Source organism: Oncorhynchus mykiss, chromosome 14, assembly GCF_057628025.1.
Source record: "Oncorhynchus mykiss isolate SJ-2025 chromosome 14, ASM5762802v1, whole genome shotgun sequence".
NCBI classification, from domain to species: Eukaryota; Metazoa; Chordata; class Actinopteri; order Salmoniformes; family Salmonidae; genus Oncorhynchus; species Oncorhynchus mykiss.
Genome location: NC_143035.1, coordinates 19,566,707 through 19,839,489, shown reverse-complemented (window position 1 = coordinate 19,839,489; position 272,783 = coordinate 19,566,707). Strand labels below are relative to the sequence as shown.

The window sequence follows — 272,783 nt, the reverse complement described above, 5'->3', positions numbered from 1 at the left end:
CATCAGCGATTGGCAGAAGGGAAACATTCTGCCGATATTGAAGCATTGCATCAACAAAGTGGCTCTGAGAATTTTTAAACATTTTGTATCAACAAGATGCTCGAGAATATTAATATTGTAACATAGTAGCCAACGAGGCGGCAGCCCGCGCAAAATTGCCCTGGGCCAGTTTGTCTCTGTCAACACACTATTGTGTTGCCTATACAGCAGTTGCACTATCTGGGTGCTCATTATATATAAAAACAGCCAAACATCCACACTACAGCTAAATAACTTAGCAATATTTAACAATGTTTTGCCAGCAGGATTGATATGTTAGAATGTTTCATTTGAATTCAGGGAGCTGGACAACAAGAGTGATTGAAAGTTGGAAATACATTATACCAGAGGGAAGTAGGCTACAGGTAGAGATTAGGGATGCAGGCAGAGGATGATGATGATGATGATGATGATGATGATAATGATGATAATGATAATGTAGGCCTACAGTAAGAAGAAAAAAAAAATTGTCCAACTAACTAAGGAATCATTAATGATTTGCGTTATCTCAATTATCATTCTGTCAGTGCATGACAATGCACATTTGCAGTGTGTTTAGTGTGAAGTGAACATGATGCCATTGACTGCCATTGCAAAATTTCTCCAGTAAATGGAGCTATTGCTCTTTGATTCAGCTCTGTCATTCTGAGTCAGAAAGATTTCTCCTGAAATCCCTCTGATACACATTTTCTTGGACCTCAGTCACTGGCTTACCCCCCCATACAGTATATTGTTTGGTCATTGTGCTGCCACAGAATGAATTGTGAGAGCAAGGCCTCAAAAATGCTTTATATACCAGAGCTGTGAGAAAAGTTATATATATTATTGAACGATGTTGCGATTGTTTGTGAGAATGCCAACAAGTGTGGTTCCTGTGGGGGAAATATTCTATTGGGGAAAGGTTCCCATGGGGGTTTCCATGGAAGCCAAGAAGGGGAGTGAGGTGTGTGTGTGCTCAAACACATATGCATGTGGGAGTCTGGGAGAGGATGTGTGTCCATCTGATGAATGGGCATGTGCCTGAACTCAATTGTATACACTAATTGTAGTCTCACCCATTCATTTCTAATGACCGGTCATTTTTTGTACACAGGTGTACAAAAGTTAAGTAAAACACCCAAAATGTAATGAAAATCATCAAAATGTATTTTGTGTGTTCAGATGCCCTGTGTGGACAAAGTCATGGAACCTTATGACACTCAGATTAAATGAAGTACATCCTTCCTTTCGCTCATAGACTGTTGAGTAGCCAAGCATCTCAGCAAGTCTTCAGGTTGGATTTAATGTGTCAAGAGCAGGTCATGTGTAAACAGAACATGGACGCTCTTTAAAACTGCATGTCTGTCTACTGTATGTAGACGATAGCACAATGTCTCACACAAAAGAGATCCTCAAAGTACCTAATGTAAGAATCTAAAGGGCACTCAAATGCCACGTCGACCTTAGAAAAGGTTATTACAAGTGACCAGAATTGCATAATACATTGACGTTGCTATACAACACCTAGTGTATGTGTTATGCCCACGCAGAAATACTGTCACGACTTCCGCCGAAGTTGGCTCCCCTGCCTGTTCGGGTGGTGCTCGGCGGTCGTTGTCACCGGCCTACTAGCCGCCACCGATCCCTTTTTCGTTTTCTGTTTGTTTTGTCTTATTAGTTGCACCTGTGTCTATTTGTGTGTGCTTGATGGGCTTCCTTATTTAAAGTGTGTATACCCGCCCTTGTTTTGTGCGGGATTATTCTTGTGTTATGTGTGTGTGTTATTAGGTGTGTTCGTGTTCTGGACCTGGTACCCTGTGCTTTGGGTTGGTCCATATTTTTCCGCGCCCTATGTTGTGGGCATTGCTTTTTGTGCCGTATTAAAGTGCACTTCTTCCTGTGGAACTCTCTGCTCTCTGCACCTGATTCTTCCTCACACACCTAGCCCCTTGTGACAAATACAGTACAGTTGAATTGAGACCATGATTATCATGCAGCCTGGGAGAAAACCCCAAGCCAACACTGTTATACCTGGATACACCATCTGATGACTCTATACACTAGGAACAATGGGAATTGATTGGTTCCCAGAGGATTGGTGCTATTATCTACTGTTCCATAATAAGAGACATAATATTGAAGGGAACGCATCTATGGTTCACCTTTCTTACCTGATATTTTTCTAATACTCGGGGAAATTACAAAATGTACTCCAATGTAAGCAGTCAACAGTATGAAATAGTACAACAAGATTAATGGCCATTTAATGGGTTTTGTCTACTAGCCACATAGTATCCTTTAACTCCAATTTGATAGTACACACATCCTAGCACAATCCCTGAGAATATACAGCCCCAGTGTTATGGAGCAGCAGGTCGGTCAGACTCATCTAGTTGCCTTCCCATGACGTCCTTCTAATGACTCATTAATGGCCCCTCTGTGCCTTCCACCACTGTCCATGGTCCTTTTCTCCCTGGGGCTGCCATTTAACTGCCTACTCACTCACCCACCCTTTGCCAGATAATGCCTCGCAAACACAGAATTGACATTGAAGCTACTTAAAGGGATAATTTGAGATTTTGGCAATGACTGGAAGTTTGTGGGTATCTATTATCATATTAGCAGATACCCATAGACTTCCAGTCATTGTGCTGAAGCTAGTTAGTATTGGCTTGTGAAACTACCTCTAATTTCCTTCATACTGGACACAGATACATAAAAATGGTAATGTGACTCTGGGTATACAAAGGGCCTTGTTGCCAAAATCCCGAAGTATCCCTTTAATATCCACATTTGCGAAACATTGAGGAAATGGAAATATGATGAGCCACATTTATATTCAAATGGCCAATTTGGTGCAATTACATTTGAAATTAGATGTGATAAAGCATAGGGATGTGGCCTAACATGCTCATACTAAACTAAAGATAGGCTATGGAGGAGGACAATGGGTATGTGTTTTCCTTTTGGATCAGACAGGAGGCTTTCTGTATCCTGGCTTGGATGCCAATTATTGACCAACATATAAAAAAATATGAAATGGTGTTATTGCAACATACTAACAAAATGAAGGCACGGCGTGTGATTATTTGAAATCATATTTATTCTTTTACATTTAGCAGACAATTTCCCTGGGAAATGATTGCCTCCAAAAGGGGGGCTGAACAGCTTAAATATCTCAAGAACAAAGCTTGTTAAAAGTACTGAAAATCCTTAAAGTGCATTATGTATAGTAAGTATATTTAATGCACAGACACCAGTGTGGTGCTTTTAGGAAAATATTTGGATACAGAAGGAATACGTGTTTGGTGCTTCACTGCCAAGGAGTTTAGATAGCTTCAGTCTCTACAGTCTAACTGATCTGTTTCTCGGTTCTCGTGACATGGCCCTCTTATTCACACACAGCCACGAGCCAAGGCCTTCTGGAACTATATCAACCTGGAGGCATGTCATATCAGTTGTGTGTGTATGGGATATCACCACTGCCTCACTGTCTAGGTTGGCTCAAACCGTATTAGTAACTACTTTGATACTACACATTGGAAGTAGACAAGGTCAGGTTCCCTACAATCGAACGGCCCTTTGGCACCAGGAAAAGTGAATCCAATCCCTTGTTGTTATTATTATTCATTAGCAGTATGGGACATGGTCTTCTATAATCCAGTGAGACTGTCAACCAACATTTACAATGAATCATTCAACAGCAAATATGTGCCATATGCTTTGTGTTACATTGGATTTTAGAGTGGTATTATTATACATGTCCACAGTACAAATATTTTACTCAGTGTAATCAGCCACATCTGTGCATAGACATACTGTGTATATCACACACCCAAAATGCAATTAGGTAGAAATATTAAGATTAAGCCTTCCCGACAGTAGTCTTGTAATCCCAAATGCATAGTCCACATGGGCTGTTGGCTCAGGTGTGGTTCATTCTGGGCTAACTGACTCAGCAAGCAGCCAATGAGGCCACACATGAGTTCCCTGTAGCCATCTGCTGGCCAGTACAACTCCAATTAAGAGACACCACACTGCAGCCTTTATATGTTACACTGTACCATGTTTGGCCATGGTACAAGATCTCAAATGATGGGCAGTTGAAAATCATGGACAAGAGTGGAAAATTAGAGTTGTGGTCACCTCTGGGTGTATGGCTCTTGTTGTGTGCAGATTGAGTTTGATCTTGGGATTGCCTGACTCAATCAGACCTGTCGTATTCTCTGGGTGATGACGTACTGAGATGCTGGCTTCCACTTTCTCTGATTGTTCTTCTCTCCTGTCCAATACAAATGACTGTGGATGTTGATGGATTGTGTGTCTTCTGTATCGAAGATGCTCACAGTGTGTGGATCCTGTAGGCTGGTCTGTGATGATGCTTATATGGTGGCAAGACAATGGGTTACATTTGTGTGTCCCATAAGGCAATAAACCGCTCTACAGTGCCTTGCAAAAGTATTCATCCCCTTTGGCATTTTATAGTATAGTCCAAATCGGTGGAATGAAATATTTAAAAAAAAACTTGTTTCAAAAAATGATTTAAAAAAAGACAAGTACATTTGTGTGTGCGCATGTATTCACCCCCTTTGCTATGAAGCCCCCAAATAAGATCTGGTGCAACCAATTAGTCACATCAGTCACATCATTTGTTAAATTAGTTAAATAAAGTCCACCTGTGTGCAATCTACGTGTCACATGATCTGTCACATGATCTCATTATATATACACCTGTTTCTGAAAGGCCCCAGAGTCTGCAACACCACCAAGCAAGTGGCACGATGAAGACCAAGGATCTCTCCAAACAGGTGAGGGACAAAGTTGTGGAGAAGTACAGAAAAATATCCAAAACCTTCAACATCCCACGGAGCACCATTAAATCCATTACTAAAAAATGGAAGAATATGGCAATGCAACAAACCTGCCAAGAGAGGGCCACCCACCAAAATTCACAGACCAGGCAAAGAGGGCATTAATCAGAGAGGCAACAAAGAGACCAAAGATAACCCTGAAGGAGCTGCAAAGCTCCACAGTGGAGATTGGAGTATCTGTCCATAGGACCCGTACATTCCACAGAGCTGGGCTTTACGGAATAGTGGCCAGAAAAAAAGCCATTGCTTAAAGAAAAAAATAAGCAAACACATTTCGTGTTCGCCAAAAGGCATGTGGGAGACTCCCCAAAAATATGGAAGAAGGTACTCTGGTCAGATTAAACTAAATTGAGATTTTTGGCCATCAAGGAAATGCTGTGTCTGGAGCAAACCCAACACCTCTCATCACCCCGAGAACACCATCATGGTGGTGGCAGCATCATGCTGTGGGGATGTGTTTCATCAGCAGGGACTGGGAAACTGGTCAGAATTGAAGGAATGATGGATCCCGCTAAATACAGGGAAATTCTTGAGCGAAACCTGATTCAGTCTTCCAGAGATTTGAGACTGGGATGTAGGTTCACCTTCAAACAGGGCAATGACCCTAAGCATACTCCTAAAGAAACACTCAAGTAGTTTAAGGGGAAACATTTAAATGTCTTGGAATGGCCTAGTCAAAGCCCAGACCTCAATCCAATTTAGAATCTGGTATGACTTAAAGATTGCTGTACACCAGCGGAACCCATCCAACTTGATGTGCCAAGCTTATAGAGACATACCCCAAGAGACTTGCTGCTGTAATTGCTGCAAAAGGTGGCTCTACAAAGTATTGACTTTGGGGGGGTGAATAGTTATGCATGCTCAAGTTTTCCGTTTTTTTGTCTTATTTCTTGCTTGTTTCACAACAAAACATATTTTGCATCTTCAAAGCGGTAGGCATGTTGTGTAAATCAAATGATACAAACCCCCCAAAATCTATTTTAATTCTAGGTTGTAAGGCAACAAAATAGGAAAAATGCCAAGGGGGTTGAATACTTTTGCAAGCCACTGTACATTCTCAGTCTACCTCCGGTGTGATGTTTGATCTCCCCACGGTACTGGGGATGAAGGTGTACTTCCAATCCTGATGAGCTATATCCCCAGGGGAGTGTGAACACCCTGGGACAAACACTTCCTCACAACATGTTGTGTCAGTGATATGTGACTAGGCATAAAAGCACAGTAGAAAATATTATTTGTCGCAAAAACACCCTCACGCAACTGAATTTTACAAGGTATACCACAGAGGCACCTACCATGACTATCTGCCCCCTTGTGGTAATTAAACGTCCCCTATGTGAGTTGTTCCTAGGGCCAGTCCTAGTTGGGGAAAAAAGTAACTTAATTTTCCATTTTATTATCCCAAAATATACGGTTAAATGCTATGATCAAACATTTTCACATTTTCAGAAGTGGAAATATTTATTTTGATTCATGGGCATGTCGCCTATTTTCTCAAGCTTTATCTCAAAGGAAAGCAGTGACTTAAACCAGCCACATAGTTTGCCTAACGTCTGATAACAGTCCAGTGTTAATCACCGGCAGGCAGCTCGGTATGGAAATGCATCCACAGCCACTGCACGGAAATTAATAGAAAGATCTATTGGTCTCAGCTGTGCTACCCAGCATATAAGCTCCTCATCAGCATGTGCATAACAGAAAATCCTCTCGGGCAGTTTTTACACAGCTTTGACACAAAATGTCTGCCTTCCCTCATTCTAGCAGGTGTGGAGATGGTTTTTTAAATTTATTTTTTATTTTACCTTTATTTAACTAGGCAAGTCAGTTAAGAACAAATTCTCATTTTCAATGACGGCCTAGGAACAGTGGGTTAACTGCCTGTTCAGGGGCAGAACGACAGATTTGTACCTTGTCAGCTCGGGGGTTCCGGTTACTAGTCCAACGCTCTAACCACTAGGCTACCCTGCCGCCCCCAGGGTAAGCCCAAAGCAAGAAAAAAACAAATTTCTAAAGGGTCTCGAAATAATCTTAAATATTTTTTTGCATGTATGTATGCAGTATATGGCATGCTTAGCACATCCATGCTTTAACCAATAAGTAATGTATGAATGTAGCCATTGTTTTGTTGTATTAATTGCATGCCTCCTCCTAGAATACTATCTACTGTCTAGTTGGAGGGGGTCGCACACATTGACAGCCATACTGTCTAAAATTATTGTCAGACCCCATTTACAAGATAAGAATTGTCATAGTAGACATAGGCTGTCCCTCAAGGCCATGTTTTCCAAGCTATGATCGTCACATGCTCTGTCAGTGCAAATACAACCATGGCTAAGAGAATGTTCAAACTGTCACATTACATTTAGGGTAGGAGTGACATAACGCAAGTGGCTATTTTAGGAACAGCTTAAGGTATGATCCAAAAGCTAAAGTGATCATAAAAAAAAGAAAGGAACAGGAAAAAGAAAGGTACAGCCATGAAAAAAATCCCCTGATAAGGGCGGAAAAGAAAATAATATCAGTCCAATTGTATATTTCCCTAAACTACCCCAGTGAGCCAGACAATTGCGAAGCTAATTTTCCATATATTCCTACGTCCGCGTTTGCTTGTTTAATAGCATTTCTCATGGGTACTGGCATGATTGAATCTGTATCTGGCTCTGGCATAACTAAGATTGGTATATGCAGTCTTTCTAAAACGCCTGTGTGTGTTCTGAAGCCAAATGCCTTGCTTGCAGCCCCTTACTCAAATGGCTGTCTGGATGCAGAGCCAAATCTCTTCATTAGATGCTAATGAGCAATTACTCAGCCAAGAGTGGTCTTTGCATATATCAAACTGGAAGCACACAGAAATGTGACTCCAGGATTGAGTAGAGTCATTTTCATTTCACCACCATACATACCCCTAGTAAATAAACTGACTAAGGCAACTCATGCGTGTCCTCTGTTTAAAAGATTTCCATGCACCTTTAATTTGGATTGCTAGGCTTAAATGGTTTGTCAGAAGAAATTAAGCAAAAAGTTGTACATATAGTTAAAATCGTAAGTTTACATACACCTTCGCCAAATACATTTAAACTCAGTTTTTCACAATTCTTTATAATCCTAGTAAAAATTCCCTGTCTTAGGTCAGTAAGGATCACCACTTTATTTTAAGATTGTGAAATGTCAGAATAATAGTAGAGAAAGTGATTTATTTCATATTTTATTTCTTTCATCACATTCCCAGTGGGTCAGAAGTTTACATGCTACGAAATACTAATTGAGTGTATTTCTTTTAAATTTTTTGGGTCAACTTGGGTCAAATGTTTCAGGTAGCCTTCCACAAGCTTCCCACAATAAGATGGGTGAATTGTGGCCCATTCCTCCTGACAGAGCTGGTGTAACAGAGTCAGGTTTGTAGGCCTCCTTGCTCAAACATGCTTTTTGAGTTCTGCTCACAAATTTGCTATAGGATTGAGGTCGAGGCTTTGTGATGGCCACTCCAATACCTTGACTTTGTTGTCCTTAAGGCATTATGCCACAACTTTGGAAGTATGCTTGGGGTCATTGTCCATTTGGAAGACCCATTTGCAACCAAGCTTTATCTTCCTGACTGATGTCTTGAGATGTTGCTTCAATATATCCACATAATTTTCCTCCCTCGTGATGCCATCTATTTTGTGAAGTGCACCAGTCCCTCCTGCAGCAAAGCATCCCACAACATGATGCTGCCACCCACGTTTTTCACGGTTGGGATGTGTTCTTCGGCTTGCAAGCCTCCCCCTTTTCCTCCTAACATAACGATGGTCATTATGGCCAACCAGTTCTATTTTTGTTTCATCAGACCAGAGGACATTTCTCCAAAAAGTACAATCTTTGGCCACATGTGCAGTTGCAAACCGTAGTCCGGCTTTTTTATGGCAGTTTTGTAGCAGTGGCTTCTTCCCTGGGGCGGCAGGGTAGCCTAGTGGTTAGAGCGTTCGGCTAGTAACCGGAAGGTTGCAAGTTCAAATCCCCGAGCTGACAAGGTACAAATCTGTCGTTCTGCCCCTGAACAGGCAGTTAACCCACTGTTCCTAGGCCGTCATTGAAAATAAGAATTTGTTCTTAACTGACTTGCCTAAATAAAGGTAAAAAAATTAAAATAAATTCCTTGCTGAGCGGCCTTTCAGGTTATGTCGATATAGGACTTGTTTTACTGTGGATATAGATACTTTTGTACTGGTTTCCTCCAGCATCTTCACAAGGTCCTTTGCTGCTGTCTAGGAGACAGAACGTGTCTTCTTCCTGAGCGGTATGACGGCTCCGTGGTCCCATGGTGTTTATAATTGCGTTTGGAAATTCAGGCGTTTGGAAATTGCTCCCAAGGATGAACCAAACTTGTGGAGGTCTACAATTGTTTTTCTGAGGTTTTGGCTGATTTCTTTTGATTTTCCCATGATGTCAAGCAAAGAGGCACTGAGTTTGAAGATAGGCATTGAAATACATCCACAGGACACCTCCAATGCACTCACATGATGTCAATTAGCCTATCAGAAGCTTCTAAATCCATGTCATAATTTTCTGTAATTTTCCAAGCTGTTTAAAGGCACAGTAAACTTAGTGTATGTAAACTTCTGACCCTCTGGAATGGTGATACAGTCAATTATAAGTGAAATAACCTGTCTGCAAACATTTGTTGGAAAATTCACAAAGTAGATGTCCTAACCGACTTGCAAAAACTCTAGTTTGTTAACAAGAATTTTGTTGAGTGGTTGTTATACAAGTTTTAATGACTCCAACCTAAGTCTGTGTAAACTTCCGGCTTCAACTGTAAATCAGTATTCCCTCAGGGTATTTTGCGATGATGATGAAATAAATTAGCTGCTAAGACCCTGTGTGAAAACCATTGTACAATATGTAAATCTCCAACTTTTAGAACTTGCAATTTATTCCCTCTGTGTAAAATATTCCCCAAAGTTACGTTGTTATTTAAATGTGCTTTATCAATGTAATCACATGGCATCTGTTGGTTGAATTTTCTAAAAATTCATCAACATACAGTTTGGCACATTGTAACTTAGATTTTGACCACAACATTTTCAACATTAATGTTTCTTCACAAATGAATCAATATCAACCCAAATTGTATGTTGATCTGATATTGTGTGGCCTGGAGGGTTAATTACATTGCAATACAAGCACAACAGCTATTCCAGGCAAGATTTGAATCAAAACATTGAATTAAATTCAGCAACAGTACTTTGTTGTGTTTTTGGAAATAAGACAAAGGACAGTAAGCGCTGAAAGGCTGGAATAACATTGGCACCACATGATGGCTTATACAAATCTCATCCTGCTAAGACTGGTTCAACCGTGTATTTAATGATGATGAGTAACAATTTGGCCCCTCTGCCCAGAAACCAACACCAGTGGTATCAAGTTGATCTGTCAAAACTTACCTGATAGTTTCACTTCAGCAGTAATAAATTCATGAACTTCTTTGAGGAAAAGATCATGATCATTAGAAAGCAAATTACAGACTTCTCTTTAAATCTGCGTATTCTTCCAAAGCTCAGTTGTCCTGAGTGTGCACAACTCTGCCAGGACTTAGGATCAAGGGAGACCCTCAAGTGTTTTAGTACTACATCTCTTGACACAATGATGCAAATAATCATGGCCTCTAAACCTTCAAGCTGCATACTGGACCCTATTCCAACTAAACTACTGAAAGAGCTGCTTCCTGTGCTTGGCCCTCCTATGTTGAACATAATAAATGGCTGTCTATCCTCCGGATGTGTACCAAACTCACTAAAAGTGGCAGTAATAAAGCCTCTCTTGAAAAAGCCAAACCTTGACCCAGAAAATATAAAAAACTATTAGCCTATATCGAATCTTTCATTCCTCTCTAGAATGTTTGAAAAAGCTGTTGTGCAGCAACTCACTGCCTTCCTGAAGACAAACAATGTATATGAAATGCTTCAGTCTGGTTTTAGACCCCATCATAGCACTGAGACTGCACTTGTAAAGGTGGTAAATTACCTTTTAATGGCGTCAGACCGAGGCTCTGCATATGTCCTCGTGCTCTTAGACCTTAGTGCTGCTTTCGATGCCATCGATCACCACATTCTTTTGGAGAGATTGGAAACCCAAATTGGTCAACACGGACAAGTTTTGGCCTGGTTGAGATCTTTTCTGTCGGAAAGATATCAATTTGTCTCTGTGTGTTCCTCAAGGTTCCGTTTTAGGACCACTATTGTTTTCACTATATATTTTACCTCTTGGGGATGTAATTCGAAAACATAATGTTAACTTTCACTGCTATGCAGATGACACACAGCTGTATATTTCAATGAAACATGGTGAAGTCCCAAAATTGCCCTCGCTAGAAGCCTGTGTTTCATACATAAGGAAGTGGATGGCTGCAAACGTTCTACTTTTAAACTCGGACAAAACAGAGATGCTTGTTCTAGGTCCCAAGAAACAAAGATATCTTCTGTTGAATCTGACAATTAATCTTGATGGTTGTGCAGTCGTCTCAAATAAAACTGTGAAGGACCTCGGCGTTACTCTGGACCCTGATCTCTCTTTTGACGAACATATCAAGACTGTTTCAAGGACAGCTTTTTTCCATCTAAGTATCATTGCAAAAATCAGAAACGTTCTGTCCAAAAATTATGCAGAAAAATTCATTCATGCTTTTGTCACTTCTAGGTTAGACTACTGCAATGCTCTACTTTCCGGCTACCCAGATAAAGCACAAAATAAACTTCAGTTAGTGCTAAATACGGCTGCTAGAATCCTGACTAGAACCAAAAAATGTGATCATATTACTCCAGTGCTAGCCTCGCTACACTGGCTTCCTGTTAAGGCAAGGGCTGATTTCAAGGTTTTACTGCTAACCTACAAAGCATTACATGGGCTTGCTCCTACCTATCTTTCCAATTTGGTCCTGCCGTACATACAGTAAAATGCAAATTAATTACTTAAAAATCATACAATGTGATTTTCTGGATTTTTTTAGATTCCGTCTCTCACAGTTGAAGTGTACCTATGATTAAAAAAAATGACTGATGATAGCCTGCGGCTATGGAACCCTGACCTGTTCACCGGACGTGCTACCTGTCCCAGAACTGCTGTTTTCAACTCTCTAGAGACAGCAGGAGCAGTAGAGATACTCTGAATGATCGGCTATGAAAAGCCAATTGACATTTACTCCTGAGGTGCTAACTTGTTGCACCCTCGACAACTACTGTGATTATTATTATTTGACCATGCATTTATGAACATTTGAACATCTTGACCATGTTCCCGGCACAGCCAGAAGAGGACTGGTCACCCCTCATAGCCTGTTTCATCTCTAGGTTTCTTCCTAGGTTCTGGCCTTTCTAGGGAGTTTTTCCTAGCCACCGTGCCTCTACACCTGCATTGCTTGCTGTTTCGGGTTTTAGGCTGGGTTTCTGTACAGCACTTTGATATATCAGCTGATGTAAGAAGGGCTATATGAATACATTTTATTTGATTTTCCTCTCCTTACACTATTCAAACTAAATGCATGCATAAACACAACCCGGTCTGGGCAAAGAAGCATCAAACTGGTCTAGTTGATACCACTGTGATACCCCCAGAACTATTGTTTTGAGTTGGTGCAACAAGTACACTATTTTGTATTTTCACAAGAATTATACACTACATCACCAGAAGTATGTGGACACCTGCTCGTCGAACATCTCATTCCAAAATCATGGGATTTAATATGGAATTGGACCTCCCGTCACTGCTACAACAGCCCTCTTCTGGGAAGGCTTTCCACTAGATGTTGGAACACTGCTGCGGGGACTTGCTTCCATTCAGCCACAAGAGCATTAGTGAGGTTGGGAACTGATTTGGGGCGATTATGCCTGGCTCGCAGTCGGCGTACCAATTCATCCCAAAGTTGTTCAATGGGTTTTAGGTCAAGGCTCTGTGCAGGCCAGTCAAATTCTTCCACACCGATCTCAACAAACAATTTCTGCATGGCCCTCGCTTTGTGCACGGGGGCATTGTCATGCTGAAACAGGAAAGGGCCTTCCCCAAACTGTTGCCACAAAATTGGAAGCACAGAATCGTCTAGAATGTTATTGTATGCTGTAGCCTTAAGATTGCCCTTCACTGGAGCTAAGGGGCCTTGGACGAACCATGAAAACATCCCCATGCTGTGGGGAAGCTCTATCCTCACAATTCAGCTTTGTGAACTGAAGTTTATGTATGTTGTTAAAACTCAATTCTTCTCTTATTCATCACTCATAAATTCAGATTTCTATACTCAAATAGGCATCAACACTCCACATTCCCACATCCATATCTGCTAGCATTTCCTATAAATTCATTCATTCATGATTCGTAATCCATTAATTTATAATGCATTAATAACCAGAGCTGAGCAAATTGTCCTGTCAAAGCTTGTTGAATGGCATGCTTTTCTATTGAGTAGCTAGTCACAATAGTCCCTCACCACTGCCATGGGTCTTAGAAGCATGTGTCATGACGTTGGCCTGGGGGGAAGGTTTATGACAGTCATAAATACCTTTTCCCCCCCTTTTCCTCTCTCTACCCTACTGAGGTTACATTTGCAAAACCCTTGGTTAACATAGAGATTCTGGGAACATCAGAAGGTGGGGGGAAATTAACTATATTCTGGTAATGCAACCAATTGAACATATGCGGTGGTACTTAATGAATATGATGTCAGTTCGGTTGTCATCTTTTGTATTGCTGATTCAAATTGTTAGCCAGGGTTCGTGCAGATAACCAAGAATTTACAACTTTCAGATGAGACTGAATTAAGATGATGATTAATATTGACTGCTAATATTACTAGGTTTTTAAGAGGTTGTTCGGAAGATAACAGCTCTATAAATATTATTTTGTGGTGCCCGACTCTCTAGTTAATTACATTTACATGATTAGCTCAATCAGGTAATAATAAATAATTCAATTATTTTATAGAATAGCATGTCATATCACTTAATCCGGCATAGCCCAAAAAAATACGGGCAACAGGCTAACATCTGTGACAGGCACTTGTTTTGGATTTTCAAAGGGAGGTCTAATAAAATGATAACATTAACTAACCATGTCTGGGTGTTTCTTCACTGATTTATTCATTAGCTGTGTCCTTTGAAATATACCAGAGACCATTAGATTGTCCCTCCTTCGTGGAATGCTCCATGGTTTCCCCTAGGTACAGATCTCGGATCAGCTTCCCCTCCCTGAGCCTAACCTTAATCATTAGAGGGGAAAATGCTAAACTCACCCAAGATCATGTATGTACAGTATGTACAGGAAAATAGAACAAAGTGTTTGGAGATGTACAGTCTGGGGGATTGTAGTACTCTGGGAAGAGCCTGAATCTCAGCTGTCCTAACAACATGGTGACTTGGTGACTATGGTGAATGTTAGAACATTCAAACGTATTTCTCAGTGCTAGCCTGACACTCATTTGTCACATTGGACTAAAGCATATTGAAGTGCCATTACCAAATATTTTTTTACAAGGAATGTTGTGATATTTAAGCTTTTAATCTGAGCCTTTTGATAAGATCATTCTAAAAAGAACAAATAAAATAAAAAACTGTCACCCTGGTTCGGCCGTCAAAAGCATATCTCAATGGTTCCCAGCACCAGGGACTTTGAGTGAAGCAAAGGGATGTGCTTTCTGAAGGAATGAGTAGTGAAGCAACCTTACAACACCTAGCGATCTCGTCAAGATTTTTGGACCTCTTGGCATAATGGTTAAGGTGTGACTGACAGTTGCAAGGACCCCAGTTTGTGTTCCGGTCGGGCACTTCTCCAGGATACTATGTTCTTTCCTAAATCCTGGATTTTGCATGTCCAGACATTCAGTTTCACATCTACAGGTTGTGTATAGCCAACTAATGTTGCTTCATTTGTTTTTTGAAACCAGGTTTGCAGTTCAAATTAAATCTAAATCAAATGTTTCCCCCAGTCTGCGGATCACATCCCATTTTGGATACATCTGTTGGCATGGCGGTGGAAAGAACACAAAGGTTTTTGAAATGAGAGGACAGACGAGGAGATAGATGAGCAGGATTAGAGGGCTCTAGGAAGGCATTTACGCCAAATACAGGCCCATCTACTGAATTAATGGTCTGAAACAGATGGAAGTGGATGGATAGATGGGTCACAATGACGCTGTATCCCCATATCGCCAGCTGTTCGGCCCCATAATGAGTTATGATGAATAGAGATGCAGCAAAAGTTGAAGTTCACACATCGAGTCTGATGCCAGATCAGCATTTGGGGCCCGAGCGGGGAGGGTAAGTACTCTTTACATAATAATATCTAGAGCAAAATGACTGAGACTGACATCATTTAGATACTCTGCCAAACGACTCACTTACTTCAATGTGTTACTTAGAAACATTAAGCACCATCAGTGACATCAAAGCTTAATGTACACTATATCAATGGGTGTTGAATCAACTGACCGGCCCCTATCAGGATGGATATTTGGCCATATTAGGGAACTGCTGTTTTGGAGTCCCACACCAAAGCTGCTGACTGCTGGCTGGGGATATCAAGGACGTCATCGGAGAGTCAAGAAAACATGCAGTAAAACAGACAATGTATCTTCTAAGTGTTTCTTTGTGAGTGTGACACTTAAGTACACTCTCAGAAATGAAGGTGCTATCTAGAACCAAAAAGGGGTTTTCGACTTTCCCCATAAGAGAACTCTTTGAAGAACCCCTTTCGATTTTAGGTTCAACCCTTTTGCTTCCATGTAGAACAGAGGGTCACTTCATGGAACCCAAAAGGGTTTTCCTATGGGGACACCCGCAGAACCCTTTTGGAAGTGTAGGATCGGAGTCCTCGCCATCTGAACCCTCACCCCGTCATTGTTTCCCTTTTAGCAGGGGCTGCTATCTGAACTGTACAAAGTGGCATATATAGTGCATTCGGAAAGTATTCAGACCCCTTGACTTTTTCAGGATTTTATTATTCTAAAGTGTACAACAAAAAAAAGATCCTCATCAATCTACACATAATACCCCATAATGACGAAGCAAAAACAGGTTTTAAGAAATGTTTGCAAATGTTTGAAAAATAAAAAAACGGAAATATTGCATTTACATAAGTATTCAGACCCTTTACGCAGTGATTTCTTGAAGCATCTTTGGTATCGAATACAGCCTTCAGCCTTCTTGGGTATGATGCTACAAGCTTGGCACACCTGAATTTGAGGAGTTTCTCTCATTCTTCTCTGCAGATCCTCTCAAGCTCTGTCAGGTTGGATGGGGAGCGTCGCTGCACAGCTATTTCAGCCGGGCTCTGGCTGGGCCACTCAAGGACGTTCAGAGACTTGTTCCGAAGTCACTCCTGCGTTGTATTGTCTGTGTGCTAAGGGTCGATGTCCTGTTGAAAGATAAATCTTCGCCCCAGTCTGAGATTTTGAGCACTCTAGAGCAGGTTTTCATCAAGGATCTCTCTGTACTTTGCTCCGTTCATCTTTCCATTGATCCTACCTAGTCTCCCAGTCCCTGACACTGAAAACATCCCCACAGCATGATGCTGCCACCACCACGCCTCACCGTAGGGATGGTGCCAGGTGTTCTCACGCTTGGCATTCAGGCCAAAGAGTTCAATCTGGGTTTTTACCACAGGTGGACTCCAATAAAGTTGCAGAAACATCTCAAGGATGATCAATGGAAACAGGATGCGCCTGAGCTCAATTTCAAGTCTCATAGCAAAGGGTCTGAATACGTATGTAAATATGCAATTTCTGTTTAATACATTTGCCAAAAAAAATTAAAACCTGTTTTTCACTTTTTCATTATGGGGTATTGTGTGTAGATTGATGAGAAACCTTTTGAATATACTGTAACATTATCGGAGTGAAAGTTGACCCCTCCCCAAAAGGGACTATATTTTGGTGTTCTTCAATGTGAGTGTGACGCAATAAAGATGTTAACAAGTGCGCATGCTCACCTCCTGATGTTTCCCTGCAGCAAGGTAGCAGTGACGTGATCTGGGTGACACGGTGTCTTGAGTTCGCCGCCTCCATGGGGTTTCATCCATGAAAGCGACACCTATTGACGTTAGACCTTCACTCTGGTTCACTGCATTCGACACATGCAGAAATTGTATTTATTTTGATAGTGGTGTACTTTTATGGGAGTCAACTTGTGTCACATCTTTATATTGTAGGTGTACATTTGTTTTTGTCAAGTCGTGTGGACAGTGTCACCACTTGGCTTGCCACATCTCATATTGCTTGCCGGTTGTTTGAACACAGTAAATATAGCATATGCTTTTGGAGTTTTTCCTGCTTGATTTGTATATACTAAGATTGCCCTCATGGTTTTGATTTGATTTTAGGATCCCCATTAGCCAATGGCGACAGCTAGTTTAACTGGGGTCTTGACACATAACGAAAAAGACATTACAGAAAAAATACTTTACAACTTACATATATTTAAAAACATTAACTTGGTGTGTGTGCATCTATCAGTTACACACACATCAGTATATACACATAACAAGCAGGTCACATGGGGAGAGGCGTTGGCCATGAGGTGTTGCTTTATTTGTTTTTGAAACCGGGTTTGCTCTTCACTTGCGCTATATAAAGTGGAAGGGAGTTCCATACACTCATGGCTCTGTATAATCCTGTACGTTTTCTTGAATTTGTTCTGGACCTGGGGACTGTGAAAAGACCCCTGGTGGCATGTCTGATTGGGTAAGTGTGTGTGTCAGTGCTGTATGCTAACAATTTGGAATTTCCAACACATGAATGGTTCTTTTAAAAACAAGAAGCGACGCAGTCCGTCTCTCCTCAACTCTTAGCCAAGAGAGAATGGCATGCATAGTATTAACATTATCCCTCTGATTAAAATGAAGAGCAAGACGTGGCTTTGTTCTGAGACAGCTGCATATTATCTACGTCTTTCTTTGCAGCATTTAACCATATGACTGGACAATAATCAAGATAAGATAAAACTAGAGCCTGCAGGACTTTGTGTAGTGTGGTGTCAAAAAATCAGAGCATCTCTTTATTATGGACAGACCTCCCCCCATTTGTACAACCATTGAATCTATAAGTTTTGACCATGACAGATCGACAATCTAAGGTAACACCAAGTAATTTAGTCTCCTCAACTTGTTCAACAGCCACACCATTCATTACCAGATTCAGCTGAGGTCTAGAAAATTATTTGTACCAAATAAAATAATTTTAGTTTGAGAGATGTTCAGGACCAGTTTATTACAAATCAAATCAAATGTTATTGGTCACATACACGTGGGTGTAGCATTTTTTTTGTGTGTTTCTAGCAGTGCAGTAATATCTAACAAGTAATAACGAACAATTTCACAACAATACAAACAATACACACAAATCTAAAGTAAAGGAATGGAATTAAGAATATATAAATATTTGTACGAGCAATGTCAGAGCGGCATAGACTAAGATAGTAGAATAGAATAGAATACAGTATATACATATGAGATGAGTAATGCAAAATATGTAAACATTAAAGTGACTGTTCCATTATTCCATTATTAAAGTGGCCAGTGATTTCAAGTCTATGTACAATATATAGGGCAGCAGCCTCTAATGTGCTAGTGATGGCAATTTAACAGTCTGATGGCCTTGAGATAGAAGCTGTTTTTCAGTCTCTCGGCCCCAGCTTTGATGGGAGGTGGAGGTGCGAAGTTGAGGTGTTTCCTACCTTCACCACCTGGGGGCGGCCCATCAGGAAGTCCAGAGACCAGATGCACAGGGTGAGGTTCAGACCCAGGGCCTCGAGCTTAATGATGAGCTTGGAGGGTACTATGGTGTTGAATGCTGAGCTGTAGTCAATAAACAGTATTCTTACATAGGTATTCCTCTTGTCCAGATGGGATAGGGCAGTAGGCATTGCAATGGCAGTTGCATTGTCTGTGGATCTATTGGGGCGGTAAGCAAGTTGAAGTGGGTCTAGGGTGTCAGGTAAAGTAGAGGTGATATGATCCTTGACTAGCCTCTCAAAGCACTTCATGATGACAGAAGTGAGTGCTATGGGGTGATAGTCATTTTGTTCAGTTACCTTAGATTTCTTGAAGCATGTGGGGACAGCAGACTGGGATAAGGAGAGATTGAACATGTCCATAAACACTGGCCACTCATTCCAAAACAGACTGCATCCCTTGTTAAGGGTTTCAGTGACTTCATTAACTCTGGTTGCTGATGAGTATATGGTTGAATCATCAGCATACATAGACACATATGCTTTGTTTAATGCCAGTGGCAAGTCATTGGTAAAAACAGAAAAGAGTAGACGGCCTAGAGAGCTGCCCTGCGGTAAACCACACTTTACATGTTTGACATTAGAGAAGCTTCCATTAAAGAAAACCATCTGAGTTTTATTAGATAGATAGCTCTGAATCCACAATATGGCAGAGGTTGAAAAGCCATAACACATACGTTGTTTCATCAACAGGTTTCTTTCAACAAATCATCAGTCATTTGTGTCAGTGCAGTACATGTTGATTGTCTTTCTCTTTTTGTGTGCTGAAAGTCTTGTTAATTTGCTTCCAGAGAAATAGCATTGTATTTGGTCAAACACCATTTTTTCCACCAAAACAATGAGCAAGCTGAAAGGTCTGCTGTTAGAACCAGTAAAGGCCGCTTTACCACTCTTGGGTAGCGAAATGACTGACAACCCTCCAGGCCTGAGGACAAATACTTTCCTCTAAGCTGAGATTAATGATATGACAGATAGGAGTGGCTATAGAGTCAGCTACCATCCTCAGCAGCTTCCGTCTAAGTTGTCAATTCCAAAAGGTTTGTCATTATTGATGGATAACAGTAATTTTTCCATCTCTCCCAGACTGACTTACAATGCTTTTCTTTCATTTAGTTTTTTTTATACATGAGTACGATGGCTAACTGTTCATTGTTGGCATTTCCTGCCTAAGTTTGCCCACTTTGCCTGTGAAGTAATCATTAATTTAATTGGCAACATCATTGTTTTGTGATGAATAAGCCATCGTATTCGATGAAAGATGGAGTTGAATGTCTTTCCGCCCGTCATTTCATTTAAAGTACTCCAAAGTATTTAAAAAAAATATATCTTTATTTCATTGATCTTGGCCTCATGATATAGTTTCTTCATCTTTTTGTTGAGTTTAGTCAAACAATTTCTCAATTTTGCAGTAAGTCAGCCAGTCAGATGTGCAGCCAGACTTAGCCACTCCTTTCTGCCCATCTCTTTCAACCATACAGTTTTTCAATTCCTCATCAATCCATGGAGCCTTAACAGTTCGAACAATCAGTTTCTTAACAGGTGCATGTTTATCAATAATTGGTAGATCCAAAGTCATAAATTCATCAAGCACAGCGTCTGGATGCTCCTTATCAATCACATAAGACCAACAAATATTTTTTACATCTGCCACATAAGAGTTGCGGCAAAATCTTTTATGTGATATCTTACAAACTAGACCGGGCACGCATGTGCACCCTCGCATGCATGTGGATTTTGTCCATCCAAACCAGACGTGATCTGGACACACAGGTTGAAATATCAAAAGAACTCTGAACCAACTATATTAATTTGGGGACATGTCATAACGCATGAAACAGTCATGGCAATTTAGCTAGCTAGTTTGCTGTTACTAGCTCATTTCTACTAGGATATCAACATTGGGTTGTTATTTTACCTGAAATGCACAAGGTCCTCTACTCCGACAATTAATCCACAGATAAAAGGGTAAACCTAGTTAGTTTCCAGTCATCCCTCCTCCTTCAGTCTTCTTCTTCTTTGGACTGGCAACCAACTTTAAGGTGTATTACCACCCCCAACTGGACTGGAGTATGGACCTCAGTTTGTCTTTCGATCACCCACGTGGGTACATTTTCCTAAAAACAACGAGGAGATGGGAGAGGCGAGACTTGCAGTGTGTCAAGCATAAAAAATGCTTAGTTATATTTTAGCGCCTGGCTACGCAGACGCTTGTTGACGCGTGCAAGCAGTTTGGATGAAAGAACCAAGACTTCCTATTGTGTCACTCTTCACTTGCTCTGCATCACTTTCTTGCTCAGAGAAAATGAAGCTATATGCATTTGCTTTAATTTCACTGTGCTTCTGTGTTTATCCTGGGGTTCAGTGAAGCTTTATTGGATGTACAAAGAGATACTTGCAGTATACATAGTTGATAGCCTTCTACAGATGTATGATCTTCATTTAATCACTCTTGTTGCTGACTATTTTCCTGCACCACAGATGAGCTTCAGGATTTACATAAATTCACAGAAAACCCATGGTTATATTTTATTTAACTAGGCAAGTCAGTTAAGAACAAGTTCTTATTTACAATGACGGCCTCCCGGGGAACAGTGGGTTAACTGCCTTGTTCAGGGGCAGAACGACAGCTCGGGAATTTGATCAAGCAACCTTTCGCTTACTGGCCCAACACTCTAACCACGAAGCTACCTGTCACCCCATATTAACAGTATTGCATTTTTCATGCAGCCTACTTTTGGCCATCTAATATCCTAACCACCGATCAAGCAACATTATGGACTAAACATTCAAATCCTGTTGCTGCAGGATTATTTTGCTCTGACAATACTGGTCAAATTAAGATCCTACACCTGCATTTGCCATCTGTACTTCCTCCTATGACATCATCCAGTAATCACTAGTGAAATTACTTTTAGTTCGATCAATTCTGACTTCATCAATTCAACTAAAGTCTCAGTCAACCCCTCTTTATTTGGGAGGGTTATCATTTTCGTAAATTGCAAATAAACAATGGCTTACTGGCGTCCATTATCCAAACAAATGACACAACATCCCAGATGGCAAAAGCAATTATTCTGCAATGCCCTCCTTTGAAGCACAACAGAGATTTTACAACCTGTGGCTGGCTGCTAGGAAGAAATTGGCTAATCGAAAAGAGACAGAAGTCAGCACGCACCAAAAACCACCCATCCATTTTTTTGGAGGCACTGACAGGAGGAGAAAAGGGAAAAGTAAATGGATGACAGATGAAATGTTCAATAAAATTCCCAAACCAGCGAAAATACACTTTTTCAGCTGAAAGATGATATTCAGAGTTTACCTGTAATGTTGCACAACGATTTAAGTCAAGTCATCGTTTTAGTCAAAGTATGATATTTCGGCTTGAACAGGGAAATCCTAAATTAAATGTGGGATTTTTCCGCGTCAATATAGTGTTTCGTGATAAAATGACGTACATTTCAATCTGACTGTAGGTGACACGTTTCAGGAAACTAGGCATACTGTATGTCGCGTGTCACTACTAAACATGAGAGCCATTTGAACATAAACGTTTTTATCAAAATGTGCTTTGGGCCAGAAATGCCTTCTGGAACATGTGAACTTTCATGTGCCTTAATAACAAATGTGTATGCCATCTGTAAATACGAGCCTAGTTGGTTTAGCCACAGAAAAAGCCAGCAACCTTCCCGCTAGCCATGATTGGCTGAGATAATGAGTGGGCTGGACATACCGAGAGATGAGTTCGGATTGGTCTGCTATGTAGCATGCTTCTGTCTATTTGATCTGGTCAGTATGTGTAGGTAATCCTTTCTAACACAGCTTTTTTGAAAGATATCGCCTAGTAGAACTGCGTAAGTGTTGCTTTCCACTTTCTGAAGGACCGAGTTTTAAAATCAGTGGAATTAGAGTATGATAGCTAAAGAGATTATTGTGTTTGATTGCAAATATGCAGACGGGGTGTTGTGGGTGAAATTACAAGATTATGTGAAAGTACTGTTTTGCATCAAATGGTTGCTTTATGCAACAGAATAGGGTTCTTAGAACTGTATTGTGTCTATACTTTTGAAATAGGCGTGTTTCTGTGCTGTGAGGTACCAGGGATGAGATTAGAGCCTTGATTTAGGGGCCAAACTCTAGTTTTCTTACAATAAGAACAGTCTTCACAACAAACGCTATCTGTCTGGGGGATACTCCTTTCTCATTTATCAAGTCTCACCTTGTGACCCACTCCATACATCTGTTTTTTTCATGAACATTCAGGAGGATGTACTTTGCTATAAAATTATGCGGTTCAAATCCGTTCGTTGGGCTCTCAACGAACCATCTAAGGGTGGTTTGTTGACCAGCTTCATTATTGCAATAATTAATCAATGTTATTAATATGTTTTGAATAAAGTAATATCCTGATTGGTTATTGGATAGGAGTCACCGCAGTACATCTTCAAACTAAGGGCAACCATGGCATCCGTGACAGAGAGGGAGAAGCATCCATCCATGTATGTGGGCAAGATAGTCTAGCTAGCTACATTTTCAGATATTACACATTTTAATTTGGTCAGAAAGTCATTTTCATTTCAAATGAAAGTGTATTGTTAGCTAGCTAGCTAGCTGGCTCACTAGCTAACATTACGTGTATGATCTGTGTAATTATATTATTCATATCTCAGAGCCATTTGCATTGCTAGTTATTGCCTAATGTTAGCTAGCTAACATTGAACCTGGTTGGTTAGCTACCTGCAGATTCATGCAGGGTAGTAACGTTATGAGTTGGGATTATGGTTCATTGTTTAGCTATTTAGCTACATGTCTAAACAAAAGACTCCCCTATACAAGTAACCATTTCAATAGAATGTTCATTATGTCACTGTGACAACTGTCAATAGATGTAGCTGGCTCTGGCGATCTACTCCGATTTCAGAGCACTCTCGTCTGAGTGTGCCAGAGCGCAGAATAACTGATGAATTCACGGACGCTCAACACCCGTTGAATATGGCCAGTGTCAATAAACATTGCCAAAAAAGTGTAATTAAATTGTTGCCAGCACTCTGGATAACATAAAAACTGCCTAACCAGCTCTGCTAGGGCGAGTAAAATGGTCAGAGGGAGCTGTTCTCTCATTTGTGTCTGGAAGTAGCTAGCAAGCTAGCAAAACTTAGCCAGTTAGCTTGGGTGCTTGACTGCTGTTGTTAGGTCAGAACGCTCGGATCAACCCTACTCCTCGGCCAGAGTGTCCAGTGCACTCTGAATTTACAAACGGACAATCTGACAACGATCTGAGTTTACGAACGCACTCAAGATTACATTTACGAACACACCTGTAGTATAAATCAGCCTTAGTCTTGAAATCTTTGGTTGTTTAGTACATGGCCTCACATATACATCCTTAGAAAGATGGGTGGGGCTAGCACTTTAGAGGGTGTGAATGATGCTATGGGTGTAGACAAAGAAGAGCTCTCCTGTAGGTGTACCAAAATATTCAAGGGACATTTTCTCAAAAGTGAAGTTACAAGTTTATCCACTTTCAAAGCAGAATTTCTTTCCCATTGTTCCTCAACTGTAGTGTATGATATACCATTTTCAGCTCTGAGTCTCTACTTTTATCCAATGTAAAAAATACAATTTCAAATTTTACTACATAAGACCGAATCAAGCCGGTCGGTCACATAGGTGTCTTGCAAGAGCTGACTTTAGTTCATTTGGAACCACATACAAAAGATGTACATGTGCGGGCTCATTACTTCCTGTTTACAACCTGGTGCTATGGCTTACTGCTGTCTGTAATGCACTCGATCTGGAGCTGTTGGATTGGCTGCCGGGGAAACGGTGAATAAGAAAAAAGCTAGTATTGTGATGAGCTACTGACATTCACTTGGCTATAGTAAGCAGCCTCGCAAGGCACAGGTTACCCAAACAATTTATCAGAGGCTAGCTTCATGGATAACGTTGCCTAACTAACATTAGCTGGATAGCTAGCTAGTGACATCAAGTGGATGATGACGTTGATAGGTGAAATGTCAACCCATCTGGGATACAGTGCATTCGTAGTATTCAGACTTTTTCCACATTTTGTTACGTTACAGCCTTATTCTAAAATGTATTAAATATCCCCCCCCCCCAGATCTATCTACACACAACATCCCATAATGACAATGCGAAAACGTTTGCAAATGTATTAAAGATTTTTAAAAAACAGAAATACCTTATTTACGTAAGTACTCAGACACTTTTCTATGAGACTCGGAATTGATTTTTAGGTGCATCCTGTTTCCATTGATCATCCTTGAGATGTATCTACAACTTGATTGGAGTCCAACTGTGGTAGATTCAATTGATTGGGCATGATTTGAAAAGGCACACACAGTTGACAGTGCATGTCAGAGTAAAAACCAAACCATGAGGTCGAAGGAATTGTCCATAGAGCGCCGAGACTGACAGACCTCCAGAGTTCCTATATTGAGATGGGAGAACCTTCCAGAAGGACAACCATCTCTGCAGCACTCCACCACTCAGGCCTTTATGGTAGAGTGGTCAGTTAGAAGCCACTCCTCAGTAAAAGGCACATGACAGCCCACTTGGAGTTTGTCAAAAGGCACCTGAAACCAACGTTTGAACTCTTTGGCTTGAATGCTAAGTGTCATGTCTGGAGGAAACCTGACACCATCCCTACAGTGAAGAATGGTGGTGGCAGCATCATGCTTTGGGGATGTTTTTCAGTGGCAGTGACTGGTAGACTAGGCAGGATCGAGGGAAAGATGAACAGAGCAAAGTACAGAGAGACCCATGATGAAATCCTGCTCCAGAGCGCTCAGGACTTCAGACTGTGGCAAAGGTTCACCTTCCAACAGGACAACAATCCTAAGCACCCAGCCAACACAATGCAGGAGTGGCTTCGGGACAACTCTCTGAATGTCCTTGAGAGGCCCAGCCAGAGCCCGCACTTCAACCCAATCTATCGAGAGACCTGAAAATAGCTGTGCAGCAATGTTCCCCATTCAACCTGACAGAGCTTGAGAAAATCTGCAGAGAAGAATGGGAGAAACTCCCCAAATACAGGTGTGCCCAGCTTGTAGCTTCATAGCCATGAAGACTTGATGCTGTAATCACTGCCAACGGTGCTTCAACAAAGTACTGAGAAAAGGGTCTGAACACTTAGGTAAATGTAATATCTGTATTGAATTTTTTTAAACATTTGCAAAAATGTCTAAAAACCTGTTTTTGCTTTGTCATTATGTGGTATTGTGTGTAGATTGATGAGCGGGGAAAACAATTTAATCAATAAGTCTGTGACGTAACAAAATGTGGAAAAAGTCAAGACATCTGAATACTTTCTGATGACAATGTATATACAAATGTATGTGGATACGGCTATTTCAGCCACACCCGTTGCTGGCAAGTATATACAATCGAGCGCAGAGGTCTAAGGCGCTACATCTTAGTGTTAGAGATCACTACAGACCCTGGTTCGATTCTAGACCGTATCACAACCAGCCGTGATTGGGAGTCCCATAGGGCGACGCATATTTGTCCCAGCATTATCCAGGTTAGAGATTGGCCGTGGTAGGGCATCATTGTGAATAAGAACTTGTTCTTAACTGACTTGTCTAGTTAAATAAAGGTTAAATAAAACAACAAAATAAATAGACAAACGTTGGCAGTGGAATGGACTTACTGAACAAGTCAGTTTGTCAAATTTCTGCTCTGCTAGAGCTGCCCCAGTCTACTGTAAGTGATGTTATTGTGAAGTGGAAACGTCTAAAGTGGTAGGCCACACAAGCTCACAGAACTGAACTTCCGGTCTGTCCTATGTTGCAACACTCACTACTGAGTTCCAAACTATCTCTGGAATCAACGTCGGCACATTAACAGTTTTTTGGGAGCTTCATGAAATGGGTTTTCATGGCCGTGCAGTCGCACACAAGCTGAAGATTACCATACGCAATGTCAAGCGTTGGCTGCAGTGGTGTAAACCTCGCTGCCATTGGACTATGGAGGAGTGGAAACGTGTTCTCTGGAGTGATGAATTGTGCTTCACCATCTGGCAGTCCAACGGTTTCGCGGATGCCAGGAAAACCCTACCTGCCCCAATGCATAGTGCCAAATGTAAAGTTTGGTGGAGGAGGAATAATGGTCTGGGGCTGTTTTTCATGGTTCGGGCTAAGCCCCTTAGTTCCAGTGGAGGGAAACCTTAATGCTACAGCATACAATGACATTGTAGACGATTCTGTGCTTCCAACTTTGGGGAATGCCCATTCTTGCTTCAGCATGACAATGCCCCTGTGTACAAAGCGAGATCCATACAGAAATGGTTTGTCGAGATTGGTGTGAAAGAATTTGACTGGCCTGCACAGAGCCCTGACCTCAACCCCATCGAACACCTTTGCAATGAATTGGAACACTGACTGCAAGCCAGGCCTAAACCCCCAATATCAATCCCCGACCTCCCTAATGCTCTTGTGGCTGAATGGAAGCAAGTCCCCGAAGCAATGTTCCAACATATAGTTTAAGGATTAGGATTAGCCCCTTTTTAAAAAAAATTGCCTAAAATGAAATACCCAAATCTAACTGCCTGTAGCTCAGGCCCTGAAGCAAGGATATGCATATTCTTGGTACCATTTGAAGGGAAACACTTCGAAGTTTATGGAAATGTGAAAGAAATGTAGTAGAAGTTAACACAATAGATCTGGTAAAAGATTATACAAAGAAAAAAACAACCGTTCTTTTGTATTTTTTCATCTTTGTCATCTTTGAAATGCAAGAGAAAGGCCATAATGTATTATTCCAGCCCATGTGCAATTTAATAACTTTTCATGTTCAAAATTGTGCACTCTCCTCAAACAATAACATGGTATTATTTCACTGTAATAGCTACTGTAAATTGGACAGTGCAGTTAGATCAACAAGAATTTAAGCTTTCTGGGAAATGTTCTTGTAACGTGCTAATCGCATTAGCCTATGTTAGCTCAAGCGTTCCATGGAAGGGACACCAATCCCAAAGAAGTTTTTAAAGCCAACCCAGAAAAGTGGGGACCAACTCCAAATTAATGCCCATGAATTTGGAATGAGATGTTCGACGAGCACGTGTCCACATACTTTTGGTCATGTAGTGTATCTGCTTGGAAAGAGAACAGCGAAAAAGCCACTGACTAATGGATGTAATCCACAACTTAAACGCTCAACTGCCACTCATATTTGGCCTAAACTATATATCTACGTTTGGCCTTGTCATTCTTGGGACAACTAATGTTATGTCACCATGAACGACTCCTGGGTTTAGTCTGACTGACTCAAACCTGTTGCTATTAAAATACTAGACCCATTATACTTAGACAAGGAACTTGATACATCTACTCCATTCCCCCTTTTTACTTGATATTGCATTTCAGTCTCTTGGAACTGCTTGAATTCCATCAAACTATCCCCCATCCCGCTATACCCCATGTAATATTTTCAGCCACATTTGAGCCTGTGGAGACATTTAATCTATAGGCCATTTCCCCTAAATTAGCTAGTTTAATTTGTCCATAAAGTGATTTTCATACTGTAAAGGCTCTGCTGACAAGTAAATTATCCTATATTCCCTTCAATGTTTCAAGTTAAGTAATTCATTTCAACTCATGCACATTTAGATTAACACGGATCAGCACAATTCTTTTTCCAATGTGAATCAATTAGCTGTGGACTGTTTTTAGGAACTGACAAATGTCTGATGGACGGTGATAATGAGCGCTGCACATACCACCAAAGCACATCAAAGACCATTGGAGAATTGCAATAATAAGGTTTGGGCTCTGCTAAAGTAATTGCATGGTGGCACTGCAAGTCATTAAATAACAAATCTAATTGACAAGTTAGCTCGGGCCAAACGTGTTGCTGTGTGTTGCACTCAAAGAATTTGTTCCACATTATGTTTGGCAGCGTGCTGCAATTCTGAATTCATTAAAAAAACACAACTGAATGTGTATGGTTGGTGGAGAGAGGTGAACGAACCCGTACAGTGATTTCCAGTCCCTCTGACAAGCACAGGTGTATTTTGCTAATTACCAGAACTACCATAAAATAAAAACAAATAGCGCAGATCCTTCACACAATCAGGGATGCAATCAGCACAAAGGAGCAACAACATGGTCAAATTTAAGAGGGTGAGGGAATCAGGGAATCACCACCTCAACCTTCTCAGAAACTCCAGATTTTTTTCATTTTCTAAAAGCCTTGTATTTGCTGCAGGGTGGTATGCTCAATATTGTATACAATACCTTATCCTTTCCCCTAATTTATGCAATACACTGTTAGCTAAGGAATAGTTAGTAGAGCAGCAGTTTTCAGAAGCATTAAGCTCTTTACAGTAAATGCAATCCCTTTCTAAAAGCAGGCTGAAGAAGTGTCATTCTACAGAAGGTTAACAACATTCACTACTTACTGGAAGCAGAACTACAGTATTGCTTTAGCATGTAGTATCGCCTAATTGAGCTTGTTGGGCCGCGTGTTCACATATTTGATTATTTTGAATGATTAGCAACATGTAGTTTAGTTCACAGACAAATAAAACAGTCATACTCAGAGAGCTTTGAATGTTAAAAGCTCCGTCTTCCAGTCCTTCAGCATATTTACATATTGTATATAAATTTACTGTATATAAATATGAACTATCATTGTACAAATCACCCTCTGAGTGACTGTCTGAAATGTAAAGAAAAAATATATTTTAGTACACCATGGTTTTATCTGATAGTCCCCACATCTGAGTCCCCACATCTGAGTCCCCACATCTGAGTCCCCACATCTGAGTCCCCACAAGTCCTTTTTTCAGGATGCGGCCACCGTGAGTTAAAGAACAACCTCCCTCGACCATAAAATGGATGAAAAATATGACCTCAGCTTCCCATGCAGCCTGCTCAGGGATCTAAATGCCAAGTTCATTAGGGAGTGTTTTGAAGTGCCTTACAAACACAACTGTCTGGGCCTTTGTAGTCTCCAAGTGATATATTTCTCTGCTTCTTAATTCACCTTGTGTGCCACCTCAAATGCGGTTGCATTAATATTAAAGAACAATTGCAGCATTGGAGTATCTTTATTAAGATACTTGAAAGTGTTCAGACAGTTGAGTGGAACCACTGCCAGTGATGAATTACTTGCGGATGTGTTTCAATGGAAGAACACAAGAATGCACATTTAACCAATGGAAGAACACAAGAATGCACATTTAACCAATGTAAGCAATTTATTGACGATTGAGCAAAGGTAAAAAATATATCTACTTTATTTTCCAGTCTTGTTTCAGCTGGTATTTAGTATTTAGCAGGAAAGTATATGGTAACAACCCACTGGGCGAAAACTGGTTAAAATAACATATCGTGACATGGAATCGACGTTGAAAATACGTTGGATATGAAAAAAGTTTTGATGGTAAAACTTCTACCACAGAATCATGTCATCATGGAAACCAATTTTCAAAATAGACAAACCTTGTAACTTTGAGAAAAAAGCAATAGGCTGGGCAGTACCTCCTGCTGGGGAGTTCATCAATCTACAGCTATCCCTTCGGTCTCCCATCCAGGGATTCAAAGAAGCCCTGCTTAGCTTTGAAATGACTGACTATAACTAAAATCTCCACTTAATAGATTCACTGTTGCTATCGAAGTCAGGTTCAACAGAGCAAATCATGTTTTACATTTTCTTATCAATCATTTATCAATAAAGAATGATATTTAAGGCGATATAGCATTCTGGAAGTCATCAAAGCTATTGTTTAAATTCCACCCAGGATTAAACAGAAAATAGACAATACAATATTAAAGGCTAGAGTTGCCGCTTTCAAGGAGGGGGACACTAATCCGAACGTTTATTAGAGCTCCCGCAATGCCCTCAGACAAACAGTCAAACAGGCAAAGTGTCAATACAGGGTTAAGATTGAATCCTACGACACCAGCTCTAACACTCGTCGGATGTGGCAGGGCTTGAAAACTATTATGGACTACAAAGGGAAATCCAGCCGTGAGCTGCCCAGTGATGCCAGCCAACCAGACGAGCTAAATACCTTTTATCCTCGCTTCGAGGCAAGCAACACTAAAGCATGCATGAGAGTACCAACTGTTCCGAATGACTGTGTGATCACACTCTCCGTAGCCAATGTGAGTAAGACCTTTTAAACAGGTCAACATTCACAATGCCGTGGGGCCAGGTGGGATGACCAGGTCATGTACTCAGAGCATGTGTGGACCAACTGGCAAGTGTCTTCACTGGCATTTTCAACCTCTCATAGTCCCTGTGCCCAAAAACGCTAAGATAACCTGCTTAAATGACTACCACCCTGCAGCACTCACGTTTGTAGCCATAAAGTGCTTTGAAAGGCTAATCATGGCTCACATCCACACCATCATCCCGGAAACCCTAGACCCACTCCAATTCGCATACTGCCCCAACAGATCCACAGATGACTCAATCTCAATTGCAATCCCCACTGCCCTTTCCCACCTGGACAAAAGAAACACCCATGTGAGAACGCTGTTCATTGACTATTGCTCAGCATTCAACACCATACTGCCGACAACGCTCATCACTAAGCTAAAGACCCTGGGAATAAATACCTCCCTCTGCTACTGGATCCTGGACTTCCTGACGTGCCGCACCCAGGTGGTAAGGGTAGGCAACAATACATCCGCCACGCTGATGCTGAACGTGGACACCTCAGGGGTGTGTGCTTAGGCCCCTCCTGTACTCCTTGTTCGCCAATAACTGTGTGGCCAAGCACGACTCCAGCACCATTAAGTTTGCTGACGACACAACAGTGGTAGGCCTGATCGCCAACAATGATGAGACAGCCTATAGGAAGGAGTTCAGAGACCTGGCAGTGTGGTGCCAGGACAAAAACCTCTCCCTCAACGTGAGCAAGACAAATTAGCTGATTGTGGACTACATGAAAAGGAGAGCAAAACTAACCAAGACAGTCGTGAAGAGGGCACGACAATGCCTATTCCCCCTCAGGAAACTTGGCATGGGTCTCCAGATCCTCAAAGTTCTACAGCTGCACCATCGAGAGTATCCTGACCGGTTTCAGAAGGTAGTGCGTACGGTCCAGTACATCACTGTGGCCAAGCTTCCTGCCATCCAGGACCTCTATACTATCAGAGGAAGGCCCCAAAAATTGTCAAAAACTCCAGCCACCCATGTCATAGACTGTTCTCTCTGCTACCGCACGGCAAGCAGTACTTGAGCACCAAGTCCAGGTTCAAAAGGCTCCTTAACAGCTTCTACCCCCAAGCCAATAGACTGTTGAACAATTAATCAAATGGCTACCTGGACTACTTGTTTGGAATGTTCAAGTTAATAATAAATATGTTGGATTCACGTCTTCTTCTCAACCAAAAATCTAAGTTAAAGAATAGGATCAAATTGAACTGTATTTAAAGTTTTTGATTTAGTCCTATTCTTTAACTTTAACTTCAACGTGAATCCAACATATCAATTATTAATTTGTAGACAAACTGGAATTAAAGCCAGACTCAGTGGCACAGATCTCAGTGTCTATCTAAGAAACATCTCCTTCAAATGTTGATATTTGGTTGTCAAACAAACACAATTCAGTATCACTTTTGCAATATGGTAAATGGCCTAATATAAAGGCTATCTTACAAACTAATGTAAGAGTATTTATTAAACCTTCAAATGAGTAACACATCCATGGCCACATTGTGAGGTTACTGTACAAATAAATGTCTTCCTATGTAATCATAGAAAGCGTGCACATTCAGGGTCGCAGGTCTGTGGAAGTCTTCACAATTGCTATAATAATCTTCACAGAATCTCAAGCGGCATTTATCACATGCACTATGTACTTTAATGTAATCTCAACTGCAATCCAGATCATTTGCTTGTGCTATTAGATTCAGCACAGGGATAACACATGAGATGATGTTGTATAAATAAACAAAATATCTGACATTGTATTCCCATTCAAACTTTCTTGTGCTTTTAAATGGTTGAAAGCACAGTGACAACACATTTAGGTGACAGCTAAAGCAAATATCAAACATTGATTTTCCATTGGAATTTGTTTGTGCTTTTAGATGGTTGAAGGCATAGTGATAACACATTGGGAATTCAACAAACTTTTGTCTTTTTGAGTGGTTCAAAATAGGTTGTAATCTCATTGGTCAATGTATCTACCAAATATGAATCTTTAAGGAATGTCATAAAAAAAATGAAAGCACAGAATGATAGTTGTGGACTAGAAAATAAAGCCCTCGGAATGTCCTGCAAAATCCAAGTCCACGGTATGGGCACACAGGAAGTTCTGCCAATCACACTCGCACTTCTTAATCCGAGCCACAAAGACTGCAATGTTCAGCCCACAGAGCTGTGAAATCACCCCCAGGATATCTATGTATTTCCATTTTCAGAGGGTCAAGACTTCTGGAGAGGCAAAACATTGAGGAAATTGTTTGCAATATCAGTGCTCTTCAATGCAGGTGTCTGTAAAAAATGACAATTTTATAGTGTTTCGATGAATCCATATTATCTGTAGGCTGCAGGTGCTTTCTGACTAATTGTTACCCATTAACATGTTTTGATTCTGAAGGCAGTTTGGACTGTGGTAATGGCAACACATGTTAGAAAAACAGCCATATCGACCTCTAGAAGAGGTGTGACATTGTAGCTCAGTCGCAAATGTCTTGATCAAAGATATAAAGAGTGAAACTGATTCATATTCAGGAATTCAGTACATTTTCTGACTTTATAATTCAATTTTGGGGGGTATGAGAAATGTACCTACATATTTAGTCAGATGCACTTATTTATCCACTCAGAATTTTCTCAGTGTGAACTCATGTGGACGGCTACTCGGCTAGCTTAGATAGAGAATTTTTATTTGCTGGATGGGGAGACATGAGCTTCCTTGTCAGTCTGGGGCAGATTTTCTCAGTCTGCTGTCAGAAGATTAGAAATCTCCCTTAGCCGTGAAAAGCTCTTAATCCCATCCCAACATGTCACACAAAAGAAGCTTTTATTTATTCACTCAGATGTCTCGCACAGCACAGGAAACTTCTAGCATTCACTGTTAGTTTTCCCAAAATTCCAGGTACTAGACACTGGTTGCTTGTCTTTACTGTGACATACAGTATGTAATGCATGTACAGAGTTATACATATTTAACCTTTTTGAAAATGCAGAATATTCTTTCGTAATTCACGAAACAGAAGTCGTCCAGGGAATTTTGGAAAGAATGCTTTTATCTTCCTGGTTCTTTGCCATGAGGACATATGCAATGCATGTACTCTGTGTTTGATATATTTTCCTTCATGGAGTAGTGTGATTTATAGGCAGGCATCAATGGGCTCTTCTCCATGCTTTAACATCAGTCGTCCCTGTTATTATGGAACTAGGTTCTATCAACGTAACTGTGTTATTCTCTCTCTTCTTATGAATTCAACATGATCTGGTATTCACAGTTGATGCTAACAAGTGCAGTTCATTGAACCATGAGTTAACCGATAGCGATAGTGTTTTTTGACAACCTGAGTAGCATTATTAACAGTCTACTGGCTGCCAAGTGTTGCCTTTTTGAATTGGTAATCCATTACTCAGTGGCAACCCGACATTCAGAGCAGGGGAGCATGTTATTTTGGCATTAACGCGTATCACATATCACATACAGTTTGCAAACAATGTCATTTTTTAAATAATTGAGTTAATTAAGCCGCATACAAACACTCTCTTTTTTGCTTTCTTGAGCAAGGCAGCTCCAAAATGCAGGTGTTTCAGCCTAGCTCAGTGCTTTCTGTGGTAGTGAGGCAGCCACTTGAAAATATAGAGCGTAGGGGTTGGTAATGTTCTCTAGTTGCACCATGATTGGCTCATTGTTCTGTCGCACATGGGGCACTACATCACCGCAAAATCTACGGGAAGAGCTTGAAAATTCAAGCCCTTTGGGTGCTGCCATAGAATTACATTTGAAGTGCCCATCCAAGAAGGCTCAAGTTCATTGGCTACAGATAACATTACGTAAAACCACGTTACATCTACCGTAGCTTTGATTGGACTGATCATGTCAACATCATACTATCAAAATCTTAGCAAGCAAGCAAGCTAGCGGTCATCATCATGAATCAATTTGACAGTCTACTGGCAAATCCTTTTCAAACCTTGTCATATGAAGAGAAATGATAGATTAAACCAATCAGTGCTCATCAGCCATTGGACATAAACTTTATACAACAAGTTGGAAATCGCAAATTCAACAATGAGTGTTTTGGAAGGAATTAGTGGCTAACTGCAAGCGTTGCAAAACAATCACTAGCTTGCTATTCAGTGGAGTGGGTGTGGTTCAAGTCTGGGTTTAAGGGTCTCTTTTCCAAGCTTAAAAGGATAAATATTCAACACTATGGGCCATAAAAGGTTGAATACATTGGCCATGCTGTTAATCCAGCATGACTTCTGTCGTGTTCAACACATCTGGAACTGGGAAATCTCAGACTTAATAGAGTTCAAGATGACTGGGAAAATACAGTCATCCAACTCAGAATTCTAAGTAGGGAACTCCAACCTTTTTCTAGAGCTCCGAACTGAAGATCACTGACGTCATGATTTGACTTTGTTTTTCCCGAGTTCGCAGTTGTACCCCCGCACATTGACTCGGTACCGCTACCCCCTGTATATAGCCTCATTACTGTTATGTACATTTCTTGTGCCACCTTTTGATTGATTCCATTTTTTTTATTTAGTAAATGTTTTATTTACTCTTTCTTGAACTGCATTGTTGGTTAAGGGCTTGTAAGTAAGCATTTCACTTTGGGCATGTAAGTAAGCATGCCAGACTTTGATGACAAAATTTGCCAAAGAAGGATCGTCGCGCCACCTTCCTGTTCAAGTGAGCACAGCACAACAAGGTGAGTCCCAAATGTCTTGTTGTCACAGGTGCTTCCTCTCTGGCCTTGAGGTCACCAGGATGCTCATTATGGCGCACACCTGTCACATTCGTTACACGCACCTGCGCATCATCACTCACCTGGACTCTTCCTTGATTACCTGCCCTCTATATGTCACTCCCTTTGGTTCCTTCTCCAGGCGTTATTGTTTCTGTTTCTGTTTAGGTGGGAATTACGTTGGGTCCGGGAGCCGCTACTGGCTCTCATGCCTCAGCCGGGTTGACAGGCTCCCCTGCCTCAGCCCGGCGCTTCGGGCTGTCATGCCTTCGCCGAATCGCCAGGCTCCCCTGCTTCCACTGGCTCATCAGGCTCCTACGGCTGGAGCCGCGTGTCGAGGAGGGTGTACTGTCACGTGTGCTCCCTCTCCGGCCTCTAGGTCACCAGGCTGCTCGTTATGGCACACACCTGTCACCTTCGTTATCACTCACTTGGACTCCATCACCTCCTTGATTACCTGCCCTCTATATCTCACTCCCTTTGGTTCCTTCCCCAGGCGTTATTGTTTCTGTTTCTGTTTCCTGTCTGTGCGTTGTTCGTGTGTCTTGTTTTGTATTACGTTTCATTTATTTATTGAAACACTCACTACCTGAACTTGCTTCCCGACTCTCAGCACACATCGTTACACTTGTATGCTGCTGCATGAATGATGTAATATGCCAGTGAGATATGTATATTGTAGTTAAGAAAGTCATTCTAAGTGTATGTTGTGTAGCAGTTAGCAGCCCATGTGCCTCACCCTAATAATGTGGTCCCTTTCCCCGTCATAATTTAGTTTTCTGTTCTGACTTGGTGGTGCACATGTAGCCTATAGCCTGTTTTTGAGAAATGTAATCATTGAATATTGTAAGATCTTTCATTGTCTGCTTATATGTGTCATGACTTCTGCCGAAGTTGATGTCTCTCCTTGTTCAGGCGGTGCTCGGCGGTCGACGTCACCGGTCTTCTAGCCATCATTGATTCATTTTTCATTTTCCATTCCACCAAGTTTGATTCTCCTGCGCCTGACTTCCCTGCCACCTATACACACGACTCTGACAGAATCTCTGACACAACATGAAGTCAGCAGGAGAAGGTACCCTGGCCATGGAGGTGGAGGAGCGCGTCATGGAACATATGTAGATGATTTACAATCTGAGCACCGCCATGGATTGCGTTGTCCAGAATATGGATCGCTGGGAGACACAGGGAGTTTTTCCAGCGCCTCCACCAGCACAACTGAGTTCTACCCTGAGCGCCCCTTTCCCGCCTGAACCCAGCAGAATCCATCTATCCATGCCACAGGGGTACGATGGAGATGCTGCCGGCTGCCAGGGTTTCTTCCTCAAACTAAGCCTGTACCTGGCCATGGTCCACCCAGCTCCATCGGACTGTGAGAAGAGTTTCGTCCTTGTCTCGTGCCTCACCGGGAAAGCCCTGGAGTGGGACAGCACTGTGTGTGGAGAGGGGAAATGCGGCATTGGACCATTTTGAGGAGTTCACTTGCCGTTTCCGGGCAGTATTCGACCACCCACCCGAGGTGAGCACCTCTACCATCTGAGGCAGGAGACGAGGAGCGCCCAGGAGTTTGCGCTGGAGTGCTGGATGAAGCAACAGGGCCCTGATCTTCCCTCTCCACACACAGCGCTGGCCCACTCCAGGAGGCTGAAGTGCGGGATGTTCCTCCGCCCCCTCTAGACATTGAGAGGGTCCCGGCGTACTCTGTTCGATCCATCTTGGATTCGAGACGTCGGGCGAGGGGCCTTCAGTACCTTGTGGACTGGGAGGGGTACGGTCTGGAGGAGAGATGCTGGGTTCTGGAGGACGTGATACGGTGTCGACGCGCTGCTGGAGCCTAGCATCATCGGGGGGGGGGGGGGGGGGGGGTACTGTCATGACTTCTACCGAAGTCGATGCCTCTCCTTGTTTGGGCGGTGCTCGGCTGTCGATGTCACCGGTCTTCTAGCCATCATTGATCCATTTTTCATTTTCCATTGGTTTTGTCTTGTCTTCCTGCACTCCTGGTTTCATTCCCATTCATTACCTGTTGTGTATTTAACTCTCTGTTTCCCCTCATGTCTTTGTCAGAGATTGTTTGTTGTTCAGTATTCGTGTTGTATGTATTGGTGCGCGACGGGTCCTCGTACCCACTTTTTTTTTATTGTATTCATGGTTTTGGAGTTGTTGTTTTTTTAAAGTTATTAAACTACTCCATTCCACCAAGTTTGATTCTCCTGCGCTTGACTTCTCTGCCACCTATACACACGACTCTGACAATATGCCCCCTTTATTTATCCTACGGTTCTGACTTGGTGGAAATGAAGAATACTGTAAGAACAGCCCATGTTCTGAATTCTGTTGCTGTACATTTCAAAAGTGCTGAACAAATAGTTATATTGACTATGTCTGTCCTAGCTCGATCATTATTGTCTTAATCTAAATAACGTATTGCCTCTTATGCGCTCGTAATCCTCTTATGCCATAGTTTGTACATCTCAATTGTTTAAGCAAGTCAGCCTTATCAGCTATGTTATTTTAAAAGGCAGTAAACAAGGCTGAATGAACTGTTTCTCGGCCCGACAAGGCTCCGATCATAGCCAGGTGTAGCAGTGGTAAGGATTCACTCCATGGTGCTGAAAAGAAAGCTCTGTTGGGACAACTTTATGTAGGCCCTAACAGTTTGTGGGCACCGTTTATCACCGCTATAGTGCAATTAATGTATTGTTTAGTGTTTTGTTGTGTTGTGGCTTTGCTGGCATTCATACATTTTTGGGGTTTGACCCACCAAGATTTACATGCTAAAATCGCCACTGCCAATACTATAGCTAGGTAAGTAGTAGTGTGTATTCAGAAACAGGGGAGCAAAACAGTTGTGTACATCAAGCAAATTGTGTCCCTGCTGTTATGCTTTACATAGCATAATGCAATGTTTTACCTTGCAGCAAATTTCAGAGAAATGTTCAGAGGTCCCTCATTCTTCTTCTGCTGTTCTGAAGCAGACCAGTCCGAGACCGAGGAGAAGCGTGATAAGTGGCAGAATAATTGCAGTTCTCTTTTTTTCTTTGATGGAGGAAAAATAATACTGCACACCACACACACAATTTTCTACCAATTATTTCTCACAGATGAAAGTGTGTCCCTCTGAAGTCTGACATTGTGCTACAAAGGCAAGGTACTGGTGACTTCTTATTTCCTATAACTAACTACAGAAAAAGCCCTGCAGTACCGATTTCTCTGCAATGAGCACTGTGAAGGCTCTCACTTCTTTGATAGGAAGTAAGACAATAATAGGAAATATACAGTAAAAACTCAAAGTACATTAACACTACCATGTTAAGAAGTAGGAGCTTCAGTTAACACTACCGTGTTAAGAAGTAAGAGCTTTAGTTAACACTACCATGTTAATAAGAAGTAGGAGCTTCAGTTAACACTACCATGATAAGAAGTAGGAGCTTACATTTTAAAAGTTGCCTTAGTACCAAACAATGTAACCTTTAGATAATATATACTGTAAAAAAATATTTGATTGGATTTTCTTCATGATCCCCGTAAGTCGACGCCAATAGCTACAGCTAGTCTTACTGTGGTCCGACACATAATGAAAAAGACATTACAGACAAAAGACTTGACAATTTACATGTATTTAAAACATGAACATTTGTGTGTGTGCATCTATCAGTTACACATACATGTCAGTACATACACACAACATGTAGGGATATATCATCATCACATTGATATGCTTAGATGAACACAGCCTTCATAGTACTTTTCTGTTTGCCTCGAGATTCCTTCCTCAAGATTCCTTCCTCGAGATTCTTCCTTCCTCGAGATTCCTTCCTCTAGACTCCTTGCCCTAGACTCCATCCTCGATTCCTTCCTAGGAGGATTTTGGGGTTGAGGAGATTTGAAGAGAGATTCTCAGGGCCGGACTCTGTCAAACCTATCGTAGCTATCTAGGCCTATTGAACAGTAGTTATGTATTAAGCAGTAAATGTGTTTACAAACTAGGACAAAGATGTAGAGAACAGAAAGTAGGGCTAAAACTTTTTTTTGTTTTTTTTGTTACAGAGTAAAATCAGATCAATGAGAATACACTATGAAACTGACTGGTCCTCCACCAACATCATAATCTGGTAGGTATGGCTATCACATACAACTATCCATTGTTTGGGTTTTTGGTACAGTAGTTCATAGTATGCTAGCTTATAAAACTGTGTAAAACATCTGCTTAGGTTACAGTAGCAACAGTAACTTCATGCTACAGTACTGTGGGCAATGTGGGTTGAGTTCTACAGGGTATCCCATATGGTAGTGTGACCACTGCACTGTCACTGAAGTGCGAAGGTGAAATAAATAGCTAACACAATGAAAGCAAGGGGGGAAGTGAGTGTCCTGTAATCTGCAACACTGTGCCTTTACGTCCCAATGGATCGAATGGACCACTTCAGGCAGATTTGTTGACAGTGCACCTCGGGAACACCGACTTCATCTACTTCTCTCCACTGATCTCTGCTGTCTGTCTCACCAGATCAATACCTGTTTGTTAGCATTTTGGTCTGACTGGAGGACAGGAGTGAGTGACCGTATCAGTGAGTCAAAGAGCTCTAAAAAGATTAGATGTACTGTAGTTTGTCATTAAACACAATCTGTGACTAGGCAACACTAATACTACTCCGTTGTATTTATGGTATGCTTTTCTTTCCCCTCAGTCATTTACCAGCTATAAATAATCAAAAGACATTATTTGAATCTATCCACAAAACCAAGAAATTGATACTCAAAGCAAAGATCTACTGATGTAATCGTAATATTTCTTCTAGTCTCTTCTCCTAGAGAAGGCTGCTTTCAACATCACCGTTGTTAGTCCATTGTCTGGGTTTTTTCAGTCATGTTCCCTCTTCAATTCACCTAATGATTTTGTCCGTCTCTGGAGGAGGAAGATTACCATTGGCACAGATAGTGGAGGCAGGATGTGAATGCCAAACAGGGAATGGCGTTGGAATGTCAAAATGTTGGGTCTATACTGTAAATGCAAAAAAAAAACTTGCCATGATGTGCAGATGCCTTGCTGCTATGCCAAGTGGTTTGTGGCGAAGACAACAAACACAACTATTTTATGACGTTAACATCTATGACAATATCATACAATCTCTGCATGTTCTGAACGTTCCAATGTAATTTCCTTGTGTTCCAATTGGCTTGTACACTTTGCTAGTTCTTCAATGAAAGCAAAACATGTTTTGTTTTCCCAAAATGGAACCCATTGTAATGCTACTGTATTCACTTTGTCTTTTGTTTAGTAATCACATGTAAGAGCTGTCTGGAATGGAATTCTATGCAACTGGCTGAATCGGTATTATAATACAAGGCGCTCTGGATGTCATAAGTAGGCTTGGCAATCTGGGTGACAGCAGCCCTCACTCGACATTGCTTTAATTCCGCCGAGTCTACAGGGGGAAGCTGCCTCCTGGAATTATTTGCAGAAGAGAATTAGCATTGGCACAAGGGTCAGACCTTTTATGGAAGCTTTGGTGAAGAGAATTTAGGTCGAATATGGTCTCTTTTAGAGATCTTATTGTTGCCATTGGAGAGACCATTTGTTATAAATGTCTTAAGCAATCAAATGGTAATATGTGGTAGATGTGTACATAAAATGCATTTTAAACAAAAATAGATGGATCAATAAGCTCCCGATGAAGGTATGAAAATAAAAACAGATTGATTTGATGATATAAAATATGTCCAGCTGATTCCCTGCTCCTGACACATCTTGTCGTGCTAAGGGTCATCATTACAGAGTCACTGAATGTGATTCTGTCATTGTAATGCTAAAACAGATCAATTCCTATTACCGGTAACCTCGTTATATGATCTTAATGAGCATACAGTATAGCAAGAAAGCATCCATAAAGACACGACCCATCCCATCTGTCCAGAATGACGCGTGGAATAGATTACAATGCATGTCATGGCGTTAAGGCTCTGCTCATAAGAAGATGATACAACAGATCATCCTCATTGCTTGTAGTTGTATCAAATCCCCTGAAAGAAGAAACCCAGAACCCAGACAGGTGGAGGCTGGGGTGGTAGTGGGATGACATAAACAGTGAGCATGGTGAGTAAAAGCTAGTTACAGCGACAAGGCAGCAAGAATCACCAGCACATGTGAACATGTGACATCCTGCATTGAGGAAGCAAGTGTAGAACTGGACAACTAAATAGATTGCATGTACAGTAAGTAGAGTGTGAATCCAATTGCTGCAATATCTGCTGATGGAATGAGCTGATGCCACCACACTGGGGTTCTCCTTCTGAACTGGCTCCACTTTATTCACGTGAGAAGCATGTCTAAGACTGCGGAAAGAGGTTCTGTCAGGACCTGTTGAGGATGAGGAAGTCACCACACTGGGGTTCTCCTTCTGAACTGGCTCCACTTCATTCACGTGAGAAGCATGTCTAAGACTGCGGAAAGAGGTTCTGTCAGGACCTGTTGAGGATGAGGAAGTCACCACACTGGGGTTCTCCTTCTGAACTGGCTCCACTTTATTCACGTGAGAAGCATGTCTAAGACTGCGGAAAGAGGTTCTGTCAGGACCTGTTGAGGATGAGGAAGTCACCACACTGGGGTTCTCCTTCTGAACTGGCTCCACTTTATTCACGTGAGAAGCATGTCTAAGACTGCGGAAAGAGGTTCTGTCAGGACCTGTTGAGGATGAGGAAGTCACCACCGTCTGTGACCTTTTCTGACAGGAGTTTGGTCATTATGAGGCTACAGAGGCAACATGTTAGGATAGGAACCGTGTGATATATTCAGTTATGTAATTGAATACATGTTGAGAATGCAAAAGACAAGAGCAACACAGGACTGACTTGACTAAGAAGTCAGCACTGGAAAGATGGCTCCTCACAAGTCTTTTATTTTTCTTTACCTATATAGGACTCTTCTAAAGTTTGTTCTTGCCAGAACCTTCAGAAGTCCAACCAATGAGGAAAATTTATTTTGTTTTATTTATGTCACCTTTATTTAACCAGGTAGGCTAGTTGAGAACAAGTTCTCATTTGCAACTGCGACCTGGCCAAGATAAAGCAAAGCATTTTGACACATACAACAACACAGAGTTACACAATAGAGTTACACAGAGTTACACAATATACCAATTAAACACTGGAGTGATATATGTGCAGAAGATGAATGTGCAAGTAGAGATACTGGGGTGTAAAGGAGCAAGATACATAAATAAATAAATAAATACAGTATGGGGGTGGGGTAGTTGGATGGGCTATTTACAGATGGGCTATGTACAGGTGCAGTGATCTGTGAGCTGCTCTGACAGAGCAGAGTGTTGTAGCCAAATGTTACATGTCTTGATCAATATCTACAAATCAAACTTAATCCAAAGAATTTCTGTCTTCCAAGAGGCTGTATAGACATGAAGGTAGTTTAGATATGAAGGTAGTTTAGACATACTGGAGGGAAAGCGCTTCATCACTTTGTCTTCTACTGTGCTTTTCTGACCCTTTCTGAGTCCCTGATGAACCATTCAATGCACAACAGAAAATATTTCTGAACAATGTTTTGCTGTGGAAATGGACCAATTGAAACGGCCACACTAAAGTTCCATTGTCATTCCATTGTCACTCCATTGTCATTCCATTGTCACTCAAAATTCCTTTTCCTTTTGACATATGAGCATACTAAAGAAGACCCAGAGACTGCTTTGTTCGCCACCGAAATGTCAAAGCATTTTAGAGAGATGGAAAGGAAACTCACAGAAGCTTGTATGGACATCTGCCTACCAGTGAGGCATATCTCAACACATCCCAACTGAGAGAACCCACTGCCTGATGGTTGCTGCTCTTACATAATCAACTCCAAGCTTTCCTCCTCTACCATAACAATCCCATATGGCAGCGGTACGCAACTGAGTTCTGCAGAACTGCTGATTGCATTTCTCCCCTGCATGGCACTTCATAGACGTATTCCTGCTTAGTACTTAAATGGCATTTCATTGAAGTGCTTGGCACTTAATTGATCAATTGACATGACTAATTGGCTGGATAGTACACACACACCTTGGCCTTGTTCAGTAGGGCAGGGGTTTCAAACCGATTTTTAAAAAATTTTCTGAATATCGCTTGCTGCAACAGAATACCTTCGTGGATCAGATTTTTATGTCTCTGCGTCCAGTATGAAGGAAGTTAGAGGAAGTTTCACGAGCCAACGTAAATTAGCGTTAGCGCAATGACTGGAAGTCTGCAGAAATAGTTAGCTTGCTAGCTGTTTCTGTTCATCCAACTTTGGGGAAGAAGATACATGGCTTCATTGCCAACATCTCAAACTAGATAGAAAGCATGCCGAAAATATATTGAACTATATATATTTTTAAATAATACCATTAGCTAAAAGCAAGAGAGTCAAAATTCCCAAACTGGGCATTCAGGGCACATACCAGTTTGATTTTATCACAATGTTTGAGCAGAGGAACACAGCATTAGCCATGGCATAATGCATAGATTTGCAGGAAATTAGCATTAAACGCCTGCGGGCGTGACGTAGTTTTTGGCTGGAGATAAAGAGTCTGGGTAGCCAGGCAAAAGGACTGGAGCTGTACAGCCATGAATGCTAATGTGAATGGCATGACACTAATGAGATTGACAGACCTTTATAAAGCCTAAAGCTCTCAAATAACCTTACCCATATCATCTCCACAAAGCTACTGTACATACCTTTTTTCATTCAAAATCTGTTCATGCTGAGCTGTCAACGAACATAACACACTATTAAGGAATGTATCAGTAAAAGTGAAAACACTTTTAGAGATAATGGTAAACAGGTATTTGGAGAGAGGATGCATGTGAAATGTCATTTACTCCAGAGCCCAGATGGATTGTGACTAGAACAGCAAGGACACATCAGCTGTGTGGAACGGTGAAGCACATTAAAACACTGACTTCATTACAGATTGGCCAGGGAGAGGAGGTATGCATATACAGGGCATGTGCATTAGCGTAGCACCATAGAACGAAGGCTGGGATGCGGGGATGTGCCTAGGTGCACAACGACTTACTCTATTGGAATAAACATTAGAAAACTCACATGGAGCTCAGTCAATGGAAACACTAAAGGAAGAACCACACTGAGAAATAAGGGATACGTAGCGTCTGAGGCTTTTTCGCTCAGTTTGTTATCATCTAGTGCAATCTGGAGGGCTTCTCTAAAAATACCAAAACCCATTTCAAAGGGAAGTGAAAACAACCCCTAGAAGGGACGTCTTGAGGCGAACCAAATCATCGCTATCAGACAGTTGGTTAAAACTGAGTGATTGGTAGCATGTGTTTCTCGCCCCGTGTCTAGATAGTAGTGAGTCAAGCATGAAGCAAGGACAGCTCTATTACACTGGCCTCCTCTCTACTGCTGTGATAGTCAGGTAGAGAGTGTGCCTGGCTGCATGGCACTCATTTAGGCCCAGTGGCGCGCACAAGGGCAAGGTGCTGTGGCTACTCTAATGGTTACACCTCCTGCGGTGGTGGTTTCAAGGCATAGGCCGCATATTTTATACCCACGCCAAGCCCCAAGGCTCCAACTGGGTCTCATATCACGTTGCCACCACATAAAAGCAGTGCAATGCTAAACGGGCAGGTTTCCGGTTACTATTGTTATTTTGTGGAAACTGACTGTCCAGACTTTGTATGAGCCCTTATAAAACAGCGGCAAAACTGATCTGGAACAAGAGCTCAAGATAGATTAGTATTTCAAAATATATTTTTTTAACCTTTTGTCATGCAAAGCCCCTGTCATGTCAAGCCAATCTCAACAAAATGGCAGATTATAGGTCAATCTAAAATAAATCCACTCAGACATGCAAGAATCAACTAATACCTTTATTAACATTTGTTTTAGGGCTACTCACTTTATTCATTTTGGTTTGACTTGACTTGGACAACAGATCTCACATTGTAAACACATATGCCAACTATTTTCTCCATTGGTTTGCTGTCATATCATAGATTACGCTGCAAAAACAACTCAACGCAGAGAAGTACTGTTCACAATCTTGAATAATGATGTGCAGCCCATAAGAATAGGATGCGGTGCCACGTTTTGTCATGAGGGAACAGCATTTCAAGAAACTGCACTTTTGCTTTGCTTTATTGCTGACTATTTAGACAATTGTAAAGTGCTGAGAAAGATCAGGCTTTCATCATTATATTTAGAAAGATTTATGACACCACATAAATGAGTTATGTTGTCACAATGTTTAATACAGGGTTATTTGTCATCCTACCATTGTAGGTCAAACATATAAACTTCAACCTGATTTGAACCATCTCACTGCCATTAACATAGAAATGCCATCACAAACCAACCTCTGATGAGTATGTACATCTAGGCTTTCAATAGAAAGTATTTGCTTGGTTTTCAGAAGAGCTGAAAAGCACAGGAGTGCAGGATGTCACCAGCAAATGAGTAGTAATTCTTATATGTCAGATGCAACATCTGACACATTAATCAAGAATTTACAGCAAACTTGCAAGCGTCAATTCAACTCAACTCAACTCAACTCAGGTGATGCAATGCTGATAATCAATAGTCCAATGTACCTTACCTGGCTAAATCTTAAGGTTGATCCTATGTTAAAGTATCCTCAAAGGATTTATTTTCCCTGCTGCATTTTCCCCTTTGATCTCTCAATAAATGGAATGGCAAAAATGTTGATTTCTGCCTAAATAGACATACCCAAAAGGAACTGCTTTTAATTGCATCGTTGTATCATTATAGCACTGCAGTAGTAGTATGCATGCTTTCAGGATAGGATAAGGCCAGGTCTACCTTGGTTGATGAAGTCATGTATTTCAAGGGACGACTGAGGTTAAACCTTCTGGTCTCTGAAGATCAGCTAATTTTCCTGTGCTTTTTTAAATATGCAGATATATAATATCAAAATCCATCAACCATAATGTACTGCAGTCTCATTTGGCAGGTGCACGTACCCTCTTTGATGTCCACACTCAAGATGTGAAAATGTCCATTTCCTTGTAGTTCCAATTCTGCTTCCAATCTGTTACATGTTTTTTTCAGTAGAGTGGTTGGCTGAGCTATTGGTACAAAAGAACCACTCCAAACTAATTGAGAAAAGATCTATCGGTTTGTGTTATGGTTTAACATTATGAGTTGTTGTCACCATCATGTCCATACAGTTTTGGATGACATTTTGCCCCAAGGCAGCTTGTGATGGCGTTTCGTTAGAGTCATGACCATGTTATCTGTAGAACACCCGATATGGCATGTCTTCTTGAAGATGAACAATTCCATCATCAAAATATGGGAAGAATGTTTACATTTCCAGGACTATTTTGTTGTTGTGTGTTTGCTGCCCTCAGGATAAGATTTACTAAGGAAAACTGTGTTTACAATAAGCTGTGTATTCAATAAAACAGTGTTAACACAATTTAGAATGACGAGAAACTCAATTGCATCTTAATTGAAAGATTTACTCTCACTAAGTGGAAAAACACATTATTGTTCAGTAGACATTTATAACAAAGACATTTGTCATGTTTATTGCCATCTGATTGAAGTAAGATGGTGCATTGTCATACAGGCACATGGGACATGGACATTAGGTCAACGTCCCAACAGGTCAAATAGTTCAAATAGAGGCCCCGTCCCCCCGTCCCCCCGTCCCCCCGTCCCCTGGGTGCACTTCTTTTTTTCTCCTAGCACTACACAGCTGATTCAAATAATAACTCATCATCAAGCTTTGATTATTTGAATCAGCTGTGTAGAGCTAGGAGAAAAAAACTCTAAGTACACCCAGGGAGGCCCCAGGACTGAGTTTGGGAAACCTTGGTTTAGAGGGCCTCTCAGTCTCGTCTAATAGCCAATCCTCCATTGACAGATTCCTAAAGTATATGCCCTGTGACCACTAGATTTGCAAAAAGCAGATAATGGTTCTTATCACAGGCGCTGTGATGAATAATACATTTCACTAGGACTTGCTCATGCTTTGTCAGTCACAATGATAGATGGATTCAAGAGAGACTCATAATTACTGCTGTGGTTCAATAATGTCTTCCTGTGGTTCAATAATAACTATTGTGTCAGTTGACATGGACTTCTGAATGTAAGATAACTTACTTGCCTATGCATGCATCACACGCCTCTATCTACCCGAGTGGCTGTCATTGTGTTTGGAGGACCCATCCACATTCAGCATTACCATGGCAACAATATTAACACTGGCAACAGATTTTTTTTTTTTATCCCAAGGGATGGACCATGGCTATTTTGGAGGAAGTCCTCCAACATTGCCCATATTGGTTTCTGATAAATACAGCACATCCGACCGTTTCAGATTCAGTTTCTCTTCAACCATCAGTGAAATAATCAATTGTTTAAAAACGTTGTGCACATTTCCATTTTCAAACGTTTGGTCCCTGGCAGAAGACGGGAAAACATCACTTCTTCAATCCTGTTGTGATACACCTGCAATCTCATTTGAGACTAAGAGATGATCATTTCAGCACCTTGGATAGGGACAACTCAGACTAGTGGGGTTAAACTCAGTGGAGCATGTTCAGTCTCTGAAGCTCATTATCTTCTCATTCAAATAGCAAACGTAAAACAGTCAAAGTGTTTATGTAATCGCCACCATATTTCCATCTGTCAAAGAAATTTGTTGAGTAAAGTGTTTTCTTAAATTCACTAAGAATGGATTTGTTTTAGATTTTTGCCTTGTGGTGTAATTCGTTGAGTTCATAACATGTCATTTTATTGAATGTCTTTAAAACAAAACCTCTCACCTTGGCAATAAAAAACTGACAAAATAACTGGTGTATAAAAAGCCAGCGGCTTTTTCATCTTTACTCAACACTTTTATTAGATAAATGATTTTCAACAAAGAGGGAATGACAGAAAACAGACTTTTCCATTGCTCGGTAATCAGCTTTTTTTTAGTCAATTCCATAAGTTATTGGGTGAGCAAGAGAAAGCGGCTTGGAGTTAACACTGTATAAAAAAGGCTTGGCCCTCAGCACACAATATTATCTATCTAGAGTGATTGTAAGAAATCATCTTCACCGTTCTTAGCCCTGCACTGAAGGATTTTTACATGAAGAGATGGTTTCCTTGACACTGATCAAGCCTGTTCCTGGACTGAAAAGTGTCATAACATGATATTATATTTTATGGTATAATTATTCTAAAAAAAAAATCAATAAACCTTGTTACTCACACATTGACCATGGACAACAACAGTAAACACACCAAAGGACATCCATGGTAGATACTGAATGGACATATTCCACTCTTCCCACTATCTGGAAATACAAAACTTCTTAAACAATTCACATGTCGAACACATATAATTCTCTCTCTGTAGATAATTCAATAAATTGTAATTAAGTCTTTAGTGGTATACAGTATATCAATTTTTTCTTATTCGTTAACAACATTCATCTACATTCACAACTATTTGAATCCATTCCAAAGGGAGGGTAGTGGGAATGTCACTGAAGGTGTCAAAGAAAGAAATTAGCCAAAATACTTTTCACATAGTCACACAGTTTTTACTTTTGAGGCTTGTATGAGAAATCTACATTGCAATTTAGAATTTAAGAGACAACATACCAGAAAAGGGGATATCCGCTGTGCTTCTTTTAACATGCTCCTGAAATGCATGTGCTTACCAACCTAGCTTCCCTTCACAAAAACAACAGTTGGTTGATGATCCTTTTAACTTAATTTGTACTGTCAGACATTTTAGAGGAATCATAGCACTTAAAACCAGACAAAATGGAGGGAATCCAAACAAAGATGGCTACCACATGTGGAATGGGAATGGGAATAGAAAGTGGCCCCTATAGACCGTACTTTTGGAGTAGTTCGGACTGCCACTGCCTCTTGCGCTCAGGGAAAGCCTGTGGAATTTTGATGTTGTTAAAGTCCTGGATGCACTGCTTCATCTCTTCCTCTGCACTGGGTCTTTCCGTGTTCTTCTTCCTACTCAGGCCGCCCTCACGCCCCATCAGCGACTGGAAGAGCTCGCTGTTGCGTCGCTTATCCGGCAGCTGCATCCACTGCACTGACGAGCCCTTCTTGGAGGGTCGCCCCAGGGTGAGAGTGCTGGGCTGCCGGGAGACGGACTGGAGGGCTCCACAGGGGGCCACGGATCCCCCGCCGCCTCCCCCACCCAGGTTGGGACCATCCTGGGGTGAGGTGGCCTCGGAGTGGGTCTCGGAGCTGGAGGTGGAGAGCTCGTTGAGGGATGTGCCGCTCTCGCTGCCCTTGTCAGTGCCCAGTTTGTCCTGCTTGCGCTCCTCACAGTCTTGCTTGGGGGAGACGGTCTTCAATGCCGGCCCTGCCAAACAAACAGCAGAGAAACAAGGTCAGTCACATCTTGAGACACCGAGTGGGAGCACATGTGTATGACATGCTGCTGTTTTCCCCTAATTTCTCCATGAGTGCCCACAGCTTTTCCACTTATTTGAACTATTACAATACAGTAGAATACAATACCGTACATGCACACCTGATTCATCTTGTTAATTTGTTGACCTGTTGAATCAGGTGTGCTACAGTATTACTGGAATAGATCAAATAAGTGGAACAGCTGGGGCTAAACCATGATAGGTTAAGGAAACACTGTCAGAAATGCAGCTATCCAAGGTCTTGACTATTTGGCATACATTCTATCTATGCACAATCTTTCATATTTTCCATAAACTACTTAAATCAATGTATGCAAATACATTTCAGAAAAAAAAGATCTGAGTGAGAGACAAAAATAGTGAGACACAGACATGACTGTACGACGTAGATAAAATTGTCCCCCATAATACATCCTCTGCTATCTGAGAAAAATACATGATTGTACGATGTAGCTGCAAAGTGTCCCCCATAATACATCCTCTGCTATCTGAGAAAAATACATGATTGTACGATGTAGCTGCAGTGTCCCCCATAATACCTCCGCTGCTATCTGAGAAACAGACATGATTGTACGATGTAGCTGCAGTGTCCCCCATAATACATCCTCTGCTCTCTGAGAAACAGACATGATTGTACGTTGTAGCTGCAGTGTCTCCCATAATACATCCTCTGCCATCTGAGAAACAGACATGATTGTACGATGTAGCTGCAAAGTGTCCCCCACAATACATCCTCTGCTATCTGAGAAAGAGACATGATTGTACGATGTAGCTGCAAAGTGTCCCCCATAATACATCCTCTGCCATCTGAGAAACAGACATGATTGTATGATGTAGCTGCAAAGTGTCCCCCACAATACATCCTCTGCTATCTGAGAAAGAGACATGATTGTACGATGTAGCTGCAAAGTGTCCCCCATAATACATCCTCTGCTATCTGAGAAAGAGACATGATTGTACGATGTAGCTGCAAAGTGTCCCCCATAATACATCCTCTGCTATCTGAGAAAGAGACATGATTGTACGATGTAGCTGCAAAGTGTCCCCCATAATACATCCTCTGCTATCTGAGAAACAGACATGATTGTACGATGTAGCTGCAAAGTGTCCCCCATAATACATCCTCTGCTCTCTGAGAAACAGACATGATTGTACGATGTAGCTGCAAAGTGTCCCCCATAATACATCCTCTGCTATCTGAGAAAGAGACATGATTGTACGATGTAGCTGCAAAGTGTCCCCCATAATACATCCTCTGCTATCTGAGAAACAGACATGATTGTACGATGTAGCTGCAAAGTGTCCCCCATAATACATCCTCTGCTCTCTGAGAAACAGACATGATTGTACGATGTAGCTGCAAAGTGTCCCCCATAATACATCCTCTGCTATCTGAGAAACAGACATGATTGTACGATGTAGCTGCAAAGTGTCCCATGGGGAAAAACAAAACAAACAAAAACATCCTCGATAGATTTCTCCACACAGTAGTAGTCGTTATGGGGGACACTTTTCACAACTTTAGTGGGCTTTTGTGTTGGCTATCTTAAATCTTCCAGTCTTGCATTGTAAGAACATGAGATAATATGTGCCCATTCTTCCACTACTATTCTCATGTTACATAATTCACCCCCAAGGTAGAACAGTCAGAGTTGGAAACACGACCACAACAGTTAGTCAGGCAACAAGCTAATGTAATGAGAAATGCTCTTAGCTGAGCCAATCTCTCTCCCTCTCTCTCCGCACGCTGCAGACCCAAGGCATTAACAAGAACGGTTACAGTAAGAAGGCTAACGGCTCTCAGCACCCAGCATGAAATCCCTGTCAGTGGAGCACTAAAAAGTGCACCCAAGTGTTAAGTCAGTATGTTAAACTAAAAGGAGTTCAGCTGAGTTGCAAGCAGTGAGAGCAGTTGGCCTTTGCTCCCTGGCTGTGACAAACAGCTTCCTCAGCAACAACTGCTAAAGATTGAACCAGGAACTATGTTCTCCATCATTTGCAGTTACTCTATACTGCATGAATCAATTGATGCATTTTGAAGAAGTCAACCATTGAGGAAGGACCATTGCTTTAAAACCATTGAAGCATAGTACAGTGCATTACAAAATAATTGCCTACCCATAGTACGTTGAAATGTTTTTGACCAAAACATCACAGTTGCAGAAAATAATAAATAGATAATGTCACGCAACATTTTCATTGTCAGCTGATTATGCACTGTAATTTACTGTAAAAACATTGAAATACACATTTGTAGAAAATAAATAAATCACTTAAATAACATTGTTTGTTGTTTATTTTTCCTAAATAGTATCCGAGAGCTGCCCAGTTCTCCGGTTGGCCTGTCAATAAAACACTGCCTCTGATTGGTGATAAAATTGCAAGCTCCAGGTCTGAGGGTACCAGGAGTCCATTAGACCTCAGCAAGCACGCCCCTTACTGGGTTCTAAATCAGCTCAGCGTGACATAAGATTTGCCGGCTAGCTGACTACATAAGATGATCCTGGGAGCAAGAAATGAGCCACTCATTAATACTGTTGACTATTGATTGCCATACATAACCATACATACTTACTGCTTGTTAATGTGTTATAGGCCCCCAATGTAAACATCCATAAAGCCTTTATAACAGTTTTATAAGACATACCAGCATTTGACAACAGATGTGCCTGTCATCTATAGCACACATCATAACAAGCTTCATGACATCTTTTGCCATTGTTCATAATATTAATTCCAGCCTATGGCAGATAAATGTCTTATGTTGCTGCTATAAAGGCTTTATGAATGCATACATAGGGGGCCTATGAATCTCTGGTCCCACTTTGAAGGACGTTCAGCTTATAAAGGCTTCATAAAGCCTTCCTAAGCACTACATAAATGTGCTGCAAAGCATCTATAACTGTATGTCATGCTTTATAAAGGGTTCATAGTCACATGACACCTAATCTCGTTCCCAGACACTTCTGCCCAAATGCGCGGAAGGGCTGGTTGACCAACACATCAAACAAGGTCTTCATGAGTTAGGGTTAGGTTTAAAATAACATTTTAAGAAGATAAATTGTTGAAGTGGGCAGGGTTTAGCAATAATTATGACTTTTTGACTGTGTTAAGTAGTGACAATGACAAATACTTTACTCAGTAAGGTCACTCCTACAGAATTCAATGGTCACTCTCACTATGGTCAACTTTGAATGGTTGATATCCAAGGCTTATAGTATCTACTGTGTGTGCAATAGCCTGGAGACGACGTTACACCAAGAAACACTTACCTTGATGAAGGCCCCTAATCTAAAATCATTTGTAAGTGTCTTTCTTCTGGAACCAAGTTACATGTTCCTCAGCACACAACCACGCACAAAACAAAAACGAGCCATACTGTGCACTACTGGACCCAGTCAGGTCTTTGACAACATTATAACGAGCGCTACCATGGAGTGTTGGACCCAGTCATGTCTTTGACACAACAATATAACAAGCCATACCGTGGGGTCCTGGGCCCAGACAGGTCTTTGACACATTCACCCACTCCCCCGCTGAAAGATCAGCCACAAACTGTTGGCACCATTGTTAACGGGTTGTAATCAAGCCCTGGTCTCCAGCATGGGAACAGCAGAGGAATAGTCTCAGATTGGACTGTTCAAATCATCTTGGTTCCGAAACACACACATACACACACACACTTTGCAGGTCCATCAACCCATCTAAATACCTCTCACACACCACAGTAACCTGTTGATCATGAGAGAACCTTCAGAAATCAGCAGAACGTTAAAAGCCTATTTATCGACACTTTACGTGGTGTCCATTAATACTTTGTTTGAAATGAGACACATTCGGTCATTCATAACACATCCATAAAGATTCTATATCACGTGGCACTGTGCTTACTATAAAGTCTAAAGGAATTATCATTAACTGCTCAAATAAATAAATATTAAAGACCAGTTTAAACCATATTTCCTTTTATTTCTTCTTTTTTAAACAATACAAATACATTCAGTTTAAAAAAGTCCACTAATGCAATTACATTGAATATTACACTGTGAATAGTGTAGCTTGTCCCTGAGCTGGCTGACAATTGGTTCTTGCTTCTCTGCCTGCTGGAGGTACTGCATGTTGGTTCCAACCTAACAACAAAGAAAGTTGTCAGGCCTGTTAGCTAGCTAGCAATTGCTGTGAAGTCACCGAAATTATTTGATCTAACGATTGAGGTAGCTTTGTAATCTAACTCAACACATATAAATACTACAAACAAATTTAAATGACAACAAATAAAGGTTTATTTACTAGTTTGTCACTGTCCAGTGGCACCACAAGTGGGCATTTGATTTGCTAGCTCATTATATGTGAGTTTACTGCGCTATCGAAACACCGCTAACCAAATAGGGCATGCACACTGAAACAAAGGCAGCTACAAGCAAAAATCAACGTTTCTTAGATTTTTCCCAGACCTCAAAAGTGGTCACCTGTTTTGATTTAAGCATTGCTGTGAACACAGAAAATCCAAGAATATCCAAATATGTTGTTTTTCTATTAAAAAAAGTGTGAAAAAAATGGAAAAAACTGAAAATTCGAAACCTGGAAAAACAAAAGGAGAATATGGGAAAAAATGGAATTATGCAAAAGATAAATACAGATTTGAAAGGGCCCTACCAATGTTTTTTGCTGTGCATGACTGCACTTTAGAGTGCGTGTCAAACTGCCGCGCAGCATTTTGTTGTAAGTTGAGGTCAAGTCCAATATTGACTATGCACCCAAGAGGGAAAGAGGTTGGGCCAACCTAGAAAGGGTTTAGAGTAATACAATTACATTTATCCAAATCGACTTACAGTCAAGGGTGCATACATTTTTACACATGGGTGGTCCCGGGAATCTAACCCACTATCCTGGTATTGCAATGCTTTACCAAGATGCATGACAAGGTAATGAATGCTTTGTGAAGCATCAGTTTAATATGATTTATAAAGCCTTTATTAAGCAGTGGGTTATGTCACATTTGACATTGATGGTTATGTCACACATTTATTCCACATTTATAAACCTTTTATAGAGCATGACCTACTGTACGGTTATAGATGCTTTGTAACACATTCATGTAGCACTTATGAAGGCTTCATGAAGCGTTTAAAACCTGGACGTCATTTAAAGCTGAACCAAATCTCGTAATGGTTACCAAAGCTTCATACTGTCGCGGCAGTTAGCGACTCCCACCAATTTAACACAGTGAAAGATGATTGACAGTAAGATGTGAGAGAGATGGATGGTTATCTTGCAGCAGCTTTCATTTTATAGGATGTTGTCAATCATGACAGTCTCTGAGATTGCCTATCAGAACATAACATCAGGTGGGCAGGCCTAGCTATTTCATCAACTGGATTCTTCTGCTGAAGCTGTTGCTATGGTCAAAAGAGGAGTTTATTAGGCAAATGTCATCAGAAATGGGCTAAAAATCAATCCCATTTTCACAGCAGGAAAATAGAAATCTTACTGAGCCTCATATTTCGCTAATTAGCTTAATTGTGATAAATTAGAGCATGTTTATGAGGTGAAATAACGATAAAGATATCCCTCTAGTGGTGTGGGGGCTGTGCTTTGGCAAAGTGGGTGGGGTTATATCCTTCCTGTTTGGCCCTGTCCGGGGGTGTCCTCGGATGGGGCCACAGTGTCTCCTGACCCCTCCTGTCTCAGCCTCCAGTATTTATGCTGCAGTAGTTTATGTGTCGGGGGGCTAGGGTCAGTTTGTTATATCTGGAGTACTTCTCCTGTCCTATTCGGTGTCCTGTGTGAATCTAAGTGTGCGTTCTCTAATTCTCTCCTTCTCTCTTTCTCTCTCTCGGAGGACCTGAGCCCTAGGACCATGCCCCAGGACTACCTGACATGATGACTCCTTGCTGTCCCCAATCCACCTGGCCGTGCTGCTGCTCCAGTTTAAACTGTTCTGCCTTATTATTATTCGACCATGCTGGTCATTTATGAACATTTGAACATCTTGGCCATGTTCTGTTATAATCTCCACCCGGCACAGCCAGAAGAAGACTGGCCATCCCACATATGCTCTCTCTAATTCTCTCTTTCTTTCTTTCTCTCTCTCAGAGGACCTGAGCCCTAGGACCATGCCCCAGGAATACCTGACATGATGACTCCTTGCTGTCCCCAGTCCACCTGACTGTGCTGCTGCTCCAGTTTCAACTGTTCTGCCTTATTATTATTCGACCATGCTGGTCATTTATGAACATTTGAACATCTTGACCATGTTCTGTTATAATCTCCACCCGGCACAGCCAGAAGAGGACTGGCCACCCCACATAGCCTGGTTCCTCTCTAGGTTTCTTCCTAGGTTTTGGCCTTTCTAGGGAGTTTTTCCTAGCCACCGTGCTTCTACACCTGCATTGCTTGCTGTTTGGGGTTTTAGGCTGGGTTTTTGTACAGCACTTTGAGATATCAGCTGATGTACGAAGGGCTATATAAATACATTTGATTTGATTTGATTTGATTTGAAATAACTAATGCTGACAGTAAAAGGGTGTCTTTTTGTAGCATAGGTATTTTGTGATGTCCCACAGAGCAGGTTTGTTGTAGAATGGTTTTGATTAAATACAACTCCTGGTTTTATAGCATCAGAACATGAGGCAGCATTTCAGCAATCCCAATTATGTCTGTGTACAATATGTCTCAAATATTAAACATACAGAGACAACGCTACTACACCCCGCTACCCACTGCACATCTAAACAAAAACAACACAACAATTATCTACATAAACAACAGCAGCGGTGGCTTGTGTTCAAATGTCAGCCACCCTTGGGGTTTGTGTGGGTCACAGCATATTAGAAAACACATGCAGGCTGCGAATCAGTGATTTACCTCAAAGGCATCGTAATGCAAAGGCTTCCAATTTGGTTTACTATCTCACTAATAGGAACAGCAGCCCAGCTCCCAGGGACGCCACACATCATGGAATCCTGAGTGACTACAATTCACAAAGACTGCCTCTGCCACAGAAACACATGACATAGTATTTAGATCCTAGATCACTCATCCCACAATGTAGTTTCTTAGTGTGGAGAGAGATGTTTCTACCTCAAGAAAAACTGGGAATTACAGCTCTCTTTTTCTCTGATACACATGCTAATGCAGGGGCTTTCTCCCCCAAAAATGACTGTGGATTAAATTGTATCACAAGAACATAGAGGTAACTACCAAAATAAAGGGAACATCAAGTGTCTTAATAGGGTGTTCGGCCACCACGAGCTGCCAGAACAGCTTCAATGAGCCTTGGCAAAAATTCTACAAGTGGCCTTAAACCATGCCAGGAAATGCACCCCATTCCATAACATATACTTTGTATCCTTAATTTACTCAAGTCTTTCCTTTATCTTGGCAGTCAGCAGTATGCCTACAGTTGAGAAGGCTGCAATTTGGGAAGTAGGCAAGCCAAATATAGAACAGCTTGCTGTGTTGTGGCTATAGAGATATAATCCATAGAAGGATTTGTAACCTCTTACCCTGGCACTTTGACTGTTAAACTCATGGGTACACGAGCAACGCCTGCCAGTCTTGATTTGAATGGGAACTGCCATCTATGGATTATATGTGTATGGTCGGTTGTGGCTGCAGTTTTCCTTTTGTAAATTTCTAAATACAATTGTGCGAAAAACATAGTTTTAAAAGCAAATGCTGCTGAATAGAGAAGACTAATAATCGAACCAATGGAAACCATTTTGAATCAACAGCAGCACTGTTTTTCAAAGTAGCTTATTTTGAGTTAGGCTATTGCCATGATGAGGACGTCGGTGCCTATGGCTTCATCTTCATCATTAGGTGAGTCAGTGTGCCACCGAAAAATGTATTTAGTAGCCTACTCTATATACACTGCTCAAAAAAAAAGGGAACACTTAAACAAAACAATGTAACTCCAAGTCAATCACACTTCTGTGAAATCAAACTGTCCACTTAGGAAGCAACACTGAGTGACAATACATTTCACATGCTGTTGTGCAAATGGAATAGACAACAGGTGGAAATTATAGGCAATTAGCAAGACACCCCCAATAAAGGACTGGTTCTGCAGGTGGTGACCACAGACCACTTCTCAGTTCCCATGCTTCCTGGCTGATGTTTTGGTCTCTTTTGAATGCTGGCGGTGCTTTCACTCTAGTGGTAGCATGAGACGGAGTCTACAACCCACACAAGTGGCTCAGGTAGTGCAGCTCATCCAGGATGGCACATCAATGCGAGCTGTGGCAAGAAGGTTTGCTGTGTCTGTCAGCGTAGTGTCCAGAGCATGGAGGCGCTACCAGGAGACAGGCCAGTACATCAGGAGACGTGGAGGAGGCAGTAGGAGGGCAACAACCCAGCAGCAGGACCGCTACCTCTGCCTTTGTGCAAAGAGGAGCAGGAGGAGCACTGCCAGAGCCCTGCAAAATGACCTCCAGCAGGCCACAAATGTGTATGTGTCTGCTCAAACGGTCAGAAACAGACTCCATGAGGGTGGTATGAGGGCCCGACATCCACAGGAGGGGGTTGTGCTTACAGCCCAACACCGTGCAGGACGTTTGGCATTTGCCAGAGAACACCAAGATTGGCAAATTCGCCACTGGCGCTCTGTGCTCTTCACAGATGAAAGCAGGTTCACACTGAGCACATGTGACAGACGTGACAGAGTCTGGAGACACTGTGGAGAATGTTCTGCTGCCTGCAACATCCTCCAGCATGACCGGTTTGGCGGTGGGTCAGCCATGGTGTGGGGTGGCATTTCTTTGGGGGACCGCACAGCCCTCCATGTGCTCGCCAGAGGTAGCCTGACTGCCATTAGGTACCGAGATGAGATCCTCAGACCCCTTGTGAGACCATATGCTGGTGCAGTTGGCCCTGGGTTCCTCCTAATGCAAGACAATGCTAGACCTCATGTAGCTGGAGTGTGTCAGCAGTTCCTGCAAGAGGAAGGCATTGATCCTATGGACTGGCCCGCCCGTTCCCCAGACCTGAATCCAATTGAGCACATCTGGGACATCATGTCTTACTCCATCCACAGACCACCAGTCTGTGGTCTGTTGCACCACAGACTGTCCAGGAGTTGGCGGATGCTTTAGTCCAGGTCTGGGAGGAGATCCCTCAGGAGACCATCCACCACCTCATCAGGAGCATGCCCAGGTGTTGTAGGGAGGTCATACAGGCACGTGGAGGCCACACACACTACTGAGCCTCATTTTGACTTGTTTTAAGGACATTAAATCAAAGTTGGATCAGCCTGTAGTGTGGTTTTCCACTTTAATTTTGAGTGTGACTCCAAATCCAGACCTCCATGGGTTGATAAATTTGATTTCCATTGATAATTTTTGTGTGATTTTGTTGTCAGCACATTCAACTATGTAAAGAAAAAAGTATTTAATAAGAATATTTCATTCATTCAGATCTAGGATGTGTTATTTTAGTGTTCCCTTTATTTTTTTGAGCAGGGTATATACACTACCGTTCAAAAGTTTGGGGTCACTTAGAAATGTCCTTGTTTTTGAAAGAAAATCAATTGTTTTGTCCATTTAAAATAACACCAAATTGATCAGAAATACAGTGTAGACATTGTTAATGTTGTAAATGACTATTGTAGCTGGAAAAGGCATATATTTTTATGGAATATCTACATAGGCGTACAGAGGCCCATTATCAGCAACCATCACTCCTGTGTTCCAACGGCACGTTTATCATTTTAAAAAGGTCTAATTGAGCAATAGAAAACCCTTTTGCAATTATGGTAGCACAGCTGAAAACTGTTCTTCTGATTAAAGAAGCAATAAAACTGTATTTCTGACCAATTTTATGTTGATTTTTTACAGCTGATTTTTTATTTTAACAGAGGCCCATTATCAGCAACCATCACTCCTGTGTTCCAGTGGCACGTTAGCTAATCCAAGTTAATCATAATATACCCCCCAAAAATTGGACCCTGCTAAAATAGGTTCCCCATATGCAGGGTTGGGGAGTAACGGATTACATGTAATGGAATGCAAAAAAACGGTAACTGTAATCCGTTAAATTACCAGCAAAAATATTGTAATCAGATTACAGATACTTTTTTAAACTAGATGATTACTTTGAGGATTACTTGTAAATTCCGATTTTTTTTTTATTACCCTTCTCTGTTTTCTCAATGACATTCAAATCAGCATTCAAAAAAGGCGCAAGTTTAAGTTTGTTCCACCTGAGCGAGTCTGACCACAAGTCAGGGACCACTATGATGACACACCAAATGTGTTTGATGGATCACAGGACAAGAGCAGGTATAGGCTTTTGTAGGCTACAGTCCAAGCTATGTCTTCCAATGGTGCGAATGCTGTCGGCATCCAAAGATTATCCAATTTGAATAAACACTTAGAGGTAAGGATGACAGCCGTGGTTTAGTCTACGGCGACAGGGATATCACTTATTATTGATATCTACATAGTGCATTAATGTGAATCACACTGCTGATCTTTCATTTCGCTTTTTGCGCCTTACAGATTGTGGTTGTAATCTAAAAGTAACAGAATGTAATCAGATTACGTTACTGAGTTTGGGTAATCCAAAAGTTACGTTACCAATTACAATTTTGGACAGGTAAATTGTAACATTTATAAAGTAATCTACCCAACCCTGCCCATATGTGGAAATCCTACAAACACATCTGCTCAACTATAGCCTATGGCACATGGTTAATATCTCTCTCTCTCTCTCTCTCTGTCTCTCTCAGCAATTTTTTAATTGAATCGAATCGTTGCCAGATTTGGTTTTACCGTCTTTCTCTGCTCTCACTGGTACCAACGGGAAAATAATACAATAGACTGCAGAGAGGGTCAGTCGATGTAGAACGTTCCCTGGGCCTTTAAAAAAGCAGAGAATGTTCTGTCCCACTGTCTCCCATCTGATTTGAAAATAGAGCATAAATAACTTACTCTCAATGCTTAGACAACTAAAGTCAAGCTAATAGAGTGTCCAGTAGAGTTAGAGCCAGTACATCAGAGGAGAAAATGCAACTCCATTAGACGAATAGCATGTCATAAGAGGAGTAAGGCCCTCCCTTTGAGTTCTTCTTCACCTCTTCCATCTTGTTCGACAAAGGCTTTGTCAGAAATGGCATCCTATGCCCTATGTGTAGCCCATAGGGCCCCTGTCAAAAGTAGTCCACTATGTAGGGAATAGGAAGCCATTTGGGTGACAGACAAAATTATCCCTTCAGAAAATGTGCCGTCCTCGCTTTTCAATAGGGACAAGTGGAGTTCAGGTGAATAGAGAAATCAAGGTTTACTACCTCACTAAGAGAAAGCCTCTATTACTGTACAGCCAAGCAGTCATCAATGGGCTTTTGTGTGGGATGGTTCTTGAAGGATCTTGGCACACTCTCTGAAGCAGATGGTAGTCTATCTCGATAAGGCTTAGGGATGCTGTTCAATCAAAACCACATTACAGTATTAAATCAGGAACATAGAGTGTTAACATACCTTCATATAACTCAAATAAAAATGCAGAATGGTTTGTGGTACTGTAATTAATAGCAAGTAGAGCACTCTACGGTAGATGTTCCAGTTTTCTGAACAAGAGTAGTATGTGCATAGGCAGTAGTGTTATTGGATAGCAGCTATTTTGGTTAAAGTTTTTATTAAATGATTGTTTTACCTACTGGCTACTGTGGTTGAATGCACCTCTGGATAAGAGCATCTGCTAAATGACTGAAGTGTAAAATAAAATATAGTGCATGTAATCAAAGACGCATAGATATTTCTATAGCAGGTTTGATAAAACTCAGCCATGAGAATAATATTTTGGGCCAACTGACACATTTTAGCTACTTCTGTAACACTTGATATGTTTGCATATGGCTTTCCTAACGCTGTCAGTAAGGTAATACAACACCTTGGTAAAGCTTGCATAACACATAGTAAAACCTAATAACACTACCACAACCAATGAAAACAATTATTCAACTGTTTATTTAGTCTCATGCTTTAGGACATAGGGTTATCTTAATAGGAAAGGACAGCTGTCATGTCAATCAGAACAGTGTTACAGCAATACGTACAAAACCACACCTAAATCAAAGTGTCCGAGATTCACATCCAAGGACAAACTGGTGATCTACTATTGAACTGAGTCCAATCTCAACCCTCCCAATAAAGGGTCTTGTTTCCTATAGCTCTCCCATGTAACTCCCTGCTGAGTCTTCGTGTTTCAGATCGATTCTCTGGGACAGTCTTTGTCAGGGTTGCACAATAATCATTGAGCCCTGGGGACAGTGGAGACAGGCTAACCAGGTGGGTATCAGTCAGTATTGAAATAGGACAACTGATGCCACCGCCCTTCTCCGATGACATTGGGACATTGAGAATGTAAAGGACATAAAAATAAAATGGTAGGCCAATTTGTTTTGTAACTTTGAGGAACAGCACTGACTCAGCTAATTATGGGCCAAAGGTAGATAAAAGGTTGGTGAAAGGTTTGATAATCACATAAGTACAATAATACAAGTCAGTGATTCATAGTACAGATGTAGGATCTTAATTTGATCCCTTTTGTTTCTGCAAATTTTACTGCACAGCGGGAAATGCAAACTTGTAGTATATTCTAGGTTTAAAAAGTCTTCTAAAGTTTGTAATTTCCACTTTAAAATGTCATTCTTGATTTGAATATAATGCATATAATACTTGATTTGCATATAATGACAGCATGATTCCTTGGTTAAGAAGCACTTGACACTTTAAAAACCTTTCAGACCAGCTTCTACAAATGGACACCGCATCCAAAAATAGCCCCGGTGACAAGTGAGATATGCGAGAAAGCACACCAACGGCTAAGCAAGACATCTATTATCTAATCAAGTGTTGAACAAATCATTATATAAGTGCTCCCGATAACGCTTCATTGAGTGCACAGCTAAGAAATGGAGGCAAATTACAGTACTTGTAGATGTGCGCTAAGAATGAAAGGTGCAATTATGTTGAAAAGCCAGTGGTGAATCTTAATAAGAAGGTAGGAAAGCTTAGCTGAATGCTCTCAGTACAACAGTTGGCCATCCTGAGAGATGTAAAATAATGGAGGGCCAGTAGAAGGCACTCTTTCCTCGGATAAAAAAAAGATCACAATGTCCCAGGGCAATGATTGGGGACATTGCCCTGTGTAGGGTGTTGTCTTTCAGATGGGAAGTTAAAGGAGTGTCCTGACTCTCTTTGGTCACTAAAGATCCCATGGCACTTATCGTAAGAGTAGGAGCGTTAACCACTGGCTAAATTCCCAATCTGACCCTTATACCATCATGGCCACCTAATCATCCCCAGCTTCCAATTAGCTTATTCATCTCCCCTCGTCTCCCCAGTAACTATTCCCTAGGTCGTTGCTGTAAATGAGAATGGGTTCTCAGTCAACTAAGGGTAAAATATGGGTTCAAATAAATAAAAACATTGTGTTTGAGATTTGGGATGAAGTGAATGTTTTGAAAGAAATATTGTGGATAATATATCACAGTAATTACATTTGCGTAATGGTTGAAATAAAGAGATATGACATGAAAAAATTGTAGATAACAGACTTCTATAGCAGGAATAAAGAACACAAATATAGAGATATAATGATTTTAAAGATGGTCAGAATGTTTAGTCCACCTGACTAATTCATTGAATAGAGGCAAAGTATCAAAAGGGAAAGCAGAGGCCTCATCTAGAGACTGAAAAAATGGAGCAGGTTTTGGCCTTTGTCAAGTGAAAAGGGATTTGAGAAAAGAAGGAGTTGAGTGTGATACCAATCTATAATTGAAATGCAGGTCTTCCTATCTCTCAGCGGGTGAGTTGGGGAAAGAAAGGAAGTGTATGGAATAAAAAAAACGGATGAAGATTCTGTAGCGGTGATGGCCATGGGGAAATGGCTTTAGCCTAAACAGAGACAGAGCAGGAGCATGGCCAAGCCTTAGGGCACAACATACAGGTTGTTTCTGTACTTCAGCACGATAGACATTATGTTGAATACATGTCTGTCAGTGAAGACTGGTGTATTGAGGAAGAGGAGGATGGTTTTATCCTCCTATTTGAGAATTTGAATTTCACTTGCAGTACATTCTCAGCAAGGTGTTTCCAGACAGGTAGGTGGCAGTTAACTTTTGAAGTACTATGGTCCAACATTTATCTTACACAGATTAAAGACTAAAGCCGCCTGTAATCTGTAAATCAATGTGCACATGTACTCTCTGGTAGCAATGGCTATCGAAACAAGTTCAAATCCTGCTAGTAAACATCCAATTCCAATGAAAGCACTAAGCACTAATGTGTTCACGCATAGGCTCACAACCTGTGTTGTAGTGGAAGTCTGGGGGAGCAGATGGCCTCACAAGCTAGTATTCTCTCTGGGGGCAAAACAATGTCCTAGAAATAATGCACATGGAAATGGTGTAAACATATTGTGTTCACTCATGCTTCCCTCTCCTAATCTTGCACATGGAACATCCCCATCTGTGTCCATTTTCATGGTCCGGTAGAGTCCACAATGACTCTACTACTTGGTCATGACTACTTACATTCCTGGTGTCTATCTGGACTTAAACGACAGGCAAAGTGGCTGCCGCCACTGTCATTATCTTTCAGGCGTGTTATCGGACAGCTTTCTGCCTAATTAATGAGACTTAGGCGGATAAAGACCATCGTAGTCGACTGGCATTTGCTTGATAAAAATCTCCAGCGCTTAAAATTAGAATTTGGTATTTCGTTGTTCAGCAAAATGGCAGCTCCGACACTTGTTTTGGTATGCAGCTGAGAACTCTCCTGTTGTTCTCTCTCTCAATTCCATGGTATAAACGATCCTATTGTTCTCCTTCTCTCTTTCAAGGACAATTCCAAAGGACAACAATAGCTAATCAAATGAGCTGTTGGGAATTGGGATTATTTGTTTTGCATGGAGAATCAACTACCTGTCTCAGAGCCCACCCTGAATGCTTATCTAAATTAATGAAAGGGATTGCAAGCCTTATTTAGTTGAGAAACCGCATTGCCACACAAAGCAGGAAAAACCCTGTAGGTTTGTTATCTACAGAAGACGGCCATATAATCTCATTCAACGCTTGGGAGAATGCATCATTCACTTCGCAATGTTGATGAGCGGGGGAAATGGTGTGAAGTTTAGGGAGTGAGCGAACGGAAGAGAAAGCCAACTTCCCACCTGGTGGCCTGCCCGCCTGTCACCTGACCTCAGACGAAATCCATCATTTGGCTAGTCGTGCCGGGAGTCCCACCACATTTGTCATTGTCCCAGGGTTGCATCTGTGACATTTAAACGATTACCCTCTCAATCAATAACGGTTATGTTGAAGAATGTCACTGCATAAAACAACCTTCTCTGTCATGCCTCTAGGTCGGTGTTTGTTGGCGTTTTGCTTGGCATGGCAGAAAAAAAATGAGTATCAAAATAAAATCTGCATGCAAATCGTACTGTGTCACGACAGTTCTAGGATGCGCTCTGCAAAACTCAGACCATAAGGCAATAGATTAACATTTTGGTTTTCTGTTTGTCTTAAATCGACTTAACAGTCCAAAATCACAGTTTGTAAGATGCTTTTAGACCCCAAAAGTAGTCTGCTGTCATGATGAACCCAGGTCCCATGCCATCGTGATGAACCCAGGTCCCATGCCATCGTGAGGAACCCATGTCCCATGCCATCATGATGAACCCATGTCTCACACCATCATGATGAACCCACGTCCCTCACCATCATGATGAACCCAGGTCCCACACCATCATGATGAACCCACGGCCCACACCATCATGACGAACCCACGTCCCACACCATCATGACGAACCCACGTCACACACCATCATGATGAACCCATGTCCCACACCATCATGATGAACCCAGGTCCCACACCATCATGATGAACCCACGTCCCATACCATCATGATGAACCCACGTCCCACACCATCAATAGTGTAGATGCAGCTATGCACCAAATAAAATCTGGAGATATGTGGTGCTCATCTTTTCCATTGATTTGGAGATTGAGCATATAGCTGAATCAACACAACACATGGCCTGGAACGTGGGCTTATCTCAAAATGTTTAAGGTCTGAAAACATCTGGTGCGTCATTCCTCCTTTAACTGACATCTCTGATGTGAGGGAATTATTTTTTCTTCTTGTTGGAACTTTGCTAGCAGACTCTTCAGGACTATGAATCAAACAAGAACTCTAACCACCCAAACTGTATTGAAAATAAATGTGTTGAAGACATATCAATGATAAAATGAAGGACATTAATATAGCTGAAGAACATAGGCCTAATGTGCAGTACATATTTGAGAACAGATTTGAGAACTGTTCGCAGTGTGCAGTATATGTAGGGTTGTAGATAACAATGGGCTGTGATAGGGACCGACTAGGGGTTTTCACTCCCTGTATATCCCTGGCAAAGATGTTTACCTCCTCAGAAGTAATTGAACATGATGATTTGTTGAGCAAAAGTGTGTGTGTGTGTGTGTGTGTGTGTGTGTGTGTGTGTGTGTGTGTGTGTTCGTATGTGCAAAGTCTCTGTGAGATAGCAGAGTGTATGAGGAAAATCTACAACCAAATAAAGGGGAGCTAGACTAAACGGTTATGTCTGCAAAAAGATGATAATGAGATAATTGTCTTTAAAATTCCAAACCCTCATTGGTTTGAATGGTGTCAGCTATTTTTATCTATTATTATTTTGACCTTAATAACATCAATTGGGGTATTTAGAGTACTATATAGGTAGAGAACATAGAACAGAACGAGGCTATGTCAGTTACTAAATGTTGACAAAAATGCAGATAGAACCAAGCTCTTGAAAAGCCTATGCGTTTTATCTAAGAATACAATGTCAAGAATAAGTTTGCATTATGCTGGAGCATGGAGCATGATTCAAAATAAAACAATATGGCACAAATATTGCAATACTGCACACAAAATATTGCACAATTTCACATATGTATTCTAGTTTATTGCCAACGTTTCTGTCTATTGACCTTCTTCAGACCAGAGACATTGGCAATCAATATTTTGGGTCTGAGAAACAAATTGTGAAATTGCTAAACCATAACAGCATGTATAATGTATTAATGCATGGTAAGGTGCATGGTAAGGGACATGGTAAGAGTCATGGTAAGGGGCATGGAAAGGGACATGGTAAGAGTCATGGTAAGGGGCATGGTAAGGGACATGGTAAGAGTCATGGTAAGGGGCATGGAAAGGGACATGGTAAGAGTCATGGTAAGGGACATGGTAAGAGTCATGGTAAGGGGCATGGAAAGGGACATGGTAAGAGTCATGGTAAGGGGCATGGTAAGGGGCATGGTAAGGGGAATAGTAAGGTGTTGCAGTCTGGTTCAGGAATAAAGGCTACAAGTCTATAATGCCTGAGTTGGGATGGATGTTTCAGTGTTGGAAAAAGCTTTCTTATTGAATGCTTTCAAGTCTGGTAAATGCTAAACTTAATGGTTTGGAAAATGTAAAGCTTTTAAAGTGATACTGCGATATTCTGTCAATTAAGCTTTTCTACTTACCTAGACTCAGATGAACTCTTGGATACTATTTGTATGTCTCTGGGTGCAGTACGAAGGAAGGTAGAGGTAGTTACACAAGGCAATGCTGACTAGTGTTAATGAATGGACGTCTACAGGTACGGTGGGGTAAGCTAGAGGCTAGGTTGCCAGAATCTCGCAGTATCTCTTTAACATGGTTAAATGGAGCTGTTCGACATCATGGTCATTGCTTCCTAGTTTAATTTTACGTTTAGTGTACAAAACATGAAGAAGACCTGCTCTTTCCACATAGACTGACCAGGTGAAAGCTATGATCCCTTATTGATGTCACTTGTTAAATCCACTCCAATCAGAGTAGATGAAGGGGAGGAGACAGGTTAAAGAAGGATTTTTAAGCCTTGAGACAATTGAGACATGGGGTGTGTATGTGTGCCATTCAAAGGGTGAATGGGCAAGACAAAATATTTAAATGCCTTTTAACAGGGTATGGTGGTAGGTGAACGGCACACTGGTTTGTGTCAAGAACTGCAATGCTGCTGGGTTTTTCACACTCAACAATTTCCAGTGTGTATCATGAGTGGTCCACCACCCAAAGGACATCCAGCCAACTTGACACAACTGTGGAAACATTGGAGTCAAAATGGGCCTGTGGGATGCTTTCAACACCTTGTAGAGTCATTGCCCCAATGAATTGAGGCTGTTCTGATGGCAAAAGGGGGTGCAACTCAATATTAGGAAGGTGTTCTTAATGTTTTGTATGGTCAGTATATATCTTAGACAATATTGTCTCTCTTGTCTTTTTAGACTTTTCTTGCCATTAAATGTCAAGCTGGAAAGGGACCAATCACCACCTTTTCCATAAATGATCTATACAGAGCAAGTTTAGAGCTAATACAGTGCATTAGGAAAGTATTCAGGCTCCTTGACCTTTTCCACATTTTCTTATGTTACAGCCTTATTCTAAAATGGATTAAATTGTTTTTTCAATCTCATAATTCTACACACACCCCATAATGATGACTTAAAAACAGGTTTTTAGAAATGTTGGCAAAGTATTCAGACCCTTTACTCAGTACTTTGTTGAAGAAACTTTGCCAGCGTTTACAGCCTCAAGTCTTCTTGGGTATAATGCTACAAGCTTGGCACACCTGTATTTGGGGAGTTTTTCCCATTCTTCTCTTTTGGGGAGTTTTTTCCATTCACCCACACCTTGTGGGTGGGGGCAATGGTTAAAAAAATGGAAGAAGACTAGTATTTTGTAGTAGAATTCCTCATTGTACAGTTTATAGGAATATTTCACGATGTTGCCAAAAATGTTTAAGACTTATTGTTTCCCTTCAATAAAATGCATTCAAAACTACTTTCAGCACATTTCTGCTACTTTCTTAGGCTATACAAGTGCTATCTCTTGCTAAAAAAAATGTATGTTTACACCTATGCCGTACCTTTAGCAATAATAATAATAATAAACCTCTACTTTAGTAAAGAAAACAATTATGTCAGGTGTGTTCAATAATAATGAATGGTGTCCACTAATTAAATGCAGTTTTTCCGCATTGTGAAGAGGGAAAACCCAGATATTTTTGTGATTTTTGTGAAGTTTGTGATGAATGACAGGTTGTTTTCATGCAAAATAGATTTGGGGTTTAAAATTCAATTTAGCTGCTTCATTTTAGGGGTTTAGTGTAGGCTGATCATTTTTTGTACCCTTAAGACAAGGGGAGTATACAGAATGTTAAGACTACACAAGGGTTAATGTGCCTTTTGGCAAACTTCAAGTGGGCTGTCATGGTCTGTCATATGCCTTTTACTGAGGAGTGGCTTCCATCTGGCCACTACCATAAAGGCCTGATTGGTGGAGTGCTGCAGAGATGGTTGTCCTGCTGGAAGGTTCTCCCATCGCCACAGAGAAACTCTAGAGCTCTGTCAGAGTGACCATCAGGTTCTTGGTCACTTCCCTAATCAAGGCCCTTCTCCCCTGTTTGCTCTGTTTGGCCGGGCGGCCAGCTTTAGGAAGAGTCTTTGTGGTTCCAAACTTCTTCCATTTAAGAATGATAGAGGCCACTGTCACTGCACTGTCAACTGTTGGAGGCACACCTTTCCAAATAATGTCCAATCATTTGAATTTACTACAGGTGGACTCCAATCAAGTAATCGAAACATCTCAAGGATGAACAATGGAAACAGGATGCAAATAGGATGCAAACAGGATGTAAATTAGATATCTCCGTTTTTTCAATTTTAGAATAAGGCTGCAACGTAAGAACATTTTGAAAAAGTCAAGGGGTCTGAATACTTTCCGAATGTACTGTATATCTGTGTTGAATTGGATATTGTAGTATAGAATACATTTGAAGCATAAATACGGTATATTCATAATGTGCCAACAAACAATGTGCCTGCACAACTTTTTTTTTACATGGTTAATATAATATAAATATAATATAAATGATTCATTTTTATTACGCTATTGTTGTAATTTAATATTCTGTAACATGCCACTATGGTACCTATAGGCTTATCTAGCATTTTCATGTCGTGAAAAGTGTATCAAATTATCTTTAGAACAACAACAGAATGCAATTAACACACATGTTGAGGAGTTAGCTGATCTTTAAGCATAATAGCAGCTCAATGCTTATACTGTATTCAACAGGGGGAAAATCTGCTTGTTATGGCAGTGATGTTCCAACATCGCACAGGAATTAAAGCTTGATCCCTCATAAATATCAATACAATGCCATGTTGCAGAGAAGCTAATGAATTATGCAAGACCCAAGCAGGATCACACAGGCGGATCACCTTCAGCGGAGAGAAGTGAGAAGTGTGTACAACACTGCCAACACGTCCATCGAGAGGAGGAAAAGTTTAGATGAAAATAACCCAATCGAAACAGCCTCCTCAACCTCTGAGCCAGACAGGCATTTGTCAGCGGCTACCGTTGACCTCGAGTTCCTCGGATGCACTTTTGCTTCGTCACCCCATCCATTACCCCCCTGCATATTCACACCCTCTAGCACTTTCAAAAGTGTTAAACAGTACCATGTGCCTTCACAGGGAGTGGGGTAAGATGCATTGATATGTCAGATATGTCACCCCCCACCAATGGAGTGTTCTCGCATACTCTCCATGTGTTATGTTGGCATCTGTGCTTCCTTAAAAATAAAACACCTCCCATGGAAGATTTTTAGACGATGCCTCTGAGCCCTCTCTGCCATATCTTGGCATGATAGAGCTACTTTTCACAAACTATCTTTTTTCTTGAATGTTAGCAACGGTTTGGACTCATTCTCCATTGGTCTATTTCAAGAATTTTACTCCATAAAAAAATCTAACTGTGTATTCTGTTGTAAATGTCATTGATCTTGTACTGACTCCATTGCTTGAAAAGGAAACAAAATAATATCTTGGTGGTGTATTAACAAAACTGAAATATATTCTGTGCTTCTTCATCTCGTCTTAGAATGAACAGACAAAATCAAGCCTCCCCCTCTCCTGTCAAAGCCTTCACGTCCAAAGGGACTAAATTCTTCGTTACCAGCAGGGACATGTGACCGGGAGAGTGAAAAAGGGTGACAAGTCAGGGAGCAAAATGTCTTGAACTGTATACGGTCAATATATAGACTGGCCATTTTGTCTTCATTAACACCTGTGCAGGCATAGAAACACACATGCAGACTCAAAGACACACACACACACACACGCCCCTATTTCTCATGATTTATTTGTATTGATTAGACTGTTCCAATCTGTTTAGATTTGCCTGACCTTATGCACTTCCTTGGTTGTTTCCCCCCCATTTCATTCCCTATTCCCCAGACACACCTCACACCTCACCCCCAGACACACTATACCAAAACGTTGACTTTTCCACATTTTGTTAAGTTAATCTTATTCTAAAATGTATTAAATTGTTTTTTCCCCCCTCATCAATCTACACACAATACCCCATAATGACAAAGCAAAAAATGTTTTTTATACATTTTTGCAAATGTTTTACAAATTAGAAAACAAAAATACCTTATTTACATACAGTGGCTTGCAAAAGTATTCACCCCCTTGGCATTTTTCCTATTTTGTTGCCTTAGAACCAGGAATTAAAATAGATTTTTGGGGGGTTTGTATCATTTTATTTACACAACATGGCTACCACTTTGAAGATGCAAAATATTTTATATTGTGAAACGAACCAGAAATAAGACAAAAAAAGTACAATTAAAGCAATTACAGCTACAAATCTCTTGGGGTATGTCTCTATAAGCTTGGCACATCTAGCCACTGGGATTTTTACCCGTTCTTCAAGGCAAAACTGCTCCAGCTCCTTCAAGTTGGATGGTTTCTGCTGGTGTACAGCACTCTTTAAGTCATACCACATATTCTCAATTGGATTGAGGTCTGGGCTTTGACTAGGCCATTCCAAGACATTTAAATGTTTCCCATTAAACTACTCAAGTGTTGCTTTAGGAGTATGCTTAAAGTCATTGTCCTACTGGAAGGTGAACCTCTGTCCCAGTCTCAAATCTCTGGAAGACTGTAACAGGTTTCCCTCAAGAATTTCCCTGTAATTAGAGCCATCCATCATTCCTTCAAATCTGACCAGTTTCCCAGTCCTTGCCGATGAAACACAGCATGATGCTGCCACCACCATGCTTCACTGTGGGGATGGTATTCTCGGGGTCATGAGAGGTGTTGGGTTTACACCAGACATAGCGTTTTCCTTGATTGCCAAAAAGCTCAATTTTAGTCTCATCTGACCTTTGTACCTTTTTCCATATGGTTGGGTAGTCTCCCACATGGCTTTTGGCGAACACCAAACATGTTTGCTTATTTTTTTTCTTTAAGCAATGTCTTTTTTTCTGGCCACTCTTTCGTAAAGCCCAGCTCTGTGGAGTGTACAGCTTAAAGTGATCATATGGTCAGATACTCCAATGTCCGCTGTGGAGCTTTGTAGCTCCTTCATGGTTATCTTTGGTCTCTTTGTTGCCTCTCTGATAAATGCCCTCCTTGCCTGTCCTGTGAGTTTTGTTGGGCAGCCCTCTCTTGGCAAGTTTGTTGTGGTGCCATATTTTTTATCAATGGATTTAATGATGTTCCGTGGGATGTTCAAAGTTTCGTATATGTTTTATAACCCAACACTGATTTGTACTTCTCCACAACTTTGTCCCTGACCTATTTGGAGAGCTTCATGGTGTCACTTGCTTGGTGGTTCCTCTTGCTTAGTGGTGTTGCAGACTCTGGGAGCTTTCAGAACAGGTGTATATATACTGAGATCATGTGACAGATCATGTGACACTTAATTAAAGCCCACCTGTGTGCAATCTAACTAATTATGTGACTTCTGAAGGTAATAAGTTGCACCAGATCTTATTTCGGGGCTTCACAGCAAAGGGGGTGAATACATATACACGCACCACTTTTCCGTTTTTTTTCATTCCACTTCACCAACTTGGACATTTTTTAAAATGTCCAATACATGAAATCCAAATAAAAATCCATTTAAATTACATGTTGTAATTCAACAAAATAGGAAAAGCTCCAAGGGGGATGAATACTTTTGCAAGTCCCTGTAACTATTCAGACGCTTTCCTATGAGATTCAAAATTGAGCTCAGGTGCATCCTGTTTCCATTGATCATTCTTGAGATGTTTCTACGACTTGATTGGAGTCCACTTGTGGTAAATTCAATTGATTGGACATGATTTGGAAAGGCACACACCTGTCTATATAAGGTCCCATGGTTGACAGTGCATGTCAGACTAAAATAAACAAGCCATGAGGTTGAAGGAATTGTCCGTAGAGCTCTGAGACAGGATTGTGTCGAGGCACAGATCTTGGGACAGGGACCAAAACATTTCTGCAGCATTGAAGGTCCCCAAGAACACATTGACATCCATAATTCTTAAATGGAAAAGTTTGGAACCCCCAAGACTCTTCCAAGAGATGACCGCAGTCAGGGAGGTGACCATGAACCCGATGGTCACTCTGACAGAGCTCCAGAGTTCCTCTGACCATGAACCTTCCAGCAGGACAACCATCTCTGCAGCACTCCACCAATCAGGCCTTTATGGTTGACTGGCCAGACGGAAGCAACTCCTCAGTAAAAGGCACATGACAGCCTGCTTGAAGTTTGCCAAAAGGCACCTAAATGACTCTCAGATCATGAAACAAGATTCTCTGGTCTAATGAAACCAAGATTGAACTCTTTGGCCTGAATGCCAAGCGTCATGCCTGGAGGAAACCTGGCACCATCCCTACAGTGAAGCATGGTGGTGATGGCAGCATCATACTGTGGGGATGTTTTTCAGTGGCAGGGAGGGATAAACTAGTCAGGATCAAGGGAAAGATGAACAGAGCAAAGTGCAAAGAGATCCTTGATGAAAACCTCCTCCAGAGCTCTCAGGACCTCAGAATGGGGCTAAGATTCACATTCCAACAGGACAATGACCCTAAGCACACAGCCAAGACAGCGCAGGATTGGCTTCGGGACAAGTCTCTGAATGTCATTGAGTGGCCCAGCCAGAACCCGGACTTGAACCCGATCGAACATTCCTGGAGATACCTGAAAGTAGCTATGCAGCCACGCTCCCCATCCAACCTGACATAGCTTGAGGGGATCTGCAGAGAAGAATGGGAGAATCTCCCCAAATACAGGTGTGCCAAGCTTGTAACATCATACCCAAGAAAACTCGAGGCTGTCAAATTGCTGCCGAAGGCATATCAAAAAAGTACTGATTATAGGGTCTGAATACTTATGTAAACATGATATTTCAGTTTAAAATGTTTAATAGATTTACAGAAATTTCCAAAATGTGGAAAAAGTCAAGGGGTCTGAATACTTTCCAATTGCACTGTATCTACAGCCCTCAAGAAGTTTTTGGTCCTTCAATCATTCTTCTTACAATGAAACTGTATGTTACTCTCACACACCTTTCCCTTTAATCTATTCTCTCTTTTACCTACCTGCTGTGATTTGGAAAACATTTCCAACTGATGAGAGAACCAGGGAGGGTGGGGCAGTCCCACATTCTTTACGTAATTTATGAGCTTTATTGAAGAGATAGAACAGTGTTTGAAAGACGGGGAAGGGTGAGTCAAAGGGCAGTGGGCCCGTGTTCAAACCCATGCTGACTCTAGCATCCATGTTTGCCGGGGTCAGGGGCCGTCATTGCTGGACCACACAGGAAGGGTATTCTCAAGGAAAGTGCAGAAGCTGGTAATGGGATTACTTTGAACCACAGAGCGAGAAGGCTATTATTTACCTTCAATAGCATGTACAATCCAAGTCAGAAAAGGTAGGCAATTCGTTCAATCTTTCCAAATGTAAAGAAAAATGTTACACAATACTTCTAAAACCTGAGAAAACATGTTGGACCCACCTATCCAATATGTATGTTAATGAATGGGTGAGAAGTCACTTACTGAAGAAGATGTACTCCGTGTAGCTGCTCCAGATTTTGTCGTCCCTGTACTGGTTGACAAAAGCGGCTGTTCCCGTGGAGTTACACGCCACCATTGTAAAGCCCACCTCAGAAAGCCGGTCAAATGCCTGCTCCAGGTAGGTGAACTTGAGGTAAAAACGCGAAGTGTACTTCTCCGGCGGCCTGTCGGGGTCCCGGCTCTCGTTCAGTGTTTCCCCAAACACCTCTTTGGCCAGGGCGATGCGTCCGCACACCATGATCCGTGCCACGCGTCGGAACTTGGCGTCGGCTTGGTTGTCTCGCACTGTAGTGTAGGAGCCCCTGTAGCCGATGGTGATGAACCCTGACCTCTTGTCTGAGGAAGTCGAGGTTCGACCTGTGGGGTACTCGCTGCTTTGCGAGCTCTCCTCGATGTCGCTGTGGCAGCCCTCATCGTTCATGGAGCCCTGCTTGGAACCTACGCGGGGCCCCAGGAGGCGCAGCAGCTCGCCCAGCTGGAAGTGCTCAGCCTCCCGCTGCAGACGCTCGCGCTCGGGAAAGTGGTCGGGCAGCACCAGCTGGCGGTCTCGCAGGAAGTCCAGCACGTAGCGGAACAGGAAGCCATCGCGGTCGATGAAGAATCGACCTCGGCTGTCCCTCGGCAGCTCCAGCGGTGGGCACCGGGCGAACATGGCATGCAGGGTGGTGTCGGGCACACTGACCAGGGTAGAGCGCTTGGTGACGTACACCTGGCCACCCACATTTAGCTCCACCACCTCTGGGTTCGGGGGCGGGGCCGGGGCGGACACCTCGGTGATGGGCAGAATGGTTTCCTTCATGGCCATGGTCCCGTAGTTCCACCAGGATATAGAGCGAAATCAAACACCTCCCCTTCCAAACTCATTAAGGTATAGATCCTCTCAAACAAGCTCAGTGAAGAGCAAGAGAAGAAAAAGGTCCCAAAAGAATCAACAGCGGTCACCAAGGAGTTCACAGCATAGCCGGTGCTGAAGTTTGAAAGAGACAGAGGACTACATCCCTGCTGTTAGAATTAGCTGAGGAGAGAGAGAGAGAGAGAGAGAGAGAGAGAGAGAGAGAGAGAGAGAGAGAGAGAGAGAGAGAGAGAGAGAGAGAGAGAGAGAGAGAAAGAGAGAAAAGATGGAGACAGTGCATCCGTTCCCCCAGCCACTGTCACCTCACTAATGGAGAGAGCAAATGCCAGGAGAGAGCGATATAGGAGAAAAAAATCCCTCTGAGCGACTCCCAGCATCATTTGTCCAGAGTCTGGGGGAAACCATGATGACATAATCCTCTGTGTGAAAGGGGAGGTGCTGCAGTTCCAGCCTTTTAAAGGGGCAGTATTATAAATATTTATACAATACAATATTACCTAACTTCATCTAGTCTTAAAGTCTGAAGATGATCTGGAAACAAAAAGTAAAAAAAAAAAAATATTATATACAGGTACAAACATTCAGACATTAATGAATCCCAGCATTTTAGAATGTTGATTCAAGAATAGTGTCAATGACAAATTGACATATGTTTACATATTTCACTTAATTGAAAGTGTTTTTTATAACAAAGGTGCCAATGTATTTAACGACCCTATCTCCGACACAATATGTATTTTTGTTTGATTGGAAATGCACCAATACTGTGATAGATGGCAAATATCCAACAAACATTTCCATATTTCAACAGTGCCATCTGTTGGAATGCTGCAAAACATTTAACAGAAACCCATGATCTAAAATGTTCTATATCTAATTACTACAAACATGATTATGAGGTCTTGTTTTGAATATTTTTAAATGTAGAAATGTTTAACAAAATCGTCATCATTGATATTGTTGAGGAGACGATCTGAATATGAACAGTTGACAATAGGGGTTCGTATTCATTACGTTTTGCTAAATAATCAGTGTAATGAATAATGAATACACCCCGGTAGACGCACACCCAAAATAAATGGTGGTGTAGGAATATGTAAACACACTAATCACAACAACAAAAATCCTGTAGCTCTGTGAAGATATTTGTGTATTGATGTACATGTCTATTCAAAGATAATCCAATCGTCCCCCAAGCATTTACTGATCCAACTAACTAGCTCAATCAAACATATTCCCAAAACTTTCCTGACTATATCACTTTTTCTGACATCCCTGAAGCAAAAAAAAATACTACGGTTCTGCACAGATGCTGACAGGTCATTGAGCACAATGACACGTTACAAGGCTACGCCATTAATCAACGTCAGGCTACCAGCAGCCTCTTGTCTCAAAGGTACTTCACCACTGGGAACAGCCGACAACTAACAGCAAACACCTTGTCTTTCCAATCTCCACAGGCCTCTTGATTGAATGAGCTTCCAAGGTTATTAAACCTTTTCAATATCCGCATGCGATCAGTAAACTTTCCCCAATCTACTTGGACGTAGAGCATCCTTGAATGTGCTTACCACTGGAGAAGGTCCAATGCAGCTGTTTTTATCTCAATATTTAATCATTTCTGAGTAACAATTAAGTACTTTACTGTGATTGTTTTCAATTAAAATGGTCAAAAAGAAACCAAATTAGCTTCTTAACAAAGAGCAATTTCTCAAACAATAATTTAGCTTGGACTGCTGGTAGTGGTTTGTTTGGGGAAGGGAAAACTAAACATTTGCTGTTATTGGTAGAGAGCAGTGGTTGGAACCAAAATAATTTTCCTTTTGTTTAGTTCTGAACATAAACATTATTTTTGGGGTTCCGTTCCATTGTTCTGACCTGCAAAAGAAAGTTCTTAATGCTTTGAACCAAAAATAATATTAGTTTATATTGTTAATTTTCCTTCCTTGTTAAACTTCTGAAATCATAATTTTTTATTTATTTAACTCTACATTTAATTACTTCACCAAACAGTGTGGATAGAGCAGCTTGCTATGGAGCGTACTAGAGCTAGCTAGCTAACACGCTTGTGTGTGCAGAGCAGCATCAGAATTAAAAACACATCTTACTGTTTTGTAGTTAATAAATCCAATGTGAAATGTGATGAATGTGTATCCTTAACTAGTATTGAAAAAGTTTATGCATTACTCTCTAATTAAACATTTCTGAATCATGCTTGTAAAGTTGAGAGGCTACAGTAGCCTATGCTTCGGAGGATGGGGTGGTGGTGCAGGTAGCCTACATGCGCACACACTGCCAGGAAGACACTGGAATATGTTTCTGAGTGACAGAGAAAAGGCCCGGGAAGTAAAAGCGCGTTATTATTAACCACTTCCCAGGCTTTTAAAATAAGATTCTGTTCCAGAACAGAATAGATCCCTTCCGTTCTCGGTTCTGATTCTGAATATTTCGTTATTTTCTGGTTTCCTGTTGTGTTCCCTGAATCAGTTCCAATCCCTGGTAGAGGTTGGGAACTCGCTTTCTTATTGGTCTGTTAACTAATTTACCACATGGTGATGTCACCATGGCAGGACAAACTCCATCCCACCAAAACGGGCTGAAATTTCAGGCGGTCTTTTCAAACAGCTCTTACACTAAAATGGCATTATCATTATTTTCACAATTTCACTGAATACTCAGTGTGGAAAGATATATAAAACACAGGTAAATCACGTTTTTGACTGCACTGGGCCTTTCATGTATGTCTAATGACCCATGATGCTTTGCTGCACTGGGTCATAGCCAATGTGCTGCCTCTGCAGAAACTTTGGGCACGTTTGAGTGGTAAGCCAAAGCAACCGACTGTAGATGAAAGTCAATGAATGAAGTCAGGAGAGGTGCATCTGCAACAGCTGAAAGTCGGACACTAATGTGGTGTTTCAAAGACAAGGCTCAGATCCACATGGCAGTGTTGCCATTGTTAATCAAAGTGTTTCTTTATAATGTCGAAATAAACATGGCTCTAACCTTCATATCACACATTCACAAACTGAAATCATATGTGTGTTCAACGCACAATCAATTACTGAGAGAGAGCTCCAAATATCACATTCATTTGTATATAGCCTATCCACTGTATAGCTTACATAAAATTGGTTCCTGTTTCAGTCATGTCTTTGGTCACGTTCATGCACTATCAATGCATTTTTCAAGGACCTAAAACAGATATTTCCTGTAATCTAGAACCATAACCCTAATCACAATTGTTTGACTTATTAGGACATGTAACACCTTCATCGGCATTCCAGCAGTGTATTTGATTTGCGCATGTGCTAGCGCCAGCCGAGCGAGCCTCCATCTTTAGCACCGGTGAAGTGAGTTCGGGAACAACTGAATGTATGAGTCTTATAAGTAGTTTTCACACACAAACTTTGTATGTCCGAAATCAGAATCAAATATGCTTACCAAAAATAACATGGTCACTGTGGTATAACTTGGTGATTTTCTGCATTCATCAGACTGCCATCAGGTAGCTCTATTTCAGATGTGTCCATGTAAACAGGATTATTAGGGAAATCGTTTATTAGGGAAAGCATGTAAACATTTTAATCCAACTATTATATTAATCTGATTATCCACAATAATCACTTTATTGTGTACATGTAACTGTACTCAATGCAGCCCAATTCCTGCTTGTGATTTGTACCGCATACAAGGTAAAGTATTGGATTCTTTACACCACATTAAGACATTATCCCATTGCACTACCCTTTTCAAGCTTTTTTTCTTAAATGAAGCTAGCTTTGCTTTTGTACATACCATCAGGCTTTATTGAGTGAGCTGTTTGTACTGTAGCAATCGGTACCTGCCTGTATTTCCTTAACATTTTGAGAGAAAAAAAAACCCATCATAATTTGTTTGGGGTCAGTAGGTGCCCAACATAACAACAGGTGGTGGTGTGTGGGACACAGTATCTCAGATATATAGAGCCTGTCTGCATTCATGATTTCTGTAACTGTTATCTTACATGTAATATGGACATAAGCTTAGAAACACCTGTTTTGCAAACATGGTCCTGTTTTATCAATTCCTGTGCTGATCAATGGACAGTTCATTACCTCTGAAATGAATATAAAGTCTAACATTATGTTTGTATTTGTATTTATATTTGCAATTAAGATGGTGATGCTACAATAATACTCATTTACAATAGGCCTATAGAAATACATACAGCCTAATGATATATATAATAATCATGTTACTGAACATTACTGAAAATACACAAATAATCAACATGTTACTGAACAGTTTAGAAGGCCTAGTTGTAGTACTAAAAATATCTAAGCATAACTCTTGAGCTGTCTGTATCCTTGTGACTGGTGGTTCTTTTTCAAAAATAAACGAAATATGCTTCTTTGCATCCCTGCTAAAATCTGGGTAAAAGATAGACAGGAATGTGAGTCTTATTCAGTACATTTAGTTATTGCTTGCTTTTCAATGTTGCCAGCAGGCATGCCAGCTAAGATAATTAGTTAGACAAGCTAACTACTTTAACTTGATTAATAGCCTGAAATGGCTTATTGGTAGGGCTAGCTAAAGCTCATTTTACAAAAAGAGAAAAAAATGTTTGTTTTTTATTTATTTTTATTTTTATTAAGGGCATGTGCCCCCTATGGGCATGATGTCTCTGACGTTCGCGTGGGTCAAACAAAAAACACCCCAATGATTGGTTAACTATAAAGTCTCCCACAATGCTGGCGATGGCTGATGTTTTGAGTATCTGAGTACCTTCACTGATGGCTAACAACCTTAAGATTTTTTGGGGTCAATATTCTGATAAAATATATTGTCCCGTCTTTCAAATCCCCCTGAGCTCTAAAACAGCAACATTTTCTCTCAGCCTCATGGGGGCAAAATCTGTAAAATATCATGAGATTAGCTATAGAACTGCACATTTTTCTCTCTGCCCCATGGCAGAATAAATACATGTCCAGGGGTTGGTGCCCTTGCTCAGACCTAGCAAGGGGGCCCCGCGAAACTGCGCTACTCCACTGGGCACCAGGATCTTAACCTGGGACCTCTTAATCTGCAGTCAAATGTTCTAGTAGTTAGCTATACCACCAAGCTAAATATGCCTATTTAAAAGGGATTTTCAGGGCCAGCAAATGTTCAGATTATTTTTATTTGAGTGTTGTTGCAAGCTCAAAGCAGCCAAACACTTTTCATCTAGATTTGAGGGGGGGGGGGGGGGGGGGGGATTTCCCTTATGATTTTGGTAGCATATTTTAAATTGTCGGTGTTGAGCTAAGGTATGGCGACTGCCGTATCCTGCCATACCCAAATGACGCTCATCGAGTTGAGTATCCTTATCTCACCACACTCTCCACACTTCTCTTGAAAAGACAGGAGCGTTCCTCAAGTAAAATATTTTTTTATTATAATAGATAAAGCATTTTAAAAACAGGCAGATTATAAAAGTAGTAAAAGAGACTAGATGCTTCTTCAACTGTAGAGATCGATATTATTAGCTAAGTTTATTAATATGTGAAAATGAAACACAGAACTCCATGTAAACAATTTAAAACAATGATAAACATTTCTTATGATGAAAAGTCTCTTCACAATAAGTTTCCAAGTAACCACATGTCAAATTAAAAACATAAAAAGTGTACACACCATAGAAACGCTGATGAAAACTCTGTCCTTTTACATTTGGATTGAACTCAAAGCTTCCATTTCATCATCAGAACAAAAACGAATGTATACATGTGTCCTAAGTATACAACAAATTTAAACGAAAAACAATCAATCAGTAGATAGAACTTAGAAAGTCGACAAACACTCAATCTTCAACTAAGGACAACACAGGTTTTAACTAACCTTAGGTTTAAACTATTTGACAATGAGAATAATCTCAAAGCATTCTGGGAAGTACTCCTCCCCTCTCCTTCAATCCCCTACTCTCTTCCACTTTCTCCTACTATCTCATCGCCTACTCTCGTCTACTCCCTTCTCCTCTCCTCTCCTTTTTTCTGTTGACCCAACCTCAGGTCTCCCCTGCAGGGACACCATCTCTACACTCTCCCCTTCTTCTCTCTTCTGCCTCCTGGTGGTGTTGAAGTACAGATAGAGGACCCCGGTGGTCGTCACTGACGTCAGCAGCACTAGGACCAGTCTGATGGTGAAAGCAGTCAGAGGAGAGGCTGGAATAAAAACACATTTGACCATTTGATCTGATCATCAGATCGATCTGTGGAAAATCATTCCAAATCTGGCACAAAGTACACAAAGTCTGGTTCATTCTCAGTTACCTGAAACAGTGAGGGAGAGGAGTTTACGCTCAGAGTAGAGGTTTTGAGAGAAAACATAACTCCCGTAAACACAGCTGTAGTTCCCTTGGTGGTAGTCGTCTGCAGCAGGGAAGAGGAAGGCAGCAGAGTGATTGACAGCTGGCTGGGTCTGGAATCTGTTGGAGATGTTGAGCATGAGGAAGAAGGAGCCTCCTGGTGACCAGAAGCCTCTCCCATTGAGACAGTTCAGGATATATCAGGCTGCAGCAGGACTATCTCAGCTGATGGGGTAGAATTTCCAGAAAAATAGGCTTTACCCTCCCAGAGTGCAGGCTCAGAGTCAGTGCAGATAAATGAGTCTCCCTGCTTGATTACAAAGGTGGAGGGCGCTACATTTGAAACAGTGGAGCCACAGCCCAGTTGTCTATTTACTGATTATGACCTGTGTGTTTGTGTCTCCTCAGATTAGCCCCCAGCCTTTGGTTCAGTCAGACTGGTGAATGAGACCAGCTCCTGCATTGGGACAGTGGAGGTCTTTGACCAAGGAGAATGGACGGGCGTATGTAGACAAGGTTGGGGCATGACAAATGCCAAGTTGATGTGTGGACATCTGGGCTGGGGGCATCCTGTTGATGCACCTAAAGGTCCTTAATTTGGAAAAGGGCGCAAAGTAAGGTCAGTTGTTTTTCTTGGCATTGAGTCTACTCTTGGGCAGTGTCAAATGCACAGTGACATAGAGTATTTGGGATGAGAGCAGTGTCAATGTGGTCTGTTCGAAGTTTGTGAGGCTTGTGAATGGAGCTGGTCTATGCTCTGGGAGAGTGGAGGTCCAATCAGTCTGGATCTCAGTGGGCTTCAGTGTATGAAGCTGACTTTAACTCACAGGATGCAGAGGTAGTCTGTTGGGAGATTGGCTGTGGGGCTCCTTCAGATCTGCGGGGGGGGGGGGGGGGCTCTATGGTGAAGGTGTGGGTCCAACCTGGACTACAGAGTTCCAGTGTAAAGGTAATGAGTCTCTTCTCCTGCTCTGTAGCACTTCAGCCAGAGGAGAACACACCTGTTTACCTGACAATGCTGTTGGCCTGACCAGCTCACAGCCTGATGATGTGAGACTGGTGAGAGGAGGCAGTCGCTGTGCAGGTACACTGGAGATGTACAAGGAAGGATACGGGACATCGAGGATGCAGCTGTAGTCCTACCTGCACTAACTCAAGTGTATAACAGTCCTACCTGCACTAAGGTGTATATCAGTCATGGAGACATGGAGGATGCAGCTGTAGTCCTACATGCACTAACACAAGTGTTTATCAGTATAACAGTCCTACCTGCGCTTAGGTGTATATCAGTCCTACCTGCACTAACAGAGGTGTGTATACAGTGCCTTTGGAAAGTATTCAGACCCCTTTACTTTTTTCCACATTTTGATAGGTTACAGCCTTATTCTAAAATTGACTGTTGTTTTTTTTCTCCTCTTCAGATCCTTTACTCAGTGTTTTGTTGAAGCACCTTTGGCAGCGATTACAGTCTCAAGTCTTCTTGGGTATGACGCTACAAGCTTGGCACACCTCTATTTGGGGAGTTTCTCCCATTCTTCTCTGCAGATCCTCTCAAGCTCTGTCAGGTTGGATGGGGAGCGTCGCTGCAAAGCTATTTTCAGGTCTCTCCAGAGATGTTTGATCAGATTCAAGTCCTGGCTCTGGCTGGGCCACTCAAGGACATTCAGTGACTTGTCCCAAAGCTACTCATGCGTTGTCTTAGCTGTGTGCTTAGGGTCTTTGTCTTGTTGGAAGATGAACCTTCGCCCCAGTCTGAGGTCCTGAGTGCTCTGGACCATATTTTCATCAATGATCTCTCTTTACTTTGCTCCGTTCATCTTTGCCTTGATCCTGATTAGTCTCCCTGCCCCTGCCGCTGAAAAACATGCCCACAGCATGATGCTGCCACCACCATGCTTCACTGTAGGGATGGTTCCAGGTTTCTTCCAGACGTGACGCTTGGCATTTAGGCCAAAGAATTCAATCTTGCTTTCATCAGACCGTAGAATCTTGTTTTTTCATGGTCTGAGATTCTTTAGGTGCCTTTTGGCAAACTTCAAGTGGGTTGTCGTGCCTTTTACTGAGGAGTGGCTTCCATCTGGCCACTCTAACATAAAAGCCTGATTGGTGGAGTGCTGAAAGATGGTTGTCCTGGAAAGCTTTCCCATCTCCACAGAGGAACTCTAGAGCTCTGTCAGAGTGACCATCGGGTTCTTGGTCACCTCCCTGACCAAGGCCCATCTACCCCGATTGCTCAATTTGGCCGGGTGGCCAGATCTAGGAAGAGTCTTGGTGGTTCCAAACCTCTTCCATTTAAGAATGATGGAGGCCAATGTGTTCTTGGGGACATTCAATGCTGCACACATGTTTTGGTACCATTCCCCAGATCTGTGCCTCGACACTATTCTGTCTCTGAGCTCTATGGACAATTCCTTCGACCTCATCATTTGGTTTTTGCTCTGACATGCACTGTCAACTCTGGGACCTTATATAGACAAGTGTGTGCCTTCCCAAATCATATCCAATCAATTGAATGTACCACAGGTGGACTCCAATCAAGTTGTAGAAACATCTCAAGGATGATCAATGGAAACAGGATGCACCTGAGCTAAACGTGGAGTCTCATAGCAAAGGGTCTGAATACTTATGTGAATAAGGTATTTTTTGTTTTGAATCAATATGCTAACATTTCACTGCAGGTATCATATCTGCCTCAAACAGCGGCTCCACTGAGCACTGAGCCTGCTGTCTAAAGAGTTGACTGAAAAGTGGAGTGGACTTGTATCTTCTTGCATTCTCATTTTCTCATGCTAAACATTGTTCAAATTCACTGCTCTTCCAGCTAATTGATGATCATTGTTGTCATTATCTCACAGGAAATAGGTCAGAGATCAATCCAGTTCCCAACACCCGCCAGCTGCTCAGTTTCATTTGTTTAAAAACAAGTCAATTTAAATATTTTTGAGGCATTACAAAACATTAAGGAAATACGTATATTGAATAGGCTTATTGAAGATTGATATCAGATTAATGCTCTACCGTTGAGTTAAACCCCCTCATGTTGACAACATAGGCATCAAAATGCATATACAAGTTTAAACAACTTGATTTTAAGGGGGCACCAGGATTTGAATCTGGGACCTCTTGATCTGCAATCAAATGATCCTCCATTGAGCTATGACCCCTCATATGGAAGATATACCAGTTGGAGGTGACACAATACAGGCCTCAAAATGCAGTTCAAACTGTTCGATTTAAAAGGTGCACCAGGATTTGAGACATGACAGAGAGAAAGTGGGAAGTGACTTTTCAAGTATCCTCATTTCAGCAATGTTCCTGAAGATGCCAGTAGAGGACAAGAAAACATGCTGTTTTTTGCCATTTTGCCATTTGAATTTCTTCTATTGACAAACTATTGAGTATAAAATACATTGACTAGCCTAAGCAATATTGTTTTATTAATTTGGTGTGTAATATGATGTGTTTGTCAATGATGTGTCTTTCTTTTTCATCATCATTAACTGAATCTTAAGGCTACAGCAGTTGAATCTAATGAGAATTTGGATTCCATGAGATCAGTCATATCTTGTCTGGATTGGTTTAAACTGCTGAAATGTGCACTCTGCTCAGGCAAAAGTCAAACCAGGTTAGCTATGCTGCATGTTCAAAAATGTTGCTCATCTTAATTTCTCCTTTAGCAGTGAACTTGTTGCATTGTGTTTAGGCACTATTCACTCTTAAATTCACTCTGTAAATTCAGGATACCATTCATGAGTGGGCTTCCAGCAAGAAACAACGACAAATGAGCGATATTCATCCCATGGTATCTTCATATGCTAATATCACTTGTTGTGTCATCTGCAAACTTAATGATGGTGTTGAAGTCGTGCCTGGCCGTGCGGCCATGAGTGAACAGGAAGTGCAGGAGGGGACTGAGCACGCACCTCTGAGTGGCCACTGTGTTGAGGATCAGCTTGGCGGATGTGTTGTTTCCTACCCTTACCATCTGGGGGTGGCCCGTCAGGAAGTACAGGATCCAGTTTCAGAGGGAGGTGTTTAGTCCTAGGGTCCTTAGCTTAGTGATGAGCTTTGAGGGCACTATGGTGTTGAACGCTGAACTGTAGTTAATGAATAGCATTCTCACATAGGGGTTCCTTTTGTCCAGGTGTGAAAGGGCAGTGTGGAGTGCAATAGAGATTGCATCGTCTGTGGATCTGTTGGGATGGTATGAAAATTGGAGTGGGTCTAGGGTTTCTGGGATAATGGTTTGGATGTGAGCCATGACCATCCTTTCAAAGCACTTCATGGCTACAGACGTGAGTGCTACGGTTGGTAGTCATTTAGGCAGGTTACATTAGTGTTCTTGGGCACAGGAAGTGGTGGTCTGCTTGAAACATGTTGGTATTACAGACTCAGATAGGGAGAGGTTGAAAATATCAGTGAAGACACTTGCCAGTTGGTCAGCGCATGCTCGGAGTACACGACCTGGTAATCCGCCTGGCCCTGCGTCCTTGTGAATGTTGACCTTTTTAACCTCTCTGGTATATTGTGGGACGGTAGCGTCCCACCTCAACAACAGCCAGTAAAAGTGCAGGGCGCCAAATTCAAAACAACAGAAATCCCATAATTAAAATTCCTCGGACATATAAGTATTTCACAACATTTTAAAGATAAACTTGTTGTAAATCCGATCCGATTTCAAAAAGGCTTTACGACGAAAGCACACCAAACGATTATGTTAGGTCAGTACCTAGTCACAGAAATACACAGCCATTTTTTCCAGGCAAAGAGAGGAGTCACAAAAAGCAGAAATAGAGATAAAATTAATCACTAACCTTTGATGATCTTCATCAGATGACACTCATAGGACTTCATGTTACACAATACATGTATGTTTTGTTCGATAAAGTTCATATTTATATCCACAAATCTCAGTTTACATTGGCGCATTACGTTCAGTAGTTCCAAAACATCTGGTGATTTTGTAGAGAGCCACATCAATTTACAAAAATACTCATAATAAACATTGCTAAAAGATACAAGTGTAATGCATGTAATTTTAGATCCACTAATGCAACCGCTGTGTCAGATTTCAAAAAAGCTTTACCGAAAAAGCACCCCATGCAATAATCTGAGTACAGCGCTCAGACAACAAAACAAGCCATACAGATATCCGCCATGTTGTGGAGTCAACAGAAGTCAGAAATAGCATTATAAATATTCACTTACATTTGATGATCTTCATCAGAATGCACTCCCAGGAATCCCAGTTCCACAGTAATTGTCGATAAAGTCCATAATTTATGTCCAAATTCCTACTTTCTGTTCGTGCGTTTAGTACACAATCCAAACTCACGACGCACGGGAAAGTCCAGGCGAAAGTTCAGACGAAAAGTCATATTACAGTTCGTAGAAACATGTCAAACGAAGTATAGAATCAATCTTTAGGATGTTTTTAACACAAATCTTCAATAATGTTTCAACCGGAGAATTCCTTTGTCTGTAGAAATGTGATGGAATGCAGGTCGCTCTCACTTGAGCATGCGTGATCAGCTCATGCCACTCTGGCAGATCCCTGACTCATTCAGCTCCCATTCCCCCCTCCCTCACAGTAGAAGCATCAAACAAGGTTCTAAAGACTGTTGACATCTAGTGGAAGTCTTAGGAAGTCCAATATGACCCAATAGACGCTGTATATTTGATAGGCAATAACTTGAAAAACTACAAACCTCAGATTTCCCACTTCCTGGTTGGATTTTTTTCTCAGGTTTTTGCCTGCCATATGAGTTCTGTTATACTCACAGACATCATTCAAACAGTTTTAGAAACGTCAGAGTGTTTTCTATCCAAATCTTCTAATTATATTCATATTCTAGTAGCAGGCAGTAGTACTAGCAGGTAGCAGTAATAGCAGGCAGTTTACTCTGGGCACCTTATTCATCCAGCTACTCAATACTGCCCCCCAGTCCCAAAGAAGTTGAAGGTGTTACTCACATCGGCTGCGGAGAGCGTGATCACACAGTCATCTGGAACAGCTGATGCTGTCATGAATGTTTCAGTGTTACTTGCCCTGAAGTGAGCATAGAAGTAATTTAGCTTGTCTGGTAGGCTCATGTCACTGGGCAGCTCTCGGCTGTGCTTCCCTTTGTAGTCTGTAATGGTTTGCAAGCTCTGCCACATCCGACGAGCGTCCCAGCCGGTGTAGTACGATTCGATCTTAGTCCTATATTAATGCTTTGCCTGTTTGATGGTTCGTCGGAGGGCATAGCGGGATTTCTTATAAGCTTCCATTTTAGAATCCGGCTCCTTGAAAGCGGTAGCTCTACCCTTTAGCTCTGTGCAGATGTTGCCTGTAATCAATAGCTTCTGGTTGGGGTATGTACGTACAGCCACTGTACGGTGGGACGTCACCAATCCACTTATTGATGAAGCCAGTGACGGACGTGGTGTACTCCTCAATATCATCGGAAGAATCCCCGAACATATTCCAGTCTGTGCTAGCAAAACAGTCCTGTAGCTCAGCATCTGCTTCATCTGACCATTTTTTTTATTGACCTAGTCACTGGTGCTTCCTGCTTTAATTTTTGCTTGTAAGCAAGAATCAGGCGGATAGAATTATGGTCAGATATGCCAAATGAAGGGCAAGGGAGAGCTTAAAATGGATTTAAGTTTCCCTGCATTAAAGTCCCAGGCCACTAGGAGTGCCACCTCTGGATGAACGTTTTCCTGTTTGCTTATGGCCATATACAGCTCATTGAGTGTGGTCTTAGTGCTAGCATCGGTTTGTGGTGGTAAAAAGACAGCTACGAAGAATATAGATAAACTCTCTAGGTAGAGAGTATGGTCTACAACTTATCATGAGATACTCTACCATAGTCGAGCAAAACCTTGAGACTTCCTTAGATAGCATGCACCAGCTGTTGTTTACAAATATACATAGACCGACACCCCTTGTCTTACCAGAGGCTGCTGTTCTATCCTGCCGATAGTGTATAACCCGCCAGCTGTTCATTATTCGTGTTACTAGGTGACCTAAACTGGGACATGCTTAACACCCCGGCCATCCTACAATCTAAGCTTGATGTCCTCAATCTCACACAAATTATCAATGAACCTACCAGGTACAACCCCAAATCAGAGGCACCCTCATAGATGTCATCCTAACTAACTCGCCCTCCAAATACACCTCTGCTGTTTTCAATCAAGATCTCAGCGATCACTGCCTCATTGCCTGCATCCATAATGGGTCTGCGACCAAATGACCACCCCTCATCACTGTCAAACACCCCCTGAAACACTTCTGCGAGCAGGCCTTTCTAATCGACCTGGCCAGGGTATCCTGGAATGACATTTACCTCATCCCGTCAGTAGATGATGCCTGTCTATTCTTTAAAAGTGCCTTCCTCACCATCTTAAATAAGCATGCCGCTCTCAAAAAAATGTAGAACTAGGAATAGATATAGTCCTTGGTTCACTCCAGACCTGTCTGCCCTTGACCAGCACAAAAACATCCTGTGGCGTTCTGCATTAGCATCGAATAGCCCCCGTGATATGCAACTTTTCAGGGAAGTTAGGAACAAATATTCACAGGCAGTTTCGAAAAGCTAAGGCAAGCTTTTTCAAACAGAAATTTGCATCCTGTAGTACAAACTGAAAAACGTTCTGGGACACTGTAAAGTCCATGGAGAATAAGAGCACCTCCTCCCAGCTGCCCACTGCTCTGAGGCTAGGAAACACTGTCACCACCAATAAATCCACTATAATTGAGAATTTCAATAAGCATTTCTCTACGGCTGGCCATGCTTTCCACATGGCTACCCCTACCCCGGTCAACTGCCCGGCACCCTACACAGCACCCCGCCAAAGCCCCCACCATTTCTCCTTTACCCAAATCCAGATAGCTGATGTTCTGAAAGAGCTGCAAAATCTGGACTGGACCCCTACAAATCAGCCGGGCTAGACAATCTGAACCCCCTCTTTCTAAAATTATATGCTGAAATTGTTGCAACCCCTATTACTAGCCTGTTCAACCTCTCTTTCGTATCGTCTGAGATTCCCAAAGATTGGAAAGCTGCCACGGTCATCCCCCTCTTCAAAGGGGGTGACACTCTAGACCCAAACTGCTACAGACCTATATCTATCCTACCCTGTCTTTCTAAGGTCTTCGAAAGCCAAGTTAACAAACAGATTACTGACCATTTCAAATCCCACCATACCTTCTCTGCTATGCAATCTGGTTTCAGAGCTTGTCATGGGTGCACCTCAGCCACGCTCAAGGTTCTAAACGACATCATAACCGCCATCGTTAAGAGACATTACTGTGCAGCCGTATTCATCGACCGGGCCAAGGCTTTCGACTCTGTCAATCACAACATTCTTATTGGCAGACTCGACAGCCTTGGTTTCTCAAATGATTGCCTCGCCTGGTTTACCAACTACTTCTCTGATAGAGTTCAGTGTGTCAAATCGGAGGGCCTGTTGTCCGGACCTCTGACAGTCTCTATGGGTGTGCCACATGGTTCAATTCTCGGGCCAACTCTCTTTTCTGTATACATCGATGATGTTGCTCTTGCTGCGGGTGATTCTCTGATCCACCTCTACGCAGACGACACCATTCTGTATACTTTGGGCCCCTCCTTGGACACTGTGTTAACTAACCTCCAGACGAGCTTCAATGCCATACAACTCTCCTTCCGTGGCCTCCAACTGCTCTTAAACGCAAGTAAAACTAAATGCATGCTATTCAATCGATTACTGCCAGCACCTGCTCGCCCGTCCAGCATCACTATTCTGGACGGCTCTGACTTAGAATACGTGGACAACTACAAATACCTGGGTATCTGGTTAGACTGTAAACTCTCCTTCCAGACTCACATTAAGCATCTCCAGTCCAAAATTAAATCTAGAATTGGCTTCGCAACAAAGCATCCTTCACTTATGCTGCCAAACATACCCTTGTAAAACTGACCATCCTACCGATCCTCGACTTCGGTGATGTCATCTATAAAATAGCCTCCAACACTCTACTCAACAAACTGGATGCAGTCTATCACAGTGCCATCCGTTTTGTCACAAAAGCCCCATACACTACCCACCATTGCGACCTGTACGCTCTCGTTGGTTGGCCCTCGCTTCATACTCGTCGCCAAACACACTGGCTACAGGTTATCTACAAGTCTCTGCTAGGTAAAGCCCCGCCTCATCTCAGCTCACTGGTCACCATAGCAGCACCCACTCGTAGCACACGCTCCAGCAGGTATATCTCACTGGTCACCCCCAAAGCCAATTCCTCCTTTGGTCGTCTTTCCTTCCAGTTCTCTGCTGCCCATGACTGGAACGAATTGCAAAAATCTCTGAAGCTGGAGACTCACATCTCCCTCACTAGCTTTAAGCACCAGCTGTCAGAGCAGCTTACAGATCAATGCACCTGTACATAGCCCATATGTAAACAGCACATCTATCTACCTACCTCATCCCCCATCCTGGTATTTATTTATTTTGCTCCTTTGCACCCCAGTATCTCTACCTGCACATTCATCTTCTGCCGATCTACCATTCCAGTGTTTAATTGCTATATTGTAATTACTTCACCACCATGGCCTATTTATTTCCTTAACTTACCTCGTTTGCACTCACTGTATATAGACTTTTTATTTTATTTTGTTGTGTCTGGAGTAAATTCCTCTCGTCCAACTCATTAAAGAAAAATTCTTCGTCCAGTTCAAGGTGAGTAATCGCTGTTCTGATGTCCAAAAGCACTTTTCAGTCATAAGAGACATTATGTATAAAATGAGCAGCAACATTATGTACAAAATAAGTTACAAATAAGGTGAAAAAACAAACAAAATAGCACGGTTGGTTTAGAGACAATAAAACGGCCGCCATCCCCTCTGGTACCATCTTCTGTGTGTGTGTGTTTACGTGTGTGTGCATGCGTGTGTAAGCAAAAATAAATGTTGGAATCACCCTACTTGAAGATTAGCTGAATGCCAATGCCATCCTTCTTTCTTTCATGTTGGCAAAACAGTCTATGGCTCTGTCATACAGTACACTTTTAGTTTTTGTTGTCATAGGCTACCTAGCTAAATTGCTTGCTAGCCTAACTTCCTTGTAGCCTAAAAGGCCTAGGCTACATCTAGACTACATATTGAACTTCAAACCTCCCAGGTCAGTGGCACAACATATTAATCAGAATCGCCGTCATAATCATTGGCCTGTACTGAGAATTAAGTCAAAACCACAAGTCCAAATCCCCATCTTCATCCATGGCTTAGGAAAAAGCTGATTTAGCGAGCTAGCTACTGCATGACATCAACACAAGCGGACCAAATACTAAAATTATGTTTTGCTTAGGATGTGATTTGATTGGTGTGATGCCAAATCCAAACTGGTTTCCATTGGGGGGTGTTTTGCTACACCAGGACAACCCACCATTGAGCTCAGTTAATTCTTTAATATTTTTTTTAATTTAGGGAAGCCAAATGCTTGCTGGCATCAATCAGTCAAACGCTACAGCCCCAACATGTCATACTCTTTTGGTCCAGACAGCATAAGATACATGGGCTACACGTACTGAGAGGGGTGCTGTTTCCCTCGCTTGGATGATTTCTCCGGTGAGATTTAGCCACTTGCGAATTTACAGAAAATTCTTAAAACACACAGAGAGAAGAAATACATGTTTTTATTTATTTAGTCAAATATTTGGGGAAGCTTGGCTTCCCTTGGCATCCATGAATACACGCCACGGATGAAAAAAAATATTCTCAGCAGTTTAGATGGTACAATGATTCTATACTTGCTTGTTTTGTCACATAAACTGAAATTAGGCCAACCATTAGAATTTTAGCAACCAGGAAATGGAGGAGTGAATTCTGCATAGTGCATCCTTAAATCGCTCCTCACCAACTGCACCATGCAGCATCACCTGCATTGTGGGAGGGACTATTTGTCAACCAATCATTGGGAGGGTAAAAGAAGGGACTTAAACAGGAACCAGCTTTGCTGTTATTCTAAAAGCTACAGGGAACACAAAAAAAGTGATATTTGAGACCTTTTAATTGATACCAATTAATTGTACAAACGTTATGTTTTCAGTTTGTAAGTGTGTGATATGAGGGTATAGAAAAGTTTATTTTGACATCTATAAATATTTTTTTAAATAAAAATAGCAGCCATGTTGACACTGACATGTTCATCTGAGCCTTGCAGTGTCCGTCTTTCGGCTATTACAGATGAACCTCCCCCAACTTCACTCGCCTAATTTCTACAGTCGGCTTCGTTAGGCGTACTGCTCGAACACACCCAATGATAATTCTCTTCACTGCTCTGTGTTGCTGCTGTCGGGAAACTGGGTGTGTGATCCGGAGTGGCTGATGGAATTGCTTGCTGTCTTTGCATTGGCTGACCGCACAGCAGCACTGCTCCGTGTATTTTTAGCCATCGATGCAATTCATATTGCGGTGCGAGCGAGGCTACACGGGAGTTACAGGGGGTAGCTGCAAGTGCAGTGCTTCGGGTTTGCGACATAGACCGAAGGAGAGTGGGGGAGACTGGCTACACAGCAAGTCAAGTAAAAATAAATAAACGGCATTATCGGGTTTTCACGGTCAGGTGCTGAGGCTGTAGCCTGAGGATTTTCCAATAGCCTACATTTTGTAGATTTATTGTTGGTCTATTTTAATACTGAGCAGCTTTGCAAATGGCAAGTCCCGCTGCAGATAGAGGACAACCACACCAGCGACATCCCCTCTCCGAATCGGCCTCGGAGCCCGCGTTTCTAGAAGCGCAGAAATGGATTGAGGTGAGTCACTGTCCTTATCAAACTCATACGGGCACGCTATTAGACTGCAGAATGACCAAATATGCCTACAATTTACAGACTTGTAATTTGCCTAAAAGTCTAAAGCCCCGTCACGTTATCATATTATCATGTCACAAAGGCACAGTAAACCATGCTAAGCGGTTTTATTGCCTAGTCACCTGTTGAATAAGTGACGCAAATTCGTCTTCTCAATTGCCCTACGAACAGTAGCCTCCGCTGTGGAGCTGGGTGCGCGTTTGGTTGAAAACAAAGAATGCATCATCTGGAATGGATCTTTTTTTGTTTGCCTCATCGCGAGCTTGTCGGACAATAATCGCACAAACGGGTTTTTGTTCTGTGAGAATTGAAATCACGGCATTCACTGGCCGCGTTGCACTTGGCTTTGTTAGACTGTGATTAGCTGTTACATTGTTCTATTCAACACAATGTTTTAGGTTGTTGTGATGTGACCTAAGCTTGGTAAACTAGGCCTACGTGAAATAACTTTGAGGCATTAGTGTCTATTCTGGACACGTATTTTAAAAACTGTAGATGATAACGTTTAAAGCCTGTTATCCCTTTCAGCCTTTAACCCCCACAGACATGTACTTTATCACAAGTTTGTGTACTTTATCACCATATGTATTGTTTTGAGCTTACACAATTATCGTTGTAGCATGTTAATATAATAATATATATATCCACATTTTTATGTATGGGTAGTCAACCTAGTTTAAAGCAGCCATTACTGGCCCTGTCTCCTTTGCCTGATAATGAGCCACACAGTTGAATGAGAGAAACAACAGTTGGACAGGTCGTTCTGTCCTCTCAAGGGGACTGCTCACCTTACCCACATACACCTGGTGTCTGTCACTGGGTCCCCTTGGGGGCATTGAGAGTTGATACAGATCACCGGTTTTGAAGGATACAAACCTGAGCTAAGCCCATTATTATCAGGTAAATTAAGAAGGCTTCATTTCTAGGCTTAATTTCTCAGCCATGAGTATATTTCTTAGCCGTTTCTGAGTGTTAGGCCTTGGATTGCTCTGACAGTAACACTGTACATTACAGTATACTTGATGGAACACAATTCCAAACAATGTATTAACTGTTTAATGCAGATTTATAAACCTTTATCAACCTCGTTGCTTGATTTTTGCTCTGACATGCACTGTCAACTGTGGTGCTGTATATAGACAGGTGTGCTTTTCCAAATCATGTCCAATCAATTTAATTTACCACAGGCAGACTCCAAGTTGTAGAAACCTCTCAAGAATGATCAATAGAAACAGGATGCACCTGAGATCAATTTCGAGTCTCATAGCAAAGGTTCTGAATACTTATGTAACTAAGGTATTTCTGTTTTTTTAATTTGTCATACATTTGCAAAAATGTCTGAACCAGTTTTCACTTTGTCATTATGGAGTATTGTGTGTAGATTGCTGAGAAAAATGTTTTGTTTAATATATTTTAGAATAAGGCAGTAACATAACAAAATGTGAAAAAAGTTGAGGGGTCGGAATACTTCCGGAAGGCACTGTACATGCAATTTTCACGTGTTCCACCACAAGCTGTCATTAACAAATCTCACAATTATCAGACACCTCAAGCTACCAGCTACTATCTAATCAACACAACATTGACATTTTCTCACCCCTGGTTAGCCACTATTGGCTTAAAAAGCCAAACCTAACACAATATCTGCAAGTAAACTGTGTAGCTCACTCAGTGTGTAGCCGGTTGTGATAACCTTCTTGTGGATTGACAGAAATACTTTCCTCAAAACCTTCTCAATTAAATGTTAACTAATCAAATGAAATATTATTGGTGACATACATGTGTCTAGCAGATGTTATTGCGGGTGTAGCGAAATGCTTGTGCTTCTAGTTCCGACAGTGCAGCAATATCTAACAATTTCACAACATATACCAAAAAACACACAAATCTAAGTAAAGGAATGGAATTAAGATATATGGACGAGCAATGTCAGAGTGGAATAGACTAAGATATAGTAGTATGAGATGTAAACATTATTAAAGTGACATTATTAAAGTGACTAGTGTTCCATTTATTAAAGTGACCAATGATTTCAAGTCTGTGTATATAGGCAGCATCCTCTCTGTGCTAGTGATGGCTATTTAACAATCTGATGGCCTTCAGAAGCTGTTTCTCAGTCTCTCGGTCCCAGTTTTGATGCACCTGCACTGAACTCGCCTTCTGGATGATAGCTGGGTGAACAGGCAGTGGCTCAGGTGGTTGTTGTCCTTTATGGTCTTTTTGGCCTTCCTGTGACATTGGGTGCTGTAGGTGTCCTGGAGGGCAGGTAGTTGTCCTCCGGTGATGCTTTGTGTAGACCGCACCACCCTCTGGAGAGCACTGCGGTTGTGGGAGGTGCAGTTGCCATACCAGGTGGCGATACAGCCTGACAGGAGGCTCTCAATTGTGCATCTGTAAAAGTTTGTGAGGGTATTATGTGACAAGCGAAATTTAGAGGCGCTGTTGCACCTTCTTCACCACACTGTCTGTGTGGGTGGACCATTTCAGTGATGTGTACGCCAAAGAACTTAAAACTTTCCACCTTCTTCACTGCTGTCCCATCGACGTGGGTAGGGGATGCTCCCTCTGCTGTTTCCTGAAGTCCACTATCATTTCCTTTGTTTTGTTGACATTGAGTGAGAGGTTATTTTCCTGGCACCACACTCCCAGATCCCTCACCTCCTCCCTGTAGGCTGTCTCATCATTGGTAGTCAAGCCTACTACTGTTGTGTCGTCTGAAAACTTGATGATTGAGTTGGAGGTGTGCTTGGCCACGCAGTTATGGGTGAACAGGGAGTACAGGAGAGTACAATCTAAAAATAATTGATTTTAAAAAGCACAATTCCGTTTTTTTTCTCTCAAACATAATATAAAATGAGAAACAAAATATGCCAATATTCACATATGTACAAAGACACTGATTTCCATGCACCTTTGTGGAGCCCCAGTGTTGAGGATCAGCGAAGTGGAGGTGTTGTTTCCCACCACCTGGGGGCGGCCCATCAGGAAGTCCAGGACCCAATTGCACAGGGTGGGGTTCAGACCCGTGGCCTCAAGCTTAAAATGATGAGCTTATAGAGGGTACTATGGTTTTGAATGCTGAGCTATAGTCAATGAACAGTATTCTTACATAGGTATTCCTCTTGTCCAGATAGGATAGGGCAGTGTGATGGCGATTGCATCGTCTGTGGACCTATTGGGGCGGTAAGCAAATTGAAGTGGGTCTAGGGTGACCCGTAAGGTGGAGGTGATATGATCCTTGACTAGTCTCTCAAAGCACTTCATGATGACAGAAGTGAGTGCTATGGGGCGATAGTCATATAGTTCAGTTACTTTTTCATTCTTGGGTACATGAACAATGGTGGCCATCTTGAAGCATGTGGGGACAGCAGACTGGGATAGAGAGAGATTGAATATGTCCGTAAACACACCAGCCAGCTGGTCTGCGCATGTTCTGAGGACGTGGCTAGGAAGGCCGTCTGGGCCAGCAGCCTTGCGAGGGTTAACATGTTTAAATGTCTTTCTCACATCGGCTACGGAGAAGGAGAGCCCACAGTCCTTTTTTAGCAGGCCGCGTCAGTGGCACTGTGTTATCCGCAAAGCGGGCAAAGAACATGTTTTGCTTGTCCAGGTGCAAGACGTCGGTGTCCGCGACGTAGCTGGTTATCCTTTTGTAGTCCGTGATTGTGTGTAGACCCTGCCACATACGTCTCATGTCTGAGCCGTTGAATTGCGTCTCCACTTTGTCTCTATACTGACATTTTGCCTGTTTGATTGCCTTGCGGAGGGAATAACTATACTGTTTGTATTCTGCCATATTCCCAGTCACCTTGCCATGGTTAAATGCGGTGGTTTGCGCTTTCAGTTTTGCGCGAATGCTGCCATTTAGCCACGGTTTCTGGTTAGGGAAGGTTTTAAAAGTCACAGTGGGTACAACATCTCCTGTACGCTTTCGGATAAAGTCAGTAACCGTCTCAGGGTATTCGTCAATATTATTCTCGGAAGCTGCCCGGAAAATATCCCTGTCCTCGTGATCAAAACAATCTTAGTGTGGATTCTGATTGTTCAGACCAGCATTGAATAATCTTTAGCACAGGTACTTCCTGTTTGAGTTTCTGCCTATAGGAAGGGAGGATCAAAATGGAGTCGTGGTCAGATTTTCCGAAAGAAGGCCGTGGGAGGGCCTTGTATGCATCCCGGAAGTTGGAGTAACAGTGGTCGAGTGTTTTAGCAGCACGAGTACTACAGACGATATGCTGATAGAATTTAGGCAGCCTTTTCCTCAAATTTGCTTTGTTAAAATCCCCAGCTACAATGAATGCAGCCTGAGGATATATGGTTCTTTGAGGGTCGTCATGGTATCGGCTTGAGAGGGGATATACACAGCTGTGACTATAACCAAAGAAAATTACCTTAGGAGATAATACGGTCTGCATTTTGAGGTATTCTAGGTTGGGTGAACAAAAGGACTCTGGTTCCTGTATGTTATCACAATTATACCATGAGTCAATTAATCAGTTAATCATGAAACATACACCCCTGCCCTTCTTCTTCCCGGAGAGATGTTTATTCCTGTCGGCACGATGAACTGAGAATCCAGGTGGCAGGACAGACTCCGACAGTATATACCGAGAGAGCCATGTTTCTGTGAAACCGAGTATATTACAATCCTTGATGTCTCTCTGGGAAGAATAGTTCAGTTACCATGTACAGTGCCTTGCGAAAGTATTCGGCCCCCTTGAACTTTGCGACCTTTTGCCACATTTCAGGCTTCAAACATAAAGATATAAAACTGTATTTTTTTGTGAAGAATCAACAACAAGTGGGACACAATCATGAAGTGGAACGACATTTATTGGATATTTCTAACTTTTTTAACAAATCAAAAACTGAAAAATTGGGCGTGCAAAATTATTCAGCCCCTTTACTTTCAGTGCAGCAAACTCTCTCCAGAAGTTCAGTGAGGATCTCTGAATGATCCAATGTTGACCTAAATGACTAATGATGATAAATACAATCCACCTGTGTGTAATCAAGTCTCCGTAGAAATGCACCTGCACTGTGATAGTCTCAGAGGTCCGTCAAAAGCGCAGAGAGCATCATGAAGAACAAGGAACACACCAGGCAGGTCTGAGATACTGTTGTGAAGAAGTTTAAAGCCGGATTTGGATACAAAAAGATTTCCCAAGCTTTAAACATCCCAAGGAGCACTGTGCAAGCGATAATATTGAAATGGAAGGAGTATCAGACCACTGCAAATCTACCAAGACCTGGCCGTCCCTCTAAACTTTCAGCTCATACAAGGAGAAGACTGATCAGAGATGCAGCCAAGAGGCCCATGATCACTCTGGATGAACTGCAGAGTTCTACAGCTGAGGTGGGAGACTCTGTCCATAGGACAACAATCAGTCGTATATTGCACAAATCTGGCCTTTATGGAAGAGTGGCAAGAAGAAAGCCATTTCTTAAAAATATCCATAAAAAGTGTTGTTGAAAGTTTGCCAAAAGCCACCTGGGAGACACACCAAACATGTGGAAGAAGGTGCTCTGGTCAGATGAAACCAAAATTGAACTTTTTGGCAACAATGCAAAACGTTATGTTTGGCGTAAAAGCAACACAGCTGAACACACCATCCCCACTGTCAAACATGGTGGTGGCAGCATCATGGTTTGGGCCTGCTTTTCTTCAGCAGGGACAGGGAAGATGGTTAAAATTGATGGGAAGATGGATGGAGCCAAATACAGGACCATTCTGGAAGAAAACCTGATGGAGTCTGCAAAAGACCTGAGACTGGGACGGAGATTTGTCTTCCAACAAGACAATGATCCAAAACATAAAGCAAAATCTACAATGGAATGGTTCAAAAATAAACATATCCAGGTGTTAGAATGGCCAAGTCAAAGTCCAGACCTGAATCCAATCGAGAATCTGTGGAAAGAACTGAAAACTGCTGTTCACAAATGCTCTCCATCCAACCTCACTGAGCTCGAGCTGTTTTGCAAGGAGGAATGGGAAAAAATGTCAGTCTCTCGATGTGCAAAACTGATAGAGACATACCCCAAGCGACTTACAGCTGTAATCGCAGCAAAAGGTGGCGCTACAAAGTATTAACTTAAGGGGGCTGAATAATTTTGCACACCCAATTTTTCAGTTTTTGATTTGTTAAAAAAGTTTGAAATATCCAATAAATGTCGTTCCACTTCATGATTGTGTCCCACTTGTTGTTGATTCTTCACAAAAAAATACAGTTTTATATCTTTATGTTTGAAGCCTGAAATGTGGCAAAAGGTCGCAAAGTTCAAGGGGGCCGAATACTTTCGCAAGGCACTGTACCTCTCCTTGTTTTGGGTCGGCCTCTTGAATCGGTTCAATTGCCCTGGGTGGTGCGAACAAAGGATCCCCGCTTCGGGAAAGTCGTATTCCTGGTCATAATGCTGGTAGTGCTGGTGAGTTACCGCCGCTCTGATGTCCAATAGTTCTTTCCGGCTGTATATAATAACACAACATTTTCTGGGCTAACAATGTAAGAAATAATACATTAAAAAATCAAAATACTGCAAAGTTTCCTAAGAGCTAGAAGCGAGGCAGCCCTCTCTCTGCGCCAAAGTTGCCTTACCTGGCAGAAGTTTATCATGAGTAAGTACATCATTTGTATCTATTATGTTATTTGTGAACTTAGCTTTGAAATGAGCAGCAGCAGTACAGAATCATTGCTAGACCGGCACATTAGAAGCATATTCCTCAATTGTTAGATGCGCAATTAAAGGGCCAGATGCGCAATTCAAGTAATGTTTATGTATGTTGTTCAGTGTAAAATAAAAGTTAAATCATTTTTAAAAAGTAAAAAAAGGGGTAATTAAATTCTGCATTTTATTTTTTTTCATTTTCACCCAGACCTAAAATAACATTTCTTCTGATGTGATTTCAACTTTGCATGGACTCAGAACATCCAATGTTGTTTCTATATGAACAATCATAATTTTAAGCGTGAGAAACAAAAAATCTATAGCCAAAAAAAGTATAACTGAGAACATAATTTGGGAAAATATAAAACAGATTTTGGGGAGAAAAAATTACAGATTTTGTAGGCCCCCCGTAGTTGTTTATTAACCATTATTTTACCAGATATGTTAGCAGAACCTAGCGCCGTACTTTCTCTTTTACATTAATGACCTGGGAAAGAGTTGCAGGGGAGAAGAGAAGATTCTGCCTATTTGAAAGTTAGAAAAACATGAGTAGCCCGCCACGTTACATTTTTTCAAAGTAGCTCTCATGCTAGAAATGGTTGGATACCCCTGTTCTAAACTAAACCAAATAACATTTTATTTGTCACATGCTTCGTAAACAACAGTTATAGACTAACAGCGAAATGCTTACTTACGGGTAATTTTCCAACAATGCAGAGTTAAAGATAAAATAAAAATAGTGTCACGAGGAATACATTCACAGTGGATAACAAATAATAATAAAGAGTACAAATAACATGGCTATATACAGGGAGTAGAACATAACATGGCTATATACAGGGAGTAGAACATAACATGGCTGTATACAGGGAGTAGAACATAACATGGCTGTATACAGGGAGTAGAACATAACATGGCTGTATACAGGGAGTAGAACATAACATGGCTGTATACAGGGAGTAGAACATAACATGGCTGTATACAGGGAGTAGAACATAACATGGCTGTATACAGGGAGTAGAACATAACATGGCTGTATACAGGGAGTAGAACATAACATGGCTGTATACAGGGAGTAGAACATAACATGGCTGTATACAGGGAGTAGAACATAACATGGCTGTATACAGGGAGTAGAACATAACATGGCTGTATACAGGGAGTAGAACATAACATGGCTGTATACAGGGAGTAGAACATAACATGGCTGTATACAGGGAGTAGAACATAACATGGCTGTATACAGGGAGTAGAACATAACATGGCTGTATACAGGGAGTAGAACATAACATGGCTGTATACAGGGAGTAGAACATAACATGGCTGTATACAGGGAGTAGAACATAACATGGCTGTATACAGGGAGTAGAACATAACATGGCTGTATACAGGGAGTAGAACAACATGGCTGTATACAGGGAGTAGAACACAACATGGCTGTATACAGGGAGTAGAACATAACATGGCTGTATACAGGGAGTAGAACATAACATGGCTGTATACAGGGAGTAGAACATAACATGGCTGTATACAGGGAGTAGAACATAACATGGCTGTATACAGGGAGTAGAACATAACATGGCTGTATACAGGGAGTAGAACATAACATGGCTGTATACAGGGAGTAGAACATAACATGGCTGTATACAGGGAGTAGAACATAACATGGCTGTATACAGGGAGTAGAACATAACATGGCTATATACAGGGAGTAGAACATAACATGGCTATATACAGGGAGTAGAACATAACATGGCTATATACAGGGAGTAGAACATAACATGGCTATATACAGGGAGTAGAACATAACATGGCTATATACAAGGAGTAGAACATAACATGGCTATATACAGGGAGTAGAACATAACATGGCTGTATACAGGGAGTAGAACATAACATGGCTGTATACAGGGAGTAGAACATAACATGGTTCTATACAGGGAGTACCAGTACTGAGTCGATGTGTCCCAGGGGTATGATGTAATTGAGGTAGCTATGTACATATAGGTAGGGGTAAAGTGACAAGGCAACAGGATAGATAATAGACGGAGCAGTAGCAGCAGCGTATGGGGAGCAGTAGCAGCAGCAGCAGCAGCGTGTGTGGCTTGAGTATATGTGTGTGTGTTGGGGTGTAAGTATGTGTATGGGAGTGTGTCGGTAGAGACCAGTGTGTGTGCATAGAGTTAGTGCAAGAGTTAGTTTAAAAAGCGTCAATGCTGGTAGTCTGGGTAGCCATTTGATTAGCTTCCCCTGACACTGCCTGTTATAGAAGTCCTGGATGGCAGGGAGCTCGGCCCCAGTGATGTACTGGGCTGTACTCACCACCGTCTGAAGCACTTTGCGGTCGAGTGCTTTGCAGTTTCTGTACTAAGCAGTGATGCAGCCAGTCAAGATGCTCTCAATGGTGCAGCTGTAGAACTTTTTGAGGATCAGAAGGCCTATGCCAAATCTTTTCAGTTTCCTGAGGGGCCCTCTTTACAACTGTGTGGGTGTGTGTGGACCATGTTAATTATTTAGTGCTGTGGACACCAGAGGTCGACCGATTTATGATTTTAACGCCGATACCGATTATTGGAGGACCAAAAAAGCCGGTACCGATTTAATCGGCCGACATTTATTTATTTATTTGTAATAATGGCAATGACAACAATACTGAATGAACACTTATTTTAACTTAATATAAAACATTAATAAAATCAATTTATCCTCAAATAAATAATGAAACGTTCAATTTGGTTTCAATAATGCAAAAACAAAGTGTTGGAGAAGAAAGTAAAAGTACAATATGCAATATGTGCCATGTAAAAAAGCTAACGTTTAAGTTCCTTGCTCAGAACATATGAAAGTTGGTGGTTCCTTTTAACATGAGACTTCAATATTCCAAGGTAAGAGGTTTTAGGTTGTATTTATTATAGGAATTAAAGGACTATTTCCCTCTATACCATTTTGTATTTCATTAACCTTTGACTATTGGATGTTCTTATAGGCACTACAGTATTGCCAGTGTAACAGTATAGCTTCCGTCCCTCTCCTCGCCCCTACCTGGGCTCGAACCAGGAACACATCGACAACAGCCACACTCGAAGCAGCGTTACCCATCGCTTCACAAAAGCCGCGGCCCTTGCAGCGCAACTACTACAAATCTAAAAGCGAGTGACGTTTGAAACGGTATTAGCGCACACCCAGCTAACTAGCTAGCCATTTCACATTGGTTACACCAGCCATTAGGCTGATAGGCTTGAAGTCATAAACAGCGGTGTGCTTGCGAAGAGCTGCTGGCAAAACGCACGAAAGTGCTGTTTGAATGAATGATTACGGGCCTGCTGCTGCTCAGTCAGACTGCTCTATCAAATCAGACTTAATTATAACATAATAACACACAGAAATACGAGCCTTTGGTCATGAATATGGTCTAATCCGGAAACTATCATTTCGAAAACAAAACGTCTATTTCAGTGATAAACGGAACCGTTCGGTATTTTATCTAACGGGTGGCATCCCTAAGTCTAAATATTCTTGTTACATTGCACAACATTCAATGTTATGTCATAATTATGTAAAATTCTGGCAAATTAGTTCGCAATGAGCTAGGCAGCCAAAACTGTTGCATATACCCAGACTCTGCGTGCAATGAACGCAAGAGAAATTACACAATTTCACCTGGTTAATATTGCCTGCTAAACTGTAGTAGTTATAACCAGTGATTATGATTGATTGTTTTTTATAAGATAAGTTTAATGCTAGCTAGCAATTTTACCTTGGCTTCTACTGCATTCGCGTAACAGGCAGGCTCCTCGTGAAGTTCAATAGTTAGAGCTTTGGACTAGTTAACTGTACGGTTGCAAGATTGGGTCCCCTGAGCTGACAAAGTGAAAATCTGTCGTTCTGCCCCTGAACAAGGCAGTTAACCCACCGTTCCTAGGCCGTTATTGAAAACAAGAATGTGTTCTTAACCTACTTGCCTAGTTAAATAAAGGTAAAAAAAAAATAAAATTGGAAATCGGCGTCCAAAAATACCGATTTCCGATTATGAAAACTTGAAATCGGCCCTAATTAATCGGCCATTCCAATTAATCCGTCGACCTCTAGTGGACACCAAGGAACTCTCGACCCGCTCCACTACAGCCCCATTGATGGGAATGGGGTCGTGCTTGTCCCTCCATTTCCTGTAGTCCACGATCAGCTCCTTTCTCTTGATGATGTTGAGGGAGAGGTTGTTGTCCTGGCACCACACAGCCAGGTCTCTGAGCTCCATATAGGCTGTCTCATCGCCGTCGGTAATCAGTCCTACCACCGATGTGTGGTCAGCAAACTTGATGATGGTGTTGGAGTCATTTACAGACACTCAGTCATGGGTGAACAGGGAGTGCATGAGGGGGCAAAGCACACAACCCTGAGGGAACCCAGTGTTGATGATCAGCATGACGGATGTGTTGATGACTACCCTCACCGCCTACCCTCACCATGGCCCGTCAGGAAGTCCAGGATCCAGTTGCAGAGGGAGGTGTTCAGACCCAAGATCCTGAGCTTGGAGGGGACTATGGTGTTGAATGCTGAGCAGTAGTCAATGAACAGCGTTTATACATAAGTATTCCTTTTGTCCAGGTGGGTGAGGGCAGTGTGGAGTGCAATATAGATTGCATCATCTGTGTATCTGTTGGGGCGGTGTGCAAATTGGAGTGGGTCCAGGGTTTCTGGGATAATGGTGTTGATGTGAGCCATGACCAGTCTTTCAAAGCCTTTAATGGTTATCAATGTGATTGCTATGGGGCTATAGTCATTTAGGCAGTTAATTTAGTTCAATAGTCATTTAGGGGTTCTTTGGCATGGGGACTATGGTGGTCTGCTTGAAACAAGTTGGAATTACAAACTGGGTCAGGGATAGGTTGAAAATGTCAGTGAAGACACTTGCCAGCTGGTTACCGCATGCTCTGAATACGCGTCCTGGTATTCTGTCAGGCTCCGCGGCCTTGCGAATGTTAACCTGTTTAAAAGTCTTACTCACATTGGCTACAGAGCGCAAGATCACAAACTCAGCCAGAACAGCTGGTGCTCTCATGCATGATTCAGGGTTGCTTGCCTCAAAGCGGACTTAGAAGCCATTTAGCTCGTCTGGTAGGCCCATGTTGCTGGGCAGCTCACGGCTGGGTCTCCCTTTATAGGCCCTGCCACTCTCTTGAGCATCAAAGCCGGTGTAGTAGGATTCGTTCTTAGTCCTGTATTGACACCTTGTCTGTTTGATGGCTCGTCAGAGGTTATTTCTTGTAAGAGTCCAGATTAGTGTCCCGCTTCTTGAAAGCGGCAGCTCTTTATCTCAGTGCGGATGTTGCCTGTAATACATGGGTTCTGGTTGGGGTATGTACGTACAGTCTTTGTGGGGACAACGTTGTCGAGGCACTTATTAATGAAGCCAGTGACTGATGTGGTAAACTCCTCAATGTAATTGGATGAATCTCGGGAACATAACCTATAGCTTAGCATCCGCTTCATTGGACCACTTCAGTATTGAGCGCATCGTTGGTACTTTCGGTTCTAGTTTTTGTTTGCAAGCAGGAGGATAGAGTTATTATCTGATGTCCCTAAGGGAGGGTGAGGGAGGGCCTTGTATGTGTTTCTGTGTGTGGAATAAAGGTTATCTAGAGCGTTTTGTCACTGATGCACAGGTGACATGCTGGTAAAAATAAGAAAATTGATTTAAGTTTCCATGCATTAAAATCCCCGGCCATGAGAAATGCTGCCTCTGAATTTGTTTTCTTATGACCTTATGCAGATCATTGAGTGCGGTCTTAGTGTCAGCGTCGGTTTGTGGCGGTAAATAGACAGCTACGAAAAATAGTATAGTCTGCAGCTTATCATGACGTATTCTAACTCAGACATGTAAAAACCTGAGACTTCCTTAATATTAGAGATCGGACACCAGCTGTTGTTAACAAAGAGAACCACCCCTCCTCCCTTCGTCTTACCCGAGTCTGCTGTCCAGTCTTGGCGATGCATAGAAAAACCAGCGAGATGTTTATCCATGTCCTCGTTTTTTCCCCAGTGATTGCATGTTCGCGAACAGAACACAGGGCAATGGTGGTCTATTTGTTCTCCGACGTAGTCTCGTTAGGGTGCCGGTTCACTTGCCTCTTTTTCGCTGCCGCTTCCTCTTTCGAGTCTCGGGGACTAGGGCCTGGTCTGGAGAAAGCAGAACAAGGTTACTGATTGACGTTGTGATATCCAGAAGCTGTTTCTGGTCGTAGGAAATTATGGCAGAGACATTATGTAAAATAAAAAATTCAGATCAGTGTAAGAAAAAGCACACAAATTTAGCAGAATTGGTCAGGAGCCCGTAAGATGGCTGCTATCCACTGCAGTGCCATCCTCATCTTTCACTACTTAAGGAGTATACCTTAAATAAACGTGTTAGCACTCTGATTGTAAGCCTACCAATTGGCCATTTTTGCTCAATAAGATGAACTTAGCGGTTTTTGAACTGAAATTGACTGCAGTTTCCTTTCTGCCAGCACCTTGTCAGGGACACTGGTAATGATAATGTTAAGTCTACTCTGAGTTCCAGACAGACAGCTCTTTGAGGGCATAAACAATTGTTGTGCTGATTTAACTATAGTCACAGGGTTTTTCCCAGCCAATGACTATGTTGGTCAACCGTTTGACACCTCCCACTGAATGGTGGAATGAAATCACTCATCTCAAGGTTGCTCAAATGAAAACACCTAACTTTCCACAAAGTAGATAAGGGAATGAAATGCTGATATGATATATTTTTTGTCAACATATTTTAGTTGACTTTAGACAAACATCAATATTAAATTGAGTTTGATTGACATGAATTGAATCACACAATGTTACAAGTACACATCAAGCAAATTAGAGAAGGTTCAGGTATTCTGGTTGGAAATGTTTGGATATTTCTTCCCTCTTGAATAACCATACTTTTTTCTTGCTCAGTGCTTTTGTTTTGACATTTCTCTTTTATCCCTTCTCTCACTCAGCATGTGCATGTTGCGTTACCTTCTGCAACAATACTGTGAGTGTGTTCTATTGTCACATTCCATTTCAGCCTTTCACATTAAAAAAAATATTTATATTTAACCTTTATTTAACTAGGTAAGTCAGTTAAGAACAAATTCTTATTTACAATGACGGCCTACACCGGCCAAACTTGGACGATGCTGGGCCAATTGTGTGCTGGCCCAGTGGACTCCCAAACACAGCCGGATGTGCACTGAGAGGCAGTGCCTTAGACCGCTGTGCCAGTTGTGCCAGTTGGGAGCCCTGATATCATCCACTTGTCATTGGGTGATACCATTCAGAAGATATCACTGTTTGTAATAGGCAAATATTCTGAGAGCGGTGATACCGTGGGGTTGTTATTATAGGCTGTGTTGATAATGAAAATTTGATTTACTAACTTAATTAAACTCTGATTTCTGAAAATAAGTCACCACGAAGCTCCACTCATACACTATTTAATAATTTATCAGGAAATCTGAGGAATTACACTTTATTTGTTCTGTGTTTGGGTTCACTGTTGGTCGATGAACATGGAGATGATTCTTAAAACAATGGAGGGGAAAGGTTCCCCCAATTGTCTTCTTAATTTGATCCATGGTTTTAAATGAATGAAAAGTGCAGAGCAACAATCACCATGCCCCAAACAATCGGAAAGGGGATTCATCAGAGAAAATTACTTTATCCCAGTCGTCAGCAGTCCAATCCCTGTACCTTTTGCAGAATATCAGTCTATCCCTGATGTTTTTCCTGGAGAGAAGTGACTTCTTTGCTGCCCTTCTTGACACCAGGCCATCCTCCAAAAGTCTTTGCCTCACTGTGCGTGCAGATGCACTCACACCTGCCTGCTGCCATTCCTGAGCAAGCTCTGTACTCGTGGTGCCCCTATCCCACAGCTGAATCAACTTTAGGAGACGGTCCTGGTGCTTGCTGAACTTTCTTGGCCGCCCTGAAGCCTTATTCACAACAATTGAACCGCTCTCCTTGAGGTTCTTGATGATCCGATAAATGGTTGATTTAACTTCTTATGGCTGGGGGCAGTATTGAGTAGCTTGGATGAATAAGGTGCCCAGAGTAAACTGCCAGATACTCAGGCCCAGTTGCTAATATATGCATATTATGAGGGAATTTGGATAGACAACACTCTGAAGTTTCTAAAACTGTTTGAATGATGTCTGTGAGTATAACAGAACTCATATGGCAGGCAAAAACCTGAGAAAAAATCCAACCAGGAAGTGGGAAATCCCAGGTTTGTAGTTTTTCAACTCTTTGCCTATCGAATATACAGTGTCTATTGTGTCAAATTGCACTTTCTTAGGCTTTCACTAGATGTCATCAGTCTTTAGAACCTTGTTTGATGATTCTACTGTGGAGGGGGGGAATGAGAGGGGATTGAGTCAGAGGTCTGGCAGAGTGGCATGAGAGCGTTCACGTGAGAGTTAGCTTGAGTTCCATTGCATTTCTGAAGAAAAAGGAATTCTCCGGTTGGAACATTATTGAAGATTTATGATAAAAACATCCTAAAGATTGATTCTATACATCGTTTGACATGTTTCTACGGACTGTAATGGAACTTTTTGACTTTCGTCTGCTCGCACGTCATGAATTTGGATTACTGGGTTAAACTCGTGAAGAAAAAGGAGGTATTTGGACATAAATGATAGACTTTATCGAACAAATCAATGAAACTGGGATTCCTGGGAGTGCATTCTGATGAAGATCATCAAAGGTAATTGCATATTTATAATGTTTTTCTGACTTCTGTTGACTCCACAACATGGCGGATATCTGTCTGGCTTGATTTGTTGTCTGAGCGCTGTACTCCGATTATTGCATGGTGTGCTTTTTTGAAATCTGACAGCGGTTGCATTAAGTGGAGAAAAAATCAATTGATGTTTTGGAACTACTGAACGTAATGCGCCAATGTAAACTCAGATTTTTTTTATATAAATATGAACTTTATCGAACAAAACATACATGTATTGTGTAACATGAAGTCCTATGAGTGTCATCTGATGAAGATCATCAAAGGTTAGTGATTAATTTGTCTCTATTTATGCTTTTTGTGACTCCTCTTTGGCTGGAAAAATTGCTGTTTTTCTGTGACTAGGTGCAGACCTAACATAAACGTTTATGCTTTCTTCGTAAAGCCTTTTTGAAATCGGACACTGTGGTGGGATTAACAACAAGTTTATCTTTAAAATGGTGTAAAATACTTTTATGTTTGAGGAATTTTAATTGTTTTGAATTTGGCGCCCTGCACTTTCACTGGCTGTTGTCATATCGGTCCCATTAGCGGGATTCAAGCCATAACTTTTTTTTTTTGGTGCAATCTTACTGGCAGCAATATCCTTGCCTGTGAAGCCCTTTTTGTGCAAAACAATGATGACGGCACATGTTTCCTTGCAGGTAAGCATGGTTGACAGAGGAGAACAATGATTCCAATCACCACCACCTTTTTGAAGCTTCCAGTCTGTTATTCGAACTCAATCAGCATGACAGAGTGATCTCCAGCTGAAATACAGTGGAAATGCTTTTTTGGGATTCAGTTCATTTGCATGGCAAAGAGGGACTTTGCAATTAATTGCAATTCATCTGATCACTCTTCATAACATTCTGGCGTATATGCAAATTGCCATCATACAAACTGAGGCAGCAGACTTTGTGAAAAATTAATATTTTTGTCCTTCTCAACTTTTGGCCACGACTGTACATTTTGACACTTGTTCTTACAGATGCATGGCATACTATACTAATGAAGTTTAGTGGAAGAAAACACTGTATAATCTGCAAGTGGCAGAGGGGGACCAGACTTAGTGAGAGCACTCTGTCTCTGCCTGGTAGGGAAAGTACGAAACAGAGAACAAAGAGACCAGACAATGGGAATAACTGCCACGACTACATTACATGATGTCCTCCTATGTTGGGTTTATTGTTTTCCCCCTTCCTATAGACTGGAGTGATGAGTTCCGAGAGGGTTGAGTGTTTTTTGTCTGGTTGTCTTTAGGTGGATGAGCGTGAGTAGTTAAGACCCAGAAGCATGCTGTAAGCCTACCACTAGCTGCTAAGAAAGAGGAAGTGAGTAGATTAAGGATTTCTACATCTCAAATCAACCCCGAGCCCTAGGATGGGATAAGTGTATGAAAAGCAATATGACAACATTTACACTAAGTGTTAGGGGTCAAGATGGAGCCATTAGCCATATTGCTTAGCTACACCTATCCATACCTCACAGATGGCCATAAGTGCATCGAGAGTAGAGGCTAGAGTTCTATTTGGGTTTGGATTGATTGAATAATGAAGGGAGTATTATAATGTGTTTTAAAGATAACTTTCATACAGTGGGTGTCAGTGGGTGTGAAAATGAAAAAAAAAAACATCAACCTTCCTGTAGATATTTTCAGCTGTTCATGGGAGAACATAAGTTTCATTGCCCACAAAAATTAATTTTCTCTGCAAATTACGTAACATTCTGCTTATTCACTTCTGGTGAAAAACCTTACGGTAGTGGAACAACCAATCAATAATGTTCTTATCAATTAAATGAAGTACAGTACAAAAATACTGTACTTGATGAAGATACAATAGGATTTATTCAAAATAATGTAATAGATTTTCCAAATCATGTACAGTACCAGTCAAAAGTTTGGATACACATACTCATTCAAGGGTTTTGCTTTATTTTTGCTATTAATAGTGAAGACATCAACTATGAAATAACACTTATGGAATCATGTAGGAACCAATAAAGTGTTAGATTCTTCAAAGTAGCCACCCTTTGCCTTGACAGCTTTGCACACTATTCGCATTCTTTCAACCAGCTTCATCTAGAAATGCTTTTCCAACACTTGAAGGTATTCCCACATATGCTGAGCACTTGTTGGCTGGTTTTCCTTCACTCTGCGGTCCAACTCATCCAAAACCATCTCATTTGGGTTGAGGTCGGGTGGCCAGGTCATCTGATGCAGCACTCCATCATTCTGCTTCTTGGTCAAACAGCCCTTACAGCCTGGAGGTGTGTTGGGTCATTGTCATGTGAAAAACAAATGATAGTCCCACTAAGTGCAAACCAGATGGGGTGGCATATTGCTGCAGAGTGATGTGGTAGCCATTCTGGTTAAGTGTGCCTTGAATTCTAAAGACACAGCGGTCGGATCCAAAAATCTGAAATTTGGACTCATCAGACCAAAATACAGATTTCCACCGGTCTAATGTCCATTGCGCATGTATTTTTGGCCGAAGCAAGTCTCTTCTTCTTATTGGTGTCCTTTAGTAGTGGTTTCTTTGCAGCAATTGACCATGAAGGCCTGATTCACGCAGTCTCCTCCTGAACAGTTGATGTTGAGATGTGTCTGTTACTTGAACTCTGAAGCATTTATTTGGGCTGCAATTTCTGAGGCTGGTAACTCCAATGAACTTTTCCTCTGCAGCAGAGGTAACTCTGGGTCTTCCTTTCCTGTGGTGGTCCTCATGAGAGCCAGATTGATTGTTTTTGCGACTACACTTGCGGAAGATTTCCTGAAATGTTCTTGATTGACGGACCTTCATGTCTCAACTCTTTGCTTGTTTGAGCTGTTCTTGCCATAATATGGATTTGGACTTTTACCAAAATCAAATCAAATTTTACTGGTCACATACAAATGTTTAGCAGGTGTTATTGCAGGTGTTGCGAAATGCTTGTGCTTCTAGCTCCGACAGTGCAGTAATATCTAACAATTACACAACACATACCCAATACACACAAATCTAGTAAAGGAATGGAATTAAGAATATAAAAATATATGGATGAGCAATGTCATAGAATTTGAACAAGATACAGTTGAGTAGTATAGGATACAGTATATACATATGAGATGGGTAAAGCAAGATATGTAGACATTATCCAAGTGACTAGTGTTCCATTTATTAAAGTGGCCAGTGATTTCAAGTCTGTCTATAGGTAGCAGCCTCTATGTGCTAGCGACGGCCTTGAGATAGAAGCTGTTTTTCAGTCTTTCGAACCCAGCTTTGATGCACCTGTACTGATAGCCCTATCTTTTGTATACCAACCCTACCTTGTCACAACACAACTGATTGGCTCAATCGCATTAAGAAGAACATACATTCTGCTATTTAAGTGTTAACAAGGCACACCTGTTAATTGAAATACATTTCAGGTGACTACCTCATGAAGCTGTTTGAGAGAATGGCAAGTGTGCAAAGCTGTCATCAAAACAAAGGGTAGCTACCTAGAAGAATCTTAAATATATTTTGATTTGTTTAACACTTTTTTGGTTACCCTGGAATGAGTAGGTGTGTCCAAACTTTTGACTGGTACTGTATAACAAGTTGTTTATGCAAAAACTCAACAATCAGTTCACCAGCGTCAGGTAACACGCACTCCACTTGCACACACGCACAATCGACACACGCTTGCACAGTCTCGACCAGTCACACGAAGATAAAAGCCTTGAAAGTAAGAAACTAATGACTAAAACTTCAACTATGATCTTCTTAATCGTGCAGGAAGACTTATGTTGAGATTTTATTTTTGACCAACATTGACCAACATTTTCTCCCCTCATTATGCAACATTTTGTTTAGTTCTGGGGGGAACTTTGTACAATTTAGCTTAATTTGCCTAAATTGCAATAGGAGAATACCACGTAGCCAATTAAAGGGTATGGTGAAGTTAATTGTTATGTTGCTAATCCCAATCCTTTGATCTACAAGTGCCTATGGGGAGAGCTCAGGCCTAGGGGGATTGGGCCTAGTAAACATACTCCTGTCGTCCTAGGTGGGATTGACCGATGGGTTCAAACACCCCTGTGTGTGTTTTTGTATTTGTCTTTGCTTGTGCATTTGTCTGTATGATATGCAGTATGATATGCACTAGGATATCCACTGTGCATGTGTCTCTTTGTATGTGGTTTGTATGCACGTGAGTATGTTACTTTTCTCTGAATGGTTATCTACGCTTCCCTGTCCTCTATACCATTTTTGGCGATCTTTATGATCAGGCTGGGGAGCACATTCATACCTGTCCCATGCCTGAGGTGGACCCTGTGGAAGGGAGGGCGAGTAGGAGAATGTCAATCTGCAGTGCGACAAACACACGCGCGCGCGCGCGCACACACACACACAGAGGAGATGGGGCTGCAACTGCATTCACTCAATCTCCATCAGGGCAGGTGACACTTTAGCATGACACTTTAGCATATCCATCCTTACAGTGGCAGGCACACCTGGTGCCACAGAGCTATACACTGTCTAAAAGCGTTTCCCCTCTGAGCGGCAGCAGTCAGTTTGTTATTGTTTGGGTTGAGAGTCGCGATGCTCCGTCTTGCCCTCACTAGCTTCACTTCACTTGAATCCTCAATTCTAATCTGGATTACGGAGGTGAAGTCTACTGGTCATGCTGCTATTGCTATGTACCATTGCTTTGTGGGATGTAGAGAGACCTTGTTACAGTGTATTAGCTGCTGATGTCCGCTTCTTACTGTTACTATAGTTTGTTTTGTACTGAAGTAAAGTTTTACATTGTCAGAAATCATTGCGCTTTTTATCACAAATTGAGCCACAGATTTAAATGATACCCTCATCCCAGCAAACATTTTGGAAATGTTTCAGCCAGGATGGAATTCTAGTTTCCTGTAAGACATGACAGAAAAAGCACCCTCTTCCATCAAGCAGAACTTTGTTTTGAACCACGGGGTGTTCTAGGACTGGGAACTGCGAGGGACATCACAATACTTAAGTGCCGATACGATATGTATTGCAATTCCCACAATTTTATATGTATTGCGATTCAATACTGGGTATTGCTATTTGATGTTCCAAACATATTGCTCACCATGTGTCTGCTGCAGAGAGAAAAGAGAGCCACGAGAAAATGTAGTTTTGTTCAGTCATGGAAATAGTGTTAAAAGCTAATTAATGCAGGTACAGCCAATAGCACAACAATAATATTTCGATATTGTCAAAAATAATATCCCAATATGTAACTAAAGTTCCCCCCCGCCCCAATCTATGTTTCTTCCTCCTATTCAACACCAGAAGTCCTGTTAGGTTTGTTCCCAGAATAGGCCTGTCATCATAGGAAAGTGAGCTGCTTCCTTCTCTGGGCACATAAACAAAGGGACATTTCAAGTTAGTGTTGAGGCGTGTACCAGCTGCTGAGTAGAAATATAGACCTACTTCTGAATCAGGCATCGCTGTGTTTTTTTCCTACACAACAGTTTAGGGGTCGTCAGTATTGTTCCAAACGAATGAGTCAAGTGTAGGCTTTATATCAGACAGACATACATACAGGATAGTCAAACAAATGGGAAGATAGGTGGAGTGATCTCTCAGTTGTGTGTATGATTTTAATTGGGGCAGTGAGACTGAGATGGCCTCTTAGTTTACTGAGCTAAGGCTCATGGGAGCTGGACTCTTTCTAGACTGCCGAGGGGGGACTAGAACCTGCGCAGTGTGTCTCCGTCTGCAGTGGGGCAAACACACACACACATTGAAGTAACCTGCACAGTGTGTCATTATCTGCAATAGAACACATACTCAGTGCACTGACACTTACTGTATAATCCAATTGCTCTTTGTGTCTTTGGAGAAGCCCTGTCTATTTTTCCTATGGAGATTGGGTGACATTTGAATGGGAAATTAGGTGTCTCCTTCACTGCTGCTCTTTGACAGCGTGTTCAGAGTGATATGATAATGTTATACAGACATACGTTTCTACATAAGGACTGGTTCCAGTGCGATTCCAACAAATGGTCTTGTTAGTATTGGAGCAGTGGCCACCAACCTTTTCTGAGTCGAGATGCAAGCCGAGATCTACCGCTCAATGTTTTATTTTTTGCATGACTTCAAAAACGTATTACGCCTATGCAACATTAACACATTTTAATACATTCTGTAGCAATTCTGAAATTGTATTTGAATAAATTAAGTATATGAGCACACTGGTAATGGACAATTTGTTGTATCACTTGTGACGCACAGCTGAGTGAGCAAAATAATTAGCTCTTTTTTATTGGACTGATGGAATGCATGTGATTGTCAGTCTGAGGGGAGGGAGGGAGGGAGCAGCGAGGAGGCTGACTCTCACCCCACTCACCGTCCCTCCACCCTCCTTCCCTCCGCTGAGAAAAGGAAACAGTCTTCCAGCGGATGGCGAAACTCAAGCCGCACTGCATTATTTCTGCCTCATGCACAAATTTATGTTGTTACTCCTATGACCAGAGAAAGTTAAATATTCCTCGATATAAAAAAAAACCCCACAAGCTTACACTCATTCATTGCAGTGCTGGATGTAGCGTAAATGGAGGTAGGGAAAACTCACATTTTATGGCTTGAAAAAGTGCTGAATAACAACTTTAAAGAGAAACTTACTCATAAAAACAGCAGGTTATTTGCTGTATTCGTTGTCTCTCTCTAGTCATGGTTTTTAAAAGTTTTGAAATCTCAGTATCACACAGCTACTTTGTGTGCTTCACTTATTGTGATGACCAGATTCACCCCATTATGAGTACATGTTTAGATTTTCTCTGCATTCAAGGATTCTTTTTACAGTCTATTGCTCGAGCAAACTGTGCAGACATGGTTATCTGAGCTATCTGATTGGCCACCGGTAGGCCTGTAGGTGCACTTGATTTACTCTCTGGGCCTGCTGGGTAGGTGGTTTTACCTTCACACACATGAAATGTTTCCAAATAGAAACACTTTGCCTTCCTGGCACTAGGGCTGCTGATTCAAATGCACCTGCAGTGCAAAACATCTATATTTTTAGCATTTTTAACATTGGGTTTTTTACAAAAATGTTTGAACAACGAGGAATGCCTTGGCGATCAACTCGTCGATCGTGATCATGATGGACCGGTTGGCGACCATTAGAGGGTAAAGTTCAGGCAGTATTAGCTCAACAGGCTTATTTGCATGCCTAACCCCAATTTCAACTCCTAGCGTAGTTGTTCTTTGGTTTAGTAAAGTATTGTCTTAGACACTTCTATCAATAAGCCTTTGATTCACAACATCTCTTCTGTTCTTGTTGCATCCCTTATCCGTTGGAGATCCTAACACGGAACCCAAACCCTGAACCAGTTATATTAATTTGGGGACAGGTCGAAAAGCATTAAACATTTATGGCAATTTAACTAGCTAGCTTGCACTTGCTAGCTAGCTTGCTGTTGCTAGCTAATTTGTCCTGGGATATAAACATTGAGTTGTTATTTTACCTGAAATGCACAAGGTCCTCTACTCCGCCAATTAAGCCACACACAAAACGGTCAACCTGAATCGTTTCTAGTCATCTTTCTTCTCTTGACTTTATATTGCGATTGGCGGCTTTCATAAATTAGGTGCATTACCGCCACTGAACTCGTTCATCTTTCAGTCACCCACGTGGGTATAACCAATGATGGTACGTGGGTACCTGCTTCTACAAACCAATGAGGAGATGGGAGAGGCAGGACTTGCAGCGCGATCTGGGTCAGAAATAGAACTAACTTCTATTTTATTCCTTGGCAACGCAGACGATCGTTGGCGCGCATGAGCAGTGTGGGAGCAATAATTGGATAACATGTATGTCTAAATTTATTTTGCAACGCACGCGACACGAGCGGTGTAGTCGGCCTGTAAAACCAATTTGATTCAAATGAGCTTTTAGGCTCAACCCAACTCAGTTGTGCTTGGGGGAGCTATCCTTTTGGTTGAAATTCTGCAATGGTGAGATACCCAAACGGGCCTAGAGGAGCGAAAATGATGACCGCCTACTATGAATGGTGCCTTTCAGACCAGTGCTGGGTTGGTTTCCATTGTTGATGACACACACACACGATTCAATATCCACCCCAACATTCCTAAGTTCCTGAATTCAACCACCTCATTCACATACGTATGTATACACATACTCCCCCCTTCAGCTAGTCCCCCATGGCAACAATGCGCCCTGTCACCAGCTCTGGAAAGTGACACAATCGTCCCTCAGCTGACTGGCATGTGCCGGGTCTCCACTGCCCCAGGCCTCTGCCCTGACAGACAATGTAATAGCAACAGCTATAAAACACTACAGATCACTTTACCCAGAGACAGATTAAGCCATCTTGGACTATAAAGCTCTTGAGATTCTTTTGGGAAATCGGTGTAAAATGTGTAATCTCACTACTTTGATTTTACCTCATGTGCTATAATATATTTTTGCAACTACTTTGTGTGCTTCTCTTATTGTGATGACCAGATTGACCCCATTGTGAGTACACATTTAGATTTTCTCCCAAGTAGTTTCTTTGTCAAGTATTTAGCAACCTGGAAATGTTGCTGAGACAGGCCCCCATCCAACTTAGTACTTAGTGCAGTTAGCCTAAGCTATGGAACTATCTGTGTCTCTGACACCTGCCCATGTAAAGTGGATGAGGGAAGTTGCAGGGCAGTGGGTGAATGAGCTTAACTAGGTCCATTAAGGTCTAGTGATGCCGTCCCACTTCTATGGGAAGCTCATTCTGTTAGCTACACTGCCCACAGTGTACTAAAAGTAAAAATGTGCATGTTAGCTGTGTTACCTTTCTTAGCATTGTTAGCCTGTTAGCATGGATTACAAGCTAATGTTAGCATAAATGAGCTAAATAGTCATAGAAATGCTTAACAAAAGGCCAAGGTCTGGATGTTCTTAAGGCAAGGGAACAGTAGTCAGGACACACAAATACAAAATGCTGAGAATAAGACACTTGTAGAGCATGTCTTCCTCCCTCCTTGCAAATGGCTGAGCTTCTTGACCTTGTTTCTTTCATATTAGTCATGTTCTTTTCAGCAACAGTTTAGCTGCTTCAATCTCTGTGAGAGAATTGAAATAAGAAAACGTACTAGTAGGTAGATACTCTGTCTATCCTATACCATGTTGTTTCTAAAGAGACTATCTATTTGTCTTCCCACATCTCATTAATTTTACTATTGACTTAAAACCATTAGGCATTATTTGCATGATAATAAATGTCTGCTTCTTTCACTTTTTCTCACATTCTGTCTCCTGTCTGTCAGAATCGTAATCTTGTCCCCTGGGTACTCTCATTGTCTGTATCACTCATGTCACTAGAGCTATATGAAGTATTAGCCTACTTCATGAATGGCCACTTTTGTAGAGAAATAGAAGATTAGAAGTGTGGTTGGCTTATCAATTATCTACCAGCATGGAAAAATGATACACAAACACCAATTACACCAATGTATTTGTTTTTGTACACTTTTATAGGCAATTTATTACATGGAATTGTGAAGATGTTCCAGAAATTCTCAGTAGGACTGTATTTGAAATCTCAGTCCCACCTGTTTGTACTGATTCAGTGACAGGGAGCGACTGAGACTGGTTCATTAAGTTGGCATGGCCGATTTAATTAGGGCCAATTTCAAGTTTTCATAATCGGTAATCGCCATTTTTGAATGCTGATTATAGCTGACTACATTTCATTCAAGAGGAAACTGCATGGCAGGCTGACCACCTGTTACGCGAGTTTAGCAAGGAGCCAAGGTAAGTTGCTAGCTAGCATTAAACTTATCTTATTATCAATCTTCACATAATCACTAATTAACTTCACATGGTTGATGATATTACTAGGTTAACTAGCTTGTCCTGCTTTGCATATAATCAATGCGGTGCCTGTGATTTAACAAAAGCACAATCGTTGCACGAATGTACCTTAACCATAAACATCAATGCCTTTTCTTAAAATCAATACACAGAAGTATATATATTTTTTTAACCTGCATATTTAGTTCAAATAAATTAATGTTAGCAGGCAATATTAACTAGGGAAATTGTCACTTCTCTGTCAGACCTTTAGTGTTTTTGAGGTTTTAAAAAGGCTTCTGAAGTTTGTAATTTCCACTTTGCAATTTCAGACTTAATTTTCCCTTACTAAAAATCTGTCAACCCCTACAAAATTGTCCATTAATTATAATTCACATGTCCTGTTGCTGCAGGATTATTTTCCTGCTTTAGCAAACTGGCTCAAATTAAGATCCTACATTTGTATCCCTCCTTTTCTTCTCTTTATTTGGATGGTCACCCTCAGATTTGATGTTCAAATAACTGATCATTGAACTACTTTCACAGTGACTGAATATATATATATATATATATATATATATATATATATATATATATATATATATATATATATATATATATATATATATATATAAACCTAGTTATTGCCTGCAACCTGTTACAACTACACCTTCTAGATAGTTCAAATCTTCTAGATAGTTGGTTCAGAGTAAAATCATTTACAGTTTTTTTTTTTTTTTTTTTTTGCAGAACTATCAAAATAAAGTGAGATCTCCCACCCCTCTCCTAGTGATAATGATGAGATATGATGATGTGGAAGTAGAGCAGTAGTGTACAGTAAAGGTCTTGTTCCTCTCGACTGTATCAGGCCTCTCTTCAACCCTCGGCCAGGCCTGTTGTCAGGGACAGAGGTCTGTTCAGTCCACTTCATATTGGCCTGCAGCCAACGCCAGCCTCGCCAATCCATTTAGGTAAGGTATTTGTTTAGCGATGTCTAACATTTGATTGTCACAACGCATTTAACAGCTCGCATTGAAGTTCCAATCCCAATATACAATAGTCTGTCAGCAACGCTGTATAACAAGCCAGGGTGGAAATTGACCATGGAAAAAGCTACTGTAGAGAATAAGTCAATGAACATAGAGGGACCTGCCCCATACTCTTCTGGACAGTTCAGTTTTCATTTCAAAGTTATTGTTCATAATACATTACCCAGTATTATTTCACACTATTCAAGAAATGTCTGTCATAGATAAATCAAATATCCTGTTTAACTATACATTTTGTACATTTTTGTAATTTAGCAGATGCTCTTAACCCTAAATGCTCCGGTAAGTCGCTGTGGATAAGTGCCTTGCTCAAGGGCACATCACCAGATTTTTCCACCTAGTTGGCTCGGGGATTCTCGAACCACCGACCTTTCAGTTATTGGCCCAATGCTCGTAAACCACTATGCTACCTGCTTAGTGTTAGCATAAGTTTGACTTCTTATGATAAGAACTATGCAATATATGAGAACTTATTGTAGCTTGAAAAACAATATTTATTTCACCTCCACTAGGAGTATATGTCCCACTGTAGTGTACAGATCTCTGGGGTAGTGTTTTTAACCAGTAAAAAATCCTCTTTAGCCCCCTGCTAGCTCTAGAAGGGATAAACCCAAATCCTGATTAATCTACCCAGCTGCACCTCCATCTTCTTTGGGTGAGCGTGACAGTTGGCCTTGTCCTAGTTAACATACATTCACCTCATCAGTAAAGAACATCAATGCTTAAGGTATAGGACGCCTTACAACACCTAACCCCACCACCCTTAGGATTGGAGATGCCCCTCAAAGCGAGTGGAAGTAGTGGTCAGAGATGGGTGCATATCCAAAGTCTTGTTGAAGCACATTGTGCCCTTGAGTACTTTAAACCTGGACGTTTCTTATGATGGAATTGATGGCGTCTCTTAGATGTCTGTCTAATTTTTGTTAATAGTGTTACTTGTCAGTAGTGTTACTTACAGCCCATTCTCTTATGGAATATGCCAGGAGGTGCCGATTCTGTAGGTACCAGATTACGTTTGGACCTGGCAAAATGTGGAAGCTATACCGACCACTAGGAGCAATGTAAGCACATAGGACCTTCTAGTAGGCGTGCGGCTTACTAGGGCATTGTGGATGGGGATGGTGGGTGGTTGTTTAAACTGCAGACTCTAGCTCTGAATGTTGCATGTTCAATCCCAGTGCTAGACACTAGTTTTTGTTTTAAGTCTTTCCTAAACCTTAACCAGTCGGAATTAATGCCTAAACTAAAGTTGAACTCTAACACGAAACATTCATAATTAATGCATAGCTTTAATTTCACTTTTGCGGAGTTTGACTGACAGCTAAAATACAGCACCACATGGCGTAATTAAAACATCAAGCCATGGCATAATTCTGTTACTGCATTTGCACCACTGGTTAGCGTTCTATTTGGAGAATGGGTTGGTTACATAACGTGTCAATCGTGTTACTATTTGTCAGATTGTCAGATGTGTAGTACTTCTGCCAGATGTGTAGAACTTCTGCCCCTAGGCTTGGTAACTGTTGTTCTTTTATACTTAATTGTTTTTCCTGGCACATGATCTGTCTAGCTGAACAGGGAAAATGATCAAATTAGAACTCTTGCTGGAGAACAAGTCCTCTCTTCATTCTATTGATTTCTCTAAGAGTAGGCTGACATTTGGTCTTGACTTGATTCATATTTGCATGTTTATTTGTAGTGTGCACTTGCTCTGAAACGGCCCATTGTTAGGCTTTTCATTGATATAATCAGTTATTTAAACAGCTACTTTGAGTATTACAGGTTATGTAAGCCTAAGTCTTTATGACTAAACCTTCTCAGTTTTGCGGTATAATTAGCTGTTATGAAACTCCATAGAAACCTCCCTCTCTGTGGACTGTGTATTGAAATCACACAGTGTAACTCTGCTCCCCATCGATACCTCCTGAGAGTGCTCCCTTTATTTTGTCAGTAGAACTTCAGCGAATGGCTACAGTATGGGCCCCAATGAGGTTTGTGTGTGTGTGTGTGTGCGGACTTGCGTGCGTGGTCAGTTGGGAATCTAGAGCCGGAATGGTTGACATAAGTGAGAGGGAATAAGGGGGGATTTGTTTGTTGATGTTTATGAATTGTGAACAATAGCAATGTCTGACATTAAAGTATGTTGGCCAATCATATGGTTGGCCATTAGGATGGGGGAATCAAGCTGTGGGGGGTGAGAAGTGGGTTATAGGGGGAGGCATTAGGGGGCGATTGGGTGGGCAGATTGAGGGAGGTTGATTACAATGACCTCTTTCAGCCCTAAGGTGCTGTTGTAAGTCGTGACTTGTCTGCCATCCTGTACTGTACTGTACTGTACTGTGTGTGCGTGCGTGGTCGGTCCATGGGGAAGGAATATGAATGCAGAGTGGGGAACATTATCATGATCCTCCCTGATCAGTAGAGAGCCCAGAGTTGATGACCTCTAATTAAACCTGCTTAAAGTTGGAATCCTTAATGGTCAAACTAGGGCTGTGGCGGTCACAAAATGTTGTCAGCCGGTGATTGTCAAGCAAATAACTGTCGGTCTCGCAGTAATTGACCGTTAATTAACGTAAACACTACAAGCCACTGATCGATGTAATATGGCCTACACAATAAATCCATTATTTATTTTAGACGGGTCTAAACAAACATGATATGAAGAACCGGTAGTCTGTTTCAGAAGAAAATAATGGTATACTCAGTTGTCCTGGTGTTAGGTCCTGATGTGGCTATGCCAAGTGGCTGTGGGCTACACTAGTTCATTTAGCAGACAAGATTTACGTAGAATTCCGTGGAATTATTTAATATTATGTTATAGTTTGATGAATACAATTAAAATGTGCCTATTTTCTCCACAAACAATTTGAGGGAGTGCACACATGCAGCTATTCTGTGTTGAGCGGTTAACAAAGAAATAGGTACTCCTATATGCTTCATTTCTAGTTATTAATGTAACTTTAGTTGTTCTACAAACGTTGGGCTATGTGTTTTGATTTTTAATACATTGTAAAGCTGCATGATGAGACTTAAGATAATTTGAAAAGAGTTGCTTGAAAGGCATGAGCTCTGCTTTTTTTTGCACAGGCTGTACACAGTTCAATAGTCTTTCATTCAAAATTTGACAAACACTTGATAATGCCTCGAATGTCACAGCTGCATCCCCTTTGTGGCCGTAAAGCACTCAAAAAAATCCATGCCTTTTGCGGCCCGGAGTGCTTCGTTATCCCCTCACTCATATGGAGAGTGTGATCGAGTCTTTCTCACAGGCTACAAGTGAAGATACATTGGGGACGGAACTGCGCGCATCCTTATTGAATTCCGAGGTGCATAATGAATATATTGGAAGAACTGTCCACATTTATTTTTCATCGGCCAACAAGATGAGGTTTAATGAACAGCAAACGCACTAGCCTATGTCAATCTACTATCTATTCTTTGCAATAAATAAATATTCCATACATAGTCTGTGACAGTTGTAGGGTGCAATGGATCCCAAATTAATACAACCACTAGCTTAAAAAAACATTTAGTTTAAAATGTTTATCAACTATTAGGCTAATTCTTCACATTAAAAGCGCAGCAATGCGCACATGGCAGTAGGCTATAAGCGTGAATGTTCCATTTGCGGGAAAACACCATTATCAAAAGTGACTGCAAATGCAATTATGCATGTACTGCTTTTATATTATAAAGGTGCATTTATGTATGCCAGATAGGCTCTACAACCATTGTAAATCGGATTAATGTGCTTAATTTTAAGAAGTTATTTGGCCACTTTAGTTGTGAAACAAACCTTAACAAAACATATAGGGCTAGGGCAAAGCTACATGAGGTGTGCGACTATGATTTTAAAAAAGCCACAAGAAAAAGGTAGTTTCTTGTGCTGGGCATCATTCACAAGTGTTATGATTCCCCAAGTGATAGGCTAATATTGTCACCCATCAGACTATTCTTGATTTAATCTTGTCTTTACATATACTAAATAAAATAAGTGACATTTGTGTTGATTTAAGAAAGGTGCACAATAATCGTCCAATCTCAAAATAGGGGCAACGGGAAAAAATATGTAATATATGCACTTAAATGGCGAATGGATGACGCTTTTCCTGTGGTTCCTTTTCATATCAGCCAGGTAGGCTATACCCCTGTTGTAAACATAAACAATGTGCTTAATATTAGGAAAGTTGAGAAATAAATATAGTAGGCCTAGCCTATATAAAGCTGATGGATTCTCCTCTTTTTAGTAGAGGCCATCACTCTGTTTTCACGCGCAATTGTATAGCCTATAGAAATGTTGCACAACATGAGCTCATGGGCGCTCATGAAGTGTTTGATTAGATGTTCGATTACATTTGCAGTAATGTCAGTGATTAGAGGGACAATAGAGTGCTGAGTACCAGGCAGTTAGCTTTTTGGTAGGCTACTAATGACCAGCAGCAGCATCAGAGCTTGGAGAAGCCTAATTACCTTGACTAGACTGTCACGTGGAATTTGACTGCCTTCCTGACTCATGACCGCGGGTGTGGCGGTAATACGGCAACAGACCTAGGTCAAATTGCTACGCCCGTTTGATATGCAACAACAAAGACGTTACTTCAAACATCCAACACTGTGTTTTTCCCTCTGACATTATAGCTCATGTGATAGTACATACTATGTTGTCCTACATTTTTTAAATTATGTTCCAGGGTGCTCATCTCCTCCTTTTCAAAAACAAAACAAAAAACAAATGTCTTGGGTTGACCTTTGGGGTCATCTTTCACAGATCTCAGCTTCAAGGCTTTAGACACGGTCTGAGGCAGTGAGGGGTTCCACTTGTTTTATTGCTGGCAACCATGGCACTACGTCTGGTTTGTGAGTGTACGTTCACTGTGTTACGGAGTATACACAATTTTTGGGGGTGATTGTTTTAATTTCTCTCTCCCTCCTAGTCTCACACACACACACACACACACACACACACACACACACACACACACGCACACAACAGCACCCTCTTCATAATTTGAGGAAACAAGTATCTGGGTGTTTCCTTTGTGTCTTTGCCACACGTTTTCCTTCAAAACAAGACTATGTGCCAGTCTGCACCAGAGATATTCATTGGGCATTGGTCTAGCCATTTCGCTCTTTCTCTTTCCCTCGTTTCTCTTTTTCTCTCTTTGAAAGTAGTCCTTTGTATGTCCTTTAGCCCAACCCAACTTCCTTCCTGTTCTGAAAGAGATTTTCACAACAGAGGCTGAACCCCCAAAGGGCTTATCTATATCTCTGTCATCTGGGCAGCACATTGTACATTAGCCATGACCACCTTTAAATAGAGTTTGAAGGGAAATAACACCATAGCCTGGAAACATACAATGAAACAGAGTTTATTTGGGTAGGTACACTACATGGTCAAAAGACCATGAGTGGATTCAGCTATTTCAGCCACACCCGTTCCTGACAGGTGTATTAAATCGAACACACAGCTATGCAATCTCCAAAGACAAACACTGGCAGTAGAATGGCCCATACTGAAGAGCTCAGTGACCTTCAACGTGGCACCATCCTAGAATGCCACCTTTCCAACAAGTCAGTTCGTAAAATGTCTTCCCTGCTAGAGCTACCCCGTTCAACTGTAAGTGCTGTAATTGTGAAGTGGAAATGTCTAGGAGCAACAACCACTCAGCCGCGAAGTGGTTGGCCACACAAGCTTATTAAACAGGACTGCCGAGTGCTGAAGTGCGTTGCGCGTAAAAATCGTCTGTTCTCGGTTACAACACTCACTACCCGAGTTTCTAACTGCCTCTGGAAGCAACGTCAGCACAAGAACTGTTCTTTGGGAGCTTCATGAAATGTGTTTGCATTCCCGAGCAGCCGCACACAAGCCTAAGATCACCATGCACAATGCCAAGTGTCGGCTGGAGTGGTGTAAAGCTCGCGGACATTGGACTTTCGAGCAGTGAAAACGCGTTCTCTGGAGTGATGAATCGTGCTTCACCATATGGCAGGCCAACGGACAAATCTGGTTGTGGCGAATGCCAGGGAGAACGCTACATGCCTGATTGCATAGTGCCAACAGGAAAGTTAGGTGGATTGGTGGAGGAGGAATAATGGTCAGTGAAGGAAAATCTTAATGCTAAAGGCATTCTAGATGATTATGTACTTCTAACTTTTTGACAACAGTTTGGGAAAGGCCCTTTAATGTTTCAGTATAACAATGCCCCTGTGCACAAGGCAAGGTCCATAAAGAAATGGTTTGTCGAGATCGGTGTGGAAGAACTTCACTGGCTTGCACAGAGCCTAATCGCCCAACATCAGTGCCCGACTCCACTAATTCTCTTGTGGCTGAAAGAAAGCAAGTCCCCAGAGCAATGTTTCTACATCTAGTGGAAAGCCTTCCCAGAAGAGTGGAGGCTACTATAGCAGCACAGGGAGGACCAACTCAATTTTTAATGCCAGTGATTTTGAAATGAGATGTTCGACGGGCAGGTGTTCACATACTTGTAGGGAATTGGGATTTGTCTTTGGTAGGACATGAGGATATGTTTGCAATGGCTGCACCATGTCTTGTTAGTAGTCTACGTTCTCTATGAAGGTCATATTTATCCCAAGAAGATAACAAATCGTGTTCAAATGACATATGGTACTACGTCAAATAAGCTAAATCCACTTAAATGTGATCTCAGATTACCAAATTAAGAGTGTCTCCTCATGTGTTAGATTGTGCAGTTTGAAGATACTCTAATGTTTAGGTGAAAGGGTGTTTTGGGGATCAACTCTGCTTAGGCTTCCCATCTTGACACTAATCCCCAACGCCCCTGCCAAGGCAGTCTGCATGTGAACAGCAGTGTTCATCAAGATGACAATACCCTTCTATCCACACAGAGATTGTACCATATTACCCTGATTTAAGAGTTAATCAGATGTTGATGTGAAGTGACCACTGTACCCTGTTATGTGTACAATGTGTTAGTACCTCACATAAAAACATACCATGTTTGTAGTTGAACACAATGGGCCAGTTTCCCAAACCCAGATTAAGCCTGCTTCTAAAATCTCCATGTAAAGTGCCTTTTAGTCGAGAATTAGTATTAATCTCAGTCCGGGAAACCAGTCATATGTGTAATTTTGCTACACCCGCAGTAACATCTGCTAAATGTGTATGTGACCAATAAAATTGTATTTGATTTTGAGTCAAATGGTCTCTGATAATGACTGATAATCAGTATGCTGTTGAGTTAGGGTTATGACTATGGGTCTTAACTGGTATAGGCCTAATCATCCACCATCTTGGTTTCCACACCTCTCATGTTTTCACCGTCTCTCTCTGAAGGTAAGAACCAGTCCAGGGCAAGCCTCCCCTCTCCCTCCCCTCCTTTTGTCTAGGGAAGGATACAGTATGGGGCCCCTGGGGAGAGGTTCAATGGCAGGACTTTTGCATATAAAGGGTAAGGGAAGCCTTGCTCTCCACTCCCTAGCTTCCCTTTCCCAATGGGGACTCTGTGGTGCCAACCAGGGAAGGTATTTCCAGGGGCCGGAGATGGGGGGGGAAAAGTCAGAATTTGGACCAGGGCCTTGGGAAAATGTCAGGGACGAAGGTGTCATTTAGTGTGGATTTGGATTTTGTGGGGTGTTGGGAAGAATTTGAGTCAGTTGGTGGTGCTTGCTTAGGGCAACCCTTTTTGGGAGACAGTCCACTCCCTACATGGACTTTCTATACTCACAACAACAAAGGCTGTCCACTTCTGGTGGTCTTTGGTCATCTTCTCCACTGTGCTCCAGCTGTTCTGATGTTGAGGACTTGCAATAACTTTATATATATATATATATATAGCATGCTTTGAAGAGCGTATACATGTCAGAGCAGAAGTCGCACACTAAACACGCTGATTGACCCACTGTTGTGTGTTGATGTTTGCACAGTATTGTGGGAGTAGCGTTTTGATTAGCCCGCCATTGTTTGAACTATACATCGTAATGAAGAGAGGCAGGCATGTCTTGACATGTCGATGTGCAGTGCAGTGCTATGGTGCTGCTGGAGGTACTACGTTGTAAACATTGTCCTGGTTTCTGTGTGTTTGTGTTTTCCCATATTCATGTTTAAGTTATTACTCGATTAACAACACTGTGCTCCAGCTTTAATGGCAAGTATCCTATCTTGTTTGGATATATTAGAGACGGTGTGTTTGAGGTGTGTGTACTTATACACAGTGTGACTGTATCAACGACTCCTATGAACACTCCAGCCACTGAGAGCCTGAAAGAGCCCCTGTATATACCCAGGCACACGTTGAGGGATGCTGGTGGTTGACACAGCGTTGGTATCAGAATGTTGGAGTCTGTCTGTCTGCTGGGTCGATGCAAGGTCATCTGTCTCCATGTCGGGTCTGGCTCGTACCCCTGGCTTGTCCCATAGGGGTCTATTCATTATGCACCATACGGAAAAAAATGGACTGAAACTTGATCAATAAGAAATGCCTCCCCCCAACGTTATTAAACATTTTCCTAATGAATATGGCAACAGCCTATGGGACTGTGGAGCAGCCAGCCCAGGATATTGGAGCCTTGCGGTGCTTAGGGGGCCTAGGGCTTAGTCCAGGGGGAGTCCTCCCAGCCAACACTCCTTATCTCTGATCTGCTGCTAGGAACTGTTGGGGGCTTGTCAGTAGGGGCCACATAGAAATGTGATGATTGGTTTTGGCAGTCTTCTGGCTTCATATAGTGTTCTGAGGGTTGCAGACCAACTTCATGAACCTCATCCACGTTGGGTACCTTCAACTATTCATGGATGACTCTGTAGGTGTTGGGGCCAGTGGGGTCCAGAGAGGAAGGGGAGAATGGACCTCACTAAGGCACATGTGAAAGAGAGAGTATTTCATATCCCTTCCTTTCCTCTCATAGACTCCAACTTTAATTTACACAATCCCCTCCAGACTCGGGTTCCACTGTAATGAAAGTGTGTGCGGGGTTAGCGGGTAGGGATTTGTAACTGCACATCTGGGATAACGTCTCTACTCTGAAAGGTGGGCGTTCTGAACCACTAAAGTGGGTGTGTGTGGGTCCCCGGGGGGTATGGGGCGGCAGTACGGCCCCCTGCTGTTATTTTAGGGTTAACATTGAAGCCCCTATGTGGATTTCTCCTGTCCCGCTCAACCCCTCTGCCAGTCCTCTATGATGGTAACATTGTTAGCTCAACCCCTCTGCCAGTCCTCTATGATGGTAACATTGTTAGCTCAACCCCTCTGCCAGTCCTCTATGATGGTAACATTGTTCGCTCAACCCCTCTGCCTGTCCTCTATGATGGTAACATTGTTAGCTCAACCCCTCTGCCAGTCCTCTATGATGGTAACATTGTTAGCTCAACCCCTCTGCCAGTCCTCTATGATGGTAACATTGTTAGCTCAACCCCTCTGCCAGTCCTCTATGGTGGTAACATTGTTAGCTCAACCCCTCTGCCTGTCCTCTATGATGGTAACATTGTTAGCTCAACCCCTCTGCCAGTCCTCTATGATGGTAACATTGTTAGCTCAACCCCTCTGCCTGTCCTCTATGATGGTAACATTGTTAGCTCAACCCCTCTGCCAGTCCTCTGATGGTAACATTGTTAGCTCAACCCCTCTGCCTGTCCTCTATGATGGTAACATTGTTAGCTCAACCCCTCTGCCAGTCCTCTATGATGGTAAAATTGTTAGCTCAACCCCTCTGCCTGTCCTCTATGATGGTAACATTGTTAGCTCAACCCCTCTGCCTGTCCTCTATGATGGTAACATTGTTAGCTCAACCCCTCTGCCTGTCCTCTATGATGGTAACATTGTTAGCTCAACCCTCTGCCTGTCCTCTATGATGGTAACATTGTTAGCTCAACCCCTCTGCCTGTCCTCTATGGTGGTAACATTGTTAGCTCAACCCCTCTGCCTGTCCTCTATGATGGTAACATTGTTAGCTCAACCCCTCTGCCTGTCCTCTATGATGGTAACATTGTTAGCTCAACCCCTCTGCCTGTCCTCTATGATGGTAACATTGTTAGCTCAACCCCTCTGCCTGTCCTCTATGATGGTAACATTGTTAGCTCAACCCCTCTGCCTGTCCTCTATGGTGGTAACATTGTTAGCTCAACCCCTCTGCCAGTCCTCTATGATGGTAACATTGTTAGCTCAACCCCTCTGCCTGTCCTCTATGATGGTAACATTGTTAGCTCAACCCCTCTGCCTGTCCTCTATGATGGTAACATTGTTAGCTCAACCCTCTGCCTGTCCTCTATGGTGGTAACATTGTTAGCTCAACCCCTCTGCCTGTCCTCTATGATGGTAACATTGTTAGCTCAACCCCTCTGCCTGTCCTCTATGATGGTAACATTGTTAGCTCAACCCTCTGCCTGTCCTCTATGGTGGTAACATTGTTAGCTCAACCCCTCTGCCAGTCCTCTATGGTGGTAACATTGTTAGCTCAACCCTCTGCCTGTCCTCTATGGTGGTAACATTGTTAGCTCAACCCCTCTGCCTGTCCTCTATGATGGTAACATTGTTAGCTCAACCCTCTGCCTGTCCTCTATGGTGGTAACATTGCTAGCTCAACCCCTCTGCCTGTCCTCTATGGTGGTAACATTGTTAGCTCAACCCTCTGCCTGTCCTCTATGGTGGTAACATTGTTAGCTCAACCCCTCTGCCTGTCCTCTATGGTATTTTTCTCTGCTGAATCAAACATTTCTCTTTTTTTCGGCAGCCTTTTTACCTGGCATCAAAATCCCCAAATAAATGTTTGTGACCTTCGGTCATGTTTCTCAGCACTGCAGAGACATAGAGAGCAGTAGTACTGAGTCAAATGTGACATGTGGGAGAGGTATATACTGAGAAGCCTGAACAATTAGATTTTACAATACCTTTGTTCCTCTTTAAAGGTTGTTTATAAAACATGATTTTGGTAGAATATGATGGGTACCTTTTTAAAAGGCACAATCTGTATTTCTTTCCCAGAAGACAGACAGACGGTAGTTTGACACCAATCAAACTGTACAGACGGATGTAAGGACTGGCATGGCATCATATTGGTTAGGCTAGCCTATCACACATGCACCCTGAAGTGATTTTACTGTTGCCGTTGATTCACATCCATTTGAAACATACAGTACAGTAGGCCCGTGGCAGTGAAGCCAGCTATTTGATTGACACACACACACACACACACACACACACAGAGAGTACTGTACTGTTGCTGGTCTGGGTGAGAGGAGTGCAGAGCTGTACTGTACTGAACTGAACTGAACTGTACTGTTCCTGGTCTGGGTGAGAGGAGTGCAGAGCTGTACTGTACTGAACTGTTCCTGGTCTGGGTGAGAGGAGTGCAGAGCTGTACTGTACTGTACTGTACTGTTCCTGGTCTGGGTGAGAGGAGTGCAGAGCTGTACTGTACTTTACTGTACGGTTCCTGGTCTGGGTGAGAGGAGTGCAGAGCTGTACTGTACTGAACTGTTCCTGGTCTGGGTGAGAGGAGTGCAGAGCTGTGCTGTACTGTACTGAACTGTTCCTGGTCTGGGTGAGAGGAGTGCAGAGCTGTGCTGTACTGTACTGTACGGTTCCTGGTCTGGGTGAGAGGAGTGCAGAGCTGTACTGAACTGTTCCTGGTCTGGGTGAGAGGAGCGCTGTAGCGTGAAGTGGGTCATCCTCTATGTGGGCCAGAGCTATTGATCGAACACCAGACCGAGAAGTGTGTGTTCCCGCGTGTGTTGCGTAGTTAAATATGTTGGGAGGTTACTGCCATGCTGCAGGTATGGATCTCATTTAAAAACAAACATTACATTTTCCTTTCCTGGAATGGAAAGTCTAAAGAGTCATGTACTACACTCTACTACAGTTCCAAAACGGTTCTTCGGCTGCCCCCATAGGATAACCATTTTTGGTTCCAGGTAGAATGGTCAAATGGTTGTCCTATGGGGGCAGCCGATAACTGTTTTAGGTTCTGGATGGCACCTTTTTTTCTAAGTGTATAAATACCCTCCTACAAACCTGCCACAGTACTCCCAATCTATTTTGTAACACCTGACTCTCCTCTCTCTCTCCCGACACTGTCACATTATGTTGTACCACACTAAGGAACCACACTAAGGAACCACACTAAGGCGTTCCTGCTAAAGACATGACACGACTGGAAAAGCAGCACCCTCTAAAAGCAATGCCAGACTTTCTGTCTATGGCGGTGTGTGTCAGTGATCAGCCCTACTGGAGGCTAGCACGACGACAGGACAGAATGGCTAATAACTAATACTAGCTATCTAATGTCATTGGCTACTTAATGCTGTTGGGTATGGGTATGGTGCTATGCATTTTGTCACAAGGGAAGACGGTGATTTATTGAGTGAAGGTTGTGAAAGTAATATACTATCCCTTTCAGAATGAACTAGAACTCAAGATTCCTCCTTTCTATTTTGGTACACACACACACACGCACACACACACACTCCCTATCTGTCCACTGTTTATCTGACATAGGCCACAGCCCGCCTCCCACTTCCTCGAACTGACCAGGAGGTCCTTACGTAATAGAGTAGTAGGTAGAGATCGCTGGAGTTCTTGCGGCTTACAGGTAATTTCCTTGAAAGACTGTCCCTTTGTTATGTCGTCTCAATGCAGTTCTACCTAGACATACCAAAGTAATGTGCACTATAAAGAGAGCCTTGACTGCTTGTCTAGCTCATATTTTGTTGCTTTCCTTGCTGTCTCTTTCCTCTTGGTTTGCTGTTGGTGTACGTACAGTATACGGTATGCAGTAGTGGCTCAATTGAACAACAGTTTGGTTACTCCCTAAAATGACATAACACTTTAGCCAACTTTTGCCATTATAACGATTCTACACTTATCAACCGGGATTCAGGACCAATACTAGTGTCCATCATTGTGGCTCAGTTGGTTAGAGCTTACTGCGTGCAACGCCAAAGTCATGAGTTCAATTCCTGCAGGAATCACATACTAAAATGTATGTATTCACTTATTATAAGTGCCTTTGGATCAAAGCGTCTGTTAAGTGGCCTAAACAAGCGCTTGTTGTCTCTGTGTTTTGCTTCGGTAACTCACGACCAACGCCTTTAATTAAGTTTGATTTAGTGTCTCCCTTGCGTTAATCCTCTCTCTGGTTGTCTGTGTTAAATCTCACTCTCACTCTCACTCTCACACACACACACACGCAACCATAAAGTGCAATGGGTTCTATAACTGATTAAAGTCATTTTTGCCAGATCCTAATTGGTATGTCGAATTTGATGTTCCTTTTGATGGCATAGAAGGCCCTTCTTACCTTGTCTCTCAGATCGTTCACAGCTTTGTGCAAGTTACCTGTGGCTCTAATGTTTAGGCTGAGGTATGTATCGTTTTTTGTGTGCTCTAGGGCAACGGAATTTATATTTGTGGTCCTGGCAACTGGACCTTTTTTGGAAAACCATTATTTTTGTCTTACTGTTGCCCAACACCACTTTCCATGAATTTGTATAGCAGACCCGCATGCCAAATTGAGTCAAAAGCTTTTTTGAAATCCACATAGCATGTTTGTTTGTCAATTAAGGTGTGCAGGGTGAATACTTGGTCTGTTGTACGGTAATTTGGTAAAAAGACAATTTCACATTTGATCAGTACATTGTTTTCACTGAGGAAATGTACGAGTCTGCTGTTAATGATAATGCAGAGGATTTTCCCAAGGTTTCTGTTGAAGCATATTCCACGGTAGTTGTTGGGGCCAAATTTGTCTCCACTTTTGTGGATTGGGGTGATTGGTTCCACATACTGAGGAAGATGCCAGAGCTAAGGATGATGTTATAGTTTAAATATAGCTAATTGGAATTTGTGGTCTGTATATTTTATCATTTCAATGAGGATACCATTAACACCACAGGCCTTTTTTGGGTTGTAAGGATTTGTATTTTGTCCTGTAGTTCATTCAATGTAATTGAAGAATCCAGTGGGTGCTGGTAGTCTTTAATAGTTGATTCTAAGATTAGTTATTGATCATGTACAGTACCAGTCAAAAGTTTGGACTCCTACTCATTCAAGGGTTTTTCTAAAATTATATATATTTTCTACATTGTAGAATAATAGTGAAGACATCAAAACTATGAAATAAAGGAATCATGTAGTAACCATTTTTCTATTTTATTTGAAATTCTTCATAGTAGCCACCCTTTGCCTTGATGACAGTTTTGCACACTCTTTGCATTCTCTCATCCAGCTTCATAAGGAATGCTTTTCCAACAGTCTTGAAGAAGTTCCCACATATGCTGAGCTTGTTGGCTGCTTTTCCTTCACTCTGTGGTCCAACTCATCCCAAACCATCTCAATTGGGTTGAGGTTGGGTGATGTTGGAGGCCAGGTCATCTGATGCAGCACTCCATCACTCCCCTTGGTCAAATAGCCCTTACACAGCCTGGAGGTGTGTTTTGGGTCATTGTCATGTTGAAAAGCAATTGATAGTCCCACTCAGCGCAAACCAGATGGGATGGCGTATTGCTTCAGAATGCTGTAGTAGCCATTCTGGTTAAGTGTGCCTTGAATTCTAAATACATCTCCTACCGTGTCACCAGAAAAGCACGATAACACCATCACACCTCCTCCTCCATGCTTCACGGTGGGAACCACACATGCAGAGATCATCTGTTCATCTACTCTGCATCTCACAAAGACACAGTGATTGGAACCAAAAATCTCAAATTTAGACTCATCAGACCAAAGGCCTGATTTCCATTGGTCTAATGTATATTGCTTGTGTTTCTTGGCCCAAGCAAGTCTCTTCTTATTTGTGTCCTTTTAGTAGTGGTTTCTTTGCAGCAATTCGACCATGAAGGCTTGATTCACGCAGTCTCCTTTGAACAGTCGATTTTGAGATGTGTCTGTTACTTGAACTCTGAAGCATTTATTTGGGCTGCAATCTTAGGCTGGTAACTCTAATGAACTTTTCCTCTGCAGTAGAGGTAACTCTGGGTCTTCCTTTCTTGTGGCGGTCCTCAGGAGAGCCAGTTTCATCATAGCGCTTGATGGTTTTTGCGACTACACAAAGTTCTTGACATTTTCCATGTTGACGGACCTTCCATAATATGGAATTTGTCTTTCACCAAATAGGGCTATCTTTTATATACCAACCCTACCTTGTCACAACACAACTGATTGGCTCAAACGCATTAACATGGAAAGAAATTCCACAAATTTACTTTTAACAAGGCACACCTGCTAATTGAAATGCATTCCAGACTACCTCTTGAAAGCCGGTTGAGAGAATGCCTAGAGTGTCATCAAGGCAAAGGATGGCTACTTTGAAGAATCTCAAATATAAAATATACTGTATTTAGATTTTTTGGAATACTTTAATGCTTACTGCAGGATACCATATATATTATTTCATAGTTGTGATGTCTTCACTATTATTCTGCAATGTAGAACATTGTACAAATAAATAAAAACCCTTGAATTTGTAGGTGTATCCAAACTTTTGACTGCTACTATATATGTTTTTGCTGTTTACTTTGTTATAGGGCCAAAAAGGTTGGAGAGTGGTTTATCCATACATCTCTGTTTTGGATAGATAACTCTGTGTGTTTTCCAATGTTCACAGAAGTGGTTAGAGTCTATGGATTCCTCATTTACATTGAGCTGATTTCTGATGAGCTGTTCCTTCTTTTTCCGTAGTGTATTTCTGTATTGTTTTAATGATTCACCATAGTGTAGGTGTAGGCTACGGTTTTCTGGGTCTCTATGTTTTAGGGTGGATAGGTTTCTTCATTTCTTTCTTAGATTTTGGCATTCTTCATCAAACCATTTGTCAATGTTGTTCATTTTCTTCGGTTTTCTGTTTGACATTTTTAGATTTGATAGGGAAGCTGAAAGGTCAAATATACTGTCTAGGTTTTCTATTGCCACGTTTACACCTTCACTATTATAGTGAAACGTTTTTGTCCAGAAAGTTGTCTAAAATGAATTTCTTAATATTATTCAGTTCCTTTGGCTTTGATGCATCACGATTGAGTATTGCTCTGTTCAAGTAGACTGTGATTTTGCTGTGACCTTATAGAGGTGTCAGTGGGCTGACTGAATGCTCTGAGAGACTGTGGTCAGTGATAAAGTAATCTACAGTATTACTGCCAAGAGATGAGCAGTAGATGTTCCTACCGTAGGAGTCCCCTAGAAGCCTACCGTTGACTATGTCACCCAGCGTGCGACAGAGCTGCAGGAGTTGTGGATCGATTTGGTTGGTTATGTTGTAATAGTTGTGCCTCGGGGGGGCATATGGGGGAGGGAATGCTGTCATCTCCAGGTAGGTGTTTGTCCCCCTGTGTGCTGAGGCTGTCAGATTATTGTCCAGTTCTGGCATTTTAAATCGCCACAGACTAATACATGTCCCTGGGCCAAGAAATGATTGATTTTTCCCTCTAGGATGGAGAAGCTGTCTTCATTAAAGTATGGTGATTCAAGTGGGGGGATATAGGTAGCACACAGGAGGACATTTTTCTCTGTTGAGAGAATTTCCTTTTGAATTTCTAGCCAAATGTAAAATGTTCTTGTTTTGATTTATTTAATAGAGTGAGTTAGGTCGGCTCTATACCAAATTAGCGTACCACCTCAGTCCCTTCCTTGTTTCACACCTGGTAGTTTGGTGGATGGGACTACCAGCTCTCTAACCTAGAGGGCAACCAGTGGGTCCATCTCCTCTATACCATGTTACTTATAGGATGACAATGTCTGTATCTGTCCTGTTCTTTAGGCCAAATGCAGATGACCTCAGGCCTTGGATATTCCAGGATGAGATAGACACTTTATTGAACACAAAGGATTCACTAATGTTGTTAGTTGTGTGGTTTGGCCTCAGACCAGTAAGTATGAAAATAGCCTGCGGAGCATCTGGAACATGCTATTGGCTTGGGCTAGTGTAAGAGTGGGGGGTTGGGTCTGTTTGGTTGCTCACAACTTTGGCGTATGTGTGACTTTCATGTTGAGGCCCTCCTTGCGGGAGTGGGGGGGCTTGGGGTATTAAGCAGTAATGTGTTTTTCTGTTCCTCATTTGACAATGCTCTACATTGTTAGTGTTTTGTTGTGTCATGCTACATAGCTGTTTTAGATGTTACACCTTACTTCCTGGGGAGAAGTACATTCTACGTGAATGTACTGAACCCACCAGCCGCAGTTTGTCTGTGAAAATGCTTATTCTGGTTTTGGAAAGCACATGCCAATTCATTTCAAGCTGTAGTGTTACTGTAGTGTTTTAGCTTCATGGAATCTGTGAATTCTACCTGTGTAGAATGATTTCCTTTGTCAAGTGCCACTAACACACTAGATTGTTATGTTGCAATTCAACATTGGAATACTGTTCTTGAACCATGTCAAACACTTGGCAACCATTGATATCGAGCTAAACTCAGCAAAAAATAAATCCCTTTTCAGGACCCTGTCTTTCAAAGATAATTCGTAAAAATCCAAATAACTTCACAGATCTTCATTGTAAAGGGTTTAAACATGGTTTCCCATGCTTGTTCAATGAACCATAAACAATTAATGAACATGCACCTATGGAATGGTAGTTAAGACACTAACAGCTTACAGACGGTAGGCAATTAAGGTCACAGTTATGAAACTTAGGAAACTAAAGAGGCCTTTCAACTGACTCTGGGAAAAACATCAAAAAGAAAGATGCCCAGGGTCCCTGCTCATCTGCGTGAACGTGCCTTAGGCATGCTGCAAGGAGGCATGAGGATTGCAGATGTGGCCAGGGCAATAAATTGCCATGTCCCTACTGTGAGACGCCTAAGACAGCACTACAGGGAGACAGGACGGACAGCTGATCGTCCTCGCAGTGGCAGACCACTTGTAACAACACCTGCACAGGATCGGTACATCCGAACATCACGCCTGCTGGACAGGTACAGAATGGCAACAACATCTGCCCGAGTTACATCACGAACGCACATCCCTCCATCAGTGCTCAGACTGTCTGCAATATGCTGAGAGAGGCTGGACTGAGGGCTTGTAGGCCTGTTATAAGGCAGGTCCTCACCAGACATCACTGGCAACAACGTCGCTTATGGGCAGGACTGGCAAAAAGTGCTCTTCACTGACAAGTCGCGGTTTTGTCTCACCAGGGGTGATGGTCGGATTCGCTTTTATCGTCGAAGGAATGAGCGTTACACTGAGGCCTGTACAAATTATTGCCAATACATAATTATGTTTAAGTTGTGTTACTGTGTATGACATGTAAGTGTGGCCATGAAGAAAATTGCCTCAAATTAAATCAAGTCAAGGACTTTTCCAGCTCGTTCATTCAGGATGCTATACAGGAGAATTTTCTATGAACTTAATCACCCTATGTCTCAAAGGCAAGGCCCTGCTTTCTCACACAACCTGTAGAGAAGAGGGAGAGAGAGAGACCTTGCGATGTAGGCCAGAGTTGTATGCTAATGTCCCTGAGTCGGTTAAATATGTATGAGTGACCGGTAACCCTACTGTGACACTACACCACTGTCACTATCAGTGTAACTCCACCTCTAAAGGGTGTACAAATGCTTTTGTTCCATCCCAGCTTCAATCAAGGTCTGATTGGTTGATTGGCAAGATCGGGTGTGTTAGAAACAGATGTGGACATTAGGGCTCCTTCCTTCCTTCCTTCCTTCCTTCCTTGCTAGCCAAACACAACACATCAGAAAAGGTAGTCCAACATCAGGCCACATGTAGCACGTCCCTAAGGATGGATCAACAGTATACTGTAGGCCACCTCCATGAGGATGGATCAACAGTATACTGTAGACCACCTCCCTGAGGATGGATCCACAGTATACTGTAGACCACCTCCCTGAGGATGGATCCACAGTATACTGTAGACCACCTCCCTGAGGATGGATCCACAGTATACTGTAGACCACCTCCCTGAGGATGGATCCACAGTATACTGTAGACCACCTCCCTGAGGATGGATCCACAGTATACTGTAGACCACCTCCCTGAGGATGGATCCACAGTATACTGTAGACCACCTCCCTGAGGATGGATCCACAGTATACTGTAGGCCACCTCCCTGAGGATGGATCCACAGTATACTGTAGGCCACTTCCCTGAGGATGGATCCACAGTATACTGTAGGCCACCTCCTTGAGGATGGATCCACAGTATACTGTAGGCCACCTCCCTGAGGATGGATCCACAGTAAACTGTAGGCCACCTCCCTGAGGATGGATCACACAGTATCTTTAGTGTTAGTCATGTCTCTGGTAGTGAGACCCTGAGATGAATTCTTAACCACCTCGACCTTCAATCAAGCCTGAAACGGCAAACACAGATTTGACGGGTGACCAAGAGGTCAGGTGGTCTTTCACCGCTGCTTGTCAAAACCAGGGAGATCAAGGTATAAGATTTAACACACGTTTATGTGGAGTGCTGGAGGAGAAAGCTAAGTAGATGGAGATAAATAACACCTGTACCATCCTCCCTAATCCCAGACAGAAAGGTGTGTGTGTGTGTGTGTGTGTGCTTAGTAATACCTGGTTGAAGATACTCTATGATATGGTTCTCTATGGGTCTGTCTTTTTCCAGGAAAAGCAGTACGTCTTTCTTGATGAGGGGGAGTAATGGATGACCAATCAGAGGTTATGTAAGGTTTCCTACGCAGTTGAGTCTCCCAGGGAATGGGCCTGGGAATGTTGGTGGTACTGTGAGCATGTAGAGAGCGCAGTATGGATGTGTGTGTTAGTGTTAAATGATGAAAGAGAAGGTGTGTGTGTGTGTGTGTGTGAATGAGACTGCAGCAGTGAAGAGGTGTTGAACATTACTTGTGCTCTGGTTTTGACAGCAGTTTGTTCTCACTCTTCCCACACAATACCTACATGTACAGTGGGGCAAAAAAGTATTTAGTCAGCCACCAATTGTACAAGTTCTCCCACTTAAAAAGATGAGAGGCCTGTAATTTTCATCATAGGTACACTGTTGGCCTTATTAAATGCGTCTCTCTGTGTGTGTGCGTCTGTATTTGTCAGCATTCACAATGCTTTGGAAACTAACCACTTCCTTCTGTCAAGTGTTAAAGTGATATGCATTCTTTCCATTCCTTCGTTCAAAGATTAAAATCCCTTTTCTACTCATTCATTATATCTGTCTATTCCTTGGTCTCCGAAGTGGTGGCTACACCCCATGGCTGTTGGAACTCATGTATTAGTATCCCTAACACACCACCCTTCTGGCCTGAACGCTAAGCTGCCGTCAAAACAACTGTAATGAGAACCCTGGGAATGTGGAATGATGGCGGTGTGAGAGCAACAGTCCACCATCTGCCTCAGTCTGGAGGAGTTTGTGGAGGAAGTTTGGAAGGTGTTTGATTCTCTGTTGATGGCACCAGCAGACCAGTCAATAAGGGGATTGTGTCGCTGGAGCCAAGAGTATCCCAATACATTGTGAACTTGAGGAGACTTAATAAGCAGGAATTGGATCGTCTCTCTGTGGTTCCCTGACACACGTAGGTTGATGGGGGTGGTATTGTGGGTGACCCAGCCTATAGAACGCCCGTCCAGCGCTCTAACGTCCATGGGAATGGAGAGGGGCTGAGTGGGGCTGCCTAGCTCGGACGCCAGGGTAGCTTCCAAAAAACTCATTGGCCTCAGTCGATGAGTACCCAGAGAGATTTCGACTTGTTCCCTCACAGCAGAATGGCATGGAAACGGGTGCGAGTAAGGGGAAAGGAAAAGTTCTCCGTATGGCCCACCAGAGTATGAGTTTTTTTTAAATGTATTTTATTTTATTTATCCGTTATTTTACCAGGTAAGTAGGCTGAGAACGCATTCTCATTTACAGCAACAATTTGGGGAATAGTTACAGGGGAGAGGAGGGGGGTGAATGAGCCAATTGTAAACTGGGGATTATTAGGTGACCTTGATGGTTTGAGGGCCAGATTGGGAATTTAGCCAGGACACAGGGGTTAACACCCCTACTCTTACGATAAGTGCCATGGGATCTTGAATGACCTCAGAGAGTCAGGACACCCGTTTAACGTACCATCCGAAAGACTGCACCCTACACAGGGCAGTGTCCCCAATCACAGCCCTGGGGCATTGGGATATTTTTTAGACCAGAGGAAAGAGTGGACCTCCAACACCCCTTTTAATGGGCAGGTAGCTATGAAATGTCCCGTAGCTCCACAATATAGACAGCTCTAGGTGTGGAGTTGGTGTAAACGCTCAACCGGATTCAATCTAGCCTTGCCCAGATGCAAGGACTCTGAAGGAGGCGAGTTGACATCCCTCTGTGAATCCCGAGAGAACTTGGGTGAAGTCGAGTTCACTCGGACATGTAGACTTCGGGAGTCTTCTTTGGAGGCGAGGTGGGAATCGAGGTCAAGCAAGGGCGAAAGGGCACAGATTCCCTCTCCTTCCTACGTTCTCGAAGCCGCCCATCGATCCGGATGGTCCGGATGGCTATGAGCGAGTCAAGGTCCATGGGGAGCTCCCAGGCTGCGAGCTCGTCTTTGATCACCTCCGATAATCCGTGAAGGAACATGTCGAACAATACTTCAAGGTTACAGGCACTCTCATCCGCCAGCATGCGAAAATCCACTGCGTAGTCTGCCACACTACGGGAGTCTTGACGTAGTTGGAGCAGCTTACGAGCAGCCTCTCTCCCGGACAACGGAGAATCAAACACTTTCCGAACTTCCTCCATGAACTCCTTCAGACTGAGGCTGACGACGGACTGTTGCTCCCACATCGACGTGGCCCAGGCGAGTGCCCTCCCATACATCAGCGGTATGATGTACGCTATCCTCGAGCGGTCCGAGGGGAACGAAGAAGGCTGCAGCTCGAAAATGAGGGAGCACTGGGAGAGAAAAGCCTGGCTCCGGGATCTCCAGGGATCTCTCTGCCAGGGTATGGAGTCCCTCCATAAGACATTGCAGTAACTCCTCTTGGCTCCTTGCAGGGAGAGCTGACTGCTGGGTCGGTCATGGCCAGTTCGTACTATCAGAACTCGGGATAAGACCCAGATGCAGACAGCTAGAGTCACAGATGTTTATTGACCCAGACAGGGGGCAGGCAAAAGACTGGTCAAAGGCAGGCAGAGATCCGTAATCCAGGGCAGAGGTGATAAGGTACTGAACAGCAGGTAGGCTTGGGGTCAGGACATGTAGAGGTTCGTAAACGGGTCAGAGTCAGGCAGGTACAGAACGGCAGGCAGGCTCGGGGTCCGTGCAGGCAGAATGGTCGGAACCAGGGAAACTATGAAAGATGGGCGACACCTGGAGGGGGGTGGAGACATGTACAAGACAGGTGAAACAGATCAGGGTGTGGCACTTAGATGAGGAAGGAGAGCTACAGTGCATTTGGAAAGTATTCAGACCCCGTCCCTTTTTCCACATTTTGTTACATTACAGCCTTATCCTAAAATGGATTAAATAAAAATAAAGGAACCCCATAATGACAAAGCGAAACCAGGTTTTTCAAAAGTTTTGCAAATTTATTAAAAATAAAAAACAAATTCCTTAGTTACATAAGTATTCAGACCCTTTGCTGTGAAACTCCAGATTAAGCTCAGGTGCATCCTATTTCCATTGATCATCTTTGAGATGTTTCTACAGCTTGATTGGAGTCCACCAGTGGTACATTTAAATTGATTGGACATAATTTGGAAAGGCACACACCTGTCTATATATGGCCCCACAGTTGACAGTGCATGTCAGAGCAAAAACCAAGCCATGAGGTCGAAGTAATTGTCCGTAGAACTCAGAGACAGGATTGTATTGAGGCACAGATTCTGGGAAAGGTCACTAAAACATTTCTGCAGCATTGAATATCCCCAAGAACACATTGGCCTCCAACATTCTTAAATGGAAGAAGTTTGGAACCACCAAGACTCTTCCTGGAGCTGGCCGCCAGTCAAACTGAGCAGTTGGGGGAGAAGGACCTTGGTTAGGAAGGTGACCAAGAACCCGATGGTCACTCTGACAGAGCTCTAGAGTTCCTCTGTAGAGATGGGATAACCTTCCAGAAGGACAACCATTTCTGCAGCACTCCACCAATCAGGCCTTCATGGTTGACTGGCCAGACGAAAGCCACTCCTCAGTAAAAGGCACATGACAGCCCACTTGGAGTTTTCCAAAAGGCACCTAAAAACAAGATTCTCTGGTCTGATGAAGCCAAAATTGAACTATTTGGCCTGAATGCCAAGTGTCACTTCTGGAGGAAACCTGCCACCATCCCTCCGGTGAAGCATGGTGGTGGCAGCATCATGCTGTGGGGATGTTTTTCAGCGGCAGGGACTGGGAGACTAGTCAGGATCGAGAGACTAATGAACGGAGCAAAGTGCAGCGAGATCATTGATGAAAACCTGCTCAGGACCTCAGACTGGGGCCAAGGTTCACCTTCCAACAGGACAACCACCCTAAGCACACAGCCAAGACAACGCAGGAGCAGCTTCGGGTCAAGTCTCTCAATGTCCTTGAGGGCCAAGCCAGAGCCCGGACTTGAACCCGATCAAACATCTCTGGAGAGACCTGAAAATAGCTGTGCAGTGACGCTCCCCATCCAACCTGACAGAATTTGAGAGGATCTGCAGAGAAGAATGGGAGAAACTCCCCAAATACAGGTGTGCCAAGCTTGTAGCATCACACCAAGAAGACTCGAGGCTGCAATCATTGCCCATGGTGCTTCAACAAAGTACTGGGTAAAGTGTCTGAATAGTTATGTAAATGTGATATTTCAGTTTATTTTTTACATACATTTGCAAAAATAACCAATTCTACTGTTTTTGCTTCGTCATTATGGGGTATTGTGTGTAGGTTGATGAGGGATTAACACATTTTAGAATAAGGATGTAACGTAACAAAATGTGGAAAAAAATCAAGGTGTTTGTATACTTTCCGGATGTCCTATGCTGAATGACAGGCATGAAAAAGTTTAAGGGGAGATTCTGTGCTCCAAGAGCATGTTGATCCTTGCTATCTCACAGAAGTCAGACATTTAGCAACTAGACCTGACAGCACACATGCACCAGGGTTTCCTTTAGCCGGTAATAGCTGGCATTTGGCCAATAAAAAAAGAAAGAGGAGCAGATAGATAAAATTGACACAATCCTCCCAATTGTGTGGGAGAAAAGAAAAAAAACATTCCGAAATGATGCATTTTAGCCTATTCATATATGTAAATACCAGTGGATAATATAGTAATAATATATAATACAATAAATATTCACAACAGACTGCAGCACTAGTGGCTTAGAGTAGGCCTAGGCTATAGGATATATCAGATGTCTACATTTCTTCACCTTTCTTTGCACAGGAAAATGTTGGCCTTTTTATGAACACATTTGATGCAATTGTACTACACTTTATATGACCAGAGACATTAGCAGAATCTTTTTTAATACGACAAAAATTACACGGTAGTGTACTCTGCTGTCACTGACAAACAGATGAATAGAAACGATGCTGTCTGATCCATATATTCGGCCTACGAAAAGGGGAGACACAAATATGATAGGATATCCATCTAACCTGGAGGAGGAAATGATTGTCCAATAACAAAAGTGGCACTGACCCATTTGATAAAGACAGTGAATATGCACACTCACCACACTCACCGGGGATATGGCCGATATTCTCCGCTGGTGCCAATAAAAGACTACTTTTTGATTTGTATTTTTACATATAGCGATATACCTTGCAGGGTCTGTCTGTCAGTAAAGAGCAATCACATCTCAACAATCATCTATTTGGTATTTGCCACGTGCTCTGCCCAAATTGCGGGCCCTTCTGACTATATTGTTTTTTTAAAAGAAGCTAATGATCCTCTGTAGCCAAATTCTGCTTACTAGTGTGGCAGACTATTTTGAAAGATTTTCTGTCTGTAGACAGGAGTAAGCTATTTAGGCTATATAATTTTGGCAATTGATTTGAATTTATTTTAGGGAAAGCTTAGCTTCCTCTAGCCTCATGGGCGCGCCGCCTATGTATTTTAACATCTTCAAGTTGCTTATTGGAATTCAGTAAGAATGTCTGACTCACACCGTTGCATCCGAGATACAATGAATTACCATAAACTAAATGTGAGTTCTGTCATTCTGAGAACTCTGGGTGGATGCCCTAATCAGGTTACACAACCAATGCATATGGGTCCGGTACATTTTATTAAAGCTGTAATATGTCAATTTTTGGGGGACCCGACCAAATTCGCATAGAAATGTGTGTCATAGATCTGTCATTCTCATTTAAAGCAAGTCTAAGATGTGGTAGATATGTTCTATGTGCACTATTTCTATGCTTCCCGTTCTCAAGTTTTGTTTTTGCGTTTTACTTTGGGTTTTGTACACCAGCTTCAGACAGCTGAAAATACAACATGTTTGGTTATGAAAAATATATTTCACAGCGTTTTAAGATACTTGCTTGTTTTGTCTCACAAACTGAAATTAGGCAAACTATTAGAATTTAACAACCAGGAAATGGCAGAGCGATTTCTGCATAGTGCATATTTCAATGTGAGGTAAATAAAAGTTATGCCGGTCAAATTTTGGCCACACACACACACACACACACACACACACACACAGCCAAACAAACCACCCATTTGTCAACCATGTGTGTATACGGTGACAATTTAGCATAGCCAGCAAGAACTGACATCAAAATCAGCTTCAAGTCAACAGGCAGCCACCAACCCTCACTACATTGAAGGCATTCATATATTTACAAATATGTTTTATAGCCATTTTGTTGATGAATTAAGTTGAAGGAGTCTATAAATCGTCTGGGTTGTATGGTGAGCTCAATCTGTTTTTGCGTTCTCAAACCTCTGTGCTGTGGTTAATTTATTTATAGGTGTGTGTGTCTGTGTTCCTCAACAGCCATCTTCTAGATTTACAGTGATGGTTGTAAACTTGGGAGTAGCAGAGTAAATTTGCACCAGACTATATCAGCAAAGAAACACAATACTGTTTTCTGCCTGCTTTCCCACAATATGACTGTAGAATATAGAATACATGTATAATTCAGCTGTTCACATAAACCATATGAACTATGCTGGGAGATTAAAAAACAAACTGGTACTACTAATTCTACTTGGTAGAATTTACCATTGGGCAAATTTCTGAGGGACCAGGACCTGAGGAGATAAAATGAGAATCTAGGAAGGATACGAACTCTGATGCCTCAATTGTAATAACTAGACGGTTTTCTCACATTGCTACCATTTATATTTGTGGCTGTATTTATCCAGACAAATTGGGAAAATAATCTAAACCTACTGTCTCAGGATAGATGAAAATGTGGCATGTTCATACACACTGTACTTACATTTAGTATAGTACCATAAATAATAATAAATTGTATTTTCCCCGAAGTAATCAACAGTAAATGATTGTGTTTTTGTGTATTTTTATGTATTTATGCATGTGTAGTTTTAATGTGTATATTGTATCTCGATGTGTATTGTGTACACAGGGCTCACCTGGAAATGAGACCATTGGACTCAACACTGAGTCCCTGTTCAAATTAAGGTTCAATAAAAAAGTTACAAAATAAATGACTAAGATTATAGCAGGCTCTACCTTGTTGGTGTGTTTGTCTCTCTCTACTGTTGTGTTCCACATAAATCATGATATAAATCAAGGTAATGGAGTGTTGTCACCCAATATAGCTCTTGTGGGTTAGGGTGTAACAAGAGAAGCAGGCTGGTGCCATTCAACTCTAGTCTATTGTGCAACATTCTTTCCCTTGCATGCTTCTACCCCTTACGAATACTTCATAGTGAAAAAGTTTGTTTCATTGTGTATGTGGTTTTTGAAGGCACAGCATCCTTTTATGACATTTACAAACAGTTGCACTGTATACAGTATTAAATCTGACCTCAAGGCTTAGATAAATTGCCCACAATCAAATAAACCATATCCTAATTTCTCAATCAGTAGCTGTGTTTGTTTTTTTATGACGAGCCTTCTGTTGGTGTGTCTTTAGTGAGGGATTTACAGACTGGGTTTTGACTTTGCTGTGGTCTCATTCTGATTTCAACTGCGTAATACCAGAGTAAGGGTGCTTCATTACCTGCAATGATCCTTTTGGCACGCCTGTGTTGTGGTTTAGTTGATTTAAACCTCTGGCGTTTCCTCAGAGCTGACTCCTGCTCAAGTCCCGCATAAAAATCTAGATGCGTGTATGTACTGTAAATGTTGAGGCTGACATAGAGGTAGGCTGTAGACTGTGTGTCGCTGCCTTCTCAAGGACATCGTAAAAAGAACAGTTAAGACATAAATATATTGCAGAGCATTGTGAGGTTTATGGTATTTCAAAAGAAAAAATGCACAGTTCAGGGCTGTGAGGCAATGTTACCTAGCTTAGCAAGTATTCCTGGCCGAACTTTTAAATGTGCGCTCACTGTATTAGCTTGTATCTATTGGATGTCAGCCTCTAAATACTTTTGACCTCCACTTGGGTGATTTACTATATAGACCTGCAGCAAGCCTAAGGACCAGTCTCCAAATCTGATACAGTCTCTGCCAAGACCACATCAATGAACCCATTGTAGACAAAGAAGATAGAAGTTTAACAGGCCTACACGTTCTCTCCAGATAGTCTAGCCTCTCTCCTCTTCCTGCGCCATAGGCGCGAATGTGATGACAGTATATTGTAGCTCATCCCTGTTCACCACACGCTAAAGCTAAGTCGCTAGCCTTGCATCTTCCTTCTATTGCGTTTTGTTTGAACAGGAGGGAGGGGCAGCAGAACAGGGGAAATATCATAAAGCTGTGGGGAAAAAGCGTCTCATTTTTCAGTTTTATGGAAATTCACTCCTTGACGGGAGGCCTGGCCAATAGTTTCCGAGGGCTCGGAGGGAAAGAATGAAACTGCGTTGACCTTTCACTGAAAAATGAGACCACAGGCATTTGGATAGTGTTCTGGTTGAAAAAGTATGGAGGTTTTGCTGCTCTCTTTCCAAATAATAATTTAGCAATTCAGTTGTGTCTCCCAGCTGTCAATTAGTCCATCAGTAGGGCAACAACCCTTTTGTTGATTTGTGAACCTGTGACCCTAGTGGTTCAAATCTGGGTTAAAATGTATGTTCATTACTTTTTTCAAATTCAAAAAATAGAGATGGGGAACTGTTGGAAATGTTAACCAATTCTTGCCAAGGGGTTATGCATTTATACTACCAAACGAGGCTAGCTCTTCTCCACCTCTCCCTCCTCATCCCCCTCTTTCTCCCACTCCTTAATATAATAGAATAGCACCACTGGGCTAGTGCTAAAAGCAGAAAGTAGGCCAGAATCCTCCAGCCGCCAACTGCTTTCCCAGCAGCCTTTGGGACCGTAGAGGAGGGCAGCTGTGGTGGAGATGTGTCGTCTATTCTCACCCACTGTAGTGCTGCGAAGTCTCCTTAAAGTTAACAGCTGCCCCCTGAGTTACCACAGTAGTGGCAGCAAGCACAGCCACCAACTGTGACATTGAACCCCTAATTCCCTCCCACCCCAGTGTATAATATGTGTCAAGCCCCAGGGCATCCAGCCCATAGTCACAATAGAGGGAGCTGCTAGACATCCAAAGACAGTTGGTTTCCTTTGAGAGTGGCAGCGTGTGGAAAGTTTTGGATGATGGATCCTAGACAAATCCCTCTCTTGGCCTTTGGCTGAACTGTTGAAGCCCCAAATGGTTTGACAAACCCTAAAGAGAGGCCCCCCACGCATGGAATTCCTAGAAACTGATGATCCACAATACAATGATGTTGGTGTCCTTGGATGCGTTTTATTGTACTGTACACTCTTTTGGAAAAAAGGGTTCCAAAGGGGTTCTGCAGCTGTCCACATAGGAGTACCCTTTTTGGTTCCAGGTATTTGGGGCTTCAACAGTTCAGCCAAAGGCCAAGAGAGAGATTTGTCTAGGATCAACCCTCTGTGGAAAGGCTTCTACATGGAACCTAAAAAGGGTTCTACCTGGAACTAAAACGTGTTCTTCAAAGGGTTCTCCTATGGGGACAACCGAAGTGCCCTTTTAGGTTCTGACAGTGTAGACATGTTGTACATTTGTCTCTAGGCCAAGGGACGGGGGAGGGCAGGGATGGTTTGAGAGTGGTCCAGAGATTTTTATTGTAGCTACAGTGCCTTGCGAAAGTATTCGGCCCCCTTGAACTTTGCGACCTTTTGCCACATTTCATGCTTCAAACATAAATATATAAAACTGTATTTTTTTTGTGAAGAATCAACAAGTGGGACACAATCATGAAGTGGAACGACATTTATTGGATATTTCAAACTTTTTTAACAAATCAAAAACTGAAAAATTGGGCGTGCAAAATTATTCAGCCCCTTTACTTTCAGTGCAGCAAACTCTCTCCAGAAGTTCAGTGAGGATCTCTGAATGATCCAATGTTGGCCTAAATGACTAATGATGATAAATACAATCCACCTGTGTGTAATCAAGTCTCCGTATAAATGCACCTGCACTGTGATAGTCTCAGAGGTCCGTCAAAAGCGCAGAGAGCATCATGAAGAACAAGGAACACACCAGGCAGGTCCGAGATACTGTTGTGAAGAAGTTTAAAGCCGGATTTGGATACAAAAATATTTCCCAAGCTTTAAACATCCCAAGGAGCACTGTGCAAGCGATAATATTGAATTGGAAGGAGTATCAGACCACTGCAAATCTACCAAGACCTGGCCGTCCCTCTAAACTTTCAGCTCATACAAGGAGAAGACTGATTAGAGATGCAGCCAAGAGGCCCATGATCACTCTGGATGAACTGCAGAGATCTACAGCTGAGGTGGGAGACTCTGTCCATAGGACAACAATCAGTCGTATATTGCACAAATCTGGCCTTTATGGAAGAGTGGCAAGAATAAAGCCATTTATTAAAGATATCCATAAAAAGTGTTGTTTAAAGTTTGCCACAAGCCACCTGGGAGACACACCAAACATGTGGAAGAAGGTGCTCTCGTCAGATGCAACCAAAATTGAACTTTTTGGCAACAATGCAAAATGTTATGTTTGGCGTAAAAGCAACACAGCTCATCACCCTGAACACACCATCCCCACTGTCAAACATGGTGGTGGCAGCATCATGGTTTGGGCCTGCTTTTCTTCAGCAGGGACAGGGAAGATGGTTAAAATTGATGGGAAGATGGATGGAGCCAAATACAGGACCATTCTGGAAGAAAACCTGATGGAGTCTGCAAAAGACCTGAGACTGGGACGGAGATTTGTCTTCCAACAAGACAATGATCCAAAAAATAAAGCAAAATCTACAATGGAATGGTTCAATAATAAACATATCCAGGTGTTAGAATGGCCAAGTCAAAGTCCAGACCTGAATCCAATCGAGAATCTGTGGAAAGAACTGAAAACTGCTGTTCACAAATGCTCTCCATCCAACCTCACTGAGCTCGAGCTGTTTTGCAAGGAGGAATGGGAAAAAAATTCAGTCTCTCGATGTGCAAAACTGATAGAGACATACCCCAAGCGACTTACAGCTGTAATCGCATCCAACCTCACTGAGCTTGAGCTGTTTTGCAAGGAGGAATGGGAAAAAAATTCAGTCTCTCGATGTGCAAAACTGATAGAGACATACCCCAAGCGACTTACAGCTGTAATCGCAGCAAAAGGTGGCGCTACAAAGTATTAACTTAAGGGGGCTGAATAATTTTGCACGGCCAATTTTTCAGTTTTTGATTTGTTAAAGTTTGAAATATCCAATAAATGACGTTCCACTTCATGATTGTGTCCCACTTGTTGTTGATTCTTCACAAAAAAATACAGTTTTATATCTTTATGTTTGAAGCCTGAAATGTGGCAAAAGGTCGCAAAGTTCAAGGGGGCCGAATACTTTCGCAAGGCACTGTATATATTGGTCAAACTTGGTAGTCACAATGTTTCCATAGATGTGCAACATTTTGTTTTGATTTTCAAATTACAACGATTATTGGTCGGTGGCCAGAATGTACATGTATAGGATCTTATTTTGACTAGTATTGTCGTAGCAAAATAATCCTGCAGCAACAGGATTTGAATGTTTAGTCCATAATGTTGCTTGATCTGTGGTTAGGCTACTAGCTGGACAAAAGTATGCTCAATGGAAAAATTGAGTACTGTTAATATAACTGTTTTAGTGCGGGTTTTAAGTTAATTTAAGTAAATCACAAAGATCATCCGCATTTTCTGAGGCGCAGGACAATTATCAGCAACAAAAAAGTGATCAAATTAAGATCCCACATCTGTACGTACGTGTACAGTTGAAGTCGTGGTGTAAGGTAGTCAGGATTATGCAATGGGCACATACAAAAAACCCGACTGGCAGATCACATTTGACAAAACAGACCACGACATGCCGTTTCGAGGAGCGCACGTCTCTGTTTATTTTTATTAGCAATGGAGTGAACAGCTGTCAACTCTGGAACAGGTGGAACATGCTTTGCCTCGGGCTCGTGGTAAAAATGGTTTTGCAGTCCTGCAGTCAAAAAAACCTGGCGTTACCGGTTATTAATTTGCGACAGGTAGCCTTCCAGGGAAATGCTCCAGAGATTAATGTTGGGATGCAATGGATCTGTTTTCAATAGCTGGGCCCTAGGTGGTCCAGTTAAGACTATTTCCACAAAGATAGACATCTGTTCAGGACAAAGTTGGCCCTCCGATGGTCTCATGTCACTGAGGATTTTGTCTAGAGACGTTCGGATGACTTGAGCACTGGATCTGAATTTGAACTTGCAGGCAGAATAGTATACCTTGTCTAGTTTGATAGAGGCCTCAGAGTCTATTTTGTCATGCAATTTTGTTTCTAATGGATTTTCTTTTGACATTGTATGACTAATAATATTGTAGATTGGATTAGCCAGGATGGAAAGCAAGCAATACCTCATGTTTCATTGCTCATTCCCTGTGCTTGGCTTGAACAACCAGACCAGACAGTTCTTCAGAAGCAACAAATAGTCACAAACTGCTTCTCCTTTGGGGGAACACATTTCCCAGGCTCCTCAGATCTAGGACACTTGAAGTCATCAAAGTAGAACAAGGCCTTTGTCGATTTACTCTTCAGAGTCCTTGGTTTTCCTGGCTCGGGATAAAGAGCAAAGCTTTTCTGTTGCTTCCTTTAAAAGTATGTCTATGCTGTTTTTCTCCAATGGAGCCTTCCTCCCATCGAGCATGAGAAAGTACTGGAACTGATACACTTGGATACGAAACCATGAGAATCGCTTCTGTTTGGTCATTAAAGGGGTCCATGGGGATGGGAAGTAAGAAAAACAATTATTGTTTGTGGAACAATGCGGCCAAGCATTTTGGACAACAAGCATTCCACCGGAGACAACAAAGGCAACACATTCCACAGTCTAATTGAGCCCCCTCAGATGACCCCGCTGTTTTGAAATCTGGGGTCCAGAAGTTACCAGAAATTTCACTGGGAATGGACACTGGCTGAGACCTTGGTCAGAATAACTCCCCATTACTTAGTTTCCGTCTATGTTTCCATCTAAATGAGAGGTAATTTGAGGAAATTTGTAAAATGGCTGCATTTATCGAATGAGACTAAAGGGTTTTAGTCTTTGAACTAGACTAAAGGGCCAAATGGACTTTGGGGTCAAACTCTCCTGGATGCTGGACCCCCGAGACAATTTTTTTCAGGAAAATGTGTGTTTATTTCGATTGAACCTGTCAGTACAGTATAGCTCCAGTCTATGGACCCTCCCTTGGTGTGCTAGGAACAAATTCACCTTTTACTGCTGTGGCTTCCTGATAAAAGTTCCACAGGGGCTATATTAGCCAGGAGAGGCCTGTTAGAGATCAGGCCCCCTGGTTGTGCCAGCCAGAAGCCCCTATGATGAGGTAAGCCAGGGTGTGTTGGTCGGCCAAAGGCCTGGGCTTTCTTACCGGGTCTCTGTTCAGTTTAGGAAACACAGCTATCTGCTGATGCCCTCTAGGTCTTGAGTTCGAGGTTACTGCATCAGATGAATCAGTGGACAGCCAGTTTGACATTATTCAAGCCTTGCAGACACTGACAATACCAACAATTTTAACTAAGAAATATATCAGGCGTTGCTGTATAATCATCATCCTCACTGCAGTGAAATATTCTCCTGTATTAAACAAATATAAGCTGATACTTTACTGTTGAATCTGAACTGGAAGAAACCGGTTCTCTCAAAATCACACTGTATAAATCTACATTGCACTGTATTGTTAAACACTGAAAACTATACAGCAATTATAAATGAAATGCTCATGTGGACTATGTGCTTTTTGACAGTTTAGTGTTAGAATGTTTGGAGCTCACACATTGACACAGACCTCCCAATAGAATGTTGTCTCTCATCAGTTTTGTGTAGTCAATGGACAGACAATGCCTGGTTCACTATTCTTAGCCACTGCTGTGAATAGTATTAGTGAAAGGCCCCAATGTCAGCACACATACACAAGGCAGTTGGCCTTGTTTCCTTTCCACCAAACACATCAACATATTGGACTACTCACTGTCATTACAGCAGTCCATTTCTTTTTGTACGCCGTCCAAACAAGCCAAAGAACTGACAGAAATGCACACCCCGGCCAGCCAGTCGTTGTATATCCCGTATCTCCACACTTTTTCCACAGCTGTGCAAATAAATGTACCAGTCAGGGAATTTAATCCTGTACATTATTAGCTTCCAAAAATAACCATCCGAAGAGCTCCGCTTTTTAAATGGCTATGTTTACTATGCGCCTCAAAACAAAAACATTAAAATTGGTCTTGCACTTCTAACCTGTGTGAAATGGATAGCTAGTTAGCGGTGCGCGCTAGTAGCGTTTCAATCGGTAACGTCACTTTCTCTGAGACCTAGAAGTAGGGATTCTGCAAGGGCTGTGGCTTTTGTGGAGCGATCGGTAACGATGCTTCATGGGAGGCAGTTGTTGTGTTCAGAGGGTCCCTGGTTCATGTCCAGGTTGCTTCAAGGAGAGAGACGGAAGCAAGACTGTTACACACTTACAACAGGGAGATTAGAGGTGATTTTTGAATGGAGGTTGTTTGCTGCTGATATTTAAGTAAGACGGTTGTAATTAGTTTGGGACTGTGTGTGTTTGCGCGTGTGTGTATGTTGTAAACAATGTTTTTGGCAGGATTTGTATCTGTGCGCGGATGTGTAAGGAGGATGTCCTTGTATACACACATCATTCCAGGGTTCGGTTTCCCAATAGCGATGAAATTTAGGCCTATGAATGTGTTAACAATGTATCTTTCCTACAATGGCCGAAGATGTAACATCCATTTCCCAAAACACCGTGCAGAGAGAGCGGTCGCTAAGTGCGTTGTTGGAGCATGTTTCGATACTGATAGGATGGAAAGAATGCAGTCATCCCGGGTTTTCATTTGAAGCATATGTTTATACGTCGCTTGTTTGTATCAATTGCTAAGACATTGGAAACGTTGTATTTGCAGTCAACTTTGTTCTGAAGTTATTGGCAGTCACAGAGAGATAGAATCACTCGGTTTATCCATGTTTAGCGGAGATCTTCTGTGCACAAAGTGGGAGGGCAAAAATAATTTCACGACGCACTTAGCTGTTCTACGAGTGGTTTGAGGCAGGCGTTAGATTACGAGCATTTTCAAGTGCAACCATAGTAACTATGGTTTTGGAAAACCGCTCTGAGATTTAACGATGCTCCTACGAAGGTACTAACAATGAACTTAGCCTTCAGATGCTTTTGGGAAACCGGGGCCGGGTCAACAGGTCAAGGTACTCTAACTTGCCTAGATTTCGATTGTGAGTTGTGTGCTGACATCAGTCCATTCATTCTCCCAAGTGTTACTCAGCTTGAAATTGAGAGGAGCTTTTTTTAGATGCTCTTCTATGATTTTCAACCTGCTACTAGTCTGAAGTATAGACACATTGTCACCTTTTGGATGTACAAATGTACATTTGAACAAAACAGTCTAGCATATGCATCCACATGTCCTATTTCGAGCCTTAGACCACAGTGACACATTTAGACTTAGCCCAGTCATGCAAGCGCTACTGGACTACTACGAGAGAGAAATCCCCTGTGTCACGTCCAATTACAGGCCTGGAACGGCCCCAGGGAGCCATTTGGTGGGGATGATGGCAGCTTACGTCAAGCTTGTTAACATACAGCTTGTTAGTTATCCCTGTCAATGAGCAAGGGTGACTGGATAGCCTTTCTAGTTTCTTGTTCTTTTGCTCTGGAGTTTTTCTCTGGAGATTTACAGAGGAAAGGTTTTGAAGCACCAGGAACAAAGGCTATTGTGTTTGAAGCCTGTTTCCCACAGAGGGATTTTGATGTACAGTAGTTGATGTACAGTAGCACAGTAGACATGTGAGTGTCAGTTCACTATACCTTCTCTTTAATCCTCTTCGGCCAGCCGTGCTTTTTCATATTGCTATTTAAGTAGCTAAATGTTAAATAATGTAGCATTTTATAGTTGTTCATCTTCAACTGAGGAATAACTCATGTCTTTGAATTTAGAAAATACTGTTGTACACTGAGAAGGAGGACAAGGCATAGCTACTGCAGGACTACTGACTGACTAAAGTGCCTGTGAGGTTGAATGGGACCAAGGGAACTGACACCTTTGGTTTTCCTTTTTGATCGACAGGCGGTCACAGGCAGATGCTTCAATGACAAGGACTTCAGGGGAGGCCTGGAGAATGGGATCCTGCTGTGCGAGTAAGTGTTTTACCATTTTTTTTAAAAACCACCTTCAAGTTACGATCATGACATAAGCTGTACGTACCCTCAACTGTCTTCCTTTGCTGCTCGGCACAATAAGAGTTGCATTTATATGGCTGTTCTGAAACACGACGCAACGCGGAGTGCCTGGATACAGCCCTTAGCCGCGGTATTTTGGCCATATACTAAAAACCTCAGAGGTGCCTTATTGCTGCTATAAACTGGTTACCAATGTAATTAGAGCAGTAAAAATAAATGTTTCGTCATACCCGTGGTCTACGGTCTATATACCACGTCTGCCAGCCAATCAGCATTCAGGGCTCGAACCACCCAGTTTATATTGTACAGTATAAGTAGCCTGACGCACCAGTTAAGTACACTACAGGCGGTCGGTATGTGACCGATCGCCTTGATTCGGTCTTATGTAGCAACATTTGAAATTGTGTTTTTTTTACAGTGGATGAAATCATAGACACAGAGCTACAAAATGGTATAACATATACTGCATTTGAGGAACAATGGGAAAGTAATTCTGCTTTGAAAGTTGATGAACCTTACTTTTGAGAAATGGCCTTTGAATGCTTTGGTACCCACTGGAGAGCTCTTCTTTGTCTACACCCATTCAGCATCATTCACACCCTCTTAAGCTTTAGCCCCCACACAAACTCTGACCATTTTGCTCACCCTAGCAGAGCTGGTTAGGCTGTTTTCATGTTATCCAGAGTGTTGGTTAACTGTGCTGCTGGCAACAATTTAATTACATTTATTTGCCAACTTTTACTGACACCGACCATATTCAACGGGTGTTGAGCTTTCCTAAATTCATCAGTTATTCTGAGATCTGGTACACTCCGACGAGAGTGCTCTGAAATCGGAGTAGATGGCCAGACTGAATTTACAAACGCATTCGAAATAGTTACTTGCATAGTGGATAATTTTGTTAAGACATGTAGGTAGGTAGCTAGCTAGCTAAACAATGAACCATAATCCCAACTCATGATGTTACTACCCTGCATGAGTCTGCAGGTAGCTAACCTATCAGGTTCAATGGTAGCTAGCTGACATTAACTAGCCAAGCAAATGACTGAGATACGAATAATAAGATCATACACGTAACGTTAGCTTGCGAGTTAGCAAGCTAATGTTAGCTAGCTAACGGTACACTTTAACTTGAAATGAACTACTTTCTGTCAAAATTAGAAACGTGTCATATCTGAAAATGTAGGTTGCTAGAATATTTTACCCGTATACATCATAGATGGACGCGTCTCCTGTCACGGATGCCATGGTTGCCCTTAGTTTGAAGATGTAATTCGGAAACAGGTGTTTTCTCCATCTCCTTAGCTATCATACTTGAATATCATACTGATTTATGTAGTTTTACTACTCGATCCAAAAAAGCCGCATTAGACAGGATTACCTACACATATTGACCAGCTCAAATAGACAGAATGTGTACTATATGGCAAACCAATCCAAACTCATCTCTCAGCATGTCCAGCCCACTCATTATCTCAGCCAATCATGGCTAGCTGGAATGTTGCTGTTTTTTTTCTGTGGCTAAACCTACTGGGCTCGTAATTTAACAATTTTATTCATATTTACGGATGGCATACAAGTTTGTTATTAAGGCACATGAAAGTTCACATGTTCAAGAAGGCATTTCTGTCCCAAAGAAAACGCATTTTGATTTAAAAAAAGTTCACTTTCAAACGGCTCTCCTGTGAAGTAGTGACCCGCAACATACGCCAAGTTTCCTGAAATGGGTCACTATGGCTACAGAGTTTGATTTGTTAGTCAGGCTAACTGTACATTACATGCACATTTTATAATATTGACTAGATATGTTTGCCATTTGATATATTCACAGTTCTGAGGGGCTTAACCAATCATTTATTCTCTATTTAAAAAGACTGTGGTCCAGGGTTCTTTAATCCCAATTAGATCTACTCTGATAAATTATTTAATATAGATACAGTAAATTAACAATTCAATAACTACAGTAAAGTACTCATTGAGTCTTCAACCCTTTTCCTGTAGCGTGTAAATTGCATGCATCCTCCCAACCATGTCAACTCAATTCTTCACATTGTGGGAACAACTGTGTTATGGCTAGAGTCTCCCTCCTTCCCTTCAGACATGTTCCTCATCCTGTGTTACGGCTATAGTCCCCCTCCTTCCCTTCAGACATGTTCCTCATCCTGTGTTATGGCTAGAGTCTCCCTTCTTCCCTTCTGAAATGTTCCTCATCCAGTGTTGCGACAATATTCTCCCTCCTTCCCCTATCACACCATCCACAGCCATCCATCTCAATCCAACTCAACCTCTCCACTCTCTTCCACTCAGCGTTTGAGATAGAATCACATTGCCTTCCAGGCATGTCATAACCACAGCGATTGTTATCACAAGATGGTTATGTCATGTTGGCTCTGGCTTTGATGAGGAACAAAGGGGGAACTATTGTAGTGCATTCCTCAACAACAGGACATAGTAACAGGTCTGGAATCAGATAGGGGGAACTCTTGTTGTACATTCCTCAGGTGAAACAGCAATAACAGGCCTAGGATTAGATAAGATCTCCTCAGGCTCTTTCTAAAAACCTTACACCTTGGGAGGAAGTTGGAGAATGTCTCCTGTGGACCATGTGTGCTCTCAAAACAAAGGAAGGGCTGGACCACGAGGAAGTTATCTGTTTTGTCTTTGACACCCTTACCTGCTTTTTTCCTCATGTTTAGTTTTTGAGGAGGTTACCTTGAGTGGGGAGGGGGATGTACTTTAGTTGTGTTTTAAAGTTTCAGAACATCAAAATGGGGGGGTTTTGCCTCGTGACTTCCCATGTTTTTGACAGATTTTGTTTTTGACAGAAGTGCTTGTGTACAATAACATATTTTAGCTACAGTTATCTGCGTGTTAGTAATTTGTTGTGAACCATGACCTGACAACATTATCCCAACCACTCATGCCCACTTCCTCAGGAATAACTTGACTGGATACACTAAAGCCAGATACATCCTAACACACTGAGATAGTGTATGATCGTTCGTCACGTGTTTGTGTGACTGGGTGTGTATTTAAGTCTCTTAAGACCTGTCTGTCACTCTGACTGCAGTCCAAGGCCTGTCTGTGACTCTGACAGCAGTCCAAGGCCTGTCTGTGACTCTGACAGCAGTCCAAGGCTGCGGCTGTGTGCTCCACTGTGCTCCAACTTACCATGGGCCCCTTGAGGGCTGTGAGGACAGAGGTTTTTCCTCTTTGTCTGGTTCTGCCCTGTCATTATCACTATCCACTCCAACTGCTCTGAGACCTGTTCTAATATACAGAGGAGTGGGTAGCAGCATGTGTCCTTAAGTCCTTCCATCTGATTTAGAGCCAGTGTCAACGCCAACCTCCCAAGACGGCCACATAGGACACACTCAGGAGGAGGATCCGTTTTCTGATTCCTTCATTCATTTCTTTCTTTCTTTCTGTCGTCGTAGTCTGTCTGTTTGTTTATTTGTTCTGTCTGTCTCTCAATCTATCCCCCTCTCCCCTTCTCTATCTTCCTCCTACATGAAATGCATACGATTCCTAGCTCTTCAGAGCAACAGATGCTGGATAAGAAACATTGAAGTTCACCAACTCTGGACTTTCTGGTTATGATGATCATTCACATAGAGTTATCTAAGGAAGTTTAGGTCTATAGCCCTCCCTCTATCCATAAAACAAAATACTAAACTGCTTTCTGTCTAAATTATACTGTAAGTGTCTGATGGTATCTGCTGGGACTGTTTCCAACAATGCCTTTACAGATGTTATCCATTCATAGCTGAAGATATTGATGTTTTGTAGAGATATCTGATTGGATTTGAATCAGATGTTTGTGGTTTCATATTATTTTACATTCTCTTTCTCATCGCTCTCTTTCTCTCTCTCAGGTTGCTGAGCTCCATCAAACCTGGCTTGGTGAAGAAGATCAACAGATTACCCACTCCCATCGCTGGCCTGGTAAGTTCTCTCCTTCTGCCATCACTCCATTCCTCTCCCCCTCTATCTTCCTCTCCTTCCATTCTTCTCCTCCCTCTGATTCCTCTCATTCTGCCAGCTATTCCCCCCTTTCTCCCTCCATTTAGTTTCCCTATCCTCCCATTCCTGCATCCCTTCCTGCCTCCATCTCCCCCTTCCTTTCACTCTACCATCTATTCCCCCTTTCCTCCCGCCGTTTAATTCCCCTATCCTCCTATTCCTCTCCTCCCTCCCTCCACCTCTCCCTTCATCTCACTCTACCTCTATTCCTTTCTGAATAATGTACAGTCTATTCTACACTTTAAATTATTCACAGATAGACAGTACAGAGTCACTCCATCAACTCCCAAGCTATAAGAAGGCTCAACCTATGTCTGTCAAACAGCTGGGAACAATGGAAGGGTGTAAACCTCACAGTAGTATTCCATTGTGTGTGTCTGTGGGAACGTGTGTGTGTTCATGTGTGTGTGTTGCAGCAGGTCTTTCAAGATCTTGTGGAAATGCATCTAGCTCCTCATTACTGTTTTATGTATATAGAGTGATAGCAAATGAGAGGAGAGGAAGGAAACATATTAGTTATTTGTTCCTTTAGTCCACTCAACCCCCTCCCCCCACTTCCTCTGCATTGTTTTGGCTTGGCTTGAGTCTGCTGGTTAGCCAGGCCCAGATGTACTGGGACAGCCCCGGGATCCGTTATTAGTGTAAAACGCTGCGAGACTGGCAGCGCTGTTTGACGAGACCCATGGTTATGCTACCTCTGCTCCACACTTTGGTCTTCAAATTGATAGATACAGTAGCCCTTGTATATCTTGACTAGATTTGCTGCTATTATCTTGGTCCGATTTGTCTCTATTGTGAGATAGGAACAGGGTTAGGTAGGTGGCTTTCTAAATGTAATGTGTTACAGTTACTAGTTGCCTGTCCAAAATTATATTCAGTAACACAACCTTTGGATTAACCAAACTGATTAGAAGACAAAAATGTATGTTGTTATGTACAGTTGAAGTCGGAAGTTTACATACACCTTAGCCAAATACATTTTAACTCAGTTTTTCACAATTCCTGACATTTAATCCTAGTAACAATTCCCTGTCTTAGGTCAGTTAGGATCACCACTTTATTTTAAAGTGAAATATCAGAATAATAGCAGAGAGAATTATTTATTTCAGCTTTTATTTCTTTCATCACATTCCCAGTGGGTCAGAAGTTTACATACACTCAATTAGTATTTGGTAGCATTGCCTTTAAATTGTTTAACTTGGGTCAAACATATCACGTAGCCTTCCACAAGCTTCCCACAATAAGTTGGGTACATTTTGGCCGATTCCTCCTGACAGAGCTGGTGTAACTGAGTCAGGTTTGTAGGCCTCCTTGCTCTCACACGCTTTTTCAGTTCTGCCCACAAATTTTCTATGGGATTGAGGTCAGGGCTTTGTGATGGCCACTCCAATACCTTGACTTTGTTGTCCTTAAGCCATTTTGCCACAACTTTGGAAGTATGCTTGGAGCCATTTGGAAGACCCATTTGCGACCAAGCTTTAACTGCCTGACTGATGTCTTGAGATGTTGCTTCAATATATGCACATCATTTTGCTCCATCATGATGCCATCTAATTTGTGAAATGCACCAGTCCTTCCTGCAGCAAAGCACCCCCACAACATGATTCTGCCACCCCCGTGCTTCACGGTTGGGATGGTGTTCTTCGGCTTGCAAGCCTCCCCCTTTTTCCTCCAAACATAATTGTTTGGCCAATGACCATCGTTATATTTTTGTTTCATCAGACCAGAGGACATTTCTCCAAAAAGTATGATCTTTGTCCCCATGTGCAAACCGTAGTCTGGCTTTTTTTATGGCGGTTGTGGAGCAGTGGCTTCTTCCTTGCTGAGCGGCCTTTCAGGTTATGTCGATATAGGACTCGTTTTACTGTGGATATAGATACTTTTGTACCTGTTTCCTTCAGCATCTTCACAAGGTCCTTTGCTTGCTGTTCTGGGATTGATTTGCACTTTTCGCACCAAAGTACGTTCATCTCGAGGAGTCAGAACACGTCTCCTTCCTGAGCGGTATGACGGCTGCGTGGTCCCATGGTGTTTAATACTTGCGTACTATTGTTTGTACAGATGAACGTGGTACCTTCAGGCTCTTGGAAAATGCTCCCAATGATGAACCAGACTTATGGAGGTCTACAATTGTTTTTCCGAGGTCTTGGCTGATTTATTTTAATTTTCCCATAATGTTAAGCAAAGAGGCACTGAGTTTGAAGGTAGGCCTTGAAATACATCCACAGGTACACCTCCAATTGACTCAAATGATGTCAATTAGCCTACCAGAAGCTTCTAAAGCTGTGACATCATTTTCTGGAATTTTCCAAGCTGTTTAAAGGCACAGTCAACTCAGTGTATGTAAACTTCTGACCCACTGGAATTGCGATACGGTGAATTATAAGTTAAATAATCTGTCTGTCTAATTCAATTGTGAGAGACGGAATCTAAAACAAAAATCCAGAAAATCACATTGTATGATTTTTAAGTAATTCATTTGCATTTTATTGCGTGACATACGTATTTGATACATCAGAAAAGCTGAACTTAGTATCAAATACTTGTTCTCCACACTGTAGATATCAATAATAAGTGATATCCGTTTCGCCGTAGACTACACCACTACTCTCATCCTTACCTCCAAGCTATTATTCAAGTTGTATAATCTTTGGATGCCGACAGCATTCGCACCATTGGAAGACATAGCTTGGACTGTAGCCTACAAAAGCCTATTCCTGCTCTTTTCCCTCGATCCATCAAACACATTTGGTGTGTCATCATAGCAAGCTCTGATTTAAACATGCACCTTTTTTTAATGTTCATTTGAATGTCATTGAGTTTACAGAAGTTTTTTTTCGCAAAAATCCTTTCTGAATTTAAAAGTAATCCTTGAAGTAATCCTCTAGTTTTTCAAAAGTATCTGTAATCTGATTACAATGTTTTTGCTGGTAACGTAACGGATTACAGTTAATGGTTTTTTGTAATCACTTAGCATTCAATGGCTAACTTGCCTTCAGTGTGAAGTTGCCCGAAAGTACAGATCTAGGATAAATTTACTGTTAAATGCAAACCTGACCCAAGACCAGCGTCTGGGCGCCACTTCAACCTAATCTTCTACCTTAATGTGTCGGGGCTCCCGAGTGGCGCAGCAGTCTAAGGCACTGCATCTCAGTGCTAGAGGTGTCACTACAGACACCCTGGTTTGAATCCAGTCTGTATCACAACTGGCCATGATTGGGAGTCCCATAGGGTGGTGCACAATTGGCCCAGCGTCACCCGGGTTTGGCCGGTGTAGGCCATCATTGTATATAAGAATTTCTTCTTAACTGAATTGTCTAGTTAAATAAAGGTTAAATAAAAATAAAAAATATATTTAAAAAAAAAATATATATATATATATATATATCTCACAATTGCCCTGTGTCTTCTTTAACTCTGCTCATGGTTTGAAGACCAAAGGGTAATGAAACGAGTACAGAAGGGATGAAGAACGGAGGAGAGGAGATGAACAATGGCTGGATAAGAAAGAAAGCGAGAGACAAACATATGCAGAAAAGAAAGGATGAAAGAGAGGAGAACTCAACAGCTGGATGATGGAGGGAGAGAGAGGGGGAGCTTCAGTTGAACTGTTTTGAAGGAAGTTTGGTTTGGCCGGGCTTCTCTCTCCCTACTCTCTTATCTAACGGCGTCTCTAATCGCCGCCAACGAGCCTCCTCTGGCTGTTAAGGAACACCAGCAATTACATGCCCTTTCTCTTTTTTACAAACCAGTAACAATGGATTATCTTAATATCTTGTAACAAGTTCAAAGCAAAACAGTTACTTCCTCACTTTGTCAAGATGTTTTTGCTCCACTGTAACACCAGTTAAGTCTTTCAATCTTTCTGGTCTTTCTCTCACTCTCTCTCACTCTCTCTCACTCTCTCTCTCTCCCTCTCACTCTCTCTCACTCTCTTTCTCTCTCTCTCTCTCTCTCTCTCTCTCTCTCTCTCTCTCTCTCTCGAAGTCTCTCTCTTGAAGTCTCATTTTCTGAAGATATCTAAGTTAAGAGCATCAAAAGTCTCTCTCTTCCTCCGTTTCTGTTCTGGACCTACTTTCTGTTTACATGGCTACTGTTTCTCTCCATTACACGTCTAATGATTTCTGTCTATAAGACCTAAGAGAACACTTAATCTGGTGTCGGGTCAGTCTTTCTGCATAGAATTAGAGGGGTTATCAATTATCCATCTACACAAACTGGCCCTCCATCTGCTGGGGACATGAACAAGAAACTAGTGAGTGGGAGGAGGAAAGAGACATTGGTACGTCTTTGATTTGTACTGTATCTGAGTGGGCACAAGCAATTCACGACATAATGCTTTTGCTTTTTGTTATTGAACAAAGCCAAGCAAATACAGGGTTACCAGGGCCATGTTGAGTAGGGAAGCTTTGTGGAACGTTGCAGATAGAAATTTCAAGAGTAGCGCTGTTCAAGTTGCTGTTCACGTCGCTGTTCACGTCGCTGTTCACGTCGGTAGACATGAAGTGCTTTGAAAGGGTGGTCATGCCTCACATCAAATCGAAATGTATTTGTCACATGCGCCGAATACAACGGGTAAAATGCGTACTTTCAACCCTTAACCAAGAATGCAGTTCAAGAAATAAACATCAACACCATCACGGAAACCCTAGACCCACTCCAATAAGACTGCTGAACAATTAATCAAATGGCCACCCAGACTATTTGCATTGACACCCCCCCCCCTCCCCCCGTTTGTTTTTTACACTACTGCTACTCACTGTTTATTATCTATGCATGGTCACTCTACCCCTACCTACAGTACATGTACAAATGACCTCTAACCTGTACCGCCGCACACTGACTCAGTACCGGTACCCCCTGTATATAGCCTCGTTATTTTATTGTTCCTTTTTTATTTTTTACTTTAGTTTATTTAGTAAATATTTTCTTAACTCTATTTTCTTAAAACTGCATTGTTGGTTAAGGGCTTGTAAGTAAGCTTTTCACGGTAAGGTCAACACGGTGCATGTGACAAATCAAATTTGATTTTAATTGATTTGATCTTTATAATATATTTCTATCTGAACGTTGTGGCCTACTGAACTAGACTAGGCATGTAGACTAGGCATGTAGACTAGGCATGTAAACCACATGGTTGACTCATGTAGGGTAGGACCTGTACCTGTTATGGTGAATCCTTATGGTTCAACTCAAGGTGCAGGTTTGTGTATCCACACCTTCCTTTTTGAAACACCTTACATCTGCATATACAAAGAAAAATTCCAGACGAGGCTCTCCCTCTTCCTTCCCCTTCCTGTTACAGCCTAATGGGAAAATGTCTCTGTGGAATTCCTTGTTGTGTAATCAGGGTGGATGGGGAGCAGAGCAGAGCAGAGTGTGGAATGTTTTACAGGTTGATTGGTAGCTCTTGTCCAGGGCATTAGGAATGCTCAGTGATAGCAAGCCATACTAAGGCACAGTATTAGCAAGCTGTACTGAGACTCAGTGTTAGCAAGCCACACTCCCTGGACTACAGCTGGTTGGCTGGTTGGTTCTTTGGTTTGTTGCTTGTTGTTCTGCTGAAGAGGGCTCGTGGGTTGGTAGCAGACCTGGGTTCATTTCATAGGTCAAATCTTTTATAGTACCTGAGAGTGTTTGCGGTGCACTACATTTAGCTTAAAATTTGCATTTTTGGGAATATTCTGTGTTAGTTCCAGTGTACCATTACACAGAACCTGATAACCATAGATGTCTGTATGACACTGTATAATTGTGAAACACCAGTCATGGCACTGCCTAGAATTTTGACTTGTGATGAGAAGAAACCACTTGTCTGTGAGTTTTAAACTCTCCCCTGCTTATTTGAGTGTTGTCCTTGGCCTTGACTCTGTGAGGTTGGAATCTGAAACAGATCTGTGAGACACCCATCTCCCTCAGCGTAATCTCTGAACCCCGTTCCCCTGGATACTCTATAGGTGTTCTTTCTGGGTGTGAATGCTGGTTCACTTCCCCCCCTGCATCTGTCGTCAGATCGCGTCAGAAAGGTATAGAGTCCATCCAGATTCAGCACCGTAATGTAAAATGATCTGAGGATGGAACATGTTTAATGTCTCTGTACTTCATGCATCATATCAATTAGCTCCTAATATATTTTTTTACTGTTTTAGTTCTATTGGGGAAATATTGTGTCAAGCCCACAGGAATGGAGTTCTCTGCAGATGTCTTTAAGTCTACATGTGTTATCGTGCCTGGTTTTCTCTGACCGTTGTCCATAGTTTTGGTGTCTGAGGGGGGGAAGAGGGCAGTGGCTGGAACACTGTGTGTTGATGTAGACATCAGTGTCTGTCATCAATCGCCTTCCATTACAAGAGGTCGGTGTCGATGTTCTCAGCTGTGGTCTCCACCCAGTTCCCTCTACCAGTGACCCCCTACCCCACACGCGCACACACAAACGGTTCAAACACACAAACACACATACATGTTGTCTGTTATTGTACAAGACGCTTGCTGGACATGGGTTTAAGTGGTTTCCCCTACACATACATGCACATACACAGACCCTTGTCGCTAATATTTCCTCTGTCCGCATGTTCTTTGTTTACGTTTCTGTTATTCTTGGCATCGGGCGACTTGTTGTCGGAAGAGAGCACAGAAGTTTTGGGAGCAGCAGCATTGTGGAGGGAGATGTTTTGGGAGCAGCAGCATTGTGGAGAGAGATGGTTTGGGAGCAGCAGCATTGTGGAGAGAGATGGTTTGGGAGCAGCAGCATTGTGGAGAGAGATGGTTTGGGAGCAGCAGCATTGTGGAGAGATGGTTTGGGAGCAGCAGCATTGTGGAGAGAGATGGTTTGGGAGCAGCAGCATTGTGGAGAGAGAGTTTGGGAGCAGCAGCATTGTGGAGAGAGATGGTTTGGGAGCAGCAGCATTGTGGAGAGAGATGGTTTGGGAGCAGCAGCATTGTGGAGAGAGATGGTTTGGGAGCAGCAGCATTGTGGAGAGAGATGGTTTGGGAGCAGCAGCATTGTGGAGAGAGAGTTTGGGAGCAGCAGCATTGTGGAGAGAGATGGTTTGGGAGCAGCAGCATTGTGGAGAGAGATGGTTTGGGAGCAGCAGCATTGTGGAGAGAGATGGTTTGGGAGCAGCAGCTTGTGGAGAGAGAGTTTGGGAGCAGCAGCATTGTGGAGAGAGATGGTTTGGGAGCAGCAGCATTGTGGAGAGAGATGGTTTGGGAGCAGCAGCATTGTGGAGAGAGATGGTTTGGGAGCCTCCAGTTTCTTATTTTTTTTCTCCTCTTCATCCATTTTCTTTGTTGTTATTGGTTTCTTGTTAACTGACTACTGGATCACACAGAGTATCTGTGCATGTGTATGGGTTCGCTTCACGCTGCTACAACATGGTAGCTACGGCTTCGCTTCACGCTGCTACAACATGGTAGCTACGGGTTCGCTTCACGCTGCTACAACATGGTAGCTACGGGTTCGCTTCACGCTGCTACAACATGGTAGCTATGGGTTCGCTTCACGCTGCTACAACATGGTAGCTACGGGTTCGCTTCGCGCTGCTACAACATGGTAGCTACGGCTTCGCTTCACGCTGCTACAACATGGTAGCTACGGCTTCGCTTCACACTGCTACAACATGGTAGCTACGGCTTCGCTTCACGCTGCTACAACATGGTAGCTACGGCTTCGCTTCACACTGCTACAACATGGTAGCTACGGCTTCGCTTCACGCTGCTACAACATGGTAGCTACGGCTTCGCTTCACGCTGCTACAACATGGTAGCTACGGCTTCGCTTCACGCTGCTACAACATGGTAGCTACGGCTTCGCTTCACGCTGCTACAACATGGTAGCTACGGCTTCGCTTCACGCTGCTACAACATGGTAGCTACGGGACAAAAACAGTGGAGAAGTTAGCAATGCAGGCATTGTTAAGCGTAACCAACCCGTTACTCAAAATAGGACATTGAAAAACATGAAAGTGTGATTTCACAATGTCTCCACCCAGCCTCCACTTTTTATTAAAAGCATCATTTTTAAACACACCATGTTGTGCCAGACCTCTGTGGCTAACTGGTTTTCACTGGATTCTACTGGACTTATCTGTATTTAACTGGTCTTGATTGCCCTCCTAAACCCTTTCCAAATCCTTTCCATCCTCCTCCTTTCTTCTTCCCCCTGCCAACAATACATTCATCTACCCCTACTACAGGCTTTTAAGATGGAATCCCTCCAATGTAATTCAGCTATGCTAAATGGGAACTGGGAAGTCTCTGGCCAATGGAAGGCCTACTGTATTGACTTCATTACCGTCAGTGATTGGTGAGCCATTTGAAATCTCAAAGCACATTCTTACTGGGTGTTGCATAGCCAATCAGGCTCCTTCAAGTTGTAAGCGAATAGTTTGGAATTTTCAAGAAGGTTTTGTTTGTAGTGTGCTTGGTGAAGTATTTTTGGAGGTTTCAGTATATGTATTTCTCTAAGTGGAAACAACCTTTATTTAAATCATTAATTTCTCCATACCCCTTTAACCCTATTCTCAATCATCTGGTAGAGCATGTTTTAACAATTAATTTTGAAGTGGATATGAAAGAAATTTTCGCTTGAACTTGATTGGTCAACTCCCCAGCCCTCGTGGATGAATTTACATAATTTGTATTATTTTGGGTTGCTGCAGTTCAGTGTTGTGGCTCTCTAACTTCGCCCACTTCGAGGGCTGTAAGAATACTCTAAATCTGTCACCAAAGATAAGGGATAAAAGGCAGGAGGAATTTAGTTGTTGAGGTATTCATATTGCACCATTCCTGTTAGTAGAGACGTTGAAGAGTAGAAATATGAAAATAAATGGTTAAAATGTAAAAAGGCTAAAAAGCAACAAATCAACAAATGTGCTCAACCAGGTGGTTAATATGTCAGTAAAGGGTATGGTGGACTAAGAATAGGGTACATTTAGTTTGTATTTAAAAAAAAATGCTTATTTTGGTGAAAAATATGATTTGAATAGTTGACAACATACAGTAAATTGGTGAAACAACATTTCATGACCCATTGGGTCAATTATCACTATTCAGACTTAAGGTTGCTTATAAAGTAATGTCTATAATATATATATTTTTTAACTGCACTTTGTCATATATTATCTCAAAATGTAGTCTGAATATGTGTGAAACATGGTGGAAGAAGCTGGATCATTTTGAAATTAAAGGGGAAAAAATTAACAGTATTGCACTACTATTTATTAACTGGGTGGTTCGAGCCCTGAATGCTGATTGGCTGAAAGTCGTGGTAGACCGTGTACCACAGGTATGACTAAACATATATTTTTACATTTCTATTTACGTTGGTAACCAGTTTATAATAGCAATAAGGCACCTCAGGGGTTTGTGATATATGGCCAATATACCACGGCTAAGGGCTGTGTCCTAGCACTCTGTTGCTTTGCGTTGTGCGTAAGAACAGCCCTTAGCCGTGGTATATTGGCCATATACCACCCGAAAACGCTTCAATGTAAGTCAATATTCATGTTTGGACATAAAAACTGACATCATGTAACTTTTCTTACCTACCTATGAAAGCCATTGAAGCTGACCTAAAGTAAGTTTTGTAATATTGATGAAATTAGTATTCCACAATCATAAATCATGGGCATTAACATGGAGTCGGTTCCCCCTTTGCTGCCATAACAACCTCCCCTCTTCTGGGAAGGCTTTCCACTAGATGTTGGAACATTGCTGCGGGTACTTGCTTCCATTCAGCCACAAGAGCGTTAGGGACATCGGGCACTGGTGTTGGGCGATTAGGCCTGACTCGCAGTTGGCGTTCCAATTCATCCCAACGGTGTTTGATGGAGTTGAGGTCAGGGCTCTGTGCAGGCCAGTCAAGTTCTTCCACACCGATCTCAACAAACCATTTCCGTATGGACCTGACTTTGTTCACGGGGGCATTGTCATGTTGAAACAAGAAAGGAAATGTATAGTTGGCACTATGCAGTCGGGCAGGTAGCGTTCTCCTGGCATCCGCCAAACCCAGATTCGTCCGTCTGATTGCCAGATGGTGAAACGTGATTCATCTCTCCGGAGAACGCATTTCCACTGCTCCAGAGTCCAGTAGCGGCGAGCTTTACACCACTCCAGCTGACGCTTGGCATTGCGCATGGTGATCTTAGGCTTGGAAATGCATTTTTGAATCTCCTGAAGAACAGTTTTTGTGCTAACATTGCAGTTTTGAACTTGGTTGTGAGTGTTGCAACCGAGCAGCGGTGAGTGTTGCAACTCGGCGGTCCCGTTCTGTGAGCTTTTGTGACCTACCACTTTGCGGCTGAGTCGTTGTCGCTCCTAGATAATAGGAGTAACAACAATAATAATAACAGCATTTACACTTGACCGGGGCATCTCCAGCAGGACAGAAATTTGACGAACTGACTTGTTGGAAAGGTGGCACCCTATGACGGTGCCACGTTGAAAGTCACTGAGCTCTTCAGTAAGGCCATTCTACTGCCAATGATTGTTTATGGAGATTGCATGGCTGTGTGCTTGATTTTATATACCTGTTAGCAACGGGTGGGGCTGAAATAGCCAAATCCAGTCATTTGAAGGGGTGTCTACATACTTTTCTATATATAGTGTATATAGATATGGAACATTATTTGTCTTTTTTTTTATTAACTTTTATTTAACCAGGGAAAAACACATTGATACCTTGGTCTCATTTGCAAATGTGAACAATACAGAAAAGAAAAGTATATACAATTTAAAACACAAAATTAAATAAATATCAAATATTATATACACAATAAACAAAACAAGCACATTTATAAATACAAATATCCCTAGCCTTTCTCCTAAACTGACCCAGAGACAACAACATATCCAAATGAAACGTTACTTGGAGATTATTCCACATGATAGGGGCCTGTTAGGAAAAAGCAGATTTACCGAACTCTGTGGATACACGTGGAGTCTCCAGCATTAACCAACCCTGTGATCTAGTGTTGTAATCTGAGTTTCAACATTTCAACAATTATAAGTAAATTGGTAGTTTATTGAGTAAGGCTTTATAAACAAAAATAGAATAATGACGTGACCTGTGTGTTTTTAGAGAGGTCCAACCAACTTTATGATAAAGGATGTCGTGGTGAGTGTCAACTGTCCTAAGTTATAAAACAAAGTCCGCTATGATAAACATATAGATGGGAAGAACAAAACCTTGTAGACCTTGAAATGCATGTCAATAGTTTTTATCAGTGTGTATGCAGTGCTGATTTGTTGATTTTGTCTTTTACATATCCTGCCGGCAGAGCAATATTCATTCACACCCTCTGTGTGTGTGTGTGTGTGTGTGTGTGTGTGTGTGTGTGTGTTTATGGGTGGGGTCTCCTCTTCAGGGAAGCAGAGATGGGACTCTCCCAAACGTACAGGAAGCCCGGGGGGGGGGGGGGGGGGCTTAGCACAGTGAGAAATGCTCTGAAATGTGAGAAAATCCAGAGAGAGGGAGAACGGGAGAGAAGAGAAAGAGGCTGGGAACTGGAGAAGAGAAGGGGACAGGAGCCGTAGCAGGATCAGGTTGCACTGACAGAACAAAGGACTGCAGGACACCTGGCAAGCTCTGAGAGAGAGAGAGACACCCAACTCTTACACTAGCCCAAGCCAATGGCATGTACCAAATGCTCTGCTCACACTTACTGGTCTGAGGCCAAACCACACTTTATTGAACACACAGCCTTCACTATCTCATCCTGGAATATCCAAGGAGGGGGGAATCAATCATTTCCAGGCCCAGGGGTATGTACTAGTCTGTGGCGACCTAAATGCCAGAACTGGACAAGAACCTGACTCCCTCAGCACACAGGGGGACAAATACCTGGAGGTGAAAGCATTCCCCCCCCCCCCCCATATGCCCCCCTCGGCACAACTACGTCAACATAACCAACAAAAAACTCCTACAGCTCTGTCACACACGCTGGGTATGTACATAATCAATGGTAGGCTTCGAGGGAACGGTAGGTATACCTATAGCTCATCTCTTGGCAGTAGTACTGTAGACTACCACTGGCCCCAACCCAGAGTCTCTCAGAGCGTTCAGTCAACCCGCTCACACCCCTATCAGATCACAGCAAAATCCCTGTCATTCTAATATGAACCAACTCTCCAATCTTTTTGGCCCTATAACAAAGAACAAACATCAAAAACACATATAAATCTTAGTCAACTATTAAAGAATACAAGAACCCACTGGAATCTCCAATTAAATTGAATAACTAACCCTCCGACCCAAAAGGCCTAAATGTCCTTAATGAAATGATCAAATATACAGACCACAAATTCCAATTGGCTATACTAAAACTCTTTAACATCATCCTTAGCTCTGGCATCTTCCCCAATACCTGGAACCAAGGACTGATCACCCAATCCACAAAGTGGAGACAAATTTGACCCCAATAACTACCGTGGGTTATGCGTTAACAGAAACCTTGGGAAAATCCTTTGTATTATCATTAACAGCAGACTCGTATATTTCCTCAGTGAAAACAATGTACTGAGCAAATGTCAAATTGGCTTTTTACCAAATTATTGTATGACAGATTACATATTCACCCTGCACACCCCAAAGCTGTAAACACAAGCTTTACACAAGCATAGATATCATCCTAACCAACTTGCCCTCTAAATACACCTCTGCTGTTTTCAACCAAGATCTCAGCGATCACTGCCTCATTGCCTGCATCCGTAATGGGTCAGCGGTCAAGCGACCTCCACTCATCACTGTCAAACGCACCCTGAAACACTTAATCGACCTGGCCGGGGTATCCTGGAAGGATATTGATCTCATCCCGTCAGTAGAGGATGCCTAGTTATTTTTTTGTTAAATGCCTTCCTCACCATCTTAAATAAGCATGCCCCATTCAAGAAATTTAGAACCAGGAACAGATATAGCCCTTGGTTCTCTCTATACCTGACTGCCCTTAAAACCTCTTTGGGATAGGGGGTAGCATTTTCACTTTTGGATAAATAGCGTGCCCAATTTCAACTTCCTGCTACTCAATATAAGATATTATTAGTATATTCGGATAGAAAACACTCTGAAGTTTCTAAAACTGTTTGAATCATGTCTGTGAGTATAACAAAACTTATGTAGCAGGCAAAACCCCAAGGACTAACCATTCAGAATTCTTTATTTTTGAGGTCACTGTCTGTTCATTGGGTTCTCATAGGGAAACAATATTTTTTAGGCAGTTGTTTGCAGTTCCTACCGCTTCCACTGGATGTCACCAGTCTTTAGAATTTGGTTGAGGTTATTCCTTTGTGCATCCTGGAAAAGGGTAACGCTGTTGAGAGTTGGCCAAGACTTGAAAAGTAGCATTAGTTTCCTCTCGTCCTCTATTGAAAACAGATCGATTTACTAACGTTTAAAAATACCTAAAGTTGTATTACAAAAGTATTTTGAAATGTTTTGGCAAAGTTTACAGGTAACTTTTGAGATATTTTGTAGTGACTTTGCGCAAATTGGAAGATGATTTTTTTTCTGGATCAAACGCGCCAAATAAATGGACATTTTAGATATATATGGACGGAATTAATCGAACAAGAGGACCATTTGTGATGTTAATGGGACATATTGAAGCTCATCGCAGGTAAGGCATGTTTTTTATTTTATTTCTGTGTTTTGTGTAGCACCTGCAGGGTTGAAATATTATTTCTCTCTTTGTTTACTGCTGTGCTATCATCAGATAATAGCTTCTTATGCTTTCGCCGAAAATACTTTTTGAAATCTGATGTGTTGGCTGGATTCACAACGAGTGTAGCTTTAATTTGTTATCTTGCATGTGTGATTTAATGAAAGATAGAATTTTATAGTATTTTATTTGAAATTGGCTCTGCATTTTCCCTGGCAATTGGCCAAGTGGGACATTTGCGTCCCCCTATCCCAGAGAGGGTAACCAACACAAAAACATCCTATGGTGTTCTGCATTAGCATCGAACAGCCCCCAAGATATGCTACTTTTCAGGGAAGTTAGAAACCAATATACACAGGCAGTTAGAAAAGCCAAGGCTAGCTTTTTCAAGCAGAAATTTGCTTCCTGCAACACAAACTCAAAAAAGTTCTGGGACACTGTAAAGTCCATGGAGAACAAGAACACCTCCTCCCAGCTGCCCACTACACTGAAGATAGGAAACACTGTCACCACCGATAAATCCACTATAATTGAGAATTTCAATAAGCATTTTTCTACGGCTGGCCATGCTTTCCACCTGGCTACCCCTACTCTGGTCAACAGCACTGTACCCCCCACAGCAACTCACCCAAGCCTTCCCCATTTCTCCTCACAAATCCAGTCAGCTGATATTCTGAAAGAGCTGCAAAATCTGGACCCCGACAAATCAGCTGGGCTAGACAACCTTTCTTTCTTTCTAAAATGATCTGCCGAAATTGTTGCAACCCCTATTACAAGCCTGTTCAACCTCTCTTTCGTGTCATCTGAGATTCCCAAAGATTGGAAAGCAGCTGCGGTCATCCCCCTCTTCAAAGGGGAGACACTCTAGACCCAAACTGCTACAGACCTATATCTATCCTACCCTGCCTTTCTAAGGTCTTCAAAAGCCAAGTCAACAAACAGATTACCGACCATTTCGAATCCCACCGTACCTTCTCCGCTATGCAATCTGGTTTCAGAGCTGGTCATGGGTGCACCTCAGCCACACTCAAGGGCCTAAACGATATCTTAACCGCCATCGATGATAAACAATACTGTGCAGCCGTATTCATTGACCTGGCCAAGGCTTTCAACTCTGTCAATCACCACATCCTCATCGGCAGACTCGACAGCCTTGGTTTCTCAAATGATTTTCTCGCCTGGTTCACCAACTACTTCTCTGATAGAGTTCAGTGTGTCAAATCAGAGGGCCGGTTGTCCGGGCCTCTGGCAGTCTCTATGGGGGTGCCACAGGGTTCAAATCTTAGGCCGACTCTCTTCTCTGTATACAGCAATGATGTCACTCTTGCTGCTGGTGAGTCTCTGATCCACCTCTACGCAGACGACACCATTCTGTATACTTCTGGGCCTTCTTTGGACACGATGTTAACAACCCTCCAGACGAGCTTCAATGCCATACAACTCTCCTTCCATGGCCTCCAACTGCTCTTAAATACAAGTAAAACTAAATGCAGGCTGTTCAACCGATCGCTGCCTGCACCTGCCCGCCCGTCCAGCATCACTACTCTGGACGGTTCTGAAATATGTGGACAACTACAAATACCTAGGTGTCTGGTTAGACTGTAAACTCTCCTTCCAGACTCACATCAAACATCTCCAATCCAAAGTTAAATCTAGAATTGGCTTCCTATTTCGCAACAAAGCATCCTTCACTCATGCTGCCAAACATACCCTCATAAAACTGACCATCCTACCGATCCTCGACTTCGGCGATGTCATTTACAAAATAGCCTCCAATACCCTACTCAATAAATTGGATGCAGTCTATCACAGTGCCATCCGTTTTGTTTACTATGGTGCTATGATCCGATAATAGCATCATTTGCTTTCGCCCGAAAAGCCTTTTTTGAAATCTGACATGTTGGCTGGATTCACAACAACAATTTGGTATCTTACGTGTGATTTCATGAAAGTTAGATTTTTATAGGAATTTATTTGAATTTGGCGCTCTGCATTTTCTCTGGCTTTTGGCCAAGTGGGATGCTACCATCCCACATATCCCAGAGAGGTTAACAAACTATAGCTTTGGCAAGTCTGTTAGGACATCTACTTTGTGCATGACATGTCATTTTCCCAACAATTGTTTAGAGACAGATAATTTCACTTATAATTCACTGAATCACATTCCAGTGAAGGTTACATACATACACTAAGTTGACTTCGCCTATAAACAGCTTGGGAATTTCCAGAAAATGATGTCATGGCTTTAGAAGCATCTGATAGGCTAATTGACATTTGAGTCAATTGGAGGTGTGCCGGTGGGTGTATTTCAAGGCCTACATTTAAACTCAGTGCCTCTCTGCTTGACATCATGGGAAAACCAAAAGAAATCAGCCAAGACCAACACCTGGTTCATCCTTGGGAGCAAATTCCAAACGCCTGAAGGTACCACGTTCATCTGTACAAACAATATTACGCAAGTATAAACACCATGGGACCACGCAGCCGTCATACCACTCAGGAAGGAAACGCGTTCTGTCTTCTCGAGATTAACGTACTTTGGTACGATCTTTGTCCCCATGTGCATTTGCAAACCGTAGTCTGGCGTTTTTATGGCGGTTCTGGAGCAGTGGCTTATTCCTTGCTGAGCGGCCTTTCAGGTTATGTCGATAAAGGACTTGTTTTACTGTGGATATAGATACTTTTGTACCTGTTTCCTCCAGCATCTTCACAAGGTCCTTTGCTGTTGTTCTGGGATTGATTACGTTCATCTCTAGGAGACAGAACGCGTCTCCTTCCTGAGCGGTATGATGGCTGCGTGGTCCCATGGTGTTTAAACTTGCGTAATATTGTTTGTACAGATGAATGTGGTTCTAGGGTTTCTGGCATAATGGTGTTGATGGGAGCCATGACCAGTCTTTCAAAGCACTTTATGGCGTCTGATGTGATTATGTCCTCTCTAAGTAATATTCTGTCTTCTCTCTTCCTTCAGGACAACCTGAGTGTGTTCCTGCGTGGCTGTGAGGAGCTGGGACTGAAGGGCTCTCAGCTGTTTGACCCTGGGGACCTGCAGGACATATCCACACGCCCCAACGCCAAGTAAGACATCACACACACCTGCTTCCCTGTCTGTCTGGCTGGTTGACTGGCTGGTTGGCTCACTGTCCAGTAGGTGGTCAGTAGGGTGGTTGAACAGTTGTTCGGTCTGTCTTTCAGCCTGCCTGTCTTTCAGCCTGCCTGCCTGCCTGTCTGCCTGTCTATACAGTTGAAGTCGGAAGTTTACATACATCTGAGCCAAATACATTTCAACTCAGTTTTTCACAATTCCTGACATTTAATCCTAGTAAAAATTCCCCGTCTTAGGTCATTTAGGATCACTACTTTTTTTTAAAGAATGTGAAATGTCAAAATAATAGTAGAGTGATTTTATTTCAGCTTTTATTTCTCATCACATTCCCAGTGGGTCAGAAGTTTACATACACTAAATTAGTATTTGGTAGCATTGCCTTTAAATTGTTTAACTTGGGTCAAACGTTTCGGGTAGCCTTCCACAAGCTTCCCACAGTAAGTTGGGAGAATTTTGGCCCATTCCTGAGTCAGGTTTGCAGGCCTCCTTGCTCACACATGCTTTTTGAGTTCTGCCCACAAATGTTCTATAGGATTGAGGTCAGGGCTTTGTAATGGCCACTCCAATACCTTAACTTTGTTGTCCTTAAGCCATTTTGCCACAACTTTGGAAGTATGCCTGGGGTCATTGTCCATTTGGAAGACCCATTTGCGACCAAGCTTTAATTTCCTGACTGATGTCTTGAGATGTTGCTTCAATATATCCACATAATTTTCCTACCTCTTGATGCCATCTATTTTGTGAAGTGCACCAGTCCCTCCTGCAGCAAAGCACCCCCACAACATGATGCTGCCACCCCCGTGCTTCACAGTTGGTATGGTGTTCTTCGGCTTGCAAGCATCCCCCTTTTTCCTCCAAACATAACAATGGTCATTGGCCAAACAATTCTATTTTTGTTTCATCAGACCAGAGGACATCTCCAAAAAGTACGATCTTTGTCCCCATGTGTAGTTGCAAACCGTTATCTGGCTTTATGGCGGTTGTGGAGCAGTGGCTTCTTTCTTGCTGAGCGGTCTTTCAGGTTATGTCGATATAGGACTCGTTTTACTGTGGATATAGATTGTTTTTTACCGGTTTCCTCCAGCATCTTCACAAGGTCCTTTGCTGTTGTTCTGGGATTGATTTGCACTTTTTGCACTAAATTACGTTAATCTCTAGGAGACAGAACGCGTCTCCTTCCTGAGCGGTATGACGGCTGCGTGGTCCCATGATGTTTATACTTGCGTATTATTGTTTGTACAGATGAACGTGGTACCTTCAGGCGTTTGGAAATTGCTCCCAAGGATGAACCAGATTTGTGGAGGTCTACAGTTTTTTTTCTGAGGTCTTGGCTGATTTCTTTTGATTTTCCCATGATGTCAATTAGAGGCACTGAGTTTGAAGGTAGGCCTTGAAATACATCCACAGGTACACCTCCAATTGACTCAAAAGTCAATTAGCCTATCAGAAGCTTCTAAAGCCAAGACATAATGTTCTGGAATTTTCCAAGCTGTTTAAAGGCACGGTCAACTCAGTGTATGTAAACGTCTGACCCACTGGAATTGTGATACAGTGAATTATAAATTAAATAATCTGTCTGTAAACAATTGTTGGAAAAATGACTTGTGTCATGCACAAAGTAGATGTCCTAACCGGCTTGTTTGTTAACAAGACATTTGTGGAGTGGTTGAAAAACGAGTTTTAATGACTCCAACCTAAGTGTATGCAAACTTCCAATTTCAACTATCTCTGTATCCATCTCCCTGTCTGTCCGTCTTTGTATTTTCATCCATGTGTTTGATCTATTTCCATCCATTTGCTTGTCTTTCTACATCACTGTGTGTCTGCTATTTCAACAGTACAGTAATTAGTAGCTCTCGGGAAGACAGTTCAGTGGAAGTGTGACTCTACTGTATGCAACATAAAGCAGTATCTGTTAGGTACAACTGGTCATTGACAAAATATTACAGTATGCTATATCCAGAGATTGTGATGTTGTAGCTGTTGCTAGGTGACTGGGTGTTTCCCCCCCAACTGTCCTGGTGCCAGAACTACTCTGTCAGTAGCGAGAGAGAGACTGAGGGAGAGACGGAGATGGGGAGGGAGACGGGGGGGAGAGGGAGGCAGACGGAGATGGGGAGGGAGACGGGGGGGAGAGGGAGGCAGACGGAGAGGGGGGGAGAGGGAGGCAGACGGAGAGGGGGGGGAGAGGGAGGCAGACGGAGATGGGGAGAGGGAGGCAGAAGGAGATGGGGAGAGGGAGGCAGACGGGGAGAGGGAGGCAGACGGGGAGAGGGAGGCAGACGGGGAGAGGGAGGCAGACGGGGAGAGGGAGGCAGACGGGGAGAGGGAGGCAGACGGAGATGGGGAGGGAGACGGGGGGGAGAGGGAGGCAGACGGAGAGGGGGGGAGAGGGAGGCAGACGGAGAGGGGGGGAGAGGGAGGCAGACGGAGATGGGGAGAGGGAGGCAGAAGGAGATGGGGAGAGGGAGGCAGACGGGGAGAGGGAGGCAGACGGGAAGAGGGAGGCAGACAGACGGGGAGAGGGAGGCAGACGGGGAGAGGGAGGCAGACGGGGAGAGGGAGGCAGACGGGGAGAGGGAGGCAGACGGGGAGAGGGAGGCAGACGGGGAGAGGGAGGCAGACGGAGAGGGAGGCAGACGGAGAGGGAGGCAGACGGAGAGGGGGAGGCAGACGGAGATGGGGAGGCAGACGGAGATGGGGAGGCAGACGGAGATGGGGAGGCAGACGGAGATGGGGAGGCAGACGGAGATGGGGAGGGAGACGGAGATGGGGAGGGAGACGGAGATGGGGAGGGAGACGGGGAGAGGGAGGCAGACGGGGGGGGGGGGGAGAGACGGGGGGGGGAGGAGAGAGACGGGGGGGGGAGAGGAGAGAGACGGGGGGGAGGGGGGGGGGAGGAGAGAGACGGGGGGGAGGGGGGGGGGGGGAGAGGAGAGACGGAGATGGGGAGGGAGGGAGACGGGGAGAGGGAGACGACGGGGAGACGAGAGGGAGGGAGATGGGGAGAGGGAGACGGGAGGGAGACGGGGGGAGAGGGAGATGGGGAGGGAGACGGGGGGGGGAGGGAGACGGGGGGAGAGGGAGACGGGGGGAGAGGGAGATGGGGGTAGGGAGACGGGGGTAGAGGGGGGAGGGAGACGGGGTAGAGGGAGACGGGGGGGACGGGGGGAGAGACGACGGGAGGGAGACGGGGGGAGAGGGAGACGGGGGGGAGAGACGACGGGAGGAGAGGGAGATGGGGAGAGACGGGGGGGGGAGGGAGACGACGGGGAGAGAGACGGGGGAGAGAGGGGGGGGGAGAGGGAGATGGGGAGAGAGACGGAGGGAGAGGGAGAGACGACGAGAGGGGGATGGGGAGGGAGACGGGAGACCGGGGAGGGGGGAGAGAGACGGGGGGAGAGAGGGAGGGGGGAGAGAGAGACGGGGGGGAGAGGGAGATGGGGAGGGAGACTGGGAGAGAGACGGGGGGGAGGGAGACGGGGAGGGAGACGGGGGGAGAGACGGGGGGAGGGAGACGGGGGGAGAGACGGGGGGAGGGAGATGGGGAGAGAGACCTGAGAGAGAGACGGGGGAGAGAGACGGGGGGGAGAGACGGGGGGGGAGAGACGGGGGGGGAGAGGGAGACGGGGGAGAGAGTCGGGGGGGAGAGGGAGACGGGGAGAGCACTAGAGAGACAGAGAAGGAGAGATGGAGCAATGTCTAACTTAACATGTCTTGGGGGTGGCTCGACTGGTTCTATCATGACATATGATGCCTTGAAGAGTTCAGGTGTGGCCTAAGGGAAGTGTGTGTGCATGCTGTGTATGCATGCTGTGTATGCATTAAAATAACCGATAAACATCAAACTGCCACTTAAATGCCCTTGTCACCGTCTTAGATTTAGTGTGCAGCCATACCCTTTTCTCCTGCCACACTACCTAGTGTTCACGGTATGACAGGTGTCTTCAGATCTAGAAAACAGATTTGGGTGGGGGTGTATAAAGTAGAGGTCAACCGATTTAATCGGAATGGACGATTAATTAGGGCCGATTTCAAGTTTTCATAACATTCGGAAATCGGTATTTTTGGACACCGATTTGGCCGATTTAAAAATAATAATACAAATTTTTTGTATAAAAAAAATGTACACCTTTATTTATCCTTTATTTAACTAGGCAAGTCAGTTAAGAACACGTTCTTATTTTCATTGACGGCCTAGGAACAGTGGGTTAACTGCCTTGTTCAGGGGCAGAACAACAGAGTTTTACCTTGTCAGCTCGGGGATTCAATCTTGCAACCTTACAGTTAACTAGTCCAAAACTCTAACCACCGGATGACATTGCACTCCACGAGGAGACTGCCTGTTACGCGAATGCAGTAAAAAGCCAAGGTAAGTTGCTAGCTAGCATTAAACTTATCTTATAAAAAAACAAGCAATCAATCATAATCACTTTTAACTACACATGGTTGATGATATTACTAGTTTATCTAGCGTGTCCTGCGTTGCATATAATCGATGCGGTGCGTATTCGCGAAAAAGGACTGTCTTGCTCCAATGTGTACCTAACCATAAACATCCATGCCTTTCTTTAAAATCAATACACAAGTATATATTTTTAAACCTGCATATTTAGTTAATATTGCCTGCTAACCAGGCTCTCTGTGAAGACTATTTCTTCCTTACAAAGACAGCCAACTTCGCCAAACGGGGGATGATTTAACAAAAGCGCATTTGCGAAAAATGCACAATCGTTGCACGACTGTACCTAACCATAAACATCAATGCCTTTGTTAAAATCAATACACAAGTATATATTTTTAAACCTGCATATTTTGCTAAAATAAATCCAGGTTAGCAGGCAATATAAACCAGGTGAAATTGTGTCACTTCTCTTGCGTTCATTGCACGCAGAGTCAGTGTATATGCAACAGTTTGGGCCACCTAATTAGCCAGAATTTTACGTAATTATGACATAACATTGAAGGTTGTATGTAACAGGAATATTTAGACGTATGGATGCCACCTGTTAGATAAAATACGGAACGGATCCCTATTTCACTAAAATAATAAATGTCTTGTTTTTGATGATAGTTTCCGGATTCGACCATATTAATGACCTAAGGCTCGTATTTCTGAGTGTTATTATGTTATTACTAAGTCTACGATTTGATAGAGCAGTCTGACTGAGCGATGGTAGGCACCAGCAGGCTCATAAGCATTCATTCAAACAGCACTTACGTGCGTTTTTCCAGCAGCTCGTCACTGTGCTTCAAGCATTGAGCTGTTTATGACTTCAAGCATATCAATTGGGGTATTGGGGTATTGTCCAGACAAAGATTTTTAGTGTAGCAATATTACGTTGTATGAAATTCAATCAGATGTGAACAATAGGCTTTGCAAAAATGTGGGCACCCTTGTCATTCTGTTGATTTGAACTACTTAGCACGGATTAATTGGAACACACAATTGGTTTGGTGAGCTCATTAAGCCTTGAACTTCATAGACAAGTGCATCCAATCATGAGAAAAGGTATTTAAGGTGGCCAATTGCAAGTTGTTGTTCTCTTTGACTCTCCTCTGAAGAGTGGCAACATGGGGGCCTCAAAACAACTCTCAAATGACCTGAAAACAAAGTTTGTTCAACATTATGGTTTAGAGGAAGGCTACAAAAAGCTATCGCAGAGATTTAAGCTGTCAGTGTCCACTGTGAGGAACATAGTGAGGAAATGGAAGATCACAGGCACAGTTCTTGTTAAGGCCAGAAGTGGCAGGCCAAGTAAAATATCGGAGAGGCAAAGACGAAGGATGGGGAGAACGGTCAAAAACAGCCCACAGACCACCTCCAAAGAGCTACAACATCATCCTGCTAAGATGGTGTCACTGTGCATCGTTCAACAATTCAGCGAACTTTGCACAAGGAGAAGCTGTATGGAAGAGTGATGTGGAAGAAGCCTTTTCTACACACACGCCACAAACAGTCGCTTGAGGTATGCAAACGCACATTTGGACAAGCCAGCTTCATTTTGGAATAAGGTGCTGTGGACTGATGAAACAAAGATTGAGTTATTTGGTCATACCAAGGGACGTTATGCATTGCGGCAAAAGAAAAAGAAAAATAAAGTTCCCGTAGTGAACGGGATATTTTGTAAGGACAAGATGCTAGAATATGCATATAATTGACAGCTTAGGATAGAAAACACTCTAAAGTTTCCAAAACTGTAAAAATATTGTCTGTGAGTATAACAGAACTGATATTGCAGGCGTAAGCCTGAGAAAAATCCAATCCGGAAGTGTCTCATGTTTTGAAAGCTCTGCGTTCCAATGCGTCCCTATTGAACAGTGAATGGGCTATCAACCAGATTACTTTTTCTCCGTATTCCCCAAGGTGTCTACAGAATTGTGACGTAGTTTTACACATTTATGTTGAAGAATACCCGTAAGCGGCTACATTGCGCAATTGGTCACCTGATGGCTCTGAGTGTTTCTCGCGTAAAATACAGAGGTAGCCATTATTCCAATCGGTCCTACTGAAAAACCAATTGTCCCGGTGGATATATCGAATAGATATTTGAAAAACACCTTGAGGATTGATTATAAACAACGTTTGCCATGTTTCTGTCAATATTATGGAGCTAATTTGGAATATTTTTCGGCGTTTTCGTGACTGCAATTTCCGGGCGACTTCTCAGCCAAACGTGAAGAACAAACGGAGCTATTTCGCCTACAAAAATAATATTTTTGGAAAAAAGGAACATTGGCTATCTAACTGGGAGTCTCGTGAGTGAAAACATCCGAAGCTCATCAAAGGTAAACGATTTAATTTGATTGCTTTTCTGATTTCCATGACCAAGTTACCTGCTGCTAGCTGGACAAAATGCTATGCTAGGCTATCGATAAACTTACAGAAATGCTTGTCTAGCTTTGGCTGTAAAGCATATTTTGAAAATCTGAGATGACAGGGTGATTAACAAAAGGCTAAGCTGTGTCTCAATATATTTTACTTGTGATTTTCATGAATAGGAATATTTTCTAGGAATATTTATGTCCGTTGCGTTATGCTAATTAGTGTCAGTCGACGATTACGCTCCCGGACCTGGGGTGGGGAGTTACTAGAGGTTAAAGTTGAGGGTCGCATGGATTCCACTCAATATCAGCAGATTCTTGGGAATAATGTTGAAGAATCAGTCACAAAGTTGAAGTTACGCCGGGGCTGGATATTTCAACAAGACAACGACCCAAAACGCTGCTCAAAATCTACCCGGGCATTTATGCAAAGGAACAAGTACAATGTTCTGGAATGGCCATCCCAGTCCCCAGACCTGAATATCATTGAGTATCTGTGGGATGATTTGAAGCGGGCTGTCCATGCTCGGCAACCATCAAACCTAACTGAACTGGAGATGTTTTGCAAGGAGGAATGGTCCAAAATACCTTCATCCAGAATCCAGGCACTCATTAGAGGCTATGGGAAGCGTCTAGAGGCTGTTATTTTAGCAAAGGGAGGCTCTACTAAATTTTGATGTGATTTTTCTATTGGGGTGCCCAAATTTATGCACCTGTCTAATTTTGTTTTTATGCATATTGCACATTTTCTGTTAATCCAATACACCTCATTTCACTACTGAAATAGTACTGTGTCCATCAGTTATTTGATAGATCAAAATGAAATTGCTGATCCAAACACCCAATTATTTATATATAGAAATCATGGAAATTGTCAGGGGTGCCCAAACCTTTTCATACGACTGTAGATGAAATACAAATCGTATAGAGAGATTGTCCTATAATTCCTATAATAACTACAACCTAAAACTTCTTACCTGGAAATATTGAAGACTCCTGTTAAAAGGAACCACCAGCTTTCATATGTTCTCATGTTCTGAGCAAGGAACTTAAACGTTCGCTTTTTTACATCGCACATATTGCACTCTTACTTTCTTCTCCAACACTTTTTTGCATTATTTAAACCAAATTGAACATGTTTGATTTTATTTGAGGCTAAATTGATTTTATTAATGTATTATATTAATTTAAAATAAGTGTTCATTCAGTATTGTTGTAATTGTCATTATTAAAAAAAAAAAGTTTTTAAATCGCCCGATTAATTGGTATCTGCTTTTTTTTGGTCTTCCAATAATCGGTATCGGCGTTGAAATCATAATCGGTCGACCTGTAGTATAAACAGACACACAATGAGCTGAGGCCTGAAATATGTCCTCTGTACCATCTGTTGATGGAAACCGATCCATTTCAGTTTCCAAAGAGGAGAGAGGGAGGGGGGGAGAGAGAGAGTAACAGCAAGAGTGTGAGAGAGGGAAAAAGAGAGCGAGGGAAGAGAGTACAGTTGATATCACAGTGATCTAATACCTAGTGGAATCTGAATTGCCTTCTTTCTCAGGCAGCCTTTAGATGTGGTTATGTAAGTAATCAAGGTAGCGTAGAGAAAAGAGACCTGTCTATTTAGTCAAGCTAGAGGAGAGGAGGAAGGACAGAGGGAGGAGATGAAGGTGAAATGACACAGGGCCATTCTGTTGAAGGAAAGGGAGGTGGAGAAACTGACGCTGAAACTGACTTGGAGTCACCTATCTACTGTATTTCTCGCTCTTTCTTTAACTTTCATTTGGTCTTTGGCCCTCATTTGGCCCTTTCTGCTGGATCAGCTACACTAGCTATATATACACAAATGATGTGGCCACCCCTTCAAATTATTGGATTTGGCTATTTCAGCCACACCCGTTGCTGACAGGTGTATAAAATTGAGCAAAAGCCATGCATTCTCCATAGACAAACATTGACAGTAGAATGTCTTAACTTTTAAGAGCTCAGTGACTTTCAACATGGCAGTCTTTCCAACAAGTCAGTTGGTCAAATTTCTGCCCTGCTAGAACTACCCCGGTCAACTGTAAGTGCTGTTATTGTAAAGTGGAAAAGTCTAGGAGCAACAACGGCTGAGCCGCGAAGTGGTAGGCCGCACAAGCTCACAGAACAGAACTGACGAGTGCAGAAGCGTGTAAAAATCGTCTGTCCTCAGTTACAACACTCACTACCGAGTTCCAAACTGCCTGTGGAAGCAACGTCAGCAAAATAAATGTTTGTCTGGAGCTTCATGAAATGGGTTTCCATGGCCGAGCAGCCTCACACAAGCCTAAGATCACCATGTGTAATGCCAATCATCGGCTGGAGTGGTGTAAAGCTCGCCTCTTTACCATCTGGCAGTCCGACGGACGAAGTTAGGCTTGGCGGATGCCAGGAGAACGCTACCTGCCCGAAGGAATAATGGTCTGTGGCTGTTTTTCATGGTTTGTGCTAGGCCCCTTAGTTCCAAATCTTAACGCTGCAGCATACAATGACATTCTAGACGAGGTCCATACAGAAATGGTTTGTTGAGATCGGTGTGGAAGAACTTGATTGGCCTGCACAGAGCCCTGACTTCAACTCCATCAAACACCTTTGGGATGAATTGGAACACAGACTGCGAGCCAATCCTAATCGCCTCACTAATGCTGAATGGAAGCAAGTCCCAGAAGCAATGTTCCAACATCAAGTGGAAAGCCTTACCAGAAAGGTGAAGGCTGTTCTAGCAGCAAAGGGAGGACCAACTCCATATTAATGCCCATGATTTTTGGAATGAGATGTTTTACAAGCACATACTTTTGGTCATGAAATGTGTTAGTATCCTGTTGCCAACTAACAAATGTGGTGCTCTCAAGGGGAGGTCATGTACAAAGTGAAAAGAATCACCTTTATATGTCTCCTTATCAAAGCTGCCAGAAATGGGAACAAACAGAATATCTTCAAAATATCTTCTAATTGCTATAGAGCCTTTCTATTAGTCATTGGATCTGACAGGGTTAGTTGCAAGCACAGAAATCTACAAATCACCTCAACCTCAAAACAGGCAAGCATGAACTGATCCATATATTATAAGGATTAGTGAATTTACATGATCCCACAGCACTTGTCGCAAGAGTATGGGATGTTATCCCTGGTGCCTTGGCTACCAAGTCATCCTCAGCTTCTAATTTAAACCTTCTCCTTTCTCTTGCAACTCTCTGCAAATCTAGGTCGTTAAAGAGAGTGTTCTCAGCCAACCTGGTAACATAAGGATTAGGTATGAACAAGCAGATTGACATGTAAATGAATAAGCTTCCACCTACTAACGATCTGGACTTGAGTCATTTGATTGACTATCCCATAATAATCCCACACATGTGGGAGTAGGTCTGTAACACTCTTAACTCCTGGGTCACCTGTAAAGGTCATTATGACATGGAATGTTGTGTGGGAGCTGAACAAGCCCACTAGGCTGACCTATGATCTCTGCTGACTAGTGTGTGAGTAAAGTATCAAGTGTAGCCTTAGGTCAGCTCACCTACACACACATGGAATCACACATGCTCACACACACACACACACACAAACGCATGCACACACCAGACCGACACGGGACTTGTAGATATAGTTCAATATGTCACCATTCTGACACATGGTTGAGAGCTTATTTAGTTTGATGAGAAATATGTTAGTGAGAGAATGGAAGGCAAACATGCCTGCCCGTGTGTTTGTGTCTGTTTGTCTCTGTGCGTGTGTCCATTTGTGTGTCAGAGAAAGACATTAAATAATAATTTGTCCTTGCCCTGCTATTGCCTAGAGGCTCTTGAACAAAGAAAAGCATCCAAACAACCTTGAGGCTGAAGCAACGGGGTCAAACAACCTTGAGGCTGAAGCAACGGGGTCAAACAACCTTGAGGCTGAAGCAACGGGGTCAAACAACCTTGAGGCTGAAGCAACGGGGTCAAACAACCTTGAGGCTGAAGCAACGGGGTCAAACAACCTTGATGCTGAAGCAACGGGGTCAAACAACCTTGAGGCTGCAGCAACAGGGTCAGGCTGGAGAGTTTGGAGAGACTAATATTTTCTCTCTTGCAACTACTCTCGCTCTCTCTTTGTCCCCCTCTACTTCTCTCTTTCTCTCTCCCTTCCCCTCTCTCTCTCCCTCCTCCTCTCTCTCCCACTCTCACTTTCTTCCTCCTCCCTCCCTCTCAGTCCAGATCAGTTTTTCCATTTGTATGTCATTCCATAACTACAGTGTGGAGTAGGTGCAGCTCATTTGACAGCTCTCTAACCTGGAACCTATGATCCTCCTCGTCTCTCTCTCTCTCTCTCTTCCTAGCAGGGTTGCCGACTGCAGTAGGAAACTCAAGAATGTAAGTGACACCTCCTCTATATTGTTTGTCAGTCTGGTAATCTGTTATGTCCTCGTGTCTATGGGTTGGTCTGTCTGGTAATTTGTTATGTCCTCATGTCTATGGGTTGGTCTGCCTGGTAATCTGTTATGTCCTCGTGTCTATGGGTTGGTCTGCCTGGTAATCTGTTATGTCCTCGTGTCTATGGGTTGGTCTGTCTGGTAATCTGTTATGTCCTCGTGTCTATGGGTTGGTCTGTCTGGTAATCTGTTATGTCCTCGTGTCTATGGGTTGGTCTGTCTGGTAATCTGTTATGTCCTCGTGTCTATGGGTTGGTCTGTCTGGTAATCTGTTATGTCCTCGTGTCTATGGGTTGGTCTGTCTGGTAATCTGTTATGTCCTCGTGTCTATGGGTTGGTCTGTCTGGTAATCTGTTATGTCCTTGTGTCTATGGGTTGGTCTGTCTGGTAATCTGTTATGTCCTCGTGTCTATGGGTTGGTCTGTCTGGTAATCTGTTATGTCCTCGTGTCTATGGGTTGGTCTGTCTGGTAATCTGTTATGTCTTCGTGTCTATGGGTTGGTCTCTGTCTCTGGCTGTGTTTTGTCTTTTTTTTGTCATTCTTTCTGTCGTTCTTTTCTCCATCTCTGAATATCTCTCTCAATCCTATCCCTCTCCCTTAGTCAGTCCATCCCATGAACCCCTCTCTTTCTCCCACCGTCTATCTCCTGTCTCTGCTGCTTTAAGAGGAGCTAGCGAGCTAGCATAGTGCGTTTGTCATCCTCTGCAGTGAGCTCTCTACCTGACTTGGCTTGCTATAGCGTGCTCTGTCTAACATATGTGACTATACTCAGCCAAGGCTGCCTCCAGCTCTAGCCCCACAGCTGTTTTAGCAGAGGGACACTGAAACGCTGCATTAGACTCAGTCTGCACTGCATGAGAACGTCCCATAAACTCCCAACAGCTGTAGAGTGAGCTAGCCTAGTGCTGCTGTCGATTGTAGCCTTTTCATTGTAGCAAACTGCAGCAACAGCATTCAATTATAAAAATAAAAAAATTGCTGAGACTCAGAGCACCATCAAACTGAAAAAAATAGATAGGTGGAGTGTTTTGTACTGTTTTGTAAACGCAGCTCAAACTTGGCTAGGAAAAGGGACTATCATGCTTGACTGGATGGAATTCTGCTGGCCTCATGGATTGTTAAACTGAATCAAGCGTAAGGTATCTATTCACTATGACGTAGGTATGTTTTGGAGAAAATATTGTTTGGCATTTTGGTTCTGTAGGTATAGAGCTGCTGTGAAGGTGTGTGTGCTCATGCAAGCTACAGGGGTGGGCAACTCCAGTCCTCGAGGGCCTGATTGGTGGCACACTTTTTCTCCATTACTAGCAAACACAGCTGATTTAATCAAATTGCATTTTAAACTGAAGATCATGATTAGGTGATTATTAGAGTCAGGTGTGTTAGCTGGGGCTGGGGCTGGGGCAAAACTGTGACACCAATCAGGCCTGTGTACACACTTGTGGCACAAAGAGGTTATTGTCCCATCCGGAAGGAACACATTTTGTCAGGTGACTGGTCCAGTGAAACTATCAGAGAAGACGGGCACTGTAAAGTGAGGCGGAGACAGACGTGCAGAGGGCATGACCTCAGGTCTTCAAGATGTTGCAGGATTAGTTTGTGGTGTATACTTTCAGTGTGACATGCTGTCACAAGGGTGTTTGCAAAGGTGTAGCTACAACATGTTTAGCCAGGCTAGGTATGCTGTTTAATTTATCATTGCAACAGTTGTAGAACCTACTGTATATTCCACAAACAGAGCATGAGTAGTATGAACATTTATACCCTGTCTAGGCTATTTATTGACACAAACATTTTCCATCCTTAGAACAGCACCTAATGACCTTATCAAGAGGTTCCAGCCCCTTGCTGTTTGACAGACAGGTGTTGTACTGAAAGTTGCAAGTATCCAAGTTTGAATCCCAGTCTACCTACCTGAATTCACTTTGTGTACATTTGTCATGCTAAATGGTAGTGTGGGTGCTTGTGATGAATGTGAATATTATTGTTTTGCCTTCTAGATTCAGTGCACTGGATGTGCATTGTGGGTGAAGTATGTTTAGTTTTTGTTTTGTAGCCTAGATTGTCATCTGAAAAGAGTGCTTACAATTACTGTGTACCACACATTACGCAAACCACCCAAGACAACCTGTAATCTGTTTTATCAAAGGAATACCCCTAGATCCTTAGATGACTTTGATATCACAAAACAAAGCAGACAATCTATCAGCTTGTTCTTGCAACATAAAAGATCCTGTGTGATCTCCATATGGCCACAGTAGCAAGAGTGCTGTGTCCACACAGTGGCCGAGCTACATATAGGGAGGGACATGAGATGGTAGATGAAGTTGGCATGGTAAATTAGCTGTCAGGGCTATGCTAGCATAGTAAAACAACCTTACCCACGTGGCAATGGTAAAGAGAGCAAGAAAGCTAGCTGTGTGTTCATATTGGCCAGGACAAGGGCTAGGTCTTTTTTTGTACAGAAACTCCTGGCTAGCCTATTATAGTGATAGGGAAAAGAGTGGACCAAATATATCAGGAAGTGAACCCTATTGGTGGCCTCTTTGATGAAACTCTTACAAATTGAAGGCAAGTGGAAAGGAGGGTGATTTAGTTTGTATGACTGGACTTGACATCAAACTAACACTCAAGGAAGAATAGTACATTGAATTGATGCAATTGGGGAAGAACAACTGTGGAGCAATTGTGTGTAGTATCAATTGTGTGTAGTATCAATTGTGTGTAGTATCAATTGTGTGTAGTATCAATTGTGTGTGGTATCAATTGTGTGTGGTATCAATTGTGTGTGGTATCAATTGTGTGTGGTATCAATTGTGTGTGGTATCAATTGTGTGTAGTATCAATTGTGTGTGGTATCAATTGTGTGTGGTATCAATTGTGTGTGGTATCAATTGTGTGTGGTATCAATTGTGTGTGGTATCAATTGTGTGTAGTATCAATTGTGTGTGGTACGGTCGCTGCACAAACCGCATGGCAAAACGATATGTCCAGAATGTATCCGGAATATTGAATGTGTCAGTACAGTACCTCAATGTGTCTGCAACACATGTCTGAGTTAGCAATATTTTTATTTTATATAAGTTAGCCCAATGTTCCGCTTTGAGAGATGGTATAATTTTGCTAGCTAATGGGTACAGTGTGCCATAGCTGGCATCTATCACATAGACACACTGTGTGAAATGTGGAATTCTCTGATTGCTCTCAGGTGGCTGAGAATGCTTGTGTTGCTGTCGGTTAGTATTAGCGTTATGAAGCATACCTTGGAGCTGTCAAGAATTTCGTTTGTGGCTTACAGTATGTTAACTTTACCCATATCAACATAGGTTGATTTTGCAATGGCATTTTGCCAGGTTTACTCAGTAAGCAAACCGTTAGTTTGGTCAGTTTTTTGGGGGGGGAAAGTGGGATATTGGGCCCGTAAAGCATTTATCAAGCAACTTTGCTAATTATCAAATAAGCTAATGTATCATGTGCTAGCAGTCTTGCATAATGTATTACACAACTTGTGCACAAGCTTGAGGTATGAGACCACTGGGAATTAGTTAGCCCAAAAGTTGGTTGACTGTGCGGGTGGGTCAATTGGCAATGATCTACCACTAAATTGAATGTTAGACTGACGTTAATACCTTGTCTTGTTGATACTGGCTCTAAAATCCTCTTCCTGCTGTAATGATTCCTCCACAGGTTCTGATTACCATATACTGGCTGGGCCGGGCTGCCAACAGCTGCACCTCCTACAACGGGCCCACACTGGACCTGAAGGAGTTTGAAGGCCTGCTATCACAGATGCGAAAGGTGTGTACAGGGATAGATGTAAGGCTTTGACATGGCTCAGTTTGTTGTATCCTAGTGATAGCAATGACAAGGTTGGGGGTTCAATTCCTGGAAGGGTGGTTTATTTTTACGTCTTTGTAGATGTTCAAAGTAGTTTTGCAGTTGTTAGGTGGCTGTACTATTAGGAACGTTAGACTAGAAGGGACTGTCCAACCTAAGCATATATTTTCTTTGGCAAACGTAAGGATGTTATGACGCAAACTCCCCTCGGTGTGCACTGATGCTTTCACTACTCCATCCTTTATCTCTCCCCTTCCCCTCATGGAGTCATCCCTAGAAGAGAATGCTCTCTTTCCTCTTTCTCCCGCCCATTCCCACCTCTCTCTTTGTCCAGGGATGATCTCAGGCCTTCAACTGGTCCTCCAGAACCAGTGTGTGTCACCTGGACTATGGCTTTTTACAGCCCCCCAGGGACATATAGGGATGTAGCTGTAGCAACCGTTCTGAGCGTGAGGTCACTCCTCTTCCATTTATTCTATTCTCCCTCTATTATTCTCTATAAATGAGAAATGACCACTTAACCTAGAATGCTTTCCCAGATGTCTGTATAGTCCAGAATAACAGGGCCACATCTCCACTTAACAAAAGGTAATGATAGTGACTTAAAGTGAGAGAGAAATTCAATAGGTTTATGAATTCCTGTCACACGCAATACAGGAGGTGTATTAATGCTGGGCAGGAACCAAAACCTGCACACCCATTAGCTTCAGGTCCACTGCTGTTGTCCGAGCTGAGGCTTCAGCTTTGGAGGGATCAATCCTATGAACCCTATCAGGAATACCCCCCCCTCCCCTAGAGTTGCCACTCAAAGCCAGCCATTGTACCCCACATCCCCCCCACCCACCATGAGGTCAGCCAAGTAGGACCCCGGCATCCTCCTTCACTCAGGATCTGGCACAGGGAATAGGTCTGAGGAATTGAAAGACGGAGTAGATTGGAGGGTAAGGGGGGAAAATGGGTTGGGGTGGGTGGAGAAAGGGATAGTGTGGGAGGGATGGAGAGGGGGAGTGGAAGGGAGCAGGAGAGAGGAGTAGAGGAAGGGGGGCGAGAGGGACAGGAGGGTTTGAGGAAAAGAGAAGGGGCAGTGGAGAGGGAGAAAGAGGTGGTAGGTGTCAGCCATGAGGGGGAGGGGGGAAGAGAAACAGGGCTGGTCCAGGAGGTTCCTCCGGCAGACGGGAAGGAAAAGTCTTTCCTCAACCCTGGAAACTAGAGAAGCCACAGACAGGGTTACACTGTGCAGCTTAAAACACAGAGACAGAAGTAGAATATCAATTAGAATTGGAAAGAGGAAGTGAATGTACTTGTCCGTGTTGGAGGAATCATGGTGAAGGAGGGATCCAGATTGGAGGGGGTATTGGGGTGATCTCAACACAGTCTTTTTACATTGACGTGTGTGTGTGCATAAATTTGCATGCTTGTGCATTTGTGTGTCAAAGGAGGCGGAGTACACGGAGAGCCCCCAACGCAGCATACGGGACAGCGGCTACATCGACTGCTGGGACTCGGAGCGTAGCGACTCACTCTCCCCGCCTCGCCACGGCCGAGAGGACTCCTTCGACAGCCTGGACTCATTCGGCTCACGCTCCAGACAGACGCCCTCGCCGGACGTAGTGGTCGCCCGCGGCATTGGCAGTGATGGTAGGACGCTAGAAGCCCGGATGGGTCACACTGCGCACACAAGTCACATGCTTTTACTGTCTCATACTGTCTGGTGTTACCTGGGTCAAAACCTAACAGAAGAAAATGGACAAAACCGGGAGGGACTACCTGAACTTGAACTCTCATTTTCGTTGTAAAACATTTTCTGTTGCTAAATGGTGTGCACCCTGTTGTGTTACAGTGGCTTGCATAGCTGTAACTGTTTTGTTCATGTAGCTGTCATCACATAGTGACTTGCCTCATTCACCACCAATGGTTTATTCTGTGCACTTTAATGATGCATGTCAGGCATTTTCACCTACAGTGTCATTGGGGCAGGTGGTGGAATAGTCACCGTCAGCTGGTCTGAAACTAGCTACCCCTATTTGCTCTTTTCAACCTCCAATCTATGTGATCATCTGTCAGGGTATCTCCATCTCAGCCCAGCTCTGTTATTGACATATGTACAAAGGAGGTTTTGTGTTTATTCCTCGGGCCCAATGTTTAGGGCTGTTGCTGTGGGTTACGTCTCTTTGAAGGCCCTCTTGAAGAGACATGGAGAGAGAGAATTGAGATCAGGTGGTGGAGAGAGGAGATTGCAGTCTTGACTGACGGGTTGCAACATATTCTAGTGTAGCTGTTTTTTACATACCAATTCTTCAACTGTTACAATCTGTGGTGTTGCACTAGATGATACCTGAGAGTGATGCATATCAGTCACAGTGGGTGTGAGTGTTCTGTCTGTCATCTGTAGTGATGCACTAGAATTAAGATACCTGAGAGTGATCCATATCAGTCACAGTGGGTGTGGGTGTTTCTGCTTGTAATATAGGGGCATACTCAATTTTGTGCCTATATTTGTATGCACACCTAGGGACGCATGCACGTGCACACATACACCATTATTGATTGATATAATCCCTCTCCTCTCTTATACAGGCCTATGCTACCCTTGAGGACTATATTTTGTATATTAGCAGCTGCAATTTCAACACTAGACTAGCAAGCTCTCCATCGAAGGCACCAGAGGAAAAATAAGATGTGTGTTTTATGTATTTTCCAGGCAAGGAAAGAGAAGCCAAGAACTAGGTTCTGTATTTTAAAACTCTATGATGCTCCAACCAGAGCCTTTTAAAACCCTGATTGTTCAAGGGGGGGTTGAGATAAAATGAGACCTAACCATAACCACACAAGCCTAGCCTGCTTTCATCTTTTAATATGCGCACGTACACAGACATATATAAACTTAGCAAAAAAATAAATAAAAATGTCCTCTCACTGTCAGCTGCTTATTTTCAGAAAACTTAACGTGTAAATATTTGTATGAACATAAGATTCAACAACTGAGACATAAACTGAACAAGTTCCACAGACATGTGACTAACAGAAATGGAATAATGTGTCCCTGAATAAAGGGAGGGTCAAAAGTAAGTCAGTTTCTGGTGTGGCCACCAGCTGCATTAAGTACTGCAGTGCTTCTCCTCCTCATGGACTGCACCAGATTTTTTCTTGCTGTGAGACGTTACCCCACTCTTCCACCAAAGCACCTGCAAGTTCCCGGACATTTCTGTGGGGAATGGCCCTAGGCGCTCACCCTCCAATCCAACAGGTCCCAGACGTGCTCAATGGGCTCTTCGCTGGCATGGCAGAACACTGACATTCCTGTTTTGCAGGAAATCACACACAGAATGAGCAGTATGGCTGGTGGCAATGTCATGCTGGAGGGCTATGTCAGGATGAGCCTGCAGGAAGGGTACCACATGAGGGAGGAGGATGTCTTCCCTGTAACGCACAGTGTTGAGATTGCCTGCAATGACAAAAGCTCAGTCCGATGATGCTGTGACACACCGCCCCAGACCATGATGGACCCTCCACCTCCAAATCGATCCCGCTCCAGAGTACAGGCCTCGGTTTAACGCTCATTCCTTTGACGATAAACGTGAAACCGACCATCACCCCTGGGGAGACAAAACCGCAACTCATCAGTGAAGAGCACTTTTTGCCAGTCCTGTCTGGTCCAGCGACTGTGGGTTTGTGCCCATAGGTGACATTGTTGCCGGTGATGTCTGGTGAGGACCTGCCTTACAACAGGCCTACAAGCTCCCAGTCCAGCGTCTCTCAGCCTACTGTGGACAGTCTGAGCACTGATGGAGGGATTGTGCGTTCCTGGTGTAACTCGGGCAGTTGTTGCCATCCTGTACCTGTCCCGCAGGTGTGATGTTCGCATGTACCGATCCTGTGCAGGTGTTGTTACAAGTGGTCTTCCACTGTGAGGATGATCAGCTGTCCATCCCGTCTCCCTGTAGCGGCGTCTCACAGTACAGACATGGCAATTTATTGCCCTGGCCACATCTGCAGTACATACATACATGCAGACAACTCTCCCCCCCCCCCCCCCCCCCCCCCCACACACACACACATTACATACACTGTGTGTGCGCGTGTGTTTTCATTTTGGATGGTGCAATGGTGTCAGACAATGGATGGAAAGGATTAAAGCAACAGCTCTGCTTAAATGTCCATATTCCAATGCATCCGCCATGTTCACAATGGTCGCATGTAACATGCGATGCTGTGAGTAATGTTTCATGTCGGAAAGACGGACACGTCAACAGCTGTAAAAAAAGATTTATGCACTGCAAGGAAGACATAAATGGAGTCTGAATTCTAGCTTGACTGAAACTGAAGATGTTTTTTAACTTCATGCTAGTCATAAGTGACCATAGGAAGTAGGTAAGTAGTATCACACAGTATAATTGTCAAAGCAACCTCTTAACTTTTAATGGAGGCTCGTAAAAGGTTGCAATGTTTCACCAAGTGTTTTGGCTGAGATTCTGAGAACTAAAAGCAACACATGGGCTGAGACCAATATTCCTGTCGAGGGCTAGGGTGTGTTATTGTTTAGAAGGAAGTGGGGAGGAAATGTCTGTGTCGATGGGTGAAAGTGCTCAGAGCTGGATTTTTGGTTTGCAGGAAAACGACTTACAGTAGTGAGTGCGTACATTTTCATATTTGTTTATACTGGTCCCCCGTGGGAATCAAACCCACAACCCTGGCATTGTAAGTGCCACGCTCTACCAACTGAGCCACACAGGACCACGTTATGTTTGCTATCGGTTTGTAGGGAAAAGCTGAGTTGATGTTTAGTTGATGTGTTTGCTATTCGTTTGTAAAGATGTTTTGTTATTGGTTTGTTGCAAAAGGTGTTGAGAGGTTTGTTCTATTGGATTGAAAGGAAACATTGAGTTGTTGGTGTTTTTTTTGTATTGGTTTATAGGGAAACGTTGAGCAATAGATGCTGGGTAAAGCCATGTAGGTAAACATTGAGTGGTTTTAGTGAGGCCAGCTGTACGTTAAAGATGTTCACTGTCCTAACCACAGTGCCTCGTCCAGGCCATCTCCAACCCTGGGCTCATCTAACTCTAATTGACTCTGGAACAGTTCCAGGAGACCTCCTGGAGGCCCACACACTTGGTCTGAGAACAGCAGGACAGAGATCAGCCAATGATGAGGCTCCCAATCATGACTGTTTATACAAATTAGCTACAGTTTTCCATGGTCCAGGCCTTCCTTAAACTGCTATCACCATTCTGCTCTCAAACTCACTGTGGAAGCTAACTCAGAGGATTTTAATTTCGTCTCCAAAAGAAATGTGATAATGGCAGCCCTCTTTTGTCAGGGGTTATGTAAATCAACGCACACTGTGGATAAATCGACATCTTTGTGTTACTTGCAAGAGGCCACTTCTGTACTCTCTTCCCTATTCTAGTCTTCACTCTTCTCTATTCCTCCCTCTTCTATTCGTCCCTGTTAACAGTAGTCCACATGTTTACATTTTAGTAATTTAGCAGACGCTCTTATCCAGAGAGACTTACAGGAGCAATTGGAGTTAAGTGCCTGGCTCAAGGGCACATCAACATATTTTTCACCTAGTAGGCTCTGGGATTCGAACAAGCAACCTTTCAGTTACTGGCCCAACATTCTTAACCGCTATGCTACCTGCCATTTACTGTGAACATGTGGTTTACTGTTGACAGGAGACCACAGGAGGTTGACAGGAGACCACAGGAGGTTGACAGGAGACCACAGGAGGTTGACAGGAGACCACAGGAGGTTGACAGGAGACCACAGGAGGTTGACAGGAGACCACAGGAGGTTGACAGGAGACCACAGGAGGTTGACAGGAGACCACAGGAGGTTGACAGGAGACCACAGGAGGTTGACAGGAGACCACAGGAGGTTGACAGGAGACCACAGGAGGTTGACAGGAGACCACAGGAGGTTGACAGGAGACCACAGGAGGTTGACAGGAGACCACAGGAGGTTGACAGGACACCACAGGAGGTTGACAGGAGACCACAGGAGGTTGACAGGCGACCACAGGAGGTTGACAGGCGACCACAGGAGGTTGACAGGCGACCACAGGAGGTTGACAGGCGACCACAGGAGGTTGACAGGCGACCACAGGAGGTTGACAGGCGACCACAGGAGGTTGACAGGAGACCACAGGAGGTTGACAGGAGACCACAGGAGGTTGACAGGAGACCACAGGAGGTTGACAGGAGACCACAGGAGGTTGACAGGAGGTTGACAGGAGGTTGACAGGAGGTTGACAGGAGGTTGACAGGGGACCACAGGTCAGTTGGTATGGGCTGCATGCATGAGTGGCACCTGCTTATGGTTCCAATTGAAGCTGTTGAAGGGTTAAACCCCTCCACTTTACAACCTACGGTCAATTTGAAGCAGAAGTACCTTAAGGCCTCTATAGTCTTCATCCGTCAAAAAGTGAATGTTTGCGTCCCAAATGGCATCCTCTGGTCAAAAGTAGTGCACTTTGAAGGGGAAATAGGGTGCCATTTGGGAAGCATAAATCTCTAAGTGGAGAAGGGGAGGACCTTAAAGGATGAATTTATGTGGCGGAGAGGGGGGAAGACCTTAAGCGATGAGGTTCTGCACATCCAAATGTTACTATTTTGGGTTAATTTGATGGTTGACAAGAGCAATCAAACAGTAGCTACCTTCAGCCATAATAAGTATACTGTACAGTTTGTTTAAGAAAGCCTAGAAAGGTGCATAGGTGGTAAAAGAGAGACTTCACTGGCAGACTGCTAAGTCACATGATCATCTAGGCCAGGTACTGGGGGACTCCTGAATGTACTGGTGTTCTTTTAAACTGATTCTTGTGGTTTATTTCCATTTTAACGGTATATGGCTATATCAGACTCAGAGCTCTTAAAGCCACAATCTAGAAAGTTTTCTGCTGTTCAATGGTAAATTTAATTGATACTGGGGTGTTTCTAGCTTACCTCTAGACTAATCTCAGTAACGTCTATCCAAATTGAGAGGTCAGTGGTTGGATAGCATCATTAAAATGAAAACCAATGAAGAAAGTGGTCCTTTTAGACCAGGATTGGGAAACGCTGATGTCTAATTTTAAAAACCTAAGCAGTTGTTGCCCCACCCACCGAGAGAGAAATGTTTCATGGGGGTACTGTGGTGGTTTAAGTCACTCTCCCTCTTTTGTACCCACCAGGCCGTGGCAGCGACTCGGAGTCCGACGCCGGACCCCACGGGGGCAGGAAGCTGCCAGACGTGCGCAAGGATGACATGCTGGCTCGGCGGACCTCGGTGAGCGAGCCCCGCGTGATGGTGCCCTTCAATCAGTACCTGCCCAACAAGAGCAACGCCAGTGGCTACGTGCCCACACCGCTGCGCAGGAAAAGGGGTGACCACGAGAGCCGGGAGGAGGGCAGTGGAGGGGGTGGAGGCAGCCGCAAGAGCTGGAGTACCGCCACTTCGCCCATAGGAGGCGATATACCCTTCAGGTGAGCATTGGTGATGTAATAAAAGTGATAGATAGATTGGAACAGAGCCTACTACCACTACTAAGTGGAATGCTAGTATGGATATTCGATCGTAGCCATGGTGTAATTTGGTAAATGTGTTGGCACTCTTTTCTCCAGGAAAACTTGATATTTTTAACTCATGTATGTCACTTGCTACACTTTGACAGACCAGTTCAGACAGACCCAAGCCAATAGATAGTGGGAGGTGTTTCAATAGCAGTAGGAGACCAGCACCATATATGCTAATATTGTATTTGTCATATATTGAAAAAGTACCTCTCATACGCTATTGTTCAAAATGATAACTGTTCTCCAAAATACTCATCACCACTCGATTCCTTCCTGAGATGATTCTCTGGATGAGGCCCATATTGAGATGATTAGCTTTATTTACACAGCAAGAGAGGAGGTTGGTGCACACACCTTAGCAGCTCGTTAGCCTAGTGTTATTTTTTAGCTACAGATAACACGAGCCTAATGGGCCATCAATCTAAACATTAGCCAAAATGCTAAGGGTTCGTTCTGTTATTAGCATTGAAACAAAAGAAACTCGGAGCCCTTATTCTTTATTTTCTAGAAGTGTCGGCATGTGGTGATGGACTGCTTCTCTCCATAACACCGATATGTTGTTTCTTCCACCAGACCTGACACACCACTTCGAAAACCGCTACCTTCAGCCAATTTTCCTTCATATTGTAATTCCCCCAACGCACAAAAGAGACTGGGAATGTCTTGTCTGATGTGGAACATGCATGTTTAAAGAGATTTTCCTGTACTTTTGTATACTATTTAGCCAGTAGTTCTGAGAGTAGTTCAAAAAATGTCTTTGAAAATTACCTAACGTAGCACGCAATTTTCCAGATATGCAGACGTGCAACACGTCATTGCTCGCTCTCTCCCTCTGCTGTGGGTGCGTCGTGTGTATTGATAGCTGTATTTCTTATGGCGAGAGGCTGAAGCTCATTGGTTGCACTTAAATTGCTAGGGGGCTGGCCCACATGGGGGAAAATGTGGCATCCAGAAAAACAGTTGCTTTCAAACTAGGGATTCTGTGGATAATTAAGGTAAAACAGTAATTCTGCTCATAGATTATTAGTGTATGAACCACACATTGACACATCCAGCTCAAAGCGTGAGGTTTAAAAAATACTTAGTCACCAAAGTTCTGGAGCATGTCTTTAAGAATAGGAAAAATATATATATTTTTAGTACTGTTGTGGCATGAATGGAGGATCTGATATAGACCAAATGTGTGTTTGATTGACCAAGGCCGAAGCACTCAGAGAAAAGCCAGCAACAGGCAAGACATTTGCTATGCAGACACAGATAGGTGACTCTTAAAATGTGTGAGCCACTTTGGCTACTATATGACCCTGTTGAGTGTTAGAAACCGATATCAAAACAGCGTATTGAGGTTTTCATGAAACTAAAATATGGCTTGTTTCACTCATCTTGTAATATTTCAGTAGATGGCTGAAATCTGGTGTGTGTGCGTTTATGAGCATGTGTGTGAGCGTGCTTGCATGTGTGCACACAGAGTACATGCATATATACTGTACAAACACATACATACATACATACATACATACATACATAAACTCAGCAAAAAAAGAAACGACCCTGTCTTTCAAAGATAATTCTTAAAAATCCAAATAACTTCACAGATCTTCATTGTAAAGGGTTTAAACAATGTTTCCCATGCTTGTTCAATGAACCATAAACAACTAATGAACATGCACCTGTGGAACGGTCATTAAGACACTAACAGCTTACAGACTGTAGGCAATTAAGGTCACAGTTATGAAAACTTAGGACACTACAGAGGCCTTTCTACTGACTCTGAAAAACACCAGAAGAAAATTGCCCAGGGTCCCTGCTCATCTGCGTGAACATGCCATAGGCATGCTACAAGGAGGCATGAGGATTGCAGATGTGGCCAGGGCAATAAATTGCAATGTCCATACTGTGAGACGCCTAAGACAGCACTACAGGGAGACAGCACAGACAGCTGATCGTCCTCGCAGTGGCAGACCACGTGTAACAACATCTGCACATGATTGGTACATCCGAACATCACACCTGCAGGACAGCTACAGGATGGCAACAACAACTGCCCGAGTTACACCAGGAACGCACAATCCTTCCATCAATGACCCTCCAGCATGACAATACCACCAGCCATACTGCTTGTTCTGTGTGTGATTTCCTGCAAGACTGGAAAGTCAGTGTTCTGCCATGGCCAGCGAAGAGCTCAAATCTCAATCCCATTGAGCATGTCTGGGACCTGTTGGATCGGAGGTTGAGGGCTAGGGCCATTCCCCCCAGAAATGTCCGGGAACTGGCAAATCTGGTGCAGTCCATGATTCAGGGACACATTATTCAATTTCTGTTAGTCACATGTCTGTGGAACTTGTTCAGTTTATGTCTGTTGTTGAATCTTGTTATGTTCATACAAATATTTACACATTTAAGTTTGCTTAAAATAAACGCAGTTGACAGTGAGAGGACGTTTCTTTTTTTGCTGAGTTTACATGCATACATATGAGTGTGTTTGTTTACACTAGACGTCACCTACTAAATCGGGCCTTTGCTCCAACAGTGCATCTGACCTTGTTGACATGGCATGGTTTGACTTTAAGCTTATTAGTTTAAACCAGACTTTAGATGTAACACCTACACACCACTCTCACACGATGACGAATACAGGCTTCGCAATACGCATGGCTTCGTAATACGCAGGCTTCGCAATAGTGTTGGAAGGATGACTGGCTTCCAGCTGGATTCATTCAGCAAACATCGTATTTCCTCTCCGTGTGTGTGTCTCAACGCAAGGTTGTAATTGGAAAGAGTTAAACCTGTAAGTGGAAGTCAACAAGGAGCAAGTGTGAGCAGAGCAAGCAAGTGTGTCTCTGTGTGTTTACATGTGGGTGTGCAATTGTAGATCCTAAGGTCATGCTAACCCTATCTGAGTAAATATATGAGGACGTGTGCATGTGTCAGTGCATTTCTACACCTGTCTGTGCGCTTGAATGAGATCATGAGATTGGCTTGAGCTTTTCACCGAGGTCATCGGGTCCCTGACCGACCAATACCAAACAGTACATTATTCTTCATTCAGCTTGTTCTGCTTTTCAGTGACTCTTTATTCAAATGTTTTGAGATTTTTATTACATCATTATAATGTGTGATCTGTTAATTAGCTATTTTTTCCTTCCACATGTTTCCATTGGTGTGTTGCTTTTTGGTACTCCCATTGTCATTGTGCATATGATCACATTATCACTGTGTTTTGTGGTAATGCTTGCATGTTTCACATGCCTTGTGGCTTTGAATGTGCTACGCTGTGTTAGCGTTGCATGTTGGTGTTGTGATTGCCGCTTGTGTGTGTGTGTGTGTGTGTGTGTAACAGTCCAACCGAACTCCCCAACCTAGACGTACCCCCAGTTATAGCTCCTATTGAGCTCCAAGCCCAACCCCTTCCCCAACCACAGAATCAGTCAGAAGAACAACACAGGGGTGAGGAAGAAATGGAGGAGAGAAAAGAGGAGGAAGGGAGGTTGACTCCGGCATGCCCGTGGAGACAGGAGTGGAAGGAGGAGTATGAGCTTCACTCCTACACCCCCCCTCAGCGCTCACAGACCCCCACACTCAACCACAGGGAGACTGCTATACACCTGACTGTGACTGCTGAGCAAAGGTGCCGATCACTGTGTGCCCTAACTCCTAAAGCTAAAACAATAACCCCTTACCAAAACAATCCCCAGATGAAACTTTCCCTTAGTCTCTATTGTCTCATCAAGCCACAGTTCCAATGACCCTAACTTAATTAACCCTCTTTAGGATATCTCTGTAAAATATATTGAGCCAATTTGATTTCCTTATATTGTTTTGGTGATGACACCTTCAAACACACCCATGCAGATACTTCTAAAGACAACTACTTACACAAACTCAGGGAGATTCAGTGAACCATTTCATAAGAGCGTAACTTTTCCTGTTATTTTCCGACAAGGACATGACTGATGCTTATTTGGGGCCGTAGTGAGTTGAATTTGGATCCACCCTATGAATAGGTCTGCTTTCTCTGGCCTCGATATCTGAAGACCTGGCTTGTCACTATGTTGGCTGACTAAACACACTAAAGATGAAATAGGACTTGTGTACAGGGCATGTTCCAAGTCTGTGTCCTAAATGGCACACTATTCCTGATATAGTGCACTGTGTGCCCTGGTCAAAAGTAGGGGCACTATATAGGTAATACGGTGCTATTTAGGACATACCCAAGAGTTATTCTGGGGAGGTACGAAGAACATTCCAAACATAAGCTGTGCTGTGGCCTAGTGTTTTTGTTGGCATTGGACACAGCTGCCCTCTTTCGCTGCATGTGAAAACCAAGCTCAGAAGTTTGGGGTTTTGGTGTTTGCCAGGAGTCTGCAATGTTTGTTCTTTTTTATTTCTGATGAGTCGCTCTATGTGTTCCTGGCAGTTGTTTTGACATCCGTCCTGTAGCAACTTCTTATGGCCTTCTGCCTGTTAGTTGTTTGTAACTGTAATCAACAGTAGCCATTCTAGTCATTTAACATACGCTCTTATCCAGAACGACTGTCGGTGCTTTCAACTAAAATCAAATCAAATGTTATTAGTCACATGCGCTGAATACAACAGCCTTACAGTGAAATGCTTACTTATGAGCCTCTAACCAGCAATGCAGTTTAAAAAACCCCAGATAAGAATAAGAAATAAAAGTAACAAGTAATTTAAGAGCAGCAGTAAAATAACAATAGCGAGACTATACAGGGGGGGTACCGGTACAGAGTCGATGTGCGTGGGCACCGGTTAGTTGAGATAATATGTACATGTAGGTAGAGTTATTAAATTCTTCTTTCGATCTGTTGGGTCGGTATGCAAATTGGAGTGGGTCTAGGGTTTCTGGGATAATGGTGTTGATGTGAGCCATGACCAGCCTTTTCAAAGCACTTCACGGCCACATCCGACGAGCATCAGAGCCGGTGTAGTATTATTCGATCTTAGTCCTGTATTGACGCTTTGCCTGTTTGGTGGTTCATCGAAGGGCATTGTGGGATTTCTTATTAGCTTCCGGGTTAGAGTTCCGCTCCTTGAAAGAGGCAGCTTTAGCTCAGTGCGGATGTTGCCTGTAATCTATGGCTTCTGGTTGGGGTATGTACGTACGGTCACTGTGGGGACGACTGCATCGATGCACTTATTGATGAAGCCAATGACTGATGTGGAGCACTCTTCAATGCCATCGGAGGAATCTCGGAACATATTCCTGTCTGTGCTAGCAAAACAGTCCTGTAGCTTAGCATCTTAACCACATTTTTATTGATCTAGTCACTGGTGTGTCTTGCTTAAATTTTTGCTTGTAAGCAGGAATCTGAACGATAGTATTATGGCCAGATTTGCCAAATAGAGGGTGACGGAGAGCTTTGTATGCGTCTTTGTGTGTGGCGTAATGGTGGTCCAGAGTGTTTTGTTTTTGTTTTTTTTCTTCCTGTGGTTGCACATTTAACATGCTGATAGAAATTTGGTAAACCAGATTTAAGTTTCCCTGCATTCAAGTCCCCGGCTACTAGATGCTTTAATCTTATGCGTAGGTCATCTATTTTATTCTCAAAAGATTGCACGTTTGCTAGCAGAATGGAAGGAAGTGGGGGTTTATTCGATCGCCTATGAATTCTCAGAAGGCAGCCCACCCTTTGGCCACTTTTTCTCCACCTTCTCTTTACGCAAATCACAGGGATCTGGGCCTGTTCCCCAGAAAGCAGTATATCGTCACGTCGGGCTCATCAGACTCGTTAATAGAAAAAAAGGACTCTGTCAGTCCGTGGTGAGTAATTGCAGTCCTGATGTCCAAAAGTTATTTTTGGTCATAAGAGGACGGTAGCGGCAACATTATGTAAAAAAACAAGTTACAAAAAAGCGCTAATAAACAAACAAAAACACACATAATCGGTTGGGGACACATAACATCTTCCTTCTTCTTCGGCACCATTATTGTAAAATAGGTCATAGGTAAAACAACCACCAATGTGCATTACAAGAGGCTATTTGAGATGCGCAAACTCAAATGGAATTAATTTGTTCCCTTGTTTCTGGATAGAAGGGTGTTACAGTGGGGCAAAAAAGTATTTAGTCAGTCACCAATTGTGCAAGTTCTCCCACTTAAAAAGATGAGAGGCCTGTAATTTTCATCATAGGTACACTTCAACTATGACAGACAAAATGAGAAAAAAAAATCCAGAAAATCACATTGTACGATTTTTTTATGAATTTATTTGCAAATTATGGTGGAAAATAAGTATTTGGTCAATAACAAAAGGTTATCTCAATACTTATATACTTATATATATAATGTTATATACCCTTTGTGGGCAATGACAGAGGTCAAATGTTTTCTGTAAGTCTTCACAAGGTTTTCACACACTGTTGCTGGTATTTTGGCCCATTCCTCCATGCAGATCTCCTCTAGAGCAGTGATGTTGCTGGGCAACACAGACTTTCAACTCCTTCCAAAGATTTTCTATGGGGTTGAGATCTGGAAACTGGCTAGGCCATTCCAGGACCTTGAAATGCTTCTTACGAAGCCACTCCTTCGTTGCCTGGGCAGTGTGTTTGGGATCATTGTCATGCTGAAAGACCCAGCCACGTTTCATCTTCAATGCCCTTGCTGATGGAAGGAGGTTTTCACTCAAAATCTCACGATACATGGCCCCATTCATTATTTCCTTTACACGGATCAGTCGTCCTGGTCCCTTTGCAGAAAAACAGCCCCAAAGCATGATGTTTCCACCCCCATGCTTCACAGTAGGTATGGTGTTCTTTGGATACAACTCAGCATTATTTGTCCTCCAAACACGACGAGTTGAGTTTTTACCAAAAAGTTATATTTTGGTTTCATCTGACCATATGACATTCTCCCAATCTTCTTCTGGATCATCCAAATGCTCTCTAGCAAACTTCAGATGGGCCTGGACATGTACTGGCTTAAGCAGGGGGACACGTCTGGCACTGCAGGATTTGAGTCCCTGGAGATCTTGCGTGGAGACCCAGATCGAAGGAAATTATCAGTGGTCTTGTATGTCTTCCATTTCCTAATATTTGCTCCCACAGTTGATTTCTTCAAACCAAGCTGCTTACCTATTGCAGATTCAGTCTTCCCAGCCTGGTGCAGGTCTACAATTTTGTTTCTGGTGTCCTTTGACAGCTCTTTGGTCTTGGCCATAGTGGAGTTTGGAGTGTGACTGTTTGAGGTTGTGGACAGGTGTCTTTTATACTGATAACAAGTTCAAACAGGTGCCATTAATATAGGTAACGAGTGGAGGACAGAGGAGCCTCTTAAACAAGAAGTTACAGGTCTGTGAGAGCCAGAAATCTTGCTTGTTTGTAGGTTGACCAAATGCTTATTTTCCACCATAATTTGCAAATAAATTCATTAAAAATCCGACTGATTTTCTGAAATTTTTTCCCTCATTTTGTCTTTCATAGTTGAAGTGTACCTATGATAAAAATTACAGGCCTCTCTCATCTTTTTAAGTGGGAGAACTTGCACAATTGCTGGCTGACTGAATACTTTTTTGCCCCACTGTATATCTCCTTTCGACAGAGATTGACCTAATGAAGAGTATTTTTCTGATTTGATCACCTAGGCAACATGGTGCTATTAGCAGAGTCAATATTCACATAACAAGAAGGAATTCCCCTCGACCGCCCCCATAAAATGGGGAACACAAAAAAAATTCCAATGTAAAAGAGCCAACTTCGTCAACATAAATAACAAAACATGCCAAAAATCTGATGTGGTGTTCAATGTATATGTAACCAGGTCAAAATCCCTGACATGCAGTTCACAATACTCCCACGTAGGGAAATGGAGCCTGCGATAAGAGCCCTGTGGCTTCAGGCTATTCACCATAGGAGAGTGGGAAATGTGGGGACCCGGTGTCCAAGTAGACTACATGTAGCTAGCTATGTGTGTGTAAAACATTTAATCAGAGGTAAGACATTTAACTTGTTTAGTACAGTCCTTTTGCACCCACTTACTACTTGTAGCTGTAGTCTGTTTGTAGTCACGTGGCTGCTAGCACCGTCATGAAAAGGGGCATGAGGGAAGCCCTACAATATAGTTGCCAACCATATTTTTCAGTGATATCTGTTATTGGCTCTTTGATTTGTTGCTAGATTACATTTTGTGGTTGCTGCAACAAAGTCACCGTACCAATTTGCGGTCCCCGAATTAGCGTTTTCTTGGGTCCCCTTTCCCGCCAGATCCCCCTCTCCTGGTGCTTCTCTGCCTGTGTGTGCGTCGTTGCTGTGGCTTCTGTTAGTTGTTTGCAGCAGAATTCAGTGGGAAAAATCGCTAAATGCAATTAAAACCATAGCAACCCTCGTTGTCAAAAGTCCCCAAAGGCAGCCTGAAAAATAGTTGAGTTTGTCGCTAGAATCTTTTACCAATAAAAGTCGAAGGGCTGAAAACTCGCTAGATATAGCGACAAAGTCGCTAAGTTGGCAACACTGAGCTCGGGAGAAGGCAATGTTTAAAAGTAATCTTTAGACATGTTGTACAGTTCCTAAAGGTTGTTTTTAATTGACTAAAACAAGCAGATGACAAGAAAATTGCATTTAAACGTTTCTGTTGTGAGTCAATGGGGTAACCTAGGTAACCACAGGTTGTTTTCCCCAGAGATAGGCAGGGCTGCTACGATCTATCTAATACCGAATCGGTCTATGGCACTGGTTGGAGATAATCAGCAAGTCACTATGCTGCCCTTGTATATTGGAAACACGTTGGTTGTTCAAGCACATACACACACACACATTTTATATAGACGCAGCCTTGCACGCACACACCAAATACTTGTCATTGTCTAGCTAGCCTACCCATACTGTGTTACAGTATTTGACAACCCACCCTCAGGAAGTAGAAAATGAGGGGTCCTTCCACCCCTGACAAGGGCTGGGATATGGCGTACCCTTCTCATTGCCTGAAAAGATGTACGCATTCTCAATGGCACACATTAGATGTCTTCTGTCATTGAAAAAAATATGTCCACATTTTCAATGGTAACGGTGTGATAATGATAATGACTGGTAGAATGTAAGGCCTAGTATAATATGAGTGGGGAGAAAAATCATTTTTAGTATGTTGAACCATGTATTGACCATTTTTATTAAGAGTGGGGCTATTTAAGTTAACTGCGCCTATGTTTCAAGCAAAGAATAAAATTAAAAAATCCCCGGGGGAGGGTTTTACCAAAGCAGACTAGCTATAGCTATTGTGGGTTTTCTCTCAATACAATCTTTGTGAGTCACTAGTGTTTTGTCTGCTTTTCTTCACAAATCTACCTTCCAGCTGTACTAATGTGAGTTTTTATAATAGGATATTGTGTTTGGGTATGATTCTGCATCTGTGTTTGAAATGGTTCCACAACCCTTATGAACAAACCCATTCGAGTCTATGCCAATGTCTAAATATTACGATTATTACAGGATGGGCACGGTTATCTAATATCCGATATCTGAATGGATGTTATTATTCGATTACTTGAGTGAGTTCATTTTTGGATCACTTTTTTTGTTCTGCCTATTTTAATGCTTAATGAATTAAATTAGATAATCCTTGTGATATTGTTACCTGTCATTACCTGTCATTTGAGATACTTAATAAAACAAACTATTTAATATAGTTTTTAGTGGCGTATTTGGCCCTCCAGGCTGCCCTGACATCGGTATGCTATTTTCCCCACTTCAAATAGAAATTACAAGCGTGCACCGAACAGTTTCCAAAAGACCTGAAATCGATCAATGTATGACACTCACCAGAAAACCTTCTGGTAACAGAATCAATTATATTATGGCAAAAATCAGACTTCTCTTTGACTGTTGGGTGGTTCCACCTCAAAAAGAACAAGGAAGTGTTTTGACACTGACAATCTCAGATTGTTCTGAAAAAGTTTGTTAGAGACAGTTAAGATAAGCATTTGTGGAACATAATTCCTTAGAGATTAAATTATATTTCAAAAGAATTAAGCTAATTTGTTGTGCCCAAATTGGCCATTTGAATTCATAAGATTCAGATAATATTCAATAAATATAGTACCAAATAATTTTCTAACAATGAGTAAGACATGAGGAATCCAGAGAAATTGGCAAGTCACCCACAGACCCCCCACACCTCACGTCAATCTCACCCCAAAAACAAGTACAGTGCCTTGCGAAAGTATTCGGCCCCCTTGAACTTTGCGACCTTTTGCCACATTTCAGGCTTCAAACATAAAGATATAAAACTGTATTTTTTTGTGAAGAATCAACAACAAGTGAGACACAATCATGAAGTGGAACGACATTTATTGGATATTTCAAACTTTTTTAACAAATCAAAAAGTGAAAAATTGGGCGTGCAAAATTATTCAGCCCCCTTAAGTTAATACTTTGTAGCGCCACCTTTTGCTGTGATTACAGCTGTAAGTCGCTTGGGGTATGTCTCTATCAGTTTTGCACATCGAGAGACTGAAATTTTTTCCCATTCCTACTTGCAAAACAGCTCGAGCTCAGTGAGGTTGGATGGAGAGCATTTGTGAACAGCAGTTTTCAGTTCTTTCCACAGATTCTCGATTGGATTCAGGTCTGAACTTTGACTTGGCCATTCTAACACCTGGATATGTTTATTTTTGAACCATTCCATTGTAGATGTTGCTTTATATTTTGGATCATTGTCTTGTTGGAAGACAAATCTCCGTCCCAGTCTCAGGTCTTTTGCAGACTCCATCAGGTTTTCTTCCAGAATGGTCCTGTATTTGGCTCCATCCATCTTCCCATCAATTTTAACCATCTTCCCTGTCCCTGCTGAAGAAAAGCAGGCCCAAACCATGATGCTGCCACCACCATGTTTGACAGTGGGGATGGTGTGTTCAGCTGTGTTGCTTTTACGCCAAACATAACATTTTGCATTGTTGCCAAAAAGTTCAATTTTGGTTGCATCTGACCAGAGCACCTTCTTCCACATGTTTGGTGTGTCTCCCAGGTGGCTTGTGGCAAACTTTAAACAACACTTTTTATGGATATCTTTAAGAAATGGCTTTCTTCTTGCCACTCTTCCATAAAGGCCAGATTTGTGCAATATACGACTGATTGTTGTCCTATGGACAGAGTCTCCCACCTCAGATGTAGATCTCTGCAGTTCATCCAGAGTGATCATGGGCCTCTTGGCTGCATCTCTGATCAGTCTTCTCCTTGTATGAGCTGAAAGTTTAGAGGGACGGCCAGGTCTTGGTAGATTTGCAGTGGTCTGATACTCCTTCCATTTCAATATTATCGCTTGCACAGTGCTCCTTGGGATGTTTAAAGCTTGGGAAATCTTTTTGTATCCAAATCCGGCTTTAAACTTCTTCACAACAGTATCTCGGACCTGCCTGGTGTGTTCCTTGTTCTTCATGATGCTCTCTGCGCTTTTAACGGACCTCTGAGACTATCACAGTGCATTTGCATTTATACGGAGACTTGATTACACACAGGTGGATTGTATTTATCATCATTAGTCATTTAGGTCAACATTGGATCATTCAGAGATCCTCACTGAACTTCTGGAGAGAGTTAGCTGCACTGAAAGTAAAGGGGCTGAATAATTTTGCACGCCCAATTTTTCACTTTTTGATTTGTTAAAAAGGTTTGAAATATCCAATAAATGTTGTTCCACTTCATGATTGTGTCTCACTTGTTGATTCTTCACAAAAAAATACAGTTTTATATCTTTATGTTTGAAGCCTGAAATGTGGCAAAAGGTCGCAAAGTTCAAGGGGGCCGAATACTTTCGCAAGGCACTGTATATAGTATCAGTTCTCTGTCTCAAGAAGTATGACTCCGGATCGGAGTAATGTTTCTTCATCCTATGTAATGTATTCTCAGTTAATTCGTTTTTTTCCCCACCTGTTCAGAGAAACTAGTAATGGAAGTTTTTAGGTTTATGTCCCATCCATCATCCTGATATCACCAGATTTTAACCGCTAGATGGTACTGTTCCTACTATTAGGTGGACAAAGTTTGAAGAATGTGTGGTCCAAATTGGATGTTGGGTACTATAATTATTGAATATTGTATGAATCCTTAAACATATTTGCGTAATTATGATTGGTCAAGAGACTTAAAAAATATATATATTTCAACTATCTGGATATCCTAATTTTGTTTTATTATGTTATTTCAATAGTGAAATAATGTCAAATGCCCTACGACCTTGGTCAATGCTAACCAAACCACTCTCTCAGCAGTAGCCCCGTCCGCTCATGCTCCGAGGAACTATACCGTCCGTCATCCCTGACAACCAGCCCCATGACTACCTCCATCATCGTGACGAGCCCCCTTAGCCCCAGGGCCAGCCTGGACACAACCAGGAAGTTCCCTCCCATGATTTACAGGGAGAAGGCAGGGCAAAAGAAGGTGGGGCTGTCCATATCCCTAGCGACAGACACGGGGAGGAATGACGACGTATGGGCTCGCCGTGCCCTTTCCTCGCCAAACCACGGAGGCACCACTGGTCCAAACCAGTTCCTGCCTGTTCCTTCAGCCGGGGCAACCACCACGCTGACCATCACCTGCCAGGGTCGCATGGGCAAGTCGGAGGTTGAAGGTCGCGAGGGCAACAAACCGGCGGTGGGGAAATGTCCATCTTGGCTTGACGACGACCTCCCGCCAATGTGAGCTTGTCGTTCATTGACTAGGATTCAGAGGCCGATACAAAATGCTCAGTTGGCTAAGGGAGGAGCATCACACCATAACAGCCACAACATATTGTGTTTCTCCCAGCCTACACAGATCAGATACAGAGAACTACATTACCTGTCATCCTTCAGGAGACGTTTAGAAATCCTGCTTCATACGCATGTGGCCATGACCTCGTGCAGTGATGCACACCTCTGGATGGCAAACATGAAGAATGCATGACTTTTCTCTAGTTATACTTTATATGTTTTATTTGTTCATTTGGGTTTGTATGTTTTTGCGCATGTGAAGAAATGACAGTGATCTTTTAAGTAACCTTGCATGGTGACCTCTGAAATTTGACCATTTCCAATACACACTGGTTACAGCAACTCCCTCAATCATATTTACATTGTATTACTTTCTTAGCTTTGTCCAAGGAGTGTTGCTATTTAATAATTGTTGAATATACAGGGCTGCGCATGTATGCATGAATGTGCTTGAAACACTTGCCGATATATGCATACATGGTAAACATATTACATAGAGTAGACTTAAACTCTATTACTAGAATGCACTGGTAGTAGTAGAAAAATGGCCTTTCGCTCTATGTGGCAGATATGACAAATACATACAGCCCGTAAAACAATTTTATATGCTGTCCGTTTCATAAGACCGCTTGTCACTGCGTCTCTCCATCTTGTGGCCAGTCTTAATAGGACCACAAGACACACTTTAACTCGCATCCTTCCCAACGTCAGAAAGGCAGCTTTTAAAAGCCCTCTGTGGCCTGGAACTTAAACCCAAACCCGGTTAACCCAAACCTCCAAATTGCGTATTGTTCTGGCGAAAGACGAAGAACCCCACCTTTGAAGATGCGTTATGAGCAGGCTAATAAAATATGCATGCTTTTTAATGCTAGTTTCATTTTAGACTGCATCATGAGATCATTTCCATCTGCGCCATACAATATTCTGTAGAGGCCTATATTAGTGCAGTGAATTCAGTGTTTTTTTTCTCCCCAAGAGCTGAGCTGGCTGTGTTCTTGTTTAGAGTGCCACCTTGTGTTCAAATGGACACTGTTTTTATCAATTTGTAGATCTAGCCAGTACAACTATACTGTAAACCCATCGTTCTGATATTTAAGACAGTAATTGCTCATTTTGTAATAATACTGAACCTATAGTAAGTATCTCATTAAACTTTCTTGATTGTTTACAAAGAGCTCATTCTGTTGTCAACGGTAACCCATAGAGTAAACCTACAGGTGTTTTCAACACGCCCCCTATATTCCTTATATCACACATTCTCATATCTGTATGTATTACGTTGTGTGTCCAGATCTGTATGTGTTGTATTTGTGTGTTTGTTCATTAGTGTTTGTGCTCTTTCTCCATGTCTCTGCTTTCGTAGATTCAGTCACAGAACTGCTAGTGTATCAGATGACCCAGAGTAAGTGGTTCTTTGTTACCCATCGGCAGCACATCCCTGCTAAAACCACACCTGCAAAGTATCCCATCAAGTATGCCAGCTTCTAGACATGTCTATCTGTAAGGAGCTGATGGGTGTAACTCTGGACTATTGGACTTTCAACCATGTTACACCCATCCTATTCATTTTTATTTGCCAGAAGTTGGGAGGGTCTAGCGGTTGACTTCAAATTAAGATGCTTGTGTTTGTAACCAGCTTCTGTCATCTGCATGTCTCACACTCACTCTCAAAAGCAAACGCTGGAACTCTAGACGTGCGCATGAATCCTAACTGCAAGGGTGCACCCGAAAATGTCTGTGAGCCACTTATCCAGCCTCACCGAGTTGGTGTGTCTCTTATAGCCTTCGAGGGTCTACTGTGGAATAGGATGAACCTAGATCACTCTACTGTCTTGTGGACAGCTCATAGTCTCGTAAACCCCAAACCCTAAGCAACAGCAGTGACTAGGGTCTGATTTCAATGACGGACTCTTTTAGCAACTTCGATAAGGGGGGAAGAAATTGTTCTGGGGTGGGTCCTCTTCAGACAGACAACTCTTCTTTTTTTTATCAGGAGGCAGACATGCCTGAATGAAGATTCAAAACCAAAGTTTGCATGCAAAACCTTGCAGTGGTTTTACATTGACATTTACATTTGAGTCATTTAGCAGTCGCTCTGGATAAGAGCATCTTACATTAGTGCATACATTATTATTTTTGGGCTGGGGGGCACCATGGGATTTATTTTTGATACTCTTTAAAGAGGTAGTGTTTCAGACATTTTCAGATGGTTAGTTTTTAGTGAAGGTAGTTGATGTTAATTAGCCACTTGCGAAATGCACTCATTAAAAATAACCTCTGATCTCCATCTTTCTAGATACTATTTAGTATTTTATTCAAGCGGATAAGATGGTGACGTAGACAGAGACTTAGTTCTTCTATGACAAACTCATGTTCTATTACATGCAGACGCTGTTCAGCCAGAACATTTGAAAATTGTGGAAGGCTAGAGAGACTAGAGAGCTCACCATATGATGCATGTCTCACAAACAAGTATAGGTACCAGCACTGTACAAGGTATGAGGATCTCACTGTGGTTCTCAAAACAAAACCTGGATCAAATGTATAACTGATGCTCTGTGCTGTTGTACAGATAGGCTACTGTATATACAGTGCCTTGCGAAAGTATTTGGCCCCCTTGAACTTTGCGACCTTTTGCCACATTTCAGGCTTCAAACATAAAGATATAAAACTGTATTTTTTTGTGAAGAATCAACAACAAGTGGGACACAATCATGAAGTGGAACGACATTTATTGGATATTTCAAACTTTTTTAACAAATCAAAAACTGAAAAATTGGGCGTGCAAAATTATTCAGCCCCCTTAAGTTAATACTTTGTAGCGCCACCTTTTGCTGCGATTACAGCTGTAAGTCGCTTGGGGTATGTCTATCAGTTTTGCACATCGAGAGACTGAATTTTTTTCCCATTCCTCGTTGCAAAACAACTCGAGCTCAGTGAGGTTGGATAGTGAGGTTGGATGGAGCGCATTTGTGAACAGCAGTTTTCAGTTCTTTCCACAGATTCTCGATTGGATTCAGGTCTGGACTTTGACTTGGCCATTCTAACACCTGGATATGTTTATTTTTGAACCATTCCATTGTAGATTTCGCTTTATGTTTTGGATCATTGTCTTGTTGGAAGACAAATCTCCGTCCCAGTCTCAGGTCTTTTGCAGACTTGAGACTTGGCTCCATCCATCTTCCCATCAATTTTAACCATCTTCCATGTCCCTGCTGAAGAAAAGCAGGCCCAAACCATGATGCTGCCACCACCATGTTTGACAGTGGGGATGGTGTGTTCAGGGTGATGAGCTGTGTTGCTTTTACGCCAAACATAACGTTTTGCATTGTTGCCAAAAAGTTCAATTTTGGTTTCATCTGACCAGAGCACCTTCTTCCACATGTTTGGTGTGTCTCCCAGGTGGCTTGTGGCAAATTTTAAACGACACTTTTTATGGATATCTTTAAGAAATGGCTTTCTTCTTGCCACTCTTCCATAAAGGCCAGATTTGTGCAATATACGACTGATTGTTGTCCTATGGACAGAGTCTCCCACCTCAGCTGTAGATCTCTGCAGTTCATCCAGAGTGATCATGGGCCTCTTGGCTGCATCTCTGATCAGTCTTCTCCTTGTATGAGCTGAAAGTTTAGAGGGATGGCCAGGTCTTGGTAGATTTGCAGTGGTCTGATACTCCTTCCATTTCAATATTATCGCTTGCACAGTGCTCCTTGGGATGTTTAAAGCTTGGGAAATCTTTTTGTATCCAAATCCGGCTTTAAACTTCTTCACAACAGTATCTCGGACCTGCCTGGTGTGTTCCTTGTTCTTCATGATGCTCTCTGCGCTTTTAACGGACCTCTGAGACTATCACAGTGCAGGTGCATTTATACGGAGACTTGATTACACACAGGTGGATTGTATTTATCATCATTAGTCATTTAGGTCAACATTGGATCATTCAGAGATCCTCACTGAACTTCTGGAGAGAGTTTGCTGCACTGAAAGTAAAGGGGCTGAATAATTTTGCACGCCCAATTTTTCCGTTTTTGATTTGTTAAAAAAGTTTGAAATATCCAATAATTGTCGTTCCACTTCATGATTGTGTCCCACTTGTTGTTGATTCTTCACAAAAAAATACATTTTTATATCTTTATGTTTGAAGCCTGAAATGTGGCAAAAGGTCGCAAAGTTCAAGGGGGCAGAATAATTTCGCAAGGCACTGTATGACCTTTTGATAGCATGTTGCTTTACATGTTTTTATAATCTGCCTTTAATTATTAACGTTATCGCTGCTGCCTTCTGTTTTGCACGGTTCTACACAGTATAATACAAACTAATTTATACAGAAGAGTAATATCCAATAATATGTGTGGTATTGTCAGAATCATGGTGAGTTCCTTTTTGGGTTTGAGAAGGTGTATCTGACCATCGACTCGGTTTGACCTTTCCTGGCTGAACTTTCATCACTACGGCAACTCCAAACATTACTCCATATTATGTGCCTTTAAAATAAAACTCTTTCTGTCTATACCGTATACATGATTTTTCTCCCAGTGAATCTCTCTATAACTCCTTCCATATCCTTGTCTTCTCCTTTTTTCCCCCTCAGGAGTGTGAGTATGATTGACATGCGTTGTGAGGAGGACGCCATCTTGCCACACCACAGCCAGGTGCGCCACGAGCTCATGCACAACCAGTACAACATGATGAAGGAGGAAGAGGACCACTGGCAGGATGTAAGCACTCTCTCTCACACACGCATACGCACATGCTAATACACTTTTATACACACATTTACACTTACTCACACTTTATCATACAGTTGCACACACACACCTACACATTCAAGCATTCATACAGTCACACATCTACTGTCGGTCTGTTAGGACCTAGCCCGGTGGAAGAGTCGCAGGAGAAGCGTCTCCCAGGACCTGATTAAGAAGGAGGAAGAGAGGAAGATGATGGAGAAGCTGATGACGGGTGAGGGGGGGGCCATCTCTCAGAGGAGGAAGAGCATCAAAACCTACCGGGAGATTGTTGAGGAGAAGTACGTCACAAGGAAATCCTCCATTTTAGATTGAATCCTGGTTTCCATATTGTTGGTTGTCTCCATGTGCAGTATAGGCCTATACCTACTCTCTTCTCTCATAGCCTGTTGTTTTTTTATCTCATCCTGGCCTCGACCTATTTTATAATTGCATCAGGGGATCATAGCATGTTTCAACAATGATGCTTTTGTCAGTGTGTAGTCAGTCACATGGCCCCTATCTCATCTTGTCCTCCCGTCTCTCCTCCCCTAGGGAGCGTCGTGAGAACGACCTCCGCGAGGCCTACCGGTTGGCCCGCACCCCTGAGGAGGCAGCGTTGGTCCTCCACCGCTACGCCCAGCGCTTCACCATCAGTGAAGCGGTGTTGGAGCGCCTGCAACTGCCCAAACTGCTGGACAGGAGCATCTCTGAGGATCCCACCGCTACCACCAACACACGTCTCACCCTCACCCCCACTTCCTGTTCTCCCACCCCCACCTCCTCGGAAGAAGATACAAATGGCCCCCTGAAGTACCTGAGGCAGCAGTCACTCCCGGCACCCAAGTTTACCGCTACTGTTGAGGCCCAGGTGGTGGGGTTCCCCCAGGGTTTGTCTCATCGCCCCCAGATCCGGTCACGCAAGCCTGAACCAAACCCCTCAATCCGGGCCGTCTCACCCAAGTCTGTGCCTTTGCTGATGCCCAAGCCTTACAATCAACCCAAGGGCATGCAGATGCTGGTGGGACCCAGGCCAGGCAAGGTGAGGCACAAAATGCCAGCTAATGGCAAGGGTTTTATCAGTGTTATCACTAGTGTATTTTACTGTAACATTGTGTTTGAACAAAGGTTTAAATTACCAGGGGGGCCGTGGGCTTGTTCGCCACTCATCCCTCAAAGTAGTTTGAATGTTTTGTTCAGCCTAGTCTTCCAAGGGCACACAAATGTATTGTGTAAATGGAACCCTGATCTTGGCATTTAAATTAGAATAGAAGACAGAAACCATGGAGATTAGGTGTCATGTTTTCAGACAAAAAGATATAAATCCCTTTTCCTTCTTCCCCGAAGTCTGTTGCAACATCTCAATTCAGCATAACAGGATGTTCATTTTCATCCTCAAAACCATTTGCCAAATGGGCCTATTCCAAAGGAAGATAACATGCTTTGGGGTTATTATGGGAACAAACCGGGACTTCTTTCACTTCTGTGTCTGGAATCTCTTATTTGGAGCTGAGGGGAGCCTGAATGGGGGGCTCTGTTCCGTATTGACTTAAGAAGTTGACAAGTAGTCCCTCTCAATGTGAAGTGGGTCTCTGGGCAGACAGAGAGGACCACACAGACTGAGGGGGTAATTCTGGGTAGTGAGTCCCCCTTCATTCAACAACCCCCCTGTGTGTCTGGAGTACTCTGTGCTCCTCACACATGCATTACAGCCTTTCATTCAGTCCCAGCATGTTATCGGGCTAGCTGAATAGCTTATAGGCCAGAGTTGCATGAATGGGTTACGGTTTTATTTACAACATGGGGCAACTTCCGGTCTGGGTGGTCATAATGCAGTCGTTGCTGTGGAATTTGGGAGAGTTCACCCCAGTTGACTGTTCTTGTATTGCTGTCTGAAGGATATTTTTGGCGTGGATACAGTATCTCTAAAATTGTGTTTTAAGTGTTGGATTTTGACATTGAAATGCATCTTTGTAGTATGTATACATGTGTGTGTTCTCTAAGCCTTCAGTCTCTAACCTGTGTACTCAGGTGGACGGCTTGCTGCGAGTGAACGGCGACATGGGAAACGATGAGGTCACCACTCCCGAGAGCGAGGGAAGGACCTCCCCTCTACGGTTCTACCCCTCCCCTGCCACACCTACAGCCTCCTCTGATGGTTCCAACACACACCCATGTGAGGCCACTCCCCCACCCACACATAGCCCCTCCCCCAGGGCAAGCCCATTACCAGCCATGCCAGCTGTGGCACAGTGTGGCACAAGCACAGGCACTGCAGTGACATCATCTTCAGTGCCAGGAGAAAGTGATGCCCAGAAGAAGGATAATGCACAGGAGTCTAAACCACCTAGCCGGCCCACCTCACTGCCCTCGGTGAGCACTCAATACATGTAGCCAGTCGGCTTTGTTTCTGTGGAAAAAAAACATGCGTTATCTAAAAGGTCTGAAAAGACTTGGAACAATGTAAATTGTGGCTTGCATCTTGACAAACTGTCAGTGGTGTAAAGTACTACTTAAACCTCTTAAGGATCCGCCCCCTTTTTTTGGTCTAAAATGACATACCCAAATCTAACTGCCTGTAGCAAGGATATGCAAACTTTGAAGTTTGTTTAAATGTTAAATTAATGTAGGCGAATATAACACATTAGATCTGGTAAAAGATAATACAACGAAAAAAACATGAATTTAAAAAAAATGATTGTACAATCTTTAAAATTCCAGAGAAAGGCCATAATGTATTATTCTAGCTGAGGCACAATAGAGATTTTGTCCACTAGATGGCAGCAGTGTAGGTGCAACATTTTAGACTGATCCAATGAACCATTGAATTTCTGTTCAAAATGTTGTATCAAGACTGCCCAAATGTGCCTAATTGGTTTATTAATACATTTTCAAGTTCATAACTGTGCACTCTCTTCAAACAATAGCATGGTATTATTTCACTGTAATATCTACTGTAAATTGGACAGTGCAGTTAGATTAACAAGAATTTTAGCTTTCTGCCAATATCAGATATGTCTATGTCCTGGGAATATATCTTGATACTTACAACGTCATGCAATCACATTAGTCTAAGTTAGCTCAACTGTCCACGGGGGACACAGCAATCCTGTCGTTTTTTGGGGGTATCTGTACTTTACTTTACTATTTATATTTTTGGCAACTTTTACTTCACTACATTCCTAAAGGAAATTATGTACTTTTTACTCCATACATTTTCCCTGACACCCAAAAGAACTCTACATTTTGAATGATTAGCAGGACAGGAAAATGGTCTAATTCACACACTTGGCGGACTCACTAAACACATGCTTCGTTTGTAAATGATATGAGAGTTTTGAAGCATGCCCCTGGCTATCTGTAAATTAATAAAACAAGAAAATGGTGCTGTCTAGTTTGCTTAATATAAGGAATTTGAAATGATTTATACTTTAACTTTTGATACGTAAGTATATTTAAATCCAAATACTTTTAGACTTTCTCAAGCAGGATTTTACTAGTTGACATTTTCTATCAAGATATCTTTTACTCAAGTATGACAATTGGGTGATTTTTCCACCACTGCAAACTGCTGACTGAAAGCCTACATACAGTCCATAGATAGTATAAAGCAACATTGTGTCAGAAAGGTCATGACTTCAACAAAAGGAAGGAGGAGGATGTATAATCAGACTATTTCTTCCTGTGGGTGTCCCTACAGGAGCTGCAGAGCACAGAGTGTCTTGTGGAGGCGGGAGGCAGGTCTGCTGCAGGCCCACTGGGGGAGGAGCCCAACACAACAGAGACTGCAGTACAGCCCTCTCCAGCTACAGGTCTGTTCCTATGTGTTACTTAGGAGACTAACTGCTGCTACTCTGACACCTAGTGGTGGCCATTTATATTTTTCTATAACCCATCAAATCCTTTTGCTATTTGATGTGCATTCTAGTAATTTATTACTCATTGTCTGATGAGCAAATGAACACTAAACTGTTAAACAAATTATTCAACTTGGTCTTCCTGTGGTTAAAGTCACATTAGGACACACTGTCTGGGCTTACCGTAGACTCTGATGCAGAGCCTTGCTCTGATTCACCTAGACATGTGTCCGTCTGGTTTTCAGAGTCACAACAAGCTCCCAAAGAACAAACAGAAGTGTGTATGAATGCCACAGCGACTACACAGAACACCACTGTCCTCCGTCCAGTCCTATCAGAGCACGCCACACAACAAGCTCAACCAATGACCGCGACGGTGAGATCACCTGCCAACCAATCAATGGCCCCCAATGCTGCGACTAGTCCATCATTTGTGCGCTGCTCTACCTCAAGCAGAAGCCGTACCCAGGAGTGTTCAGCGCCATAGAACTTTCACATAGAAATGTAGGACAGACCTGATTCTATACTGTGTAGAATAGGGTATCACGAACTCTATAAATTAAATTTCTCTCTGCTAAGTCCTAACTATAAATATTTTTGAAGAATCCTCTGGTCATGTTTTGATCATTGTGTTTCTGACTTTTCTGGGATGATCTTAGGTCAGTGAGCCCAGCCTGAAGGCGTCTCAGAGAGCAGATGAAGTTGCTACCTTGGCTGATCCAGGACCTGTCAGAAACAAACCACCATGTGAAGCTCCCACAACAGGTAAGCAACATTTGTTTTCAGAACCAAATTAACCTCAAACTGCCTTTTTGACAAAAGTCGTTATTTCCCGCAGCCCTCTCAGCTATCACACACCCAACACTTTTTTTCCTTTGCGTCTCCAACTGGCACTTTGTATTTTTGCTTGTGAACTCTCTATCTATCCCCTCCTTTTCTCCTTCTCACCCCCTTAACCTCCCTCCTTCCTCCCCCCTCCTTGCTTGTGCTGTAGAGCTGGCTAACAGTGCCAGTTATCCACCAGCAACTGGCAACCCTAGGTTAGGCCTACGTTGGGAGTTCTTCACCACGCCAGGTAAACTGCTCACTGTTTAGTTGAGCTTGCCTGTAACCCTCTTTGGGGTTCACGTACTCATACATAGTACAGGGTTTCCCCATGGCTTCCCCGGAGGCTGGGTGACAGCATTGGAAACCTGTTTCCTCACTCTACTGGTTTTGTCATTTACTATTGGAGTCCTGTGGACTCTTATAATGCTGTAATTACTATAGTAACAATGTTAATACAACATTGCTACGTATAACTACAGTGTTACTAATGAACTGAATGTTTTCTTAAGATTTGAATCAGACAACTTTGTGTCGGAGGTAAAACAAATGGAAGCATCATTACAAATGTTTGGGAGAGTTGTTGTTAAACAGTCTGATTTAAAGTTGTTCAGGGGATGCAACACATACAAAAGCCCAGGCCCAGACAAAATAAGTGGACATGTGTTATAGCACTGTGCTGAACCAATTGGCTGGTGTTTTTAGACATTTTCCAATCCTCACTCAACCAGCAACACGTTCCAGTATTGTGGAAAAATCTATAATAATACCCATTCCTAAAGCATCTAATCCCTCTGTGCTGAATGACTACCGCCCTGTCGCCTTGACATCCTTAGTAATGAAATGCCTTGAGAAACTTGTGAAAAGTCATATTCTCAGCGTCACCCAGAAGCTTCTCGACCCATTTGTTTGCCTATCAGCCTAGCAGAGGAGTTGATGATGCTATTCTTACCCTCCTTAACATGGTCTATAGACATCTAGAGGGTGTCAAATCCCATTTAGGGTTCTGTTTGTTGACTTTTCTTCTACCTTCAACACTATTTCCTTAGATGGGGGGCTGGTTTTGTGGCTGTTGGACTTCCTGAGCCAGTGCTCACAGCGAGTCAAAATAGGTCCCCACGTGTCGGACATACGCAATACCAACACAGGCTCTCCTCAGGGATGTGTTTTGTCCCCACTCCTGTACATCTTGTACACTAATAGTTGTACTAGTTCACATCCTAACAGACACCTCGTTAAGTTTGCTGATGACACTGCCTTGATCAGCCTGTTGCATGATGATGAGGAACATCATGGCCCGGTCCTAGATGACTTTGTAGAGTGGTGTGAGGAATCACACTTGGTCCTCAATACCAACAAGACCAAAGAGATGTGCATAGACTTCAGGAAGTGTACAACACCTACCTCTGCAACATCTATCAGAGGTCAGAATATAGAGGTTGTAGAGGAATACAAATACCTTGGTGTCCTCTTGGACAATAAGCTTCAGTGGAGTAAATGTACAGACCTGATCTACAAAAAGAGCCAACAGAGACTGTCCTTTCTCAAAAAGCTGGTATTTTTGAATGTACACTATACTGACTCACAAATCTTTCATTGAGAGTATTTAAACTTTTTGTATTGTTTGTTGGTTTGGTAATGCCACTGTCAGCCAGAGAAATATGCTGCGGATTATCACTACAGCAAGCAAGGTACTTTGTGTCAAACAGACAGGCCTGGATGAGATCTTTAAGGTCAGGGCCCGCCAAGGCTCACAAAATAATTTTAGACCCAAGCCACCCCCTGTACCCAAACTTTGAACTACTCCCCTCTGGGCGCAGGTATAGGGCACCCCTCAGCAGGAAAAACAGAACTAAACAATAATTTGTGCCAGGTGTGATATCCCTCCTAAATAGCTTGGTCTAATGTTCCTATCGACGCAGTAAGGCCAGCAGGCTAGTCTTAAAAAAATAAATGTTTAATTGGTATGTAACTGTTATAAAAGTTGCATTGTCAATTTTGTTTTGTATTTAAACGACACTTTAAACGTGTACGTGACACTGCAACAAAATTGTAAGTAAGAGTTTTTTAAATAAATAAGAGAAACTTATTGTAAGGTGTTAAAGAATTGTTGAATGTAGATTTTTGGTGTACTTTTGCAGGAAACTGGAATTGTTAGCCACTCAGTAATGACAAATACCACACAGCTTGTAGCTTTTCAGCAACTCAATATTCACCTTCATACCTTCTCACCTAGATTTGTTCCCTGCCACCTTTCGCTTCATTCCCTCATTCCTTTACCTGACATTCATTATTTAAATAGCTTTTGCGTTCACACAAAGACAGTGTAATGACTAAAAAGATCATGTCCACTCCGCATCAGTTCCTGTGTTTTGAACGATGTTTGTTTTCTAACCGACTACCTTTTTCACTGTATCTCTATTTCATAGAGGGGGCAGAGCAGGAGCGTGGTACAGCAGCGGTGAGTCCATTCTAACTGTTCCATCTGCTATAATCTTTCCTGGTAGAGTTCTAAATGGGGTTTTACTAGTTCTCATCTGGTTGAGACAAAAAAAAATGGTGTCAATACCGTCCACAATGCATTGGATACAATGCATCTTAACAGACAATCCAGGGTTGTGTTCATTAGGGCACACAGTAACAAAACCGTGAAACCAAAACAAACTTTTCTTATTGGGCAAGTTCATTATTGGCTCTCCGTTTCACTCCATTTCAGAGCGTGTTTTTCCGTTTTGTCTACTGAGCACAATCCATTTGTTGTTTTTCTAATATATTTAGGACCTCCCTAAAACCCAATGCTTGATAGGTTGAGCCAATGAACAATGACCAATCAGATGAGGATTATGTACAAAGTGCCCAGCCTTGCTCTTCATCCCCTCATCTCTCGCTCTTTTCTCTATCCTTAGGACACCTTTGGCTAGCATGGACATAGTGCTGTTGTAGATCAACTGTCTCCTCTCTTCCCTTTCTGTGGATGTGTGTGTACTTTGGTTTATGAATATGTGGGTCGGCGTGTGTGCGTGTGTGAGCTCTGGGTGGGCTCTATCAGGTCACTCAGGTGTCATCCCCGGTAGTGGCCCAGGCTAAGCGGGGTGACCGCTGGTCTTGGGACCCAAATGAGGAGCGAAAGCGTCAGGAAAGGTGGCAGCAAGAGCAGGAGCGCATGCTTCAGGTAGAGTTAAGCTACTAAAGACCCAAAAGCTAGGCCTGATTTAGCATGCTGCAAAATACTAAATAACAAAAGCTAGGCCTGATTTAGCATGCTGCTATATACTCATTAAGAAACACTAGGCCTGAGTTAGCATGCTGCTAAATACTCATTAACAAAAGCTAGGCCTGAGTTAGCATACGGCTAATAATATGTTAACAAAAGGCCAGCGTTAGCATGCTAAAGCTAGGCCTGAGTTAGCATGATGCCCTATTGACTTTAGCTAAAGATAGGCCCGAATAAGCCTACTGATTACTGAATCTATGGTCTGCAGCACCAGTTACATTTACCCAAAGCAGGTGCTAACTTTCTGTTAGCTTGCAGACACATTTTAATTAACCACAATCCTGCTTAGTCATCTGCCTGCTCTGAGTCTGAAGTCAACCCCCAATGTGCTACTCACTGCTGTGCACACAGTGGCCACACAGCGGCAGCATTGCACAATACAAGCTGTGTGCTATGGCATGACCTGCGTGTCTCACACTCACTCGCCAGAGCCCCAAATCTTCCGCCAGTCAACTTCGCTCTCCTCCTCTACCTACCCGTCATAGGGTGTCTCAATACTCCAAATAGCCTTGTTTTCTTCATCCTCACCTAACCTATATTCTCAGATCTATAAATCTACAGATGAAGGTGAGAAGAAAAGAAAGACATTTTAGACTATTGAGATCCCCCGACAGAGTTTGCTTTGCTGCAACTCTAACATTGTCACCTTAGACTCCTAAACCACCTTGTCAGTGCATGGTGTGTCTGTTTCTTTGGTTGGCAGCTTTTTAAATGTATTTTCTCTTTTAAAACCCTCATACACGCATGCTATGTTTGTGTATGCCCACTTTTTCCTGTCACATGATTGGCTCATGCTTCTCAATGGTACTTAATATAGACCTGAACTAACACAATATATTTATTTTAGATGAAATCCAATGTTAATGGATAGTTCATTCGAAATCTAAGTTAATCAGATGTTTTCATATTTCAAAAGGAGTCTGAAGTTGAGTCTTCCACATTTCACACCATCTTTCAAGGAAAAATACCATTTTTTTTCATTAGTTCATTGTTGATACAATCCCAACATGTTTTGCATGTCAGCAGTCAAGTTTTCAAGACATTGGATTTTCATGAAGCAAAGTGTCATGAGCCATCATCATGTTTTAGGGAGAGTGATAAGTACTTTGTTAGTTACTAAAACACGAAATGTGGCAAATCCCGATATGCTTTATGGCCAGGTATGGCCCAATAGGCATCTTTTCTGACTGTCTGTCTGTATGGCATGTCATCGATGATGAATGTGTGCCATCTCTCGTTGCCATGGTAATAGGAGAAGTACCAGCATGAGCAGGAGAAGCTGAAACAGGAGTGGGAGAGAGCGCAAAGAGAGGTGGAAGACGAGGAGAGGAGATACCATGAGGAGGTGTGTTGAGTGAGTGTGTGTATGCGTGCGAATATGAAAATGGCTGCTGAATGAATACAAACCCCAATTTCTCCCTCCCTCCCTATTTCTCCCCCTCCCTCCCTCCCTCCCTATTTCTCCCCCTCCCTCCCTCCCTCCCTCCCTCCCTATTTCTCCCCCTCCCTCCCTCCCTATTTCTCCCCCTCCCTCCCTCCCTCCCTATTTCTCCCCCTCCCTCCCTCCCTATTTCTCCCCCTCCCTCCCTCCCTATTTCTCCCCCTCCCTCCCTCCCTATTTCTCCCTCTCCCTCCCTCCCTATTTCTCCCTCTCCCTCCCTCCCTATTTCTCTCCCTCCCTATTTCTCCCCCTCCCTCCCTGCCTATTTCTCCCCCTCCCTCCCTGCCTATTTCTCTCCCTCTCTCTATTTCGCTCTCTCCCTCCCTCCTTATTTCTCTCCCTCCCTCCCTATTTCCTTCCCTCCCCTCCCTAACTATTTCTTTCTCCCTCCCTCCCGCCCTCTTTCGCTCTCTATTTCTCTCTCTCCTCCCTATTTTCCTCCCGCTTTTCCTAATTCCTTCCCTTTTTCCACAGGAGCGAAGGATACTAGATGAGACTGTGGCCCCTCTGACCCCCCTCTCCTCCACCCTGCCCTCGCCCATCCGGGGGGACACCCCCGCGCCTATGGACCCCCAGAACACCATCGTCCGGTCGCTGGCCGACTGGGAACGCAAGCAGGAGCTGCTGGAGAGACAGGGGGTGAGAGGAGAAGTTATATTGGGTTACCTTTCAAATTAAAATAACGTGTTGTAAATATGTATATGCAGTGCATTCGGAAAGTATTCAGACCCCTTGACTTTTTCCACATTTTGTTACGTTACAGCATTATTCTAAAATTGATTAAATCGTTTTTTCCCCCTCGTCAATCTACATACAATACTCCATAATGGCAAAGTAAAAACAGTTTTTTTTTTATTTTTAGATTTATTAAGAATGTAAAACTAAAATATTACATTTACATAAGTATTCAGACCTTTTACTCAGTACTTTGTTGAAGCACCTTTGGCAGAGATTACAGCCTCAAGTCTTCTTGAGTACGACGCTAAAAGCTTGGCACACCTGTGTTTGGGAAGTTTATCCCATTCCTCTCTACAGATCCTCACAAGCTCTGCCAGGTTGGATGGGACGCGTTGCTGCTATTTTCAGGTCTCTCCAGAGATGTTCTATTGTGTTCAAGTCTGGGCTCTGGCTGGGCAACTCAAGGACATTCAGAGACCTGTCCCGAAGCCACTCCTGCTTTGTCTTGGCTGTGTGCTTATGGTCGTTGTCCTGTTGGAAGGTGAACCTTCGCCCGAGTCTGAGAACCTGTTCCAGAGCGCTCAGGATCTCTCTGTACTTTTCTCCGTTCATCTTTGCCTCGATCCTGACTAGTCTAGAAGTCCATGCCACTGCAAAACATCATAAAGACAACTGCCTTTCAAAAATATAATAATAATTGTTTATTTGTAATAATGACAATTACAACAATACTGAATGAACACTTATTTTAACTTAATATAATACATCAATAAAATCAATTTAGCCTCAAATAAATAATGAAACGTGTTCAATTTGGTTTAAATAATGCAAAAACAAAGTGTTGGAGAAGAAAGTAAAAGTACAATATGTGCCATGTAAGAAAGCTAACGTTTAAGTTCCGTGCTCAGAACATGAGAACATATGAAAGCTGGTGGTTCCTTTTAACGTGAGTCTTCAATATTCCTAGGTAAGAAGTTTTAGGTTGTTGTAGCAATGGGAATTATAGGACTATTTCCCTCTATACCATTTGTATTTTATTAACCTTTGACTATTGGTTGTTCTTATAGGCACTTTAGTATTGCCAGTGTAACAGTATAGCTTCTGTCCCTCTCCTCGCTCCTCCCTGGGCTCGAACCAGGAACACAACGACAACAGCCACACTCGAAGCAGCATTTCCCATGCAGAGCTTGGGGAACAACCACTCCAAGGCTCAGAGCGAGTGACGTTTGAAACGCTATTAGCACGCGCTAACTAGCTAGCCATTTCACTTCGGTTACACCAGCCTCATCTTGGGAGTTGATAGGCTTGAAGTCATAAACAGCGCAATGCTTGACGCACAACGAAGAGCTGCTGGCAAAACGCCCGAAAGTGCTGTTTGAATGAATGTTTACGCGCCTGCGAGCTGACAAGGTGAAAATCTGTTGTTCTGCCCCTGGACGAGGCAGTTAACCAACCGTTCCTAGGCCATCATTGAAAATATGAATGTGTTCTGAACTGACTTGCCTAGTTAAATAAAGGTTAAATAAAGGTGTAAAAAGTAATTAAAAAATCTGCTAAATCGGTGTACCGATTTCCGATTGTTATGAAAACTTGAAATCGGCCATTCCGATGAATCGGTCAACCTCTAATAGCAACAGACCATGGCACTCTACAGGAATAACCAATAGATGTTATCCTGCTTACTCTTCTGAAAGGGGAACCCCTGTTCCAGAAAAGACCCAAGGGGTGTAACCATAGTTGGCCATAACAGTTACAAGAATAACCATGTCTAATGGTGTCCAATGACCTAGAGCACAAATACTTACACTAGTTTTGCTGGCTCCTTCTGAAATATATAATTGCCACGTATGTACTGAAAATTCACAATAAAGGTTCTCCCGTCTCAACAGAGGAACTCTAGAGCTCTGTTAGAGTGACCATTGGGTTCTTGATCACCTCCCTGACCAAGGCCCTTCTCCCCCGATTGCTCAGTTTGGCCGGGGGGCCAGCTCATGGACGTCTTGTTGGTTACAAACTATTTCCATTTAAGAATGATGGAGGTCACTGTGTTCTTGGGGACCTTCAATGCAGCAGAAATGTTTCGGTACCCTTTGTTAACTCGAAATGACACAACAACAAGGTTCCAGTTTAACAACGTTTACTAAACCGTATTAGCACACTACGTCTTTTGGAGTTCTTTAGCAGCCAGCTCCTCTAGCCACTAGATGTGCTTTTGGCACTATTCCAGTTAAGGATTCTTTAAGGGTACACGCCTACCTTGTTGAAGCATTTCTTTGACTTCCTCAAACACTCAATTTTTACTCCAATTACTGAGCTCGTCTAGCTTCACTTAGTCAAATGACACATCCTTTGTTTCAAGTGCATCGATTTTCCATTGGTTCAATTCTGAGATTATCGACAAGTGACCGGTCAGCTGACCCTGTTGTACCAGAAAGTGTAGCTGGTTCAGAGTGCTGCAAGTTGTACCAGTTTGGTGTTTTCCTTTGTCTTTTCCTGCTCCTCCAATGACTGTTTCTGTATGTGGAATAGCACTTTCTTTGTCCATGTATTTAAGTGTGTCCAGTTTTCAGACTGGAACAACCATGTTGTCTTAACACATGTGGCTGTTGAATGTTTTCCTAATTTGAACGCTCATTGGATATGACATCTGGTTGGTGTGTGTCTGTTAATGTGTCCTTTTTGTCATTTTCATTAGGAGACTGATTCTCAGCAACAGACCCTCTATCTTGTTGATTATTTACTTTCCTCAATCTTGAGTGATGCACAGTGGTGTCTCCGTGCCTCACAAATATCACCACACCATCTTGGCCAATGACTACTCCCGGTCCTTTCCACTCTTGACAGTCAACTCGTTTGAAGTACACTTTCCAGTCTCGTACTTCTCATCGGTGGGTCGAAGCTGTTTATGCAGAGCCCTGCAAGTTCTCTCTCAACACGTTTAAAAGGCACTCGACTCAGTGTAGGGACGTGGACTTCACTAATAAAGTGAAATTGTGAACTAACCGTTTTTAATTTATTAAACGGCTAATATGACCAGAGTTAATGTGCCGTAAGGCAGTGGGTTTTGTGATTTGGTGGATTTTAGGGTGATTGTAACTAACCCTTTGAAACTGTCTTCATCTCTCTTCATCCACCAGGGGAACACCGAGAGAGTGGTATGGAAAGGACAAGATAACGACAGGAGTAGTGACATCAGCACAGCGTCCAGAGATGAGAGTATGAAAACAGCAGTCAGGTCAGTCTGAGAGCGTGTGTGTGTGGCCTTGAACTCTACAATGGTCATGAGAATAATGACTTTCTATATAATGTCATTAATGAAATGGAAATTAATTATGCATTTAATCAATCAATCATCAACAGCTCAATCAGCCAGAACAGCAGTCAGGCAGACAAGCTGACACCGAGTTTGCAGAATGGTCAGAGAGCACCACCCACCATGGCCGTTCCCCAGCCCCCCAACAAGAAACAAAATACAGAGGTCTTACTAGACTGCACCAAACCCAGCCAGCAGGCGCCCTCTCGGGACAGGAGGTATGTGCAGTGTCGGAACTAGAATTCTATACATTGGGTGGCCAAGGCTACTTTAGGCGGTCCATAGACCATGACAGAAAATGAGTGTGTAACCCTAACCTGGCATCTAAGGAGCATGAATGAATCCTATGATTGCTGATTAGAGGTAGAAGTGATAATTCACATAACCCGGAGTTCTTCAATGTGGTAGATAGTGTGGTCCAAAAGGGTTACTTCACTAGAATTCTTTAATATACTATGACTAGTCACTGTCTCTACCTCGGAACTGCAGCTCAATTTCTCTCTCTCTCTCTCACACACACACACAAACATACTGTAATCACCAACTGGAGAGACTTGGGTCACTCTGTTTTCATGAATATATAATCTGGGTCTATAAGTGTTGCACATCCAAAATATTTTAAGGAAATAAAGCTCAAGCACCAAGGAGATAAGATGGCGTTTGTGTGTTACATAAATTGCATAGTTTATTTACAAAAATGTACACAATGCAAAAAAAATAAAAATAATTTTGCTGCCAATCAATATTACAAACTTACTGTATGTATGTATGTATGTATGCATGCACGTATGCACGCACGTACGTACGTAATAGCAAAGAAGTTTTGGAATTGGCCTAATCAAGACCAAATTAAATGTGTGACATGTGTGACATGATACCCTTTGGATATATCATTTTGAATATCCGTGTACTAGCTAGTACACAGTGTAGGTTTTAATCATGACCAGAGGGACGTCCTAAGTGCAAATTATCCTAGGTAGATTTAAAACAGCATAATTCTGCGGTTCTGGTGAGAACTGGCTAAATGTTTCACAAACTCATCCATGTTGAGGGAGCGTGCCCCTCCTTGACTCAACACTGAGGATTCCGAGATTACTTAACCTGTCATCAACCATTGTTGTCCTAAGGTGGGTTTTAATCTGTTTTAAAGCTGAGAAGCTTTAACAACAGAAATCTTACAAAGTCGAAAAAGCTCATGGAAGGCCTCTTTTTTTTAAGATTCTAGAAACACAACCAAGTCGAGGAGAGTAGACGGTCTGTCCCTTCCACTTTTCTCTCTTATCAAGAAGCCGCTTGGTTTGATGTCCTCTAAATCTGACTCGAAGGTCTGAACAAAGGCAAACAGAGGCTCCTCATTCAAGAATGATGTAGTCTTTGGGTTGAGAGACTGAACCCCTTGCATTCTCGCAATTCTTCTTCTCTGCAGCTCATCTGTGAGTCTGTCAAGCCCCTGATAAAAGATATCTCTTTGGAAGCTCTCACCATCACTTTGGTCACTATTTTTCTGTCCTACAGTGCTCATCATCAATGTCGTGAACTCTTAAGCTTGTTTTTAGGCTGTCTTTGACACACTGTTTATCCATTTATTTTGCAGTGCTCTGCAATCTCTTCAACCTCTTTACATAGTTCTCCAAAGTAACCCTCACTTCTGTAGTCCTGTAATGTGTCTGTAAAGGCACCTACTAGATCCACAGCCCTTGCTAGATTAAGAGCGCTTGATTGGAACACGTCAGAGACATTTGGCATCACCGAGCACTTTACAAAAGGTAACGAAAAGCCCTATGAAATGTAATTCTGAGTAAGAAGGCCCCTTGCCTCCACTAATCTATCAACACTATTTTTAAGTGTGATATCCTGTAGCACTCTCAGAACTGCTGGTAGCCTGTCCCTCAGATTACGGCATGCCATGTATCTGCATGCCCACCTTACATCCGTCTCTGTAGTTCTCGGGGCTGCTGTGGATATAGCTCTTTCTGAACTGCAAGCCACTTGAGATGAACGTACGAGCCAGATACAAAGTTATAAAGCTTCTGCAGGAGAGCAAAACAGTTAACTGCCTCAGGCACTGATTTTACATCATTGACAAGAACCAAATTCAAACAATGTGCATTGGAGTGCACATAAAATGCAACTCTTGCACTGTTTTTAATCCGTGCAGACACACCAGAATGCTTTCCACTCATGACGGATGCACCGTCATAGTCTTTCCCCACAAGATTATTTATGTTTTTCAAGGCAAAAGCCAGATCATAAGAGACCTGCCGCATCTAAGCTTTCAGCTGACTGAAAGTGTGAAAAGCTTTCGTGGATGGCAGTTGTAATAGTACCTCACAACTAAAGACATTTGTTATTTTTTCTTTTAAATCTTTGGTTTCATCTACAATTACACTTAAAAACTTAACTTTCTTTTACTTCTCTTATTATTTCACTTTGTACCATCTCAGCTCAGCCCTCAAGAACTTTGTTCTGGATTTGGTGGCTTGTGTACTTAGCATTGCCACATGCATTCATCCTTTTCTCTATGAGAGGGTCATGCTTTGCTATTTCTTTTAAGATTGTCAAACCATTACCCTTGTTAATGACCTCTGCACTATATTTTGAGTGGCAGTTAATAGGAGCACATCTGCAATTGTTTTAATGTAAGTACCATTTTCCTCCACTTTTCCTGTCCTCATTGATGACGTCTAACATTGATGAGTTGCTGTCAATAGCCACTTTATGCTGATTCCAAGCATACATAGCATTGATATGATGCTCTGACTTCGAATGGAGCTTAACCCCGAATCTTTAAACAGCGCCTTTTTCCAGTTACAAAAACCTGACTGTGATGTGAAAGCAGATTCAGGTCTATTGGGCAGAGAAACGCCTACAGGCGAAACAAGTCGAATCTTGACTTACAGAATATTCAAGCCACGAATTGTCCTTATACCAGGAGCTGTTGACAGCCCTTTTCCTAGTACCATGCTGAGTTATGGGAAATGTTTTCAAACACGGCTGAACAGGAACCATTCTCTGGATCTTGAAATGTCTGAAATACACGTTAAATAAAGTCTTTATGGAAATGTATAATTAAGGGATCCACAAGATTAGATGCTAACAGCTGCTAACTAAAATGTGTAGTTTAAAGTATAGGCCTGGCCTAACATTGGGTCCTTCTGGAACAGAAGTCTCTCTCCCGTTTTGTTTTCATGTTTAATTGACCCTATGCAAAAATAAGACCGTCTATGGTTACATCTAAGCATCCAATTTCCCACATTTTAGTCCAATCTCAATCTTAATTACAAATCCCCTTTATCATAACTGTATCTTAAAATCAACTACCAGCCTAAGTTACTAGTTAGATCATGGCTAGGACTAATCTGCAGTAAATTACTAGTTAGATCATGGCTAGGACTAATCTGCAGTAAGTTACTAGTTAGATCATGGCTAGGACTACTCTGTGGTAAGTAACTTAGCTATCTATCATTTCTTACACCTTTACGATAGCAAACAAACTATCTGCAAATTGTGGTAGTCTTGAGTAACGCTAACAGATTGATAATTGTTAGTTTTGAGTTCAAGTCCGAAAATCTGAGTTAATGGATTTCAAATTGCTGAATGTTAACTTGCTCAACACTGACAGCTGTAGCCTACTAGTTACCCCACATTAGCTAAACATTCGTATACTGTAACTTACTGCACTGTATATGAGTGTATTACTAGCACATATGTAAACATAATGTTAGGAACCAATCTCTCTTATCTGATTAACAGTCTGTTAATGTTAGACCTTTGACTCCATTGACTGACACAGCGACTCAACTTTCGGAAAACTTGATTAGGAAATCTAAACCCGATGCTAAACTTTAAAACTTCAAATATGAGGCTTTCGTCAATCGCGAAAAGAGCTTGTGGAGCTGTGGAAATATTCTCTCTTCTGTATGTTCTTCTTATTCTTCTGTATCTCGCCACCAACGCTAATATTCTCTCATCCTCGATTTGAAAAATGCGCCCCCGAACGTCAACATAAAATGCCTCTTTCAGCAATATGTGAAATCAGATGTCAATCAGCATCAAACTGCCAGTAGCGAATGAAGTGTTGGGGTGGCACCCGGGGTGGCCAATCAGATGTCAGGGGTGTCCAGTGCCACCCCGGACACCCCTCTGGCTCTGCATATGTGCGGGTGAGAAGAGATTAGGGGTGAGGGGAACGGGGAATGGTGTGTTCATGTGTGGGTTTGAGTTTGTTCTATCATTCACAAGCCTATATTCACTATGTTATGCAGAGGGCTTTCTCTTTAAGTTATTAATGCTTCTCCACATATTCCATCACGGACATGCCTTTTACTCAGATGGCCCGTAGGTGGCCCCGTAAGTAATCTATGTTGCCTCACTGTCAAGATGAGGCTTTATAGAGAAATGACAACAGAGGTGTTATATTTAGGAATTTACAAAAAAGTCCCCTGATTTTATAGTTCAACCAATTAAAACAGATTATTTGTGGTTCAAGAGAGTAAGAACCCATATTGGTAAACCTACTGCTTATAGTAGGAATTTGCCAAATGCCGCTGTATTGCACACTGTATGGTCCACATAATTGGTAGCAACACTGTATTTTCACCTATAGAACCTTAAATATTGTTTGTTCGGCTCATATAGTTTTGATTGGTCCAATTCATACTAAAGGTTTCAATCATGTCCATGTTGCTAGGCAGGCCTTCATGTTGCTTTTCATCTTCAGGTGTGGCTCCATTGAATCCATGGGGCCCAGTCCATCAAACTCACCCACCACATGCCCATCCGACATGCCTCAATCTCCAAACAGGTACAGCCATCAGAGGGCGCCAAACTCAGCTCCTTGAGGCCACTCACTGCTGCTTTTGTCATCTGTTATATTGAGAAGGATATTGAACTTGCTGAAAGTACAAGGTTTGTTTTGTGTTTCTCTGTGAAAAGTATCATGTCAACTCTGTAGAAGACATTGCTGATATCTCTATCCCACACTACTGTATTAAATGTATAGATCAATATGCTGTACTAGATGTGAATCTGAGGAATCTAAAAGCATCAATCCCTCAGTTCTTCATTCACTATCACTGGACCATATATCCACTGGACCATACTTCATTTGCCACTGCGGTCATTCAGTTTGTGCTGCTCAGTGGTCAGTCTGTTGTAGGCTGAACTGGGTTCTCCCCTGCAGGTCGGTGAGCGGTAAGAAGCTGTGCTCCAGTTGCGGTCACCCTTTGGGAAAAGGTGCGGCCATGATTATTGAGACCCTCAGCCTTTACTTCCACATCCAGTGCTTTAAGGTCAGTGTCACTCAGGCAGACTGTGTTAAGTCAGAACCCTTTCACCACACCACCACAGTTAATATGAGGCTGCGTTAGGTCAGAACCCTTTCACCACAACACCACAGTTAATATGAGGCTGTGTTAGGTCAGAACCCTTTCACCACACCACCACAGTTAATATGAGGCTGCGTTAGGTCAGAACCCTTTCACCACAACACCGCAGTTAGTAGCAGGCTGCATTAGGTCAGAACCCTTTCACCACATCACCACAGTTAGTAGCAGGCTGTGATAGGTCAGAACCCTTTCACCACAGTTAGTAGCAGGCTGTGTTAGGTCAGAACCCTTTCACCACACCACCACAGTTAGTAGCAGGCTGCATTAGGTCAGAACCCTTTCACCACACCACCACAGTTAGTAGCAGGCTGTGATAGGTCAGAACCTTTTCACCACAGTTAGTAGCAGGCTGCGTTACGTCAGAACCCTTTCACCACACCACCACAGTTAGTAGCTGGCTGCGTTAGGTCAGAACCCTTTCACCACACCACCACAGTTAGTAGCAGGCTGTGATAGGTCAGAACCCTTTCACCACAGTTAGTAGCAGGCTGCGTTAGGTCAGAACCCTTTCACCACACCACCACAGTTAGTAGCAGGCTGCGATAGGTCAGAACTCTTTCACCACACCACCACAGTTAGTAGCAGGCTGTGATAGGTCAGAACCCTTTCACCACACCACCACAGTTAGTAGCAGGCTGCGATAGGTCAGAACTCTTTCACCACACCACCACAGTTAGTAGCAGGCTGTGATAGGTCAGAACCCTTACACCACAGTTAGTAGCAGGCTGCGTTAGGTCAGAACCCTTTCACCACACCACCACAGTTAGTAGCAGGCTGTGATAGGTCAGAACCCTTTCACCACAGTTAGTAGCAGGCTGCGTTACGTCAGAACCCTTTCACCACACCACCACAGTTAGTAGCAGGCTGTGAAAGGTCAGAACCCTTTCACCACACCACCACAGTTAGTAGCTGGCTGCGTTACGGTCAGAACCCTTTCACCACACCACCACAGTTAGTAGCTGGCTGCATTAGATCAGAACCCTTTCACCACACCACCACAGTTAGTAACAGGCTGCATTGGGTCAGAACCCTTTCACACCACCACAGTTAGTAGCAGGCTGTGATAGGTCAGAACCCTTTCACCACAGTTGGTAGCAGGCTGCATTAGGTCAGAACCCTTTCACCACAGTTAGTAGCAGGCTGCGTTAGGTCAGAACCCTTGCACCACAACCACAGTTAGTAGCAGACTGTGATAGGTCAGAACCCTTTCACCACAGTTAGTAGCAGGCTGCGTTAGGTCAGAACCCTTTCACCACACCACCACAGTTAGTAGCAGGCTGCGATAGGTCAGAACCCTTTCACCACACCACCACAGTTGGTAGCAGGCTGCGGTAGGTCAGAACCCTTTCACCACACCACCACAGTTAGTAGCAGGCTGTGATAGGTCAGAACCCTTTCACCACACCACCACAGTTAGTAGCAGGCTGTGATAGGTCAGAACCCTTTCACCACACCACCACAGTTAGTAGCAGGCTGTGATAGGTCAGAACCCTTTCACCACAGTTGGGAGCAGGCTGCGTTAGGTCAGAACCCTTTCACCACACCAACACAGTTAGTAGCAGGTTGTGATAGGTCAGAACCCTTTCACCACACCACCACAGTTAGTAGCAGGCTGTGATAGGTCAGAACCCTTTCACCACAGTTAGTAGCAGGCTGCGATAGGTCAGAACCCTTTCACCACAGTTAGTAGCAGGCTGCGTTAGGTCAGAACCCTTTCACCACACCACCACAGTTAGTAGCAGGCTGTGTTAGGTCAGAACCCTTTCACCACACCACCACAGTTAGTAGCAGGCTGCATTAGGTCAGAACCCTTTCACCACACCACCACAGTCAGTAGCAGGCTGTGATAGGTCAGAACCCTTTCACCACAGTTAGTAGCAGGCTATGTTATGTCAGAACCCTTTCACCACACCACCACAGTTAGTAGCAGGCTGCATTAGGTCAGAACCCTTTCACCACACCACCACAGTTAGTAGCAGGCTGTGATAGGTCAGAACCTTTTCACCACAGTTAGTAGCAGGCTGCGTTACGTCAGAACCCTTTCACCACACCACCACAGTTAGTAGCTGGCTGCGTTAGGTCAGAACCCTTTCACCACACCACCACAGTTAGTAGCAGGCTGTGATAGGTCAGAACCCTTTCACCACAGTTAGTAGCAGGCTGCGTTAGGTCAGAACCCTTTCACCACACCACCACAGTTAGTAGCAGGCTGCGATAGGTCAGAACTCTTTCACCACACCACCACAGTTAGTAGCAGGCTGTGATAGGTCAGAACCCTTTCACCACACCACCACAGTTAGTAGCAGGCTGCGATAGGTCAGAACTCTTTCACCACACCACCACAGTTAGTAGCAGGCTGTGATAGGTCAGAACCCTTACACCACAGTTAGTAGCAGGCTGCGTTAGGTCAGAACCCTTTCACCACACCACCACAGTTAGTAGCAGGCTGTGATAGGTCAGAACCCTTTCACCACAGTTAGTAGCAGGCTGCGTTACGTCAGAACCCTTTCACCACACCACCACAGTTAGTAGCAGGCTGTGAAAGGTCAGAACCCTTTCACCACACCACCACAGTTAGTAGCTGGCTGCGTTACGGTCAGAACCCTTTCACCACACCACCACAGTTAGTAGCTGGCTGCATTAGATCAGAACCCTTTCACCACACCACCACAGTTAGTAACAGGCTGCATTGGGTCAGAACCCTTTCACACCACCACAGTTAGTAGCAGGCTGTGATAGGTCAGAACCCTTTCACCACAGTTGGTAGCAGGCTGCATTAGGTCAGAACCCTTTCACCACAGTTAGTAGCAGGCTGCGTTAGGTCAGAACCCTTGCACCACAACCACAGTTAGTAGCAGACTGTGATAGGTCAGAACCCTTTCACCACAGTTAGTAGCAGGCTGCGTTAGGTCAGAACCCTTTCACCACACCACCACAGTTAGTAGCAGGCTGCGATAGGTCAGAACCCTTTCACCACACCACCACAGTTGGTAGCAGGCTGCGGTAGGTCAGAACCCTTTCACCACACCACCACAGTTAGTAGCAGGCTGTGATAGGTCAGAACCCTTTCACCACACCACCACAGTTAGTAGCAGGCTGTGATAGGTCAGAACCCTTTCACCACACCACCACAGTTAGTAGCAGGCTGTGATAGGTCAGAACCCTTTCACCACAGTTGGGAGCAGGCTGCGTTAGGTCAGAACCCTTTCACCACACCAACACAGTTAGTAGCAGGTTGTGATAGGTCAGAACCCTTTCACCACACCACCACAGTTAGTAGCAGGCTGTGATAGGTCAGAACCCTTTCACCACAGTTAGTAGCAGGCTGCGATAGGTCAGAACCCTTTCACCACAGTTAGTTGCAGGCTGCGTTAGGTCAGAACCCTTTCACCAAACCACCACAGTCAGTAGCAGGCTGTGAGAGGTCAGAACCCTTTCACCACACCACCACAGTTAGTAGCAGGCTGTGATAGGTCAGAACCCTTTCACCACAGTTAGTAGCAGGCTGCGTTAGATCAGAACCCTTTCACCACACCACCACAGTCAGTAGCAGGCTGTGAGAGGTCAGAACCCTTTCACCACACCACCACAGTTAGTAGCTGGCTGCGTTAGGTCAGAACCCTTTCACCACACCACCACCGTTAGTAGCAGGCTGTGATAGGTCAGAACCCTTTCACCACAGTTGGAAGCAGGCTGCGTTAGGTCAGAACCCTTTCACCACACCACCACAGTTAGTACCAGACTGCTTTAGGTCAGAACCCTTTCACCACAACACCTCACCCATCCACAGTTATTAACTACAGGACTGTAACTAATGTAATTGATGATGAATTCCAAGCCCTAGACCCAACCTCCAAGAAACTCCTTGTTGATCTTTAAAGATTGTATAGGCCACAGGAGGTTTGTCGCACCTTTATTGGGGAGGACAGGCTTGTGGTAATGACGAGCGGAATAGGTGAGATGGTATCGAAAACATGGTTTCCTTGAGTCCATTCCAGCCGTTATTATGAGCCGTCCTCCCCTCAACAGCCTCCACTGGTATAAGATTTAAGTAACCTAACGTAGCATGGGTTAAAGAAACACCTGAAACTAGATCCCCTACGTACTGGTCTTGACCAGAAGAAAAACTATAGGGAGGTTGTCTTCCGCACTGTTCAACCAATCCAGTAAATGTGGAGGAGGAGTTGAGATGGAGTGTTGCCATGTTAATTTCCAAAAGCAGAAGTCGCGTCAGACTCTTTCCATTTCCCCTGAAAACCAGAACATCCGGTGGTTGGGGACTCAGAGGCTAAGGTGTAAGCAACATGGCAGATTTCCCACCATCAGAAACCTTTCCAATCCTCTCTGATTAACACACTCACCAATGTCAGATCAGTGATTACTACAAGAAAGGAAGGAAAGAATTATGCATTTTCAAAGTATTCAAACAAAGCATATGTCTTACACTATGTATACAAAAGTATATGGACATCCCTTCAAATTAGTGGATTCGGCTACTTCAGCCGCAACCGTTGCTGACAGGTGTATAAAATCGAGCACACAGCCATGCAATCTCGATAGACAAACATTGGCAGTTAAATGGCCTTACTGAAGAGCTCAGTGACTTTCAGTATGCCCCGAGGATGGCACCTTTCCATCAAGTCAGTTCGTCAAATTTCTGCCCTGCTAGAGCTCCCCTGGTTAACTGTAAATGCGAAGTGGAAACATTTAGGCGCAAAAACGGCTCAGCCGCGAGGTGGTACGCCACACAAGCTCACAGAACGGGACCGTTGAGTGCTGAAGCGCAAAGCGTGTAAAAAATATTCTGTCCTCGGTTGCAACACTCACTACCGAGTTACAAACTGTCTCTGGAACAACGTCAGCACAAGAACTGTTCGTCGGGAGCTCCATGAAATGGGTTTCCATGGCCCGAGCAGCCGCACACAAGCCTCGGTTAGCCATGCACAATGCCAAGCGTCGGCTGGAGTGGTGTAAAGCTCGCTGTCATCGGACTGCGGAGCAGTGAAAACAAGTTCTCTGTAGTGATGAATCACGGTTCACCATCTAGCAGTCTGACAGACAAATCGGGGTTTGGCAGATGCACAAATGCGTAGTGCCAACTGTACAGTTTGAGGAGGAAGAATAATGGTCTGGGGCTGTTTTTCATGGTTCGGGCTAGGCCCCTTAGTTCCAGTGAAGCAAAATGTTAGCGCTACAACATACAATGACATTCCAGACAATTCTGTGCTTCAAACTTTGTGGCAACAGTTTGGGGAAAGCCCTTTCCTGTTTCAGCATGACAATTCCCCCATGCACAAAGCGAGGTCCATACATAAACGGTTTGTCGAGATCAGTGTGGAAGAATTTGACTGGCATGCACAGAATCCTGACCTCAACCCCATCGAATACCTTTGGGATGAATTGGAACACCCATAATTTTGGAATGAGATGTTCTACGAGCAGGTGTCCACATACTTTTGGTCATGTAGTGTACTTTTCTTCCTCCTTCCTCTCCCTTCTCTCTCTCCTCTCTCACTCTTCCCCCTGCAGTGTGGGGTCTGTAAGGGACAGCTGGGTGACACCACCACGGGGACAGACGTGAGGATCCGGAACGGCCTCCTCAACTGCCACCAGTGCTACATCCGCTCCCGCTGTGAGTCACACAAAATCACATCCCTGTATTGTGTACCCAATTGCCTCAAGAAATACATGTATTTTTCCTTAATCCCATTAAATATGATAATCGACTATTAGAGAATTTACAGTTGTCCTTATTGTTTTGTTGCTCTATTTTCAGCAGCCGGCCAGCCAACCACATTGTGACAACGTTGGGTCAATGGAAAGCACACAGAGAAATTGTCTCCCTTCTTCCTACTTCTCCATATAATCAACATGTGTGGAATGTGTCTTGTCTGTCAATGCCTATGTGGGGATTTTCGCAATGTCTGCCAATCACATCCTATCGGGTTTATTGAAATGGTCCAAATAATGCCTGACATTGGAAAGTTGTGTGTACATAGAATATTAGTCCGACTGATCATAGTCAGCCTATTGATTCTATTGGCTATGTATGATCACAGCTCAGAGGTTCTCACTTCCTCGTATCCATATGCACCCACAAGCCCTCGAGAGGATGGTGGACATTTTGAATCTGAGCTCTGATACTGTAAATATGGTGTATACAGTATAACAGCCTCCATCACTTCAAAACAGTATAGGAAACTCATGAAAACACTAATGCAATGAAGTCCAACCAACAAATTTGGCACTTAGACAAAATATTTGTTTGTAAAGTATACCCTTTATTTGAATTGAATTATTCTCTGGTATCCAGGTTGTTAGATAGGCCTTATTAGTCTTTAGTTTGTAACTTAAGCTTCTAATTTGGTTGCTAGAGAAGGTTGTCATGATTTCCAATAAAAGTTTCAAGTGTATTCCATTTTGCCAACTTGAGATCTGTAGGAGTTTTTCTCAATGGTCAACTAAAGGCTTAGAGAAGCCTACTTTGTTCCTCCCGATTTTCACTTAAACCACAATTAACCCAAACTCTGGTTTAAATTCTGAAAGTTAAATTGTTTAGCTAACTATCTTCTTTCCAGGCAGCTTCAACACTGTCTTATCGTTTATTTCTTCCGTATTGCTTTAGTAGCCTACTGGATACAAAAAAATACTGTGCTGTCACTAGGCTATAGGCCTACATACATTACAGTAACTTTGCACGTCGGCCTGACAACGTTATCCTTTTCTCTCTTTCTTTGCTAAAAAAAAATGTCCGCTCACAAAGTTTGATGTACTTGATTTTAAAGCAATAACGCGAACTGATGCATGTAAACTGATTGTGGAGGTAAACAACCATCATGGATTCATGCTACTGTACTAGACCATTCCGTAAACTCTTAACCGGTTCTCTTTAGGAATTTCAGGCTTGGAATGACATGAAACGTGCCTTAGGTAAACAGGTGATTGCACATTCAAGGGAAGGGAACCCAACAATGGTGTCCACTTAAAGGAAAACTCCACCCAAAAACTGTCTTTTGATATTTATTTCATTAGTCCATTGATGATATAGTCTCAACTTGATTATTGACAAGAAAAACATGATCAAGAATATCACTTAAAATACAGAAATCAGCAATAGGCATCATATAGGGATTATTTCTGTATTGTGTATGTTACATGTCTTTTAAAACTTATTTGCTAACAAGCAAAACATTTTGAGACTATATCAACAATAGACTAATGAAACAAATGGCAAAGTTTTGTTTTTGGATGGAGTTTTCCTTTAAGTGTGATGGGGTAGGATGGGAGATTTTTGTCCAAAATGCAGGAGAAACTGCACGAGAGCTTAACACCCCACCAATTTGTTTTGTTGATATTCCCCTTTATTTTTTTACTCATGTCACAATCTACCAAACCTTGTTTTCTCATGATTTGCAGTGTCTTTCCAGTTTCAAAACGGAATCCAAAATATATCTAGGATATATCGTTGACATATTTAATAGCAGCCTTTCCCAACAAAAAATAGGATGACCATTGATTTTTTTTTTTTATTGTGTATCTGAATGTTTTGAGATTATGACTCTATATAGGCCTCTCTATGCCCTGTTGACAGTGATGACGATTTTGGTCAGCAATAAAAACCCATTTTCAACAACAAAAATATAAATTAAGCATACTTGTTGCGTTGTGAAATTATGGCTAAAATGTTCTTACCAGCAGGTGCACTTGATTAACATTTGGCTGCTAAAGACCAGTGCCAGCAGTTTGAACGTCATTGTGAAATTATAGGCTACTATGGAGCAATTTCAGTGCCAAAAGAAATTGTATTTGAATTTCTGAATTTCGAATTTGTATTAGGATTTTGAATTTGATTGTAATACTTTTGAATTTGTAATTGTTGAATTCAGCTTTAGCTAATTGGGCTAACATAGTCTTGTGACATGTAGGAGACCTTGTTCAAACCCACTCAGTCACAAGAGCAAGATTTAATAGGGAGTGGAAAGGCTATCCTTAGAAGGGCTATGACAGGACTATTCAACTATATTCTTATGGGGGCCAAATTGAGTTTTTTGTGACACTCTTCTAACTCCGATTGTTGTCATCATAGAAGGGAACAGAAGGCTCCAGAGAGTCTTCGCTTTCAGGAATGGGGTCATAATAGCTCATAGCCAAGACGGTTCAAAAGTTGGCGCTAAATTCATAGGAAGAAAATAAATTCAACATGTCACATTGGCTTCAGAAACTGCATGAAGTTTATGTTTTACAGAGTGAGCATTTGATTATCTGTTCTCTACCTTCCTGGTTGGCAAAGTACCAGGATGTTGTCTCAGGTTTTGAATCTGAATTTAGAGAGCTGAAGTTGAATATATGAAACTTTGATTAACTTGAAATGATGGTTTGTAAACTTGATTCACAGACAATGAATGCAATACTTACCATAAGTTAAATTTATGAATTCAGTGATTCAATTCATGCATTACAAATGTAAAATATTGGAATTCAAATAAAATGTCTGTTGGCACTGAAATCGCTCCATAGGTTACCAGTGGTGGATATAATGTATGTTCAAGTGCTATCTTTAAATAAATCCATAGCCTACTCTGTCAGACATATGATCCATTCTCAACTTGTAGCTTACAGCTTTCCCTGTTTCGTCTGAGTTTATTTTTCTGATATAGTCCTACCATATTTTTAGGCTTCAGATCTGATTGTCTTTTTACTTTTACTTAGGAAATTAATACATCTCAGCTGATACTCTGCAGGGGGGCGTCTTTGTGTCAGAAATATCGATACCGTCTTAGCTGGATGAATAGTTTGGGAATGATACTTTACGTCTAAGTTCTGTATTTATTGTAATATTCACCTGAACATTACCCGAAGAAAGATAAATGTGATGTTCAAATGCATTGGCTTTATAGCATACTGTATGTTTATAAATAAAATGTAACAAATGAATGAATGAGCTTGTCCGTGTCTTTCTGTAGTTATAAGATAATGAAATAATGTGGGGCACCTGCATGTAGTCAACTCGGCTCAATTCGGCCCTATGCCTTTTTGCTGCGACGAGGATGAAAGCAAAAAGGTCAGTATTTTTTCTGGATTTAGCCAGCTAAAGGCAGACAGAGAATGGGAAAGGCTAACCACGACTGTTTCGAAGTTGAAGCCTACATGGTATTACTGCTGAACAGTCAGCCCTTTGAAAGTAACCCTGATCCCCTAGCCAGCGTTCTGTCGCAAGCCGCTATCCATGGTGCTGAAGTAAATTCCCCAAAAAAGGTGTATCTCAGTGTAGGTGACTTGAATAATAGAGGTACATAGTAATACATTATAGAATCAATGACAATAGCTTTTAAAGAATGTGATACATTTCTGAGAACCAAATCTGACATGGATTGGGGAATCAGAAGAGAATAGTAATTTGTGCGAATTTGGTTAACCGTTTTACATCTAATTCATGCAGAATGGTAGCTTAGCCTGTTTGTACCTTTTGTCTAAAGATCAACAAAGAAAAACATGACAAACAACTTTGATTATTTTTATCAACAACCATTTCAATGGTACACCTGGAAAACTATGTGCACATGTAGAAATATTTCCTTAAATATAAGCATTCATTACCTACATATAAATAACTTTCAAATCCTGGACAAAACGTGTTACATTATGCTCACAAAATGGGGGGAAATTATTATAAAATCGGACAAAAAAGACATGCAAATAATAGTGAAATAACACTGTTTGCATACATTCCCTTTTTTTACCCAAAATAAATTCGCCAGTGGTAACTTTGTAAAACGTCAAAAAGACTTCGTGATTCTAAAGGGACTGGGTAGTATGGCCTATGGTCAACTATAGGATAGATACAATAATACATATTAACACTATACAATTGAGCCACAAAAACACAGCTGTAGAAAGACTCACAATACAATTACATATTCCTGTCAACAGTGAACTTTTGTACTTTGTGCCTTTTTTGAAGAAATAAGGGTGTTCATTTGATGTCAACAATTGAAATAAACGAAATTCTTCACGAGCCCTGAAACAGTGGTGTATAGGCTACTTACACTTAGCAAGTTGCATCAGGAAATGAACAAAATAGTCTCTCGTTCGATAATCAACAGAGACATTCCATATATCGAAGATCTTCAGTCAAATCCGAATGTTGGCTACTTAAACAAAACAAGCAGTTGTACAGTGTCTGACATTTTGATGACATCTGGTCGTATGATGGGACACTGCTTATGACTCACAGCAGTTTGTGGTTACTTGAACCAGACCACTATAAGTGCAGAATGACCATAATACTGGACGATAACCGAAAAGGAAGGACTGAGGCAAAAAAATCTAAGTAGTCATCTTCATCTTTTTACAACTGCGGTTATGATAGGCCTATCAGTGTCCTTCAGTCTTTCTTGTAACATCCCTCATTTCACGACTCAACACTCCTCAGTCACCTGTTTGATTTTGTCAGTGGGTCTCCGCTGTATTAGAACATGCTGGTCTTTACTAATGTAGCTTTGGCTCCGTTCTGTCTTTGCAAAGAGGACAGTACGCTGGCGAACGGTCCACCCAATGAGTCCGGGATGGAGGTGATGGTACCTGGTGCAGAAGCCCAGCCTTGACTCGGTGTGTTTCCACACATGCCGGGAGCCACCGACGTCTTCACTTGGTCCACTTGTCCGTTTCCGCTGGAAACGTTGACCTGGCCACCGGTTGGACTGGGCCCACCGCAGTTAGAGGTTGGGACAGAGTTGGGCCCCGGTCCTCCCGTGCTGTCAGGGTCGGTAGATTTGGCCTCTTTACTGTCTTCTTCCCTAGAGTCCGACTTCTTCCCGGAGCCGTTCTTGGCAGCGGCAGCGGCAGCAGCGGCCGCGCGCTCTTGCTTACGGAATTTGGCGCGTCGGTTTTGGAACCACACCTAGAAAACGAAAAACGGGTTCATTAGACTAAATAGTCCTACTGTATGTGTAAATGACTGAAATTAGTCATGCTGTCAATATTAGACATTGACCGTCGGAAAACAACTCTCATGTGTAATTATTCACACATAATCAAACAACAGTGTGAGCCTATGAGTTCTGTAGAGGCCTAATGTTGGTGAAAGTATTTTTAAACCATATAAATGTTTTAAAACCCCACAATAATAGTAGAGAACCTTGTTCTTAATGACTCGAGTTTGGAAAAGACGGTACACTTTGACGAGGTGATAGCATAGCCTACCTGCACTCTGGCTTCAGTCAAATCGATTTTGAGCGCCAGCTCTTCACGTGTGTAGATATCTGGATAGTGGGTCTCAGCAAAAACCCTCTCCAGCTCCTTGAGCTGTGCGCTGGTAAAAGTGGTCCGAATGCGCCTCTGCTTTCTTTTCTCGTTCAGTCCGCCATGATCCGTAAAGAGTTTGTAAGGAACTGCGGGAATAAAATGTAAACGTTAAACGTATTTGCAATGGCAATAGCTGTAGAGTAATATTAACAAAGTTGTCAGATAAAAATCTATCCGAATTAAGAATGATTATGTTGGAAATCGAGTTATGTTGTTATTATATTCTATAATCTGTTAGAATACTTGTGGATTAGTGTTAAAATGAGACCAGTGATGTACTGTAATGTGGTTAACTGTAATGATAAACAAATCTTTGCTTTGATATTGGGGTTCAAGTTTGGAAACTTGTCATAATGTTGCCATCCGTACCGGTTGTCGCTACTGTAACTCCAATTATGTGTCAATAATGAGCTTAGATCTTTGGTTATCTAATTATTTGAAGCTTTATATCTCATCGCAAAGTAAATAAATTATGCCTATCATTTTGGCAGCTTAAGATAATGTTGTTGGCGGTTTGGGTGTGACTGGGATAGTGTAACCCCATAACTGAATTACCGCTTGCCTGCAATCGCTTCTAACGTGATAAATTCTTTCATTTGTGTAAGCAAATTTCGTTTGGTAAATACTAAACACATTTCCATTTTCAAATGCAATCAAGGCGTCCTATATACCCGGGTAGAGACCGGGGAGTGGTGAATAAAGTTGGCGGTTGCTTACCTGCGGCGTATGGGCTGCTTTGGTGGTCCCGCAGTGTCCCCAGACTGCAAGAACCCGGCGTAAGAGACGGGCAGCCGGAGGTAGCCCCAAACGTGGTCCTGATCGGATTGTACTGAAACCCACTGGCTTGACTGCACGAGCTGAAGTCCGCATAGGCTGATGCCAAGCTCGATGTGTCCATCCCGGCCATACATGATTCGTAGGCAGAGGAATTTAGGTAAGAATACTCCATTTTATACATTTGAAAAGGCTCAGTGGATAAAGAAAGCAGCACTTCCAAGGGAAAAAAAATCGAAACTTCAAATTTGATTACAAAAACAATGATAATGACGCGAGATGAGAAGGGGAGAATTGACTTGCTTGGATTTGACTGTTTTGGAAAGAGGCTAGACCGTGGGTAGATGTGCACTGCTCGGCGCCTGCTCCAAAACTGGCCTCCTTTATAGAAGCTTCGCCCTGTTTTATGAAAAGCCCTCTAAGAGCCGCCTAGCCTCAGGTCTCTAGAGCATATAGTCCTCATAATAAACTTGGCTCTTTCCTCTTGGACAATGGCAAAGCGTTTGGTCTTATTGCTAGCGCTTTTACATGACAATAACTCATCAGTCTATTGGGCTGGCACTGGGGGCCCGCACTGTCCAACCTCCCTATCATTGATCCCCTGCATCTCTAATTAGAATTTAATACCACACCATTATGCGCCAAGCCCCCCCCCCCCCCTCCCCCTCCCCGCGCGCCATCCACCCTCCTCTCTAACCACCGTCTTGCTCTTTAATTCAATCACACCACTTGGAAATAATGAAAGTTGGGTGACGATTCTCCCTGATCCAATTTTCCCCAAGCTTTTAAGCCTTTTAACCAACAGTATACCTTAGGCAGAATCTCTTTTTGCCTTTGCACTCTTTCTTGGCTTGAAGTGCGGATCATTACGCATGATGTAACATTATTACAGAAGTGTGGATTGTATTTTTTTTATTATTATTATTATTATTATTATTATTGTTACTACTATTATTGGGCTATTGTTGTTATTTTGCCCTGCCACCGTCCAACCCTAATCCTAACCCGGCCATCGTCTAACCCTGCCGACGTTAATGTCTCTTGTTGTCTCAACAAACTAAATGAAAGCAGTCTAAATGAAAACCAGAATGGTAGGCCTGTAATGTTACATGTTTTAAATGCACATGATTGGATATAGGCTATTTCTATAGGAGATAATGGATGGGTATAGGATATTCCTATAGAACAATTATGATATATTATTTCAATTCCGTAAGGTAAAGCCACAGAATACGTTTTATCTGGAGGGTGGGGGTGTAATTCGTTTTATCGCATTAATTATTCTCTTCATTTAGCCAATAGCTTATTTCTAATGAAAGTAACTAAGTCGTGAGCAAGTCATCGGACCTTTTAGGCTGATATTAGGCTAATTTGTAATTGGTAAGGTGTTTACCCGATCCTGTTGTTCTATCATTGGATCAAGAGCCTGCATGTCGACGTTTCTGTTTAGTCCACACACTATTTCTCAAAACGCATTCTTGCCTTTCTAAAAAAAAAAATGCTGTGTAGCAACATTTAATTTGTTGCGCAATGTTTATTTTTCTTCCACTAAAATAGTATCTAACGGGAGTGTATCAAAATTGTGTCTGTCTAGGCACAATTATATTTTCCGTATCAATTGAAATGGATGTCCGCTGTGAGGCTATGAAAAATAAATTGACATGTTTTACACATATATATATATATATATATATATATATATATATAGGGTTAGTCAACTCAAAAGAGCCCCTATAAGATTGTCAATTTTAGGGTTAGACTATCATTCAAAGTATTTATCTCCGTTTTTTTTACCATGAAAATTAAATGAAGGCATCGGCCAAAATTGATCTTTCATTCCTTGAAATAAACGGACAAATGAGTCAGAAAGACTTAGCAACAAAAAGTCAAATAACTACCCGTTTGACCCTTTGTTGATGTCTCTAGAAAAGAAAGTAGGCCCATGCATTTATTTCTGAAGTTCAAAACAGGAGATGAAAGGTGCATTAAACTACAAAAATGGGTATAACATAACATTGAAGATGTTATGCTAATAAAGTCCTATGCAATCCATTATTTTTTTTCCACAATTGCTGAAGCGTTTCAGTGTCTTTCCCTCTGTTCTTTACGCGTTACCCATTCAATGATGAACGACAATAAAAAGTTCATTCTTTCTTGACACAACCTAGACCCTTTTATGTAAATGGTTTCTCTTTCTTTTTCATTCTACACGAGAGTTGTGACTAAAAGTTGTAGCCTACCAAATGGTTAATTTGATTATTGAAACCAAAGACCAACTGGTTCACCGGCCTCCCTCCACGCGTCTGGCACCGCAAAAGAAGCCATCTCTAGGAATTAATCTAATAGCTGACAAAGAACCGAGAAGTCCTTTCTGATATTTTGCCGAGGCAAATAGAATTATAGCTTTTGCCATCCGTTTCTCTCATTCAAACGGCTCTTTATTCGACCGGCCTATAGTCCACCATAGTCCACCAACCACTGAAACGCCCTCCTTTATATTTCCAACGTCTCCCTTTATTCTATCAACTGGTTTCCAAATCTGTTGGGCGGAATTAAATGTCAGAGTTAAAACCTTTGATATTTTGATTAGAGAATGTTAAGCCCGTCCTCACTCACTACATTTGTAAGACACACCCACAGGCACACACACACCGGCCTATACACACACAGGCCTATAGGCTACACACACGTTTTCAAATAGGCCGTAACTAAATTAAATAAGATTCGAAGTGGCTGGAGTAAAATTACGCATTACACTTTCGGCATTATGATGCTAACAAGTCAATATATGATCTCCCACTTGAAATTAAGCACCATCTGAAAACAAATATCACAAGTGCATGGAATCCGTGATTTACAGTATCTTAATGGCTATTTAATAAAAGTGAACCTGCGGTTAATTTGTGACACATAAATAGCAGCGACCATATGCTATCACTTAAATAAATCAGGACAAATGCGATGCGTGCGAGACCCTACATTTTCATTTGCAAGTGCCACACAATAGCCGGAGACATTTAAAAGGCGGAGAAGGAACTCCTCTCCTTTTAGTGTGCGCTATCGTTGCTCAGCGATATGGGAATGCGGGTCGACAGGAGGACAAAACAGAGGAACAAAATGCCATTGTCTGTGGATGGATTGGAGGTATCACACTCACAAAAAGGGGAAACACAGAGGGGGATGTAGACATTGGGATGGGAGGAACCTCTGTCACATTGAACATAATGTCTTACTCGGGCTGAGGAAAACGTACCGCTATCAAAACGGTTATTAATAAGGGCGTATGTGTTTGAGGAGGGGTCGAATCACAACCCTAAGGCAATGTTGATGACAAAGCGCAACATAAAATATTAATTTGGCTTGTTCTCCTGACAATTTCGTCTGATATCTTAATTTGATATTGAGATTAGAAAGGCCTATACTCAAGTGCTAAGGGAAAAGAAAACGCACAGCACCAAAGATCAAATAAAAGAATATGGGCTCAGAATTGTTTACAATTTTACCACTGTGCAATGCAGTGCCCGTGGAGGCTTGAAGTATTTTTCAAGTGCAAAATGTAGCAATCACACTAATCTCGTATAATAAAGGAATTATGGGCGAATTGAATTAATATGTGAATGTTTTTCGATAGCAAATCTATAGCAATATGGAAAATATTTGGCACATCAGAATTCCTTATTAGACCGAGCCTATTCCCCCCCCCCCCCCCCCCCCTTTATTTCCTACATCCATAGACACAACATCTGAACTGACATTATTTCCAATGTCAAAATAATGCTTTTATAGGCCTACAAGTCAAGAGACTGCGACGAAGATGCTGATGTAAGAATGTGATTTTAGGATGTTCCAGCGAAAAAGGATCTGTGGCACGTCACTAGGCTCATCACGTTTCCACTTGCACAGATGAAAAGTGACATCTGGGGAAGAGATGCATTCGATTAGAAGAGCGCGGGCCCACTTTTTCGATATATGCTCGAAGAGTTTCACACACACAAAAACGTATGGTGTACTGTCCTGAAGACAAGAACAGGGTGGGCACTTTGTCGTCGAAGACCTCAGGAAGAGTAGCTGCTACTTTCGCAACAGCTAATGGCGATCCTAATAAAATACCAAAATAACCTGGTATTTTGATAACTATTGTTATTTTGCAATTAGTTGTGGGAGGCATGATGCATAGTGATGACGATATGGTGAAATATAGGATATGTTGATGACGATAATAGTGTGTGGTGATGATAATAGTGATGATTATGTTGAGCATCAATCAGCCATCTTCGTTCGTGAGTTGATCAAAGCAAGTTTATATGATCCAATTGCAAGATATAGCATATAATATTCTCTATGAGGTTATCCATATCTTCCAGAGTCAAGCTTTGGCTGACTGACGGCCACTTGCCTGGGTCGAAGGCTTGTGGTCTGTCTGCCCTCCCCGGGTTGCTCCTCTGCATATGAGGCCCACGTGACTAAGATACCAGCGACTAGACTAGCATAAACATCTTATTCCACAGGATAAGATTAGCAAATACATTGCCCTCAAACGCGGCCCAGGCACGAGCGAGAGCTAGGATAAGAATCAATTACTAAATTACTCCAACCTCTAAATCGACATTAACGGAGAGGAATGCCATCGTCCGGCTTGAAATAAGATTATGAAAAGATGTGATCATTAAATCTCTTGCCAGTGTTCAAGAATTTGATTAATAAACTCGTCCAAAATGAGATGGTATTAAATTCTTATCGGAGTCCCTTGTCATCATTTCGTCTCGTTCTGTTTAACATTGGTCAATGGCCTTCATGCGATTTCCATCTGTAAATAAACTTAGTGAATCCTCCCCTCCTCGAGACATTGTTTACTTGTTAATTTATCGCGGTTTGGCGGATATGACTGCATGCCTACTCCATGAGATAAAATCGGGAAATATAAAATATAGTCCACAGTTTTATGATAAGATGCATTCATGTATTTTGGCTTATTTGTTTGTTTTATTTATTTTATAAAAACAAATATAATGTATTTGATAGCCTACCAATTTAGCCTACCAATTTATTTCACGCATTTTACGCATATAGCCTGTGTGTTTGTTCAACGTTTTTCACATGTAAACCCCAAATGTACTTTTGGGAACTACTTCAACTCAAGCTGTCAAAGCCTAGTTGTCTGTTTATTTCTCCCCTAAGTAGCCGGGTGGGGTCGTCATGTGTCAGGCAGGGGCGGGCAAGGAGAGGGCATATTTTATTTAGCATAGACTATACTGGCATTATTCCCCCCACATTAGCAATTGACAATTATTAGCTCCAGTCTCATAAATCAGCTGCGTGGAGCGTTATTATTGTTGAATTGAATGGCTGTTGGTGAAGTGAGGGTCAGTGTCATTAACTATCCCCCCGAATCCCAGCGCGTTCCTCCCCCGGCCCCCTGAAGGCATTTGGGGCTCAATACAAGGCAAAGACCTGCTGGCTAATATCGCCCTGTGGTCGGGCTAAAAGCTTAATCACACATGCATTAGCAAGAGACAGCGGGCCATTGTGTACACGTAGGTTTACTGGAATTAAGCGATTAATGGCCGTCTAGGGCGACAGGGCACCGCATCGAGAATGATGGAGCGCTTTTTAATGTTAAAAACAAAAATTGGCCTATGAGAGAGCGGATGTCGCGCTGTCTGGTGGGGCGTCAAGGGGAGCGGCAATTACAGTAAACCGACTCTTCCAATCCATCATAAAACGTCAAGGTCATTGTGAAATTATATTGATTATTGTATCCCAGTGCATTGTAATGTTTTTTGCTTTGCTCTTATAACTATTCCAAAGATACACACATGTAAACACCTGCCATGCATCACAAAAGCTTACCCATTTGTCTCGCCTCAAGCAGTAGACCTCTTTGTTTTCATTCTTTTCAGGTTTGATGGCTTAACTTGTAACTTCTGCATTACAGTTATGTTTGTATGAGACATCCCTTTAGGCTAATTATTATACTGGCCCCTTATGAATGAATCATTATGAATAATTCAAAATTATCCCAAAAGAGGAAAGTGTTAATATAATTAATTAGTCAGGCTATAATATCCCGGCAACATAATTCTTGAATAAAAATGATATCTATTCACATTCTGCAACTCCTACAATATGTCATGCACATATGTTTTTCGGATATTGCTATAGGGCCAAATGTTGAATTTATTACAATAATATATTCAACAAATTTGTCTTATATTCCACATTCCACAAATTGCTTTAATTTATATTGGTAATTAACTTGCATATTGCTAAATTGTTGAATCTAAGGTTTCAGCCTGCAGAAGGTATCTATTTTCACAAAGAAGCTTGACTGGGTAACCTATCCAGTCTATCACGTAAAATACTGTAATCTTCTAGTGCGTTTATTTATTTCCACTTCATTTAACCATAACTACATTCTGGAACTCAAAACCTCAGCTGAGGCATCACTCCCCCAAAAACACAAACTGGGTTTCCAGGATAAATCCAAAACCACATTTTTCTTGCACTGCAGGTTCAGGTTCATACTCAATAAAACAATATAGTTTGAACCAGAATAAATTCTACTGCATATTAATATACACATTTTCTCACTGTTGTTTTAAAAATGTATCCTTAACACAATTATGACTGGTTTTGATTGAATAGTGCCTTCAATTCCCACAGCCGCCAGCCAATCGTAGTGCGTGTTGATCAATCAACGCTAATTTGATTGGATGTAATCCTTAAAGAATAGCCAGATGGACCAATCGGATGCAGTCTGCCTGGCTGAGCCGCTGATTCACTTCCTGTTCCCAGAAGGCCCCTCTCAGTAAGCAGAAATCGCTCCTGTACTTCCCTCTCCCAGCCTCCCATGAGATAGTGTGACGTGTGTGACAAATTGCTGGATGTGCAGTTTTCTGAAGCGAAACCAACATGCCTCTCATCATCATAGAACGCAAATTTGATCAGAACACACCCAGAATCCCCAAGCTATCTGATGATGAATTGGTGTATCAGAGATTATGTTTATGCATCAGGCACGACTCTCACTGGTAAGTGAGAGTAAATTGCCTCTCAGCCAACCATCTGGCTTGGGATTCCACAGGGGTGAGTACTGGGTCCACTCATCTTGTTAATTGAGGAACATTTCCAAAGAATATACTTAAAGAAGACAGAGGTTATCTTATATCTGGTGTTGTTCAGATATACCCACCCAACTTTTGCTCACAGAAAGTCCACTTCAGAGAATAAATAGACAAGGTATTGACTTAAAATCATTATGGAACCAAATCCAGAATACACAGGCGCTTTCCAGAACCGGCTTCTACTGTTTGGTATTCACATTGTCCTATACACCAAGACAATTTGTTGAGTAAGCACAATAGTGCAGGCAAAATATATTTCTTATCCAACTGGTTTTGCAATTACAGGAGAGTTTTGATCTATTAAAGCTCAAACTATAGAATACCTAGGATCTTTTATACAATACATGGCCGATGGTATGTGGACACCCACTTCAAATGAGTGGGTTTTGCTATTTCAGCCACACCCATTGTTGCAATCTCAATAGACAAACATTGGCAGTAGAATGGCCCATGCTGAAGAGCTCAGTAACTTTCAACGTGGCACCGTCATAGGATGCCACCTTTCCAACAAGTCAGTTTGTCAAATCTCTGCCCTGCTAGAGCTGGAAACATCTAGGAGCAACAACAACTCAGCCGCAAAGTAGTAGGCCACATAGGCTTGCAGAATGGGACCACCGAGTGCTGAAGCACGTAGCTTGTAAAAATCTTCTGTCCTCGGTTGCAACACTCACTAGCAAGTTCCAAACTGCCTCTGGAAGCAACGTCAGCACAATAACTGTTAGTCGGGAGCTTTATGAAATGGATTTCCATGGACGTGCAGCCGCACACAAGCCTAAGATCACCATGAGCAATGCCAAGCGTCGGCTGGAGTGTAAAGCTCGCCGCCATTGGACTCTGGAGCAGTGGAAACGTGTTCTATGGAGTGATTAATTATGCTCTACCATCTGGAAGGCCGACAGATGGATCTGGGTTTGGTGGATGCCAGGAGAACGCTACCTGCCTGAATGCATAGTGCCAACTGTAAATATTTTGGTGGAAGGGAATAATGGTCTGGGGCTGTATTTCATGGTTCGGCCTAGGTCCCTTAGCTCCAGTGAAGGGAAATTTTAACACTGCAGCATACAATGACATTCTAGATGATTCTGTGCTTCCAACTTTGTGGCAACAGTTTAGGGGAAGGTTTTTTCCTGTTTCAGCATAACAGTGCACCCGTGCACAAAGTGAAGTCCATTGTTTGTCGAGATCGGTGTGGAAGACCTTGACTGGCCACAGAGCGCTGACCTCAACCCCATCAAACACCTTTGGGATGAAATGGAACGCCGACAGGGAGCCAGGCCTAATCGCCCAACATCAGTGCCCTACCTCACTAATGCTTTTGTGGCTAAATGGAAGCAAGTCCCCGCAGTGACGTTTCAACATCTAGTGGAAAGCCTTCCCAGAAGAGTGGAGGCTGTTATAGCAGCAATTGGGGGGACCAACTCCATGTTAATGCCCATAATTTTGGATTGAGATGTTCAAAGAGCAGGTGTCCACATACTTTTATATTGTAGCTACTATAATTGTAGCTATTATCACCTACTCATGTTTTTTTTTAATTTTATTTGATTTAACTAGTCTTTTAAGAACTAATTATTATTTACAATGACGGCCTTCCCCTGCCAAACCCTAACCCAGACGATGCTGGGCCAATTGTGAGTCCCTATGGGACTCCCAATCATGGCCATCTGGAATTGAACCAGGGTCTGTAGTGATGCCTCTAATACAGAGATGCAGTGTCTTAAACCACTGCGCCACTCGGGAGCCTGGTGTGTTGTGCTCAAAAACGTTCTCTCATGCATTTTTTCCATTAACACAATGACCTCCCACGTTATGACCTGTGTAGGAGCTCATATGAACATCTTTTATATGACTTCAGCTACTGTATGTTGGCTTGGCTAGTGCTTGGTCTAAGATTTAACCAACACACAGAATGAAAACCAATATCCCTGGGGTGATATAAAGTATCACTCGGAAGACAGAGCAAAGCCTAAGAGTAGCAATAAAGCTAATGCAATAAAATAAAAAGATTTTCTGAATAAACGTGGGGTGGAAGCGATAGCCTGAAATCTCTATTTACAGACCCTGGGAAGAGGTGGCAGTATGATGAAACAAAATCCTGCAGCAAATTCATATCAGATTTTCTGAGGACGGATGCTAAAAACCTCCCAAAACCACCACTATATATGCTAGGGGAAATTGATAGGCTATTTATTCATTGCTGATACCGTGCTCAGGAAATCATGTTGGTTTTGATTCAAGTTTCAGCCTGCCCTGCAAAAACTTCAAACTATACAGTTGAAGTCGGAAGTTTACATACACTTAGGTTGGAGTCATTAAAACTCGTTTTTCAACCACTCCACAAATTTCTTGTTAACAAACTATAGTTTTGGCAAGTCGGTTAGGAGATCTACTTTGTGCATGATACAAGTAATTTTTCCAACAATTGTTTACAGACAGATTATTTCACCACATAATTCCAGCGGGTCAGAAGTTTACATACACTAAGTTGACTCTGCCTTTTAAACAGCTTTGAAAATTCCAGAACATTATGTATTGGCTTTAGAAGCTTCTGATAGGCTAATTGACATCATTTGAGTGGATTGGAGGTGTACCTGTGGATGTATTTCAAGGCCTACCTTCAAACTCAGTACCTCTTTGCTTGACATCATGGGAAAATCAAAAGAAATCAGCCAAGACCTCAGAAAAAAAACTCTAGACCTCCACAAGTCTGGTTCATCCTTGGGAGCAATTTCCAAACGCCTGAAGGTACCATCATCTGTATAAACAATAGTACGCAAGTATAAACACCATGGGACCACGTAGCTGTCATACCGCTCAGGAAGGAGACGCGTTCTGTCTCCTCGAGATGAACGTACTTTGGTGCGAAATAGTTCAAAAACAATCCCAGAACAACAGCAAAGGACCTTGTGGAGATGCTGGAGGAAACAGGTACACATGTATCTATATCCACAGTATCTAAATCCATCTATATCCACAGTAAAATGAGTCCTAGTAAAATGAAGCCACTGCTCCAAAACCTCCATAAAAAAGCCAGACTATGGTTTGCAACTGCAAAGATCGTACTTTTTGGAGAAACGTCCTCTGGTCTGATGAAACAAAAATAGAACTGTTTGGCCATAATGACCATCGTTATGTTGGGAGGAAAAAGGGCGGAGGCTTGCAAGCCGAAGAACACCGTCTCCACTGTAAAGCACGGGGGTGGCAGCATCATGTTGTGGGGGTGCTTTGCTGCAGGAGGGACTGGTGCACTTCACGAATAGATGGCATCATGAATGAGGAAAATCATGTGGATATATTGAAGCAACATCTCAAGACATCAGTCAGGAAGTTAAAGCTTGGTCGCAAATGAGTCTTCCAAATGGACAATGATCCCAAGCATACTTCCAAAGTTGTGGCAAAGTGGCTTAAGGACAACAAAGTCAAGGTATTGGAGTGGCCATCACAATGCCTTGACCTCGATCCTATAGAAAATTTGTGGGCAGAACTGAAAAAGTGTGTGCAAGTGAGGTCGTCAACAAACCTGACTCAGTTACACCAGCTCTGTCAGGAGGAATGGGCCAAAATTCACCCAACGTATTGTGGGAAGCTTGTGGAAGGCTATCCAAAATGTTTGACCCATGTTAAACAATTTAAAGGCAATGCTTCCAAATAATAATTGAGTGTATGTAAACTACTGACCCACTGGGAATGTGATGAAAGAAATAAAAGCTGAAATAAATAATTCTCTCTACTATTATTCTGACATTTCACATTCTTAAAATAAAGTGGTGATCCTAACTGACCTAAGACAGGGAATCTTTACTAGGATTAAATGTCAGGAATTGTGAAAAACTGAGTTTAAATGTATTTGGCTAAGGTGTATGTAAACCTCTGACTTCAACTGTATATCATAGAAATATTTTCACACCTAATTGAAAGTCAAAGTGCTTGGAAACGTATAGAATTCTTTTGTAAAAATGAAACTCTTGCACACTGGCGGGACAACCCTGTATATGGTCAGTGCCAAAAAGGTGGTTTAAAGTGGCAATCTGCAGGTGCTACATACATTTTCCGATTTAGAAATTAATGATATGTACCCATTGTTTCTTAAAGAGTATAACTTATGCCTAAGGAAGTTAGTTCAACTGTCGTACCCAATCAGAACCCAAAATATGTGTTTTTAGTTAACACAGTAAATGTAAACAAACACTGCGCAGATTACTTTAAATGGGAAATCCATAATAAATTCATGGAGCAAGTGTGCAGGAGTTTAAAGTGAGCAGAATATATACAATTATAAGATTGAGGTGTAGTCATACTCTAAGGATCAGTAAAGAGACTTCAATATACCTGCCCACCATTAGGCCTATAAACACAATTTCCCCTCGCAATATTTGTCTTTCCTCTCCTTCCCCCTATGTCCATGTTTGTGCGACCGACGTGCTTCTATCCCTTGAATCTGAATCATGTGGGACGGAGCACTAGTTGGCCACGTGGAGGCAGATTGATGTCATTGTCTCGGCACACTGACCTTTGCTGTAATACCCACGGCAGACATCGCAAACTCTCACATCAATTTAGCCCAATTGGATGTGGCATGTCTTGGCTAACTCGATTTGTCGAAAATGCACCTGTCTCTGCCTTCTCTCCCTATAGATTTCGCTGAAGTGGGGGTGGGAAGAGGATGGTGGGGGTGGGGGGAGGAGTAGAGGAGGATTGGAGTGGAGCTGCTGCCTGGATGTAGCTCTTCACCCCCTCCACCGCTTCCTCCATCTCTCTGCAGTAGAACACCCGCGTGTGTCTTCCCTTTCCAAGGTCTGGCCAGAGCGTCTCCGAGCAGCAGAAGGAAAGCCATTAGATAATCTGATTAGGGAAACGTTAAAGGGGATGTGGATTTAAACAGGGAGGAGAAGAAGAAGGGAGAAAAAGTTTTAGGTGTTATTAAGGTTGTTCATATCTCATGTGGTGTGTGTGTGTGTGTGTTTGTGTGTGTGTGTGTGTGCGTGCGTGCGTAATAGAGAGAGATATCAAAGGAGAAAGGGTATTGATGGTGTGTGTTTGACTATTGATAGGCTATATGTGCGTGCATGCCTTTGTGTGCATGCCTGTGTGTGTGCGTGCATGTGTGTCGGTGCCTGTGTGTATCTGCATACCTGTGTGTGTGTGTGTGTGTGTGTGTGTGTGTGTGTGTGTGTGTGTGTGTGTGTGTGTGTGTGTGCGTGTGCGTGTGGGTGTGTGTGTATGTGCATGGGAATGTGTGAGTGCATGTGTTTGTGTGTGTGTTATGCAAAACAGTGTGAGCTTTCAGAGATGAATAATCTACAATGGGTTATGAGCATTAGGTAATGATGTTCATGCAGTGAGGTGAGTGATGAGCACTAACACAGTACGCCGAGGCCCTCCGTATGTGTACACATAGGCATACATACACACCGATAAACATCTCTAACACCCACAATTGATCACACAAACATGCACATATACACAACAGATGTTGAGATAACAGTCATATCTGTTGGCCTTATAGATTTGCACTGCAGGGATATTGACAAACAGGCATTAGTCACGTGTGTAGATACAAACCTCCATTTTTTACTTTAACATTCACTTCCAGTTTTCTCAACCGCGTACATGCATTTAGAATTTCGTGCAGTAGTATTTACTGATTGTCGGAAACAGGGAACACAATGATTGGATGTTCTGTAAATGCATTTGAATATTTGATGATTGCTGTTCTTCTATTGATAAGTTTCAACACAGGCCAAAAATTGCTTGTACGTGAGAAAAAAAGACCATTGCATACCAACATGTCAGTATTGCTCATATCAATCAACTGATGTACCACTGCAGTCTTCACCTTACTAATATTAAATTGTGAATCAAGCTTCATATTGGTATGAGAATAATCAATCAATACATTTTTACTGTCCCTAGAGGGAAATTTGGTTTGCAAGCAGGGTAACAGGATAAACCACACACAATCCATCCACAATACAAATGTTAAAACCAGCCCACAAAGTACACACCACATTATACATCACAACATCATCATACAGCATTTACTGATGTTGGTTCAGTCGTTCATTGATTTGTCACCCAATTTGACAAATTTAGACTAAACACTGTCTGTTCTCAACCTTCCTGCAGTTACAATGGATGTTACTGTGGAGAGAGTAAAGTAAAGCTGTGTCCTCAGTCGTCCCCTCGAAGTTCAACTGAGTGTGTGAGAGAGGTTAAGTTATAGCTCCAGTGGCACCACCATGCCTTCAGCTTTGCCCCCTGTCTATTGCAGCCATAGCCAGACATTGGGGGTCAATGTCCCCATCATCCCTGTGAGTGCCCTAAGGCACAAGACAACGTCATCATTATAACAGAATGGTCTATGATCCATTCCTCAACTGACCCCCCCCCCCCCCCCAACACTATGTAGTCCCCATCGTGGGTCCACACAGCCACACAGTGAGTGACCTGTTCCAACAATCCCCCCCCCCCCCCCCCCCCCCTCAGAACCCCAGACTGACAGAGTGGCCCCCACCTCTCACCCCCACCATCCCCTCTTCCCTTCTTCCCTTACCCCCAACACAAATGCTGAGGCATCACAGTTCCTGAGCACACAGTCCTGTCCTATAGCCCCCCCTGACCCCCCGGTGTCCCCCATTATAGGCCAGTCAGAAAGCTTTTAGGGGTCCGGTAATTCTGAAAGATTGATGGCGTAAAATGGGGTGGAGGAAGAAGAGCAGGTGGTTAAGAAGAAAACGTCCTGCTTAATGGGTTACGAGGAATGTAATTCAATAATTATGAAAAGTAACTCAGGAAGGCAGGGATGGATGGTTTGTGGATTCGGGAGTGTTCAGAGCGTTAGGGGTGTTGTACGCATGCCAGGGCCCTTCACTTCCTTCTCCCTAATGGTTATGTCAGACTAACTTCCTGATTCCTGCTATGACAGCTTGGATGTACAGCAGCCAATAAACGTATTGCAATCTGATGGTTATTTGATAGATGGAGGATTGATAATGCTCTTTTAGCATCCATAAAGTTGCTGTAAAATGTATTAGGAAAAAATAGCTGCTATATTTAGTCCAATAGGACCAGAGAGCAGTTGGTGAAACATATAGCGTGTTTTAAGAAAATAATATTTTAATTTATGCTTAGGTTTTTCCAACTGTGCCAAAGTCCAGTATTGGAATGAACCCCCCCACAAAAACATAACAAAACCTAGAACCACAAAGTGAAAGAATGTTTCTTACAATATCACTTGTTTTGACATGTGCGTTAGTGGTTTTTTTTAATGTTTACATTTTGAGTCGAATTCTCCGTCCTTGTAGTTAAAACGTCATCAATGTACAGACAATAACCTGAACAATGATGGCAGTGATTGTGCAGAAACTCTTGATTTCCACTTGTTATCTAGCTAGACTATGAAAAATAGATATGAAAACATACAGGTTTTCTGATGTTTGCAAACTAGACTATTTTGATCACTTCTTCAGCCAAACAGAATGATCAACAGTGTCAAACACCTTTTGACAGGTCAATAAACAAGGCAGCACAGCTAGTTGTAGCATCCAACGCATTGACAAGATTGTTAACAACTAGCGTGGTTGCTGTGGTACTGCTATGCCCAGGCCTAAACCATGATTGGTTTATATTAAGCACACAAGTATCAGATAAAACGAAGAAAGGTGTACATTAACCAAGGATTCAAGAATCTTAGCTATAGAAGGTAGTCTTGAAATGGGGTGATACTTAACAAGACCATTTGTATTCCCACCCTTATGGAGTGGCAGAAAATATGCAGATTTCTATGCTTTGGAAGTTTTGTCTAATGTTAGCAAAGCATCCAGGACTTATTCATCAGTGAATTTCCCAAAAATACAATTCTTGACTGGCATTTACAGTATCATTCAATAGATTTTCACCATCAACATCCAAACTACTCTTTCAAGAGCTGGTTTTGAAAAATATTCAAATACTGTATATAGCCCGCAGAGATAAAATGGGGATTAAATGCATTAATGATATCAATTTTGTCAGTAATAGGGCCAGGATCTAAATTAATTTATTGGGGGCGAGAAGAGGAGACACAATCCTTCAGTGACATAACAGCTTCTCAAAATGTAGCTGGGTTCCCTGTACATTCAGATAGTGAATTAACATAATAATCAGATTTAGCTTTTTTAACTAGTTTTACACACAGATTTAACGATCGCCTGATAGACTGCCAATCTGAGACAGAGTCTGTGAATCAAACTACCCTAGCTCCAGGTATTTCGGACTTCCACCAATCTAACCATGGAGCTTCCCATAATAATGGTTGATGGCTGTTGTCCATTTCGAGCCGGAGCCCTCAGCCCAACCATAGCCCTACCCGATATGAAAACATATAGGTAATGTGATGTTTGCTAACTAGACTAGGAAACAAAGATATGAAAACATACAGGTTGTGTGATGTTCTATGTTAATAAATATCTTCAACATACTGTAATGTCTAAAAAAGCTTTCTCTTCTATCCATCCACTCGTTTTGTCTTCCAGCTTTTTATCTAACTCTCCCTTCCAATACCCAGGGTCTATTCTGTTCTATGCCTGTCTTCTTACTTTCCCTCTGCAAGATGTATTGATCATTTCCAGCAAAAATACAATTTCAGTTTATTCTACAGAGCAAAAAATCCAATAGTGCAGTCTTCAATTCAATTGTGTTTTACCAGAGTGGAGAACAATAAACAGTGAAAGGACCCAGCTCCAGACATTCAACATGAGATTATTGTTCAAAAGAGACCTGATACAATTACAGGAAGCAATAGATGATAATTACATCACAACATGATCTCTCCTATATTCATCTGTTATGCATTGCAGTAAAGTTGAAATGTGGCAAGTACAGCATGACAGGGCAGAAACCAAGCCTTTTGTGAAGGTTGGCAGGTATTGAAGCAAGGTTATGGAACTCCAATACATACATTTAAAATGAAGCTACCTATTTTGGGACAAACTGGTGTCTGAGAACTATTACAGTTAAAGTCGGAAATGTACATACACCTTAGCCAAATACATTTAAACTCAGTTTTTCACAATGCCTGACATTTAATCCCATTAAAAATTCCCTGTCTTAGGTCAGTTAGGATCACCACTTTATTTTAAGAATGTGAAATGTCAGAATAATAGCAGAGAGAATGATTGATTTCAGCTTTTATTCCTTCTATCACCTTCCCAGTGGGTCAGACGTTTACATACACTCAATTAGTATTTTGTAGCATTGCCTTTAAACTGTTTAACTTGGGTCAAATGTTTCGGGTAGCCTTCCACAAGCTTCCCACAATACGTTGGGTGAATTTTGGCCCAATCCTTGCTCGCACACGCTTTTTCAGTTCAGCCCACAAATGTTCTATAGGATTGAGGTCAGGGCTTTATGATGGCCACTCCAATACCATTACTTTGTTGTCCTTAAGCCATTTTGCCACAACTTTGGAAGTATGCTTGGGGTCATTGTCCATTTGGAAGACTCATTTGCAACCAAGCTTTAACTTCCTGACTGATGTCTTGAGATGTTGCTTCAATATATCCACATCATTTTCCTCATTCCTGATGCCACCTATTTTGTGAAGTGCACCAGTCCCTCCTGCAGCAAAGCACCCCCACAACATGATGCTGCCACCCCCGTGTGTCACGGTTGGGATGGTGTTCCTCGGCTTGCAGGCCTCCCCCTTTTTCCTCCAAACATAACAATGGTCATTATGGTCAAACAGTTCTATTTTTGTTTCATCAGACCAGGACATTTCTCAAAAAAATACGATCTTTGTCCCCATGTGCAGTTGCAAACCGTAGTCTGGCTTCTTTATAATGGTTTTGGAGCAGTGGCTTCTTCCTTGCTGAGCGGCCTTTTAGGTTATGTCGACATAGTGGATATAGATACTTTGAACCTGTTTCCTCCAGCATCTTCACAATGTCCTTTGCTGTTGTTCTGGGATTGTTTTGAACTATTTCACATCTCTAGGAGACAGAACACACCTCCTTCCTGAGCGGTATGACGGCCACGTGGTCCCATGGTGTTTGTACTTGCATACTATTGTTTATACAGATGAACGTCGTACCTTCAGCCATTTGGAAATTGCTCCCAAGGATGAACCAGACTTGTGGAGGTCTACAATTTTTTCCTGAGGTCTTGGCTGATTTCATTAGATTTTCCCATGATGTCAAGCAAAGGGGCACTGAGTTTGAAGGTAGGCCTTGAAATAAATCCACAGGTACACCTCCAATTGACTCACAATATGTAAATTAGCCTATCAGAAGCTTCTAAAGCCATGACATAATTTTCTGCAATTTTCAAAGCTGTTTATAGGCACAGTCAATTTAGTGCATGTGAACTTCTGACCCACTGGAATTGTGATACAGTGAATTATAATTGAAATAATCTGTCTGTAAACAATTGTTGGAAAAATTACTTGTGTCATGCACAAAGCAGATATCCTAACCGACTTGACAGAACTATAGTTTGTTAACAAGAAATGTGTGGAGTGGTTGAAAAACGAGTTTTAATAATTCCAACCTAATTGTATGTAAACTTCCGACTTCAACTATATATTTTGCAATACTTGTCTGTATAATGTCAAACATTTCAAAATAACTGTAGTTCCATCAAAAACCCATCCTTAGAGTTCTGCATTGAAGGTTTGCAGATTATATCACTAAGAAAGACAGATACTGTAGGACATATTATTTTTCATAACAATTGTATGAAGTTGTGCAGAGTATAGACGTTAAAAAAATGATATAGAGAAACTGAACATTTAGCTTCGTATTATATTACTTGTCAGTGTGCATATTTTTGGTTTAATCGTTATTACATTGTACTGGATCATTCATTTAACTCAACTGTAGACACATGATCAATATTGATCCCTAATAACAACAATATATACTAAATATGACTTCATATCATATGTACGTACACTACACTTTCTTTGTCCATTAAAATAACATCAAATTGATCAGAAATACAGTGTAGACATTGTTAATGTTGTAAATTACTATTGTAGCTGGAAATTGCAGATTTGTTATGAAATATCTACCTAGGTGTACAGAGGCCCATTATCAGCAAGCATCACTCCAGTGTTCCAATGGCACATTGTGTTAGCTAATCCAGGTCTTGGTAGATTTGCAGTGGTCTGATACTCCTTCCATTTCAATATTATCGCTTGCACAGTGCTCCTTGGGATGTTTAAAGCTTGGGAAATCTTTTTGTATCCAAATCCGGCTTTAAACTTCTTCACAACAGTATCTCGGACCTGCCTGGTGTGTTCCTTGTTCTTCATGATGCTCTCTGCGCTTTTAACGGACCTCTGAGACTATCACAGTGCAGGTGCATTTATACGGAGACTTGATTACACACAGGTGGATTGTAATTATCATCATTAGTCATTTAGGTCAACATTGGATCATTCAGAGATCCTCACTGAACTTCTGGAACTTCTGGAGAGAGTTTGCTGCACTGAAAGTAAAGGGGCTGAATAATTTTGCACGCCCAATTTTTCAGTTTTTGATTTGTTAAAAAAGTTTGAAGTATCCAATAAATGTTGTTCCACTTCATGATTGTGTCCCACTTGTTGTTGATTCTTCACAAAAAAAAATACAGTTTTATATCTTTATGTTTGAAGCCTGAAATGTGGCAAAAGGTCTCAAAGTTCAAGGGGGCCGAATACTTTCGCAAGGCACTGTAGATATTCCATCAAGAATCAGCCATTTCCAGCTACAATAGTCATTTACAACATTAACTTCTTGAGTCTACAATGTCTACACTGTATTTCTGATCAATCTGATGTTATTTTAAATGGAGAAAAAAAATGTGCTGGTTTTTCACCCCAAACTTTTGAACTGTAGTGTATATTGACAGATGTATCTTATGGCATTCAGTTCAACCCCACACAGCTAGGTCACCCGTGATACAAGTCAGTATTTGACGTCCATCCATGTCTGCAGACATCGGGAGATGACGTGAAACCGGCCAATAATGGCATTGTGGACGTGGATGGTGGATGGGCGTAAGCATCTGCCTCTCATTCCAAAAGGCTGCATGTTCCAGTCCAGTGATAGAAAGTTGTTTTTTATCATTTATATATATTTGTAAGCCTATTCCAAACCTTAAGCCTTACCTTAACCATTCACAGTTAATGCCTAACGTTAAGAATTTGGAGTTAATGCCTAATCTTAACCCTAACCTTAAACATTCAGAGTTAATTAAATCAAATTTTTATTTGTCACATGTGCCGAATACAACAGGTGCATTTCACCTTACCGTGAAATGCTTACTTACAAGCCCTTAACTAACAATGCCGTTCAAGAAATACATAGAGTTAAGAAAATATTTACTTAACAAACTAAAGTTAGCACAAGAAAATTACATAACAATAACAAGGCTATATACAAGGGGTACTGGTACTGAGTCAATGTGCGGAGGTATAGGTTAGTCAAGGTAATTTGTAAAGTGACTATGCATAGATAATAAACAGCGAGAAGCAGCAGTGAAAAAAATGAAGTTGGGGGGTTTGTCAATGTAAATAGTCTGGGTGGCCATTTGATTAATTGTTCAGTACTCTTATGGCTTGGGGGTAGAAGCTGTTAAGGAGCCTTTTGGTCCTAGACTTGGCGCTCCGGTACCGCTTGCCATGCGGTAGCAGAGAGAACAGTCTATGACTAGGGTGACTGGAGTCTTTGACAATTTTTAGGGCCTTCCTCTGACACCGTCTGGTATAGAGGTATGGATGTCAGGAAGCTTGGCCTCAGTGATGTACTGCGCCGTATGCACTACCCTCTGTAGTGACTTATGGTCAGATGCCGAGCAGTTGCCATACCAGGCAGTGATGCAACTGGTCAGGATGCTCTCGATGGTGCAGCTGTATAACTTTTTGAGGATCTGGGGACCCATGCAAAATCTTTTCAGTCTCCTGAGGTGGAAAATATGTTGTTTGTCCACTCTTCACATATGTCTTGGTTTGTTTGGACCATGATAGTTCATTGGTGATGTGGACACCAAGGAACTTGAAACTCTTGACATGCTCCACTTCAGCCCCGTCAATGTTTATTTATTTATATATTTTACATTTCTCCCCAATTTCATGGTATCCAATTGTTAGTAGTTACCACCTTGTCTCATCGCTACAACTCCTGTACGGGCTCGGGAGAGACGAAGGTCGAAAGCCATGCGTCCTCCGAAACACAACCCAACCAAGCCGCACTGCTTCTTAACACAGCGCGCATCCAACCCGGAAGCCAGCCGCACCAATGTGTCAGAGGAAACACCGTGCACCTGGCAACATGGTTAGTGCGCACTGCGCCTGGCCCGCCACAGGAGTCGCTAGTGAGCGATGAGACAAGGATATCCCTACCGGCCAAACCCTCCCTAACCCGGATAATGCGAGGCCAATTGTGCGTCGCCCCATGGACCTCCCGGTTGCGGCCGGCTACGACAGAACCTGGGCGCGAATCCAGAGTCTCTGGTGGCACAGCTAGCACTGTGATGCAGTGCCCTAGACCACTGCGCCACCTGGGAGGCCCTACCCCGTCAATGTTAATGGGGTCTGTTCGGCCCTCCTTTTCGTATTGTCCACGATCAGCTCCTTTGTCTTGCTCACATTGAGGGAGAGATTGTTGTCCTGGTACCATACTGCCAGGTCTCTGACCTCCTCCCTATAACCTGTCTTATTGTTGTCAGTGATCAGGCCTACCACTGTTGTGTCGTCAGCAAAATTAATGATGCTTTTGGAGTCGTACTTGACCATGAGGTCGTTGGTGAAAAGGGAGAACAAGAGGGGATTAAGCACGCACCCCTGAGGGGCCCCAGTGTTGAGGATCAGCATGTCAGATGTGTTGTTGCCTACCCTTATCATGTGGGGGTGGCCCGTCAGGAAGTCCAGGATCCAGTTGCGAAGGGAGGTGTTTAGTCCCACGGTCCTTAGCTTAGTGATGAGCTTTGTGGGTACTATGGTGTTGATTTCTGAGCTGTAGTCAATGAACAGCATTCTCACACTGGTATTCATTTTGTCCAGGTGGAAAAGGGCAGTCTGAAGTTTGATTGAGATTGTGTCATCTGTGGATCTGTTGGGGTGGTATGCAAATTGTATTGGGTCTAAGGTTTACGGAATGATGGTGTTGATGTGAGCCATGACCAGCCTTTCAAAGCACTTCATGGCTCCCGACGTGAGTGCTACGAGCGGTGATCATTTAGGCAGGTCACTTTTGCTTTCTTTGGCACAGGGACTATGGTGATCTGTTTGAAACATGTAGGTATTACAGACTCAGTCAGGGAGAGGTTGAAAATGTCAGTGAAGACACTTGCCAGTTGGTCTGCACATGCTTTGAGTACAGGTCCTGGTAATCCATCTGACCCTTTGGCTTTGTGAATGTTGACCTGTTTAAAGGTCTTGCTCACATCGGTCTTGCTCACATCGGCTCAGTCTCACATCACACAGTCATCCGGAACAGCTGGTGCTCTCATGTATGCTTCAGTGTTGCTTGCCTCGAAGCGAGAATAAAAGGCATTTAGCTTGTCTGCTAGGCTCGTGTCACTGGGCACTAAACTTACCCTTAAACACAAAATTTGAAGTTTGAGAAAGATGGATTAATGTCTAATTCTGACGCGAGACTGTGAGAGCTGGTAGCCACATTAGCCTCACAGGGCGATATGACACCACATCTTAGAACTACACCACTCATGAGCCAATTCCCAAAATAGCAGGCAACACATTAACCATCCCAAAAAGGGGGACCGAAAACATATATCATTTTTTTGATTCCAGTGTGCTGGGAGTAGCACGAGGGAGGGAAACGAACTGTAGGGACCATGCGGTGAGTGATGGACGCTTTTACAAGGGAAGACAATACAAAAGAAAAATAACAACACTGCCAAACTTTGATGGCCCCTGCATATATTGGGCACTCTGCCTATGATGGTGTGTGTGTGTGTGTGTGTGTGTGTGTGTGTGTGTGTGTGTGTGTGTGTGTGTGTGTGTGTGTGTGTGTGTGTGTGTGTGTGTCAGCAGCAGGTGGGGGGCAGAAGGGTTAAGTAGGATAGAAGGCACCCATACTTCAGATTGGCAGCAAGCTGCCGCAAGGATAATCTAATCAGGGGATGCAATTCAATTAGCTGGGGTCTCTGGGGCGACTGAGCCAGGCAGCCGGTGGCAGAGCAGAGCCTCTATGCTACTGAAGGGGACCTCTTCTCCTCCACCGGCAGCCTGACCAACGCTCCCCTCGGCCGCAACACATGAATGCAGATGAAATTTGAAATATGAAAATATCCAATAATTTATGGAAGTCAGGAATGCCGGGGGCCATGGCAGTCACTAGTGTCTCGGTTGGGAGGATGGTGGTGGGAGGAGGTGGGGAGAGGAGGAGTGGGGAGGTGGTGGAGAGAGGAGGAGGGGGTGGAGGGGGGTGGAGGTAGAGGGTAGAAGAGGAGGAGGGAGGTGAGAGGTGGGAAGAGGAGGAGTTGGAGGTGGTGGGGAGAGGAGGAGGAGGGAGGGGGCTTTATTCCACCCATAGAGACAAATAGAAGTATCTGACTGGTGGTTCTTGGATCTCATAGCGTCTAGTGGTGCATGGCCTTTATGTTACTTGCTATATCGTTAACAGATGAAAGTGTACACATTTACATGATACAACGGATTAAAGCTGAATTAGCATAATAGCAATGACTTCCAAAGCTCTCTCATAAACACGCACATCTCAACTTTGCTATGTATCCGTATCTCTTCATCTTCCATTCTCTCTCAAGTAACAACACAGCCACACACTTATGAAACACACACACACACACCCACCCCCCCTCCTCAAGAAAAGAGAGAAGGAGCTGATGAGAGCAAGAGATGGAGAGAACGAGAGAGCTGGAGGAATAATGGGTATTCTCTGAGGTGAACCTGAGCCTTGAGTGGAACGAGGGAGGCAAGAGAGGGGCATAGAAAAAGAAAGAGAGAGGCTCTTAGATAAATTACACCTCATTAGAGGCAGCCTAGCACCGTGCCATTATGTCAGGGGGAGTCCTTTTTCATTCCTACAAATTTGTCTGGAATTCTTCAGATTTAGCCCGGCCAGCCTCCATTATCAATTCTGGGAATCCGATTAGCTCTTTATTATTCCCCGCCTCTCGTGCCAATGTTTCCTCATGTGGCTGGAATCTTCATGGCCTTTTAGTCACCCCCACCCACCACCCACTGGTCGCCAACACACACAAACCAAAACACATACGCTATTATGATATAAGTAATGCTTTGACCAATGTCCACCACTGTGATCTAATACCTGTTTGTTATGTTATATGCTATACTGTGGAATGATGTGATATTTACATTGTTTGTTTTGTTTGTTTGAAAATAGTATTGTCAAACATTTGTGTATAGTTGTGTGTATAGTTAGTTCCTCTATGTTATAAGGATATGAATGGAGGAGATGGCTGCCGTTTTACGGGCTCTTAAGCAGTTGTGCTATTGTATGTGTTTTTCCATGTTATTTGTAATTTATTTTGTACATAATGTTTCTGCCACCGTCTCTTATGGCTGAAAAGAGCTTCTGGATATCAGGACAGCGATTATTCACCTTGTACAGGATGAAGATTTTTTCTTTAACAAATCAGACGCAAAGGATTTACTTCAGACACCCAAACAAGGCCAACATCCCTGTTATTTGCAGGAGAAAGATATGGAGATATCGGGGACATAGGTTGAGGTGCCTTGTAAGGATCCAATGGCAAGTGGGTAATCAGCCTCTATCATCAGTCCTATTAGCCAACGTAAAATCATTGGATAACAAAATGGACAAGCTACGATCACGAATATCCTACCAACAGGACATTAAAAACTGTAATATCTTATGTTTCACCGAGTCGTGGCTGAACAACGATAAAATACAGCTAGAGGGTTTTAGAACCCAGCAAGATAGAACAGCGGCCTCCTGTAAGAGGTCTGTGTATACTGTGTATATTGTAAGAGGTCTGTGTATATTTGTAAACAACAGCTGGTGCACAAAATCTAATATTAATGAGGTCTTAAGGTTTTGCTCGCCTGGGTTAGAGTATTTCATGATAAGCTATAGACCACACTATTTACCAAGAGAGTTTTCATCCATTTTCATAGATGTCTATTTACCATCACAAACTGAAGATGGCACTAAGTCCGCACTCAATGAGCTGTATAAGGCTGTAAGAAAACAGGTAAACTCTCATCCAGAGGCGGCGCTCCTAATGGCTGGGGACTTTAATGCAGGGAAACTTAAAATCCGTTTTACCTCATTTCTATCAGCATGTTAAATGTGCAACCAGAGGAAAAAAACTCTCGACCACCAATACTCCACAAACAGAGACGCATACAAAGCTTTCCCTCGTCCTCCATTTGGCAAATATGACCATAATTCTATCTTCATGATTCCTGCTTACAAGCAAAAACCAATGACTCGGTCAATAAAGAAGTGGTCAGATGACGCAGATGCTAAGCAACAGGACTGTTTTGCTAGCACAGACTGGAATATGTTCTGGGATTCTTCCGATGGCACTGAGGAGTACACCACATCAGTCACTGGCTTCATCAATAAGTGCATCGAAGACGTCGTCCCCACAGTGACCGTACGTACATACCCCAACCAGAAGTCATGGATTACAGGCAACATCTGCACTGAGCTAAAGGCTAGAGCTGCCGCTTTCAAGGAGTGGGACTCTAACGTGGAAGCTTATAAGAAATCCCGCTATGTCCTCCCACGACCCTTCAACCAGGCAAAGCGTCAATACAGGACTAAGGTTGAATCGTACTACACCTGCTCCAACACTCGGCAGATGTGGCAGGACCTTCAAACTATTATAAACTACAGGGATGCAAAGGGATGCAAAGCAGCGAGCTGCCCAGTGACACGAGCCTACCAGACAAGCTAAATTACTTCTATGCTCTCTGAGGCAAATAACACTGAAGCATGCATGTGAGCATCAACTGTTCCGGATGACTGTGTGATCACGCTCTCCGTAGCCGATATGAGTAAGACCTTTAAACAGGTCAACATTCACAAGGCCGCAGGACCAGATGGATTACCAGGATGTGTACTCTGAGCATGCTCTGACCAACTGGCAAGTGTCTTCACTGACATTTTCAACCTGTCCCTGACTG

At 42.5% G+C, this 272,783-nt stretch overlaps 3 protein-coding genes and 1 non-coding gene across 25 annotated transcripts; 1 reads left to right on the top strand and 3 right to left on the bottom strand.

Moving 5' to 3' along the window:
• Nucleotides 1–48,370: 48,370 nt before the first annotated feature.
• LOC110488954 (BTB/POZ domain-containing protein KCTD8-like) lies at nucleotides 48,371–76,191 on the bottom strand. Its single transcript, XM_021561446.3, has 2 exons — nucleotides 74,898–76,191; nucleotides 48,371–49,898 (listed from the first exon to the last, which is right to left on the bottom strand). Exons 1-2 carry the CDS (start codon nucleotides 75,718–75,720, stop codon nucleotides 49,399–49,401), a joined length of 1,323 nt encoding a protein of 440 aa, XP_021417121.1. The 5' UTR covers nucleotides 75,721–76,191; the 3' UTR covers nucleotides 48,371–49,398.
• A 16,902-nt stretch (nucleotides 76,192–93,093) lies between these two features.
• limch1b (LIM and calponin homology domains 1b) lies at nucleotides 93,094–244,401 on the top strand. 22 transcript variants are annotated; one of them, XM_090198552.1, is made up of 29 exons: nucleotides 93,323–93,872; nucleotides 155,731–155,801; nucleotides 159,719–159,788; nucleotides 176,493–176,599; nucleotides 187,786–187,816; nucleotides 191,564–191,674; nucleotides 193,150–193,351; nucleotides 198,885–199,176; nucleotides 202,607–202,894; nucleotides 211,482–211,907; nucleotides 213,325–213,363; nucleotides 216,553–216,679; nucleotides 216,830–216,990; nucleotides 217,244–217,730; nucleotides 218,720–219,061; nucleotides 220,389–220,500; nucleotides 220,791–220,921; nucleotides 221,205–221,310; nucleotides 221,540–221,620; nucleotides 223,800–223,831; nucleotides 224,420–224,542; nucleotides 225,897–225,989; nucleotides 226,560–226,724; nucleotides 229,901–229,998; nucleotides 230,124–230,294; nucleotides 234,797–234,880; nucleotides 235,259–235,367; nucleotides 240,993–241,095; nucleotides 241,240–244,397. In XM_090198552.1, exons 1-29 carry the CDS (start codon nucleotides 93,771–93,773, stop codon nucleotides 241,263–241,265), a joined length of 4,290 nt encoding a protein of 1,429 aa, XP_090054678.1. In that variant the 5' UTR covers nucleotides 93,323–93,770; the 3' UTR covers nucleotides 241,266–244,397. The 22 variants fall into 22 exon arrangements, with proteins under 22 accessions (XP_036799005.2, XP_090054668.1, XP_090054674.1 ...); XM_036943110.2 differs by lacking the exons at nucleotides 202,607–202,894; nucleotides 211,482–211,907; nucleotides 221,540–221,620 and having other exon boundaries at nucleotides 93,094–93,872; nucleotides 241,240–244,401; XM_036943111.2 differs by lacking the exons at nucleotides 202,607–202,894; nucleotides 211,482–211,907; nucleotides 221,540–221,620 and having other exon boundaries at nucleotides 93,293–93,872; nucleotides 187,783–187,816; nucleotides 241,243–244,401.
• Nucleotides 196,374–196,449, bottom strand: trnav-uac (transfer RNA valine (anticodon UAC)). The gene has a single exon. It is a non-coding gene; the product is annotated as a tRNA-Val (tRNA).
• A 562-nt stretch (nucleotides 244,402–244,963) lies between the features above and the next one.
• Nucleotides 244,964–248,042, bottom strand: phox2bb (paired like homeobox 2Bb). Its single transcript, XM_021561445.3, has 3 exons — nucleotides 247,485–248,042; nucleotides 246,666–246,853; nucleotides 244,964–246,363 (listed from the first exon to the last, which is right to left on the bottom strand). The coding sequence occupies exons 1-3, from the start codon at nucleotides 247,723–247,725 to the stop codon at nucleotides 245,932–245,934; spliced, it is 861 nt and encodes a 286-aa protein (XP_021417120.1). The 5' UTR covers nucleotides 247,726–248,042; the 3' UTR covers nucleotides 244,964–245,931.
• Between the last annotated feature and the right edge of the window lie 24,741 nt (nucleotides 248,043–272,783).

What these genes read in the sequence shown, in the direction of transcription:
- LOC110488954 (XM_021561446.3), bottom strand. Translation starts at nt 75,720, where the DNA reads ATGGCCATGAAGGAAACCATTCTGCCCATCACCGAGGTGTCCGCCCCG. An exon ending in CACGGAGTACATCTTCTTCA is followed by an intron (nt 49,899 to 74,897) that starts GTAAGTGACTTC and finishes TTTGTTTGGCAG; the next exon opens with GGCCGGCATTGAAGACCGTC.
- limch1b (XM_090198552.1), top strand. Translation starts at nt 93,771, where the DNA reads ATGGCAAGTCCCGCTGCAGATAGAGGACAACCACACCAGCGACATCCC. An exon ending in GGAGTTCTTCACCACGCCAG is followed by an intron (nt 221,621 to 223,799) that starts GTAAACTGCTCA and finishes TCTATTTCATAG; the next exon opens with AGGGGGCAGAGCAGGAGCGT. An exon ending in AGTATGAAAACAGCAGTCAG is followed by an intron (nt 229,999 to 230,123) that starts GTCAGTCTGAGA and finishes AATCATCAACAG; the next exon opens with CTCAATCAGCCAGAACAGCA.
- phox2bb (XM_021561445.3), bottom strand. Translation starts at nt 247,725, where the DNA reads ATGTATAAAATGGAGTATTCTTACCTAAATTCCTCTGCCTACGAATCA. An exon ending in AAGCAGCCCATACGCCGCAG is followed by an intron (nt 246,854 to 247,484) that starts GTAAGCAACCGC and finishes TTATTCCCGCAG; the next exon opens with TTCCTTACAAACTCTTTACG. An exon ending in TGACTGAAGCCAGAGTGCAG is followed by an intron (nt 246,364 to 246,665) that starts GTAGGCTATGCT and finishes TTCGTTTTCTAG; the next exon opens with GTGTGGTTCCAAAACCGACG.